The sequence below is a fragment of the Hippichthys cyanospilos genome, chromosome 11, assembly GCF_059441005.1.
Source record: "Hippichthys cyanospilos isolate Australia breed blue-spotted pipefish chromosome 11, RoL_Hcya_1.0, whole genome shotgun sequence".
Classification (NCBI taxonomy): domain Eukaryota; kingdom Metazoa; phylum Chordata; class Actinopteri; order Syngnathiformes; family Syngnathidae; genus Hippichthys; species Hippichthys cyanospilos.
In genome coordinates this window covers 10,109,270-10,385,000 of record NC_142379.1, presented here as the reverse complement: position 1 = coordinate 10,385,000, position 275,731 = coordinate 10,109,270, and the positions used below count along the sequence as shown (strand labels likewise).

General features: G+C 39.9%; 6 protein-coding genes and 2 long non-coding RNA genes across 14 annotated transcripts in view; 5 read left to right on the top strand and 3 right to left on the bottom strand.

The window, feature by feature from the left end:
• Positions 1-29,902, top strand: part of sik2b (salt-inducible kinase 2b) — a 44,444-nt gene extending 14,542 nt beyond the window's left edge. The window contains exons 4-15 of the mRNA XM_088426706.1: positions 7,672-7,833; positions 13,104-13,228; positions 13,373-13,496; positions 17,368-17,594; positions 18,900-19,052; positions 19,370-19,528; positions 20,807-21,038; positions 21,136-21,429; positions 23,786-23,943; positions 24,650-24,763; positions 25,301-25,389; positions 26,356-29,902. Coding sequence (XP_088282832.1) covers positions 7,672-7,833; positions 13,104-13,228; positions 13,373-13,496; positions 17,368-17,594; positions 18,900-19,052; positions 19,370-19,528; positions 20,807-21,038; positions 21,136-21,429; positions 23,786-23,943; positions 24,650-24,763; positions 25,301-25,389; positions 26,356-26,995 — 2,477 coding nt within the window. The 3' untranslated portion in view covers positions 26,996-29,902. The remainder of the gene's footprint in view (positions 1-7,671; positions 7,834-13,103; positions 13,229-13,372; positions 13,497-17,367; positions 17,595-18,899; positions 19,053-19,369; positions 19,529-20,806; positions 21,039-21,135; positions 21,430-23,785; positions 23,944-24,649; positions 24,764-25,300; positions 25,390-26,355) is intronic.
• Positions 29,903-34,608: 4,706 nt separating this feature from the next.
• Positions 34,609-44,213, bottom strand: ppp2r1bb (protein phosphatase 2, regulatory subunit A, beta b). The gene is made up of 15 exons (XM_088427094.1): positions 44,073-44,213; positions 43,203-43,293; positions 42,947-43,047; positions 41,772-42,004; positions 41,496-41,643; positions 40,531-40,686; positions 39,715-39,829; positions 39,568-39,638; positions 39,021-39,155; positions 37,961-38,134; positions 37,796-37,856; positions 36,148-36,302; positions 35,739-35,881; positions 35,546-35,637; positions 34,609-35,447 (listed from the first exon to the last, which is right to left on the bottom strand). Exons 1-15 carry the CDS (start codon positions 44,148-44,150, stop codon positions 35,431-35,433), a joined length of 1,770 nt encoding a protein of 589 aa, XP_088283220.1. The 5' UTR covers positions 44,151-44,213; the 3' UTR covers positions 34,609-35,430.
• Positions 44,214-44,798: 585 nt separating this feature from the next.
• On the top strand, positions 44,799-46,239 carry med29 (mediator complex subunit 29). Its single transcript, XM_088427098.1, has 4 exons — positions 44,799-44,993; positions 45,074-45,132; positions 45,470-45,554; positions 45,631-46,239. The coding sequence occupies exons 1-4, from the start codon at positions 44,829-44,831 to the stop codon at positions 45,856-45,858; spliced, it is 537 nt and encodes a 178-aa protein (XP_088283224.1). The 5' UTR covers positions 44,799-44,828; the 3' UTR covers positions 45,859-46,239.
• Positions 46,240-46,873: 634 nt separating this feature from the next.
• On the bottom strand, positions 46,874-58,021 carry mlf1 (myeloid leukemia factor 1). 3 transcript variants are annotated; one of them, XM_088427095.1, is made up of 8 exons: positions 57,791-58,021; positions 56,687-56,831; positions 54,535-54,639; positions 50,474-50,557; positions 50,279-50,407; positions 48,965-49,124; positions 48,757-48,883; positions 46,874-47,693 (listed from the first exon to the last, which is right to left on the bottom strand). In XM_088427095.1, exons 1-8 carry the CDS (start codon positions 57,838-57,840, stop codon positions 47,633-47,635), a joined length of 861 nt encoding a protein of 286 aa, XP_088283221.1. In that variant the 5' UTR covers positions 57,841-58,021; the 3' UTR covers positions 46,874-47,632. The 3 variants fall into 3 exon arrangements, with proteins under 3 accessions (XP_088283221.1, XP_088283222.1, XP_088283223.1); XM_088427096.1 differs by lacking the exon at positions 54,535-54,639 and adding an exon at positions 52,160-52,195 and having other exon boundaries at positions 46,876-47,693; positions 57,791-58,020; XM_088427097.1 differs by lacking the exon at positions 54,535-54,639 and having other exon boundaries at positions 46,879-47,693; positions 57,791-58,018.
• Positions 58,022-59,276: 1,255 nt separating this feature from the next.
• Positions 59,277-183,658, bottom strand: rsrc1 (arginine/serine-rich coiled-coil 1). 2 transcript variants are annotated; one of them, XM_088427778.1, is made up of 10 exons: positions 183,575-183,658; positions 183,011-183,199; positions 179,973-180,062; positions 159,818-160,015; positions 139,929-139,965; positions 127,071-127,122; positions 91,034-91,102; positions 63,104-63,210; positions 61,287-61,388; positions 59,277-59,519 (listed from the first exon to the last, which is right to left on the bottom strand). In XM_088427778.1, exons 2-10 carry the CDS (start codon positions 183,184-183,186, stop codon positions 59,427-59,429), a joined length of 924 nt encoding a protein of 307 aa, XP_088283904.1. In that variant the 5' UTR covers positions 183,187-183,199; positions 183,575-183,658; the 3' UTR covers positions 59,277-59,426. The 2 variants fall into 2 exon arrangements, with proteins under 2 accessions (XP_088283904.1, XP_088283905.1); XM_088427779.1 differs by having other exon boundaries at positions 183,466-183,602.
• LOC148415841 (uncharacterized) lies at positions 150,629-155,139 on the top strand. Of its 3 annotated transcripts, none has more exons than XR_015867224.1 (4): positions 150,629-150,801; positions 152,569-152,773; positions 153,201-153,296; positions 154,692-155,139. It is a non-coding gene; the product is annotated as an uncharacterized LOC148415841 (long non-coding RNA). The 3 variants fall into 3 exon arrangements; XR_015867223.1 differs by having other exon boundaries at positions 153,188-153,296; XR_015867222.1 differs by having other exon boundaries at positions 152,569-153,296.
• Positions 183,659-186,231: 2,573 nt separating the features above from the next.
• On the top strand, positions 186,232-194,148 carry shox2 (shox homeobox 2). 2 transcript variants are annotated; one of them, XM_088426720.1, is made up of 5 exons: positions 186,232-186,800; positions 187,730-187,941; positions 190,023-190,080; positions 191,449-191,537; positions 193,004-194,148. In XM_088426720.1, exons 1-5 carry the CDS (start codon positions 186,530-186,532, stop codon positions 193,259-193,261), a joined length of 888 nt encoding a protein of 295 aa, XP_088282846.1. In that variant the 5' UTR covers positions 186,232-186,529; the 3' UTR covers positions 193,262-194,148. The 2 variants fall into 2 exon arrangements, with proteins under 2 accessions (XP_088282846.1, XP_088282844.1); XM_088426718.1 differs by having other exon boundaries at positions 192,968-194,148.
• A 26,289-nt stretch (positions 194,149-220,437) lies between these two features.
• Positions 220,438-221,941, top strand: LOC148415838 (uncharacterized). Its single transcript, XR_015867141.1, has 3 exons — positions 220,438-220,544; positions 220,665-220,734; positions 221,876-221,941. It is a non-coding gene; the product is annotated as an uncharacterized LOC148415838 (long non-coding RNA).
• Positions 221,942-275,731: the final 53,790 nt, after the last annotated feature.

Here is a 275,731-nt window from a genome sequence, read left to right as displayed (position 1 = left end):
ATTCACAATTTTCTACAGAATATCAAGTTTTCTACATGGTTCATACAGTATATTTAAGTAACTCTTTTTTTTTTTTTTTATGCTGCTCATTGCACAAGTTAATGATGATTAAGTTGACAACTAGATCATTTGTCACGACTATGCGTCCAGGAGTAATTTCAAAATAAAATCGCTCCAATGCCGTTCCTTTTATACTTTACTTGATAGCCTGTGTTTTATGTTGAAGCATTTTCTGACTTCCTTTACCAAATTTCACCAATAAAATTGAATGGGTTCGAAAATGACTACTCGTGGAAGAGTAACAAGGATGTTTCAAGATTTGACGAGGTGTATGAACAGCACGCCCAGGAGTTTTAGTATATCCATGCATTGAAATGGGAGGAGCTATTTTGTGTGTCAGATAGTGATGATGACATTTAGACAGCTGTGTCAAAAATTAAACCAGTGAAACCTTCAAATCATTTTATTGTTGCGATTACAGGTTACGAGGCATATCGCCTGTTAATTTGACCTATTAGACTGTCTGAGAATGCATGAAGCCTAAATCCAAACAGTTGGCTGGAGAGGATTACTCAACAGTCAATGTAATGGTCTTGTGTGTCTTTGAGGCCAGTGTTCCACTTGTGATGTCGACTCAGCAACTGTCACTCCTGTTCAGTGTGACCCACCAAGCCCTGTGAAGCAGACAGTAAGAAAAAATAAAAACATAAAAAGATAAAATGTTAAAAATAGAATGCTCCATAGTTGCTTGAAAAGAGAGATTCATTTGGGCTTGCATGCACAGCTGCCACCGGGTCTCATTCTCACCTCGTTTGCCATCTCTTAAAAAAAAAAAAAACAATGACTGATGGTTATTTCACATTGCACATTGTCTGTATATTTTATCTCGAATCATCACCAGGATTTGAAACACCATTGTGTACTGATTCCTTTGACCCCTTTGAACTGATTGCACAATGGAATACTGTATTGTTATGCAAGGTCTCGTGTAAATGTCATCATCAGTTCCGACAGTCACCACTTTGACTAAGACAGACATTCAGATATAGACTGCATTGATCTATCATATTGGATTGTACAATCCTAATCATGTACAATGCAGATTTAAAGGTCAGATCGAATTTTTTTCATCTTTCAAAAAAAATATTCCCATAATGAAACTACGTTTTGTGTTTCGGTATGATAAATACTTTAGCAACTGTACAGGCACCGTTTGACATTGTAACATCCTTGCATAGTGTATATAAAGAAAAACGTGACCATTGTTAATATTTAAAACAATAAAACATTTAACTCAACTGAGAAGTAAGGGTAGAGGTCACATCTATTTGAGTAATTATAATTCAAGTGTAAATGGAGATCCATTCTTGTCATGCTAGATGCTGTGCCCCACCTCAGAATGGGCCAAAAGAAGAAACCAAGCAGAAACACCCACTCAGGGTCGATGTTGATTGAACTGAGCTGGAGTAAGATTCTGTGGGATTTGCTAAAAATTGAGGAGGTTCAGCTCCCAGTCAGTTGTGATAGATTAGATCACATGCATTCTTTACAGTGGTAAGTCAACAAGGTTGTGGAAGAGCAGAATAAGTAACATGCACACATACAATAAACAAGGTGACTCAGACAAGCTCTGGGACTGTTCCACAATAGTAATAGTTTGTGTTTCTAATTTATCTTTTATGTCACCAGTCATGGAACCTTTCTGACACAGCTTGTATGTGAAAGCCAAACGGAGTATGACACAAGCAGTTGGAGATGGCTGTGTTAATTCTTGCTCAAGGGGTGGGTGGACACCATCTGCTTACTTGTATGCCTTTGTGCCTGCTGCGCCTCAAGATAGTTCGCAACCACTGGACGGATCAAACCTGAAAATTGGGTCAAATGCAAATACAGAAGCGATCCAGTGAGGAGAGGTTCAATGGAAAAGGAAGAAGAAGAGAATAGAGAAGCGTGTGGGGATGTCCATTTGAATTTGGAAGGTTGTAGAAAAATGTAGGGCATGCATATTTAAGAAAGCACTACTGGCATGATGAGGAGAGCGATGAAGCTGGCAGAGAGCGCTCGCTCACACAGATTTCAGTCTGCCTGATGGGAAAGGAATTGTTGCCTTCAAAGAAATCCTATTTTTGATACACCGCCCTATTTCCATAAGCTGTCAATTTGTGTTTGCTCATGAACCTTCTGGCATATCATAGGGTCACTGGGAATGTTTGGACTGTTTAGACAACAGTGTGTTGTAGTTCTGCTTTTGATGTTAAAATGATGAAAAACCTCCAAAATGACAGCACAAAATCCATTTTCCATTTTCTAGAGCTGCTTGTGTTTTACAAATAAATTAAAATCTTCATCTGCATCTCGTTCCATATTTCAACAAAACAGTGAAACATGCGGTATCCTGCATGCTTTCCGGTTTTCTCTCCCAACCTCACCTGATTCAAATGATTAGCATATTGGCAAGCTCAGAAGTAGCTTGAAAATAATCATTTAAATCAGATGTGGTTAAGATTCGAAAACCTGTTGGATACCAGCAGTTTGACACCTGTGTATTAGAGCAAGCATATAAAAGATTATGAAAATAGTTTGTCTAGAAAACATGTGGACAACCATACTTGCCGGCGGAGGGCAAATACGTGACACGGCATTGTTGATCGCGTGCCTGGCTGCCACTCATCTCCCGTTCAATGCACGCCATTTTCCTGGTCAGAGTATCAATTTTCCCAAATCAATAATGATGAATTGAAGGACGTTTCGTCAGTATTGACTTTGAAAAATTGCCCCTTGACCAAGAAAATGATGTGCCTTGAATCTGAGAGGAATTGAAGCCAGACCCGCTATCAACAATGCTGTGTCAAATCTCTGCCCCCTGCTGGCAAGTATGGCTTTCTGCATGTTGTCTTGACAAATAGGTTTCCCCAGCTTACAAAGCTTGCTTTAATGTAACCAACAAAACAAAAAAGTCTTGGATGCAGTGTTTCTTGATAACAAGAAATAGATGTTTTATTCTCAGCAACACAGTTACACTTTAAATTAACCTGAATTTTTTTTTAATTTCATTTTAGAATATTGCACGGCTTTGTTTTTTGTCAAAAATGTATCTGTGCTATGTCCTTTCAAAATGGCAATAGACCGAATTACTATTAAGGTGATATTAGCAAATGAATCCCTGTGGCAGCTGTTTCGGTATCGATATGGCCAATTGTTACATGATTGGTGAAATTCTCATTTACACACTTTACACATTAGGTTTCAAGAACCTAAGATTATATAATGAACCAGACTAATAGATCACGGTCATGTGTTATTGCACGACCAGTCATTTCATAAACAAATGTGTACATGCATACATCTCATTCATTGTAATTAGAGAGAGAGCCGATTAATTAGTCTACATGTACTTAAATGTTGCCAAATAATTATCTTGCAAAAAACATTGTGATTGCATGCGAATGATCTCAACATTTGTAAGACAGCAGCATGCAGTTCCAGTCATGTGATCACAGAATAGATTTTAAACTTGTCAAAAACTAAAGAACGAACAACAGCCTTGAGGTAGCAGTGTTGGCTTATGGTGCCAGAGTAGAATACTGTATACATCTTGCCACTTGAAAGTTCCAAGTCTGATTACCCTAAACCCCGAATCTGCCATTTATTTCAATAATTCCAAGCACATTTAACAGCATAGATTGAAAGTGCTATGAAATTATTATAACTAACCAATACACGTATTCAGATAGATCCTTTATAGTTTCATAAACATGTCTAAAGTTTGACCAAAATGTGTTATCTCCTGTATTTGAAGTTTCAAGCTTTTATCAAGTTAGTATTACAAAGGAGGTCAGCTGCAATATAAAACTAACAATACATGGAATTACATCATGGCTTAATGCCTCAATATTACACCCATGGATCTTGGATTATAGCTTAATAGAGCTCATTAATAGAGCTAATTTTAATAATGAAATGTAATCACCAGGCTGGAATAGGATTTAGATATTATAAAATATATCTACTGAAAAGTCATCCATAAAATATGTCTTTTGAAATTGCTGATGCCTAAATGGTAATATTAGTGTTTAGGTGGATACTTTCAATATAAAATTGTCCTAAAGTAATATCAATAGACGTGTCAAGGGATTTAATAATGATTTTGATCAGATATACTCATATCAGCAAAATAAACATGCATTTTTAAACCTATGGGCCTCAATGTATGGGTGTCAACCAAACACCAAAACGTTGCATTATATCTTCAAACTGAGCCAAGGTCCAGCTGACTCCAAGCCATTTTAAGTGCTTAGTGCTCCAGAATGAAATAAGACCTATCGACTCTCTGTGCGCACATTGAATGTGACTTTAATGTGGGAGCTGCGTTCAAATGGCTTGGCTATTGGTTACTGATGTGGAAAAAGACATGAGTGATTTTTGCCCCTTCTCCACACCTATAGACCCTCTCCCCTCTTTCCACCACAGTATGATCTGATGTCAGGCCAAGGTTCAATCGGGAAATCTTCCTGGTAGACACTCTGTTTGTTCAATCTAAACCTGAGCAGCTGTTAAGAGACTCAGTTCCTCAGCCAGCTTGCTGGCATTGCGCAGCGACTGTTGATCCGTTCCCTAATACCCTTATGATTCATGCTTGTTCTGTTGGCTTTCCCAGGAAGCATGCCTCACTGTTGAGCTCTTTGCCCTGGCCCATTTTGTATTTGGGGATTATTTGTCCTGCTTGTCTTTGAACCGGTTTGGGTAATTATGTTCAATCTAACGAGCCGGTAATTGAGGATGGATTGTTCAACTGGAGTTCAAAACATGTGCTCATTTGGAAACAAATGTTTTTAGGGTCAATGGTAAATCTTGAGGTTTGATATGTGGTATATTGCTGGAGATCTCTTGGGACAATCTCTGGAAGCTTCCCTCGTGTCTCTCTGCTTAACCAACGAGTTTTCTTTGAGAATGAGTAACTTTATTGTGATTTTGCAGGAAACACTGGCATTACCCTGTCAAGGGAATTGGCTAAAAAAAAAAAATCAGGGGTGTAATTTGCATGTATACTTACAATTTGGTTTTATTTAGTCTTCTGTTGTTATGTTTACAATCTAGCTAATTAAATTATCCTGCTTCATTAAACCACCACTAGGTGATTTGAAAATATCAGTCAAGTTCTTTAGCTTTAGTATTTTTTTCTCAATGGATTCTTCCATCCTCAGAGATGTGGAAAAAAATGTGGGGGAAAAAAAGAAGGAGGTGAAGGGTGGCAATGGAGTGGTGACCCCAAACATTTGTCTGAGGAGGGCATCCATCCAACCTCCTGTCAAAAGTTTTTCAAGGCATGTCCGTCGATCAAGGGGCATTGTGCTGTGATCATTGGTTACCAAGTTTGGAAAAGTTAGGTTGGCGCCCCCCACCCCCGTCAACAAGATTTTTTCTAGACAAAACCTTGGACAAATATGTATTCGCAGGCATGCTAAAAGGGACCTATATGTTTTTGTGTGTATGTGATCAGGGAGCATCAACCTTGGAAAACGTCCATCCGCAACCACTGCTCCACTACCCCATCAATAATTTTTCGAGGACATCAACCCTGAGCATGCACATTATTTTGCATGCCATTTTTTTGTCCTCTATGTAAAAATACAGTAAGATCTAATCGTGTTGTCACTTCTTTGTCTACATTAGAAACAGTTGCCTTCATCATTAACTCTTAAAATTAATATAATCTCCAAAAGTTATACGGATCTGTGAATGAATGAATGATTCAATATACAATATGTGGTTGGACTATGCTTGGACTATCCAATTAAGTGACACTTGAATATGAATATTCTAAAGCTGTGTTCATTCAGGACAGGTGTTGATAGGAAACAATGGAATGTCTACTTATCATACTTCAGTGGTGTGACAAGCATCTCTCAGTTGAATCAGTCAGTGTGCAACCATCCACCATCATTGTGTTACCTTGATAACCAGAGATGGAATGAAGACACCGGGTGAGAGATGACGACAAGTGATTCACTTTGCGTTGGTTGCACCCTCACAAGCTCTTGAAGAAATAATGATCATTGAGTGACTTGTTCTCTTGGACCTCGTCGACACATTCCCCTCTGTGGTGTTTCTTTTGATTAGCAGCTTTGCATGAAAACATAAGCGCTGCCCAGGTCACTGAATGGCATTCACGTTGGAATGTACCGTGCAGCTACTATCTAATCAGTAGCTTTTTTTTTGCAGTTTTTGTACCTTGTTGTGGATGATTTTACATTCCCCTGTAACAATGTAAATGTGTTACGTGCTAGAGATGCTTTTTTTTTTTCCGATGAGACTTTTGGGTTCTTGATTGTTTTGTCTCTTGCTGTGTGTTGGTAACCCATGGGGATTATGTTCCAATGCTTAAAATATTTGATGTGCTTTTTATGGCATTGCTTGTAATGCAATCTAGGTCAAATATTTCTTGATTTCTGCGTGTGTGTGTGTGTGTGTGAGATTTTTTTTTTTTTAACTGACCAGGAAATTTTGTTGAAAGGAGGCACCACACATCACTTTAACATGTCCTGAAGGTGTTGAATTGGTTCGAGATCGTTTAACTGTGAACGACTCATCATACAATTTGTATCACTTTCATACTCTTCAAATCATTTGGAACCGCAATGATTTAGGACTTTGGTTTCCTGGAACGGACCACCCCATTGTTAGTTAGAATGCTCCATCATAGGAAAAGTCACCCACAACAATTTTTCAGTTCACTGGTGATCTTGTCACAAATCCAATTGTCGTATTCAAGCTAATATTTCAGTTTGTGTTTTTTGCCTTTATACCAAAACCATTAAAAAGAAAAAGAAACAAAAGTCAGACATGGTCAATATTGCTTGCCAGAGATGCCCTGGAAAGCTACCAAACAATGTATTAGGAGGACCCTTTTTGAAGGCAACAAACATATTTTACATGGGAAATCATTGCACATTAAAATAATAAAACAAAACTCCCATGATTGGCTATTTTGATAATTGTAAACTGTGTTTGATTTACCAGATTGTATTGGAATATTGCATTTAAAATACAACTACTTAAATATGTATTACTTGATTAAAGCTACTAGTAGAGATAAAGTAGATAAACTGAAATCAAAAACAATCTGTGTTTCTCACACAGCCCTCACATTCACACGTACCCTTCTCGAGTATAGTGCTGTTTCACCACCTTTTTTACCTTCCTCGAGCAGTAATGGCACAATGCATTCATGCTACTAGACACCGGCTATAAAATTGGGTTCTCGATAAAAGAAAACGAGAATATCCTTTTCTGACTGTACTGTACAAAGTATGCTGTGACGTTACAAAGCTATAAACTGAACCCGGCAGCTTGTCTGCTCTTCATAAAAGCAATAAATTACACTTAACAGATAAAACAACAATGAGTGAATTGTTTGATAGAATACCTTTGGACTGTGTTTGCAAAATCTGCACAGTGATAGTTTATTACCTTTCTAACCAATTTCCTCTCTCCTTTATGGTTTTCTTCTTTATCAGACAGTAGTAAGACTTAAAAACTTTAGAATTTGAAAGTAAAAAACTGTAAAATCTTAAAACGTCTAAGAGGTTCTAACCTGACATGTTTCGCCGTTTTTTTCTTTCGCCTTCTTTAGAGTGTTCAGTTTCCAATTTCCTCTCTTTTTGGCTGTAGACTACCTGGCAAAGCATGGCCGACTGAGTGAGATGGAGGCCAGGAGGAAGTTCTGGCAGATCTTGTCTGCGGTGGAATATTGTCACAATCGCAAAATTGTCCACCGGGACTTGAAGGCAGAGAATCTACTGCTGGACGGCCACATGAACATTAAAATTGCAGGTAAGACCGCATGAGTGACCAGTATACACACTTGAAGGCTTGAAGGCAGAGAATCTGCTGCTGGATGGCCACATGAACATTAAAAATGCAGGTACGACAGCATGAGTGACCAGTATACACACTTTGTAAAAAATATTGGTAGTCTTCTGTGAATTGAGGAAAATATTCTTTGCTATTATTTTGAAGAACTGAGAGAACACATTAAAATAATAGTCATAATAGAGAATTATTTTCAAATAAACACATCAAAAACACTTAGACAAACATGATGGTACTCCCAAGAAAATTTTGGAAACAATTTGACGATAGGAACGTATTCAACCATGCATCTTTTTGAACTAGCATCGCAGGTGTCTTAAAACATATAAGCAACCAGTTGACCTACTTAATTGGTGACAAGCAGTTGCCGTGATGCTTTGTGACATTGTGTGTAAAAATATGGACCAGATGAATCAGAGGAGGGATTTGTCTCCAGAATACAAAGAAAGTTATCGACAAGCAAGTCTCATTGAAAGCTACAAAGTTTGGTTTTCCTAATTGCCTCAAAATGTGCTCCATAATAAAAAAATTAAGGGTACCATCATTTTTTTGTCCAAGCCCGTTTCATGATTTTTCTTCGCATTATTTGTAATTGTTGAACCAGATTTTCATTAATTTTCTTAAATTTTTATTGACCATTATTATTTTTCTGACTTATTTTTTCCTTTATTAACAACAAATTTGTATGTGTATTCCCCTGTCTGTGTGAAATATACTGTACACGTTTTTGATCCATTGCCTTGTTGTGATGTCAATGCTGACGTAGTTTAGAAATGTCTTAACTACCTGTTCTGGCCATTCACACTTTTGTGTTGGGAAGTGGTTGGTGGTTGCGTGTGAGATGATTGTGAGTGCAAGATCTCAAGAAGGCAGCCTTTTTAAAACTGAGATGGAAGAAGTGCAAAATGTTTCCCTAGGGACACTGCAGCTTTATTTTCAAGGGGGCAAAATTCTCTGACTTATGAAATTGTTCTTCTACGCTGATTTGTCAGGTTTTTGTTAATTATGTTCAAGGAACTGGTGATTATTTTATTACTGTCATAAGCTATTTTTTGGAGGCTGTAATTTGTTTTGCTACTGAACTGTGCAGGGTTATACTATTATTTCAACAATACTAAGGGAGAAAAAACCGTTCAAGAACATCAAATTACAGCTGCTGCTTGTTTATGGCCAATGTTCCAAGCAGAAAAGGTCAATTTTGACTGAAGCATATTACTGTCATGGTGCCATTTTGCTGGCACATTTACACAGTGCTTTGCGTCCACTCATCCGATGGATCCCAAGATTACAACCCGGAGATGTTATTACCCCAATTTGAAGAGACACTTTTGATTTGCCGCCAATTGTCCACATCGCAGATTAGCTTTGAAAAACAATGAACAGAACATTACTTGGTTAGTGATTAGGCAGAAGTGGAAAACACTCCCTGGGGAGGAGATGAGCAGCATTGTACGCATTGTGCTTTCGAGCCAGAATGCACTTTGACAAATAGAGGGACATGATAGATTACGTTTAAGTGATGACTTTTTTGAGGGGGGTTTCTTGACATGTCTGCAATTTTGCAGCGCTGCAACACCACCAACAAAAATGGTTTATCAAAACTGTGAAATGCGCATCATTATGAGTAGTCAATATTGAAGCGCTTGAATGTAAATGAGACTGAATCAATAGCACCTCTGCTAGTTACAGATGAGCAGAAGAACTGTTGTCGTGACATCCATGTTTACGTATAAAGTTTTACCTCAAATTTTCACCTTTTACAGTAATGTACACTAAAAACATTGTATTTCGGATTGTAAACCACACCTGTATTTAATGATGAATAAGCTGTACTGGACTATAAAACCACAGGTCATAACAGCAGATATTTACACAGAAAATTGGTTCATAGATGTTTTTCTTTTTCTGTATTTTTGTTTAAAACTTTTTTAATTGCCTGCTTACAGCAACAATTTTATCTTCAACAGACTGAACATGCATGCAGGGTTAGCACAGCATGTTTTCAACATAACACTGATCAAATACTGCAGCTCAAACTCATAATCAATAGCATTGACAGCATCTTCTGTCTCCCTTTGTGTAATTGATTGGTTATGATTATTTTAGTGAACAAACGCATTGCACATAATTCACATATACAATCTTACATATTCAGCCATATATACAGTAGTTTATATGAGTCAAATGTACACATCACAAACTTTTATACCAGGACTTATTCAATTTAGACATAATTTTTATATTTTTAATACCATATTTTTAAAACTTGTGCAGAGCAGGGCCATAGATTCACATCATCATCAACAAACATCCAAACAACTTCGAACATTCACACATTTGAGTCACATTTCTGGCTTTTCAATCAATGATGTCTTTCCCCTGAAGACCACCTCTTGGGTTAGCTTTTGAAGCTCATACATGTAGCGGTCAGTGAAAAGAGGTCAGACTCATACAGACTGCAGAGGAGAGAGGTCATCAGTGGCAGTGGGGGGTGCCCTTCATGTTTCCACCTCAAAAAGCCCTTTTACATGACAGGGGGGCCGTTTGATGTTGGGAAAAGAGGCAGGTGTATATCGTTGGCTAAATTAAAATGGCACTTAAAACTCCACCAACACTGAAAAATCACCAAATTGTAAATGTTTTAGGGTAGCTATCACTGGCATGTCTTTACATTCATATCAAAAGGATTCTTTTTTTTTTTTTTTTTTTTTTTTTTTTTTTTTTTTACTGAATTCTGTTATTTAATGTTGATTGTTACATAATCATCATAGCATTGCCCTACCATGAAATACTAACCACCTTGACCGGGGTAAATAACTCACAGAGACCTCTGTTCTTAATCTATCTCAAGCATAACGCCGCCATGGTGCATCATATGACATGTTTGTGCAACAGAATCTCCATTTGAGTCATTGGGGCTCAATGACTCAACCATCCTTCTTTGGCAGATATCTGCAGGCACTAGATAGACTGTTAATGGAGGTTTTTGTTTTATTTTGATTCTTTTAAAGCCTCATTCTCACTAAGCAGTACAATTTGGTTCATTTTGCCACATTACGATTTGGATCATTATATCTTGAGCTCAGACGTCTTCTTACGATAGCATGATGATAACATTTGATCAGCCGTTATCTGTAGTAATTTCTCAAGTGTCACGTTAAGGCCAATATTATGCTAATGATGTTGTGTGTGTTTCAGACTCTGTGCAGCTTGCCTGCAGTGTGCGGCATCTTTTTTGACATCAAACTGACTATTCAGTATTTCACTCCACAAAGTGGGTCACAGCTTGTGAAGCTAAATCTGCACTGGCAATAACAACAACAACAACAACAAACAACTCTTACCTGTGTCACATTCGCATGCACAGCATCAACACACAGCAAGCCCAAATGCTGTAAGCCGTAGGTGTGGCACACCGTTTAGACTTGTTGGCTTTAATGATGTTACTGCAGATGTATGCCGAAACACGCAAATTATTCAATACAAATGACTGCAGCTTTGCAACTCATTTTTGCATTCTGTAGTACTGCTTTCATAGTTCATGCTCCATTTACATACAATACACATAATGCCATTTTTGTGCGGATTGGAAGAATTGAGTTGTTCAATAGGTTGCTGGTGATGCATTGAATTTTATGAATATCTGCCATTCAATCATTGCCATTAATATGGTTGGTTAGAAAAATGTATTGTGTAAGTTTGAAGGCTCCACAAGATCTTCCCACGTTTGTGATGACAGCAGTTTTGGTGCCGAACATAATTGTGGAACGTATCCTGTCATGTGCTCTCGCACTCGGCAGCATGTGTGTCTACTCTCATGTGCTAACATCACCTCCAGCCCTCATTATGTAAGCCAGACTTTTTTTAATCATCATTATTCCCCCCCACCCCACTCTCTCCCAGTTTACATAACTGTGTCAAATGATGGAAAAAGCATGAGAGCAGAGGGTTAAGTGAGCATCATTGTCATCTCCTGTAACTGTTGGTTTAACTGTTGGTACCATAATCACAGGATCACATTGGTAAAAAGCAAACAATGCTAGTTTTTATTTGTGACCTGTGCCCCCCCCCCCCCCCCCCCCCCCCTCCTTCCCTTTTCTTAATCCCTTTTGTGAATATGGCCTTTGTATGACGGGAGGGAGAAAAAGAGGAACTATGCACCTCCAATTTGCTTTCATGAAAAATGAGGCATTTTAATACATTATTCATTTCATATTCCTGTGTGTTTTTGTGGATATTGCTGATTGAATTCTGATTTAACCAGCCGGAAATGTAGAATAGTTTGTATTTGGTGTATGTGTGGACTCCTCCGGTGTCATGCTTTTCAGTAGATAAAATTCAACTTGTTTAGGCTCCAGACAGCCAGTGGAGCAAAACCTCTGGTGAGCTCATGTGAGGTATGCAGGTGACCTCTTTTAGGGCACCTATTTATTCAGCATACAAATATGTGTTTTATGTAGCACAGTCTGTGATCTTATAATTTCCTAATTTGTTTGGATTATCCAACAAATTACTTGGATAGGATAATTCTATCTTTTACTCAATTGATTTGCTAAAGCTATCAGAGACTTGCTAAAATTATTAATCAACAGATAATTCCAAAGCAATTGATGTAATTTTAGACATAACTGTGACAGAGTGGTTGATTTTTGAAAAAGACAACTATTAAACATACACTAAAGTACTTACCATTTTCAGCATTAAAAAATAATGTGCCCATAATTATTTTAATAAGTATTTTTTTTGTAGATTTAATACATTTAAAACATTTTTCCGCTTTCTGTTTGCTGAAACTGACAACCAATCACACCTCAGCTTGACCATGCTTGGTTGTATCCTGAGCCCTGAGCGCATATCAGGTCGTTTTCTGTCCAAAGCAAAATATATTTTTAAAGCTATTATTTGTGATTATTTGTATTTGTATTCGAAAAGTAAACTTGTTGTTTTTTTCTGCTGAAAACGGTTAAATAAATGTAGTATTCCTGTAAGAATGTGGTCCTTCAGTGTTTAATCAAAAGCATGCTCCTTTAGACTGCACAACTGTTTGTTGGAATAAAGATAAACGATGAATATTCTATAATTTATGGTAGTTAATATCCTTCACGAGCCAGTATTACAGCATTCCAAAAAAAATCAAATGTAACTTGTCATATTATTGCTCAATGTTTCAAAGTGAGATTTTTTATTTTGTCAGCACTATAAAAATTATCCCACTCTTGTGTCTTTGGCAGACTTTGGATTTGGAAACTTCTTCCAGCCTGGCGAGCCTCTGGCCACATGGTGCGGCAGCCCCCCCTATGCGGCTCCTGAGATTTTCGAAGGCCAACAGTATGAGGGCCCACAACTGGACATATGGGTAGGTTGTGTGCATAAGTTGTGTCACAGTCCTGCTTTTCCACTGTAAGTCTTTTACAATATCCTTAGAAGCTTAGAAGCGCTATTAGAAGTCGAAGTAGGAACTGCAACTTTTTATAGCATCCTCCTGTCTGAATTGTTCCAGAGTATGGGTGTGGTGCTGTATGTGTTGGTCTGTGGTGCCTTGCCCTTTGACGGACCCTCGTTGCCTGTACTTCGACAGCGAGTCTTGGAAGGAAGGTTCCGCATTCCCTACTTCATGACGGAAGGTAGGAAGTCCATCTTAGCCATGGTTGGCATAAAAAATATTAATGCTAAAATCAGCATGAAGAAAAAAATTATTTTCTCCTGTGACACCATCACATCTTCTGCTTGGCTCAAAACACTTGTGTATGGCATTACCCACTTAAGGTAGCATTGTGTTCGTGATTAAGGCCAAGGGCACGCAGTGATAACAGCATTTCCTCTGTGATGTGCATGTTTTTAATAGTGTACAGGTATATGTGTGCTGCTAACAGTGTCAAAGCAGTCATGCTGTGACTCTGCTAGCTAGTTCGAACTAGATTTAAGTCCAGAACTCGAGCTGTTTATGTAACCTGACAACAAGCCAGTGAAATCCTTTAGACCAGGGATGCCCAAACTTTTTTGCTCCAAGATCATCTTTTCCAGCAGCCAACCTCCCATGGGGGTTCACATTAAGTAGTACAGTTCATCACTGCGAACATGGTATGCCACCATGCTCCTATTCCACTGCTGGATGTTGGCACACCGCAGAAGACGCATGAGTCATGTTATCCAGGGAAACCATCAACCCAACATCGGGTTTCTTCTTGTACATATCTGACTCCCATTGCAAACTTTTGTGGCTGAAATACTTCCAAAACTGCAAACCATACATGCCACTAAAACTTAAGTCAGTGGATCCAATAATGCAAAGATATTTAGAAAATAATATATTTTTCTGTCTAAAACAATTTTCTTTTCACATTTCCTATAACTGGGTGGCTCGGTGGAGCAGTGGTTAGCACGTCTGCCTCACAGTTAAAGGCATCCGAGTCCAAATCCACCTGGCTCCGGCCTTCCTGTGTTGAGTTTGCATGTTCTCTCCGAACCCACGTGGGTTCTCTCCGGGCTCTCCGGCTTCATCTCACACTCTTAAACATGCATAGCAAGTGTATTGGACATACTAAATTGTCCTTAGGTATGATTGGGTGCGTGAATGGTTGTTCGTCTCTGTGTGCCCTGAAATTGACTGGTAACCAGTTCAGAGTGTGCCCCGCCTTCTGCACAAAGTCAGCAGGGATAGAAACCAGCAACCTCGTGACCCTTGGAAGTATAAGCGGCTCTAGAAAATGAATAGATTGGTGGCCATTTTCTAATAACTGTAACATGGTTGCATGTGGAATAGCATGTTATGTCTTGAAGCTATTATAGTAGTGGGATATGAAGAGTTATTTACAGTATTTTGCTTGAATGTACATTTCTTTTTACATTTACAATTGTAATAATAACGTCAATAATAATAATAATAAAAGATAAATCAAATCAAATCAAATTTTATTTGTATAGCCCTAAATCACCGAAGTCTCAAAGGGCTTCACAGATGCCTTTCAGTAAAGGGTACACAACAGCATCCCCTGTCAAAGCTCCCAGAAGGGGAAGGAAAAACTCAAAAACCCCAATTAGGGGAAAATCAGAAACCTCCAGAAGGGACCACAGGTGGGAGGATCCCCCTTCCAGGCCCACAGGTTGAAGTGGATGCTGCATGTACCAAATACAGACATACACATAAACAATATAAATTACAGAAAACATATTGTGCTATATAGTGCAGTGATGTCTTTACAGCAGGCAAAGCCATTGGGCAGGAACCATCCCACATTCCAACCAGGTGGACCGCAGACGCCCCTTCTCCTAACCCGCGATGGTCGCTCAGCGCAGGGCCCAATTGGAGGCGGTCAAGTCAACCCTCACCATCTAGCTAGCCCCCTCTCCCAGCCGGAAGAGGGGGGCAGGAAAAAAGAGAAAAGAAGAAAGCTGCAGACAGGCTCAATTAACTAAATGCTTTTGAATATAAATGTGTTTTTAGTCGGGATTTAAAGATTTCTACTGAGGTGGCTGCGCGAACTTCCATAGGTAGGGCATTCCATAGTACTGGCGCGCGAATGGAAAATGCCCTTGATCCCGCGGCATCATTAACACATTTTAGTCAAATTGTCAACATATTTATTTTGTCTTAATGGTACAATTTTAATGATCTCACTGCCCATTACGTTGTAGACATGATAACAATTGATTGGAAGTATATGTGTGTGTGTGAAATTGTCACTAATGAGTTACCTTCTCCCTATCTGGGCCTTCTTAAGAGCAGAGTGCTGTACCCCCTTCTTGCAATTCTACACCACTTGGAGGCTGTGAGTGTTAACCGGGATGCTTCTGTGCTTGAGTCATGGCGGTGGTGGTGGTGATGGTGTAATGTCCTGGCCAGGAGCAGTGTGTCAATCAGTCAGCCGCCCAGCTTCCAGCAGTTTTGCCCCTGACATAGTCCACAACCTTCCCTTTTAAACCTTTGGAGGAATATATTCATCTTTGCTTGTTGCTATAAACACAGCTGTGGCAACGAGCACAACCCCCTTTAACTTGTCCAATATTGTAGAGAGCTTACTGCTAATATGTAATAGTGTGAGGTAAACTTTTTTTCTTGGTGCTTGTGCACATAATGATGTGAAAATTTTATTGGAAGTGCTTGGGCTGTCTAACTAAATTATATAAAGCACATCAGTTGGCCATCTGGGAAGAATAGACTAGAAGAATGAAGCTCCGATAGGATAGGGGAGCTGCAACATATTTAAACTGAGCACTTTATTCAAAAGAAACATTAAATGTAATTCTACACCAGTACACCACTGCAAAATACAACCATTATAACAAAATATTTTTTGTTGAATTGATTTCCAACAGTGTTGATCCAATCTGAACAATATTGGCCTTTTAAAGGCAAAATGTTTGGTGCATCTCTTTTATTTCAACTGGCTCTATTGTGCTGTTGTATTTCATTTTCTGGCCAATTAAGACTTTGTTGTCTCTCTGATTTTCAGTCCAATCAGGCTGTATAATTCTGGCATCGGGCCAAGACTTAATAAATACATTTTGATAAAGTTGATTTAAAAAAAAAAAAAAAAAAACTATGCTATTAGTCAGTCTACTCGTGGGTGTAATTTTTTTTGAAATAGGGCTCAAAAGTGTTGAAAATGACTTGCTGGTTTTTATGATACGATTGATAGGATGGGATAAGATAAGATAGGATAACTTTGTTGTTGTTACACCTGCACAAGTACAAGGCAACGATATTTCAGTTATATATTTGAAGGACTAGAGGCAAGTATGAATATCTATAGGGAGAAATATGTTTTTTATCACAAATATTTACAATCCAAATTAAAAGTTTTCCACTTAGAGGTGGTCTTTATTGGAATTGGCAGTATAAAATCCTGATCGGACTACCCCTACTCATTTTCAATGTGAACGAAAATCAGGGCAAATCATGTCATTTTCAGCTGATTGGTATTGGCTGAAAATGAATCATTTAAAAAAAAAATCTAAAATAATTTTCTCTTTTTTTTCAATTTGAACCACTGCTTATTTATAGCCATAAAAATATCACCTTGAAATATCTTTATTTAAAAGCTAAATAGTATTAATAATAAGAAGAATATTGAGACTTTTTTTGTTCATTGCTTTGCATTAATATTAGATCAGGACTCTAGTTTCACATGTTTACTTGTCACTTATGTTTAGATTTTTAGTTTTTTAAACCAACTTTCAAAATTATATTTCAAGAGCCTAACAGTGGTGCTAACGGCTCCGGGTTCCATGTGGCGGTTAGGAATGCAGTTGAGCCATTGCGGGTGCAGGCAGGGGACCTTAATCCTGTTAGGAACCCAGCTGTGTCTGACGTCAGTCTCATCCAACCATTAACGAGAGGTCAGGAGATTTCATTTGGAGAGGAGAGGGAACTTGAAAGAAGTGTAGACACTGCCGTTTAACAGAGATAAAACATGGCATATAATTCAAAAAGTACATCATAATTCATTTGTTCAAAGCCATCTTTGCCATTGTTTTTCTGTTCCCTTCTCATAGACTGCGAGCATTTGATCCGAAGGATGTTGGTCCTGGATCCGTCAAAACGTCTGTCAGTAGCGCAGATCAAAGAGCACAAGTGGATGGCGCTAGATGTTCCGGTGCAGCGACCGGTTTTGTATCAGCAACCTGTCTCTGCCGAGGGTGAGACAGGCGTGCGCGAGTACAGCGAGCAGGTGATACGTTTGATGCACAGCCTTGGCATCGACCAGCACAAGACAATAGAGGTAATGGTGGACAGATTTTACTTCTTTGACAACACAATAATTAAAAAGTGTCACTTAAAAATCAGAAATATGTACTTGTCAACTAACAGAATCAGGAAGAAATATGAAAACGCCTCCGGAATCTGACATTGGACATTTTTCACTAAACTTTTATGACACACTTAATATGCATTGAAAAACAAATCATCATTTTGTGCGGCTCCATCACAAGATAAGAAACACATGAGAGGCCTTTGATTTCAGACACAAGCATAAAACCACAGTCACAGTGGTTCAGTATTCGCTACGCAGCATTGCAAAATAGACCTTAGGATTCGGTAATGAAGGAATTTTGCTTCTGGCTTGTGTGCAACTGGGAAGAACAAAGGCAGAACACGGGTTATTACTGGGCCAACATGGGAGTTGGAACTGTTTTTTTAGTTGGTCTCAGAGCAGAAGACACTTTGGAGAGCTGTAGAACCTTTTTAATTCCATTCTCTCCTTATGCTTTTTATTCCTCATACTCGGGTCTCTGCTTTGCTCAGTTCTGTTTTGCAAAGCCCCCTCCCCTAGGAAAGAGAAAGCATTTCGCGCACCCCTCCACCACACTAGCCATGCCAATCATAAATAAGATTATTATCTATAAAAAAAATTGTATAAGTAAACCTAAAACTGTATACTTTTAAACATTGAGACAAAGACAAATCAATATAAAAACTTTCAACAGCTAAGTACATTTTTTTTTTTTTTTTTACTGCCTTTACACAGGTTAATAGTTTTCATAAGCAGAAACAAGCCCAAGTGCATCAAAGTGCCTAAAAAAAGATGCCAAACCAAAAACACTTGATATGGCAAAAACATAATTTTCCCCTGGGGGCATTGGCATTCCCTCTGGCATTGCCCCCCACCCCCCAGGGGGGCCCGCCCTACTATTTGAGAAACACTGTTTAACGACAAGGAACCAAGAGTGATACCTTGGGATCTTTGATCATAATGGACCCTTTAGTTTTGTTCGGAAGCTGTAGAAACTTGTGATGGGATACCTACGGCGAATAGTGACATAATGAAAAATAAAAATCTTTCTTAGAATCCCAAATTATTTATTAAATGAAGATGATAGTTTGTGGGCATACAGTACTTTTCTAAGTTATATAACAATTATGGTACAATGCTCTAATTAGAGATAATCAGTCAGGTAAAATTACAGGATGAACTTGATAGGGACTCTAACCAAAGAACTTAAATTAACTTTTTCATAGCGTTCTTTCTGACAAAGAAAAAGGATACTTGTCAGTGATGTCATTTTATGTCTTATCTCTCCTCCAGTCTCTCCAGAACAAAAGCTACAACCACTTTGCTGCCATCTACTACCTACTGGTGGAGCGGCTCAAGGCCCACCGCTGCAGCTTCCCAGTGGAGCAGAGGCTGGATGCACGTCAACGGCGGCCCAGCACTATCGCTGAACAAACTGTCGCCAAGGTAGCCAAAGGCTTGTGAATAATCCATAGATGACACCCTCACCTCCCTGATCAAAGCACTCTTAGTCACACCTGCATTCAGTAGCACACTGGCCCATTCATTTATTTTCACCACCTGCTCTTTTTCTCAGCCTTGATCTTCATCGCTTAGTTATGCATTTTTTTCTTGCCTCTTCCTTCTCATTTCCTCCCCACCCATTTTATTGCTTATAAAATCCTAAAAGCACAGCAGCTCCATTTGTTGCGTCCTCGTGTTTGGAGAGTCAACTGCTGTGATTTAAAGAAAGACCCATAACACTCTGCCTCCTCTCACTGCAGTCGACTAGCAGTTCAGCCCAGGTGGGCTTGCTCCCGCCGGGAGTCCGTCTGTTGCGGTCCCCTGCCGTTTCCCAAGCCGCCTCTGATGCGTTCACCTTCAACCAGCCCACGTGCACCCTGGAGCAGAATTTCATGGCTGACGACGTCAACACACCCAAAGTAGGTCCAAAGACACCGTCAGTAGATGCAGCATCAGGCTCAGATGGCGAGGAACACGCATGTCTTTATGCCTGCATTTGCGTGCATGTTCTCTAACCTCATATGACGGCCCGATCACATCTGGCTTTGGTTATGGAAAATGCAGTTATTACAGTCATTATCGTTCTGCCAAAGAATGTCCAGAAACATTATCCTGATGCGCTCTGACAGTGATTCGTTTTGATAAGCTCACTGACTGTGAGTCACACACATGAATGTGTGTGTGTCTGTCTGTGCTTGTGTGCGCGCACATCATGCTCCTTTGAGGGCTCCAGCATTTGCTTGCTTCGTCAACCTGCCAGAGTTCAGATGACTCGTCCTCTTATGTAAGCCTCAAGCCAGTGCGCACATCAGACAGGACAGCTGCCTGTCCTGCATACTTCTCAGACTCTCACACACATTCAACACACACACACACTCATGTACTACCCCCCCCCCCCCCCCCCCCCCCCACACACACACACACACACTCCCAAACACACACTTTTTTTTGCCCTGTTTATCTGTGCCAACTACTGACCTTTTTCCTGCTGGCCTGTTGTGACCTGGCAGACTATTAAGAGTCTCACTGCCTCATACATTTTCAGAGTGAAGCACACATGCAGTCCTCACTTCCCAAAATGTATTATATTGTGCGTGTGTGTGTGTGTTGTTAGCAGTGCAGGAGAGGGAGAGAGTTGTGTGTGTGTGTTATCTGCGTGAATGGAGCGCGGTTATGTAAGCGGTCCTGTGATGATGTGACCAAATGTGTTGCAGAGCGAACAGACACAGACAGGAAGCCACAGCGCTCTACCACCAATTTGAATCCTTTAAAAAAAAAAAGTTAATGCAACTTATCAGTCATTAGCTCATGTTCAGGTTTTTTGTTCCAGCGTTACACTGCTTTTTACCATCTGTGTCAGTGATGGTTTCCCCTTTGGGTTTTGTGTGTACAGGTTGCATATATGTATGTATGTATGCGTGTGGCTGTTGAGTAACAGAGATCTGATCCCATTGCACTAGTGAAAGCAGATGGAGAAGATGGGCAAAGTTGTTCTGTCTCTACTGACAGCAGCTGTTATTGCAACAACTCATGATTTTGAGGGGTTGGCAATAAAAACCTACTTTCTGGCCCTGCCTTCTCCAAAGTTGACAACAAGAGTGCAAATTAAACCTTATACTGTATCTGTGTGTGTTTTATATGCTTGACTATTTTAATCATGAATAAATGAACTAATTTATATTCTGCACCCTATTAAGGTTAACGGCTGCCTGCTGGACCCCCTGCCTCCCATCTCCGTGCTCCGCAAGTCCTCCACCTCGTCTCCTAGCAACATGATGGAGATGTCGATTGATGAGGGCATCGAGACCGAAGAACCCGACACAGAGGAGGATGCGCCCCACATGTCCTTGGCCTATTTGACTGCTCGTTTTGGCCAGAGGCGACACACCCTTTCTGAGGTCACGAACCAACCAGGAACGTCAAACCAGGGTATGGTGTCAGCTGATCCAACGCACACCCCAAGATCAAACCTACTTTTTTTTTTCCTTGGATTTTCCCCAACTAAATTCCTTTTGCATGCAACCAGGTAAACTGTTCACTCTGGGTCACAACCCTTCCACGGGCAGCGTGGATTCTGACATGGGCTATGACATGGGCTCCATGCACAGCGACATCGGCCTGCTTGAGGACCCCCCGTCGCTCAATGAAGTGGTTCTGGCCAACAGCACAGCCTCTCACGTCCATACTACGTCATTCCTGAGCACCCGGCCGGCCAACCCAGCAATGGCCGCCTTGACCTCGCAGCACAGGGACACCCACAACCGCTCACCCATCAGCTTCAGAGAAGGACGCCGTGCCTCTGATACTTCGCTCACGCAAGGTCAGTAGCAGACTCAGTCTTATCATTACAACTCCATAGTACATGCTCATCAACGCTGTTCCCTCTAAGCGATTTGTATTTTCATATTCACCTCATACCAAAGAAAAGGTTACCCAAGTTGATTGAGCATATGGTTGACTTGAGTGTGAAGAAAAAAAGTGTCTATAATGGCAGTAAAGGTATGGGAGCATTATAGACTGAAATGCCACATGGACCATGCGCTCCACCATAGACGCCCACTGGAGTTAATTTTATCTAGTCTCGTCTTATGTGCAACGTTGTTTCTGTGATATGAAGACGTTGATGTACCAACATTTGGAAAGCTATATTTATCTAATATGAGTTCGGTTGAGTTGTGGCTGGTTTATTATCAGGGTGACATTGCAGTACACGCTAACTGTTATGTCAGTACTTATTGCCAAGGATATTAAAAAAAAAAAAGGTAAATAATCACATGCAAACTATTCAAACATTTTGAAGAGGAACAAACATGGTTTTGATGTGTGTGGCAACATGTCAGTTGGAGATGTGTCGTTCTCCTTTATTGGAGCTGGACTCTGCTTCTCACCTAACCAATCCCCTCATATATAACAGAAGACTATTGCCCTAATGCTGAATAGGAAGCACATAAGCAGTTTGTGACATACGTTTAAGTGTTTATGGACATCATATCTTGCTGTCCTGTCTTGCAGCTCTCAGTTGCCTTGTGTCATCAATGCACTAGCGAACTAGCACTCTTTCGTTGGCTCAGTTCAGGGCAGTAGCTTGCACCTTGGATATACTCAAAGTCCCCCTCCTTCCTCTTACCATTTGCATGTCTGATGTTGCTTACAGTGGTCCAAAGCCTGCTCAGGGAGTTTGTGTGAATGCTCAGACACATTGAAAATTAGAGTCCGCACTTTGCATGACTGAGGCAAGTTCAGACAGATTGAGCCAGCTAGTGCTGACAGATATTTTGTGTGACCGGAAAAGTCACCAGTGTGGAAGGAGACAAGCTTCACTGCAAGAATAAATAAGTGTCAGTAAACTGTCAGATCATGTCTCCTTGGATGCCATCATGAGGCGCTGTGAGGAGTTTTGACGTGTAACAGAGTTCACACAGATGCAAGCGGCACTAGCTAGGAGTGATAGGCTCACAGTACACCTGCCGCTGCTGCATGTTACACCCCTACCTGCGCCTATACTGTAAATGCACCATAATTCTAACATAAATATCCATGCACTGTATACGACAAATACGTTCCAGATGATAAAGTACCTCATTCTCACACTCTTGTTCACACCCTCCTCCCTCTTTCTTACCCTCCCAATCACCTCCTCTACTCAAGCCCTCTGACTCTGATTCACATCCTGAATCACCGACTGATATTAGAAGGTTTCAGCCCACATATGTCACCATCTTCCTATTTCTACCGCTCCCTCTATGCCTCATTTCTCACAGCATCCACCCCTTCCACCCAGCCTCTGTCTTGCTTTTCCTTTCAGTTTTATGGTTGTCTTTCTGGAGCACATAATTACTCATGAAATACATGCGGTAGCTCATAGGTCTCAAACTCCAGTCCTCGAGGGCCGCAATCCTGCATGTTTTCGATGCTGCTCTCAAACACACCTGACAAAAGCATCAAAAACATGCAGAATTGCGGCCCTCAAGGATTGGAGTTTGAGACGTGTGCTGTTGATGGATTGGGACAATATTGTGTTGAGTGTAGCCCTCTGTTAAAGGCCAAACGTGGATCAGTATAAAATGGTGCAACTTCATAGATATTCACCTCCTGCCCATGCCCTATTCTAGGTCTGCACCAACATTTAATTACATCACCCCGGGCCCCATCCTGCCATAAAAAACAGCAATGAAAACTTTGTGGGGGTGATCACCGAGGGAATTCAAAACATCCTCTCTCCCATTCCATATACTGCTTTCCTGATCTTGGCCTACACATAAATCACATGCACTTCAGCCAAGCCAAAAGTATAATTAAAGCTTGAAAACATTTGTTTTTCCATCTCCATCTTCATTGACAGTCTGCAATATGTGCTCCAGGTTGGTGTTTGTGTTACTTTTCTCTATCGTGCGTGCTATATACAGTGTATTTTTTTAATCCTCTTTGGGGAGAGAGTTGATGCGGCGGATTCTTTTGCGTCAGACTGCTGACTCGTGTTAGAAATAACTCCCACCACCTCAGTGAGTCAGGACCTATCGTTCGCAGCCATTGCTCGTCACCACTGGATGCCTCTTATCAGACACACACACTGTCATATGTGCACACGGACTACACACCCACAGCGGTGCAGTGACGTTCATGGAAACACACCGTCAGAAAGGGCCATTATGAAAGCCGATTTAATTTTTGCACAGGTTTAGTTGCCTTTCGACAGCACCTCCAGAATCTGGCGAGGACCAAAGGCATCTTGGAGCTGAACAAAGTTCAGATGCTGGTGGAGCAGATGGGATCCGGAGAGGGGGCACCGATCAGCCCTTCGGGACCCCAGCACCAATTGCACAACCTCTTGGAGGTCAGTCGAACTGGATAATCAGGACACAAACATACACGCATGGCAGACTCATTCCTTGGCAGTTCATCCACTATCCTCACACCATTTTGCTCAGAAATTAAAAAAAAAAAAAAGAAAGACAGGCACCCGGGCTGTTGTGTAACCCGTAGAGAGCTGGCCAACTGAGGCTTGTTTACTGTGTCTCGTCCCCTTGGGGCCTGGAGCCTCGGCCAATGTGAATGCAGCCATTGTCGAAGGCTGTCAGACTTACCCATAGCAGAGACTGGCATTCAAGAAGTCCAAATCACAAGTACACATGCACACAATGAGACACACTGTATGGGACCAAGATTCATGGGTTTTCCAGTAAATAACAACACAAACTCACAATTAATAGCCAAAGCTGACAAGATCTGGTTGTTCCCATGCTGCCCGTCTTTCATAACGCAATAACACCGCTCCTATGTTTTGGCCCCATCATCCTTTTAATATGCTCTCGTTCACTCACTAACATGTAATCCCTGTGGAACATGCCGTTTAGTGTGAGGCATCTGGCTGATCAGTCAACACAAAGGTATTTTGGCAACACATGGTATGGATAATCCACTTAGCTCACGCCATGAAGCACCCAGGCCCTGACACGGCTTTGTTAACTGACATGAGAGGGGGGCACTGTTGAGTGTGTCCTTGAGTCCTGTTTGTAACTTGACAATGTTTGTGTTGGAAGACTGAGGCAACCAAGCAACAGGAGGGCCAGACTTTATACCAAGGTGCACCGCAGCCACCTCTCCTGTCCCGTCGCCAGAGTTTGGAGACACAGTACCTCACCCATCGTCTGCAGGTACGCTTGATGTAACTTAATCGACGTACGCTAAAGGGCAAGGGTGTTGCTGCACACGCATCCTTCCTCTATTATGCATGCAATTGCATCGACCTACTTGGGCTAATTCTTCAACGTTGTCATTTTGGAGAATTGTACACTTGTGAGAATGTTCCTACTTTTCTTTTCAACCCTCACTTTTGAAATGAAATTCCATCAATACATTCCAGATTCTCAAAAGGTTTTTGTTTTATTAGAAAAATAGCACTTTATACTTAAAGAGCACAGTACAGGTTTAACAGAATCGAAATAATATGCAGAATTAAACTGTTGGTTCATCATGATGATTGTGCGTATTGTAGGCTCTGTCGGCATGTGGTGCTACCACTATTGTTCATTAATACACGTAGGTTGTTTTAAGATTCAGTATTAATTGCCACATCAACGCTAGTTTCTTGCAAGACACTGATAACCCAATCCACTTTATGATGTTCTATATAATATGGTAACATACTGTTATGTAAATAGTAATAGTCTTTTGATTCCTCTTTCCAATAGTCCAGTGTTTTGGCAAACAGTCCTGCAAGTTGCCAGATGTTCTGTAAGGAGGCCCCTCGAAGTTTAGAGCAACAACTGCAAGAACATCGGTGAGTCATCTTTGTAGACTATACTCAGCTATACTCCAAATTGGGAAAAATTTGCTTTAGATTTTTTTTTACATATGTGTGGGTTTTTTTTTTCATACTCAAAATTTCTCTTTATTATGATAGATGCATAGTAGGAAATGCATGTTTCTTCAAAAATTTCTGTCACTAATAACTGAAGATGAAGAAACACCTCCCTCAAATTGATACCTGTCAGCAGGAAAAATATGGTAATAATTAAGAGTGTGCAAAAAATTTATTTTCATCAGAATCAAGATTCTCAAAATGATATAATATGTCCATAAATCGATATTATGCATAAAATAAATCGATCCACTGATTTGATCTTAAACAGCCACACATCTCAATTGAAATGAAGAGAATCTCATTTGAATTTGAATGTGACTCTTTCTTACTCAAGTAAAGATGGCATCTTTGCTTTTCACTACATTCTGACATGATCGGGCCACAATGTTGTGTGCATCCATGTTTATGTAATGTATAGTTCTGGTTTTTGATATATAGCCCTAATAGTATTTTTTTAATTGTGTTCATCACCCATTTCATTTGACATACAGTTTAATGTGCTGATAAAATTTGTAGATATGATTCCATACAAATGGGCTTGTACAAAATAGAGGCATCTTGCCAAATAAATGCCTCACCTCATCTGCGGTGAAGTAACTACACTTCCCTTTGCGCAATTAAATGTGGTTCTTTCAATTTTGCCAGTACCATAGTTGGCCAGATAGCGCTCACACTTATCGTTGCCTTTTTTATTTGAAAGCTTGCTAATACCGTTATAATGCCTTTTATGTGTCCGTCACATTGTGATATTTGTTCCCGGAAGGGCATGTTGTTTGATCAAGTTCCGATTTTAGCACAGTGACAGCCAGCTGAAAGATCTAATGATGTGGAACCAGTGGAATGTTTGTGTGTGTCTCCAACTGGCCTGTGTCGTCCTCATAGATTGAACCAGAAGCGGCTGTACCTTCAGCAGTCGCAGGGTCTGGGCCTGCCCGTCTACTTCAATCAGATGCAAATTGCTGAAGGCTCCTATCCGGCGGGTAGCTCCACTCTAGACCCCGCACCTTCCCAGAATTCACCCCAGGCGCCCCCCATGTCAGCCGGCGGCCCTCAGTCACAGCTGCAGACCTCGCCTCCATACAGCCATCCCCACAGCCTGAGCCCCCTCGTGGAGCCAGGGGAGACCCCTCTTTATGACACCTACATGAGCCACCACCACTATGCTCAGCACCTACCACCTGTCCCCCATCTTCAACACCACCCCTTGCACCCCCTCCACCACCACCACCACCAATCGCCTCACGAAACCTCAACTACCAGTCTTGGCTTCTGCTACCCTGTAGAGCAACAGGCCCAGTGCGCCTCTGCCGAAGCTCTGCCCCCAGGCCGGTATGAGTTCCCCCTGGACCTGGGCCTGCTCCCCCCTCCCGTCACAGGAGAGACGGAGGCGTCCCTGATCGGGACCCCGGGCGAGCCCGGCAAACCCGACGGCGTGGTTCTGGCCGAGCTGCAGAGCCCCCTCCTGGACAGCGAGATGATGGAGACTGTGGACTCCACCCACGGCTTTGTGCTGGTCAACTGAAGCCTCGGGCAGTATTAAGCACGGAAATCCTGAACAGCATTAAGAGCAGAGCGATTTGGAGACTTGGGCGGAGCAATGGGGGAAGCGCAGATTTTTTTACAACAAAGGAAAACGGACCTTTCTTAGTCGGGATGAACCTCGGAGAACCTTCGGTACCAAAATCCCTCACTTAGCCCACCCCCTTTCCCTCCGTCTCCTCCCCGTCCTCCGCAACAGACGAGCGGGGAGCGGGCCGGCGCACCGGGAACTCTTGTCGGGTCGCTGCGGCGAGGCCGCTCCGGCGGCGGCCCCCGTGCCCCAAATGAGACGAGGATGGCGAAGATGACAACAGTGTGCAGCATTTCACGCAGAAATGGATTGGAAGCCAGCTCCTCTGGGGCTGACCGGCACCCACAAGCACAAAATGGCTGGCAGAAGGCCAACTTGTTTGAGCACTTACTTGATCTGCTCGAAGCTTAAGGTCTGTGTGCTCGTTACGCTCGTTGTCCTCACCAGTAAGACAATTCTCAAGCCGCTTGAGCAGTAATTCCTCTTGAGACCCATCTTAACTCTTTCACTGCCAGCCCAGTTCAAATGTATTTTAAATGTATATAGGCGTCAATGGCAGTGAAAGACCACAGCTGGATTTTAAAGATAGGGGCTAGGCGCTCAAACGGCTTGCCACGGGCGACTTTTTTTTTTCCTGCTAAAACAAGACGCCTTGGACGACAACCTTAAGTAGGCTTTACAGACTTTTTTAGTGGAGATAAGGCAATAGCCCTCATTTATCATGAAGCACAATTCGGGATGTCACTTTGCACACAAGCACGTCGACGGTGGCAAGCACAACGCGACACTAACAATAGAGGCGCACAGTATTTTGATGGGAGGACTCACCGAGCGGGTGACCAGACACAACACATTTCTTCTCTCTTCAGTGTTTCCCTTGCGACTACTGAACTAACACTACTGAAAAGGCTTCTCCACCTTCCCGGCCGTGGAGCGCTTTCTTTGTCTGTGGCTCATGCTAAATGAGGGCTCCCATAGTGAATGTTTGGTGACATTATTCTACCTTTTTGTGGCAATACTGAAGCAATATTAATCCTCTGTGATGATCATGAAGACGACGGTGATGATGCAGCCCACGCCGATCCGATTGGGCGCAAGGAGCTGATGGCATCAGCAGGAGCACAGATGTGAGCTTTTTTTTTTTTTTTTTTGCACAAATCAGAATGTCACGTGACTGAACTGCAGGAGGCGCTTTTTTGTGAAGAATGTATCAGATGATGCCATGCGTGACCACTTTTGGGACAGGCGGCAAAGGTAGCGATGGGACGGGCGAGATTTACAATATTATTATTATTATTATTATTATTATTTTTAGCAGTACTCAGACTGAGTTGAAAAGTTGAAGTATATTTCTGGTAGGTGAAAAAAAATGTATGTGTGGTTAAATCAAATGGAAAAGTTTTTCCAAATCAGCACGCCGACCGTAGCAAAAATGGCAGACTTTGTGATCAAAACCATCATTAGGAAATTTCACATTCTTGTTTTTAATCTATCAATAGCAATATAGAAATCTCATGCGCCAAGGACTATTGTGGCCGAGCCGAAAAGTAGAGGGGGAATCATAATATTACAACAATTTGGTCATTTTGCACAGTTTGAAGAACAAAATGTCACACTTGCCATTAAATCATAATTTTATCAATATTGTAGTTTGAAAACCTGAAAAAGTCATTTTGAATCGCACAAGAGAATGTTGTTAAAAATCGTGATGTTTTAGACATTACATTCTTCGAGTTCGTAATTCGTCGAGTGTTATTTGAAAAGTTGTCATACTTTTACTAGAAGAATATTCATACTTTTACAACTTTATTGTCCGTGTATGATTGCAATTTTACTTCACTAATTTCACAACTTTATGAAATGTGACTATTCACGTTCCAATTTCAACTTTAGACTTTTGTTTCCTAGAAAATGGGCTACCTCGTCCTTGTACAATTACAATTGTAGCAATCACATATTAAAACACAGATTATTGTTGACAAATTGTTGACACATTCCTCAATTGTAAATTTGACCTAATATCTTTCTTGAAAGATTTGATTTCTCCTTGTAATATCACAATTTTGATAATCACTCGATGAATTACAACTCATCGTAATAACGACTTTTCATATTTTGACTTTATTGTAAAACTCGATATTGGCCTTACAATTCATTGGTAATTTTTTATTTTTTTTTTAATAAATGAGCCCCATTTTCTCTCACCTCACGTTGCCACCGTGGCGGTAAAAACCGGTACCGCCAGCAATAATAACAGACAGTGTATTGCAGTCATATATGACAAAAAAAGATGTGCAAATGACTCATTTGTTGAAAGGAAGGACATGCGGAGGACATTTGTTTGAAAAAAAAAAGTGTACAAATTAGCATTCATTTGAGCAAGCGGCTAGTGTTTGTATTCTGTGTGCCTTTTACTTTTCACATTTCAATGACGGTGATGATTGATCATAATTAGTGTTTGTTTTGTCATGTGACCCCTCATGTGAGTAGAAGCAGTTTTTACCAAGGTACAAAAAACAAAACAAAACAAAAAAACACCAAAGTCCTTCAAAGATTTCGCTAGTACGAGCAGCCACCTTAGTGACTTTTAGCATTGTTTATTTTTCCAACTTGTCGGCTCGCGCTTGTCAAAAGTATTCTAGCAATATACTTGTGTATAGGTAAAGACTGAAGTCATTAGGAGAGTCGTAGCGGATAAAATGCATTCATTTCACACGCGCGCCCTCCACCCACTCGACTCCCTGCCGGTGATACGCAACAACAACACGAAATAGAATTTTCTATTTTTCCCCTCATTGTTGTGGACCACACATAAGCTAACTTGCAGTTGAGATTAAAGAAAGGGTTATTCAAACAGCGTATTGCCCACGTGTCTTCTTTCTCAACGACGCCACCGTGATTGTCCACGCTTTTTGGGTCGTTCCGGGATTGGAGGGACGGAACCATGAATTTGTAGAAATTGTAGTTCTCCCGAGGGAAAAGTCTCGCTGGACTAACGTGCGTGCGATCGGCTTAATACTGTACTGTTTTTCTCTCGTCCTGCAGTCTTGATGACAGGCTTACATATCAAATGGAGTCTGAGTGAAATGACCGACGAATAAAATCTCAGCAGTCAGCGGTCGTTCTGGACATTACCATTTTAACGGATTTTGATTGAGGTACCGTATTTTGCGCACTATAAGGCGCACCTAAAAGCCTTCATTTTTTTCAAAAGCCGATGGTGCGCCTTATAGTCCGGTGCGCCTTATATATGGATCAATATTGAGATTTTGTCTGTTTACAGTTGAACAAGGTTGCTCATATTGACATTGAGTTATTCTACTATTGGGGGTTTAGAGTTGTTATTTGACTTATAATTGTTATTACTTTGAGTATTACTCTATTGTGATTGAAAAAGTTTTAAAATATGGCATTAATTGAGGGTGCGCCTTATAGTGCGGAAAATACGGTAATTAACCCAACAAACCTTCCTCTTAAGATTTGATGTATTCGAAAATAAATCCAGTGAAAAATACTTAGGCAATGATGTATACTCATTTGAAATGAGTTGATGCATAGCTTGCGTAAATTAACCCATTCAATCCCCAAGATGTATTTTTACGTATGAGTCTCAAGGTATTCAATCCAACTTCCTACTTCATCCTACTTCAATCCTACTTCAAAAGTATTCACTTATTTTGATGAATTATTTGTTCATTATCAATTGTAAGTGTAAAGGAGGGTTGAAAACTGGCTGGCACTAAATGAGTTAATAACAGTAATGATGTAAGCATGCTTTACCCGGTTACCAAAACTAATGGAAGCAAAAAAAAGAACAGCATAAAGAAACATCACAAGAGGTTCACGAGGCTTCATTTTGCCACCGTTAAGCAGCAGAAATTGCTCGAGCCGATTCGGTCATATTTGTATCAAAAAGTAGTATGAACACGGGAAGTAAAAAGTAAGTACTCAGTGTTGTTATTTATTTTACAGGATGTGACCAAGATAAAAATCTATTCCAAATACTTTCCACTCTCAACACTACATTCAATTGCTGCAAAGCTACAATTTTGTTTAGGGGAAGTAAACCAAAGAAGAAGAAAAAAACTAAGAAGATGCGATTGCATAAGTGTGCACACCCTCACAGTCAGGAAGTACCCGCCTCTGGAATTAACCAATCACATTCAAACACGTGCTAAAATGAGTCGTGTTCTAATTTACCCAAAATAGTCCAGATGTTTGGCTGATTTTTTTTTCTTGTGGTCTTCCTGTAAACCCTTCCATCTAAAGCCCCAATTCCTGTTTTTTGTTTTGCTCACAGGGGTGTGTAGACTTTTCATACCCACTGTAGCTAATACGTTTCTTCTTGAACAGTTAGCAGCGCAGCTAGCATGAACTTTAGCTCTGCTTTGCAGCCCAGTTACCGTAGGCTAAAATGGAACGACAGTACTTTGAAAATCAAATGTAATCTTATTTAAAAGGCTTTATTGAGCGATTGGGTGTTTTGCCCTTCCAACGCGGATGGAAGGTGTTGATGTGCTCGGATCTCATTCGGCCAAGAACACCTAATCCAGGAGACTACACGCAGATGAGACAGAGGCGGATCCGACCCCTTCGTGGAAAACCAAGGCGCCATCTCCATTTTCTGGGAATATGCTGACGTCAGATGCCAAGGACACCTTCTTGACATCAATGGAGGCATTAGTCCATCCTATTTGATTCTAATAATAAACCCATCTTGGGTGCCTTTTTGTTTTTTTGTTTTTTTATTGTAATGCTTTCATTTCATAATGCACTAGCAGGCTGTACGACTTTGTGCTTCCTTGCAAATAGAATTGAAACGCAAAAGCCACACACATCAAATATCCATCCAAAGATCATTTTGTCATTGTCATATTACAAATGTGACAAATTTTGTCGAGATTGTTGTTACATTGTTCAAATCAACACAAGTGTAGCTGTCAAATTCTTTAAAAAAAATCAAGTTATCTTTAGTTAACCCATCAAAAGCGACCTTAGGATTTTTTTTTGACACAGTTCCTGCTTTCTTATGACACAAAGTGCACATTTGCACCTTAAATGTTGCTTGCAGCGCAAAGCCGATAAGAGGAAAAGGCACAACTCAAAACAGCATGTGTGTTTTTCCCCCACGGTAAAACACACACTATCGCACATCAGGTCAAAGTATGGTGTGATGACATCAGCGGTTGGCATGACAACGGGGGAGGGGGCATGACAACATCCAACCGAGTTATGCCGAAAGATGAGGCAAAAAAAAAAAAAAATCCGGATTAGAGCTGTGCTGTTCATTAAAAGAAGACATTAATAAGGCTCTCCCCTAAACACGCATTTCAGCTTTCTACTGATTTACTGGATATGACGTAAATACATCATGCATCCCGAGGATTATCAATGGAACAAAGATTGCTCTCGCTGTTGAGAGCTTACATCTTGTTATGGAACCTTGCGCCGCATGCAGGAATGTGTGTATGCACACACACGCACACACACATTTCTCAATAGCAAGCAAACACATACTGACCGGCAGATGGACACAGTCACAAGTCACTACACCACAGAGCGGAGCCAGTATTAGAAAAAAAAAAAAAAACTATCAGGCCTATGTTCACACTGTATTTGTAAATGTATATGGCTTTTTATACATAGCATACTCATTGGTTTCTAGTCCCATTAAAAAAAAATAATCACCTTACAATAGACATGGTGTGTTTTAAAATGATTTATGCTCTGCATGGTCTTTTTACAAATACTTTGTTTTTCTTTCTGAAAATAATGCCCCCCCCTCCCATTGAAAAAAACGTGTACGTCAGCCCACCTCTCCAAAAAAGAAATATACACGCCCCCCCCCCCCCCCCCCCGAAATAAAGCAAAAAAAAAATTGCAAGGTTGTCCCCACCCCCCTAAAACAATTATGGCAATAGGCTTTTTTTGCATGGGGGTGTCTTACTTTGCATGCTATAGATACTATACATGCTCCCTCAAAAGTTGCACTATATGCCCCCCCCCCCCCCTTAGAAAACGCCTATTAAAAAAAAAAGTCGGTTGTAGCTGTAGTAGTCAGGAACAGTCAACCCCTCAAACAACTCATACATCAAAAATCATGAATGACTGCCTTCCCCCAAAAATCCATCCATCCATCCTGTAACCGCGTATCCTCACATGCCTCAAAGGCTCGCTGGTACCTATCCCAGCTGACTTGGAGCAGTCCGTGAACTGGTTTCCAGCCAATTATAGGGTACACAGAAACAAACAGCCAATCACACCAAAGTACAATTTACTGTCCAATACACCTGCGACGCAGAACCGGAGAGAACCTATAAGAACTCAGATCCCTAAACTGCGAGGCGGACATGCAAAGCACACGTCCAATGAGCCACAACTAATCAAATATGGTCTCCAATTATAAAATGCTTTACTTGGTGACATCTTACATACCCCCAACCCCAAAAAGAAAAAAGCGTTACTAATTTCTCTCCCCCCCAAAAAAACGCCTCGCCATAAAAATATAGGGTTTCATGAAAAAAAGCCTTTCCAAAAAAACAAAAATAAGCTTTTTTTGGGGGGTTGCTTTTTTTTCCTTCAAAAAAATGTTTAAAAAAAATGCCCCCCCCCCCCACACACACACACACACACACACAAATACAGTGGCACCGCCATTTGCCACCTGGATAGCATCGCTTTTGTTCAGCTCGCGTATGCGAGTGCGCGCAAGACTCTCGCTCGACGCGTTGCACCGCAAAGTAGTGCCTCAGTCCTGGGAGGCAGCTGCATTGACGTCAGGGCCGCTCAGGGCTGTCTGCTGCCGCGCCTGCTCAAAATTCCGGCATTCGAAAGAAGGCCGACGGGCGGCATCGAGCGCATTCGCTCTTTTCCTTCCGCCTAATCTCCTTTTAATGAACATTCGGGCTGTGACTTCAGAAAAGCTTCCGCATGCGCCAGGGAAAGGCGATGGAGTCTCGGAGGTGCCATTCACCTTCACTCCCCCTCCTTCAGAAGTACATCCTCATGCCTTCGGGCTGCATGCGGCTCCCCAAGGTGCTAGCAGAATTGTGCTGATGTGAAGCACGCGAGTGCATCGCAATGAAGCGGCGCAAGAGCGAGAAGAGGCCGACCAAAAAAAAAAAAAAATCAAATCGCTCACGAGGCTTCATTTTCTCCATTACTATAGTAATTAACGTTGATTATCTTTGGTCTATGGACAAAAACGAAAAAAAAAAAATCTGCTTTATTACTAGCATTTATGCAACCTTTGACATGTGTTCTTCCGTTGACTGATTTTAGCTTTCTGGGTGCCAACAGTGATTGCTAGGAATCAAGGGCAAAAACTTTAACCTGAATTTCAATTGGCTGTGGCACACAAAGCCACTTATTGATTTCAAAACGTTCACAAAGAAAGCAACCAGAAGTCAGCCGTGTTATTTGTGGCTTTGGGAAGGCATTAGAATCACAGTGAAACTAGATGAACTGGTCACCTTATCATTTTTATGTCATTATTGAAATTAACTCATTCAATCCCAAAGACGTCTTCCTGCGCATTTGCAGTGCAGACAAAGCAACGACACCCGTGTTCTTTGTTACTTTATTCAGATGAAGACGATACAGTAGAACAGCATGTGTGAAGCACTGAAAAAAAACCAAAAACAATAAAAGCAAACTAATCATCAAATGGTGCACCAACCAAGACTAAAAGAATTTTTTGGAAGCCTCACTTGAAAACACACCAACGCGGCATTAGAAGCCGCATAAAGAACTGCAGACCAAATCTTCAATCAAGCCCACCGTAACTCTTGTTCTTTATTTTAATTGTGGAATGGGGGGCAGGGGCAGATTGGCAACTTGAGACAATGATTTTCATTGTGGACTCCCCCCAAAGTTCAAAGATGTTGACAACTGTATACCGTGGATAAAGAGCGGGGGTGGGGAAGCACGCTTGTTATATGTATTTTATGTATTTTTTATGACCGCGTGGTCGGCCAGATCAAGCGCTCAAGTTTGCCCACCCCCGTGCAAGAATTTGGGGAGCAACAAGACAACATTTACAACTTTCAGTATGTGAAGCGAAGAGCGTCACCTCTGAACCGCTTTTTATTGAACGTCGCATATAGGTGTTGCTAAAACAATAGAACATAGAAAAATGAAAAAAAAAAAAAAACCCAGAGTAAAAAGCAGGAATGTGAGAGGGCTCAACGGGGCCGAGAGAAGCCTAGCTAGCGAGTAACACTATTTAGTCGGCATGCACCACTTGACTGACACGCATCCGTTTACGGCGAGGAGGCGGGAAATGGAGATGAAAATCAAAGTTACGGGCTCGGTCTATACAGTTAGCAATTGATCTTGAACATCAATAAATATCTTGTAAAAGCATCGGGTTGAGACCTGTGGCTTTACTAGTGCCAGGGCAAGACTGGAAGGAGAGAGAGGAGAGAGAGAGAGAGAGAGAGAGAGATTTAGTAGTAGTATTGTTGCGCCGCCGATTGGAAACAGGACATCGGCCGTGCTTACCACTGATGGCCTCCTGGGCAAAGTACTTGACATCCATGTCCGTATCGGTGGCCAGCTTCTCCAGCACCGGCTTGACTTCGTCCCGCAGCGTGCTGGCGACACAAAAACGGCGGCCGGTCAAGCGAGCCGTTTCGCGAAGCTTCATTTTGCCCATTTCTAGGTTTCCGCAACGGCGACCGAAAGCATTATTTACCTGCTATCCAGAATGGGTCCGATCTTCTGCAGGGATTTGGCTACGTTGAAGCGCACGTTGGCCACCTGGTCGTTGGACATCTTGAGGACCACGGGCAACATCTGCTTGGTGGTGATCTCCTGACCGCATGCCTCTGACAGAGCCTGGAGGCAAGTTTTGTAAATGTATTGGGGGAAAAAGAAAAAAAAAAAGAAGCTCAAAATACACATGACGTGATGCCTTTGACTTCAAAGAGAGCAACCTTTTCAACAAATGGCAAAAAAAAAAAAACTTGGGGAGAAGAAATTCCATTTAGTACCGAAAGGACTCTTTCATAAACTTGTGTGTTGCCTGCGGTCTTAATCTGAGGCTCAATTCGTCAGTTGATGCTTGAAGGCGGGAGCTGAATAGATCGGCTAATACGACTCACGTTGATGCAGAAGAGCGTGGTCATCCTGTGGAGGTAATTGGGGTCGTTGGCCATGCCCAGAACCTTGGGCACGATGGTGTTCTGCGCCCACTCCGCTCCGAAGCGCTCCACCAGCTTCATCAGGTTGCAGGTGGCCGCCTCGCGGATGGCGTACACTGTAGCGGCACACCGCCCGACCCATATCACGTTATGACTGCACCTCGCCATGTTCATTAAGGTGACACACTTCGACACAAGTCAAACAACCAAGCCGATCAGGAAAAAAAAAAAAAAACTGACTGGACTGATTTCTCAGCAAGAACAATAATGTTGCATAACGGCGCGCGCTTTGAGGAAATCTGCTGAGCATACGACCAAGCCTACATTTGCGTTCATGCGAATTGGCTGCATTCCAACTTTTTGTTCTCCTATCTGATTGGATTCCGCGACTTGTTGGCCAACGCCGCTCAAAACTTAGCTCCAAGTGTGTGAAAAGATGCCTACTGTGATGGAAACCGATACGAGGGCAGAGCGAGTGAAAGAAAACAAAACCCGAATCCGGGAAAAAGACCAGAATGACTCCTCATTCTATACCCCCAACCCCAAACATATTTCTAAATTTGACTATTGAAAAAGTTAAAAAGTGATTCCAAAAGGTGACAGCGTTCTGGAAAGAGAGCGTGTGTCCTTTCTTATGTAACAGAAGCCCGGCCCTCACCCCCCCCAGACACACACAACATTCCAGTGATGTAATGCAGCTGGCCTTTTGTCCTCAATCACACATCTCTAATAGGGGAAAAGTGGTGAGGAACAAAGCCCTTAACACTTGCTACAAAAGACAAGCATCTCGTGTTTGGAACACGTTGTGCAGGCTTTTCCGTGACCGTGGGCCTTTGCGGCGCGCTCGCTCTAACGTTTAGCAATTACTGCTGCTGTCTCTCAAGTTCCATCCGCGACCATGAGCGCCTATGGCTTTAAAAGACTGGGCCCGTGCTGATGAGTGACGTGGGCGCCAGCCAATAGGAGTGTCAAGGGAGATTAGCTGGTTACTAACCCAACACCTTGCCTTATGTTCAGCATTTCCAAAGGACACATACATATACAGCAATTACAATCTCGAGATACATCCTGGAGATATGAATGTTACAGTGTTACTTAAACTGACAGTGAAAAGAATTTAGTACCGTCTGATGGTGAACTAAGAGAATGCAATGGTTTTGAAGCACACACGCTACTACCACTAGACTACATACGCTACATTTTTTTTCCACCATTGACTTTATATTTGGCCCGTCCGCCAGGTAATTGCCTCACTAATGACCATATGCATTCATTCAAAAGTTAACAAAATAAAGGCATTTCATGTTTTGCATGTGAGTCCCTAACACAATTAACTAGCTGCTTCATGTTCCAAATAATTTGCTCTTAATGCGAAAAGAAAAATGTACGCTTACTGCGAGGACAGTAAAAAGCATTACATTGATTTGTTGATACCTACAGAAAGCCTGTTAAAACCTCATGTACCACCCAAAGTGCCTTCACGTGCCCATTTGAGAACCACTGACAAAAAAAACATCGTATGTATAGTAACAACTATCAAACCTTTCCCACAGTAAAATTGTCTTTGAAATGAGGACATCTTAATCCAAGGTCAACCACAGTATCTTACCGTGGTCAATAAGCCAGGCCATACAAAGCGTGTTGAGCTTCTCATCGAAGAATTCGACACCCTAAGCAGACAGACAATTCAAACTCAACGTGAGTAATTCTGCATTTGCCGTTGCCGTAGAAAAATTATGGGAAGCAGCGGGACATTTTAAGTGGCGTGACTCACCAGCTGACCCGCCAACAGGGGCATGTACTCGATGATGGCCAGGCGGACCCGCCACTTGGCGTCCTCGGCCAGCTCCACGATGGCCGGAAGGAGTGACTGGGACAGCTGACGGATGCCAATCACTTCATTGACGCAGTCCAGGTTGGAGATGATGTTGAGACGCACCTCGGGACACTGACGAGACAAAATACTTGAAACTTTTCTTCTCTCTCTCTTATATATCACTTAATGAATACATAAAATATAGCATAATGCGATTTGCAGTCCAATTTTCAAGCATGTCAAAAGCTGACATAACACTAAAACACTAACCTAAATGCAATTAATACACACACACACACATTTTCAATGTGCATTCACTAAGTACCTAAACAATATTATGACCCAAGAGGAGGGAGTCTTTATGTTAACGATGAATTTTGGCCATGTAATCTGGCTCGTTATAATGTATTGTCATAGAAAAGTTATACTACTGTTACCATGGGATTCTTGCGCTGTTGCAATAGCTTATTAAATGGGAACACTTCATAAAGTGTGGACACTGCATTTTGTTTCCTCCTTCCTGCACAAACGCTAAGATGCAAGGAAAGCTAAACTAGCAAGTATACTTTAAATACAAATGAACGATTTAACAGCTTGGGACAAACTTTATGAACAAACTTCAAAACTACACAATTCAACGATCCAAAATGAACATAGGGATAAGAACAACTGTCTGTGTGTGTGCTTCAACTTAAATGACAGAAGTTGTGCGTGTCAAAACGATCAGGGTTTAAACTCTAATCCACATAAACATAAATAGGGCCTACTTGAAATAGGACAAAGGAAGCAGACATACAGTAGATGACAAGTTCAACTCTTCAAAAGCATTTGTAGGATAACCCATTAAAGTGTTTGAACAAAGCAACAAAAGACTGTTTAGTCTTGGTTGAAAAAAAAAAAAAAGTTAGGTCACGGTGTGCCTGTAGAAAATCATGTGATGGTAACAAAGCGGCTGTAGGCTGTGCAGTTCAGTGAAAAGTCGGAAAAAAAAGGGGAACAAAATGTGCATTTCCTTTACCTCGTCCTTGAGCTGAGCCAGGAAGAGTGGCAGTAAATGCTCTATTGTGTTATCCTTGCCCAGGATGGCAGAAAGGCCCATAATAACCAAGGCCAGTGCAGACTTCACATGCTGATTTGTGTCTGAAACCAGCTCCTGTGCACAAGACACAAAACATTTGCCCAATTACCTTGGGTGAAGGTCATATGGTCTGATCTTTATAAAAAACAAAAAACAAAAAAAAAAAAAAACTATTATTTGGCAGAAGATCGCGCAGGACAATATAATGAGCAGTACATGTATTTGAATAACAGATTTCAATTCTCAAACAATGCAAAACAAAGTTGAATTACTGCTTCAGGCACAAGTTTACACTTTAATGTAGTAAGCAGTGCCCCCTGCCGTTTGATAACTGTATAGACAACAGGCCACTCCAAATGCCATCTCATGAAATGCGCTACACAAACAAGTTACGTCTCCTAAAAATGTCAACAAAACTGCTAAAAAGTTACATGGGCTGTAAAAATACATGTTAATTGGGCTCTGAAGTTAACTTTTTTTTTCTTACCTTGACGCAGGGTAGGATGTGAGTCATAATGATTTGCTCCCGATTGTCCTCTGGGAGGTTCTCGCAGAATTCTAAGCAGACGAACATTATGATGTTTAATTTTCTCAAGAGATGAGATCTCTACATTACGTGCATTCATGGACTGACCTTTAACTTTGTTAGCGGCAGCGGCTCGGACCTCAGCTTCGCAGTCCTTGAGAAGGTTCTGGAACGCTGGGACGAGATCATTCTTTGTGATTTCTGGCCCCACAGCCTTTTGAAGCTGAAAGAAAAGAAACTTCTTTTAATATCTAAATATGTCATAGAATGTTACACAAAATGTTGGATACTGGTCCGGTTAGGTCCGGACCAAGTGTAGATAACGGCTCCTTGTTTAGAAAAAAAATAGAATGATCGATGGCGATAAAACACTAATGATTCCTGGCTTGCTGATTATATATAAAACAATGCTAAGAAATATAAGTTGTAAGACCTTGAACAAGCCAATTAGCTCTAACCAAATGTTCCATTAGCTTTTATGTACACAACCTAGTCTTAATGATCTTTGAGTAAAAAAAAATGTTACATAAGTCTTTGCACCAGTAATGTATTTCTCACACACACACACACACACACACACACACTTTAAAATTATTCATTTGAACATTTAAGCAATCAGTGTGAACAGATTGCCAAGATTTTCAGAGAGGAACTAAGAAGCGAGAAACGATTCTAAGCACAGACAAGATTCATCATAATGGCACCGACAAAGCGCAATCTGCCTAACAGGCACTTAGGCACAGTGGCAATCAATGTCAGCATGGAAAAAGGGTTATTCTGCAACTCCTACATCCACATAATATTTAAGGTCTGTCTCATTTAAATTCACAGCGACTGTAGTCTGAACAGCACAGCTGATTTCTACTCCAAGTTAATTAACCACATCCATCACGATTCCATCAGTCTGCGCTCGGTCAAGTTTACCTCAGAGAACTTGTCGGCCACCATATAGCGGACTCTCCAGGACTTGTCCTCAGCGGCCTGTCGAAGAGTGGGCATCACCAGTGTCTCCAGGTCCTCCTGAGGCAGCAGAGTGGCGATGCTGACGCAAGCTTCCACTGCCAGCAGCCGCACAGAATCCTGAGAACGCCGAGGCACAATTTTGGACGATGCCACAAGAACAGGCATTACGTTTAAAAGTGCAGCAGAAAATATCAAAGCTAATAAAATAATCCAATTGATTTAATGTCCTAAGCAAGAGCAATGAATTTCAGTGACATCGTCCCTTTTTTTTTTTTTTTTACTTTACCAAAACGGGAGTTTTTGATAGTGTTCAATGTGCAGAAATGAATAGTCACAAGGGTTTGAGTAGTTGAATTCTTGTAGCTGAATAAAAGTTTTGAAATAATAAGCTCTACATTTGCACAGAATTAGCAAGTGTTTTGCAGTCATAATTATGGTGGCAGCAAGTCAATATGTCTGACCCCCGCCCCCAAGTGTTTTGCAGTCATAATTATCGTGGCAGCAAGTCAATATGTCTGCTCCCCCCCCCACCCCCCTCATTTCCATCAACATACAAAATGCACATCGGCCATGGCTGATTTTGTGTACTTCAGTCAGAGATGATGCACAAGTTCTCATGCGCTACACCACATATTCAATGGTGTGCAAAATTTTGGTAGTGGAGATTTTGAAACATAGGAGGCAACAGATGCCTCAAACCTCAGCCAAGAGGGCTAACATTCTGTGGAACTCCACGAAAGCCCTCTTCACAAGGCTTGTTACATCACAGCTCCAAAACAGCAGGAGAGAGAGAATTGCATTCAGTGATTAAACTGCTTTGCAGAGAAATCCTAGAAGTCTCAAGAAAGGTTTTTCAGTCTTTTCTCCCTGACCTTTTAAATACTATTTTGTTTTCATGTCATCTAATTCTTTAAAGAGGCCAGTACCTGCTCATCAGAAGCCAGAGCAGTGAAGAGGGAGATGATGTCACTTCGAACATAATCCAACTCCAACACTCGAGCAAACTCTCCTAGTTTTGAAGCAGCAGCACGACGAACCATTGGAGTGTCATCTGAACACAGGGTGCGGAAATGCCTGCGAATGACAAGCACATTTCAAACACCATCATATAAATGTGGCTTGGAGGGCAAACCACTCCAAAACAATAAGAGACCATGAGGCCATGTGTGTTTATAAAAAAAAAAAAAAAATGCTTGACTTACTGGCGTATTTCCGCCTTGACAGCGCTAGAGACGCGTGGATAACAAACACTAAAGAGTCCGCAGGCTGATGTGCGAGAGGTGAACCAGTCACCGCAGGACAGACGCTTAACCAGGGGTTCGAAATGGACCTCCAAGTCAACTGGAGAATGCTCCTGAGAGATCTTGCGCAGGGACTCTACTGCTTTGTCTCGGACAACGGTCTCCTCTACTGTTGCTAGGCTCTCCAGAGGAGGCTAAAAATTGGGGAAAGGAGAACAATGGGCAAGCTGCTTGAGATGGATGTACACTGCATGATTTCAGCGTGTTTGATAATGCGGCTAAATGAAGCCTCATTTGCTAAATGTTTTTGCTTCTCTAGACTGTGGTCGTGGTTTAAAGATGCAGTGGAAAATCAAAGGGGCTATATCATGGTATTTTAAGCATTCTGGAGTTAAATATTTGCATTTAAATGATGAAATATTTATAAATGGCTGGCTTTCCTAAAAGGAAGTGAAGCGGCTTGTTCACCGAAACTCCGTCTGTAATCGCATGGCCGCTGCTCTGCGGCCATGACGTCGTTCGTAAGCCGATCACAACAAAGTAGCAACAACATAAAAGATAACATCGTAGCGATCACTAATAGGAGCGAGATACGGAGTGAGTGAAGAGGAATTGAACATTAAAATGAACTGAAATTGCCTAACAAAGCAAAAGTCAAAGAATGGTCCCACCAAGAAACGACTAATCATAACGGTTAGAGTGAATTACGTATGTATTACAATGTTGGTTTTCCCAAAAACATATTTTTATCACTTAGGAGTTCAATGAAACTTTGTAGCTAATCAATGACACGTTGCTGTATAACTTAGCACACTCGGTGCAAAAATTTGTCGATTTTACAAAAAAGCACAAATGTTACCTTGGATAAGGTGGGTGTATAGTTAAAAGAAAGTGAAAGCCTCCTTGAATAAGGTAGGCATGTATTTAGTCTTGCACGGGCAATATGGGGGCAGTGTAGGAGTGGTATGAGGGCCTGCTATCATTATATTGCTTTTAGCAATTCATAGTTAACTCTTTTCCAAGATATGTGCCCTTTAATACATTTCCACTGCACTGGTCCTTTAAGTCAGGAGCACCATCCTGGCTAAACAAACCTGACAAATTGAAATTATACCATACAAAAATATGGAACCTACCAGGAGACAATGAACATACTCTGGGCCTCCCACCAACATGGTGAAATTGCCAAGCTGCTCAGCCAAGGCCAAGAGAACTTCATCTTCATCATAGATGGTGTCTTAACACAGAAAGAGGTCAGGGTTAACAACAAACGCCAATGTACACATTTGAAAATATGACAGCATTATTCAGCACCTAAGCATGTGATAACTCTAAAAACATCTTAAGTCCAATCATAAAAGTGCTTTTATTGGCTGGGTTGAGGTAGCTTACCTGTGAGAAAAGGAAGCAGTTCAGTACGAGTCCGCTCCACGCCAAGTGCCAGTGCAATAGTGGACAGCTTCTTGATGCTGTTCAGCCGTAACTGCATAGCAAAAAAAGAATTAGACGCTACAGTATTTTCAAAATGTTCAGCCAACCCTAACTTTATCAAACATACTAGTACAAGCTATTACCTAAACATGCCTAACAGTGCAGACCAAACATCTGCTCGAAATGGCAATCAGACCAACGTTAACATCTTTAATGTGATGGTAACAATCCTTCAGAACCATCGTTTAGAAACATCAATGAGAAATTCACGGCAGGTTTTGGTCTCAAAGCTCCGCGAAAAAAGAGGGTTGTCTGACTGAATTAAGACACCAGCAGAACACAGGTCCGATTGTTAGAGCATTAAATACCCGTTTATCGTCAAGCAACAGTACACGTTACAGTGTTCTTCGGGTTTTAATTCACCCGTTTATAAGTGTACAACACGAAATAAAACTAAAACAAGCTTCGCGGTAAATATGAAAGGCTATTGACATAAATAACCATCGACACGGAAAAACGTCAGAGGCTAGCACAATGACTGAAGAGCGCTGGATTTCTTCTAATCTTTGTAACCAACCAACATCAAGTGAAGGAGCATTCCTCAAACAAAATTTGCAACTATTGCGTCTATTAAGCGAATTAACTGTCAGAAATGAACGAATAACAGGATAAGGGTGCGCCCTGGCTGAGGATCCCGGTAGGCCCAACTAGCATACCAGTTAGTTAGCGATGCTAGTCAGTTAGCAACCGGTGAGCAAAATGTCACACTACCGGGATTTCGTTTCCATCGAATAATTTTCAAAAAGGTAAACAGAAACGCTCGCCACTCACCTGGACGTCCTCATTCCGCAGTTCGTCAATGAGAACGGCAATAGGGTAGAGAGAATCGTCTCCATCAGCTCCAGCCATTTTGGTTTGTGCGGCGATGAAGCGAAAAGCACTGCTATGGCCGACGACGGGGTTTCCGGCCCACTTTATAAGGGGGCGGATGTCTTGTCAAATTCGTTGGTTATTCATTCAAACCGATTACGTTCAAAACCACGTTGACGATTTAACAGTGAAATGGGCACACAAGATTTGAGAATACAAATAAAAGGAACTTCCGTTTATTTATAATCACGTCATTGAAAATATTGAGAGCTATGATCATATTTTCATTGAACATACGCAATCGCTGTTCTGTAATCTTTGATGTAGATTATTATAAACGCCCCCAAATTCTTTACACCTATGGTATTCAAAATCGTGTCTTTTTATGAGCCTAGATCTATTTATTTTTAAGTTTGTTTATTTTTAATGGCATCGTTAAAACAGTCCCTTTCTTTCTATTTTTCACAAAAAGTCAAGATTCATCATAATAATACAAAGTAATTACCATTCTTGATTAGCCACACCAGTGACATTGAAGCCGACACACAAGAATCAGGCTATACAAATATTAGAATGTTCATTTTTAACACAGATTAGTTTTTTCAAAAATAAAAAATGTAAACAGAAAATCCTAATGAAGCAACCTGCCCAACTCGACTTAAACGGAAACGCATGTTTTGGTTCCGGTGTCAGAGTGGTTGTCAGAGTTTAACCAAAATGGCGTCTCAACAGCAGCAACCGGGCGGCCAGGGATTACAACAACAAGCTGCTTCTCTGCAGCAACAACAGCAGCAGCAGCAGCAGCAGTTAAATCAACAGCAAGACTTCGACCCGGTGCATCGATTCAAAATGCTCATCCCGCAGTTGAAAGAAAGCCTTCAGGTAAGAAAACCCACAACCCCTTGAAAGGATGCGCGTTGTTAAGGTGTTGAAAGTGACGGCTTTGTTTTTCGTTCTCACAGAATCTCATGAAGATCGCGTCGCTCAACCTTACCCACAACACGATCATAGACAACGGAGTGTACGTAGGATTTCTTATTTGCCGTGTCTGTTAACTTTTGTGCCCGAGAGGACAGAGCACAAACGCGTTCGTGTTATTGCAATCAGTTTCCTTTTTTTTCACGTCAAATTTGTTAAGTAGTGTTTTGAGAAGTTGTATGGAATCACTAAAAGATTAGTAAAAGTTTTGATCAAGAAATATAATTGAATTGGAAAAATCTGAATACATGTTTTCATCTTATATCATGTAATATTTTGTTGAGTTTATTTAAGATTTTTTTGGTTAGCTTTTACACAATCGTTCAACAGGATTTTAGTATGAGCTTGTAATTACATTTCTGTTGTTTCTTGTGCTTCAGTACAAGTAGTGACACTGCAGTACAGCGCTTTGACAAAAGCTTGGAGGAGTTCTACGCTCTTTGCGATCAGCTGGAGCTGTGTTTGGTGAGACCTAAAAAACACCAATACTTTTTTTATAGCTTTGCATTCATCGTGCACTGACCTGCATCCGCTCTACCAGCGGCTGGCCTACGAGTGCCTCTCGCAGAGTATCGACAGCGCCAAGCATTCGCCCAACCTGGTTCCTACTGCCACTAAACCCGACACAGTGCAGACGGAGTCCATGTCCTACGCCCAGTACCTCGGCATGATCAAGTCCCAGATCTCGTGTGCCAAGGACATCCACAACGCTCTGCTGGAATGTTCCAAAAAAATTGCAGGAAAGGGACAGCCCCCAGGAATTATGTAGGTCTTCTCTTCAGGATTTTATTTTTCTAAATTAAATCCTGTTTCTGCAACTGAACTTTGGACAGGGTGGAAGAATTGTAATTTCGGTGTTGGATCCTGGATCCAGGCTCTTTTTCCCACAGGCAATGTGTTGAAAATTAAGAGATGGACACAATTTTTGTGCATAAAACACAAATGTTCTGTTTTGACATTCAGGAGTTTCCTTACGCAAGAGTGCCGTGCCAGCATGTTGGATGAATTTTGAAAGTTTTTTTCTGGTTATGTTTTTTTTTTTTTTTTAAGGTAACACTTTCAGTGTTGGTAATTTAATGGAAAAAAAGTAGTTGGAAATTTGAAATCAAACTGTCCCATACTTCTGTTCAAAATAAATGTATTTTCTTTACGGTTCTTGTTGACATTCAAATGAATGATACTCAGTTGTAAATAAGATTAACATTTCAGGATTAGAAAATTAGTGTTTCAAAGTGTTAAATTCAAAATAATATACTGATGGTAGAACATGATAGTTTTCTCCAAACATTGATTTTTCATCTCTGACGGCAGATATGCATGCCATAATCATACAGATTTTATGTCTTTAGTACAATAGTCTTATTACAATATTGCCAGTAGGTGGTGCCAGTTGTGTTCTTTTCTACTGGAGTTGTACAAGTCTGTAGAAATAATGACGAATATTTGCAGGGCTCAATTAACCTGCACACGCATCAGAGACTTTGCTCTATTTGGGATCACTTTGGCGAAGTTTTGTAGGATTTTGAATACAAGGATGTCCTTCAAGCCGACCACCTCGATTCAAGATTGGTCAAAATACATTGAAACATTTGAAACAATTTACCGTAGTTTGTCTTATGTTTTTTGGCAGGTGTAGACTTTTTTTTTTTTTTTTTTTTAGCCCATTATGTACTGTAGTTACGATGGCCATGGTGTTCTGGTTCTTCAACAGCTGTGTAACATCCAGATCAAATGCTTGGATCCAAAAATAGCAGTATTGACAATACTTTTGTGTTGACACGTTTATTTTTCAATGCTAAATGCATTTCAAAATATACACGAGCAACAGTTGCAAATGGGGTTGAGTTGGGATTAAAAAAAATAATAAAAAAAGGGAAAGTATTTTTTTCTTTGTACAATGATAACAGCAGATACATTTCAGCTACATAACAAAATATATTTAACCTAAGTGCAATAGTGGCTCCTAATGGAATTTTTTTTTCCCAGCATCTATGCCGCGTCCATTCCAATTAAGTCGGTCGTAAGCTACGTGGTGTCTCGTATAGACTAAGAGTGAATAACATTTCATCCAAAAACTTCTTTACTTTTTTTAAATACAGAAATGTTGACTGATAAAACTGCGATTGTGGTAGCATCCACTTATTCTTTCAGGTGTTGCACAGTTGCCACTTCCTGTACATCTCTCAGCTATCACTTTGGAGGACACCGATTGGTCCACTCAACGCTTCATTCCTGACTTCCTCGATCCTTTGTGCCACTACGAGCAAAGTATCTGTGACTGCCATTGAAAATACAGTGGGAGCAGAAAATGTAGCACAAAGCAGTTGGAACAGTTGATACGCTTAAACTGTGCAACACTTAACGAACCTCGAGAAGCAGCGACCAATACAACAGAGGTAAAATGTGTAAGGTTTCGAATCGTGGGTCATCTCTGCCTGATTTAGGTCTTGGTGACGATACCATTGGTTTGTGTGTGAGGTGGGGGCTGTCTGTGTGAGAGTGTTGTATGCACTTGAGACTTGCGAAGACTTTGATGGATGATTTTATTTCTTTGGCGGGTTGGGGCTTTTCAGGATGCCTTTCGGTTTCGACCTGGGTTTTTCCCTGTGGAAGACAACAAAGCTGTTGGATCCATCAATTGTAGTAACCTCATTCAATCCCAAAGGTGGAATACGTGTTTTGGGTCCAGATATTTGATCACAAGTACTTATCTACAGTATATATATATTTTTGAATATTAGGGTGAAGGACAGTTTGAAAATTGCTGCCATTGAATGAGTCAATAAGGACGCACTGTACAAACATTGGGTCCAACAATGTGATTAAACTCATTCAATCCCAAAGATGTATTTATACATACAGTCCAGACACACAATTTCGGGTATTATTTTTTCCAAGGTTTAGTCTTAAGGAAGGTCTTCAAATTATGGCATTGATTGAGTTCATAATACAATATTTTTTTGGGATTATCAGCTCCCTTTCTGGTCTGATAAAGTGATTGGAAATCAGCTTGATTACAACAATTTTCAGCTGATTGCAATCAGGGGAAAATGATCAGGGTTGGGAACTTTTTAATTTATTTTAATTAGATTTTTCAATTTCATTTTTAAGCGATAGAAAACTACAGAGCTATTGCCAAAATAAAGAATATATTTACGTGGAATAAAAGCAACATGTCAACTTTGCCACAAACAATAAAAGTGAACACAGCAAATGAGAGAATATTTAAATGCTTTAGGCTTACTTGGTTTAAAGCACAGCTTTACCAGACATAGACAGGATGTTGTACTTTTATAATTATAAAATAATTACAAAAAATGTGATTGAGGCATCCCTAATATTTATAAAATGGTAAGTAGATGTTCTCTCCGGCATCACAAAAAGATTAAAAGCTCAACATACTTAAAATGTTCATCTTTTAGATCATAGGTGTCGAACTCCAATCCTCGAGGGCCGGTATCCCGCATGGAGTTTGATTTCTGTGTTTTAGATGCTTACTTGCCTGACAACACTCATGACAAAGTTGAAGGTTATCATGCAAGTTTTGGGGTAGTTTTTTTTTTTTTTCATGTTTGTTGCTTTTAGCAGTGTTACCGTTAAGATAGCAAACTTCCACAAAAGAAACAAATGATTGTTTGTAAAGCCCATACATCCAATGACTACCGACCTGTGGGTCTCCTCAGGACCATTAAGACCTCTTTGCCGTCGGGGCGGCTCCATCTGAGCCATGGGGACCGACGGCTTAAAGTTGGAAGATTTCTTCTGCCACTCGTCGTCAAAGGTCTGCACTTCAGCTAAAGAGAGGACATAAAAGTCAGAAAAAGCAAAATGAAAGCAATTCAAATTCAGGACGCGGATTCGTGTCAGGAGCTCACATTCATCCATATTCTGGAAGTCCTGTACGACCTCCTTATCTCCCGTTTTCCTGTTCATTTTCTTTTCAACGACATGTCCTCGGTCTTGGATATGGTGACCTATGGCCATCTTCTCCAGACCGCTTTCAGAGTCTTTCAGTGCTTTCACAGTCTCTTTAACCTGTACATGAGCAAACATTCATTGTGAGCAAAATTGTTCAAAGCTGCTAGTTAGATACTCCCTATTTCATTTATTCTGCTGTCACACAAAGGAAAAACTTTTTTTTTTCAGTAGTTTTTTTTTAATGTTTTACGAAACTTTAGTCACAGCTTGTCCTCGTCAGTCAATTTCTTTCTAATGAAATGGGGGTATGAGATTGTAGGGATTTCTCCAGGAATCAGCAAGGCTAATTTACAGTAGAACTTTCTTTTCAAAAAAAGAACAAATAAATTGGAATAATAAGTAACTTAGTGCTAAATTATGTTACATGGACTACTTTGCATTTTTTAAATTTGTTTGGTTTTATACAAATGCACAATTTTCCGGCAGATGAGCCAGAAATTAAACAGATGTTCTTTCACACGTTGCTGAATGAAATACACCTACATACACCAATAAAAATGTAGATTTAAAGTATACTAAATCAGACCACAGCAGTACTGTTCTTTTTTCTTCAATACAAAAATGTTTTGCCGTGTTAAATTACAACACTTGGGGGACCAATAATTTCAGCCAAGTTTGTAAATTGTTCCAAATAAACAATTTCCTCTCGGTCAGAGGAATAAACAATTTTTTCTTGGTCAGTGTAATCCGTTTTACAAAAAATGGTATTACAGGAAAAAAAAAACTTCCACAGTAGCATTAAATTGTTACTTATGATTAAAGCACAATTGCGGTAGAATGTGATTTGTTTTTTTTAATCATTGCCAACTTTGTTCAATATGATGACTGTCATTAAGTTCTAATTAACTCATTTTGTGCCAGGTATTTTAAGACACTCCTTTCCCCAAATATTTGAAAAAAAGAAAGGTAATTTAGCACATGAGATTTGAAGCCATAGATTCTGTAAAGCCATTTCATAGATTGGATGCTTTTCTGGGGCATTCATTTAAATATTAAAAAAAACAAAACAAAAACAAACATAAATAAGTAGGATACAGGATTGGATGTCTGGACTGTAAAGACGTATAATTACGTCTTTGGCATTAAGCGAGTTAAAAAGAACTTCTTCAATTTAATTTCAACTGTACATGTAGTAATACCATTGCTGAGATATCTGTCAAAAATATGGAAACTTTTGTCTAGGTATTTCACTCAGTCCGCCCCGCACTTACGCCTCCTGGGGCTCGGCGCGTCGACGACGAGGCCTGGAAGACCTTTGGGGCTTCGTTCCCAACCTTGGAATAGGTCATGACTGACGAGGAGCTGAACGAGTGGCCGTTTCCATCCGTCGTCATGTTCTCCTGACAAAAACGCAAGGAAAGTTGCAAACGCGAGAGCCGTGAAGAGAGTTGGCGGTGTGAACTCACAAAGCTTTTGTACATCCCCTCCATCTTGTTCTTCATGCTGGTCATGATGTTGTCGAACATTCCGAAAGGGTTGCCAATGGTGTCCTGTAAACACGCAAAGCGCGAAGAAAAGTCACAGCAGATGGATGGTGACGTACGCTGGGACGCCAGCTGCTCCCATGACATTATCAGCTCATAAACAACTCTTGTGTGTGTGTACTATATACAAACAAAGCATGCTGTGGGTTGGCCGTGCTATGTGTCAGCCTTGTTACATCAAGTAGAACGCTTGCCATGCTGGCCTACTAACAGGTCGCATGAAGTAAAACAACATAACCCACATGCAAACGGTTGTCATTGGCCTGGACCACCAGCATTGGTAGCTACACAACCTGTATATGCTAATTAACTCATTCACAGCCAGCTGAGTTCAAATGGGTTTTTGATGACTACAGTAGTAGTGCATTTTTGACATCTAAGGTCGATGGCGGTGAATAGCACTCAAAGGTCAAATTTTACTTGACAGGCAGATGAATCAGTTGAGCAGGTCGAGTTGTTTTGTGTTAAATGGACATTTTTTACCTTGGCGTCTTTAGCTCCAGATCATGTCTGATTTTGCCATTTAATTTCAGTTTACGTTTGACATAAGCACACAATATTCCGTGGACTAAATGGTTAGCTGGCATGGCAATTTGTTTGGCTGTGAAAATAAATTGTGTAAGAACTCCAAAAAATACACACATTTCGATTAAAAAAAAAAAAAGAATGATGGGCCAACATATTTGGAGCTGGTATTTGGGTCAATTTGTCTCAACCTTCTAAGATGTTTTACACCAAACAAGCCCAAACATGAGACCTCAAAATGTGGCTTGTTTTTGTATAAAACACAGAAAATTGTGTCAAAATGACCCAAATACTGGTTCGATTGTTTCTTTGACCCAAAATTGGGTTATAATTCTACCATACCGTATTTCCCGCACTATAACGTTCACCGGATTATAAGGCGCACCTTCAATGAACGGCCTGTTTTCATATATAGGTTGCACCACATTATAATGCGCATAGAATAGAAGTTACAGTAGTGGCTGGGGTTCCGTTATGCATCCACTAGATGGAGCTGCACTAAAGGGAACGTCAAAAAAACAATCAGATAAGTCAAACTTTATGAATAGACAATCAGAAATTAAAAATAAAGATGATTTGTGAAAAGTAGGATCTTAAGAATGGGGGGAAAAATCCTCTTATATACACTGAAAGACTGTTTGGATCAATGTCAAGATAAATTAAAATTTTAAAAGAATATAATTATGATTCAATTCAATATTAAGCTTGTTTTTATCAAATTGCAACCAAAAACCTTAAAATATATTGTTTCGTTGATTTCAAAACAGACTCTGAATTTATATGATGAAATCAAGCTTAAGTTTACAAAAGCTTGTGGTTTTTCCGACAAATAATGTGGTCTGCTACTACTACCACTATCGGAAACTAGTGAGTCTGGGTTACTTTAATGAGTTAAGTGTTAGAAAGTGTTAACTCATGCACTGGCATTGACAATTAAAGACGTCAAAGATCTTGTTTTTAATGGGCCGGCAGTAAATAAATGAAATCATTCACTCTCAATGCGTTATAACCAACAAATCCATTTAAACTGGATTAGTAGAGTGAGCTCAGAGTTGAACATGATTTCAAGAGGAATCCACTGACCGTGCTGTCAAAGGGTAACAATGAGCGACTGAAGTCCTGGAGGGTGAAACAATAAAATAGCATATGAACAACACGCAGACTTTTCTGCACGATGTATATAACATGTAAGAACACACAAAGAAAAAAAAATGAAGTTGAAGCCTTGGGCGTTAAGGCTTTATCTCAACTCTGCATCTCACCATCTATCGCTATGTATGAATGTGTGCGTGTTCTATGCAGGGGCTACAATCGGCGTGGCGTTGAATGACTTGTGTTCCATGTGTAATTGGGTCGCATTGCCAGAGATTAGCGTGGGCTCTAACACTGAAACCGAGCTTGATTCTGGGAAGGCAACACAAGGGGCTGCCTAGTGCCAGGCTGCTCTGCTGCGCTCACTCAGCTCTTTCCCAAAGGTCAAGCTGATGTAAATACAACAGTCCTGGTCACTATCTCGCGGGCCAATTTTAACCCACGGTGGCATCTATGGACAAATAAATGCCACTTCCATTTGTGACTTCATTATATTTAGACCTGGCTGCCTTTGAGGAGAAGAGCGTGGAGGTGTGAGATAAGAAACCTGTTGTTAAAGGCCCACTGGTCACTGCATCATACTCAAGAGTTTGATTATGATATTTTGACGTTCCACATTATTAGAAACACCTTTCAGGATGCTATTGTCCAGTTCTAATGACAAAATCAGTCATAAAGTAAAAGATTATCTCGAAAGAATAAAAAATAGGCTGTGACCATAAGACTTAAAAACAGAAGCGTGTGACTGCGCATTTATAAACAAGCGTGCCCAGAGGATGAAAAGTGATACGAAGCAGTGAGTTGCTGTCCTCGGGAGACAGCAGCGAAATGTGAGAATGCTACGCAAAATTAGCTCCACAGGAGGTAAACCGAATAGACGGAATGACTTCTCCCACTGGGAATCTAATGTGTCACAAACGACGTCAGACGATGGGATAATTTACAAATGATACCTTATTTTCAGTAAAATATCCAAATATTTAAATATTACTTTAATGACACTCAACTAAAATTACGGATGGTGCACTAATCTTGATTGATAGCAAGGGAAATTTTTGAATGGATCTGAACTCTTTCAGTGTCAAGCGTTTTCTAAAAAAGTAACCCCTTGAGTGCCAGCTGATTATAAGCATTTTCACGCATCTTTCAAGGCCGACAAAATATTGTATTCTGACTATGTAGAAATTGGTGGTACCATACAAAAGATTGGATTACATTCTTTACCTAGAAAAACTACCTTATTCCATTTTTTAGTACCGTATTTTCCACACTATAAGGCGCACCGGCTTATAAGGCACACCTCCAATGAATTACCCACTTTATGACAGTTTTCATATATAAGGCGAACCGCATTATAAGGCGCATAGAATAGAAGCTACAGTAGTGGATGGCCTTGTGATATGCATCTACTGGATGGCGCTGCGCTAAAGGGAATTTCAACAAAACAATCAAAAAAGTCAGTTAAACTCTGCAATCAGAAATGAAGAATCATTTATTTTTTCCTCCCCCGAAAATGAAAACACTCCGTATAAAGCCCATTGGAATATAAGGCGCACTGTCAGCTTTTGAGAAAATTGAAGACTTTTAGGTGCATCCTATAGTGTGGAAAATACGGTAGTTACTGTTTGAAAATCGGCCATTTAAGTGACACCAAGCTAATTCGGACATAAGAAGAAATATTGCTTTTTGCGACAAGATGTGTTTTCTGCACAACACTCGTATTTTTTGGTTTAGTGGCATCTGAAACATCTCAACGGTCCTCCCCTTCGATAAAAGATGACAATGTGTTTTTGGTGGCAAAATAACAGTTTGTGTATGTTTATAACTAGTGTACTGTACATTACAAGAGTACACGTGAAAAAAATTCTCAACCATGGCACTGAAAGAGTTAACGTTGACAGCCATCAATGGCAACAATGCATGAGTTAAAGGTCAGTCATAATGCTCCAAAAATTTTAGCAATACCCACGAGAGACCTAGTCATTTCATTTTTGTCAATTTTGTCTCATTTGTTAAAAAAAGATCAGAATCAAGGTCAGAATGTCCTCTATTCGGGACATGAGGCCTTAGTTGAATAGCTCGGACGATATAGACAAAATTCCATGATAGAAGACACATGGTCAGCCTGGGACTCGGGACGATGGTGGACTCGAGTTTGAAAACATCTGGCAGTAAATGAGTACGCACAAAAGTTGTCAGGATTCTCACTTTTTAAACTTAGTTTAAGAAATCGATTTGGCAATGACCACACAAATGCTGCTTTTAAGCTTGGAGGTTCCTCCTATTTCTTACTACCAAATTGTACATTTTCAGCAACACCGGATTTGGAAGTTTTATCGTATCGAGGGGCAAAACGTCTGCCTCACAGTTATGAAGTTTGGACTTCGAATGGCTTGGCTCCGGCCTTCCTGTGTGGAGTTTGTGGTGTTCGAGTGTTCTTCTCGTGCTTGTCTGCCTTTTTTCCGGGTACACTAGCACAATCCAAAAACATGCATGTTAGGTTTAAATTGCACATAAGTGGAAATAATGTCAGAAAGCTATCATTTCCATACGCACGTCTTTCTGACACACTGTCCGAGTTGCCGCACGTATTACTTGATTGTGACAAAATCGGTACCGTTAAAATAAAACATACACATGAGGAGAAGTGCATTGGTGTTATTAACGTTTGAATGACAGGAAGAAAAATATGACGAGGCGCTTCCATCCCGCGCAAAGCAAAAGGATCAAACCGAGCGTTGGGATAACTGAGGGTCAGCCACGGAGGTCATTAGCGGAGTACGCATTATCCGGTTAATGGCAGCAGGCTGCAGTAATTAGGAGGCATCGAGTTGCTGCCTATTGAGGCCAAGCTTGTGATGAAAGTCATTATCAAGGGTAAATATATAGGCCTGCATGACATGGAGGGATTGAACAGGCTCACATGCTTGTCCTGATTTGAAGGAAGGTTTTTTTTTTTTTTTTTAAACCAAGCAGTGAACATTGTTCAATTCGGTTTGGTACAGTAAATTAGTTTTTAAAGCTTTAAAATAATAAGTAATGTATCCCTACTGATTTGTACATAAAGAGTATGTTCATTTGTTTGTCCGTTTGGTTTCGTTCAAATTGGAATACGAGCCTATAATGGACAAATGATATCTACAATTTGATTTGCTGATATCTAAGTCACTCACCAGGCCAGGGCCCGCCTCTTAAAGCCTTACACATGGAAAGATACTACAGTAGAATGTGAGGATGGTGACGCCAAGTGAGTAAAAATAATGACCAGAACCTTACTCAATACATAATCAGTAGAATAAACAATTTGAGAACTATATGAGAGTGCGGCTCAATGGTAATGGTATTGCACCGGTTTTCATCTGATTCCATTTAGATCCTGTCAGTGTTGCACTATAAATGCCTTCCTGATTTTTCATGAATTCTGAGTATTTTTTTTTTTTAATTTATTTATCTGTACTAAACCTTTCTTACGCTTGCCTTAAAGGGATAGGCCAAAAACGTAGACATTTACAGCAGTAAAACATTTGTATTTTGTCTATAAATTGATTTTTTTTTAACATGTACAATTTTTATCTTTAAAAACAAATTGCTCCACTTGCGTTCGACTGAAAATAACGTCACATGTGATCAACTCAGGTAACAATCATTTAGGGCTCACCTATTGGTCATGTGACAGTCCCAACCTGAGCTGTGATTGGTTAACTTAGGTCTCAAAGGTTAATTGTCATTGAAAAATCATTTAGTTATCACATTAATTGTAGAGACAATAACTTTTTACTGCTGAAAATGGTTAAAATAGTGGACTCGTTAAGAATTTTAAAATGATTATTTTTTAACTCTTCCAGTGCCAAACATTGGAAAATAAAACCTTTAGAGGTTCAGAATATTTAGCATTTTCACTCACCTTTCAAGGCCAACAGAATATTGCGCGCTATGTATATGTAAAAAAGGGTACTGCCATACGAAAAATTGACTTCCATTCTTCAGTTAGAATTGATATATGTAATAGATGTGTTGTGTGGAAAAACTGCCATCCAATAGTCACAGTTGGCACTACAGTGGTCAATTGGCTTGTATTAGTGAAGCAATGAGTAAACGGTGTCTGTTCTCCACTACAAAAAAAAACATTTGACCAGAAATGTATCATTTATGATTGTTATTACTATTTTAAAAGTCTAGAATTCTCACCCATGGCACTAAATGAGTTAACGTTGCTTGAACAGACAAATGTTTCATAAAGGTGACCGTTGGAGGCTGAAGCACGTTCCATAACCTTTGAGAGGTCCCACTGTACTTTGCGAGCAACAAAAGTGTGCCAGTAAACAATGATCTATAAATAGAGTCGCTCTGGGCAACAGAAATAACGGTCGCAGAGGCCAAGGGTGTTGACCTTCTTCTAAAGTAAAAGCTACCATGGCCCCATGCCTGTGCAGGCCTCTATAGTTTGCTTGCGCCACAAACCCAAATAATGAGGAGGGCAGATGTGGATTGGGTCGTATACATCAGTCATGTTCTCACCCGGTGCTCACTACTCAGGGCTGGGGGCTCCGCCGCGTTGTGGCTTCTTCCGTCCGTGATGCTCGGCATGAAGGATCCACCGAGCGGCTCGGAGAAGCTCCGCATCATCTGACGCATTTGATCTCGGTGCGCTCGGTAGGGGTCACTACACAAGGAATGCCGATTAAGAATGCTGCTTCAAATATTGTCTGGATGGTTAATCAAAGTGTTAGTCACGAGCCAGCTTACTGTAAATGCCAACACTTTCTAAAGTGGGGTGTGCCCAAAATGTGTCCATAATAAAAAGTTAAGCACAACTGAAATGTACTTAACAGATGTACCGTGTTGGGTTAAAACGGCCAAGTTAACATTAAGAATGGTGTAATAAAAATATGTGATTCTTCCACAAACCTCATTAGGAATCACCAGTTAAGGATTTTTCAGGATTTGGGGGTGAATTTAGCCCTGTCTTCAATGAAAATAGATATGCCTTATATTCAGTACCATCTCATCTTTACATTCAAAACAGAACCAAGTGTATTTATACTCTCCTGAGATTTAGTCTCTCTTGTGTCCAATTTGTCTCAAGAAGACAGCAGTTAATTGTATCCGACCCAAACATGTGAGACATCATCAGAAAGTTCAGGATGTCATCTTCTGAGAACATTAGGACTAGGGTAGCTCCAATGAGTCAAAAGATACTTAAACATATGTCCAACACAGTGCACACAAATAATAGGTTAGTTCCCAGAAGGATATTAAGCTAGCAATCGTTAAAGCAGGATGTTACTATGTATTTACAATATTGGACCTTGACATGAAGCAGAATACGGAGCGAACCTTTTTACCCTTGAAATTTATTTTTGTTAATACTTTATTGCGTCACATAGATTTTAAGAAAATTCACGTTGATTTGCTGAAAAATGATTAAAACTTCACACAAATTAAATTTACTTAAATTTTGTGGGACGGACCATTTGTTTATATTTGCAAACGACTAAAGCCTTAATACAAAGTACAAAAGAAATTCTTCTGTATCGTATATTTAATATTAAACATATTTTACATTCGCCTCCCATTCTCGGAGGGCTGAAGAAAAACTAATTTAAAATTGAAAGAACTTACGAGAAGAAGGGGTCATCATCAAAGTCCACGAAATTGCCGTTTTTGTACATCTCGACGAAAAAGCCTTAAACTAAAAGAAAACGGTGAAATGATAAATACAAAAAAAATTCAAACAAACATATTAAGCCGTGTGCAATAAAGGTACAGCAACAGCAGGTATTAATGTAAGCACAGCAATGTGACCAAGGAAGAGGGCGAGTGTGTTTGCAATTTAGGACCGTGGGCAGTCTACCATGTGACGTGACCCGGTCCTCTGATTGGCTGATTCAGACAAGTTGCGTGCACGAGGTTTTTGTGTCGCTGAGGGTTGCCATGACGACGACGCTCTCGAAGCTTCTCGTAAAAAGCTTTTATACCCGTCGACGTTAAGCGACTGTAATACAGTAAGGTCCACACCTTCTTACAAACTTGCATCCTCCATTCACAGCAGCGGGACAGCGTGTGAAGATCACATATTACTGGACGCAAGAGTTCTCCATCTTGCTTTCGAACATGCTTGTATTTAGGACCTCATTACCACACTGGCTATTTGGAGGAGATGGCGGGGTGAGAAAGTGTCCCAGGCTGGGTATAGATTTACCATCTGGAACGCTCCATAAATAGGCGCGGCGCTGATTCGCTACACTGCCTTAAAATTGTCACTCATAATTAAAATCCGGAATCCAGGGTAAACACAACTCAGCAGCGTCTAGTAAAGGCAAGGCAAAAGCAAGTTATTAACCCTTGTGGCATGATGTTCCAAATTATGGATATTATTTTTTTTTTGTATCAGAGAAAAATCAATGGAAAAAAACACAAGGGAGCTGAAATTTCCCAGCAGATGATTAAAACGTGTAAAATTTCAAAATGCACCATTTTGACATTTCTATGTGATTGCAGCTGGATGTGTGAGTGTGCACAAAAATAATCATTGTCCAAATTTTGGACCACATAAAACCAATATGATTACAATATTTGCGATGCATTTCAAAAGGATTTATTCCATTGATTTTCTTGCGGTTTTTGCAACATTCCGTTCCGCTTCGGTCAAACTATGTCAGTAAACTGAAAATTCTTTGTTGACGTGTGTTTCACTTCAAGACAGTAGGTGGCGGTATAGACTTAAAGTGTCATCACGTTACAGGTTAAAAAGACAAACATACCATTTTTCATTTTTTGGGGGGGGTTAAAAATGTAACCTACAAATGTATGGATAGAACTGATGCCACTGAACAATTGAAGTGCTTGAAGGAAAAAAAATAAAAATAACTGTTACAAGCTTTTAAAAGCTTTGACAAAATTAGGAAAAAAATGCAATGTATATAATTTGTTAATTGTGTGCACAAGGGTTAAAATCAGTATGAAATGTACATTCAGCTGGAAGAGGGTGTGTACACTTGTGCATCATTTCCCTTTTACTCGTATGCATTACGTTACAAACTTGGTATTTTAACAGTATTTATACTTTTTATATCCACTTTGCTGAAGTCAAAGCAAAACCAGAATCGTAGTTTCAATACGGTTTAATTCAATTAAGATTTGATTCTTACAATGTGTCATGAGAAAAGCTACAATAAAATGAAGGAGTGATTGTGTGAAGAAATTGAGCACGCCGAAGGTATGGTGAGAATAGGACGGATCTGCTGGCATTCCCTGGTTAGGCCACAGGACTTCCCATCAGCCTTTCCTGGCGAAGTGAGATAAGCCTGTTGAGCCACAAATCCTCAGCCTTCTCTTTGTCAATGAACAACTGTGGAACACAAGGAACAGAGCACAAACTTGAATTTTTCATGATGCGCTGTACGGTGATATGGCATTTCAAATTTTCATAAATGTGTGGAAAAATAACAAATTTCCACTTAAATTTTTGAATGACAAACATTTGATTATCAACATGTGTAATTATGTCATTTGTTAGCGCCCAGAATTGGCGATTTCAAAACAACAGCACTGTTTGTATCAGAAGTTGGGTGCAACAGTCGCGGTGGAAAAAATAGTCACGCTGTCACGCCGTCTGGAACATCTTCAAAATACAAGCTTACTGAGACATTCATGTCCATGTATTTGGTAAACTAACTTTCAGTGCAGATATGGGTGGTATATGAAAGATTGACTTCCATTCTTTAATTTGAATTGCGTGTATGTTAAGTGTGTTGTATGTGTGGAAACACCGCCATCCAATGGTCACAGATATCACTACAGTGCTCAATTGGCTCATATTACATAAGCATTAGTCAAGGGTGTCAGCTACCCTCCACAAAAATACGTATTTGATGAGAATGTATCATTTATTATTATTACTATTTTAAAACACAAGAATTCTCCATGGCACTGAAAAATTTATTAATTACAGCCATTGCATTTTGAAAGTGATATTGTACGTTTTGAATTGGGTTTACTGTCAAGTAGTACCAGTAATTATAACCCACGGCTCCATATTGTGATAACCAAGTGTTCATTAGGAAGTAACACTATTAAACTGAAATACTGTAGGTTGATTAGGTCTGCGACAAACAAATGTTCTAATAATCAATGTTGATTATATTGCGATTGATCGCGTGAAAACACACTTTATTCAAAAGCAGGACATTTCAAAATGACAGTGCATCAATTGAAATTCAGTTACTGGTTTGCTTTCTAACATGTAATAAAAACAGGCAAAGATTTTGATCATTTCTTTCCAAAAGTAAAAGGAAATGTTTGAAGTCTGCTCACGTGGAGCACTACAGAAATGGCTAGCAAAAAAGGCTGAAATTCCTACGATTTGAACAATTCAAATGGAACTAGGATTCAAAATGGTACACCAACTATCAAAATGGTAAAAGATTAGTTTGATAATCAATGAGGTTTTGATTGATCATGGCAGCACTGGCGTTGATATTTGTTGCATTATTACATTGTTATGAGTATGTCTGTAATAATGCAGCTCAGAGAGCAACTTGTCAATCCTTCACTCCTAATCTGACTTTTTTTTTTTTTAACTTGTCATTTTGCTCGACACTGGTGAGCGCTTGTCTATCGGCCCTGCGCTAGTGTCGTAGTTTTAATGACGCTGTGTGTGTGTGTGTGTGTGTGTGTGTGTGTGTGGTGACACTACAATATGTGGGCTTGGTTAATGTGACTCATCTGTTCTAATTGGGAGCGGAGCTAAGGCCCGGGCCCGCCTGGGGCATATTGCTACCATACATCAGCCTGTCGCAGAGTCTTCTGTGTGTGTGTATATACATATAAATATACACACTGTGAGCGTGTGTGTGTGAGAGAGAGAGGGTTATCTGCATACGTCAGGTCATAACTTCGTTTGCCCACTGGAGATAGATGGGTGGGAAACCCAGAGGAGTATTAGTGCAGTTGAAAGTTTTCTTCTCGTTTGTCATCACTGCTCTGCACAGGAAGAGATGATTGAAGGAGGATATGCAATGTTGCACAGGTGCCCGTGTTCTACGGGCTGACGGCAAGGCGTGTGAACCAAGATTTAGGAGCGCTTGATTTGGAGTGTGTCACGGTGATCACTTACAGCAGGATGAGCCAAAGTGTCTGTGTCGTTGTAGACGATGGACAAGGGTAAACTTAGATCCACGTTGTCCGTCTTGTCCGATTCTTGCACCGCGGGCTCAGTCTGAGTGAGGAGAGGGAAGTTGAGGGAAAAACCCCACAAAACGCTCTTCAAAAGCACATAAAAATGAAGGGAATTACTTCAGTTCAAACTCACTTTAAAAATTTCGAAAATGCTCCATGTTTTAACACAACCTGAAAAAGGAGACTTTTGTCCACTAGATGGCAGTGCAAGTCTGTTTGAAGCATAAACCTGCTCGAGCAAACTCAATGTAATACCGCAGGGATCACTCAAAACAGCAGTTTATTTAAAATAAATACATAAATGAAAGACTAGAACATTTTGAGGTATTGTCATTATTATTTATTCATGGGATTTAAAATTTTAGATTGCAGTGGTGCAAAATTGCATTAATATCATATGGTGCTCTATAAAGTAAACTAAAAACTAAATTAAAAAAAAATATATAGGAACTGAACGACAGATTCTTTTTAGGCAACTGCCGATTTTTCGCAGAAAAAAAACATAAAATACCAAAACATCAGCTGAGTAATCAAAATAATGAATAACAGCATTTGTTTCCTCCAAATGCATTTCAATTGATGCCAATTCTATGTGTATTTTCACTAGGCAGTGGTTGGCTTGGTACCTATTCCCCGTGAATGGCAGGGTATCAACACATTTCAAGAAACATATCTCTGGATACTAGGTTATAACATGGATTTATTAGTAATAAATAATGACACCAGTGTATCTTGTATACAACTACTGTAAATGGTTTAAATTAAAGGCCAAAAGTTAAAATATTAGACAAATATTGGCCATTCGATGAATTATTTTGATGTTTGACGGGCCATAATCGTCTGATTTAATCGGGCGTCTGATTGAATCAGACAAGTGGGGCCCTGGATTTTAATGCATCTTTTCGTTGGGTGCAGCTTTTAACTGTAGCAACGGGATCCCTTTTGTTTTAGGAAATTTTGAGGGTTATTTTTTACAGAAAAAAAGCCACATGATCCACCTTTTTCATTTGCAAAATGTAATAATAATGATCCGAAACTATTTTGTTGCAACTAAGCACTAAAATAAGCAAAGAAGGACAGGCTATCTCCACCCGAATACATAGACATCAGGCTGGGTGTTGAGCAGAAACGTTTGTCCAAATTTGGCCACCTTAATATTTATTTAAGGTAAGGGTTAGTATTTAATATTTCGATAATCCATACAAGTGATCCGCCACTATCATAATCATCTGCATGAAATTTCAGCTTCCTCATGCCTCCTTTCAATGTTTCCCCTTTGCAGTGAAATGCCTTTAACGTAAAGATCAAATGATTGGACAAAATACCGCACAAGGGTTAAATGCCACAAGACATCATGTAAATCCCCACCCAGCGTTGTTCCAAGTGAATGATGAAATAATTAAATTGATCTGATTTATTGCCCAAATACTTTTTCCGCGTGTGCAAAACACACTGACATACTCGTTTGCCATTAGACAGAGACGTCGAACTCCCTAGTGGAGGTCAACATTTTTGTGGGTCTCGACCTTGGCCGGCGTCCTCCAAATGGACACAAGGTCTCTGTCACATATTGTCGCCTGTCTACTCAAAAGACCTCCGACAAATCAAATCGAGGGAACATTTCAATAATGACTTATGTGTTTCTTCCATCTGAGGGAACGACAGATGTAGCAAGCACCAGTTTGTCTGAATGGGGACGTTTTGATTTGCTGCGGGAGAATTAAATGAGGGAGCAAAAAAGGGGCCGCAGTGCACCTTGACGCTGTCCCGGGATGATTTGAAAGCCTGCGGAACAAAGGAGTCGTCCTCGATGGCCTCGATGTCCTTCAACCTTCGCACTTGCTCCTCCAGGGAAGTTCCCTCTGAAAAAAAGCAAAGGAGGAGGTGTGTAAAGAAAAAGCACCTGCAAGGGGTCACAAGCCCCCTCGGCGAATTCGTTGGGAGCAAGCGGGCTTGATCGCATGTGATCTGTCTGCATAACGCTCTCTGACGTGTAATGCGACATATGGGATGTTATTTTAATCTTTAAGGGAGAGCACTGGTGCACCGCCAAGGACACGTAGCGGCTCCTCCAAAGAAGGCAAATAAATGCTAACAAGATGAGAGTAAATTACCTCGGGAATAATGCATTGTAAAATAATCACAAATATGAACACAAACTGGCTGCAATGGAATTTCATTAGGAGACAAAATGGGATTAGGTTTCATAGAGTTTTCGTGGATCACAGACTATTGTTGCAGCAGTTTGTCCAATCACGCACAAAGACAGGAAAGGGCTTCCAGTAAATGACTCCTGCATATAAACACGTCAGGACTCTGCATATCACACAATACATCATTCAAGAAGTGTAGCTTTTACAAGCGTAGGAGGAATTACCAGAAAGGAAAGTTTGCAATTGGAAAAAAAAAAGAACAGTGCCATTATTGTGTGGCTGTCAATCTTGAAACCTATCAGTCAATATTCATCCCTCGCTCGTGTGTCCATCCGTCCTCCCCTGCACGCTCCCATCTCTCCATCTGTCACTTATACATGTCCGACTATTTAGAATAAGCACGAAATTGTTAGAAAAGTCACTCACACAACTACGCCCACACAAGTGGGTGCAGTATCATTGTGACACCTCAAAAATTTTAACACTGGGAAACTTAAAATTTTAGCATAACTGTGGGGGGAAATATTGGCAACTTGTTCACAAACTTAAGGAGGAAGTATTGTTTTTATTTTTACAACAATATGTTCAATCCATTGCGTAAATCTAAACACACCATCCTGATTAAAATTGCAAACAAAATATGAATTAGGAAGCAAAATCAACAATTTTATTTTTTCATCCAAGGGGGCAGCCATTTTGCCGTGCAATTGACAATAGTTGCTTAGTGCTTAGGTCAAGACCAATCACAGCTCAGCTTGACCAAATTCAGAAAACAGGTGTTCAGCCATCAAGGATAAAATTAAACACACAAATGACGTTATTTGCCCATTTATGAAAATGTGCCAGAGGTGTCGACAGTTACCATTAGCTGATAATATTTACGGCTAACGGCTACTTACTAGCTGCTAAATGTACACTTAATGAGGTCAAGCGCTAAGCTTGGTCAGAAAATAGCTAGTTGGCAATAAGCTAAACCATACACGCTTCCAGGACGTGCGGTAGGTAATGACTAATGTTAGCAACATTAGCCATTAAAACAATAACAGACATTTGTCTATATAAGACTTCAATCAAATGGGCTAGATGCTTTAGCCTCCCCATTAGTGTAGTAAGTGTAAGTGACGCATTGCAGCGCGGGCAGTTTGATGCGACCAGAAAATAAGAGTAATTACCAAAAAACGCCTGAAGATGGAGACAAAACAGCATAAACATAGCCAACTCCTAAGGTCATGACAGTTGTTGGATGTCGTAAAGCGGGAAAAATGCCATAAAGAGGGGACGAAAAAAGGTCGCAGCCTATGGGACGTCGTAAACCGGGGGTCCACTTTTAATATTTATAGCGCCTCTAAACATATACGTATATTGATGGCTACAATTTAAACATTATTTCTTACTGGGAACTTGTCATAAGAACACAAAGAACTAAACAGCAGGAATTAATTTGATCCATTATCCGTGACAGGGTGGGTGTCATAACACATTGTCAAGGTGCGGGGGTGTTTAATGAATACATGAATATTTTTCTCAGCTTCTCACTTACACACATAAACGCATCAACACACAATCGTGGTTGGTGATGGCGCTCAAACAAAATTGGCGTTTGATTTATATGCTGGCCTAAAAAAAAAGTGAGTGACAATGAAGCTTGTCTTGATAGTCTTTACTGCAGCTAGACTGCTTGATGAAGGCACTACACGAACAACAATTCAACATGGATTCGAATGAGTTTTGCTATAGCTGGAGACAATCCCAGCTGATTGGTCGCTAGCCAATATCTACACCTATGGACAATTTGGAAAGTTGAATGAAATGAACGTGCATGCTTTGTAAAAAGAGAATTCACACATCTTAGGTTGATGGTTGAAAATGTTGACGCCCTAACCACTAGTCCGCAAGCGCCGCCTTAACACATTATCGATGTCAAATCCACACACATGTGCTTGTCCACTTGGCAGAAATTCCATCCTGTAAGACCTCAGATTTTTGACAAACACAATATGGGTAGATAAGATGACTTTTACAAGCTGTTTGTCAGATGTCAGCGGTCAAGATATGTATTTCATGAGAAAAATCCCACATAATGGACTCGAGAGCAAGGCCCGCTGAGCTCAGAGGCAGGCCAAAAAAAAAAAAAAATCAATAACCGAGTCGGGTAAGCACACTCGGCAGCTTGGCGAGGTCAAAGTTGATATTTAATATTGACACATTATCTGACAAATGAATTTAACTGTCAACGCATTAGGCCATTTTGAGTGTGACAGTGATGAGAGGAAATTGAGAGGGAGGGAGAGCTTGTGTGTCTGACTCTTCGGAAGACATTACAACGAGTAAGAATGTGGGAAATAGGAGCTGATACATTAAACAACTTTGCGGCCCTGACATTTGATTATCAGTGCCATTATTTGGCATTTTAAAGTATCCACATCAGCTTAAAAAAAAAAAAAAATCTGACAGCCAACAAAGCAATTAAAAACGTTTAACTTAAGAGAACTATTTATTTCAAATTTCAGTTAACTTTATAAGAGATTCTGCTGACACTGGTAATAGTCTGCAGATTCTGGTTCACATCGCAGCTTATTATATCTCTTACCTAGATTTCATTTGTAATAAATTGGAATTTCAAGTGTAAACTCTGAATGTTACCATGTTTGGTCAGCTACAGACTTCACTTTATAAGCGTGGCTCTCCGTGAGACTACAGCCAAAGGGATGAGAAAGGAAGGGATAACAGTACAGTTACTGTATAAGGTTTAATCAAAATTTAGGTAAATATGTGTACTTCATAAAATACATATGCTCGAAAAAAGTCACTACTTCACGGTTTTTCATGTATTGCGAGGGGGTTTCTGGTCCTCATTAACCACGAAAAACATGGTATTTCTGTATCGTCACCACTAGAGGCCACTAAATCCCCAACACTGTACCTGTAGCGCCAATGCCATTGAGATGCAAATATTTAGAAGTCTTGATGAAGGCAGCAACTGCGCATTGACGTGAGGGATTTGTGGTTTGTTCAAGGTAGAAATTGTTCTAATGACATTTTGGAACAGTCTTAATTGACGCTCTTAAGACATTCCGAAAGATTCTTAATTGTTTTACCTGTTCAAAAATTCCTGACCACGGAAAACAATTCAGACAGTTTGAGAAAAATTAAAACTGTTTAGAAACGTCTGAAGAACAAGTGCTACCTTGAACGAAGTCTGTCAAGATCAAAAGAGCCGCTACCTTTGTTGCCACTAGCCAACGTCGGCCCCTCAGTGGGATAGAGGCTTAACCAGTTGGTCGGCCCAGCAGGCTACGGATATAAATATACCCAAATCCCTTTGAATAATAAATCCAGTATATAGTCAAATTAGTTTTTGGAATGAGGGAGGTAGCCTGAGTAGATGTAGAGAAAACAATCCAAGACCTCTAGAACGTGAGGCAGAAAGGCTCCCACTTGTCCACCACGTTTCCTCTGGAGCAAATAATTCCAAATGTAAGTGATAACAACGTGAAAATCCAACTTAAAGTTCAACTAGCGCTGGTAGAAGTGAACAGGTGTGAGAATGTGCTTTTTCCGTTCGTCTCCAAGTAAAAGTGGGAGTCATTAGTGAGATGAGTGCAACAGACTGCCACGTTGACAAAGCAGATCAATATGCTATTGTTCTCTTAAATAGATGTTTATCCACCTCATTGATTAAAAGCACAAGAGGCAGCGGAGTAAAAATCAAACAAGCCAATGGAAGCCATCACCTTCAAAACCATGGAAAGATCCTATTGACAGTGTGTGGCCACTAGAGGGAAGTGTTCAACAGCGCATGTCAGATGCTAAGCGGGCCTATGCAGAACACTTGACTTCGATGCACAATGTGTCATTCGGAAGCACAGCTCTGCTTAATTTACCACTAGATCTGATTAATCCCAAATAATTGAATTACCGCAGTACTTGTTGTGCTTGAGTGGAGCTGAATAAATAACTGCTCGTTTTATTGAGGGCTTCAAAACGGCAGTAAATATTAACTGGACATTGTATTCATTTAGAAGACAGTTTCAGAAACACTGTATGTCAAGAGAGTATATTCCACAAACCAAGATTTGTATCAATGAAAGATTTCAGTTGTTTGAGGGTTAACGATTCCTAAAATCGAACACAAAATCTGCAGTTTGATTTGTTTTTAGATGTACTAGTACATGACAAGATGGATCAAACTCTGTACTTGAGTCAATAGCATCAAACGGTGCCTTTGAAAGATTGGCAGGACAATAAATCAAATTATTCAGATCATTTCATCATTTTAAAAAATTGAGGACTTTAAAATTAGCTGAATTGAGAAAAAAACATGAATTTGGTCATTTTTAAGCAGTAAAAGTTATTATTTTGTCTATAATCAGTTCTTTTACTACCTTTTTTTCGAACACTTGCAAATATTTGAAAACAATATAAATAAGTATCTGAATGTCAGGACTCTTAAAAACATAAAATCTTTTGGATTTAATAAATTGCTTTGAAAAGTAAATTATGTTTTGTACAAACAATGCTTTTACAAAACACAATGTTCCTTGCTGTCGACTGAAAATGACATCATATGTGCGAAAGGCAAAGGTAACAACTAATCAGTAACAACGGTTAGTCTTATGAATTTCACATGTTCAAACGGTGAAACATGATTGCCCCTTACCGCAGTCTTGAGCACATGTAATGTCTTTTTCAGTAGAGAGCAAGTAGAAAAAAAATATATAAAATAAATGGCTTATCCTTTTAGCAAGTTATGCACGAGCTATGAATGTATAGGTTGCATTAAAACTGATTTAAAATAATTTTGTCAGAATATTTTCCATAATATATATTTATTTTTTCATGAATTAAACCTTTAAATGTTTGCTGGTTTTATTTCACCATTAAAATCCATTACAATCGTAATCGTCCAGAATGACGATTTCTAAGTCCTATTTGAAAGTAAATGGTTTGCTGACAAACTACTATAAACATGATGAAAATTCCAAAGAATTTATTTGGCAACCATTTACTATCAGCCCCGATTGAAGACAAAATGTTGGTTGTAATATCACTAAAGAAACATCCGATGGCTTCTGAAAGGAAAAGTAATTTCAGACATATTTCATATATAGAAATAAGAGTAGATTATACACGATCTAAACATTTTTATTAAATAGCCTAGTACAAATGAGTAATTATAGAAAAAAAAATCTTCCAGAACCGCAAAAAAAAGTATTTAAAATGTTTATAACACTAGTATGTGTACAAATATTTGACTATATTATAAGCTGCAGCTTGACATTACTATTTTTTTTTTAATTCAAGATCGTTTTAGTGTATTTCACTAGATTGTATATTTTAATTTGATGACTGCCAGTCGCCTGGCAGTGATAAAACTGTCTTAACATGAATGCTTATTTTTATGACTTGAGTTGCTAACCCGGGCCCAGACCTAGAAACACATGCTCACGCAGCAAAATCCCAGGTTTCAATTAAGTGTCTCCCTGCGCAGCTGTAAAGATGTAATTCACCGCTCAATTTAGGCCCGTCTCAGTGGAGATTTTTTTTTTTTTTTTTTTTGGTGGGTGGGGGGGGGGGGGGGGGGGCTGCTAATTGATAGAAATTAAGCCATTAATCAAGCCACTAGCCATCACTCAGCCCGGGGAAGATGAATATAAACTTTCATAATAAGCACCTTCCCCATTTTAGTCCTCATTAGCATTATTTTTTAATGTAATTATGCTATTCTTTTACAGAGAGCTCATAAATTACTAGTCTTTTGTTGCTGGCTGGCCTTGTAAAATCCAAAGCATTGCTTTGTAGTCTGATCTTTAAGGCAATTACTGGCTTCTTTACTCTTTTATCTGTCTGCATTTCCAATAACCTGCTCTCTAATGATTTATCTCTGCTGTAGCCCCTCCTCCTCCTCACTTTCTCTCTGCACCGGCGGCCAACTGCCCCGCTGCCAGCCTCCACCTCCGAGACCCCCCCCCCAATACGCCCACATGCTCCCCATCTCAGAGCCCAGATGCATGAGGCACATGACGACCGAGACTTGTTTATACCGCCTTCTTTAGTCATTTTCCAACTTGCGCTTCGTTAGCGTCAATGACGGCGACGACGCCTGGGGAATCTCGTTTTAAGAGAACGCTACTCTTCTTTTTCTCTCCACTGGTCTCCCGTGGGCCTTACCTGTAGGCGAGCGGCTGCTGTTTGTGTAACCCTCGAGCGCACACAAACACACGCACGCACATGCACACGCGGACCTCTCGCAATACTTGGCATCAAACCGCTGTGTTAAGCTTAGTAGGGCGATGCGCTGGAGGGCGGAAGAGAGGTCGTTTTCTCCACTGGAGCCATGCAGCAATAATGTCTGCCGGCCTGTTCTGAAGGCCCAGGAACACCACTACTTACATGCCATTTTCCAATGACTAAAAAAACGGTTCCCCAGAGACTTCTCTGAAATGTACTAGTATTCACACAAATATATCCGCAAATGTCATGTTTTTCGACTAGTGATTGTTTTCTCCATAGGATGGTGAAGAGATTGATGGACAAATGAAGCTTCATAAAGCGCTTGTTATTCTTTTACTCCTCCGAGAGGGCACTTGGTTCAAAGATGATGTGGAAATTTTATATATTTACTTTGCACTAGTATTATTTTTCAACCAAGAGGAAGCTTCAATTTCCAATCACAATTTCCCATCCCTATTAAAGGGTAATCTACTGTTTAAAACTGAAAAGTGAAAAAGTAGCGTTTGTCTGTTCTTCTAATATTGGTTTATATAACACAACAAAAAAAAGGCTTGACCGATATAGATTTTCTTTATGCTAAATGCTGATTTTTGGCAGAAAAAATACCTATTACTGCATGATCAGGTGATTAATTTAGGGAAAAAGAAAAAAAAAAGTTCCTTTTTGGTTCACAGAATGCATTTTGTGGTGCAATTAATAATGTCTAAAGGATATTATTTGGCATATGTATTTGAGTTAGATGTAGTTGCAAAGGTGTCACTATTAACACATGTATGCTTAATTTATGTTGCACTATGTACGTAGTCCGTAGTAGTGACACCCAGGTCAACACTTTGCACAACTCCCTGGCATTGCTCACCTTATCATTGCTTGTGAAAATGAAGATGTGCTTTGTTTTGAATAGCACGTCAGCAAATTGATCTTATAAACAAGATATATATTTAAGGATACAAGATAATGGTCTGCATTATGTGTAATAAATACTGACACTGGCGTTACTTGTATACAACCGGCGTACATAAGAGTTCTGTACATAAAATAAAACGTCGAAATAATCGGCAAATATCAGCTATTTGGAGTTATTTTTGGCTTAAGTTTGAAAGGTCATAATATGCTGGTTTAATAGGTTGGGAAAACCCATATGTGTCCCTAGTCACTAACTTGCATAAGCAATAGTTACTGTAGATACCGATTACGGGCTGGGCCAATAGGTGATGTTGACATTCGGTATTTTGACGAATATTGACCATTAGTGTTTTTTTTGTTGTTTGTTTTGTTTTAATAAATATGATGGTCAGTAATGAATCAATTTAAAACTTCATGGTTATCAGGAAACTATTTATTTTTTTAAGTTTTAGTGAACATCATAAGAGATTCAGCTGACCACGAGGACCTACCTGCAACCTTTTGTTTTAATTTGTTGGAAAACAAAGAAGTAAAACTTTAACAATTCTGAATTTTGGACTACTTGATTTGACTAGAAAACTATTGGGAGTTAATTACATGTTGAAATTTTTATTTCACTTTTTAAAACATGCAGATGACCTGAGGAGCTCCCTGAAGTTTTTGATAGAATTTTACAACAAATTTGACGTATGTCTCAAATGTATTAAAATATTAATATATTTATCAGCAGAAGAACATCTTTCGTGTCAAGGGAAAGCAAGGTTGAGGGAAACAAATTACGATATAATATGACTATCATAATAATATTAAATATTATAGTGCAAACCACTGAGCGGTATTTTGAAAACTATTTGTTATTATCAACATCATTTGTAGAGGTCGTAGTCACAGGCTACTACGAATATGAGCGCTGCAACATTAGCAAATAAAATCGCTCCAAAAAATTAATATATGAGCCCAATCTGTTTGTTGAGAAGAGTAACCTCCAGAAGCAGAGAGTCAGAAGTGCTCATTTGTCTGTGCACAGACACAAGTTGATTCATTAAAAAGGTGTCCGGCGCGAGCATTGCTCGGCTAATACTTTTTAGAGTGTATTGATTATGGAGCCTCTGACAGCTCCTGATGTTCGGCCTTGCAAATGCATCAAGTGGCTAATGAGCAGCTATTAGGCCTATTGATTTGCTGATTTCAATTGATAGCTGGCAGGCCAAAGCTACATGTCAATATTTGCATAGCTAATAGCCAGCAGCTTCAGGCACTGACTGGAGCAGAAAAAAAAAGACAGAGAGAGAGAGTGATGCAAAAAAATAAAAGCATAAGAGGATGAATATTATACAATATAAAAATGGTAAAACAATCCAAATGGGTTTCCTCTCCACTCGCATTTGCGCTGAGGGCTTTGCTATCGTGTCATGTCATGCTACTGCTGCCTAGCGCCAGATGCCTCCAGTGTGTCCCCCGAGGACCGTATGCACGTATATAGTGCGTGTGTGTGTGTTTTTATATATATATATATATATATATATATATATATATATATATATATATATATATATATATATATATATATATATATATATATGTGTGTGTGTGTGTGTGTGTGTGTGTGTGTGTGCGTGCTCTTCCAATTGTGCAGCACTGTGCACGTGCACGTGTGTGTTAAAATGAGGTCCAATGATAGAGCAGGTGGCTAGGCCAATTTAATGCGTGTTCCCAGAAGACCATCATGTACACAAGGCATATTACCGCCCCCTCAGAATAATCCGTTCTAATCTACTACATTTACAGATCGCATCATTAGGTACATTTACATTGCAATTCAAAGCATGGCCAAATAGCCTGCAGAGATTGTAATCCTCACTTTGGACAAAAATCAGGTATGAAGGAAACGATATGGTTATTATTGTTTGTCAGATATAGCTGAGTATGTTGCAGTGAAGTCCTAAAGCGCCGTGAATAAAATTGTAATCAAGTAATCAACGATCGAATTAATCGCCAACAATTATAATAATTGAGTCATTGTATAGAGCTATTATTTAAAATCGAAATGAGACAGTTGCAAACATCTGCTTTTACTTTAGAAAATGATGACTGAACTAGTCATTCAATCACTTTCAAGATTACAACAAGAGTACAACATCATTGTGTCATTTTCCTTAATTGTCATTTTTTTCTTCAATACCAACGGAATTTTGTGTGCTACAGCATGTTTATGGAAACATGGACTGGTACCATATGAAAGATTGGATTCCATAATTTACCTAGAAAAAGGTAAATTAATCACTCTTGTACACGAGTGAGCTTGAGAAAAATCAGTTTGTGTTTGGCTCGATATATAGAAGCACTTTGCTAGATGTTAGCGCTTCCCTTCATGGTTTCCTAGAAGATTCTGGGATAAAGATCTCTACTGATATCAGTGGAAACGTACCGGAATCCACTCATCTGAAGAATCCGGCTTAGTGTTACTGAATTCACCGTCAGATGTCACGGTGCAAACGATGCCGTTGGCGTTCCAAGGCCGTCGATGCATGCGTAATACACCAATTGATCAGAATCTCCCAATCAGTTCTGTCTCCATTATTTGGCTGTCCCCAACACAAACTTTAACGTATTATAGCAAATTTAAAGCAGATTGCTTGGATTATGCTCATCTATCTTGTTTTCTCTTGCTCTTTTCTTGTACTCTTGATTATTTCATCAACTAATCGAATAATCAGATACAATTTAATTTGAATTAAGTCAGTGCCAATGAAAAGAATTCTCGCCACACAACGGAAGTATTTTAGATGCGAATTCTTGTTCATGGCAATGACTTCATGCAAAATGATATATTATTTAATTATTCAAAAAGTTGATGAAATAAGTGATAGAGCAATCGATTCTAATAATATTTAATAGTGACAGTTCTGTTGTGGACTAAAATTTGGAGGAAAAAAAAAAAACAGCTAATGTACAACTACAAATGCTGAGTGCCCAGAGTGCATTTATTTGTGTCCATTATAGTGGACTTTTTTTTTTTTTTTTTTTTTTTTGGTGAATAACTTGATTCATTCACGCCAGCCCATTAAGTCCTAATATGATTAGTCAACGACACCCTGACCTTTTTGGATGAGATGCAATAATCTTTGCTTTCTCTTTGAGGCAAAATGGACACAACTGTCATGGTTTGTTGGGTTGTGGGTTTATTTTGAGGGGTTCTGTTTCTGTTTACGTTTATAGTTCCGGTTTCTGCCCCTGTCGCGTCTGCCTGCGTTAGTTTTGATTTAGTCCACCTGTCTGTTACCTGCGCCTCGTGTCCTCCAATCTGCTCCCTTTGCCTGTTGTCCCTGCCCAGCTGCCATGTGTTAGTTTGATTAGTTTGTGAATGTATTTAAGCCTAGTGTCTGTTACAGCCCGTGTCGGATCATTGTCTCTGTCGTGTCAGGTCATTGTCGTCTTGTAGTCCCGTCTCGTCTCGCCCATCAGTTTCGTGTATTCCTGCCAGCCTGCCCGTAGTGTTTGTTTTCCGTTTTTCCAGCTTGCCTGCGCCCTTAGTTTTTGCCGTCCTGTTTTTCCCGCTTTTTGTTCCCGTTCGTTGTATTAATAAACATGGATTTCATCAACCCCCTGTCCCGACGCTCCCCTGCTTTTGGGTCCTCCGCAACCACGCCGGCGTTCACACCCGCCGTGCACCCCCGTGACAGAATGATCCGACCAACGCAGGACCCAGCGGGAAGCCCGCGGCGGCGGACACGACGCCGCCGCCCCGTCCGCATCCGCTCTCAGCCCGCCGGCCAGCCCCGTTCCCCCAGTGTAAGACCTCTTGTTTTTTCTTCCGTGTCTTTCCCCTCGGAGTCCGCGCCTGTCCCCGCTTCTGATCTGTCCCCCGCGTCCGTCACTTCCGCGTTTCCCTCGGGTTCCTCCGACCTCCCTTACGACACGATTCTGTCCCCGCACGTTTTTTGTAGTTCCGATTTCGCTGATTTGCGTAGTTCACCTTCCGTCCGTCCACCTGATCACTCTTCCTCTCCTGCTCGCGCTCCTCACTACACGTTAGAGTCTAATTTTTCCGACATCGAGGATTGCCCTCCCTTCGTCACGTTTCGTTCCAGTACCGGTCCTGATTTTGTTTACCCGCGTCCCTCTTCCGTCAACACTTTTTATCATATTCCGTATTCGAGCCCGTGCACCTCTGATTATGATTTTGATTCAGATTTTGACTATCAGTCCGGCCAGTCCTTTTACAGTTCGTCCGAAGACTCCGATTCAGAGCCCCTATTTGACCGTGACCTTTTCGTGGGCTCCCGGTTGGCATTTCGTGGCCGCCGGTGGAGGGGCCCGCGAAAAGGCCACCGCCCCAGTGACCACCAGAACCCATCTGTTCAGCCTTCCGATCCGTTCCCTCCTGTCTCTGTGTCCCCCTCTTGCCGCGCCCTGCCTACTTCCTCCTGTCCTGTACCACCCTCTTCTTGCACCCTGTCCCAAGCTCCTGTCGCGTCTGTACCACCGGTCTCTGTTCCCCAAACTTCCTGCCGGCGGGCTGAAGCGGCTACCCGTACCTGTCCCAGCGCCAAGGCGGCTACCCGTACCTGTCCCAGCGCCAAGGCGGCTACCCGTACCTGTCCCTGCGCCAAGGCGGCTACCTGTCCCTGCGCCAAGGCGGCTACCTGTCCCTGCGCCAAGGCGGCTACCCGCCCCTGTCCCAGCGCCAAGGCGGCAGACCGCCCCTGTCCCAGCGAGCCGGCGCCCGGCCTCTGCGAACCCTGCGAGCCGGTCCCCGGTGTCTGCGAACCCTGCGAGCCGGTCCCCGGCCTCTGCGAACCCTGCGAGCCGGTCCCCGGCCTCTGTGAACCCTGCGAGCCGGCGCCCGGCCTCTGTGACCCCTGCGAGCCGGCGCCCGGCCTCTGTGACCCCTGCGAGCCGGCGCCCGGCCTCTGTGACCCCTGCGAGCTGGCCCCCGGCCTCTGTGAACCCTGCGAGCCGGTCCCCGGCCTCTGTGACCCCTGCGAGCCGGTCCCCGGCCTCTGTGACCCCTGCGAGCCGGACCCCGGCCTCTGTGACCCCTGCGAGCCGGACCCCGGCCTCTGTGACCCCTGCGAGCCGGACCCCGGCCTCTGTGACCCCTGCGAGCCGGACCCCGGCCTCTGTGACCCCTGCGAGCCGGACCCCGGCCTCTGTGACCCCTGCGAGCCGGACCCCGGCCTCTGTGACCCCTGCGAGCCGGACCCCGGCCTCTGTGACCCCTGCGAGCCGGACCCCGGCCTCTGTGACCCCTGCGAGCCGGACCCCGGCCTCTGTGACCCCTGCGAGCCGGACCCCGGCCTCTGTGACCCCTGCGAGCCGGACCCCGGCCTCTGTGACCCCTGCGAGCCGGACCCCGGCCTCTGTGACCCCTGCGAGCCGGACCCCGGCCTCTGTGACCCCTGCGAGCCGGACCCCGGCCTCTGTGCACCCTGCGAGCCGGACCCCGGCCTCTGTGCACCCTGCGAGCCGGACCCCGGCCTCTGTGCACCCTGCGAGCCGGACCCCGGCCTCTGTGCACCCTGCGAGCCGGACCCCGGCCTCTGTGCACCCTGCGAGCCGGACCCCGGCCTCTGTGCACCCTGCGAGCCGGACCCCGGCCTCTGTGCACCCTGCGAGCCGGACCCCGGCCTCTGTGCACCCTGCGAGCCGGACCCAGGCCTCTGTGCACCCTGCGAGCCGGACCCCAGGCTCTGTGAACCCTGCCCGTCTGCCTCCCAAGCCAGTCGCCCGTCTGCCTCCCAAGCCAGTCGCCCGTCTGCCTCCCAAGCCAGTCGCCCGTCTGCCTCCCAAGCCAGTCGCCCGTCTGCCTCCAAAGCCAGTCGCCCGTCTGCCTCCAAAGCCAGTCGCCCGTCTGCCTCCAAAGCCAGTCGCCCGTCTGACTCCAAAGCCAGTCGCCCGTCTGCCTCAGTCATCCCAAGTCAGTCTCCTGGCATCCCCGCCGTTTCTGATTGGCCCCCAGTGGCCGTCTCTGTCCAGCCTGCCGTTCCCAGTGCTGCCAGCCACGGTGCCGCAGCCTCAGCCTGTTGAGCCACCAGCCACGGCGCCTCAGCCTCCTGAGCCGCCAGCCTCTGCGCCGCTGCCTCAGCCTCCTGAGCCACCAGCCACGGCGCCGCAGCCTCAGCCTGTTGAGCCACCAGCCACGGCGCCTCAGCCTCCTGAGCCGCCAGCCTCTGCGCCGCTGCCACAGCCTCCTGAGCCGCCAGCCTCGGCGCGGCAGCCGCAGTCGCCTGAGCTGTCAGCCATGCCACCATTGCCGCAGACGACAGAGATGCCAGACGGTTCCCCGTGGTCGCCCCTGTCCCAGGTCAGTCTTGTGCTCTCACTCGTGTCTGTGGTCTGCACCCAGTGGCTGTTCCCTGACGGCGTCCAGCCGACGCCTCCGCACCTGCCTGACGGCGTCCAGCCGACGCCTCCGCACCGGCCTGACGGCGTCCAGCCGACGCCTCCGCACCGGCCTGACGGCGTCCAGCCGACGCCTCCGCACCGGCCTGACGGCGTCCAGCCGACGCCTCCGCACCAGCCTGACGCCGTCCAGCCGACGCCTCCGCTCGGGCCTGACTGCGTCCAGCCGACGCCTCCGCTCTGGCCTGACTGCGTCCAGCCGACGCCTCCGCTCTGGCCTGACTGCGTCCAGCCGACGCCTCCGCTCTGGCCTGACTGCGTCCAGCCGACGCCTCCGCTCTGGCCTGACTGCGTCCAGCCGACGCCTCCGCTCTGGCCTGACTGCGTCCAGCCGACGCCTCCGCTCTCGCCTGACGGCGTCCAGCCGACGTCTCCGCTCTCGCCTGACGCCGCCCTGCTGACGTCTCCGCTCTCGCCTGACGCCCCGCCTGCCGATCTTCAGGGGCAACCGGGATACAAGCCTACCTGGGGTGGCTTGCTGTTCGCCATCGGGCGCCCAGGTCGCCCGCCTGACTCGGCCCGCCGGGCACATCTGCTCTGGCGTCCTGGCCGCCCGCCTGATTCGTCTCGCCGGGCGCCTCTTGTCTGGCGTCCGGGCCGCCCACCTGACTCGGCCCGCCGGGCACATCTGCTCTGGCGTCCTGGCCGCCCGCCTGATTCGCCTCGCCGGGCGCCTCTTGTCTGGCGTCCGGGCCGCCCACCTGATTCGCCCCGCAGGGCACCTTTCGTCTGGCGACCGGGTCGCCCGCCTGACTCGCTCTGGCGACCGGGTCGTCCTCTGGACTTTCCCCCTCGGGTGCATCCCGTTTGGCACCAGGGGTGCCTTTGGACTGTTTTTGTTTTTCTCCTGTGCCCTCCTCCGGTCCCCCTTCCGCCCACCCTGCCTCGGTTTTGTTTGCTTGTCGGTTTGTTTTGGGACGTCTGGGATCCGTCCCTTGAGAGGGGGGTTCTGTCATGGTTTGTTGGGTTGTGGGTTTATTTTGAGGGGTTCTGTTTCTGTTTACGTTTATAGTTCCGGTTTCTGCCCCTGTCGCGTCTGCCTGCGTTAGTTTTGATTTAGTCCACCTGTCTGTTACCTGCGCCTCGTGTCCTCCAATCTGCTCCCTTTGCCTGTTGTCCCTGCCCAGCTGCCATGTGTTAGTTTGATTAGTTTGTGAATGTATTTAAGCCTAGTGTCTGTTACAGCCCGTGTCGGATCATTGTCTCTGTCGTGTCAGGTCATTGTCGTCTTGTAGTCCCGTCTCGTCTCGCCCATCAGTTTCGTGTATTCCTGCCAGCCTGCCCGTAGTGTTTGTTTTCCGTTTTTCCAGCTTGCCTGCGCCCTTAGTTTTTGCCGTCCTGTTTTTCCCGCTTTTTGTTCCCGTTCGTTGTATTAATAAACATGGATTTCATCAACCCCCTGTCCCGACGCTCCCCTGCTTTTGGGTCCTCCGCAACCACGCCGGCGTTCACACCCGCCGTGCACCCCCGTGACACACAACAGTAGACACAAATGAATAGACTGCCTCCCAGGAGGACATGTTGAACTTATTTTCTTGACAAAACATCTACTAGCATGATCAACCAGTGCTCCCGACTGATTTGCCCTCCATTTTGCATTTTTTCATCTACTTGCATGTGTGACCAATAAATGTGCCAATTAAATATATTTTGATGCCAACCAACTTTAGCTTAAAATTTCAGTTCAGTTGTTGGTGATAGGATACACACTGTCTCGATTCTGCTCCAAAATCAAAGTTAGTTGGAGTAAACCACAACTTTTTTTGGATTACAGCCACCCAGTGCCCATGAACATTACTTGACCTTGAAAAGATCATGTGATATGTTGATGTGATATTTTATATGCTATCTATTTGAAATCAGGAAATGAAACACAGCTGATCATTGAATGTCCCCCCCCTACACACACGCACACAAACACACACAGAACTGTGATAGTTATCTCCCGCTCTAGTCAATAAAAGCGACGGAATGATGAATTAAAGAGCCAAACAAGCTGCTAATGACAGGATGACACGACAGCCATGCGCCACCTTTTGCTATCTCATTCCACATCGGCGCTCAACGCGCCTCAGCTGCCGCTTACGTCACTCGCTACATTATTGCTACCATTGCAGTCATCTTTAATCAATGAATATTCAAACAACCTTTAGAGCAACATATGTAGACAGGCATTAAAGTCGAGTCAGCCATACATTCTTTATCCTCTGCAAAAACATGCTAATCAGGTTTTACACATATAATAACCCTATGACAGTGTACCTCTGTACTAAATGTATTGTGTTATTGCTTATTATTAAATGTACTCGCCAGGCTTCTACAAAAACACGTCGGCACGCTCAGACTTGAATATTATTGTGGTTAAGTAGCAACATCAATCGATAACAAAAACACAGGTGCATTTGTGTGTGTGTGCGTGTGTATGTGTTAATGTGTGTGCAAAAGGCGCCTGGCTAGAATCACACACACATTAAAACAGTGACACTTTCACAGCATGTGGTGAAATCTTAAAGGTGGCAGTCACTTTTCTCTATCAGTTTTCTCAACCAGTGAAAAAGCAGCTGACAATCCAGGATTGTTTTATTTCCTTTCATTTTGCATTAGTGTACGACGTCAATTTAGGAGAGTAAAAAAATCCTGAGGAAATTGTGGATTGCAACACTTAAAGATAATGTCCGTGTCAGTGTGACCGGTAGCACAGTGGAATAAGAATATCAAGTCTTGTCCTTCACAAGAAATAACAAGCATTTGAGGGGATTAACTTGAAACTAAACTTGGCAGTCCTAGTGTGCATGTGTGTACATGCAAGAAGTGCATAGGTCTTAGTTTTTTTTTTTTTAATTAATCCTTGATAAGTCAGCACTTTTCCATTCTTGTCCATTTTAATGAACAAGTGTATATAAGCAGAGAAACACCAAGTAGCTAATTACTTAATTGAAGAAAGCACTTTAAAATGAAAATGATGTCATGAGTATCCAGGAAACAGGCTCAGCAAACACACAAACATGCACACGTGACAGTCTTCTTGACATGTAGCCATCGAGCAACTCACGTTCTAATTGATTCTCTTTTTCGTTGGACTGGCTGACAGGGAGTGTGTGTGCTTGTGTGCATTTGTGTGTGTGTGGTCTTTCACAAAATATATGAGTAAAGGTCACGGGCGAGTGTGTGTTTCTGAGTAACAATTAATTAGGAAAATGCCCTCATCCCTTCTCTTCTGACCTCTCTTGTAGACTAACAACCTTATTAGAGTCAAAGATTTGATGTTTTTTGGCTCAGCTCATAGAACGAGTTAGCGAGTGACACAATTTGCATTAAAAAAATTGAATATTTTTGTGAGTTTTGTTTCTCGTTTTAAAATGATTTTTACTTGCAAATAAATGTGTTCTTAACAACTGTATGTTTTAATTTTCTTCATAGGTCTAGTTATTAAATTAAATTACATGAGCATGTCTCTTATGGCTACCGACAGCCAGAGTAGAAGTGTGTTTTGCTGCATTTACCCTAATGCCCCTAAAGCTCCCAACAGCCCATGCGAAAAATTACATTTACTCCCTTTAAAGATCCATAAAGAGTATGGTGGGCCGTGCTCAGTATGATAAGTTGATTTCAATGGCTAAGTGGGCGATATCATCAAAATTTAGCATATACAGTATATTGGTTTAGACATGCAAACGTGTCATGTCCTCTATAATGCTGCTTAGGTCCGAAAGGTTTGAGACAAAGACCTTCCATTTATCCGCCAAGCATGCCAAGAAGGATTGCCAAATACATATTTTCAAAACTGTGCTTAGATTAAGCAAAGCAAAAAAAAAAAAAGACGCTCAATAAAGGCTATAGAGTCTATAGCCTTTATAGAGCATGGTCTATAGCAGTACAGACTGTCAACCTGGTTATGAGATGAGATACTCATAATAATGAGATACTAAGTCCTCATTGTTAACAAACATAATAACGATCTACTAGAAAAAATACTATTGAATAATGATGATAAAACTTAATTCTTTTAAAACTAGCTCATTTAAATAAAGAGAACCTGCCAGACAAGCATCTTGACAGACCAAAGTGAGTTTTTTTTTTTTTAATTGTCCCAAACCTTTTCCCCTCTCAGTCATAAAAACAACAACAAAAAAAACGTAGTTGGTGTCAGTTGACATTCATAGCAGTCCTTGGTGTGGGTTCCATGAATGCCCTCTTACGTCAACTGTGCTCAAATGTTAATTACTTGGGATATTGTATTTATGTGATAGTATGTAGTTATGACTCAAGGTCTCATTATTATGGCTCAATGTTAAGTATGTTTAGTATGTTTCTACTGGTGTATCTACCACTTTTGAGCAGCAAATATTGGTAAAAGATGGTAAAAATGCTTCATTTTATAAATATTGTATACATTGTTTTGTTAATATACTCTACAAAAAGTTTGCAAGTAAACAATAGATTAATTGCCCTGTCTGTGGTCAGATCAGATAAATTATCTTTAACCTCACTGATCCGCAGTCAGAATCAACCCAAAAAAGTCTCATTATGTAAAGTCTAGTTTAAACTAATATTTTCCTCTATTTTCTTCTTATTCACAGAGCCGCCAAAGTACATAAATCAAGGTTTCAATAGACACGGGCTCTGTGCTTATGTCACTAACAACTACACAATCGCTTCTATGTGACCTCTGATGTCTGCCATGCAGGGAGTTGGGGGGGGGCACCACCCAGGAGGATGACGGCATTTTGACCTGCAACGGTCTGCGGGTGTGTCTAACCACTGCAGCCTGGCCACCCGCTTAGACCGCAGCAAGCGCCACTGCTGCGCCGCTGTGGGTGATCGTGTCCAGACATACACGTGTTCCCCTTTCACACATTGGGGGGGGGGGGGGGGGGGGGGGGGTGGTCCAATTCTAGAGAGGTCAGATCTACAGCAGGTCATAAATCTGCTGACTTTGATCCTAACCAGAGGAGCAATGATAACATTTGCCCAATTTATTGGTACATGTAAACCAGAATTTTCCAAAATGCCCTTAAATAATTAAGATTCAGGGGTAAATACCCCCTCCCCCCAATTAATTAAGCAACTATCAGTGCTTATCTTTATTCCCCGAACACAAACCTGAACTATGGGATAGCAGTGGAAAATCCTTGTTTAGAAAAAAGCCAGCCAGTGACTCATCAAATGTTTGCTGAATATACATTGGGCTACTGGCAATGGGTTAATTGATATGGGTGACCTGGGAAACGATTAGCAATCATTGAAGGTCAAAGGACCTGAACCAGCACAGGATGAAGGCTCGTGTAAATCAATTTTATCTTACTTCAGTGGGTGTGTGGAGCAACAAGCAAAAATATTCTTAAATTGAAATGATGGCGATACCGTATGTGTATATTGGGGGCTGGACATCACGATTTTTTAGATGATGATACTCACATCATAAAAAATCTTAAGGGTAAGTCAACCCCCCAAAAAATACATGCATACAATAATAGGTACACTAGTCTAAACACATCATTGTGAATAATATTGTGTGTGTGGAATATTAGTTAAGCATCAAAATCCATCTTTTTTTAATTCATCTCAGATGGTGGCCATTTTGCTTGTTGCTGTCAACTAAAAATGACATAACAATCACGACCCAGCTTGAGCATGTCACACACTGTTAAAAAACATCACATTAATTATTGCAAATTGCAAGCAATATTATTTATAAAATATTAATTAGAGAGACCCTTAATAAATGCCCACTTAATATGAGTTAACTGAATAGAAAACAAAAATCATTTACTCGTTGACTATTCTGTTCAGCCCCTGGTGTGTATATGTGTGGAGAAATGAGAGGCGCACACATGTACACAAGGTCACATGGGGTGAGTGGGACCGGGGTTCTCATTCATATGACCGGCACACGCCCGATCACACAACCTCTTCTAGGGAGGGGACTGTTATAAAATGGGCGGGGCTAGGATGAAATTTGCATTATTATTATTATTTTTTTAATTAAGCAGTAATTACTTGGCTTATCCTGTTGTAATGAAACAAATTGAGAGGAGATGGGAAGGTAAGGCGAGAGGTGTCACTCCAATGGTTTTATTTTGTATTTAGTTTTTTTTTTTTTTTTTGGCTATAGCATGTGGAGCAGACTGAGTTTGGGCTTCAGTTGGGGGGTAGAAAAAAAAAAAAGGTCTCCTCGTGATAATTAAATCTTCTCACACTGATTTTCTGCCAAATTTATTTCCCCGGGGACCATAACTGTGATTCAGTGCTTAGCAGCCTTGCATAACTAATGGTCTCGGCGTGGGGTGGGAGTGGTGTGTGTGTGTGTGTGTGTATGTGGAGGGGGGGGCACACCTGAATGAATAGGGAGGAGACAGGAGCAAATAAAGCCAGCCTGTGGCACTTTTCATCTCCAATCAATCATTATCCCAACAACGCCCAAATGGAAAGGATGGTTTTATGTAAGTTGCAAGCGGACTGTTTTAAAACGCACCTTTGAAGCAAAAGTTTAATTAATTGCCGGTCTGCTCTTGTTTTAAACGACTCCTGCAGTGCGTTATGGGCCAAAAAGCGAGCTCTTATTCCCGGAACAAGTGGGAGGTGGTGACGTGTAGGCTCAATATTGGTCTGACTGGCATGATTGTGTTGAACATAATAACACAACAAATAAGGCTATTCATCACAAATAAAAACAGGAGATGGGGCTCACGCCACCGATCGTTAGCAAATCAATACAAACAGGATTTTCTTACAACAAAATCACTGAGGGGAATCTGTGCAGTCATAATTCTTGGGCGGATCACGTATGATAAATATGCATATATAAGTATGACTTATTCGTTGACTGTCTTACGTTATCGTTAATGTGATCAAACGCAGGACAGAAATAAAATACCCCTGTATTTACTAGCGGTAAATTTGGTCGCTTGTCCTTTGGCGCGCCTGGACACAGTGGCCTCAGTAATTAAAACATTTAGAGCCTAGCCAGCTCTCCCGCCCCGCCACCCCCGCGTTCCCCGGGTGTGATATGGGGGTCACGCGCCTGTAGATTCTAATTTGCGCGCCATTTGTATTCATGACAGGCACGTGCTAAATATTTAACAGCGGCCCGGCAGGAGTTTTGTATTGTTAGGCTTTCCAGGTCAAATAATTTGATTTCAAGGCAGATTACATTAAGCATCAATGTCCAAGCAGGCACTCTCACTTGCCTCTCATTTCCTGTCTTTTATTGCAGCTCAAACTGAAGGGATAAACAGCTTTGGATCACACAAGCACATCTTATCCACGGGATTACTTATTATTTTCAATTAGAAAAGGCATCACATCGTTTATTATAAAACGTACACGTCGGCGCTGGATGCGAGCGGAACGGAAATTTTGGAGTGACAAATTGTTTAGTGGAGCGCCTAATCGTAACACAAATTATGATTACAGTGGAACCTTTAATGTCAAACATAATCTGTTACGGGACATTGGTCGACATGATTTATCCATACGTCCGATTTCTACACCGCTTGTCCTCAGAACATTTTCTTGGTACTAGGAATGACCAAAAAATAAAAAGATACTTTGAGACACATTCTCTTCATTCTCTTCTCTTCATTTTCAAAATTGATGATCTGAATGTTAACTAAAGCACAAGTGGCAAATTATTACATGGGTAGTTACTACTTATAGGGACCGTATGATGGGAGTTGCAACTTTTTGAAGATTTCAACCATGTTACAATGTTGATTTCTCAACCTCCAAAGTGTTACTTCCATTCATTGATGCATTTCTAAGAATTTCATGTTTATTCTGCACTCTTATTCCATGCAGCTAAACATGACTTAAGGGAGGCCCGATGATGATAGCAAGCCCTTGTACCCTCGGTGCAAGAGTAAATACATGCCGACCTTATCCACATCTTTTAGTTCTATTTTGGTTGCGGACTTGAAGAGGAGAGATTTTGCACCGTGTCAGCAAAGTGAACAGCAACGTTTCATTTATTAGTTACAATGTTTTGCTGTAGAAAATTCAGAAGTGGTAAAAATGTGGGTTTGGGACAACACAACCGGACAATCAACATCAGTGGTAAATAATTCATCCGCGGACAGAACTGTTGTCATGAATATTGGTTTCCCACTGGACCTATTTGACAAGAGGAACTGCTCTTAGTGAGCATGGTCACTTGAACACTTTAACGTGCAATAATACAACGTGTATGCTAGTCACACCATAAAGTAGTTAGCCAAAAATGTACTGTACAGTACAATTATCCAATTCTTCTAAATTGGAAAAAAAACAATTGTGGGCCACGAGGGGCAGCAAATCTTTCTCTGCTGGCCTATACACTCAGAAAATGCATGTTTTCATAAATTTTATTAAAAATAAAATAATCCTCCCAGATCTGTTCTTAGTATGACATAGTACATATATCCTATTTTTTACAATGCTCCCAGGGCTATATATTTAAAAAGGTAGTGCTATAAATTAAAAAACTTTTTATCCAATAATATTTACGCTAGCTAGAGTTGTCAGGTTTCCTGATATCTGCCAGAGCCTTCAAACTGAAAAGAGAAAAAGAAGGGCCAGGCTGTTCTCACGAGACAGTGACCTCGGGGAAAGCTAGCTAGCCCTACGTAAACCGACTGTTGCGCAAGCTACTTTGTCCCGCCAGGAAAAATCTTTTGCCCATCATTTTCAGAAAAACAACTACAAATGTTACCAGTGGCTGCAGCCTGGTGAATGCTCATTCTTGGCATTAAAGCATCTTAAAACCTATGGCAGAAACATCACCTGACAGACGCGGCTTTCAGGATACTCCTTGTCCATAGAAAGACTTGCTGATGGACCTCAGACCCACGGCTTAATTTTGACGGTAACAAAATTAAATGTCAAAAACGCGACAAATAATTGAATTGAAATGCTCTGTAAATTTAGTGTTACTTGCTTGGCCTAAATTAAGGTTGATGTAATGTATATGTTAGGCTTCTCAAGCCCTGGTGTCATATTAATGTTATTATTAGGCTTATTAGGTAGGAATAAATATACGCCATTGAAGGCCCAGAGTTGAAATGCACGGCCAGCCACTGGTAAAAAGTGATTGACATCAGAGCTAGTTAGACAGCGACAAGGCCTTAATGGATGCTAAGTTGAGCAAGTGTGGGGGGGTGGGGGACTGCAGCTGAATATTTAATGGCCATATAATTCCTCAACACAGACACACATACATAAAGACACACACACATACAGATACACACCCACCCCATGACCTGTCCTACACACAAAGTAATTAGGGAAACAGTCCTTTCGTTTAGCTGCCCAAAGAGCAAACGGTAGGTATATATTCCCTTAATGATGCAGGTTAAAGAGCTATTATACGTCTCATTAAAATATATGATCTCCCAATCTGCTGCTGGTTTGAGGTAATGGGCAGAGAACGGCACGCAAGGGGCTAAAACATCATCCTTGTTAGGCCTGGTGTCATATACTGTACGTATCAGCTCGACTACGTGACTGCACAAATAAAACAAACTCACAAAGGTAATAGTTTAACAGGTAAAGAAAATACAAGGGAGTATTTGTAGTCGTAGCAGGAGCAGTGGAAGTAGTAGTGAGGGTAGATTTACCGAGGCGAACGATAACAAATGCTCCACGAACATGCGTAATAAAAAGTAACAAATTATTTATTTAAAAGCATTGTTTTATTTTTAAAAATAAAACACCAATCCAAACTTTTCAAAATGCTTTTCTAATTGTCCACAATGCAATGCTAACAGTTGAACCCACTTGCCATTTTGGGGGTTTTCTACAGTAAATGTGATGATTCTGAACATAGGATGATGCTTGACTTGATGTGTTGAGAAAAATAAAGCACTCTATGTTCCTATCCCACTTGGGGGCGAACGTTGGTCAATGTAAGGAATAAAAGTTAGGTTTCGGTCAAAGCTGCAATTGCTTTTAAGACATTCTTAACATATTCTGAAAGTCTTAATTGTTATGAAAATTTACTGGTTAAGACCGTTTCAGACTATCTTGAGAACTATTGCGACCTTGAATGAACCCTGACGTGAATTTTGCAAATGTTCACATCTCAGAGGGATGGGAGCTTCAGGAGTAGGTGTAAGGTAAACCGTTTTTATCTTTACTAACGAAGCTTTTTATCGTGTTTAAGGTGACATCAAAGGAGTGTAATCAATAACAGCAAGTCAGACGCAATTACTGTATAGCGTTATGGTTCAAGATAGATGAGGGAGATACAGTCCAGAAGAAGAAGTGGGAAGTGACACGAGTGGAGCTTAATTAGGAAGTGGTATGTAAGTGGTCAAAATGATCAACAATATTAAATGCAGATTAATTTCAGATAATTTACTTGTTCCATAAATAATAATGCTCATAAAGGAATTTGAATGGGATGTCAAGTTGAAAGTGTTCTTTGTATTATATTATGCGCAATGCAGCTCCACTAGTCCAAAAACGGTATTCTGATTAAACCACACTGCCATTGATGAATATAGACAACAAAAATCTCGTTATCGCTCTGGCTGGACTTAAGAGAATTTCACTGCAAAACACATGATATTCACTGCCACTGACGACTAAAGAAGCCAAAGAGCCGTTTCACTGGTCTGGTGGAGAATGAGTTAATATTGTGTTTGTTAAATACAAATTAAGGAGCAAAATGCATAAGGTTTTTATCTATCTCAGGGGGTGGACACTTTCTGCCTGAAAATGACATCACTGTCATTGCTTAGGGCTCAGGTAATAATGAGCAGTCACAGCCCCTCAAGGTTCAACTGTTTTCTGAGTTTGATCATGTGACAAGCTGAGCCGTGATTGGTTGTTTCCTAAGTTACAACACAGTGTTCCCTCACTACATTCTGGTTCGGTTATGGACACTTCACACTATCACAGATATTCATTTATGATCATAACTTTTTCTACTGACTGTTTATGTCACTCTTTTTCTTGCAGTTCTTCCTTTTAAATCAAATGAGTCCAAAATAGCTATTTTATTTATATATTTAAAAAAAATCAACCTCTACTGCATGGGTTTTCTTTTATGACCATTCTATTGCTGGTTTACCTTGTTACTTTTCTTGCATGTATATTCCTCCTTTTAAATCGGACCCCCCCCAAAAAATATAGATATTGATTTTATGCGTTTGGTGTTTTTTTGTTGTTGTTTTTTTTAAACTAAAACAAGGAATCATAAAAAAAAAAAAAAGCTCAATCTTATTTTGCAGATTTTGGTTACCGAGGGTATTTTTGGCAATGTAAGCCCTGCAATAAATGACCTGCAATAAATACCGTGTTTAGACTAGTGGATCTGCATAGAACATATTGTAAAGAGTATTTCTGACTGACTTCCTGTTTTAATGATTTTAGACTAATAGATCCCTCAGCTTTCTAATAGATATCATAAAGTTAGTAGTTTCAACTGCTGAGCTCATTTGAACTATGTTGCTAACCACATGAGCTTCATGTATAGCTGCAAAATATCTATGGCAATTGAATAGTCTGTAAGGGTGTACCTAATGATGTGGCTTGCAGATTGCCCTGAAACTTCGGCTAGGTCATTACAGCTTGCGCTTAATACAGTTTGCACAACAAAAAGCACACAGCTATTGTGCTTGCACTGATGTCAAGTGTGCCTTGTGGGCACACAAAGTGCAATCTCTTGACTTGAAGGCATGCAGCTAACAAAGGATGATTCCTACCCTCTCATTCTCAGCGTCTTTCATTTCACACGTTTTCTTTTTCAAGCGCTAGCATCATCTGGCTGCCCTTAACCAGCGAGGCACACATTTCTTTTAAGTGGAGACTACTTTGTTAACTGATGGCCACGGGGCCAGTTATTGATCCCTCTGCTTTCTCTCACAAAAGCCCTGATGATAAGCGACCCCCCCCATCTTCTCGCAGGGCTTCACCGGCAATGATAGCGTGCACATCACAGCATTCACATGAATCAGATCCGGGTGGTTTCGATTAGCGCCACGCTAACGCGGACGCGCTGCCAGTCTCGGATCTATTTATGAACGAGGCGTGTAGGAGGTAGCGTTCCTCGCTTTTCCACTTCCACTCTTAAAAGGTTTCCTCATTTCGCTCGACTTTAGCGGTTCAAGTGTAAACTTTCTGGCGGAGTTGACCTCAGAGAGGCCCTGCGGGGAATGCAGACACCCCTGGTGAGCCGTTGCTAAACTGCAGCAGTGGCCCACCTCCTGCTTATGCTGGGAGGAAGGGCAGCGGCGGATACAGTTGGTTGCCTCTACTTGGGTGTGAGTGTCTGCCAGTGCGGAAGAAGGCCACTCCACAAAAACGAAAGCTCACATCTAGGTAAGGCAGAGGCTCTCAAAACACTGCGCTCGGGGTAAATTGGCCCATTGCAGGAATTTTCCACAGTCGGGTTTGAACAACTTGAGATTTTTTAAATTGACTATGACATGAAAGTCAAGTTGAAGGAGCACTGTACAACAATTCAGAGTTGCAATGCCACAGAGAGATGTATTTTGACGTGCTGCATAGGAGCAAATAAAATAATGCAGCAACTAACGCAACCAACTGACTGCCTCTAGTCTCACTTGTACCATTACCATAATTACCATAGGTAAGAATACCTGTACGTTCGGTACAGAAATACACATCTGTAGATCATAACTTGTCTTATGTGGCTGACAGATGAAATGTTGGAAAAAAAATCTAATCTTTTAAGTTTCCGTTTATAGGGCGCACCCTTACTTTTGGTCTTAAAACATGCCTCCTATATGTAGGGAATTACAGAACGTATGTCAAAATAAAGCAGCACGGAGGAGGACAAACTGACATAGATCGTGAGACTAAAGTAATTGATAGTAGTGGCATCAGGCTAATATTATTGCAAGGGTGGCATCAAGAAAAGGCGACAAACAACAACAGGGTGCAACAGAGAAGAGGAAGACGGAGAGGAGCGGAGAATACATTGCATCCAGAGCTGGGGACCAAAGTGAGAGTGCAAGGCTAATTACTTTCTGATGGCTGCACTTTCATTCGGCCAAAAGGGCAGCTAACTTTAAAGGTCACATTGCCATTCCTCCTTTAAGGAAGCACACTCATACGGGGACACACAAAATACACAAAGCTACAAGAGCGAGTCCGGCAATAGAAAAAGCCAAAACACCCACACTAGAACAAATTATTCTGCTGCTAAACACACACACACGCACACACACACACAGACACATTCTCATTTATATGGTGCCCTGGTCAGAACAAGGACCAGCCTCATTATTCTATCTCAGGACTTTTATTAGCACCAGCATATCGGGTGGAAATGACTCTTGGCTTTATTTGAATGTCGATCCGAGACTTGTGTGTACATACGCGTGCGCGTGTATGCTATGTCTGTGGCCATAGGGGAGTTTACATTCGCTGGCAGCAGAGCAAAGAATTCACATTTCCTGTGCATTTCATGCAAATGAACTAAGTCTTAATATAAATGGACATAAGTAAGTTCATTTGAGTTGATGGTGTGGAAAAAGCAAAACGAAGAGTGGAGAGGAAACATGAATTCACAGGAAACACATGCAGTAGAATAAATAAACTTTGCGATTCACATTCCATGCAGTACTGTAAATAAAAAAAAATCAAGAATCAGAACAAATATAAAATAAATATATTACAATATTTACTTATGAAGAGTGTATATCATTATGTGACTTGTACTGTATATCAAAATATTTTTCACCAAAGAAATGAATGAAAAATCTATTTTTTTTTTTTACTTGTTTTAATGAAAACTCCAAATATGTCATGAACATCTTCTAGCCTGTTTTTAAGACATTTTTATTATCTGTCAAACTGCTTTTCGTGAAGTGAATTGAGTTCATTGGCACTTTGACACGTCAAACCACAAGGAAGGCCTACATTTAAATATTCAAATTAAAAAATAAATAAAAAAACCTATGATGAAATATGGATTTGTGATGTGTGTGTTTCTTTGTTTACTTACAGTATAATTATGCTGCACAAGCATACACAAACTCACCTATATCCAGCTTTTTTCGAGTCTCCTCTTGCTTGGCAATTTTGGCTTTAAGAACTTCATCTGTTTTGGCTGAAAAAAAAAAGGGGGGGGCGGGGCATGGTTAATAACTTCGGAATAAATTATAGTGCAGAACACATAGGGACACTTTTGGTCCATGACAACAGTAGACAGTCACCACAGATGAAGCATTAAATGAGAGCACAATAAAAACTGGTTTTCTCGCAGACAGCGAAAGTTTCCTCTGAGAAAAGTCAGAGACAGCCACCCCGCCTCTCTCTACTCCTCGCAGCTCTTTATCGTGTTGGCATAATGAAATGCTTAAAAGCAAGACCGGTGGCGGGCGTAAACACTCGTCAGAGCATTTTAAGCATCTCGCTTCACATTCCCCCACCAGCCGCCTAAATAAAAAAAATAATCAAGATGTTAAGCAACATTAAAAAAAAATATATATAACGTACCGTGTGGCAGGACTATCAATACCACCTGTAAATTAATTACATTTCCGTTGTGCGCTGCATCATTTATTTTGCGGGCGGCGAGGCCTCGGCGGAGCCATTCGCCTTTATTGCAATCTCGCCGCTTGATGAGTGAGTTATGTAAAATTGAGTCTCCAATATCATTACACTTAATGAGTTTTAACTTCAGCAGGAAAAAAAAGTGTGCTCTTGTGCGAGTGTGTTTTTTTGAAGGTGGGGTTAACGCAATATAAGAGTGGGTGGAGAGCACAGGGAACGCGTAGGGCACAACTGTGGGAGTCGGACTGTGGATTATTGCTGTGAGTGTGCTTTGTTTGAAATGCCTCATTGGAAGCGACGACTTGTATAGATGCCAAGCAAACATGTTACATAAAATGCATACACTGCATATATATTGAGCGTGTGTGTGTTTGTGAGTGTGTGTGAGGCCACAGGGTGAGCTTGACTGCGCTGCTGGTTTTGTTCACTAATTGGCGTAGACAAAGAAGCCGTCACACTGCTGTTACGGCTGGTTAAGTCTGGAGGTTACGCATCTTTGCTAACAATGAATCGACATGGATGAGTGAACCCTCTTCTGCCTCCCTCCGCGTGTGTGCGCGGAACATTGTTGGTGTGTTATTGGATCGCTTTAACTCGGCGCAAACAAAGTCCCAATTTAGGAAGCCGAAGGTTCGGGTCAAAAAGCAAAACAGGAAATTCTGCATCTTGCCTTTTCCTAATTATGGTGGAACCTCTTTGGTCAAACACGAGCCAACCCTTAGAAAATACAATGGTGCCTTCACTTACAAGTTTATAACACTGTCATAATTGATCATTAACTGACAAGTAACCAATTGTCAAATTAATACACAACTATTTAAAGAACTAAGTATATAATTTAGAGCATGCTCTATGTAAAGCTCCAGCCCGCGGGCCAGATCCGGCTGGCAAGGACGTTTGGTGTTTAACCAAAAGAAGGCATTTGTTTTCCCTTTGGAAAACGACGGCAGAACCAGGAACTCCATCAATTTAAAAAAGTACAACATCAATCTCTCTTATGTGGAGTTGCTTAATTGTTGTTGGGGTTTTTTTTTTTACTAAACAATACTAAATAAGAAGTAATCTGTTAATCAACCTTAACTGGGAATAATGATTTGGCAATACACTCTAATGCAAAATGAAATTTTATCCAATTAGTCAGTGAAATGATGAACATAATTATCATTACTAAAATGTTGATAGTGACAGCCATACAAGTATAATTTTTCATTCCCATTATAATGAAAATGCTATCAATGCATTCCAGGCCAAATCAGACTTTTGACAAAACATACACTAATCACAAAAACAAAATATTGATGGTTAAAAAGGTTTGGCCATTATGATTTCATGCTTCAAAGCGTACTGACAACTTGTGGAGTGTACGCTTTGGCCACCAGGAGGGAATTTATCACATTTATAGTACAACATTTATAGTACAACTTTTCCAACTACGGTAAGTAAGTCTATTTTTAGGGCGATGACCACAGGGAAAAAGATTTGTTTTTGCCATGTGAAGTGTAATTGTGATTTTTTTTTTCTTTGCTACTTTTAGCTTTACAGGGGTGTCGAACTCATTTTAACTTGTGGGCCTGATGGAGGAAAATCTATCCCCAAGTGACCCGGACCAATAAAATCATGGTATATATTTATATAACTTTAAAACAATAACTTCAAATTTATTAGCACTTTTTAATTACTGTTCAAAATAGTAAAAGCACAACATCACTATTAATAAGACAGCATTAAGATTGTTAATAATCATAAAACATTTCAAGCTTTTCCAATAAGACAGCATTTAAATTATTAATAATATGATTATTATGTCTTATTGGAAAAGCTTGAAATGTTTTATGATTATTAAACATTTCAAGCTTTTCCTTTATTCAAAAATTCAACTCATTTTTATCCTTTATAAAATCGTCTCGCGGGCCGGATTAAACCCATTTGCGGGCCAGAATCGGCCCGCGGGCTGTATGTTTGACACCCCTGGCATAGACAAACCTTTAACCTGTATAAGTGCCGTAAAAAAAAATAGTTAACAGTTGTTGAAAGTTGGTTTATATTGCTTTCTCCTTGTATCAATGTTAAAAAAAGATCAGTTATAGGTATACTAATACCATGTTTATAGATAATAATCTTTGGTCAGCGTGGCAAGTGAAGGGGTTCGAAATGTTTTCTTTTTACTGGAGGGGGGGCTTTGCAAAACATAATTGAGAAGCACTGAGCTAGCAGGGAGTGAGGGACCACTATTTGTCATGATTGCTGAGTGTTTGCAGAGGTCTGCTTTTCACTGTGTGCTCTCATTGCAGCCAAGAATTTATTTAGAATGCACAGTTGCGTGTTTGTGAGAGGACACCTGTGCGTACGTAGGTGTGCATGCGTTGCTTTGCTCGGGGCAACGGGGAGGCAGGAAAGAGACAGTGCGGTATGAGAGGTGTGATGGGAGAAAAAGGAGGTAAAAGGGTCCAGAAACACAAGCGCATAGATGGCAGCCATGTAGGAGAAAGGAAGAATTGACAGCTTGAGGGGGGACAACTAAACAAGCGCGAACAACATCGGGAGGATTTGACGCCTCTTTAGCGTTGTTTATCCTCCACCTCCATCCCTTCATCCTTTGGCCAAAAGCATCTCTTATCCTCTTCTCCTTCTGTTTTTGCCCTCTACCCACCCCTCCCCGCGTTCGCGTTGTCTCTTGCTCGTCTCTCCAGTACACCGTGCCTTGGGGCGATAGCAGCAAATCAAACTGTTTATCCATCTCTCATCAGCGCGCTCGCCTCGCGGGGCCCCCGGCCCCCTCAAAACAATGGAAGCGCAGAGCCAGGGATGCAGTTTAATTACATCAACATGAGCGATTCGTTAAAAGATGATCTGCAAAACAGGGGGCAAAAGTATTGGGACACACCTCTGACATGAATAACTCATCGAATGGCGGTTACTCTAGACATTACTTATTCGGTCGATTTATTATCGTCCAGCGACGTACATGACAGCGATGCAAACAAAATGCAAGCAAAGCTATGTTGCATCCATGAAAATCTTTTTCTTCATGGCTTTGTGGCTCACGTCCATTATGCGATAATAGTGTGATGGACTCTTATTAAAGCGGGTAATAAACGGTCTTTCACTTCATTTAGTCTGCGTTCCATCTTGGCTGTGTGAAAGGGGTGGAGTATGTCCTGATTATGAGTGTAATTGCAGCTCGGGGGAGTCCCTGCGATGGCTGCCAGAAGATGCTTCAAGCGCTACAAAAGAGAGGAAGAAAGTGAGGGGGGAAAAAAGGAAGGTTGCCATTTTTTTTAAACCTCCTCCCTTCAGAAACTCCTCTTCTATCGCTTCTTTTTCCTGCGCTCTCCTCTTGGCAGGATTAGCGGGGTCTCGTTAGAGGGGGAAATGTAATAACGCTCCCACCAGGTGGAATGGGGCCATTATCAGCCAGGAGATGGATGGGCCGTGTAGGGCCGGCGGGGGCCACGGGCGCGCACACAATTTAGATTCAATAAACTGGCAAAGCAAGACCCACAATCTGATTTATCTCTTTACACGTTGCCAATGCTCGCTGCTCCGATACTGATTCCCTATTACCACGCGGAGAGGGACTATTCATTGGACGGTCGCAGGGGCTTGTCGAGGTGGGGGGGCCCTGGGAGCACAGTAAAACAAATACAGCGGAGGGTTAATACGTTTACGCATAGATAAACAATTAAATCTAAAGCTGAGGTGGGTTATGGAGTTATTAAGGGCAACTAGGAGAAGGCGAGTGCGGTTGTTGCATGGGCCTTGGGCTAGGTACGGTACATACATGGTGTATCACAAGTGAGAATGGATATCATATTATAGAGTTTGAAAGAGCAGCATCCAGCCCACGTTTTGCAGCAAGTCAATACCACATGTAAAAAGCAGCCAGCTGAGGTCAGCGCAACTGTTATTCACTTAGCTTGTATGCGCGTAAATGCAAGAGGGCACGTGTTGGCGGAAACGCACACAACACATCCTGCTTGACTGCAAGCGTGTGGTCGGTCAGTGGGCGTCGTTAGCCGCGGCCGCCAATCAAAACCGGGGTGAGATAAATCAGCCTCGCGGCCAGCGACAAACATAATATTAGAGACCGCGCGCCGCCATTGGAAAAATGTCCCTTCCAATCAAGCCGGCTCGCCGCCTGTTTCCGTGGACAAGAAACCGAGGATGGTGAGAGAGGTGATAGTAAATTAATGGACAGAATAGAAAGAGATGCACAAGAGGAACAGCAGAAATGACTAAAGATCATTCCAATTTCAAAGACCATGAAGAAGCTTCTAATCGGTTTGCAATTTGTTCTTATGATGCCAACATAACCTGGAATTTTGTCAAAGTCAAAACTCTGCATAATCTATCACTCATCCATACTAACAAAGCAGTAAAGTCATATACTTCTACATCATAACTAAACCCTGTGGGCCTGATTCACTAGGACCTCAATTAATGGGTACTAAATTGTGTGTCCAATGATAGCAACCCACTGACGTATTCAAAAAGGGCTTTGCACTTTAGGTAGCGCTCGTGGTTTTCACAAAGGTACTGGTCAATTTGATCGGCTAGTATTAGCTCTTTCAAAATCAGCATAGAACTGCCACTCTTCTTGAAGATTTTAGCAGAATGTTTTAATTTCATTTAACCAATTCCATATCACAAAAAGATGACATTCAATAAAAACAATGTATTTAACAAATATTTAATCATGTAACATAATGCAATACAGTATCTAAAATATGTAAGGTAATAACATATTGTCATAATTATTTATTTACCTCTGCTTTAGAACCACTAACATGGATGTTCAATCTACAAGTAAATTCATCATTGAATATATATATATATATATATTTCTTATGCGTGTGCATGTGTGTGCGTGTGTGTGTGACAAAAAGATCCACTCTTTTCATTTTGCCTATACCACACGTTGCAGTATTTATCGAGACAAAAATCAGGCACTACAATTTGCCTCAGGTTTGAAAAATTACACTGGACCTGACAAAATATTCTAGTCATATCTGTTCCTCCAAGAACATGCTAAATAAATTGCATGAAAATGTTTCCTGCTTGGCAGACGCAATGATGGGTTCCCCGGGTTAGAGGTCTCCTTGCACATTTGTTCACGTGAGCAACCCAATTTGCACCCGATTTTGCCCAAAGAGAGGGTCTCATGCTTCTCATTTCCAGATGCTTCCCAGTGTTTTTCAGTCTTCACCTGCCAACATGTGGAGCAGGTACAAAGCAGCTCCAGTTGACCTCAAAAAGAAGTGCTACCCAATGCAACCACTGGGTGGCACAGCACACAGGCAACAAGAGTGGGAGGCTTCCTCTCCAATGCGTGTTTGCATGTGTTCATCATGTGGCTGTAAAAAGACGTGATTCCGCAGGATATGTCACACAAGAGTCCAGATTGAACAGCTCACACTATAAAGAGATCAATTAGCGCTTCTGCTGGTGCTCTGGATGTTTACGAAGAGGAATCAGCGAGTCAATGAAGCAGAGGCGGAAAACCAAACTGACACGCTGACCTCCGCACTGAACTTGCCAACATCTGAAAGCCAAGAGCTGTAAGAGCTTTGGAGTAACATTTTGAAAGCACATTTTGAACTCTTCCATTTTCATCGCTTACTGATCGGCGTGAACTTTTAATCTGTCAAACTAAATGAAAGAGCTTTTGAGGAGGAGGGGCAACTATGAACACATGATACAAATTAAACCTCAAAGCTGTGCTATAGTTAAAAAAAACAAGAAGTATCAAATTTAAACGTCAATATTTAAAATCAGTGGAAATTGAAAAAACTGCACATTTAACGTTGCTCATTTAACAATGTGTGTCTTTAGTGTCTAGCCGTCGGTTGTTTCTATGGCAGCCAGTGTATCAAAGTGCTTATTAGGTATTTGTTTAGTTACAGTTTGTTTAATAATGCTAATGATTGTGTACAGGCTTCTCTGTCTAGTCATGAACACTTATGAGGGCATCACAACACATTCTAAATTATGGTTGTAGGCTATATTAAATGGCAACTTTATTTACAATAATATGTTCTGTGAAGCCCAATTAGTCTAAATGCGGCACTCATGAATGTGTTTGTGGAATAAGAATTGAGCAGCAAAATTCCCCCATTTATATCCATCTCAGGGGGCAGCCATTTTTCCACTTGAAAATAACATCATGGTTGCTCAGGGCTAATGGTAACGATCAATCACGGCCCAGCTTGTGAAATGTCACATGACCAAAAATCAGAAAAGTTGTGAGCCGTGAATGGCCGTTAATTGAGCCCAGAGTAACTCTTTGATGTCATTTTCATTCGACAGCAAGTGGTAAAATGGCTGCCCCTTGAGACACATAAAAATGGGTTGATTTATCTGCTTAATTCATATTTCACAAACACAGTATTAATCATAATGCCGTGTTTATACTTGCAAGGATACACAGAACATATTATTGTCAAGAAAATGTTGGCGAGCCCCGCCTGCTGCCCAAAGAAGGCTGGGATAGGCTCTAGCATGCCCCTGACCCTAGTGAGGATGGATGGGAAATTTGGGGTTGACACCACCTTTGAATTACATTAGCTAACCAATACCTGCTTTGGCAAATTCTACTAAAACAGTAAGGAAAATATGAGTTAAGCAGCAAAAACAACCCATTTTTATCCAACTTGGGGGGGGGTTGTCATTTTGCCACTTGATGTCAATTAGAAAAGACATCACAGTTGCTCAGGGTTCAGCAAACGTTCAGTTGCGATCGTCTCATGACAAAAATCGGAAAGCAGGTGTGCCGCGATTGCTTGTTTAACCGTGATGTCCTGTTCAGGTGACAGCAAGTGACAAAATGGCTATTCTCTCAGATAGATGGAAATTTGCCTGCTTAACTCATGTACAGTAACAATAATGCAATATTAGTCCGAATACTAGGTTTACACTAGTCATTTCGCAATGAACAAAATATTGTCATGAACATTTTTGTCTTGACTTCCCCTTTCACTCATTCAAGTGCCACTATAGATGTCAAGATCCAATTGTATGAATGTTAACTCATTCACTGCCATTAACATCCATATACATTCAAAGTCAATTCTAACTGGGCTGGCAGCGAACGATTCAAGGGGGATGATTTCAAACTTTGGATTTTCTGTATTTTGCATACCCATACCTCCGTCCTACAAGAAAATATGAAAAGGGGAAGCCGAACATTTTGCCGCTATCTTCCCTTTAGGTGCAACCTTGACCTTCAGAAAGGGTAGGGTGGTGAACATTTTATCAGGATGTCAGTAAATTTAGCGGCAGGGTATCGAAATGCAAGTAGATGGGTGTTTTAGGTCCGGGACTTTCAACTGCCTTTTGGACCAGAGCTGTGGCCTGTAACCGGTTGCGCTGAGAGGGATGCCGGGCCGATGACACACAGCGGGGAAAGTGGGGAAGGAACAGAGGCCTCCGGCGGTCAGAAAAAGATCAGGGAGGGCTTACTCGGGAAGACACGGCAGCGCCATGGGCTGCACGCACACAAACAACGCGGACGACGGTACGCGCATCCAAACATAAAACGCAGCAGCCTAAGGGAGTGGAAAGCTCCAAATAACACATCAAGACTATAGCCACCAGGTCAGAGTTCAAGCTCGAAGCCTCAGTATGGAAATTTAATGTGTAAATTTCATTTGCCTTTGTAGGATTCTGCATGGTTATAAATACATTACATTAGCGTTAAGAGTGTGTTTTGTGTTTTCTAATTGGCTTTGCCGAAGAGGGTGTGTACGCCTTTCAGACAACGGGCTGAAGTTCTGCGAGGAGAACTTTGTCGAAGATGAGTGGGTAAGTGCACATCGCAGGTCTTGAGAGGGCAATCAGAGCAAATCCATAATGCAGGGATCACTCTGTGAAATATTAAAGAATCCCGCGGCCTCTGAATGACATCTCACCCTCGACTTCAACCCCGTCATGTTTCTGCACGCTACTTCCTCTTTGTTATGCCTCAGATTTTTTTTTTCCCTCCCTCTCATCTCATTCATGTCCTTCAAATCTTGTCTTTTCTCTTCAAAACACGTCTTAATTCTTGGCATCCGGTGGACTGGGCTTTTTTACTCCCACCCTTTGGACTGGATAGGAAACCTGTTGGAGAATATTAAAAGGTGCATGCAAGACATTTGGCTAATCATGCTCGGCCAAACGGGCTACCTGTTTAAAAAGACAAACATGAAGCGTTTGGCTTGCTTCCACGCCGATAACGGGTTGGTCAATTTGCAAGCTTTTTTGTGTGAAAAGCGCTTGTTCATTATAATCTAATTATCTATGAAAATAAGATGCTACCTCAGGCTGTAAAACAAAAACCAAAATACTCATTTAATACTGGAAAATGCTGCCTCCTCATATATATATATATATATATATATATATATATATATATATATATATATATATATATATATATATATATATATATATATATATATATATATATATATGTATAAGATAATAATAATAAAAAGCAAAGAATAAACAGAGAATAAAAGCAAAATTTTGATTGACGATACCGTGGTCATGTTTTATCAGGTCAGTATTGACGAGAAGGCTAATCTTTAATGAAGAGCTTTATTTTACCATTATTTAATGAATGAATACTAAAAACAGATTAATGTTATGCTTAGCAACCGCAAAATCCCATTGAAATTCATAAATAAAGCTTTTGTCTTCACTTTAGTTGACCAAAAGAGCAACACCTCGCTGAGGGGAGCTGAAGGCGGGGCTTAAGCGGTCGCACACGCACACAACTCAATTGGTGAGTAATATGCCACATCAGCTTAATGTGAGATCTCAGCCAGCTGTTGCCTTGCTCTGATGTTTCCTCACGCTCTGCGTCTTCCTAGTGTAACCATTGTGGAAAGTGGGAGGGGTCTATTTCGCTTGCTTTGTCCCTAGCCAGGTTTATGCTTTCATATCAAAGGCCCGAGAATGCTTGTAAGCGTTTCGCTTGGCACGTATAGACAAATAACTGTTCACGTGCATGACTGTGGAGAGTTTAGAATCTTTAATGAACATCCGTGCCTTTGGAAATGTGGGAGCAGACCGGAGTACCGTATTTCTCCGTGTACGAGTTGACCTAGCATATACTGTAAGTCGATCCCCCCCCTTTTTTTTTACCTCAATTTGGGTGAATTTTACAAAAAATGCAAGAATAAGTTTACTTTGATTGTCTTTAGTGGTCATGCCTTATCTTCTTTGATAAAACTTGTAATTTTTAACTGCATTTCCTTGCATCTAGGTTAATTGATTTTTCTGCACTGACAATCATTGTTGGCTTCTCCCAGAGCAGTAGTCAGGGAGTATGTTTCTTTTAGGTCTTACACACTAACCTACACAGAATGCTGGGCACAAATGTACTTGTACATCCAGATGACATACACAAGTAAATTTGAAACGAGTTATTGGGTAATTCAAGTACCTCAGTTAAAAAAAAAACAAAAAAGAAGTTCTCTAAGCATTTTGTTTCTGCCTTGGGTATCCACTTATTTTGTGTACAGGGTCCCAAAGAAGTGAAACTAACTGCAGCAACAAGTGTTCGTGTTATGCATGTCAGTAACACACCACCAATGTGGTACGGAGGCCAAATTCAAAATAAACCTTTCCTTCCAAAATAATATATGGACATCATATGGACATCAATGCCTTGATACACTTTTATTTTGGAGTGTGTGAGCATACCAGCAGACTTAATTCATCTCAGACATCAACAACACTACATTGTCAAATTCAATTGCCAATCCTGCTAAATAAGGGTGCTTAAAAGAGATTTCATTATGCTGACATCGTATTATCATCAACACCCAACTGCTTCATATAGGTTGGCAATAACCATTGAAATTAGCTATCAAAGACATTTCAACAGACATAAATGGCGCCAACTGACACAAATGTCCTGAAATGTGCAAAGTTTAACCAGCAAAAATTGCTACGGCAGTTCCAATGCAGATAAAAACAGTTTGCGAGAGGGATGATGACGATAAAAGACCCTTGTAGTGACTCTACATCACCCCCGCATTGCCCGCGAAAGGGTAAACACATGGCCACCTTAGCCGAGGTCACGTTCAAGTTTTTTACTTTCAGATTAATTCCAGGGTTGAAGAGGGGAGATTTTGCACCAATTCGTCCAAGTGAACAGCAAAGTTTCATTTATTAGATACAAAGCTTTACTGTAGAAAATGTTCAAGTGGCAAAAAATGTGTGTTTCCATAGGCAGAACTGTTGATATGAGTTGTGGTTTCCCGTGGAGACCAATTTGATAGGATGATCGGGTGTTACTGTATGCAGTCTCTTGACAAGTCTTTTGCATTGTTGGCAGCCACACTTTGAGAAGCAGGGTTTTACTGAACAAGCTTAAAAAAACATTTTTCATAAAAAATTGAATTTCTAATGCACCAGAGCAAGACTCCATCATTTATTTGTATAAAACAGGGAAATGCTTAAAATATCTGTATTCATAATTGTTCTTTCACCAAGCATATATATATATATATATATATATATATATATATATATATATATATATATATATATATATATATATATATATAATTTAGAATACCCAGATATTTATTTGGACTACCCACTCAAGTGAGTAATATTAACAAAAAAAGCTTGTTTTTATGTTGTTTTTGGTTAACCCCAAAATATCTGATACATTTCTTTATTTTCTATAATGCAGTAGTATGTTTGTTTGCCTCCAACACTTCCAATTCCATCTTGCCAAACTTCATTTTGTGAGACATTCTTTACAAATAAAGCCATCTACACCAGTTTACACTTGTTACTGACAGCATTCAAAATATAATACCTCCATTTAGCCCCATTTAGAAACTTGAAAAATGTGTATGAAAAATGTGCAAAATAAAATCATGCGGAAAACGCTCACGCATGCACAATCTGTTGAGAGTGAAATTTGGAATAGAGAAGAGAGAAAGTAGATCAAGAGCCTTGTGGTAAAAAACTGATTAAGTAAAGTATTCACAGCGATGTTAGCCCAAAAATATGCATATGCGTGTGTGTGCGCGAGTGTGTGTATGTGTGTCCACTTATTCTAGGGTGAACGCATTTGATCACATTGTTGAATGGTGGAGAATAAGCTCAGGCCCTCCCGCTGAAACCCTGTTGGATTCCATTGTAACAGCACAGCGCTGAGTATGTGTCTAGTGTGTGCAGCGCTGGTCGTGTTGTGGAGCAGCTAAGACCATCAAAACCCCCCGCACATGAAAGGTAAACTGGAGCGGCTAATCGCCATAATGACACAAGGCGGCTGCGAAAAGGGCGGCCACTTAGAAGAAGAGAAAGGCGAGGAGAGGCTCTGGCTGTGTCAATGGGGCTCAGCTCAACTGACCACATTACAGGAACAAACACGCAGTGCCACAACAGAACCACAGGCTTGGTGGTCTCCGCCATGGCCTGACTGCTCTTTTCGGTGCGGACGTCATGGAAGGCTCAATTGTTTAAAAGAAAAAAAAAAACATTGAATGCGCATATAAAAGATTAAAAAAAAAATTAAGACCTCCGTCAATGTTTAGAAATCCAAAAGTGAACAGTGAATTTGGGATTGGGACTAAAGCAGGTCTTGGATTAAGTTTTGATTGATAGAGTACAACATTAATGGTATTTAAAAAAATGTATATATATAATTAGGGATCGGCTAATCGTGCCATCGGCCCTTTTGAAAAAATCTGATCTCCACTAAAAGGTCAATTGAAAAATGTGTTAACCTCTGGTACAGTTTAAATTAAAATATACTGTATGTGAACAAATTAACACTTGACTTTTACATTTTGTTAAAAAAATATTTACGATAGATAACTATAGATAGCTTTTAAGTTGTTAACGTTTTCATTTAATTTTTTAAGACACGCTGATGACCCTGCGCGTTCTCCGAACTTTTTGTTAGAATGTTAAAACAAAGATGTTTGTTGTCTAAGCTAAAAACAAAATAATAACTTGCAAATGTGCTTTAAGACTTTTCAACAAAGTTTAATTTGTATTTTTAAGTCAACAGCAATATTTTCCCCTTTTAGAAAAAAAATTAAATTAAAAAAAAAAAAAAGGAAACCAGGTTTTGGTATTGTCCCCCTTAACCAGCAATGATCGGTATGGGCCCTAAATAGAAATCCTAACACGTTAAACATATAATAAATAATGACAGTGGATTGTTGCTTAATAGGGAAATGCTTAGAATAATAATATCAAGTCATCACAAAAAAAAAAACAAAAAAAAAAAACGAACATCAAGCAAAGCCTGTCTTGGCGGAGGTTAACAAGTTATAACTGATATCAGTTTATTAACATATTGAGAAAAACACAAATAGGGGGACAATGAGAGAGAAATAGTGAGAGAGAAAGACAGGCATAGACTGCGGGAGGGAAGGAGGGAGGGGGAGAGAGAGAGAATAAGAGAGGACAAATGCCAGAAACCCCCTCCTCCCAGGAAGACGCCACCGCCCTTTTCATCTCTTAATGCTTATTTTCATCGCTTTGCTTAAAATATTGATAATCAATTAGCACTACGTCTGTTTTTCTACAAGAATGGCTGTCGCGCTCTATCACTCTGTCAGGGCCAATTGGCCGCTCATTCAAAGTTCATCTTTTTCCTCGGCGGCTCTGTGCCTTTGGAGGAGTCATTACGTGCCGAACATAGCCTGAGGTGCAATCACCTATTCTCTTTCATTACCGGCGAGATGGAGAAGGTGAGAGAGATTATTAGAACTTTGGAATGATCACAAAGCGCCACGCCGCCTGTCAGATCCCCCCTACGTGTAATTCATCTGGCCTTGCTCAGGCGGCCCCCCCCGCCCCTCCTCGTCCTCTCTCAGCCAGGGGTTTGGCCACAGACATTATTCATGAACATCTGCAGCGCGTTGAATATTCGGCAGCTTTTGCCGTGATGAAAAGGGAGCTGCCCCCTTTTGACTGGAAAATTAACATGCCGGTGAGGAGATTACAGACGTTTCATTGCAAGCCCGTTTTTGACACATGAAGACCGCCACTGATGGTCCGGGCAGGGCGGGCTTCGATGGGCTAGGTCCACAATTCTCTCATCAGAATTGCATACTCTAACATTTTTTTTCCCCCCCAGACACCGGTATATCCAAGGGAAACTGATTGACAACTAATCGATAATCAAATCAATTGATAACTTTTGATCATTGATCATTTCGCTACCTTTTCAAATTGGAAATTCCACAAATCCCCCAAATTTTGGATGTCCCAACAGTAAATATTTTTTTCAATTTCTGTTGTCCTCCATGGATATCATACTAATTGTGTTTGTACTGAATCGAAATAAAACATTTGCTTTTACTTTGGAAAAAAAAAATGGATTTTTTGTCTTTTTCGTCATTATGGACCAAGCCGGTAACTAAATTTTTTAGTTTGCAATCGAAACACCAAAAGAGATCCTAAAACTGTTCCTTAACTGTTTTCTGCACTCTGCCAAATTTGTCGACTCTTTTGTTCAAGCTGCAGGTCATGGTTGATTTTTCAGATAAAGTATAATACTATGGCATGCTATGTTTTTTCGTTAAAATATGCATTAGAACATTCGTCATTTTTTGTGGAGTACATTCAAATGTTGAGCATCAAGCTCCGTCTTTAGCTTACATAACCATTCAGAGTTCAAAGATGGATGCTCAACCTGCGGTGAGCCAAAAATGTTCCCCACTAAAGTCTCATTACACCCCTCTTCACCTACGTCTATGGCCCTTTCATTTTTTCCTGTGTGTCTCTCCACATGAAAATGCCGGCAGATAATGGAGGCTTCCCTCTCACACCGCAAGGAACACAACTGGAGTCCAGCCAAGCGTCCTCGCCCTCTCCCTCCTGTCGACGAGATACATTCTCACCCAGTGGTGCTTTTGTAACCGCGCCAAGCCTCCGAGATAAATTGGTTAAAACAGCATAGAACAGCCTTTACCTCTGGAAGGTAAGAGGTGTTGCTCCACATCCTTTGGCCTAATATTTGAGCCAAAAGCAAAGTTTTTACTCACAAAAGAATTTCATGCACTGTGGAGTCAGTGTTTGCCAAGATCTTGGTTTGATGATGGGAGCGTTTGGACAACCTTACAAAGTCATCCAATATAGCCCCAAAACTCCCAAAGGGGTTACATGTTATACTATTTTCACATTCCACGCGAACAATTAACGAGGTTAAAAAAAAACAACAACTTATCAAACAATAGATATTTATTTAGTTGAACTTACTAGGAAAGTATTTGAAAAAACTCCATTCATAAAACTGAACAAACTGATTTCTAATCATTTTTAACTTATTCACTTCCAGCCATGCATTCATCTAAAAATGAAAAAAAAAACAGAATTCCCCATAGCTATCAATTCTGCACTAATCAGCAGTGGAACGTGTTGATTTTATGTAAGATGCACAGTTTAGATTCTGTAGCAGACAGAACACACAAGTGGAAACATAGGAAGTATTACTACACAAAAATCCCAGGTAACCAAAACTCAGAAACACTGATTTAGAAACTAAATTCTTAACTAGATCGGACAACTGAGCCTGAACTTGATGGAGACGGACAAAAAGAAACTAAGAAACTAGAAATTAGGAAACAAGCTGAACATGACAAACTGACTTAGTTTAACGTTCTGACAATCTGTCATTGAAAACTTAAATATTGTCACACATCAATCCTGTATAATATAATAAAGCAAGCTAAAGGACCATAGGAACTACACAGAAATTGATACCTAAAGGAACAAACTCATCATAACAGTAAATCCAGGACCTTATATGACAAATCTGGTAACTGCATATCAATGACAAAGGTGAAAATTCTTAAACAGATTAACATTTACGGACTGTATCACATCTCATCAAAACACCTGTATCTCACCATGGATGAATGCCATTGGAAATTGTGAAAAGCGACTTTTTTATCATTTGGGGTTAATAATAAGAATAATAACCAGCATCATCGTCATAAAAATAAAGTTATCTCCCTGCGTAGTTTAAGCTAGGGGGCAAACTTAACACTCACCTAAAGAGTATCAATAAAAGAAAGGCAGAAAAGCAGATGAGAACATAAGAAATGGGTGTAGAACCCAAACAGAAAAGATATCAGCCTCTTCATTGCCTCTAAAAAGAGGCGAATTCGGAGCCTTCTGACAAGGCTGGAGCAGGACTTTGCACTACCTGTCATTCGCTGTAAATGGGCAGAGAAAGTCTAACTCTGGCTGTGGGATCCCCAAATAAGATCTGGCAGCTTTGTCAGGGAGTGTGAGGAGCTCAGTGGCAGGGCGGGAATGGCGAAGATGGACTCTCTTTTATCTCTAAATCGCCGGCGCGCGCCCATGAATGCTCTGCAGTTAAGGAAAAGGGGAGTGCAGTTTCAGAAACACTTGTCAAAACAGAACAAAGAAATACTTAAAAAAAAAAGGGTCAAAAGTGGAAGAGGGGAGATGGATGCAGAACAAACATGCCAGGAGATATTAGGCCTCGCCACAAAGCCGTATAACCCCAACATTTATTACTTGAACTAGGGTGTACTGTAGCTGTTAAGGTAGTTTGGGGATCTTGGTTAAACTTCAGTTTTTTCCCATCATATCAGTTCCAGGGCAGTAGAAGAAGTTAACACATCTTCCTCACAGTTCAAAGTTTGATTCCGGATCTGAGTTTGCATGTTCTCCTCGTGCCTGTGTGGATTTTCTCCAGGTACTTGGGTTTCCTCTCACATTTCCCCAAAACATTCATGATAGCTATATTGGACACTGAATTTCCCAAATAAATGAATGAATGAATGTATGAATGAATGAACGGACGGATGGACAGATGGATATCAGTTCTACTGTCAGGCTGTCCTGAAATGTTTTGACATGTTTTGGTCCAATCATGTAAGTCATCCAAGTCAGGCAAATCAACTTTAAAAATGGGTTAAATAAAGATACACACCCGAAATCTTCGCCGGAACCGTCTTTGCCCCATTGTTTCCACTACATGGACCGATCTAGCAGTGTTGAAATGACGGCAAGGGAGAAAGGTTCCATTAAAAAAATAAATACATCATTTTAAATTAAAAAAAAAAAGTGATAAAAAATGTAATGCTGAATTTGGAAAGTGGTGCACCAACTAGTGGCCAAATGGTTGCTGCTTTTTCTGTGCATAAAAACACGAGTGAGCAGGCTTTCATTAAAGACAAAATGCGCTTCCCAAAATAAACAAAATAAATTACCCAAAAAGCACTAGGGCTGTATTATCCCAGAATATAATCTGTCACTAAAATCAGTTGCTGATTTTAGTGTGGCTCAATTTTAGGTTCAAATTTTAACCACAGTCATAGGGTGCCGTCAACCACAAACATGTCCAGCCTGCTCGTCAAGAAGAAGAGGATGATGAAGACAACGACTAACAGCAAGTTACTGACCTCGTTGTCGCTATCAAAAAGCTCCACAAGCACACACAATAGGATCATCAATGTTTAAAAGATAGTGACAGCCCTATTTTCAGCTGATCCGCATCAGTTGAAATGGTTGGCTGAAAGGCCACGTCCAAAAGTTGTAATTGAAACTTTCATAGTCAAGCACGAACCCACCTAATATGACTCATTATACATACGCTTCTAAATTGCATGTAAATGTATCTTATCTTAATGCATGGCGGAGGTATCTGATCAAATTTAGCATTCTTTGGTGCTCAAAATTAAGTGACTCGACTCAGACTGCTGAGGGAAAGAAATGTGATCGGGGCATCTCTAATATTAATTCTTAACTGTCAAGTAGAAGTAAAAAAGTGCAAAAGAAACACTGTTGGGATAAACTTGAAGTTGGACACGAGAGATACTTTGCTTTATATTGTACAACCTTACAGGCATAATTTCAATCAAAATAGTATTGTATTAATGTCAACAACCGCTGCACTTATGCAGTAACTTGTTTTTCTAACAACCGACCTAAAACTATGAATGTAGCCCCAAACTTTTCTTCTATAAAGCACAAAAAATGTAGTTGAGATTATAACGTGCTGTGAGGAAGGATTGTTAGAATAAATGACGCCTTAGTCGTATAATATTATCGTTTAATCCTGCTGATTCCTTCTACCTCGTTCTGCTTATATCATTGTATTTTCTTTTTCAATTTACAGGATTTGCGTCTGTGTGTGTAACAGCGAGGAGGATGAGGTATAAAATTCATCTTTATCCCGGTTTTGTTGGGTCTGCTCCGCCTTGACAATGCGCAGCAGTAATTAGTGGGCCAGTTTGGTTCCAAGCTTTTTGCCGAGTGCCCCCATTTGCCAACTTTCGCCTTTTGTTCTTGCCACACAATGCCGCCCACTCGCCCGCGGTGTCGTTCTCCCTCGCTCCCTCTCTTCCTTGCTCACACCCACACAGGGCGTTACACAATCTATCCAAATGTGCTTCCATTTAAAACCCCATTACCAAGTCCCTCTTGTTTTGTTCAACGCAATTTAAAAGAGGAAAAAAAAACAACAAAACTCGTCATCAGAACTCGGCTTCTTTCGCGGTGCCTCTCCGAGCTTTTTTTACCGCCGCCTCTCTCTTCTTCTGTGGTTCTGAGGAGCTACTGTGAGCTGGCCAGCTTCGCTCCTCCTAATTCTTCAGGTTTTGTTTGCATATAGGCTTAGATTGGTCCCATTTGAAAGGGCTCAGTGCCATGCTTCATCCTTAAGCCACAATAATACCGGTGAGCAACTTGAGCCAAATTGAAATACTCCACATAAACATGCTTAAAGCTAGAGGGGTTGACAATTGTTAAAGAGAGTTGCAATATTACCTCAAAAAATAATTACACACATAGAGAAGGTAAGAAACTTGGAAGCCTTTTTTGGGGTAATGACTAACTCACCAAGAGCATCCGGTGGCAATTTCAGACTTTCAACGTCAGTCCGAGCATGGCCTCCTGGACTATGCAAAAAAGGTCTCGTTTCAAAGGAAGTCAAGTAAATGAGAGACAAAGGCTATAAGTGACCACTGAGGCATTAATTTCCTGACTTGAGTAAGTACTCATCTACATACTTCAAAAGATTCAGGCGCTCCGTAACTTGTGTTGAAAATTACATGGAAAATCAAGGAACGAAGACATCAACAAATGTCAAAGATCACAAAAATACAAACCAATAAAAGATCCAAGCCTCTAATCAACTGATCAAATGATTAAACAACACACAACTAAATAATTAATCAACAAATGAATCAACCTATCAAACTGCACACCCAAAGCTGTGCAGCTAGCATAAATTTTAATTATTTTATCACCTGCAACACATCTAAATGAGAACTGACACTAGAAATTTGACTAAGAGGGAAATGTATAATTCTTAATTCACATAATATAAAATAGTTGTTATATATATATATATATATATATATATATATATATATATATATATATATATATATATATATGTAAAACGTAAACATGTAATGTATACATGTAAAAAATATGTATATATATATATATATATATATATATATATATATATATATATATATATATATATATATATATATATATATATATATATATATAGTAAGTAAGTTTCAAAGTAAGTTTCAATTTTTTAGACCAAAACCCTTGGCTCATCAAAAGATCATAACAAATCTACATACATTATTTTTATTATTATTGTGATTATCAAATACTTTTATAATAAAGGCATGGGAAGTAAAAGCTGCAAAGGTCAATTTCAAAATAAAGTCTGCATATGCTACTTGCATTGATGTTCATGTACAATTTGGTTTGTTTCTTTTGAAGTTGACTATTTCAGGAGGTTGGCGCCTTCATTTTTAATGGTGCACTTCATATTAATAAATATGTAACTGTTGTTGAATGCATGTACATATGGATTATGGATCAAAGATGATAGTATGTTCCACTACTAATTAACACATGTACACACACTGTGCAGCCAAATGTAATTTTTACCAGTGCACACTATGATGTTGGCCAGATTTCTGGGTGAGTCGGTCACAGTATTAAGCCTTGCCCTCATTAAGACCGTAACTTGAAATATTGAGTTGCTATACGCACTCATTAAAGTAACGTGCACTGACAGGTGAGCCAGTCATACATGTCGCAAATTGAAGAGGAGTTTGAGGTGGGCCCAGCCATGAAATGACAGGTGCGGCGAGGAAGCTCCAGTACTTGTCTCCTGGTGCAAGACAGCTCTATAATTCATTCCTCCGGTCAAGACATTTAGGACATACAATGGCTTTAAAGTGTTGCGGCAGCCCTGTCTGTGCGTGCCTGAAAATGAGCACACTCCATATAACACGACAAGGAGCTAATGTAGGTTTACAAAATCATGGAGGTGGATGGAAATTTAAAAAGGTTTCAAGCATTTTTCGATGTCAAGTCTACCCCCTCATTCACAGAAACGACATATTGTCTGTATTGATCTCCATTTAAAGTGTTCCAATAATTGGGGTCCAACACAAAAATGGAAGAAAAAAAAAAGAGGCTTAAAGCCGCTAACTGAGTCAGTGCTGAAAGGAAGCCATTGATCAGGAGCATTATGGGAAATTAAAAAGCCCTGCAAAAATGGATCAAAGTGAATGAAGGGGCCATGGGGGTATCACTGGGGAGGAAAGAGATTATCAACCCTTAGCACACACACAATAACAATGTAACATGTATAGCATGCAATTAATTTCAAAAGCAGTTGTAGAATCTTGTTAAAAAGAATATTACGAAAAAGAAAAAAAGGGCTATTTCAATGTAATGTACATAAGAAGACTCAGCATGATTGTGCGCTGGACCTGTGGATGGAGTCCACTGGGTGAATGAATAAAGCAATGGGGCCCCACCTGATTCATGCGCTTCATCTATTGGCGCCCTGAGACCATTGTAATCTGGTCCCCTTGCTCCATCCCACTACCCTCACTAGTTGGCCCTCAAAGCCCCCAACCCTCTGCTGGAGGACTTATTTGTGTCTAATTACCAGCTCCCGAGACAATGCAAACATAAAACAGGAAACAAAATAAATTAATCAAGTCCAAGTAAATTGATTAATCGACAAATAATAGATGATTAAAACAATCTATTTTTGATCATTGATTGTTTGGATCTAAATTTGCACAAGTCCTTATGATTTCAGTTTTCCAACAGTGAATGATTTTTTTTTTTCAATTTCTCCATGATAACAAATGCATTATCATTGTGTTGAAATAAAACAAGACATTTTACAAACATCTGTTTTTGAAAGCAATGACCAATGGTTGAAACGATTTTGTTATGATGGTGCCCAAACCACTAAATGAATAAAAAAATAGTTACTACATTTTTGTTGTCATTTGTTTGAAAAGTAGTGTTTTGAATGAAGAGATTTAATTTGAAAACATTTTTTTTATTAATCAATCAACAAATTTAGAGATTTTTAAAATAATCCTAATTTTCAACCTTAAAATTAAGTGTGTTGTCATAAAATTTCTTTTAGTTAGGAAACAAAGATTCCCTTGGTCATCAATTTTATATCTTCATTCAATATATAGGCATATCCACAATTTTATACAACAATGTGAACAGAGAATGAGAATCATAACAGATTCAAGAAGCAATGAAGCATGATATGTACAAAGTTTTACTACTCTACATTATGCTATCAGAATTCATCTAAGAATTACAGCTAATCAACTCATCAGCAAGCTCAGCAGAAGCCTGATAACGATTCTGGTCATTTGAATTTAGTGTGTCGGAAAAAGAAACCTGGGAGACGTGCAAGATACCGGCCCTCGAGGACCAAATTTAGACACCCCTTTATTACAGCAGAGCATCCACCACCTCAAAAGCAAAACAAAACAAAGAGATAAATGGTTAGTCAACCACTTTTAGCAGTAAAAAAAAATAAATCAAAATTCATCAATACCTTATTTGATCACCATTATTTTTCATGTATGATTAATACCTTTAAAAACACATTTTGGCACTTTCTGTAGACTGAAAATAACACAATGACACAGGGCTAAGGCATCAACCAATCATATTTCCATGTTTGGTCAAGTAACGTTCGCAAGTTATTCAAATTGTGAACTTCTCAAAATAGTTATCGCCAACCAATTTTTCCCGCATGACGAAAATGGCTAAATAAGTGACAAATCCCATTAACTGCTAACGTTGCATGCGTGCGCGCATTAGACGTTTTCTATGTGTCTTCAAAAAGGCAATTGTTTTTAAGAGGACACACTAATGTGAACTAAATGTTAAGAGTAAGCATGACAAGCACAAACACATACCCTACATCCACTTAAAATAAAGTTAACTACATCAACTCCACATTGTGGCCCAATCTACTTACACGAGCAAATCCAGGGCTTACATTACACTGAAATAAGCGGCGGATATTGGCAGAATGGGCTTACCCTGGCATTGTTCTAACTGGGCTTTTCTAAGGGAAATTTCTGGCCTCAGATTGTTTTAAGAAAGACAACAACAAAAAAAAGTAGTTGTTGGCCTCCATCTCAAGAAGGAGTTTGTCAGTCTTGGAGGGGGTGTTAAGATGATTTGTGGGCCCTTTCTCCAATCAGATCATCTAAAATGTGAGTGATTACACCGGTAATCAGCCGCAAGCCGATGCTGGCACAGTCTGCCTTGACGAGATAAAGGACGAGCGACAAGAGTTAGGAATGGGGGGAATGAGACCTGAGAGAGACAACAGGAAAGCAGGAGGAAGGTGGCAGATTATCACACGCCGGGACGACTATTCTCGCGCTTGTGCGGCTTTTCTCCGTCTCGCGCATTGTTTCTATGGGGAGACGTGTTTGTTGCGGGCCAAACAAATAGCTGACACCGCCTCATCAAAGCTCAGCATTGGCAGCCGAGTGTGGCTGTTGACAACAACGGGGCCAGTGAAAGAAGAGCAGAGGGAGGAAGGAAAACCGGAAGACAACAGAAATCCCTGCTGTAATTCCCCAAACTGTAATCCACCGGGTTTAATGGTCTATGTGTGTGTATGTGTGTGAGGATTACACATTTATCATCAATGCTCATTCCTGTTCTCATACTGCTGTGTGTGAAATCCCGCAATGCTGCAAGGCCGAGGGATTTAAACTGTCATTCACTATCACACTACCACACATCCTGGCCAATTGAAAATAATGACAACAGTCTATTCACTGCAGTTGATCTTTAAGCTCAAGCCGTGGTGCGGAGACACACTCACACTTTCCCAATGTGCTTCACAGTTTGTCAACAGAGAAAGTCACAGCGAGGCTCTTATCAACGCAAGGTCAGAGTTCATACCTGGCTGGATGTGGGGGGGAAAACCTGGTTGGTTCAGCACTTAATGGGCAATTGAAGGTTTGTCAGATTACATCTGTTACACAGCTGCAGATGTAATAATTTCACACAGGGTCAGTGGATACCGGACCCTGTGGTCCGAAGTCAAAAAATGATTAATCTAACACAGAAATACACCTACATCATCTACCGGAGGATTTTGGTAACTCGGGGTGAAACGAGTCCTTAGATAACGTGGGAATTTAAAAAAAAATAAGTATGTGAGAATTTTTATATTCAGATGTTTTGTTTGATGCTATCCAACGTGCTACAAAGGCGGACTTTACACCAAATCTTGTAAGCAGGCACAAAATCGAAAAACTGGAAACATGTGCGCTGCAGATGTATTAGCTATGAAAAAAACCCTGTTCGGACAGTGTGTATATACTTGAGAAAGAAAGAGGAGAGTACCTGAAGAATGCAACTATATGAGCAGGAGAAAGAAGGGAAATTAAATGAACATTAATTCTCCCGCAGCAATCCGCTTGTCTCGGCACAAAGAGATGAAAGAGCGGCTGTGTACTTATGCATATTTATTCCTCTTGGCTGAAACATTGTGGATGGAGTTGTAGCCTGGGAGCCAGAGCGCAAGTTGGAGGCCAAATGATTGCTTCGCTAATAAAGCAAAATTAGTATTTTCAATCTGAGCCAACTGGGGAAAATTTAAGCAAGGACAGGCTGACTCTAAAATCAAGTGCATGCCAGTAATTCAGCTGAGATGTGATGAATGCATGAATTACTGTGTTAAAGCGCTGTTGTGTAAGAAAGTAAGAATGTTCAGTTAACTTAAGAAGTGATTGTGCTGACCCAGGGACCTGTCACCCTTTTTTTATTGTTTGAAAATTGTTGGAAAACAAAGAAAAGTGAAATTTAAACATTTTTACTTCATTGTTCAAATTTTTGGTCAACTTTTTATGTGCTGATGACCCTGGGAGCTCCCTTCTATTTTGTTAGAGTCTTTACACAAAGATGTATGTTTTGTATTAACATTATGCATATTTGATATCTGTTCAATAAACATATTATTAAAGACATTTTAACATTTTAAAATTTTGATACCATTATTTTCCTTTTCAATGAAAATGAACATCGGCTCCAAAAGAACAAACAAAAAAATCAGTTATTGCCCTTCCTGACTACTAATAATTCCTATCATATCAATCTATCTCTAAAGAAAAGGCTTCACAATAAACATGTGCACCAATTTTCCAATTCAATTTAAAATCACTGCCGAAATTATTGCTCAGTTATGACACCGTTGACTTCACAAATTTCATTCTCAGCTCAGAAATTGTCAAGAATTTAACATTACGGTCAGGAAATAGACTTGTATCTGTTAAACAAGCTATGGTTGTGCAAGGTGCACAAACATCAAGAAAGCGGGAGATATAAGCCGCACAAATGCGAAGGGGGTAGAAGAAAAGAACAAAGTGCCCAGTGTGTGGGTTCAGTTCAGGAGGTGTAACAGTGCAATCTGTGAGAAATTAAGCCTCATGTTAGAAGTGTGAAACAATTCACCTCCATCTGTTCCAGAGGCCTGGAACATGATATTGGAGACGACAGGTGTCTAAATGTTTATTAAGGAGTGCTGTGTCTTTGAGTTGGGAGAGGGGAAAAAAAAATGACCCACGCTAATTTAATTCAAACAAACCTTCACTTTAGGAGGCGGCACACTGTGTTGTGTGCGCTTTTGGCAGCAAGATTTAAAACGTTTCTACCCCGTGAGAACCAGCACAATGCAAGCATATGCAGAGACACGCAAAGCATCATGGAAAAGGTTACAAGTCATGCTGGCAATATGTCCATAACATAACAAATATGGATAAGAGGTTATTCTCAATGGGATATTTTTCTACATAGAACATGAATGTTGATTGCAGAGGTCCAAAAGACAGGATTAGACCCTATTTAGAAGAGTCATTTGACTATCAGACATTGTGGTTTGTGGTGCGGTTATGTTTTCCAAAAGTATCACTTCATTAATCCGTCATTGGCTCTGTGAGAAATATCAACATGTTCTAACTTTAAGGGGAAATCTCTTCCAAAATGACAAATATCATCTTTGAAATAACGGGAACATTTCAATTTTCAGGTACTCTACTTGGACTATTAGCGACATCGACCACAAAACTGTGAGATGACGGTCCTTTGAATTAAAAAAAAAAAAAAAACGTGAAGAACCGAGTCCGCGAAAGATAAGCGCCGATGTTGACACTTGTGCACCCGTTTTTCAGCTTGTTTCGAACTGTACAGGTTATAGGTCACATAAATGAAGGAATGTTTTGTTGTGATTGGTCTTGGTCTCATTTTCTAAAATCATAAAAACCATGCTCTGATTTAAAAGCTATTCTAAATGTTTGTTAGTACAGCGCAAACTACTACAGATTTGTAGCATTTGTAAATATATTTTTCACGGAAAAATTTGAAGTCCAACTAAAGTTAATCGGCACATGAAAATCTGCATAATTCCTTCACTATAAAGTCAGCAACTAATGACCAGCGGCGTCTTCTTTGTTTAACCCCATAACCCCCCATGGAATTTGTGACGTTTCCAAACAGATTTGTTGCCAATTTGATGCATTGCAGCGCAGAAAGTCAATGAAATAACGAGGGGGGAAATTCATTAAACATGTATAAATAAAATACTTCTCTTGAGCAAGATTCATGCCGATGTTCACATGGTGCATAATCATGCCTCCGTTTGCTCATCTTGCGATGGCATAAAACATTTCATCTGGTAGGAACTCTTTCTGTCTCTGGACCCTCCAACTCCCCCCATTCCTCCGATTTCCTCCCTTGATCTCTCTCTGTGGCTGCCAGAAGCCACAATCATAAAATTATTAAAATGCTGTTTGGCTGCCATTAATCAGCGGCAGCGATAAATCCTCGCGCGGGAAGTGACGGCGCATTAGTCACACACCTCTCGGCCCTGACAGACACACAGTAATGAGCCACAAAAACGGCGAGGGTCAATCATAAACTCATCAAATGCGTCATTTAATTTCTCCATTTGGACAAACACAATTTGTTTATGAGAGAGATATCAGGTGTTGTGGAATGAGGAACGGCGCTGAAATATCTGGCGCATTAATCAGAGCTTGATTACACGCGACTGCGGTTGTTTATGCTAATTTCATTCATTTCCATCAACAAAGCAAACACAGGCGAACGCAGCCGTTAGCCGTTGCCGTGGATGGCACAATTACAGCCCCGCGATTAAATAAAGTGATGATGAATGGGCCAGTACAAACTAAAACAAAGGGGTTTTTATTACTTCAATTGAATCTGAGCCCTCATCTTCCTGTTTGTGTGTCGCTCATTGGTGTAAACAGAAACAGACTATCTCTGTGAGGGACACACTGACAAGATTAAAAACTTTGACTTTATACACACTCCCTTTACCAGATACACAAGCACAGACATATATGCACTCGTTAAGATGATTAGCAAATCGTGAACACGCCAGCTAAGTTGTAAAACCCACTATGTTAAAGGTATATTGATTCTTGGGGTAAAGCGACAACAGTTTTGAAACTGATTTTTTTTTTTTAAATAGACAGATACATAATTGAATCATCTTCAAATCAGTCGATCCTGTAAATGAATAAATGTATTTTAAAGTGAAAAAGGTAATATCATACTCTCTTATAGTGAGCCATAACACGTTAAATCAAACTGAGTCATAACTTCTCGGAGTAGAATCAAATCTTTCAGTTCTGTTTTTGCATCGTTTTCTACCCAAGTATAGAAAATCATATTAAAAGTCTTTTGGGAAAATTCCAATGCAGTTTGTGACATTCATAGGGAACAAAATGATAACAAGGGATGTTCACTATCACTTCGTTCAGACCTATGCCAATACGAGAACCCAACTCTCAAGTGGCCGCTGATTCTAATGTCAAGTCTCTGATGAAGTTAGCAAGTTTTAAAACACAATTTTTTCACCCACAACAATGCCTCAGAATTTTAAAGAAAGACCTATATATTCTAATACAGCATTTTCCCTCAAAGTTGCATATAATGGTGATTTCTTGTTATTCGACATTGTAATTTCTAGTTCCTAAGTGGCTACACGGTGTCAGACTGGTTAGCACGTCCAATTCACATGCAGAGGTTGTGGGTTTGCTTCTGCCTTCGTATGTGGAGTTTGCATGTTCTTCCCGTGCCAGCGTGGGTTTGCTCACACATTTCAAAACATGCAGGGTAGATAAAATGGACACTTTAAATAGTCCTTAGGTTTGTTTGTGTGTGCAAATGGTTGTTTGTGTTTGTCTACCCTGCTGCTATCCTGTTCAACACCAGATACCTCACGTTAAAAACATTTGTGTTAAAATAATCCAATTATGGGTATCAAAAAAGATCAACATAAAGTTTATGTAAATTCGATCTGTATTGTACTAAAAGGTTAGCTAAAATTGTGTGTCTAGTCAAAATCAGTCTTCCCCCCCTTCTGCCCTTGTGTACTGTATAATATAGTCCCTTGATTTATTGGCATCCTGATGGGCAACTAGCTGCCAATGTTGTAGCTGAAGGACCAGTAAACACTTGTATAGTACAATGTCAGTCAAGTTAGCACTCTTACTTGTCGATTGAACTTGATTTCAGGAGGATGTTTTGTTGCTGACATTGATCCAGTGGCAACAATTCATGAAACATTGCAACTATAGTGATTCAAAAAGGAGTCAATTCAGCCGCCATAGTGAGATACGCTGCCTGGAACGCCTTCAAAACAAAAGTGTGTCAAGACAAAAATGTCAGTGTATTACTGTCGTTGGAAAGAACTTATTTTGAAGTTGGCCTCAATACACTGGCTGTGCATTCCATCATGGATCGCATGAACAAATGTTGCTGCTGCTGCTGGCTTGAGTACTTTCAGCCACAGTCTGCAAGCATTTCTTTTAAACGAGGTACTTTATACCATATCACATAAATTTGTGACATAAGACATTAAACAACATATTGGAAAGAAAGTACACTTAATTTTAAAATTTTTATGAAATCGTTCAGAATACAATGGGATGCTTGTAGATTATTTTAAATGGAAACATATGTGTTACTGATGTGATTTTATAGTAAGTTAAATGGAACTTCATTCAGGCAGTGATTCTAAGGTAATCATTGCATTAGAGCATCAGTGTTCCTTATGTGGCTAAAATCTATTTATGTTGACACACTCACACATATAATGGACAGATGCTCTAATGTAAAAAGACAGCTGGTGAAACTACATGTGTACTACTCCCTGCCAAGATGTAGTTTCAATGGAAGCTTTGGCATCCACGTGGTGATATTTCAATCGCATCACTCTTGCTAGCCCCGCCCCTGATATAGTGCTGAATAAATAAATTTGCCTTGCCATATGTTGTTAACATTATAAACTCCGTCCCTTCTCATCTCTCACAGTGCGCCCTGTTTCTCTCTCCCTGAGCGCCTGCCAGCGGTCCATGCTAATTAAATTACTTAGCAAAGTTTACTTAACAGTAAACGCTTAGAGCAAAATTTAAGACGGTTGCAAATTTGCTTTCATTCCACTTCAGTGCTAGGCCCGTTTTAGGCTCGTCTGCAAATAATTAGCGTGTGCATTTGCATCAAAATCGTTTATACCATATGTTGCAAAATTATGGAAAGCAGTAAATTAAAAAAAAAATCTTTTTCTGTTATGGAAATGCCTACATGTTGAGAGACAGGCTGGGAAAGAGGGAGGAGGAGGAGGAAGAGATGCCACCATGTGTCTCCAAACAACTGACAACAAGGAGGGGTGCAGAAATAATTTAGTTCGCATTGGAACACACTCGTAGTGCTGCGTTTCAAGAGCTCACCAGATGCTGTTTGAAATCTGCCCACAGAAGAAAAACAAAGAGGCGCTCACAGACACGCAAAACAGCGACACAATCAGAGAATCTACACTCGATGGCTGACATGCTTTCTATAGTTGAGTGTGCCTATGGAGCTCGCCAAGGACAGTCATGTACGAATTTGATGACTTTGTTACACTAAGGACCTTCACGTATTATTTGCAGATAAAAACATACTTGCACTTTTATCAGACATATTATATATTGATTTTAAGCTTGCCAGGATCTCAGGAGGATATACAAAAATGAATGAATTAGGATTCTATTCCTGAATAGCTGAAAAATAAAATGGTGATTTTTTTTTTCAAGTCAGTGAGGATAATTATGATTTTAATCCATTTAAATCAAAGTAATAATCCTGACAAACCATTTATCTAAACAAGATATAAAAAATAGTTTTTAAATTGTGCACAAAATGTTCAGACCACAATAATATATACAGATCAGTCTTAAAGTAAACGTATTCTTAGCTTGAGCAAACAAATAGTTATTCACAGTGTGTAACTTAAATGCCTCAATTAAGTAGTTATCTATAGCAAATTATTGTGCAAAACCTCTGTTTCATTCATTTCAAGTTGTTGATTTTTAAAAAGATTAATTATTTGAATGAATTTGATTTATTGCCCAGTCCTACGAAAAAAAAGGGCAAAAATAGTTAATATCTTATTATAAAAGCCTGCAAAAGTTTTATTTAGATTCTACACAAGACAATAATTTTGCTTATGTGGAGGACTAGAGAAACTACAAAATATTTACTGCTGAGAGACTAACGTCACAGATTTGAAAAGTAATATATTAAATTAGGTCTTGAAACAATCAATACTCAATCAGAAAAGCTTGTCGATTCCTTTGAAAATGGATTAATTGTCTATCTCGATTAGATTGTGAAATTCTACAATAATGGGCCGAAAATAAACCAAAGGACACCCAACATCAAGTCATTATTTAGTATTTTCCAAGTCGAAATTTCAAGGACAATAATTTAACTTGACACTTATGACCAAAATTGAGCAATGTTACTCTTAAAGTCAGCATGTCTGAAATTTGAGTGTATATTGCCAATAACCAGCAATTAGTACAAGATACAGCATATCCTGAGGCTAAAAGGCTGAAAGGTGCTGGGTGTCATTACCCTGTTGCAAAGGGATGTCAGTTTATTATAGCCATAAAACAAACCCCCCAAAGTCAATCGGACATAAACCTTTTATCCAGGCCAGTCCACCCTGTCATTTATAAACTCACTACTGGACTGGAAGACAATTGTCCTTCTATCCAGAACACCAGTCCTCTCATCTCCAAGTAAGAAGGTCCTTCACCATAATCAATTGGTAAACGCTTCTTCAAGTACTCGTGGCCTATGTAACTGGAGGCCTCTCTCTATCTGTGTGTGTGTGAGCCATAATTACGACTGTCGACTACAACAATGAGGTAATGGCACTAAATCCAACTGATCAATGGTTACAGGGGCTAAATTACAGGACACCCTCCGTTCAGTACCATTATCCTCTCAAAGGAAAAGAGGACAAGGATATGCGCACCAACAACGTAAAGGGGATTTCTGTTGCTGTTGCGCAACCAGACATAATGTTCCCAATAAAATAAAGACACTTGATCTTTTTCTAATAAAGTTTATGGAAATTCTTTTGTTAGTTTTTTTTTTTTTTTTTTTTAAATATCTGAGCAGAAAAAGCTATTGAATTTTACTTCATTTAAAGTGTCCACGGCCCTTCAGTTTTCAATGAATAAAGCATTATTTGAATTATAAAACTCAAGCATATCTACCGTATTTAAGATGTACAATTTGGTACTGATCCAGATTAAGATTGCTCATTCAGCCTTTAAAAATCTTACTTGGTTGATTTGGACATCAAACAAGGAAAAAAATAAATAAATAAAACCCAACAACATAAAATCTGAAGACAAAAAAAAAAAAACAGATCTATAAATATACCGAGACTAAGACCAGACAATAAATATAAAATACAAATTAAAATAGAAAAGAAAAACTGTTGTCAACTTCTTACATCAAATGATCATCAGAAAAGTAATTTTCACCACTAAAAAACATATTTACATGTTTCTCAGCCACCCTAACATTATGGTTACTTTAAAAAACTTGAGACACTGTGCATAAATAAAGGACCATCAAAACACAGTTCTGAACGATTTGATTAAAAATAATTGGATATAAAATCTAACGACAAGTTTTACCTAAATCCATTCATCCATCCATTTTCTAGAGACGCTTATCCTTGCAAGGGTTGCAGCCTTGCTGGTGCCTATCCCAGCTGACTTTGCACAGTAGACGGGGGCACCCTGGACCGCTTGCCAGCCAATTGCAGGTTTTACCTAAATTTTAACATATAAATTTGGTGATTCCTTTGCATACCACTAGAGGGAGCCCTTGTACCTGAGGCTGTAGTCATAGCACACTTTGATACTAAAAATACAAAATGATAGTAAAAAAAAAAAAAAATCGTAAGACCACACTCGTGTTCACTTGATTGCGACTTCAAAACAAGTTCACAACAAGTTAGTGCAAAACCTAAATTTTAACATCTAAATTCAGTGATTCTTTTGCATACCACTAGAGGGAGTCCTTGTACCTGCGGCTGTAGTCATAGCACACTTTGACACTAGAATAGAAAATTATAGTTACAAAAAATTTGTAAAACTACACTCGTGTTCACTTGATTGCGACGTCAAAACAAGTTCACAACAAGTTAGTGCAAAACTAGCAATCAGTGTGCAGTTAGTAAAAAAAAAAAAACAGGTCATACAGATGTATAATTGAGTTGTGGGGGGGAGAATTCCCTTTAGAAGAAGGTCAACACTGGCTAGTGGTTGAATTAGTCATGGGTGACACAAACAAGTGGTGCTGTGAGCAGAGTGGCAGACAAATTAAGATGTGCAAAATGTCTGATGACTGTTATCATCCAAACAAATCCTCTGTGGCATTCCAGCAATGCCTGCACTATCTATTACATGAGCAAAGTGACAATTAGGCTGGAAGATACATGAAGAGAGAAGGCACAAGAGTATACAGAGAATATGAAAACAAAAAAATAAATAAATAAAAAGGGTTACAAAAAACGATGAGGTGATCTCAGTGTCCCTAGTAAGTCTTATCCTAGGAGAACAAAGGATGGCAGCCTCCTAAATGAGGCACATTAGCCCTTGAGTTCCAGAGGGGGTAAGGTGACACCCCTCCATGTATGTGGTCTGTTCACCATACATCTGTCAGGGCCTAAGGGGGTGCACTGATCTGGTGAGAGGGAGGGAGAGACTGCGTTGACCGAAAAGTAAAGCACAGAAGTGCAGAGATTTAAAGAAAGTGTGTGTGTGTGCGGTGTGTGTGTGTGTGTGTGTGTGTGTGTGTGTGTGTGTGTGTGTGTGTGTGTGTGTGTGTGTTCGAGCACATGTTTAGAAAGCCCTGCTGGGACTGAGAAGTATCTGCTGTGAATGAATTAACGCGATTGCATGATGAGGCTAAAAGGCTTGGCTGCTACTAACTGCCTTTGCGCATCTATGTGGGTGTTACTCACCCAGACAGTGAACCCAGGGATTCGTCACAGACAACTTGCAAAAAGAATAACGTAAAATTGAGTTTTATTTTGCATCTCATGTTTCAAAACAGTCAATTATGTAGAAAATTGAATGAAAAATGAACAGACATTGCTTCACTGTTTGACATCACTTCTAGGTTTTTCATCTTTTCCTCGCGTCTCAGTAAAATTTGCATGGTCACCAAGTTGTTCCTTCTTATTGGCTTGTAGCTATTTAACAATACTAACATGTATGTAGTAATTATTTTATGTGGGGAAACATATAAATTTATGTAGGCTATGAAACTCTTTTTACATGTATCTGCATTTCTGCATTATACTGTCCCCTGGTGGAAAAAAACATGCACATTCCCAGAATCACAGTACAATGTCAATATATCACAGCGACAAGTATCTACAACATCAATATATCAACCACAACATTCGAATGACTACAACTAATGTAATATCCATAAAGTGTATCATTAGAAAAAAGAAAAAGTAAATAAATGAAGTTGACCCACAATGTATGATAAGGAGAGGAATTGTACGTCATTTCTAACGTCGCTTATCTCTTGCAATAGTGGAACTGTACCGAACAATGTGGCTTGGGAGAGTAAAATGGCACCTAATTGAACTGTTGCGTAAACGGAAGACCACTATAGTCAGTAATGACGTTATGGGAAAACGCTTGATACCAAGAGTCCACTTTAACAGACCATAATTACATTTGGCAGCCTATTCAGAGAGATGAAGCCAGTTTAGTCAAAAGAGGAGCTTAGTGTTATTAAAGGCCTATAAAAACAAGTAGTCCAAATTGCACTCTCTCCTTAACGACTTGAGACAGGTGTCAAGAGTAGACAAACCAGTGAAGAAGTTAATTCAGACCACTGAGCCCCTGCCAAGTTCAAGCCTCTGATGAGAGCTTAAGGACTGTTTGTTTTTGCTGCTGTCTAAGGTTCAGATGGGGAGAGGACGCAAGTTTTGATGACCCCCTGGCCCTTGGGCCCACGGTGGGTGTTCTGCAAACACTCCCCATTGACATGTGGATAAGGGGAGGCCCTCTGCTTCTGCCTCCCTCGTACGGCGGTCATGCTCATTTGAGTGGAAACGGACAGCGCTCTCAAAAGAGGCGAGAACTGAGCAAGAGGCTGAAAAGAAAACAGTACAATAACTTGGAGAAGGCTGTTGTGCGTGTGTGCATTTGTGTGTGTTTGCAAGTGTGTATCAATGCAGTTTGCCGGGTGAGCACATTAGCATTAGATAGGACACATGGCTTTGTTGTGATATTCAGCACATTACTTATTCAGAGCAACTTGCAAGGTTAACAAACACAAAATAATGAAGATGATTTAATGCTAACAAAAAGATGACGGACTGATGGACAGCTGGTTGATGGATGGATGGAGGAATGGATGGATAGATGAACGGATGGATGAAGGCATAGATAGATAGATAGATAGATAGATAGATAGATAGATAGATAGATAGATAGATAGATAGATAGATAGATAGATAGATAGCGTGTGCATGAGTTTGTATGCACCTATGTGTATTAGATATGTAGGCCAAGAAGGAAGTGACCCATAAACATATCCATCCAGCTCTTTCATTGGGAGCCAATCATGCCCTCCTCCTCATAATCCACATACACTGTCACTCCAGAACATACATGGACACACACACACACACACACACACACACACACACACACACACACACAAACTCAAAGCCCCCAGTGAGCGCTAAGCAGGCCAGCGGGCCAGCCGAGGGGGCTCATTACAGGTCCGCAGAGCCCCCCGACACAAAGGCCTTATCCGCTTTAGCCATGGGATGATCTGCTCTCTACTGACTAGAGAGAGTCCATAGATGGACAAAAGGCGGGAAGGGGACGGGAGGGGGGGTATGGCGGAGAGAAGAGGAGAGCCGCGGGCTTCAAGGATGTCAGGAGACCCCGGGAGAGAAAGCCTGGCGGGCGCTCACACAGGAATGGAGGAAAGGAGGAGGCGGCTTAAGCTCCACAGCTACGTCAGGACATTAACATTTGCACAACCTCCCAACATCTGCTGCCTCCTGCTCACCCTGTATCCCTCCCTGATTCCCTGTCTGCCCAAGATTGGAACAAAGACAGAGATGTAATGAAGAAAAATAAATAAATAAATAAATAAATAAAGTTACTGAAGAAACTAAAATGATCAATTTAGAGCAAGCCTGATATAACTATAGAGCCAGATCTTTAATGAAACCTCTGTCGCATCAAGAAAGTTCAGTTTGGATGGATAAACCAAATAAAATAAAATAAACAAACAATATAGACAGCCAAAAATGACAATCAAGTATTCCTACCGAGTCAAGTCAAACTTTATTTATAAAGCACATTTAAATATAACCTCACATGATTGACTAAAGTGCTGTACAGTTACTAAAATATCAATTATAAAGCACAAAATTGCAATAAAAAACCGGCAAGAAATTCAATAACCAGCTAGGGGTTAGCTACTTAACAGCTAGCTGCTAAACCCAGCACACAACAGTTTTAAACATGGGCCACAACTCACAATTATTTTGGTAATTGATTAATATATTGTGTATATAGTATAGTATTTTTCCTATTAATCAATAATTTGGATTTAAAAGAAATAATCGTCTCTATGTGCATGTTCATTGCCAGCCCAGTTAAAGTAGATTTTTGATTTGTTCATTCACTGCTATTGATGGCTGTAGATGTTCATTATTCCTTTTTTTATTAGGATAGAGTTAATAATATAAAAAAAATAAAAAATAACAGAATGTTGCTTCAAAGTGACAGAGCAGAAAGTGCACAAACATAATTTAAGATTCAGTTACTTGTTCGGTCTGCAAAATGTTGCGGATGTTTTGTTTTGATTCAACACCAAGATTAATAAATTCTACTTTTTTGGATGTGAGATGGAGAAAAACATTGACTTAACCTCTCCTTTAAGGATATTTATCTTATTTTATGAAAAGAGAAACAAACATAAGACTCAACCTACCATAGACTTAATTCAGTTCTGCTGTACACCTTCATCTTTCCAGACTTATACATTACAATTTAAAAACCACAAACAAATTAAGACAGTGTAGCTTTAAGTAAAAGTATTACGCTCTATTCATCAGACGGTCATAAGCCCCCAAAAGCTGCAAATGGAGGCAGCGGTTGCTCAGCAACCTCCAGTTAGGCCTAATGTCTCGTCGTCAGTTGGTGTGTGTAAATGCACTGTACGTTTGAGTCATACAGTTTATGATGTATGGACGCCAACCTCTTTCATATATTCCCCGTGGTGAAATTAGAGCACTATTACACTGTGTGTGGGTACACGACTGTAAACATGAAGACATCTTTCTGCGCAGTCAATCTCCCTGTCGCATGTGGCTCACAAAATCAAGCGCTGGCGTGCACAACTGAATATACACTGGGTTTGCACGGTGACATCTGTGAATTATACTCTGCAAGGTGTGTTTGAAATTAAGCTGCTGTAAATATCGCCCCAAGAACACTCAACTTGTAGCGTGTAACAATGTGTATGTGCGCATGGATTGGGACCCAGTGTAATTTGTTTAAAAAAAAGAAAAGAAAAAAAAAAAACAAGGTCAATGCTTCAACCATATCATAGCAGTGCATTAACTGCATTGGTAAAAGGTGATACACCTGAAGAAAATGGCAACACAGATAACAGTTAACTCCAAACTCAGGAATGTGTTCCTGCCAGGACCGTATACACATGTTTTAAAATTAGTATTAGGCCTCCTTAGTATTTGCCTCCTCTCTAATTAGTATTGCAAGCATATTTGAAACATTAAGGACCATAGAAGATAGAAAACCAGAAGAGGACCCTACCTGTAGCCTGCAGGACCATCTGCATTCGAACCTTTGCTTGTTCTGCTGGAGTCTGTGGAAGAGAAAAACAACATAAAGAGGCCATGAATCAATAAGACAACCTGACGACCAAACGGACGGAAATTAGGCTAAATACGTTCCAATGTTTGCCGCTTAGTGGGATAGGGGTTTTAAGAACAATCGAGACCTTGACATGAACACGCATCAACACTCTCAAATGTTCGCATCTCAGTTGGATAGCAGCAATTCGGAATGTCTTAAGAACATCTTAAAAACAACTACCACCTCGAACGAACCTTAATGCTACCTTTATCGACACTTGCAAATGTTTGCATCTCAGTGGGATGGGGGCATAAATCCTGGTGCCAGTGGAGCAGAATTTTTGTGTCAATGTATTTTTATGTGGTTGATTCGTCCAAATTAGTCAACATTTTTCCTAATGCTACATCATAGTGCCAAAATATCTTGAGTTGCTCAACCCTTACTCTGCACATCACCATCCTTGACAATAATCCACCAAGAGTACAGAGACATGTCACAAAGGCCCGGTCATGACAGCACAGACAAGCCCCAAGCCGACACAACTTTTATCTGTGTAATCTACTTGGAAAGCTGCTGGCTCCCCCTTGGCGCTGCTATATTTTACCCCAGACCGTCTTTAACCACCACCATTAGCGGGAATGCTCCCTTAAACTGTCCTTGCAGAGTACCAGGGGACAACTTCTGCACTGTTGCCAGTGGCATCTGCTATAGTGGAGAAGAAAATCCTACTTGTGGAAAAAAACGCGAATGCTGGACACACCAGGGAGGATCAATAAGGAGGAAATGAAGAGAAATTTCAAGAGAGAAAACAAAAGGTATTGTAACAAGTCTTGAGAGAGTGAGATAAGAGGGCACAGAGCACATTTGAAAAAGATCACAGCCGCTCGGCACTTTGTATTGGCTTGCCGTATGTTAGCGGGGATGAGTGAATGAGGCGAGAGGGTATTGGTGCTTTGACAGTTGTGTTGGGAGACGAGGTCCCCACCGCCCTGCCTTCAACCTTTCTGTAATACCAATATCGCCGCTATTAGATTTGAGGATCTTAATTGTCAAGGAAGAATGATGCTAAGGATTGCGAGCGGAGCCATTAAAAAAAAGAAAGAAAGAAAAGGTGGGGGCACAGAGGATTGCTCTCGCAGGCTTTTTGGAACAGCGGCATAGCAGCTCTCGTTACCATGCAGCGGCGGAAACTGTGTGTAGGATTAGAGAGAAATTAAATGCTAATGGGGATGGGATCTGAAACCGCTGCCTGGGAGCATCATTTAGACGGCGGGGCCGGGGTGTCAGTGACAGGCAACCCCCCCTTTCTCCTCCTAGATAGACAACCAAACCAAGCTCTTCTTCCCACTACTTTCCCTCCCGGCACCCCACCTCACCCACAGGAAAAAAAATCGGATTTATCAAACTGTAAACTTGTCACTTTGTAAAAACGTCACTTTCCGGTGGCAGGGAAATATAATGACCTGCTTTAATGCAACGATGTCAGGCTGCAGGAGCCGAGACGCAGTGCACATTAAGGCACACTCAATGCGGTGTGTGTGTGTGCGCATGTGGTGGTGTGTGAGTGTATCCCCTGTAGCAGGTGACATTGCGCATCACACTCCACGTTGACGGCCGCTGCTCGACAGCTGAAATTACCAATTGCTATTATGCCTAGGAAAAAGAAGGCTTGAATTGTTCACACACACACACACACACACACACACGCATACACACAAACCTCCACGTGAAGGCACAATTCAATCAATTCTCCTCAATGTTTTTTCCTACTCATAGAAGCCTTCAAGGCACCAAAAATAAGACAGACAAATTACAATCAAATTACCATACCAAGTACAATTAAAATATACTCCGAAGTCCAACAATTAATAAAACATAATGGCGCTAAGATGCACGTGGCATTACGACGTTGCACTCTGACATATTCTTTCTCTCTGATTCACACGTGCTTGCCCCGCTCCTCTGTGTGTAATTCATTAGTAAACAATAACGAGGCGTTAATTGTGCTCCCCAGAGACAGATGCCTAAGCGAGAGAGAAAGAAAGCAGCTAAAGTAGCATCCGCCTCAATTAGGCCACAAAGAGACAAAAGTGTAGAGAGCAGGTTGAAATATGGCAGGCAAGAATGTGCAAGCATGTGCAGGCTTGCTGGTACCTATCTCAGCTGACTGGGCAGTAGGCGGGGGACACCCTGAACTGGTTGCCAGCCAACTGCAGGGAACACATAGACCAACAACCATTCATGCAACCAATCACTCCTAAGGACAATTTAGTATGTCCAATACACCTGCCATGCATGTTTTTGGAGTGTGGGAGGAAGCTGGAGTGCCCGGAGAGAACCCACGCAGGCTCTGGAAGAACATGGAAACTCCATAAAGGAAGGCCGAAGCGAGGTGGATTTGAACTTGGGTCCCTGAACTGTGAGGTGAACGAGCTAAGTAAACCACTGTTCCACTGAGCCACCTCAAACAAATACTGTACATGAAGAAATCAATAAATCACTCAAACAGAAGCTGAGAAATAAATTGGTAAAGTGGAGATTGAACGCTGGGGAATCATGGGTATTGTTTATAATGGGTATTGAACAGATTGTAATAAAGGGAAATGTGAAAAAGAAAAAAAAAACTACGGATGGCCGATTATCAGTGCTGATTTTTGGCATTTTGATGAGTATCAGATTCAGCCCTTTAAAAATAAAAAAAATCGAATAACCAATCATATTTTTTTTTGTTTTGTGTCTGTTTGTTATTTGTACACATATTTTTCCTTTTACTAAAAATGACTATGAATCCTGAATATCAGTTATCGGCCTCCTTGACAATTGCTATTGGTCCTGGGAAAAAACAAAACAAAACATGTAGGCTTATCTACAAAAAAACTTATAAACTAGGATGCAAGAGGAAGCAGTAATATATAGTCCATTGATTCTCAGTGGTATGCGGTTGCTTGATCTCATCAGGAGTTGGACTTGGAATTGGACTCCAATCTTGTGGATTTGGACTTGTACCTTTGTGATCGAACGCCACTTGGACTCAAAAAAGGTAGACTTGACTACAGCCCTTTTTTAGGAAGACATCTTACAGAACCCATCACTGTGCCTGCTCTTTGCCGCTTTTGTCCATCCACCGACCCAGCATGCCTTGCTTTGTCTGGTCAGCTTCGGGCCTAATAATAACAATAATAGCCTCTTGGAGCAGCTTTCCATTATAAATAGATGACGTTTCCTGCGTGCCGTGCTTCGTTATGCGCAGCATTGCATTGTTTTTACCCAGCAGAGTAGGGCTTATTTATTTGGCTAATGGCTTGTGTTTATTTTTGACTAATGGGACAGACGCAGGGCACTTAGGCTCAACAAAGTAAGTCCGTCAACACTGCGGTAAGGTCGGCGAGCGCGAGTCGACCGGACTTCCTCCTTCCTGGTGCAGGGCAAGAGCTTGAGCCCTGAGTCATGCATGAATAATTGATATGGAGCCTGAGTGGTAATGCTGGTATTAACAAGGACATCAACTTTTTTTTAAAGAAGGATGTTTCACCGACGCTGCTCCTTCACACTTTTATGGAAATGGAATGGGCTTTATTGTTATACTGTACATAATAGTGGAATGGCCAAGCAGTTCATATTGGCCCGACAAAAAGAAATACCGCAGCAGCCATGTCTCTTAGCAAAACTCTTCATGACAACTTCACTCTCAAAACGTAGCGCATACTTTGAAACGCTTGAAAAACATTCAATGCAAGCCCAGTTAAAATTGATATTTGACACACAGTAGATGTTAATGGCAGTTAATGAGTTAACTCTTCATTGCTTGCCTGTGAAAAGAGACATTGAAAAAGGGAATTGTCACAGTTTGACCTGTCATTAGTCAGTGGTCCCACAAATATTAGGAGGTGGCATTAGAAAAACGTCTGATTTATCTCCACTATTACGCCAGCCTTTTGGAGCACTTGAGCACTGCTAGCTAGCGGCTAACCTATGCTAGACGCAGCCCAAGCCACCAGTAAACACTGGCAATAAATGCTACAGGTCAGTGTCAGTGTGATTAAGTAATTTGTTAGCGCCCTGAATTGGCGAGTGACTGAACATGACTTCAGAACAAGTTGCTATTATTTGTATCGCTTGGTGGTGTTTGTATCGGGAGTCGGGAGCAACAGTTGCAGGAGAAAGACAAGTCAAGCTGTTAATCCATGACGTTCTGACCTCGTATCACCCACAGGAGTAAACTAAGATCTGGGACACTGTGATGTCATTTTCAGTCTCCAGTGAGTGGCAAAGTGGCCCATGAGGTGGATAAGAACGGGTGGATTTTTCTGCTTAATTCGTATTCCGCAAGTAAAAACCAAGTAAAATTTTTGACTTGACTTAGCCTTTAAATAACCGATGAGTGTGAATGTGAGTGCTCATTATTTTCTTCGTAGTCAAAAGGATTACACCTTTGAATCTCCTGGGAAAGAGGACATCTACTACAGCTACTTAATTAATAACTAATTATTATTATGAAACTGGTTGAACCAATGATTCCAAATGTTCCAATCATGAGAAACCTTGCTTTAAAAGTCAAATAGGACTAAGTGCAGTGGCTATATGCTCATCACATAAGTTAGATGGAAACAATGCTCATCTAAACATTGAGTGTAACATCAATCTTAATGCTATACTGCTGTTACCATTACTTCCATATTGCAACGGCTTATTGACAGAAAATAATGGTCCATGGCTCCCATAACTATCTCTTTATAGTGAAGATGGTACTCAATAGTCTTCTCATTATATAGCATAATATAGCACGGCCTTCCTCTGCCTCGTCTTCCTCCTCACCGACAAACAGATATTCGTCAAAGCCAAAAGAGGACAGGCGAAAACAGAGCTCCAAGAAAATGTAATATTTCTGTTTTTAATATCAAGGTCTATAAGATCAGGGCAGAGATGGGTTCCATGGCAATATGTTTATTTGGATATTTTATTGGGAGGGGAGGGGGGGAAATCTGCCTATCAGTGTACGTATTGGGGGAGCGAGCTGCTGTTTCTGAGCTCATCGTATATGAAAAATAATGTTGTGTATGGCTATACTTTTATATATATTGTCAATATGGCATCAGGGCTCTTTTACAATGTGCCATACTTCAGGCTTGGGCTAACAGCATTTTATGGCCCGCCAGCAGTTCATCTTCATGTCTCAGGCAGGCAGGAGCAGTGCATAATAACGTCGTTTCCTGCCCCCAAATGCTATTTCACGGGCCGAGCCTCATTTCTCAAACTTCACCACTTTTACAATTTCCCAAACTTTTATTCCCGTCATTATTACCAACAAGATTTCATTACGTATTTAGAATGTAAACAAGTCTGAGTAATGAGACTCTCCCGCCCGTCTCCCCCAGGAACGGTTCCCCGCTCGGATGGCTCTGTCGCTATCTCACCACACACACCAAACACGCGTGTTAACACACAACGGCAACATCGTGCGGTTTACTAACCCACAGCTACATGAAAAGTACGAATATATGCGCTTGTAAAGCGCTACAAACAAGATGCAACTCAAAGAAGTGTGTGTACATGCATGTATATGATCTCTTGACAAAAGTGGGAAGGGGGGGTCGAGGAAGGGTTTACACTCAACTCACATAAATCATGTAGAAGAAAAATGAGCAAATCTGCGGGCTAACTCATCTCCTCTCCATCCGGAGAAAATGAAATTCACGGGAATACCTATCAAAACTGCAATCATCCAGAGATAATATCTTCTTTGGTCTATCTGCACTTTCCGATTTAATTTCCTCCATGCCCTTGACATCCAGCGATAGCATTAAGATGAAGCACATACAGTAAGGGAGTAGTTCTCAACACTTTTTGAAATATGACACCGCCACGCCTAATCTAATGTCATCATTTGGAAATTAATGCAATCATTCTTTTGTTTAGGGAGGTTGTATTTTGGAGGGGACTGCAGTTGTGGGTGCGTATATGCAAAGGAGAAACAAGTTGTGTGTGTATGTATATCATGTTCTAATGCCTGTTTGTGTGTCAGAATGACATGCAATTACATGCAGGCCTGGTCCAGGTTGGGGGCTTGGGGGTGGGGAGGTGTCACTCAAATTACGCCATCATTTAGCCACCACGTCCAGATGAGAAACCTCTGTTGCCGCCTCGCGCTCTACAGCTCCCCCAACGCCACATCAAATATCATGAAATCATTAGCGTAATAAGCATGGAAATCTGTTTACTGATTATCAACAGCCAGTCTCCTCCAGCCCCCTTTTATCTCTGTTATCCCTATAGAACTGTCTTCACCTCTTTATCCTCTGGAATGATTTTCACACAAAAAAGGACCACCTCACAAAAAAAAAAAAAAAAAAAAAAAAAGAATGCAACATGTTGGTTTTGGAAAATCTTTGAATTTGCCCAAAGTTCTTGCACTTGGGGTCACCCTCAGTATGATGCCTTGTTGAATTCCCTCACGGAGTCTGTGCCTTCCGCAGCTGCCCGTCCCTGTCTGTCATGAGGACAACCAGGTTACCACTCAGTAAACTCTTCAACTCACCGAGGGATGCAATCAAGCATGGCTCAAGTCAAACTAGGTGTGAGAAGCAAGACAAGCCTGTGTCCTGACACTAATTTTGTGTTTATTAAAAGAAACATTTAAAAAGCAGTGAACTGTGTTTTGATGGAAAGGGGTTAAAAGGTTGGCAATCATTTTTAACTTACCAACGAAATTAAACACAGCGTTTTGAGAACACCTATAATTTTGGATGCAGCATGATTTTATTTTTTTTCCTGTGGATCAGTATGCCAAAATCAATTATAACATTTAACAACAAAAAACATAAAAAAAACCTAAAAGCAAAATCAGACCAACTGACCAATCGATCATCTATTATCTAACAAAAATAATCTGCAAAATTGCCCATTACCCTAACCATTTACAATAGTTGTTTACAATGGTGTCATTATTTAGTACAAATAAATCCAAAACACCATATATTTCATTAAATTTGTGTATAAGATCATTCTGAAGATCTGTCATATAAAACAAAGCAACTCTCCATTTTTATGAGCGATGATTAGGTGAGCAATGCAAGGAAGTTGTGCAAAGAGTTGACTTGGATGTCACAAGACATACACAAGCTAAATTTGCACCTGTTTTCTCGAGGCAGCCATTTTGCAACTTATCGATTGAAAACAACATCACAGTTCCTCAGGTAATGATCAATTACGATGCAAATGTCACATGACCAAACTCAGAAAACAGCTAAAAAGTAAGTATCACGTAGTTATGTGGCCGGAACAGATGAGTTGCATTTTCATTCATTTCAATGGGAAACATTAGCTTGATTTATACACGTATAAGATGCCACATGGGCTCATAGAATCCAGTTTATAACTTGAGGCCCCATGAAATAGTTGCAGCTTTAGTGATGTGATAAAAAAAAGTAGTGTCAGTTATTTGTTGCCTTTGCGTAGGATTTTATCACTTTTTGTTCCTCTTTAGCACTATCCTGTTGGAGCATTTAATGTGTTTCTTTTGTAGGTGTAAAATGTTTTAACTTTGAGGTTGACCTGTGCTTTTGTTTGAGAATACTTTTTCCCTTCCAAGAAGTCTTCCATATCCCATACCCACACCCTGGTCTCCTTACTCTTGTACTTGTATGTGTCCCCTGGCAATGTGCCTAGCAGAACACTCAAGCAGAGCTGCAGAGTGAACCTGCGATCATGACGAGACCGAGTCGTAACGTACCGAAAAAGCGCATGTCTCTTTTTCCGCCTCATTCTATAAACCGCATGGAGTCATTAGCAGCTGCGGGGCTACCTTTTTCGCTACGATTTCTCTTCTTGTTCTTCTGAGAGGAGCAAAGCATCATTGGAGTCATACTCAAGTGCTCTTGCTTCTCTGCGTCTGTATAAAAGCACAGAGCTAAACGCGATGCACTGGGAGCAATTATTTTTACTCTTTTTACTCTTTGTTCTCTCACATTCACATGCGAGACATGACAACTAAACACACAATACAACAAATGTCTTCACATGCAAATTATAAATCCCCACTAAACGGCAGCAACAACTGACTGTTTTGGAGAAATAATACTGTATTATCAAAGCGCCAAAATACAGCTGATTTAATCTTAAATCACATTATATATAGGCACACAAACCGTCTAATGTACAAGCAGGTCTATAGCCTCCAGTCCCGCTTTTTCAATAACTTTGACAAAAAGTTCATATTTACAGAAGGAAAGGTATGCGCACAGGAAATGCACAGACCAATCCCGTTCATGTTAATTCCGTCCACATGGTACGGCCCAGCCAACCACGTTCAAGCACCACGTTCAAGCGAGTGGACTTGAGCCAGGCAAGAGGGACGGAGAGACTCCAAGGAAACGGGATTAGGGCATTATCTAAAGAATTAGGACAGGTCAAAATGCTGTTGCAAATATCTCAAATTGGAGTTACAGATAAACAACTCAGTAAGAGCTATCCATAATTCACTAGTATATGATAGTGGCTGAATACTAGGTATCTGTATTGAGTAATTCCAAAAGTGACATAATTTGTCCTAGGGAAAATGACATTGGAGATATCTGTAAGATAATTGGTTTTCTTTTGTGGAAGACTACAGAGATTTGTTAAAATTCACTGTTGTGAGGCTAAAATACCAAGCGTTTGGACAATGTGAAATTAAAACTTATCCAAGCCACTGTATGTCCTTTCCGATATAGAATTTATTTTAGGTTGATGCTGATTTTTGGCAGAAATAAATACATAGTACGAGTTGATTGGCAGATTAATTAAAAAAATGATGAGCAAAATAACATTTGTTTCCTCGCGAAGCCTTTTAATAGGTGTCAATTATGTATTATTTAATCTAATCAACCAATAATCAGACATACGGTCATTTCTTATTCCCCCCAGTGACTGTTGATTAACCAATTACTTTTTAATTAGTATTGTTTAGTGGAAAAAGCAACAACTAAACAATAATTAACCAGTCAAATGAGAGGAACTGGGGTTATACTCATCAAACCTTTTGAAACTGATTGAGTTACTGGTCCAGCCATAGTAAATCCAGATTTTTGTAAATATCTCATTTTGATTAAACACAAAAGATCATGTATTGCTGACTCTGAAATCATAATATTTTGACCATTTTAAGTGAAACATTCACCCAAAGGATTACTCGATTATGTAATAGTTGTCTTTTAAACTGATAATCGATTATTTCTTAATTGATTAATTTTGACAACTCTATTTGCCAACTCTCTATTATGTGCCTCAGCAGTTCAACTTTGTTTTGATACAGTCATTAACCTCTCTTGAAGCTCCTACGACACGCATGCTAAAATGTTAATAAAACATTGACTTCAACAACGACCTCCTCATTGAGACCACAGCACAATTAATTAAGAAAACCTTCATATGAACGAAGAGGGAGGGGGAGCAGTTTGAAAGAAAAACTAAAAAAAGATCAAAACCAAGACAAGCTGAACTATTCAAAGATTTTGGATGGTGTTCTAATCATTGCACATTTTGAAAAGCCTTCCTAAAATAAGGATGCTATTAAGAAGAAAGCTCAAACAATACAGATTGATTAATAAAAGAGAGTGATGGTTTTATTCCAACAGTTTCAAGACAGGGATCTAAAGGAATAATATGTCTCCGGCTTAGTTGGGTTGACGTGCTCATCTGGAGAGCAGTACATCAGCAGAGAGTCATAAATGCCTGTTTGGAAATCTGCTGGGATGTTTATGTGAGCGACTGAGGGGGAACAACATTTTGAACACTTCTACAAGTCTTCCTCAGGGGGGAAAACATGCTCCATTATTTACTGTTCCCAGCCCGGAGTCGTAATCAAGAGCACCGAGCTCCCCAGGCAGCGGAGTGCCGGGGTGCAATCTCCCTATAAGCATAAACACACCCATAAATTCAAACGTGCCGCCGCAGTCGCAGGGGTTGAATTCCTGGAGACATTTTGCACTAAAATATACAGCGATAAAGGAACGGATGTGTACTTTTATCACTGTGTGTGTGTAAAGTTAAAATGCAATGTAATGTTAAAAATATACCCGAGTGTTCGAAAACAAGCGCCTGCAGGGAAGCGACGATGACTCAAATGCTACTGCACGTTATCATTTGTTTGTTAAAAATCAGATTAAACATACAATCTAATCAGATCCCCATCAAAAATTACTTGTGACGGTCGGCGATTCACTACCATATTTTTACTCAAAATACGACCTCGGCTCTAAAAGATGCTCTGTCTCAATACCGCAATTTGTAATTGTTTAACCGTACCATGACAGGATTACTAATTCTGCCTATCTATATACCCACTAGTTAGGGCTGGGCAATCAATCAAATAAATTAGTCATTTTAAAACAGATTTTGAACCTTAAAGATGTAAAAATTAGCTACTATAAATAGTGAAGTCAATGTTTTGCAAAAGTTGAAAAATGCTGCATGAATTGGTTTGGTTTACAAGGCATAGTCATAAAAGTTACTAACTAATAAAAAACTCATTCAGTGCCCACCATTTTCCAACCCTCTTTCAATCTGATAAACAAAAAAACAAAACAAATCATTAAAAATTGAAAAATCTTTGGGATTGAATGAAGTAATTTTGACATTTAAGCAGGTCCCAACTATGAATGTTAATTTTACTTAAAAACTGATTTAAAATCTGTGTATACAGAATTATTGCTGTCTAAATAGTTCCCACACGTTTCATGTTTTAATAAGTCTAACCTTTAAATGTTTGTTGAGTTTACTACTTGAACTAAAATAGATTAAAATCATGATCGAATGAATGCTCTACGACACATTGAAAAAAAAAAAATCACCGTAATATTTTTTTGTTATTATTCAAATGCAGGTACAGGAAGGGACTTCGGGCGTCAAGGGGGTGTGAGATTTTACGATCTAATTTTTAATTCGGTTACGCGAACAGTACAATTTATTAACAAATTAAGAGCAAATTAATTGGAACACGAAGCAATTTATTGCTAAATTGTATTATAGAAACTGCTTTGCAAAACACTGTATGCCTTTATTTTGTTAAGTTTTATATGAATGTGTGTTATTATATGCAGTGAATTATGATGATCTTACACAAGAAATCTTCTAGAAGTTGAATAAAATACACCAAGAGACACCAGTACAAAAGTAGTTCCAAAGTTTTATAAATATTCTAGCCCAGAGACGTATTTTTACATATCTTTCATTAGTCTACATATTCAATGTGAAGGTATTTAGTTATTTATTCATCAAGTGTAAGCGTGAAGGAGGGTTGGCACTGAATGAGTTAAGTAGTTATTATGTATTGTAACGTGTCTTGTAAACTACTGGTCCAGCATTCTGCCACTTTCACAAAACTTCGACATCATGATTAAGTGAATTTTCAAATCTTTGATTTTTATGAATTAATTGACAAATTAATCAAATTAATTTGATTTCTTGCCCAGTACAGTGTTGTCATCAAAAAAACAAACAAAAATGTTGGGACACACTGTCTTAAACTACTCTTCAGTAACTGCATATAACTTTTTTATAGTTTATAGAAGCTGCATTTATAATGTAGTCTTTTAAGCTGAGTATATCTTGTGCGCTGAAGGCTATACGCAAAGTGATTAATATTGTTAATGCACGTAAACCACTCTTAAATTATTCACATGACCTTTTATGGAGACTGCATTATTGGATATCATCGTTTCCATGCACTTGTTCAGATCTGCTCTCTGTAACTTGCTATGGTTGTACAAACCATCTTATCCTTTGAGATTTATAGTAATTCCTTAACATGATGCTTGATAGAGGGATTTTGATCAGCACTTAATACATTTCAGTATCAAGAAAGGTGCAAACGCAGTCTGATTCCAAGGATGCATATTCATCTTAACACAGGTTTTGTCTGGGTTTTATGAACGAATATGTCAACAGTGTTGGTTCACCATTAGTCCCACTGAGGTTGTGTTGCAGCGCAGTGAATGAAATGCCTGCACGGGTATCTTGTATCCTGTACTGCGGGAGCAAAAAGCAGGTCATTTCCCACATTACTGCTCTGTCCCAACACGGTCAGAAATGTGAGAATTAACACGTAAGCGTAAGAACACACATAAATGATCATTTGTGGTAGAGATGGAACAAAAAGGCTGAGGTCAATTCTTCAGCCATATGCTGCAATGCAGTTCGAAAGCGTAAACTTAGAGGTTGGCCGTCATTGTGGCATATTCAGGGTCATTTGCGTAGTACACTCAGTGTGTGTGCATGTCTGCATGTGTGTGCGGAGTTTAGTATGCAGGGGGCCAGGGCGTGCGACATCCGCCGAGAACCAGGACCCTCGCTGACCCCCGTCTATAATTCATCCTGTGGAATAAGGGGCCAAAAGGAAAACCTTGGTTCTTTCCCACCCAAAAAGAGGAGCCAGAACCTTTTAGCTTTGTTGCATGGCACTGTGACCTCGTATTAAAGCAAGGAAGAAAGAAAGCCTAAAAATGGACATTAAATTTTCAGATTCTGCCCCATGAGAGCGTTTCCAGCGGACTCTCACTTTCATTGGTGCGTGTGTAGACCGTGTGGCAGTGTGTGTGCATTTCAGGGCTTTGAAAACTTTGAATGGTACGATTATTGTAATTGTCATTTCAAGTTAAGATTTGCTCTATAACTGTCGCTCAAAGCATTTTAAGGCAATTTAAGGTCATTCTGATTACACAGATGTGTGCGTGTGTATACACACACACACACGCATACACACACACATTAATATATATATATATATATATATATATATATATATATATATATATATATATTTATATATTAAACAGATCTTACCAGATGTTCCAATGCTGCTTTCATGCTCTCAGCATTCCTGCAACACAAAAGCACATTTACACACTATAAGTAGAGTTCACTCATAGTAAACAATCATGTTTTTCATTTAATATTCTCCCTTGTACTCTATGCTTGAGTGGTGAGCAGAATAACATTGTTGTGTGGACGTATCACAACCTCCCATAACTGATGTCATGTTGCTCCTGTTTTGCTTTGCCAGTTGAGCTTGAGCTCAATAGCACCTCTGCTGGATGCTCGCAAGTAGTGACCCTACCTTCTAAAAACTAATTCACCAACAATTTAGCTAGCTCTGTCTTTACTGTGCCTCTAATGAATCATAAAATGTTCAGAAACATTTTACATTTCTGATTAATTTGATACCAAGCAACATGTGCTTCAAAAAATTAGCTAAAATAATAAGACACAAATTATCTGTTAAGTGGGTTATTTTGAGCCATACTCTGAACAATAAAACAGCAAGCATTACTAGTAAAGTTTTAAAGCGAGCAGACAAGATGCAAGCTACATGTCATCGTCAAAAGTGTACAAGTTGTCTACCTTGTTATTTTGTATGAGTCTAGTCAAACCTGTGGAAAGCTTACAACCATGGAAAGATTAAAATTAAGCCTACAATTATTCATAATAAAAAATGTACGGATAATAAACAGTAGAAGCGGAAGAATGGCAAGCTTGGAAATGTGTGCGTGTGGGAGGTTGGGGGAGGGAAAGGCAAATTGGCAGTAAATAATAGATGCAATTTTGGCATATTTCAAATTTGCAGCAGTGGAAATCAAAAGATCAAGAGAATACAAACAGCCTCCGATACCAGCACCCCCGACCAACTCTGGTCCCCATTACTGACAACTGTGTGTGAGTGTGTGTGCGTGCGTGTGTGTCCGCGCATGAAGAGAAGGCAAGGCTTATCGACAGGCTTCAGTTGCTAATGCAGCCAGCAGCATCACAGTGTAAATCTATACCATCTCTAAAATTACATACTGTCTAATACACCCCAACCATCCCTTACCCTTTCCTCCCCAAAATCCATCCATCTATCTATCCATCACACCGACCTCCATAAATGCGGTCATTCCCACATCATTAATTTCAAATAAGGTCTGATGGAATGATACGAAGATAGCAAGATTGATAAAAAGGACCACAATGAAGATATGCAGCAATAGCATGCACCCTGGACAGTGTAATTAGATGTACTGAAATGAGGGCGTCTATGAGCCGGCACAATTTCAATGACTGCCAGTTAACCTCTGAAAAAAAGAGAATAGAGAAAAGACATTTACTTTTCTTTCTCAAGCAAAGCCGTCGTATTTGGGCCGAAGTCACCCTCAACGAGCCTCAAGGGTAAGAGTTGGGTTGAAACGAGTCCTTGGGTATGTTCCCCTATTCGAAAAAATGCAGCAGGTATTTTTTTTTAGCTTTGATTTGATTGATGAGTATAAATTGCCAAGAAATAGTCAAGCTAATTACAGCAACAACTTCAAAATAAACGTTAACTTCCCAAATGGACAATCAATACATCCCTTAGTAAGCTTGTATTTTGAAGTAAATCCTTGCAGTGTGTCACAGCTTACTTGACTCATAACTGATGTCAACAACATAAGATGTCGTGAAATCAAGTTTAATTGTTAATTATGCTTATTAAGGATGCTAAGGGCTTACAACCGCATAACTCAGAACAATTGTTTCCCACATATGTTAGAATAGCATTAATTCTGATGTAAAATATATATTATGTCATTTACAAGGCTTAAAATGAGCATATAAACCTCTAATTCAATATAGTGTGCATTCATTTTAGAGTGTTTGCACAAAACATCGCAAAACTGGAATACCCAATTAGCCGACTTTTCAGTAGGATATCTGAAACTCAAAATATTTGATAGCTGCAACCCTAGGTGAGACAAGATTAGTCATTTTGGGCAATCAGTCCAAAAGAAAATAATCTATTTTTTGTTCCTGAGTGTGCTGCTGTTTTGATTAGCAGCATCGTTCAAAAGGAAACAACGCTGCTCCTATATGAGCAGTATCATCTATAAGCGCCGATAATGACAAATTTGTATCCTTTTTCTCCCAAGGGCCAAAAGGGCGAGGTCTGTTTGAGGAAGGTGTTTATTTGTAGAAGATTAGCAGATCAATGTGTGGATAACTTCCATTGAGGGAAATTAGGAAACTATAAAGCAGCAAAGAAAATAAAGGGTCAAAAAGGTAACCATGAAAGACCGCTTGTTGTTTATTCAGTGTTTCTGGCAGCACAAAGTCAACCACTTAAGGCCAACTTCATCTGGACTGTAATTACATTACATTGTGACAAACAGCCCGCCACATTTATTACACATGGCGGGGCGCTCGGCGGGCAGACAGCGAGACATTTGTTACCGTGGTGACAGTGTGTGTAATCCACTAATGAAGCGCAATTAGCGGGAAACAATTTAACACAGGGGAGACACGGACACGCTCCCATCCCTCCTCCTCCTCCTCGTCAAGCATCCTTTCACTTTCTTCGACTTTTTTTTTTTTTTTGCCACATATCATTTCTTGATTAGAAAACACATTTTTAATGGCATTTAATCAGGAACTCATTTTAAATGTTGTCCTGACCTCATGTAGGGGAGTGAAGGTAATCTATTTTACACACATATTGAGTTCAAAACATCACATCATGTGATGAAGTCTTGAGGGAGCAAGCTCGCAGTTTCTGCTCATCCTCTTGCTGTCCTCACCCCTCCTTCCTCCTCTGTGCCTTTCCACGCAGCAGCAGTATTGATTTCTGAATTACGCCACAATATTAAATAATTAATATACTTGCCATGATTGATGTTTTGCATTAGGCCCATATTAGGTTATCAATCAAAATCCACTTGGTTTAATGTAATAATATTGAAAATGTGTCAGTGCCTGTTCATCCAATTTGTAGCAAAGGCAGGCCAGATAGTAATGGTCGGTGTAGCACAAGGCCTGGGAGACACGGCGGCCTTGCTCATTACAACCATTGCGGCGCATTACACAGCTGGCTCGCCGCCGAAGCAGAAAATGGAAGAGAATAAATAACCAGGAATTAGGGAGGCAGAGTGATGGTATATGCTACGATACGATTAGCTTGACATAATGAGTGTTTAAAAATCACTTGAGGATGTTACATCACAAATCTGAATTCACTTTGAACATTCAAGAAGTTCATATGTTACATTTAAAGTCTAGTTCAGAAACTTAACTTGTGACATGTTCACCATTTATTGACATCTGATTTTAATTACAAAAAACCTTTTTAACACGTTTCCATTACCCGCAGATATGCGCAAAATGCAAGTTGCGCAAAAGCAACCTGGAAAAGCAAACACAAAAAATCTTCCTAATATGGCAAAAAGTTTTTAGACTCATGAGGTTACTACATGTTACATGTTAAAATAAATGTATTTCGCAAACATGTAAAAGAAACACTTTTTTTTAACTTAATTCATCCACTTTTATCCATCTCGGGGGTCGGCCATTTTTCGAAGCGAGCAACGGCTAAAGAAAAGAAAACAATTTATTTCTAAAAGAACAGGAAGTGACAAATGTAAGTGTGCTGATGTTAATCACGATGGTCAATGAGGTGAAGCGGGACAAACAAACTAAGCAATGCCCAGGTCAATACTGACCACTTAACACAGTGGCTGGATCTATCAAACTGTCACCACTTCCTTAGAGTTCCCTTTGGTCTGCTTCACTTACCTATTCATAAAGATCTTTTAGGTTGGATTTACTCTGAACATTCGAGTGACGGTTGTGATTCAGTGCTTCTCCATTTCAGATGACACATATCTGTGTTTAAACTGACACACTACATGAAACAATCTACATGGATGAGCAATTGCACAAAAACAACTCCACAGTGTCAACACTGTAAAGTTGTGCTGTCCTGGCCGATACAACTGTTTCATTTCCGATAAAATACCGATAATGCAGCCTGATACTGAAATTGATCCAATATGATATCATCGGGTATGATGCATGCATTTTTTTTTGGTCAATTTTTCTTAGTTGGAAATGTTAGAAGAGACTTGATCAAGTGATACTATTCAATTGATCGGCAATAATAGGCGTGAGAAAATACAACCCATATATTCCAGACCTTTGAATAAAATAAAATGAATACAGAGTGAAAACAATTGACTGTTAAGCCTGGTTCAGAATGTCCAAGGAACAATTATAATGAAACCTGAAGAGGTCATCTTCAACGACACTCGCAAATGTTAGCCACAGTGGGATGGGGGCTGAAGGCATTGAATTTTTTTTTTTTTTTTTAAGAAATATTGATGGAACTGATTGCCAAACAAAAAAAAACGTGATTGCACATATATGCAGGAAGCTTTCTAATTTAGGTGCCTTTTGCCCAGATAACCGATTTGCACATGTTGGTATTTTGTCAGGCAAATTTATGAGGATAATGCTTTATGACCTGGAATGACTTCGCAGCTGTTTATTTTAAAGAGTTAGTCATTTGAATTTCTTAGCCTCTTAATGTGTTTGAGACCAAGTGAATTTTAATAGGTTCCTTAACATTTTTTTCAGTGTTTCTGAAAAGAAAAAAAAAAAAAAAAAAAACTCTAACAGACTTGTTTTATTTTCCCCGGATTTCTCACAAAAATTGAATTCTCCCTTGCGAATAAATGCTGATGTGTGTTCCGTCTCAGACGCAGCTATTTTGTGGGATTGTCTGTGTGAGAGAGACTATTGGTGATGACAAGCAACAATTCATGAATCAGTTGAGTTATCTCCATCTCTTTGTTCATTTCAAAACATGTGGTCGAAAACACAGAACACTCTAATCTTTTTATTTTGAGGTTGTAAAGAGTCTTTTGAGAGTGCGGGAGAGCTGGGATTGAGCCCAAATGATGTCATTATCACTGTCACTGTCATTGCCATATGGAAGTGGGCTGAAATTCCAAATTGAGAAGACATCTTGAATGAAGTGGTGCTGGGCTAAGAAATTAAATTACAAAGAAATAACTGAAGAAATGAAACTATCACTCCGCATATTTCTTAAAGGGATATATGACAATGGTCTTTACTTTTTTTTTTTAATCTCGTAAACTTGATGAATTATATCTACCTTTTGATGGCTTTCGGCATTCATACTCAAGTCACATATTGTGATAAGGGAACAGAAAATATCACCCAAAGAAAGCAGGACCGAAAGAGACATCATTTGTGACTGTGTGTGTGTGTGTGTGTGTGTGTGTGTGTGTGTGTGTGTGTGTGTGTGTGTGTGTGTGTGTGTGTGTGTGTGTGTGTGTCTTACCCAGCCCATTTGCCACAAATGCACGACTTGTCAAGCGTGTCATTGAGAATTCATATGTTGTGTGACAGCGGATGTAACGACAGGCATATTTATTAGAAAGTCAATAGGATAGGGGCCGAGCATTCCGCACGCGCAGAAGCGCACTCACACTCAAATAAAAGAAAGCATGCTGTAATAAACATTTCCCATCAGTAACATATGCCTTTTACTAACACAAGGCAAATGCTTGATATGAAGCAGTCAAGGGACACAATACAAGGAGTCTGGTATCCCCCCCTCAGACCTGATTGCTATCACCATAGCTCCTTTTAAACATGGATGCCAATTGAATTTGAAATGGCATTCTTATGTGGGCGCTATCATAGTAACCTCTCAGGAATTCTGTCAAAAATGGAAGTGAGGGCACAGACAAACAAACAAGATGGGGAAATGTCAGTGGCCGTCATCAAGGGCTGTAAATTCTCCATGCGACACCCAAGAAAAAGATGTTTTGTTTAGTTTTGTGCAAACAACTACCTGGACATCATCAGTGACTTCCCTGTGACTAATTAAAAATTGGAAGTTGTGTAGACTAATTCCCAATGTGAATGAGTGGGAATTGAACCGAAGCTTCCAGCAAAGAAGCCACTCACTTGACTTGATGAGACTGATGGATGTTTTTTCAAGCCGATGCAGATTCTGGTAGCAGGCAGAATAAAACAAAGATAACAAATGAATTGTCTGATTAATTTTAAAAATGGGCATTAATTACAAGCAAAACAATGGACTGTTCAATAATGCATTGTCCTTTAATATTTCCTACTGTACGAAAGAGAGAAAAAAAAGATAAAAACGGACACTTTTTTTGTTCACCCTTGAGTGAGATAAGTAATTTTTTAAAAAGTATTTAGAGACTGTGATTACCACTTTACCATTGCGACTAAAGTTATTGCGCAAACGCATTTGGAGCATATCAGAGAAGAGGAAAGGAAAATGGACTACTTTTTTTTTCAGCTTCATAGAGTGAAAGCAATAGCACACAAAAGAAAAAGCAAAAGGGAAACGTCAGGGAGCAATCAATTTCCCTGCGGTTTCTTCAATAGCAAGCAGGATCCTTTCAAATCTTCCAATTAGAGGCTTCCCTAATCAGAGTGCTACCTCTCCATTATTGAGAAGCAGACAATGACACCACCCAACATTCTGTTCGAAAAGTATGGAGATTGCCGCGCTGATACACAAAGACTAAAGCGCTGGGCTGCTATGGAGGGGTGGGATTTTGTCAGTGTTAAAATCACATGTGGAAATCTTTTGGCTCGCTAGAAAACTGATGGGGAACAATGGCAGCCCCGCACAGCATCTGTCATGGCACAATATAAAAAGATGATCTTGGCATCAAATGGACAAAAAAAAAAAGAGGGGGAGAAGACGGGGAAAAAGAGGGACGGGCGAGAGGTTATTCATTTGCAAATCAGTCACTGGCGCTCAGCTCTATTTCAAGCTAGGAGCGGGTGCCAGGAGTTAACAAGGTAATCACTTTCAATCCTGCCCTTCAATTGGACATCATACCCTCACAGCCCGAGAAGAGCATGGGTCTTTGCGAAGCGGGGATAGCAATCTGGCTGCACACCTGAAGACAAGCATGTGTGTGTGAGGACACGAGACATGTTATACATCTGCATATCTTTGTACACTCAATACGAGTGGAAAACTAAGCGTGGAATTACTAGAAACATATCTAAAAACCTCCTTCAAGTACACAATTGAGACAAACAGTGTTACCTTGAGATGCGTTGAATTTATTAAGTGATCAAGTTCGTAACTCAATCTACGCAAACAATAACAATATTTCCTTTTGAAATGAATTCATGTTCCATTCCATAAACCACCACCATTTTCCTACCAAGCAAAACAAGAACTGCATAAGGGCAAAAACATAGTAAAAGATCGTTAGAATATGTATATTTTCTAATTCCATATATGGCAGAATAAAATTTCAATAACCGATAAATTTAAAAAATAATAACAAGAAAAATAATGAATGAACTAATTTTCTGGGTCTTTTAAACATTTGCAAAAATCAATATATGAAATACATGTCTTTTTTCCCCCAGTTATTTCATTAACCATGACATATGAGAAATCTGCAATATTTTACTAACTATAAAATGTGCTTAATATTAGAAGCAGAAACGTAAACGTCGGTTGTTGTCAACTTCCACACAAGCATAAACTTTACAAAGAAAGAAATGTTTCAATATTTTGTCAGAATATCTATCATTAGTATGAACATGATTAGAGCAGTAAAGAGTATTTATCAACAATTGATTTTTATAATCTATTAATCGTTTCGAGACCTAGTTTAACCGAAAATTGTCAAAATTCTCAATGTTCAGCCTCTCAGCAGTGAATACTTTTTTTGATAGTAAACAAATGTAATATATTTCATTTGAAAAAAAATGCAGACATCTACTGTATATTGGAACAAAATTATCAACATTTTTATTTTTGCCAAATATTACAGACCAAAATCAAGATCTGAATCTAAATTCATGATTTACATTTTCTGCACTGTCAATTTGAAATAAAGTCCTGATTTTGTTAAAATAATGGAAATTACCACTAGTTTTTTAAATCCGATTCATTGATTAATCGAAAAACTACAACAAATTCATAGATTATTACAATTGTTACTGCCCAAAACCCTCATTTGTGTGTTTTTGTCATATATCACGACTGTTTTCCCTCTTTTCAGCTGAAAGCTTCTTTTTACCTGACATTTCAACATATTTCCATTTTAAATACAAAAAGACTGTTACAGGTGATATAGTCTGCATGACAAAATGGCTAAGCAGCAGCGAGGATCAGCCTACAGCGAATTGAAAAGCCGTACATGCAAAACGGTAGCGAAAGAAACCGTACGGCTAAACCTGTCCTAATCCTTTCCTCCTCTCTTTAGCTTGTGTCAGCTGTAACCGGCTGGCCCGAGAAGCAGTTAGCCTCAGTTAGCGCCTCATCTACATAATCAATATGACAACCTTATTTTTCTAATGCAAACAGGATTTTCTTGCTGAGCTGTGTTTGCTGATATGTGTGTGTGTGTGCATGCCCGGTCAGCCTCTGGCCAGCCTCAGTCATGGCCCTCTTTAGGCCTAATTAGATTAGGTGCGATTATCCCAGCTCTACCTTACAAGTGTACAGGCAGGATAAAGTGTTCACAAAGACCAGCCTGTCACAGAGACTAGGCTCTGACGTGCAGGTTATCGGGGGTCTGGAGAGACACGTTGCATACATTGTTATTCATTTCATCTCCACGCCGTGCCTTTTGCACTTCTCTTTTTTGCCCGCCACTCCTGTGGTGTCACGTTGACGTAATCACTAGCCGCGGGTAAGTCTTTCTTTCTGTCTGCCTGTCCGTCAGGATACAAAGCAAACATGGCCCCGAGCGCTCCGCGGCCTGGCCTGCGGGGAGAGACGTCAAGAGAGCGCCGGCGTGTACGATGGCGCGTCTCGCAGACTTCAAGGAAGCAGTACAAAGACAAGTTAAGATGAGGCGGCTGTTTCAGTGCACAGGACGGCCGAGATGCTACAATGGTTTGAGGCCTTGTCTACATAAACAGGGCTATATAAACCCACATATTCTCCCTCTCTTCGTGTATAAACCCAAAATCGGTACATATGGCTTTGTTTATCGGAAAGAAAAAAAACACTGCTACATAAATCTGTATTGTGCAGTTTTATTCACTTACAAGCATGCCAAGCCGCTATGGCAAGTAGTGTCACCAAATTCTGTCCAATCAGTAAAAACTTCTGTCTCTTAACGTCGCCGGCGACTTTGGAGAGTAGAGTAATGATGTACATCTTTGGTTTATGATTGCTACATACAAACAAGATCCAGAAAATTTGGCAAATCTCCACTGTGGTCGGAGGTTTTGAGAGCTTTGGTTTTAATACCCAGCCCCCAAAAAACGGACACGTATAACAGATTTATAGCACATTTAGCAGCCTTTTGCGAGACCCCAGCTAAGTATAGACGATGCTTGAGTCTGAAACACAAGCTTAATTTGTTCAATATGAAAAATGGGTGCATAGCAACAATTAGTAAAGAGATGTTACGACTGAAACAAAAATGGCATTGATAAACCCCTCCAACTAAAATATAGTTGCTACTGAGGGATTCTCATGACATTTATTTGACAATGTAACAAGTATTTTTATCATCTTTGATTAGTTGGTAAGAGCAAAACCTACAAATCTTATGAAGCTGCTGCCTAGCCAGGCATTAGTTTTGTTAGCGTCAAGTGGGCGCTTTAAAGTAAAAAATCAGTCTAACTCCAAAACCATACAGATACAGTATCAGCTAAGCATGAATGGTGTATTATAAAATTCTGTCAACACATAATTGAGAGGAAAGAACGTCAACAGAAACTCCAAAAAAGCACCACTGACATCAATTGACCATAATTGTATTAATGGGAATGGGCAGAGAAAATGTTTGTGGAAATAAAAAAACACTTTGGTCAGTCATTATGCTCTTAATTGGTTCAAAGGTCCCAAAGTTTGTTTTTAAGAAATTAATTACTAAATGATTGAATTATTTTAGCACTTCATTACTTAGAATAATGGCTTTTAGTTAATACTAAAGTATATAAGTATTATATATGTATATATGTATATATGTATATATGTAAGTAATTGATTACTTGAATACATGTTTAAAGTAAGGGATTACTTTAATATCTAATTACCTCAAACACACAAGCTGTTTTTACACTCATCAGCAATATCTTGCCAGAAAAGCCAACTGGAAAACATATCAAAATGACAGATAAATGTACATATAGGGCCAAAGTTAAGATTCAAGTATTGTTGCAGACACAATTTTTGGATCCAAATAAACTACCTGTATTATCAAAATGAAATTTAACTACAATGCTGAGACATCCTGAAATCAAAAGCATAAAAAAAAGTTCAATTTTATCGACTGTAAACTCACAAATGTGTTATTTGTTTTTGTTGGGGGAAAAAAAGTATTTTCTATAAAAACTTGGGTGAAGTACACATGAATAAGCCCTTGAAGAGGAGAGAAAATGAAACATTAACAGTGTGTTTCTTTACACCACAACAATCTTCTTTTTAAGCCCACTCCAAACAAACCACCATTTTTTTCTTGCAAGAGGAAAACATATTTTTGTCGACAAGTGCATTTACATAATGCTCTAAATCAAAGCTGGCCTGTCATGTTTCTTGCTCGTAACCTACTGCATACAATCCTGTCTTCTGGGTCATAAAAGGCCATAAAGGAGAGCAGTCGAGATCTTTAACAAACACTTGGCTTATACTGTTTCAATAAGTCAAATTGCATTAAAACAAGTTTAAAGGAGACTAAGGTATACACTGATGCAGAGAGCAGACAGAACAGAATAAAAGAGGGGAACGGGGTAATTGGATTGGGGAGGGGTATCAGTGTAAGTGTGTCCGTGTGTGTGTGTGTGTGTGTGTGTGTGTATGTTTCAGGGAGGTGGGGGACTTTTATTTGGCCGGATCTGGTCTCTGTCATCACACTCCAGGCCTGGCTTCTCTCCGTGCCTGCAGCAGGTCTCCAACACATCAACACACTCGGACACACACTCACAACACTAAATGTGTTAGCGCAACAAATCACCAACAGTCCCGAGAACCAGATTTGTCTTGTGTATTGTGTGTGTGTGTGTGTGTGTGTGTGTCATTTTTTTTCCCCATGCAAGTATTTGCATACTCCTTTAACAACTCACTAAATGGTTAAGCAGATTACAGAGCGCACTAAGTGGATTGTCACAGCTCGCTATCGCTCACTGGGGGTGTTTCTCCTGTGATTAAAAGTGGCCAGATTTGCCCCTCACTCACACACAGGCACATGCAGACATTTGCATGGGTCATTCACCGTTATAGTCCAAAGTCAATCCAAAAACAACAAAAAAAAGTATACAGAATTTGGCCAGGCAAAAATATTTGATTTTGAATCAACACTACACGTATGATGTTCACATAATACATTTAATTTTATGTGTACAATGGGTCCTTGATTTATGATGGAGTTCCGTATGTAAATATTTGGATGAGATACTTGAACGTCACAAATTTAAAATTAAAACCAGTACGCATAGCAATAACTGAGCATTCCTTTAAGTGGTGCGAGACTTGTCACTGAAAGCATATTCTTATGCCATGCGCCAGCCATGACTTCTGACTGCAATATCATATGTCAGGACCGTAACCTAGAAATGGCTTTATTATAAATATAAATGGGTTAAGAACCACATAAGGGTAAAAATAAGTTAACTACCATCAGCGTTCTGTTCTCCTTTTGGAAGAAGTTGTCAAAACCAGTGAATCAAAACAAGTTTGCATTAATCTTAAATAAAGGTCGAGTGAAGCTGTCCGTCTTGCATAAGAGAAAATGAGAAGCAACTTGCTCATTATTATCTTCATGGTGAAAGGGCACCTAATAATACAAGACAGGGGCCAGGAGAAAGCTACACCTACAACACTGTAGTGTGTTGCACAGTACAATATATTGAGAAAATTAGCACACTACTAACCCCTTTTTAATAAACAAACAAATAAAACAACTCATTGATTTGTGACCAAGCAAGAGAATCCAAACCTTGTGAGGACGCTATTTGAAGTCTTTTACCTCCCAAAATCCCAGTTCCATAGTCAGCCACAGCCTTGAGTCTTTCACACTCAACAAACACACACACACAAAGCAGCGGCCACATCCATACCACCCATGCACATGCTCCCGACAGGCTGAGAGGATGCCGCAGGCTTTGGCTACCTACTTACATACACACAAAAACACACTTGCTTTGTACACTTACTATGTATTACCAACACTAATGAGCTGATAGATGTTCAACGGAGGCAAAGAACCAAGCAATCATTTCCTTGGTGTAAAGCGAGGAGGGAGTAAGAATCGACAGCAACACTATCTGTGTGTGTTTTGTGTGTATACCTAGGGTGTTATTTTGTTTTCTGTACGCCTCACAGCAATGCATCTTGCGGAGGTTAAGGCTGAGCGATGTTGTAGCGCTAGCTAAGCGGAGGCCTGCGGCTCCTGCTGAGACCCCATTGGCGAGGCTGGGTACTGTTCAGCTTTGCCGAGGGAAAATGCAATAATGAGAGGAATCACTGGATGAAATCAAACAGGACCGATATGAAAAATTGTTTTCATCTGAAAAGCTTGAGTGAATAAGACAAATGCTGAAGCGCTTCACACAGAAAAGACATCAGAAGACGCTTTAATGAAACGTAGACTGTTATTTGGCATGTATAACCCAGAGCTCATTATAGCTACTTCACTTTTACATATACTGGGAGAAGACATCGCTTCGTGCCGATCTCGGTCCCTGACCTACTCGGCCTTTGCCCGCATCACACACCAAATGACACGAGACAGAGACTGGCGGACCCAGAACAGACTGGAAGTTCATCTTAATTGGAAAGACCTCACGATAGAGGATGTGACGCCAGGATGCCCGGCCACATTCTTGCACCACCTCAGTGATCCGAAAGTGGAAAGCAAAAGGTATGGTTAAGTACTGAAAGATTAGACAGAAGTTACTTAAAGAACTGAAGATAAAAAGATGCGTGTCTATGCCAGCACAAAAAGGCCTAAAAAGTAATCACATTAAGCAGGACAGTTTTGTTCAGTTACACTTTCAAAATGACTAACGTGTCACATGAGCAGCAGAATTTGGACATAGAAGCAGACAGGACACGGAAGTAGGAAAACATTGAAGTTGGAAAACAAGATCTTGGACATTAGACTTGTAAATCTAGATCTGCACCACAACAAAAAATAACAAAAATAAAAGGAAGAAGCAACAACAGCAATGTACTAACATAGAGATGTGAAGGTCAATTTCAAAACTTCAAAATAAACACACTAAATAATACATGGACAACAAAATGACAATGAAATTTGGCTTTTATTGTGAAGTTTGTGTTCACAGCTATAGTGACAGTGCAGAATGCTTGACTCCTCCTTTGTATTACCATCAAATCACAGAAAAACCTTGGCACAAGTCTCCAGAATTAGCAACTACGAGGTAAGCCACTGTACTTACACATACTATAGCAGGGAGAATCCCGTAAAATATTGTATGCTTATCTACGCATATGTTTGCTGCTGTATGACTTGTTGAGCAGTCAATTTGATGCAATCATGCTCGCTTTCGTTTCACTGGCGGTCATATAATTAATCTTGAGTTTAGCAATGATAAAAACTGTTGATTTCGCCAGTTGATTGTGTTTAGAGTGGTAAGGTATGGATGGGCATGCTATGATTAAATAGCAGGGAAGCTTCTTCAATTGGTTTGATTTAATAACTGTCGCATGGAGGAAAATTACCAACCACACTACTTCAGCACTTTACACTGGAATGCATTCAAAGACCGGTCAAAATGTGGGAACTCTGAAAGAAATTGATTTTTACTGCATTTAACAGCAGCGACTACAATAAAAACTAAACAATGCTTGCTTTTGATTCATAACGGCCACACAATTACGTTGCATAAATCAATGATTCCATATGCATTGCGCTATATGAAAAAAAAAAAACTTAATACTGTACTGTCTTTGAGGTGACAGAGGTTATTTTGAATCCTTTTTAGTGTTTAAGCAAATTTCAAGTAATGAATAAAAATGATCATGATTAGCTGACGAATCGTAAAAATAATCGTGATTAAGCGACTATTGAAAAAATCGTCAGGGACAGCCCTACACCACAACGACATTTACAGCTTGATGTTGACTATCTCATAATGTGTTTTTGACAAGAGAATAACATCCCTGTAAAAACAGGTCGGTGTTATAGTGCAGCAAACTAACATCAAGAGTGGGGAAATATTGCAATATACAAAAACGAAGACGGAAAGTACGGTCACTTGCAAAATATGTTAACCTGTTCTCAAATACAAGTCTAGTCAATTTTATCTATATAGTGTCCAATCACAAGAGAAGTTAACTCAAGGCACTTTACAAAGTTTACACATTAAGCAGGTCAAGAATTGCACACCTCATACATTATGCATATGTACATATATAAGAAAACCAAGTGAACCCCACATCAGAAAGCACTAGGCAAGGGAGGCAAGGAAAAAAAATAGTCTATCTAAAGAAGAAAACTCGAACAGAACCCAAGCTCTGTGGGACAACCGTCTGCCTCGACTGGTCGGTTTGCGATAGGGAGAAGGAATAGAGGAACAGAGGGGAGAGTGGGCACAACAACAGCTGTATCAACAATAGTAATAGTCCCATCGTGCCAATTATTGAAAATGTTCAGCAGAGGCACAGTACCGAAAGGGTGCAGTAAGACACATTCCTTGGTTTGACAGCATTTTAATGTGCATAAATGCAAGCAAAATTTCAAATTGCTGGATATGCTTCATTACTGTCCTTTGTTTTGGGGTTTCTGCTCAGATTTTCTTTTTTTCTTTTTGCAGCGCTACACATTGCCATGTTGGCATGATGTCATAAATGTTGGAGATATTGCCTCAAAATCTACAGATCCCACAATGGAACTAAGTCCCAGATGAGATTTTTGAAATAGCCAACTAAAATGATCTTAAAACAAAACCTTAAAACACACACCCTTATAAAGCGTCAATAGCATTGCAGCATTTCCTGATAACAGCCCCTTTTAAAGTTTCCCTCCTTTTGTGTTGACAAACAGCCATCTGTTAACTTGAGTCTCCACTTGACGCTTGTTCTCTCCAGTTGGGGAATGGATCACAACAATAGGTGAAGAATGCTTCTGTCAACCGTGTGCTTAGGTGCAGGTGCACACTTGTTCATACAAGCCGTGAAATTAAAGAGGACAAATTCACACATGCATCCATGTACAGTATGTTAACACATTGCTCCTGCCCAATAAAAGAGGAAAAATGAAAATGGGATGTTTCTTTTTTTATAGAACAGAATGAGAAGGATGTCTATTAAAAAGATGAGGGTTCTCTCTATTCCTTTCCAAACATGTGGAGTCAAAATGTTTTTATTTTGGTTTAGAAATTTTGTTTTATTGTTTGACTACTTTGATTTGTTTGCTTCCTTGTTTTCAGTGTGCCATCACATGTTTGAAATAAAGCCTTAATTCCTTCAACATTACAAAAATTGTAGCTCTATGTTTTTCATTGAATGGAATGGTTTGTTGAGGTTGGCACACTCAAACTGCATTTTAGTCAATATTTCCAAAAGTTACAACCATAAAAAAAAAAAAAATCTCACAATAGGGTAGATGTAACGACCAAAACTCCCAGGTATATCCTCATGAGAAGCAGCCATTTCCTTTTGTGTGCACTACTGTGGGCATTTTTTGGCGGGGCCCATATCTTTTGACTCATTTGAGCTACTCTAATAAGTCCTAATGTGCTCGATAGAAGACATCCAGCCCTTTCTGATGATGTCTCATTTTTGAGTGGGACGCAATTAGCTTCGGTGTCTTTTTGAGAAAAAATGGACACAATTGAAAAGGATCAGATCTCAGCTGGGATCACAAACCTGATGCTAACAGGTCCAAGGTAGCCACCAAGAAGCACGTTGTGGTTTCCTCGAAAATGCAGCAGTGATCATTTGAAATTTTTATGAACACTGACGAGTATCAGTGAAGGTAGCTGGGATCGTTCAAGGCCGTAAATGATTGCAAACTCTTGTCAAACGGTCGTCAGACATTTGCCAGTGCTGTTTTGTTGCAAGGAAATTTTGAACATGTTCAAAATTGTGGTGAACATTTGCGACCATGGACAAACCCAGACGAGTTTAAGAGTCATTGGCTACACCAACACTTGCCATTGTTGGTCCCTCTATATTATTATATATTTACATTAAACCTTGGATGCATTAAGCATGAAAGGTACTTGCAATTATGGTAATGCCAAACTGTTGATTAATTGGGCCGATTAATTAACAGTTGGGATGTGAATTTGAAGAAAATTCATCAATCACGTGAAAACGAACAATTTCTATGGCATCAACAAATCTAGGGAAAGGGCAAAACAAAACACAGCTGGCCCCCTGACCCTGGACAACAGTCTGCTAAATACCCACAATCTCACTCACCCACAAGCACACCTACAATCACCCACTTAACCCTTTGCCATAGGTGAAAAGCAACAAGATCTCGTAACAAGAGCTCGTCGTTTTCAATGAATTTTGCATGAAAACACGCCGCCGGAGCAAAGTTGCCTGCTGTCATACTAGAGGAGTGCTAAATGTTTAATGACGACAACAGCACGTGCACAACAGTGTGGGTTGTCAGGGTGCCGCTCTGAGGCCCCCGCCCCTCTTTCATCCTGACAGACTCTCGAAAAAGCTCCTGATCCCCCTGCCATCAACATGGCTCTGCCTCACTTCTTTCCTCCCACCCAGCAAGGAAACCTGGATGTAAATGAGCTTGGAGTACAACAGTGTGTGCGTGTGTTTGTGAGTAAGTGATAAAGATCACAGGGGTTTAAAATAAGACCCAACCCCCTACATCACCATTAGACGAAGACGGGAGGAAATGAGGGAGAAGACGAGGTGGCAGGCGCAGACAGGATGCACAGCTGCAATCCTTGTTTTAAAATATTCCTCAAACATTTCACATCTGTCAGCTGTCTTTCTTCGGCTAAAGGAGCATTTGTCAGCCTCCTCATCTCCCATGGAAGCACGTGAGGAACATGTATGTCATCCCAGTTTAGGCTGCCGATAACGACATGACAAGGCCCACAGATAGACCGGCTACACTTAGAGGGGAGACAAAAAACTTTAGGATCCAGTTGTTTTTTGTTTGTTTGTTTTTTAAAGAGGGCTTTGCAGTATCGATACTGCCAGCAATATTGCAATTGGGATTTAATATGCATTCATTTTTTCAACGACCCTTTCTCGTGTATTTTTAACAAACTTATAGGCTTAAATAACGTTGGCAAGCAATTTAATGACAATATGATAAGCAGCACATAATTGATTGCTCTCTGAAGTTGTTGAGGCAGTTTTTGGGGGGTGGGGGGCAGAATATGCATCCTTTAAAACAGTGGTAAATATAAGGTATCTATAAAGGTCAATACGAAAATGTCCAATATGTTTATTACCGGTAATACCATCACTCCACCATGACCACATGTCAGAATAGGCAGTGTGAACCATATCAAAACCTGCCACAGGTGGTTGGATGTGGACACACAGACACGCACACATAAACCTCAGAAGTTCATATGTGCGCTCAAATGAAGACAGGCTAAAGCGGGGTCAGCGATAAAGAAGGAGATTCCTATCAATGCTGAAGGATATTGAAGCCTTAATACGAAAATAGATATTGTAGTCTGGCTTAACATTTTCTTTGATAGCTTTATTTGTTTTACGGATAGCGATCTAAGAAAAGCAATATATAATGGCAGAAAATATATGGACCACTATTCCTTTAAAAGAAATTGCACGTGTGGCTAAAATGAATTTTGAATCTTGAAAGCTGCTTTAAGACCTCTGCTTGACAAGCCTCATGAGATTAAATGTGAACAGTTGGCTTTTCCTTTTGGCTTTTTATACCTCTTATTTAAAAAAAGAAATATTTTATGGAAGACAAAGTGGTGGCTGTCCTGAGCTTTGACAGAGGTCATTAAACATGCAGCACAATGAGCTGGAAATGTGCTACATATTTGAAAAACTGTGGGATTTCTTTTGTGTCAAACAAAAGCTCATGCGGAACTGGTCAGTGTTAACATTTGATATTAATGATTCCACTAGACGAGGCTTGCAATTTGGGCTTGCAGTACAAAGAGAAGAATAAAATAATCTAGCAAGCAATAACATTTTTTTCCAGCCTTCCCACAACTTTATATATGACCAGCAAAGAGTCATGCTCAGTTCATCACAAAATGAATAATGACATATAGACTAAAACAGTAAGTGTGGTTGGAATAGCCCAGTTACTGTGCATCTGTTATTGTATTCCTATGAGATAAAATTTATTGAGGTTTGTTAATAAATTGAGATTGGCTAGACAGTCAAAATTTCCATAAACCACCCACTTCAGATTGATTTTAACTTGTGAGTTCAGTCCTCCCACACTGATGTGAGGCTGAGCAGATGGTGTGCATCACTTGACGGAATCCGCTCTTAAGCGCACACATACATCAATCAACATTCAATCTGACATTTTAAAACGGTGAAACTCATATTCTGTGTGAGCGTCCAAAAAAAAAGTGGGCAGGGTATTATTTTCTAACACAGCTATTGTTCAGCAATATGAACATTACTGAGGCTCTATGAGTAAAAGTCCATCCATCCAATTTCTAGAGCCGCTTATCCCCACAGGGGTCGCAGGCTTGTTGGAGCCTATCTCAGCTGGCTTTGGGCAGTAGGCGGGGGACACCCTGAACTGGTTGCCAGCCAATCACAGGGCACAAAGAGACGAACAACCATTCAAGCAACCAATCACACCTAGGCTTGAGGAGAACATGTAAACTCCACACAGGAAGGCCGGAGCCAGGAGGATTTGAATGGGACCTCTGAACTGTGCGGCCGACATGCTATTCACTGTGCCACCGAGCTGCCCATGAGGAAAAAAAAATCTTAAAATCCACAGTGCAATACAAATTAAGCATTAATGTGTTACATCCATTTAATCCAGTTCAAACAAACACAAATGACAAGAATTACAGTCCTTATAGCTTCATTAAGTTGCACTACGCAATGCTTCTGTGAACCATATGTATTTATTCATTTTATTTATTTATTTATTTTCAAAGAATCGATATACTGTTTACCTATGATTTCATATCCTGAAAATAGAAATAGAATCAACACCTATTGAAATGCACCGGGAGGAAACAAATGCTACCTTATTCATTCGAATTGTTCAAATTAATCGGCTAAATAATCAGTCATTTCTATTTTTTTCTGCCCCAAAAATCAGCATCAGCCCAAAATAAAAAAAAAAATCCTTATTTGTTGGTTTGATGTGTGTTTAATTTAACATGACTTGAAGCAAAGTTTTCTTTGCAAGGTGAGCATGAGACATTGGAAAAGGATTAAGATTCTATTTTTGTGAACATCAATAGGGCGGTTTGACCTGAAGCAAATCTCTCCTCCAACTTTGAAAACAAACCTGTTAAGTCAACAATGCAATTCGCCACGGCTGTCAGTGATAGGTTGCAATTTACTAGCTTTTGTCCCATGACAAAAGCATTATAGGCACTAGAGATGCATGGAATCTTTTTTATGCAGTGAGGTTTATTGCAGTCGGACCACGAGTGGCAAAAGTTGGGTTAAAGGTATCAAACTTCAACCAAGATTCTAAATATGGAATAACCTTCAACTTCTCTATCACCATGTCATCTTCTCTTACAAGAGGGAACTGGATCAGATTAACTGAAGCGTGCAGGCCGATGCTTGATTGCAGAAGGAAATTGAAGGAGAAAAGAGTGATGGGTAAAGGCATTGTGTGACTGATGGATGGAAGGATGATCTAGGCTAAGCTTCATATTTGGCCTCTGTTATACTCTGCGGAGTGGACATTAGGACTGATATGGGAGCAGCCCAGCATGCATCTGTTGGTGCATGTACACTTGCATGACAGGGCTTATTCATCACTTACCTCTTTTTCTCCGCCTTGTTCTTCTCTCTGTCCCTGTCCCGATCACGTCCTTTGTCTCGATCCTTGTCTTTATCTCGGTCGCGGCCCTTATGTCGGCTCCGGGTTCGGTCCCAGCTGCGGCTTCTTCGGCGGCCATGGCTTCCTCGGCCACTGCGGCTGCCGCTCCTGCTACGAGAGCGCCGATGGCGTGAATGAGACCTAGGAGATAAAAGGCACTTTTAGAGAAAAATAAAAATCTATTCACTCACACTGACACCTTTGGCCAAGTATCAGTCCTCAATCATGAATGTTATTAAACATTGCTTAACAGGCTAAGCAGACATGCTATCAGGCTGGGGAAAAAAAGTGAACTCGGTTAGGAAAATCGACCTTAAAAATAGATGGTAAAAATATCTGCCTATGGAGCTCTGACAAAGCCATGTTTGCTAATTCCGACTGGTAACCGGTTAGCATGGGCAATTTTTGTTGGTGCCTAGAAAGTCATATGTATAGAAGATAATAAATGATGAGTAGTTAAATCCACTCAGTTCAATACATCTTAAACCCTATAAATTATTTTTTGGGTAGAATAAGTGATTGGATACTCGATTTTAAAAAGATTTGACTGTGACAACCCTAAAGCATTATTCCGCTTTGCTGAGGGATTGATGAGTAATTGACCCCAGTTTAGCTTTTCTAAAAAAACAAATAAAAATTGCCCTTGTTGGGATTGTTGTCAAACTTATAAATAGAGCTTGTACTTTGCACATAATCAGAGTAATAGTTTTGTTTTACAGTTTTACTGGTTTCTCTCAATAGTTTTGACAAGAACATATAGATGATATAATCATAATAATAAAAAAATCAAAATGCTGGAAAAGTAGATTAAATCGACTGCAGATGACAGCCCACCTGTCTTCATGGAGTCGTTAGAGAAGATAGAGGCAATGTAATTCTTGTGACTGTCACCAAAAGGCTTCCTATAAGCGCTCCGCATTCATCTTTCGCTGTGTGGGTGTAATGGCACCGTTACATAAAATCATGCGCACGCACACACTGCGGAGATATAGCCAATTAGAGGTAAGCTCAGAGGAGGACCAGTCGTATGTATTGATCCCGTTGCTGACCTCCTGGTCGCCAAAAGATTTACGGTTGGAGATTTACTCTATTAGTTAAGACACACAAGCGTCATCGCACAGTTCACACATATATGCGTAGTGTAAGCAACAGACATAAAAATCAAAGTATATTTAGCCATACAAGTTTATTTCTTAATAATATTAATAATAATAAATAACACTTGTTGTTCTTCGATTCAAGGAAATGTGTGCGGTGTGAACATGCTACTGTGTTTGTGGGAGTAACCGCAGTGATTGGAAACCCCGGTAGAAATCAGCTGCTAAGATAACGTTATTTTCCATCATCTATCATTTTATTGATTTGTCTATAAAAACAGTCAAACCTGCTGTCCACAAGCTTTATTGCTTCCCCCCCTCCTTTATTAGTTTGCAGTTTGGGACATCCACAGCTGTCTCTCTGCCGACAGAAAACTAATCATTTTCTTCAGACGCCCTGTCACCATACAAACAGACAACAGTCTGACAACTGTTGCAATCAATTAGGAGCCTAGGAGACCTTTGCGATCGCTGGAGACGAGCTGCGCTATTTCAAGTTGACTCTGTTGAAAAAGGAAGTCGCAGATGGGTTATACTTTTGTGACAAAACGTTGCAAGCTGTGTTTGACCATGTATTCTCCTGGTATGAGCAAATGTCCATCAAACTAGACAGTCTAATTTTAAGTCGATAGTAAAAAACAAACGCAAAACTGGATGCACTTGACTGCTTTATGGCAGCTTTCTATTGAAGCACAAAATTAATGTTCAAGAAGAGTCAGCGTGTTTGATGGAATGTCAAAGAAGTTTAGATGTAAAAGGTTTATTTTTCATTAATTTCATGGTTTTCCCCCCAAAATTATTGTTTTTGACAGTTTTTGACAGGTCAAATATTAAATTAATAATGGGAAAAGTTGTAAAGTTATTTTATTGGTCTTTTGTTCTTTTTTTAATCACACAACAGAACCATATGCTGTGTTCACACAGAGCGAGGAACGGTACATTTTGAATTGGGGTCAATATTGTTTGGGCGACGTGAAGGACACGTATGGAGCGATGCGGCATGGAACACTACATGATATTCTGCCCGTTTCGCTTGGTCGCAAAAAAAATAAATAACTTTTGGTGTGCCAATCAGCTTCTGGAATGTTCAATGTCTCACACAGGAGCATGGAATGAAACTTGGCGGACGGTTTCAGGACGCCTGGAGCTATGCAACACGGTCAGTTTGGATTGGCAAACTTATTCAAATGTACTTGCAAATATGCTTGACTGTAGTTGCAAATATGTTCAAAAGTACTTGCAAATGTGTCATTCCAAACGCTGAAAACATAGCATGTTTTAACCATGTCATCTGTTGATGAGCACATCTTGCAACATTATGGAAAAATGCTGTTTTCAGTATTTAGCTTAAAAGTAAGTTTGAATGAAATTGCAAGCACGACTGAACGTGTATATTTGAAGTATATTTGAATATATTTGAAAATATATTACAATGTAGAACAACATTCGTTTCCCTTTAAGTGCTGTAATTCACCATACTGTATTACTGAAGCATGGAGATGCCAATGTTTATGGGGAAAAAAATGTTATGTTTTTAAAATTTAACTTCAAACCAGGAATCATTGAAATAAAATGCAACACACCAAACAGAAAAACCACGCAGGTGATTGAGATTCAGTAATCAATTTCTTGAACTTTGAATCACTTAATGCACCTGCCATTCAATGAAGCCTCCTTACCGTACAATTACTTTCCACATATCTTTTTGTCAACTGCACTGCAAAAAAGCAGCTAAGCAGAACCCCAAACGTGATCACCAATTTTAATCAAACATCTGATCCAGAGGTAAGAGTATTCATTAAACACAGCAAATTTGATTGAGTGTGTTTATCAGCGCGTACCAGAACAGCCATTAAACTGCACAGAGAATCACAGCTAATGGGAAAAGGGAAAGAAAAACATTGGCATTTTGGGTGTTCAGAGTCTCCAGGCGAGATAATTCATCAATGGCACAAACAGACTTTGGAATGAGTGATTCTGTGTGTTGACAATGCCTGCGCATGTTTGTAATCAACAGTACATGAGGGAAAAATAGGACAGAACTGCAGTGTTCCAAGCTTTCGTCTTGCATTTATCGCCAAGCAAACTGTGGCCAGAAGCCGCAGATGCATTAAACACAATCTCAGTCTACCTCCTCTCGCTTTTCCCTGTGAAGAAACAGCCCACTTCTGGGGTGTGTGGCAAATTAAATTTACTGTAGTTAATAGAGTGAGCCTGTGCTGCTAAATGTCAATTTCCTGACCAAGTCCTTCCCCTTGGAGAATGATTAGCTAATTTGAGGCTGGGGATAAATGGGCTAATGCAGGACACACACAGATAAACAGTGGTGGCTGGACCCCATGCCAAGTCTTTCCTCTGCTTTACATTTCATTGGCCTTATTATCTCCAGGGAAAATAGGTGTCCCTATGGCCCAAACATATTTTCATTTCTAATAAAAGGCCCTTGCTGTTTGCCCCCACATATGAGCCCCTGATAGACACACTGCCCCCCATCACTGGCTTGTTTCGCCATTCCTCCCTCCTTTCGCCATCCAGTCCATTAAATCCCAGCTCTGCAATTGGCCAGAACCATTTTTTCCGGTGAATTATCAATAGAGTAATTATGCGGCATGTTGGGAGCTGGGCTAAGGCTTATCACTGCTGACCCCCCGGTGCGCGGTGGGATATGATCCCTCACCACAGCCCATTGGGGTAATTATGTGGCCGGGTGTGAAGCTGGATGGTGTGTTACTCTTATCAGTCCCTATTCTATTTCTGTATTTTATTGAAAATTGGACATTAATGGCGTGACGCGATACGACATGTGTCAGATACAGGTGAACGCCTATGCTGGCATCTGACCCCGACTGAGTCATTATTGATAGAGCAGCGTGTAAGAAGGGGTGCTGAGCATCATCATAGGCGCAGATGAATCGCTTATCTTAAACTCATTTCTGCAGAATTCATATTGTTTCCTCCTTTCTCCATCCACTATCGAATGGCAGGGCCAATAAACTAAGTCCGACAATGTTTGTTCACATATGCTGACATAATTGGAGGGATTACAAAACCAGTGAAGTTCTTGCGATTGTCTTGAGTTGCTGCAGCCTTATGACTCACCATTTTATGAACCCTCTTTTGTCCTAACACTAGAACATTTTTGAAAAATATAATTAAGTACCTGGGATTTAATGCCTGTACAGGGCTCTTAATAAACGAATAAATAAATAAATAAATGTCCAATCTGAGGAATGGAAACATTTTTAATGGTTAAGTTAATGCACAGTTTCTGAGTCTACTTTACGAGCCTCATTTTCAAATCTAGTTCTAGTGTCTGTTGCGCACTGTGGCTATATTGAATTTCTGCCTCAAAATACTTTTCTACTCCCGAGTCATGTTTGCGTCTCCCTTTTGAGTACATATATATTCTTACTTCTGGAATTTCTGATTGGACATCTTGAGGGCCAAAGTTTTGGAATGTGTATCTCCTATGCATCATTAACCAATGCACCTTAACAAGTATCAACTTAGCTTTCTGTAAACAACCACCACCAACCCCCCCACACAAGCACCCACACACAAATAAGAATCTATAGCTTACATCAACGCTTGTTTGGCAACAAAATTGCCAAGCGAGAGACAGACCAAAAAAGAAACATTTGAAGAACTTCATTAATGTGCTGCTCCCCGTCGAGTTATTTCCACTGACAGAGCACACAGCAGCAGCTTAGTATTCCAACTTAAAAGTCACTTTTCTTTTTTTTTCTGGCATTTCAATGTGTCTAAAAAGCACCTTGAGTGAGCAATGTGTATTTGCTGCTGCCAAAAGACGTGGAAAACAGCTGTTCCCGCCTGACGCTGCCAGCTGAACGGAATGCAAATATGTTAACCATCCAGAATTTATTACTTTTGAGTGCTCTTCAAACGCCACAGCAGACACAAGTTTAATTTATGATATTCCTCTAATTATGAGAGCTGTTGAAATCATTTCCCAAGCTGCTTCCTCCTTCCAAACAGTCACATTATCTGTTCCCTCGGTTCACAGCGCACGCACACATGCACGTACGTACGCCAAGCGCAAAAGGAATTGCTGCAAAGTAGGTGAATGTGAAGACAATTAAGACAGCAAAGGCAGAGCATGAAAGCTCCACAGAGATGTTTTTTTTTCCCTTCTCGGTCCTCCCTCTGCGTCATAAAAGCAATGTTTAGATTTGTCATAATCTGCTGTTTGCTTTCAATTTAAGCAGGCGTCTACACAAACGTCTGCAGTGCCTTGCTGGCCTGTGAAGCAGAAATGAGACGGCGTGTGGACCACCCACCCAAACACACACACACACACACACACACACACACAGTTACAGGCACAAGCCACAAGGTCAAGTCATTTAGCAGAGTTCAAAGAACCTTTAGATCTATATGAACCTACGTCAGGCAGCCCACGAAGAGGGCAAAGACGAATTTATGCCGAAAGACGCTTTTAGGGCGTGCGTGATGATTAGCCAGCGTCGCCATCGGCGCTGTCATCGGCGCATATGCTGAATGTCACTCAGCCATGCCGCCGCAATCCTAAACTTGGTCGTTTGGTGAGCGCCCAACAACTTTGACCCCACGCACAGCCACATCTTGACATGACACCCATTAGCAGCTGGCGTTGTGGAGGCATCAACTACAAGGTCAAGTGAAGGTCACACTTAGACTAGGTGCTAACTTGACAACTCTCTCACAGTCACTCAGGCAGGACTGAGGCCAGCTTTTTCCACCTTCTCCTTTCCCACCTCACTCCTGCCATCCATCAAAGCCACGGAGCAATTAGTTATGGCTGGTCAGGAGTGAGTTGTTATTGGTTGCCAAGGTGTTCATCTCTGAGCAAGATATTGCAGGAAGAAGTGCGGTTAGGGACAACAAGCTAGACATTTGCACACCGTTCCTATAGCCAAAACCTCAAAGCAACACCGCCGTAAACCAAGAACCCACTGTATCGTCCAGTTTTTAAAAAGCACACTGATTTTGGTTTATTTTCCAGTACATTTCACAACAAATGAAACCCTCAAACAAAGTAAACAACAAACCAAATGTTTGATGTAAATTGATATTTCAACTATTTCAAATGGTCACCAAAAATAAATATGTCCCTAAATCCCTGTTATTCTACCAGTATCGCGGGAAGAAAAAAAATGTTTTGTTTGAAGAAAAAAAAAGTTTAACATTTAAACAACAAACCCATTAGCCTCACAATAAGATATTAGAGCAATTATTTTTTTCAGCCATTTAGTGCAACAGAATTTGCTTCTAGGATTTTAAAATTATTTTAAAAAAAATCTAAACATTTTATAATCTATGATTTCATTGTTTTTAACCAATTTTAAAGCGCAAATGTGATTGGCTGGATCATATCAGCAAATTTTGTATTTTATGAAAAGTCTGACAACCGCTCAATTTGTTTACATTTTTTTTTGTTCTTTATTTACTCTTTTTGGATGGGATGTCTGGGCTTTTTTGTACGTTTTTCTGTGAACTGAATGTTAATCAGCATTTGTGGAGGAATTTATAGGCTTCGATTGTTAGTAGTTATTCCCAATGCGTTTCAATTGATCTTTTTTTCATTATTTTTATGTTATTTATGTGTCTAGGACTTTTTGTCCCATTTTCTGTGTACTGCATGTTTATCAGCATTTTTCAAATCATTCACTTGTTATTAATTATCCCTAATGCATTGCAATTGGTCAATTTCCTCGTCTGTTTTTTTTTTTTTTTTTGGTGGGGGGGTTGATTGGACGATATTGTCCTATTTTCCATGTATTCCATGTTTCACAACCATTGTGGGAGATTTTTTTGGATTTAATTACTATTACTTATTCCCAATGTTTTGCAATGGGCATCAATTATATGCAAATGCTGGCTTTTTGTCAGCCTGGCCAGGCCTCAAATCCTGCAAATAGTAGGTATTTATTATAAAGGAAATTAACAGGTTGCTTAAAAATATATTTTTTTAACACCCTAGTTTTAAATATCAGAATCTGAGTTTTAGATATGTAGCATAATATTGTTTTAATATCAGTACTGAGGCACTAGCGCATTAAATTACATGATGACTGAAACATTGGTACTTATAGAGAAAGCTGGCTCCAATTAGCAGGTGTGCTCCTTCTTCGCTCGAAGATGTATTTTTCCGCCTTTTATACGCATCACGTATTTATGAAGTGGCGCAAGATCTGAGGGCCCTCAGCATAACAGTGTTTTATTGTTTAAATGTGGACTGTTGGGCCCTGTGTGCTTAAGTGATTTAGGAACACAGTCACAAGTGCAGTATAAGAAAAATCATAAACGCTGAGACAAGCCATGTGGGCGGACTGTAACAGGCACCAAGGAAGGGGCCGACAAAAAGCAGACACGCATTCCACTACTAAAGGGAAACTACACTTAATTAAACACCCAAGAAACAACTTGGGAAATGACCTTTTCAAAAAAAAAACAAAAAAATAAAAAGCAGCACTATAGGTTTCCAACAAAGTTTTCTTTTGACATAACTTGGCTTGTCAAAGCTTGTCTCGTATTTTTTTTCCCCGTAAACTCATGTCACAGCGAACAAAAGCCAAAGGCAATCAGCCCATCAGGAAATTAATAGAAAATGAAAATACTTTGATACTTGTGACCACACTTCCCATAAAACACATTTCATTCCTAGTATTAGTCCTCACTGGAAGACAACCAAAAAGAACGATTCTGTTGTTTTAATATTGTGTTACTGAAATTTGTGTAGTATTAAAGGAGACCTCAACTTGCTAAATCCAGCAAAAGAAATTCACGATCGATAGAACTTTAAGTTGATACATTTGGATGAACTACTGCAGAATTTGGAGATGTTATAACTAATTCATATACACATACTATTAATTTAAGAAATGTACATACATCATTTCGCATTGTATCTTACAGAGACTATTCCTCTATATTGGTTACCAGGAACAAATGATAAACCATATCTCAGTATGATATAAAGCAAATGTTAGGGATGGGACAAAACACAAATCCCACGAGACAAGATATCTATTGAGGTTGAGTCCCTGAGAACAAGACAACATGAGATTTTCGCAAAATTGGTCAAATAAAATAAACAGATAATGTTTTCAAACCCATATGACATACTACAGCTGGTCTTTTGCATAGCTTTACTTTCGATACATTACTTGATACATTAGTTGACAAATTACATATGAAATTCATGGATATTTATTTTTGATTATTGATAAATCTTTTTTGACATTCTTCAAGATTGTCTAAATTGTCTGAATGTTATTTCTTTTCAGCGTACTCCTAATATTCCTTCATATTCTTTATTGGCATGTCAAAGCATATTTAAATGAATGCCACAAATTACAGTCACTCTGTTATTTTAATATCACATTCTGTGAGTTTTAAGCAGGTATCTGGCAAATGTCTGCTTCAGTTGTTTGACTGCATTTCAAGTAATTGAATGTTCCCCCGATTTTGGTTTGAAGCCAAAATCAAGTTACTCAAGTGATCTGCTCTTTGTTGCGCTTAATCACACCACAGTTAGCCGTGTATCCTTTGGCCAACCCGTCTATTTCCACTTTCCGCTCGCGTCCACAGCCCAAGCAGACGGTGGGGATAGCGCAAAGAAAATGTTGAGAAAGTGTTTCATTACGTTCAAAAAGATTGTCAAGGTTTCAGTCAGGCCGCACATGATCCTTGTTTCATTTTCGTGCCACAACTAAGTGCGCGGACGTATGAGTAAAACCACGTGTGTGTTTTAGTGTGCTCGTCCATTAGCTGTAAATTGCTCTTAAGTTGTCCACATGGGGAGGAGATGAGCGATGATGGAAGCACACACACCCCTACCCCTTTTTTGGCAAGACAACGCACGTGGCTCCACTTTAGGAGTTAACGCGCATGCAGACACAATAATAATCCAGGGCTGTACTTCAAATGCTCTCTTAATAAAAATTACAAAGGCAAATCAAAAGATAAAAACATAACAAATTCAAATGCTATTACATACGTACAGTCATAAATGTGCTCACACTTAATTTCAGCCTGCGTTGTTGAATGTCAGCTAAAAGTCAGCGTTCTAATTTGGAGTGTGCCCCCACAATATAAAGGCACACTTACGGAAAAATGTCCATCTGGTTTGAGCCAGATCATAACCGGAGTTCAAGGTAAACACGCCTGACTGAGGTTTGTCCATGCATGCTCTCTCAGCTCACGTCTCCAAGGGCCCGCTCAAAACCTGGCTACCGCACACGCATACACACACGTTCCTTTGAATGTGTGTCGCTTGGCTAGGAGATTATTAATTAAGGCCCTATTCGTTGTCATGATATGAAGTTAAGACAGAGACCACAATTTTGAGTGCTGTTTTTAAGACGCCTCTGACTAAAGGTCAAAGCTAGCGAATGAGGTCGACGGACGGGGACAACTAATCAAGAAGGAAGCAAGATTTTGACCATCCATGGTCTGAGGCTATTGCAAAAAAAATAAACAATAAGTAGAAAAACAGTTGAGTGTGCAACAATGCATTGGGAGGACACAATGCTATTTTTACATGTTTTAAGTAATTAGCGGATTTTTGTCTTAAATCAAAATAAAATATTTTCTTTCCTATTCATTAACTGAATCATAATTAAATGTTTGGACATTTCCCTGCACCATCAATTTTTCATGCCTTGAAAAAAGGAATGACATTAAAACATGGTTTTAAAAAAATTTGGATTCATCCATTTATTGAATAAAAAATGCATAGATTAATCCATGCCTGAAATAGTTATTACTTGCAGTCTGAAAAAGTGCATAATCCAATAAGAGAAATAATTGCTTTGGGTGACTGAGGGGATCAAACTTCAGAACATTTAAGTTAAAGGCCTCTTTATTAGCCAACTCAGCAATGACTGCTTCCAATAAAAGTCCTTCCAGATTGTCGAAAGCAAACTTCATGGAAAGGCCTCTGTAGTAATGCTTCTCAATAATTGTTTGTAAAGCCCCCTAAGAAAGAGAAAACATTTTACAACTCCACTTGCTGCAGTGACTGTAAATAAGATCATTATCTCTGTATATTATAACTATACCTTAGCATTAACAAAAGAAAAAAAGCAATAGATATAAACTTGTTTAAGCCTGTTCCTTGAAGTCATCCATGACCCCACTTATCATGGCAAGCGGGCCTGCCCCACTATTTGAGAAGGACTGCTTTATAGGAAGGTAACCTGACCATCATGCACCAGCCACCATTCACATTTCCACAGCCCTGCAAACTGAGCTTTCTTTAATATATTTCCGGTTGTGAGCAACTGGTAGAGCCTCCTTTGCTCTCTTGATGCCTGTCTTGCTGTCGCTCTTTGCCCAAGATGTTATTAGACCGCAGGCCGCCAAGCATTTCCAAACGGCTCAATGACAACACACGGGTCCAGCCAATTAGAAATAATTAGACAGCCATTTTGGTGGCAAGTCTTTTTAAGTACCGATATATTTATATATAAAATGATGCAATGATGCTTATTAGGCGGCCGGAGCCAGCGAGGAGCGCGGCCTCAAACGCTTTGGTGCTGCAGAAAATAATTATGCCAGTGATCACAAAGCGAGCTGCACATCTCTGTACTTCACCTCCACGCTTTTCAAAAATCCACTTCATTAGCTCCCGTAATTAATCCTCCAATAATTGCAGGAAAAGCCCAGTTTACCTCCCTTCGTTTCTAATTATCATCTTATAAATAGTTATGGTTCTAATTAATGTGTTCATTAGGCAGGATATTTCTCTCAAAGCCTCGCTGGGAGCCAAAGGTCCGGCTTGGCTCTCTCTGAAGCCTAAGCAGCCAGAAGGTGAGGCCATCCTGCCTGCAGTTGCTTTTATTTTACTACATTCAACCTCCTAATTGGCATTTAAAACCCAATTTGGAAGAACTTCAAGAAGCTTAAATGAGGGAGAGAGAATGAGACTGAGAGGAGCAAGGGAGAGGGAGAGACAGAGATACAGTTGGTGCTCATTTCCTAATGCCAGAGAGCTAAAAGCATGTCTGACTCTTTCTTTCTGTCAGTGTGGCCAGAAGGACAAGCTTTTTTAGTGTCATCAAATCCATACAATGAACTAACATTTTAGTTGACATTGCAAAGGTCTTATTATGGTTTAAAGATAATTAATACTGTACATTATCCGGTCACCTTGCTACTAAAAAGGAAAAGTCACCAGAGGTGGTAAAAGCACTCTTGCTCTGTAATTAAGTGAGCAGTACAGATACTATATTAAAAAAATAAAAATAAAAATAAAAAAAAGACTGCTAAAGAAATTCATAGTTGATAGAACTTTAATGTCCAAAATCGTATGTGCCACAGCTAGCGAAACGCTATCACCGCCACATAGAATTCGGGATTCTAATCTTGTACTCCAATTTAATCATGTACTTTAAAGTAACAGAATGTTCGAAGAAATGAGGAGAAGAAAGAAGAGGACGTCCGGGGGTTAAATGGGAGCTGCTATTTTAGCGTGTTAGATAGTCATGATGACTTTTAAGGCTATTAGACAAATTCATATTCAGTTATGTCAAGAAAACAAGTCATTGAAAATTCAGAACGTTTTCTTATTGCAACATTAGTTTCAGCATTCAACATTTTCTCGCCCTCTCCCCCCCATGACCACAACTGTATGTTACTCGAAATGCTATGTAGAAATGCCTCTAAAAGTACCGGAATGTCATCATTTTAATAACACCACACCATGTGCTCTAATTGGACAAGAACCATGATCTATGTTACCACTAAAGGGGTAGAGTTACATTTGGGTTTTTGTAAAATTCATCCAAATTGGAATTAAAAAAAAAAAAAAAATGGGGGGGGTCGACGTCGACTTATAATCAAGGTTAGAGAAATACAGTATACCCAGTACAAAAAGCCTTTTCATAACTTTGCCTAGCTCTTATTTAATTGCAATGTTGAGAATGAGAAAAAAATACTGTGTATGGTTTATGCTTTTTAACAGTTGCTCAACTTTTATGTAATGTAACCCATAATTGGGTCATATTCAATGAAATAATCGATGGCATAATAATTTTTTAAATCAATTGTGACAGCCCTAGTATTTACATTTCATTACTTCCCTCTACTGCCAATCACACAATGATTCTCTACAGTTATTGAAAATCCACTAAGAATTTGCTAATATATCTTATAACGCTAACTAAACTAGTGACCCCAACGTAGACAAATCTCAACATCGTAAACATGTGATTTTGTTTTTGTTGTGTATGTGTTAACGCATTGCAGAATGCAGTGCTGCCACCCCTGGGATTAGGCTGATGTGTTTTTTGAGGCTGTGGGATGAAGAGTTGTACTAGAGCGGTGGAGTCAGGTATTGGAGGATCGCTGGTGTAAAAGGTGGGGAGGGGGAACGGTGCTCGCGGCAAGGCGAGGATGAAAGCGGCTGTCTATGTCAGTCACTTATTCCCCCCTTTGGTAAATAAAGGTTTCTGACAACAAAGGCGAGCGGGGCTTGACTGGCCTTTACAGTGGATAAATAAAAAAGACAAGACAGAGAAAGAGTGAAGAATGAAAAAGGGAGAGTAACGGCGCCACATCAAAAATCATGGTGAGCTTTCACAACAGGGAGCATGTTGAGGTTAGTGCAGCAAACCAGGTCATCTTTCAGCTTAAATCAACACCTAGCATGTCTACTAATAGGAGGAGGAGGAGGAAGAGGTCAACGCGTCACCCTCATAAGGGAAGACCATGAAAACGGCACACCAAAAATAGACGCGGATGAACAATTCATCAGATTCCAATCGGCACAGCAATGTAGAAGAGTGTCATTTTCATATTGCAAAAGCTGCAATTTGGTGGCTAGCAGCACTCCATGCTGGATGCATCAGCAGCTAGCGGAATTAGCAGCACTCAACTGTGTACTGAAATTGATGTATATTTTTAAAAAATGATGATCATCAAAACTTTACAGTGGTACCTTGGGATATGAAAGCCGCAGTTTATGAAAAACTCAATATACGAAACGACATCAAAAATAATTTCGGACCAATAATAAACAAAAAAATTTGACATACAATATTTTGAAAAATGTGCGACAGTAGAGTCATTTCTGTCATCCTGCTCTCCGGTTGGTTAGCCCCTGCCCTAATGCTAGTCATTTAGCTTCCAGTGATGTGGAAAGCTAACACGGACACTTGGATGAAGAGGCAGTTTTGTGTTGAGTGGATCAACCTGAATTTCGGCTCGTCTGTGAAGAAATATTATCTGCTAGAGAACAGATTCCTTCTGAAATGTATGCTGGTGCTGGATAATGCCCCAGCTTCCTCATGGCCTGGACAATGATATCCTCAATGAATTCTCAGTCATCATAATTCTTTTACTTCCACCGAACACAACCCCTTCCTCCCGCCCAACCTTTAATATAGAAACATTTTCTGTCATTTATTTTGTATTGTTTTCTGCCATTTGATTTCTTCCTCTTCTGTTAATGCCTTCGGATGGTGACTCACACGAAATGTAAGGTTCCATATTTTTGTACTTTTTGTTTTTGCTTGCCACAAATTGGTTGATTTACATTAGAAAATGGACTTTCTCTCCATCTCTCTAAATATATATATATATATATATATATATATATATATATATATATATATATATATATATATATATATATATACAGTATATATATATATATATATATATATATATATATATATATATATATATATATATATATATGTTAAAAAAAATCACTATAGAAAAACGCCAGCATTAATTAATTTCATATTTCGAGGTACCACTGTATATAAATTGGTCATTCAAAATTCAATGGAAATGCTATTTGGTCATTTGTTCATAACTGGTTTTCACCCAGCAAAAAAGATATATTTTTTTAATGTTTCCAGAATATTTGATATTCAGATTTTCTGTAGGATATCGGGATACCAAAAATATGCTATAGATGCAGCCCTAATTCTAAATTATACCAAAGAAATAAATCCACCAATAAAAGCCAATGAAGTGAAATGGTTCTTTGACAAAAGTCCTATCTTTACACCAACTGAATCAAATATCACTTGTCATGTCCTAAAACATACTTACTCCAGTTTTCCATATAAAAAAAGAATGTGACAGCCAAAACCACCTGCTACATCATGCACACACAGTAGAGTGTGCATTAATATAAGACACTTGGGGAATTACTGATCCTGGTGGTCTGGTTCAAGATTTTGCCCAGTCCACCTCTTGTCTTCATCCCTCCCTTGGTGTGACCTTGCACACTTGGTGTCGGAGCAAGACGAGAAAAGCTATCTAGCAGATGTACGACACCTCATCTCATACCGGCGAGGGAAATTGCTGCGCGAAATACATACCAGGCCATTGCTCACACACACACAGACATACACATACAAAAGTGAAGTGGTTCTGTCTTTGGCCGGTGGAAAACAGTGGTCATGTTTTATGTTTGATTCTCTAGCCATTAAAGAGCTCTTCTTCGCTTGTTTGTGATGATGGATTGGGATTAAATTGAAAATGGAAAATAACATTTATTTGTAGCATCCTTACACCTGCTCACAAACGAATCACAAGTAACTCTTATTAAGTCAGTGCCGAGGTGACTAAAGACACGGTGAATGGCGTTGCTTCGCTTCCTAAGGTGTGGCTGCACAATCTAAACAACAAAATTCTACCTTTACAAATAAAGAATCTAATTTAGTTTTTATAATTTAGGTACTTTGATTGGGTTTGTCCATTTCTTGTATTTATTTATTAGTGATCCGTGAGCAACTCCTTTACATCACCTTACATTTTTGTACGTACCTCATTTAATACAGCCTTTTATTTAAGAGTGCTTAATGAAGGAAACACACAAAAGTTTCAACATTATAAAAATATCAGTGACAGCTAGGTGATCTCACAGTTCTAAGGGTTAAAGTTTGAATTCTAACCGTGTCTTTCTGTGGGGTTTCTTTTTGCATTGCGGCTCTCTTCCACGTTCCAAAAACATACATGTTCAGTACATTGAAGACTGAACTGTCTATATGCGTTTTGTATATCTGAATGCTTCTACATATATGTGCCCTGTGATTAGCTACAATCCTAATTAATGAAGCACAACAGAAAACAGATTTGCGCTACAGCGATTAATCGTCAATGGATCAATTGACAAATTAGTTGTTATTCATTTTTGATAATCAATTGTTATTGAACCTAGATTTTCGAAGAATTTCAGCCTCTCAACTGGAAGTACTGTATTGGATTTCTGTAGTCTTCAGAATTATAATGTCCATGATGACTGAAAATAAAACATCTGAAAAAAATTACTTTTATTTAGAAAAATAATCAGCAGCATTCGGCCTCACAGTTCAAATCCCAAGTTCAAATTCACTTTGCGCTGGGCTTCCTATGTGGAGTTTAAATGTTCTCCCCGAGCCTGTGTGGGTTCTCTCGGTGAACTCTGACTTCCTCCCACACTCCCAAGAAATGTGCATGGCAGGTGTATTGGACATACTAAATTGTCTTTAGGTGTGATTGGATGCCTGAATGGTTCTTGATCTCAGTTTGCCCTGCAGTTGGCTGGCAACCAGTTCTGGGTGTCCCCCGCCTACTTCCCATGGTCAGCTGGGATAGGCACCAGCAGGCCCGTGACCTAGTGAGAAGCAGCTCTAGAAAATGAATGGATGGATGATCATCAGCATTTTTGCCATTTTTATGACACTTTAATTGGAATAAACACCTGGCAGACTCAAGAGCGTGCTCTTGGGACATACTGTAAATAAATATCTCATTCACTGCCACTGATGACTACAGACGTCAAAAATCCTTTTTAACTGGGTCAGCAGTGAATTTGATAAGCACTTTTGGGCTTTCCACAGCTCCGCAGTCAGCTGGTCCTCCTTTTCTGAGGTGCATTTCTCTTCCCAACAAAATATTGTTACTCTTGGAAAGACAGACTTTTTGCATAAGATTACATAATACCAAGTCCTGGTTTTCCTCCAGTAGTTCTAATGGCAACCTGACAGAATGACTAAGCCACACACGTTTAACCACGGTGGCGGGCGCTTGTGACAGCATGGAGCCACGCCTGTAGCCCAAGTGCCGCACAAGACGGGCCTGTGATCTGGCTGTGATGAGAGATTGTGTCGCAGGAATCGGGCTGCACGCGCACATCACAACGCCGTGCGGTGCACATATCTGCACATGCATGCTTTATCGGCTGCTAGCGCGTTTGCTGGCAGGCCCCATGCGCACGTAGTGCGCACACACACGCGCGCAGAGAGAGGCCCAGTATGCCTGTTCAGATCAAAGAGAATAAACATTAATGGCAAATAGGTAATCTGCTCCTCTTGTCTGTTTTACATTTCAGGGCAAGATTGACTGCCTCTGGGGGACCAAGCCCTCCTGATTGAGGGCACGGTGAGCGGTAAAAAAAAGGAGGGAAGAGAGAAGGGAGGGAACCACGATTGATGGTAACCACATGATAGATTATTATTCTTATTTCAGGTATCTTTTTATTCTTATTCACACGGGAGCCATTGGAAAGAAGGTAATCATGTTCTCCACTTTAAATGGGCTCACCCTAGTCCTAATCTTGCACACATTGTTATTCCCATTTTTCCACTCACCACTCTATCTGTTCTCTATTTTGTCTTTGCTCTTCATTTTCCCGCCCACTCTCCTAATTTCAACTCATCCTCAACTTTTTCCGTTCCCTTCAAACTTCCTGTCCTCTCCGTCTCCTGCTTCTCTCGGGTCGCTGCACTGCCATCTCTCGTTGGTATTCCGCTGAGGGTGTCAGAGTGGCGTGGCCAGGTTGGGGCGGGTTACGCTCTGAGGCTTAAATCCTATCTGCGTATCCATCATGAGGTCCTGTCCACTCAATCCTGCACTGATCCATCAGCCGGCATCCTCAAATACACATGCCATAAGACTGACTAATGGCACTGGAAGCACCTGTACAGTCCAAGTCAGCTTTGCTGTCAGTCCATTCTGGCGACATAACACTTCGTATACTATATAGAGTGGATTATGAAAAAAAAAGAAAAAAAAAAATCTACACACTTTTGTTCGAATGTCAAATAAAACTGAATGTTTGAGTGTCAGCTTTAGAAAAGTTTCAAATAGCGGTCAATGACATTTGTCATCCACTAGCCCCTATTATGCTTGGATTTTTCATGTTTATCTTGTGTGCCAATATATCGTCAATCCATTTTTTTTTTTTTTTTACAATATGTTATATTTGGCCACAATAAATGCGGCACGATGATTAATATTGTATATGTGAAATACAAATTATAGAGCAAAACTCGCTTGTTGCTATTCGTCTCAGGGTTTTGTCTTTGGCATTTACCAATGAATGACATCACAGTTGCTCAGGAAACAACCAATCACGCCTCACATGGTTTCTGAGTTAGGTCATGTGACATTCACAAACTAACCCATAATGGGTTGTTACCTAAGCAACTATGAGTTTATTTTTACTTGTCAGTAAGTGGCAAAATGGCCGCCACTTGCAGTGGATAAAAACAGGTGAATTTTGTTGCTTAATTCATATTTCATACATGCAATAATAACTAGAATACCATGTTTGGACTCGTGGGGCTACATAGAACAGATTATTGTAAGGTAAAAGGGAGTTCACGTCCCCTTTATACAGCAATTTTTCCATTGCTTAACTAGTAACAGCTAATTCTATTCCATTTGGTAAGTCGTTGCTGCCCCTCCAATATTTGTCGCATGAAAATGCCACTGTGCAATTCTGACAAATTTGCCATTGCGTTCAATCCCTCCAGCACCCCTGGCAACACATCCCACCTGCTCCTCGCTAAGCAGATTACACAACTCTGCTAATCATAGCCGCGTTTGTATGCGCTGATGTCATGTGCCATAGTTCTAAATCTCCCAAATCCCCTTCACCTTTCATCTCACGCCACTCCGACAACGCCGTTTTCTGACAGATGTTCTCATTGCCAGCGCCGGTGATTGACTGCATACCAAGGTCAAAGCCATCCTGAAAAGTGTGGCTCCTCCCCCACAAAAAAGTTGTAAAATGGTGCAGAATCACCCAGACTGTTAAAGGTCTCACTGTTAATGGAAACACCTCTGTAATGAGAATATTAAAACACTTTTTCCCTATTTGTGATTAAAATGATCTCTGCTCCCCTTGCAGCCATACACAAATAAACAAAAGGGCCCACTTGCTGCATACATTAGAACAATCTTTTTTTGTGGCAGCATCTGTGCATGTCTGTGTGTGTGTATGTGTGAGGGATTTAAATGGGAAAAAAAAAACACAGTTTACTGGTTCATTAGTAGCAGATTAGCTATGCTAATGACATGGAGCACCACACATGGAGACGTATCCTTCATATTGCTGAAAAGGATACGTAAGCTGCTCCATAAGTGTGACTGTGAGTATAGATGTGTGTGGGGTGCAAATATGTACACATGAGGAATGACTAAGTCGGTCCATTGAAACACAAAAGAAAAGAAGCACAAATGGACAGCACTGTAATAATGACATAATCATCATTCAACAAATCAACGTATGGATGATGATCACATTAATTAGAGAATAGAAAAGAGCCATCACAAAAGATTGATGTCAAAATTAAGTGAAACCAAAAGAGATGAACATGCCCTACCAAAATGCAGAGCTAGACAAAAATGAGTTGAAAATGTGTCTGATAATCAATGTCAGTCACACACACACACACAGTTAGAAACTGATAGTGGCCCATCCCTAGTAAGTTGGGGTCACCACAGTGGGATAAATCCATTACAGTTTTCCCTCGCCACTTTGTCCTTCACTTTTTGCGGCTTCAGTTCTTTGCGCTTGCTTTTTCTTTCAAAAATATATCGACTGTCGTGTAGGATAATATGGTAGGTGCTGTTTTTATGACACTTTACATCAATGCTTTACAGCAGCACCTAACCAATGTACAGTACTGCAATAACACACCCTCGCTCAGTCTAGTGGAGTCTCAACCAGTGTTAATATCCGGTCTTGTTCAGCTGCAAATAAAATCAGTTTCACGTTACACTTAACCACTGCTTTTCATTCTACATCGACGGAGTCGTGACATTATTTATATAAGGGCATTTTAGTGAGAAGTAAGTGGTACGCACGTGTGGAAGTCACATGTAAAATAAAATTAATCAAAATAAAAAATTACTGCTGGAACGTGAACTCTGCCTCCCCGCCGTTATGGGCTCCGGTTTGGTCTATGTGCGGCAGACGCTATTCAGGAGCATCTTCAGCTCTAGAGGGGGAATCACCCAGTGTTTCCCCAACTACAGTGTGGCAAATGAGCATTTTTCATGATGATGGCGAAGACTGGGGCTCGCAATGACACTAGGAGCGTTAGGCTCACTCGCGCCATGATTTCACACACTGAATGTTTGTTTTTGCCCACAAAGAGACAAATTCTTGTTCTGCCTCTGTACTCCGGTAAGGAGATCACTGGGCATTAGGATGGTAGGTAGGAAAGGTTTTGTTGAACACATTTCATAAGGTTTAAGTACGTAGTAGAATGGCTGTGTGGCTACGTGCTCATTGTTTTTACATTTGGAAAAAAGCTGTGCAAAGAAGTGACCTGGTTGCAGGGAATAGATAGCAGGCAGTCCTGTGAATAGGGAAACTCCATATATAAATGATGCCTATTAAAATGCATTGAGAGGAAACAAATTTTATTTTATTCATTAAAATTATTTTTAATTTAATCTGTATTTTGTCAAAAATAGACATTGGCCTAAAAATATTCATATAGGTCGGGCCCTAACTGAAAGAACCGTGAGGTGCTGTGAGGCAACTTATTCACAGACCCGCCGCAACACTGCAGATCTCAACAATCACGACCAAATTAAAAGTTGGCAATTCACACTTGGCAATTGACACGTACAGACTCTGAAGCGTTTGGAGGTGCCACGTATTGCCTCATAACATTTTCTTTCTCAACAAAAAACAGCATAACGTGATTGTAAAACAAGTGGCAGGTTGCCTTGGTCACTGTGTCCACTGTGTCTCTTGCTTATACCTTCTATCTCGGCTGCGGGACCTGTGCGAGCGGTGGCTTCTTTTGCGAGATGAACTTCGGGAAGAGCTGCTGCTCGAATGTTTCTTTCGTCTAAAAACAAAAACAAAAAGACCCTTAAGACGAATAAACAGTGCCCAACTCAGTAGTTACAATCCAAACAAATCACCACAAATTAAAGTGTGACTTGTCAATCTGTTCTACTGAGTGTGTGTGTATATATCTGTTCTACTGAGTGTGTTGTGTGTGTGTGTGTGTATATATATATATATATATATATATATATATATATATATATATATATATATATATATATATATATATATATATATATATATATAAAAACAAGAGTCCTTTAATATCTTGTACATTCATTTCACAAATTGTTGTTATAGCTCACGTAAGCCACCTGAAAGTCTTCTGATGTAAAAATTCTCAATCAGATGTTCTAACAGCTGCCACAGGGCAGCACAGCCATTGAGTGTGCCCTATGGTTCCTCCACAGGGGCCTTTTGGTGCGACGCCTCGCTTTAAAAGCAAGCGTCAGTTGCAGCCATTTTGCCAACACAATTAACACAGCACTCCTATTGATATCATTTACCTTTTATCTTCACTTTTGAGTTGGATGAACAGTGCTAACAGTTTGAGGAACACACTTTTTTTTAAATCTCTTCTTTTGTTTTATCAAAGCCCAAAAATAACCCGTTTCAGTTCAAGCAAAACATACTAATGCACTCTATGAGAGGTTCAGTTCAAGCAAAACATACGAATGCACTCTACGAGATGTTCTACAAGATGGATGAGCGAAAAGTAAAAATGAAAGCAGTACAACTAGCAAGTAGTAGTATTACAAAAGGTGCAGAAAGGATGATTTAGTACAGTATTCCAAAAGGTTGGATCCCGTGAGTGAGAACTTGTGAACCAACTCACAAGCCTCCACACTTTATCAGGAGATGGTGTCAGCTCATCCAAAAAAACAAAACAAGCAGATGTACAGATACACCTTTCACACAAACTCAACTTTTTCTTGTTCACTCGCACATTTTTTTCCTGCTCTCTGCCTCTATTTCAACTTACAAAAAAAGCATAACGTACTTAAATAGTTTTGTCAAGAATGTGTACTTCTTGTGAATTTATCCACATTATTTTACCTTTTACCAACTCATTCACTGTGAGCCAGGCTAAAAAAAATTGTTTAATGCCTTTTGCTGTTAAAGGCAGTGATTGAGTTGGCACTACTTTGCTTTACAGAAACACAGTATCTATTTCTAAATACTGTAAGTACAGTATGAGTGCATGCAGAAGCGAGAATAAGTCAACATGAACAACAAAGGGAAAACATGTTGAATATTCATCTGTGTCAATTCATTCTCAAGGTATCAAATCAATCACTGGACTTCTCTGGTCTTAAATGACATTTCATCTCTGGCTTGGTTAGGACTATAGCAGCATTGTTGCAAGAGGTGATCCAAATTGTCCATTTGGGATTGATTCAACTTTAGATGTTCCACAGTATTGTTTAATTATATCACCTGTTCATGAGTCAAACGCTTGTTGTATTCCGGGGGCTTTTTAATAGGCATGCTGCCGCATATGCATGTTAATTGATCAGACTGTATTGGTGAGCAGATGACGAGTGCTCCCAGGGTTTTACCGCTCCACCCTGCTCAGACAGGCAATGACTTCCCATCAGCAGTAATGGACCTTGACCAGGCCTCATAAATAATTACCATCAACCGGCCTTGTCTGGGCAGTCCAAACACAGACAGTGGTAGCTATGGATGGATGGAGGTTTGATGAAGGGGCTCAGCTCTAGTGGCGAGCCTCCTGCAAGAAAATGTGATTGTAGCAAAAACAGTCCTCAATTCAATGATTAATTAACAGCAGCTTAAATAAGGTGTGATATTTATAATGAAATTGTTACAATTCTTCATGGTGTGAGGATTAATTGTTTCCAAGTGGCCCGAAATACTATATGTGGGCAGGTCAACAGTGAATCGCTAATAATTTTAAACTAAGTAAGCTTGGGATCATTCATCAAGATATCCAAAAATGTATGTCTTTTGCTTTGCATATTTAGAATAGAGTATTTTAAATGTGATAATATTTTTTTTTAATTATGCAGTTGCATTTAAATGAAGAACATGGACTGTAGTGGGATACATGGCAGCTAACCACTCAAAAATTGGAACTACCCTGGACTTTTTGGTCTACATATACCTGCAATACAAATTGGCAGCTCGGTGAACCAGTGGTTAGCACGTATGCCTCAAAGTTCAGGGGCTCGAGTTCAAATCCACCTCGCTCTGGCCTTCCAGTGTGGAGTATGCATGTTCTCCCCGAGCCAGCGTCGGTTCTCTCAGGGCACTCCGGTTTCCTCCCACGCTCCAAGAACATGCAAAGCATGTGTATTGGATTTACTAAATTGTCCTTAGGTGTTATTGGGTGTGTGAATGGTTGTTCGTCTCTGTGTGCCAGGTCAAACAATTGGCTGGCAAACAGCTCAGGGTGATCCCCCACTTACTACCTATCCGCTTACTGCCTATCGTCAGCTGGGATAGGCACCATTCGGCCCACAACCTTTCTCGAGTTGTGGGTGAGTTGACTTTAGTCACGGCTTATTCTGTTGTATGAAGGACAACAGGTGTACACTGTACACAGTTTTATTTTACCTTCTATGTAATGAAAGACTATTAAATTTGATCACATTTGATCAGACCTAAGCTAATAATAATTAATCCAAATCCTTTCTTTATAAAGGGAGAATTTGTGTAGCATCACTGTGCATGCACATTTGTTGCACTTGGTCGGGTGTAAGCAACCCAGGTCCTAGAGAGCTGCGTGTATTGCGTGTTTTTTACGTCTCCCTCCTCCTTATCCACAACTGATTCGAATAATTAGCTCATCATCAAGTTCTGCAGAAGCCTGATGATGTTTTTGATCATTTGAATCAGGTGGGTTATAGAAGGGAGACATCCAATATACGCAGGATGGCTCCTGTCTAGAACCGGAGTTTCTTGCCATGCACTTGGCAGTCTCACCTTCTGTCCCTGGAGCGTGAGCGGCTCCGGCGACTGGACCTGTGACTCCGGTTGCTTGTCACCCTGCTCCCGGAGGAGGAGGACGAAGAAGAGGAAGAAGAAGACGAGCGGCGACGCTGCTTTTTTCTCTTCCTGCTACGACTTTCACCTTCACTGCTCGATGAGCGTCGACCCATGATGACTGACTACCTGTCATGCACCAAACACACATAACACAGTGGCTAATGTTTACATGTGATGTTAGTCTCGACGAGCGACTACTGTGCTTGACGAATTATGTTTAACGGCGATTTGCATAACACCGGATAGACAGCTAACGGACCCTTATAAGGACTCTATCGGGAAATGTATTGCTTATCATTCGAATGTTTTGAAGGATGCCTGTTTTGAGTAGCTAGCTAGCGGACTAGGCTAGCTCTACACCGCCACGTCTGAATTATTAACTCGACTCATACCTGAGGGGCTGCACAATTGTTTTTGGCTGACGTTTAAGTCACGAGAAGACTAAATTCGAGAGAAAATAAGTCGAATTGGCATTATCTTATTGTACATCCCGCTTCTCACCGTTGCCGAGCTCCACAACAAACATGTGAGGTAGCGCCAGACTAAGTGAGTCGAACAAGAGCGCCTCGATCATGTCAACTCAGGCACAATACGGCAGAAATACATCGATCCATTTACTATTAAGGTCTGGTGACGTTTCGAGTCGCTTTTAATTTCTTGATTTTGCGATTCACTGTTAATTTCGCATTTTATTCATTAAAACGTATATCATTGCAGTCCTCGATTCAGTTCAGTTCAATTTAGCTATTTTTGTGGCTAAAGTGGAATAATAATGAATTCAATAAAGTAGACATTTTATTGAACCCTTTTGTCATATAAATACGTTAAATATTGTTAGCTCTGCAAGAACAAGTCATAAAAATACACTTAACATAAAAAGACTTAAACTCACTACGCTTATGCAGGATTGCTTTCTGTCCTTATTTTAAGTATACAGTAAGTACCAACCTTTTTCAGAATCTCGTTTACACGAACACCAGAATATTTATGTATTCAAATTATTCGTAAATGCCTGGGAATAAATGTGTGTTTTAACAAATACACATGTAGATATTTAAATATGTCTGAAGTATTGAATTGACAATGCCATTTTAAAGTTTGGCAACATTAAGCACAGATTAAATACGAAAGCTGGTTAAAAATATAGGAAAAATAAAAGTTCGAAACCAAAATACGGTATATATGTGATGTATTGTAACTACAAATGAACTGTACTTTCGGAGTTCTTTTGCATATTACATAAGAATTTGTACACCACCACCATGAGATGCATATACACAAACAATCAGTGTGTACAGGAACATATTTTGTTCACTTTTTACAATTTGACAAAGATCCTCTCATGAACCCAACTTTTCCTTGCATTATAAAAAACTGATTGAATTCATATATAATAGAAATCAAAGTTTCAAAAAAATCCGAAGTGAATGTTTTAAAAACAAAAACACCAGTTCCTAAAGATTGAATACAAATATAATGAACATTAAATACACCAGATAAGGAAAATATATTGATTCTTGCATCATTGTAATGATCATTGTCATGTGCATATGTAGGAAAGAACATTCATTTGCATTAAAATGAGCGTTTTATAAACCCAAAGTTTCTTGCTTTAAAATGTTCTGAACTGCTTCTCACATGAGTCTCCAGTTAACTGAAAAACGGTTTATTGTTTATGCAGGAGTACAGGAAAGTGTGGTCAGATTTCCCTGCACCGCACGTTTGCATCCTTGAGTTTATGTGCATGAGGTCATCATCACAACAAAAAACAAACACATTAGGTGAAAGTGTTTTCTCTACAAAGTGCAGATGAATATATAACGCAATTTTCCTGCAACAAATTAATTCGAGGATGGGGGGGGGGGGGTGAAAAGATAAACAGGATGCGCATCGCCTCAATTAGGCATGCAATGCTGCTTTGGGCAGGAATAACAGTAATTAATGCTAAAGGTTCACACTGAAACGTCGTTAATATTTAATCTGGGGGATTTATTATCACGGCGTGGAAATTGAGATACATATAGATTATCAATAAACACGCCTTATTTAGCATCACGTTTGAAAAAAACTGCTCTATTCTTTTAATTGCTCTCATTGTTTATTTACAAATATAGGCCACAATAATTCCATCGTTAATTAGCAAGCCCATTGGCAACGCATACTAGCGAGAGGAAAGTTAATTGAACGTTTAGCTGCTATTTAACACCGTAAGCATGCCTTTAAAAGGCCCACTGAGGATTCCGATACAGTAGCAGGACCGTTCAAGGCGTAATATTTGATGTGAAACAAATGTAGGCTTTTAATATATATATATATATATATATATATATATATATATATATATATATATATATATATATATATATATATATATATATATATATATATATATATATATATATATATATATATATATATATATATATATATATATATATATGTGTGTGTGTGTGTGTGTGTGTGTGTGTGCGAGCGTGCGTGCGTGCGTGTCTGTCTGTCTGTCTAATTGCATCACGCAAATAACAAAGCTATACTTACAAGAGCATAACACAGTACTGGCATATATCACTTACATCACTTCATGGAAAACAAAAAGTCTATCTGGTGATAAATACCAATAAAAATCAACCTTGCACCCATTTTATGCTTACTTGGGAAAACCATGTAAAATAATAACTTCATTTATTTTTCCTAAGTTTCTCGTAACACGTGGCAAATAAAACTAATCCCCCGAAATACACGCAAAATATGTAAATAAATAATAAGTGACTAAGTCTTTTGTTTTATGCACTAATCAGAGATAGGAGGCTGTTGTCATTTTCACATATTTGTAAGCCACTCCCCTGCAGAGAGAGAGAGTGCGATAGAGAGCGAGGCGAGAGAGAGAGAGAAGGGCGAGAGAGCGAAAGATTCATTGCATTCTCTCGGGTGTTTAAAAAGTAACTCAGGACAATAGCGGCGAATGAGCGCTTAATTAAATTAATTAGTCCTTCTTGTCAATCTTGGATTAATGGCCAATAGCTGCTGCGGCGGGGGTGCTTAATGTTTTTTTTCTTTTACTAGTGAGGGTGGATGAAGGGAGGAAAAGGAGAGAGGGAGGTAAGGAGGGACGGGAGGAGGAGGTGGGGGGCTCATCCCGGCATCCTGAGGGGAGGTAATTTGCACGGATCAAGGGGGCAAGGCGCCGCAAAGTATAAATAGTGTGACTTCAATCGAGGATCACCAGCAGGTTCCCCAACTTTGCTTTACCAAAGGAGGGAGAAATTGGCCGAGGAAGACGTGTCTTTATATGCCACTTTCGGGCGCCTTCCCAGAGAGTTGGCAGCATCACCTCGTCTCGTTTTCAAGGGGCCGCACCATTGATGTCTTAAGCTGCCGTGGAGCAAAGGGAGAGGGGCTACGGCGACTGATTTTTTTTTCCTTCTTTGAGAGGAAAAAAAACACCGAGAGTGTGTGATGGAGGAGCTCACCGCCTTCGTGTCGAAGTCTTTCGATCACAAAGTGAAGGAGAAGAAGGAGGTGATCACCTACCGCGAGGTGCTGGAGACAGGCGCGGCAAGGGCGGCCGGCCGCGGCGGGGAACCCTTGGCCCCGGAGCACGGAAGCCGCGAGGAGGCGGCGTCCGCGGCGGTCGTAGCCCGGAACGTGGCGCTCTCGCCGGGCAGGGAGACTGACATCCTTAGCCCGGAGAGGACCAGAGACGCCGGCAGTCCCAAACTCATTGACGGTAAGAGTCGATAATGTATGGATCGGTTTGGAGGAAATAGTCTATAGAGGCTACATAAACGTGCTCAATTGAGTTGCAACTATTTCATTTGGTTGGTATTCATGTAGCGAAAACCCACTGCAATGTCGGTAGAACTATTTATAAAGTTAATCATCAATGTTTGATTTTGAATCAAAAGCACAGTTAACATTTTTTGTAGTACATTAAAATAGATGAACTTTCTTTTTTGATTTAAAAAGACCCAAATGTACATTTAAAGTACATTCCATTAATTATATGACAAGCAGGTTTTGCAGCAGGTGCACGTTCTTTATAAAGCTGGCCGGTGTATTCGTTTGTTGTTCTTTTGAGTAATACACGCCGTGTGTAGTACAATTACTTGCATGAACGTGATAAAAATTAGTAATATAGAAATCAAATAAATTTGATCGAGCTCGGAGTCAATAATGTATTTTTAAAATCAATAAACGTAACTATATTATCCATAAAAAATGTTATTAATAACCGTATCATCATTTTCATAACAAAGAAAAAAAGCACATTTCAATAGATGCTGCTAAAGAAAAGATCAAATTCAGGTTTGTCTTTTTTATTAAGCAGATCAAAATGTGTCAACACATGCTTTTTAAACGTGGCCGTGACTGATTGCTTGTTTCCCGCGTGGATCACTCACACACACACACACGCGCATGTACACGCAGCGAAGCCCCAGTCGTGGTGCACACACTCACACACGGTTGTCTTGCATATTTATAAGCACTTAATAATTAAAGAGCTTTATGTAGCTCGACAAAACATCCGAGCTGTGATCCGCTTTTTGAGGTTTGGGGAGGGGTGGTCTCTGGTTCTCTTTGCATTGCTTTCAGTTTTTTCTCCCATTGCGGCCATTTGTGCATCTTCCGTGAAGTAACGTGTAATTTTTTTTTAAGGTGCCACTGAGGTGAAGGAGAGGAAAGAGGAGTCCGGTAAGCCCATGGAGGACGAGGCACAGACCAAAATAAAGCAGAGAAGAAGTCGGACTAACTTCACGCTGGAGCAGCTCAACGAGTTGGAGAGGCTGTTCGACGAGACCCACTACCCGGACGCCTTCATGCGGGAGGAGCTGAGCCAGAGGCTGGGGCTCTCTGAGGCCCGGGTGCAGGTCAGCAAACACTTCAACTTTCCACATGAGAGAATTTGAATGCACGGAAATAACAGATAACTTGCTTGCTAACTAACTTTTTATATTGTGAAAAACAAACAAACATTAAAACAAAGAAGACATGTATAGTAACTGATAATGAATCTGAAAGATTATATTAAATATATTCAAAACAAGTAAGGACGGAATTATTTAATACAACTTTTATTTTATTGTGCAGTTACTTGGGAAATGTATTAACAGTATACAATAATTAGCGGTAGCAAAATTATTAAATGGGCTTCAGATAATTATGTACATAGTAAAAACGACGTTTAATTTGAAGGCCTACATTTAAAATCATAGATATTTCTGTTCAACAAAAAACAAATGATGGGAACATAATGTAAAAACAAAAGAAAACAAACTTTTTTTTTTAACCATCGTTAAAATATTGTAATATCCATTTTGAATAGGAAATTCAAATTAAATACACACTGTGAACATTTTTAACGACAACAAATATATACATAAAAAATTATTTGTCGTATAAATTAGCCTCGAAATCTCCAACGTGCGTTTATGTGATAAGCAAAACTATATACACATTTTTAAGCGTGTCTGCTTAAAAAGCCTTTCATCCTTTCATGGACCGTATTTATCACTTTCTGAACCACATATTTAGCCAAAATAACTGCAAACTTGGCTTAAAAGAATTCCAGATAAATTAACAAATATATTGACACATTTTTTTCTGTTCGATTAAAAACACATTGATTTCTCTCCTCATTTTGAACTATTCTTCCACCAGCTGCAAGCGTTAACATAGTCTCACATATAGGGGGTGTGTTTACGTCACACTGCACATGCTTTTCATCCTCACCATTAGTTATGAGTGCAGTATAGCAGCGTGCTTATGTGCATGTGCGTGCATGTAACATGTTGTTGCTCATGAGGGCCCACGAGCAAAAAGACCATCTGGACAGAAACTCAGTATGCCTTAAGGAGGGTGGCGGTGGGGTGGGTGGTGTAGTGTCTTCGAACGTGTGAGAACAGAAAATTGTATGTGGCTGATCGCATTGTGAAAAAAAGGAAAAACAAACAAACAAAAAATGACGATAATAATAAGAGGAGTCAGCAGAAAACGTTTTTTTTTTTTTTTTTGGGGGGGGGGGGGGGGGGGGGGGGGTTCCCACTGGTCCAGTATTACTGAGCGTTTTGCATATATCGTATATTATCGAGACAGACTCCCCACCAGCACTATAATACATTTATGAAAACTCTCACAGCTTTATTTTCTATTTTTCTGCCTCAATCGATAGCTTTGCTTTTATCACCGCTATAAATTTCAAGTGGAGCGCGCGCAAAATGCTCAATAAATGAAATCCGCCGACAGCCAAATCGATAATATTTTCTATCACAAGATGCTGCGTATTTGCGGCAATTTCAATAAACGTGCTCTTTTGCCGTGAGATTTCTGTTTAAGTGTTTTTTTTTTTTTAGCGTTTGGCGCGGAATAATTAATGGTTGCGGTCATTTAATGAGAGTAAAGCGGTGCAATGAGAGAGGAAGAAGAAGAGAAAGAAGGGCAAGCATCATCATGGCTGCTACTCGATAGCAGAGTCCATTCAAAGTCTGCTGGGACACTCATGTACAGAAAGATGACACCAGCCCAGACAAGGTTATTTATTATAACCCAAATCGTCCTGCAACATCTCAATTTGCCTGAAGAAAGGAGTTGATATTTTATTTATTTATATATATATATATATATATATATATATATATATATATATATATATATATATATATATATATATATATATATATATATATATATATATATATATATATATATATATATATATATATATATATATATATATATATATATATATAAATACATTGTAATCGTGTGTGTGTATACACTTGGATGCATTGGGATTTTTTTTCTTCTTCAAATCCTTTCTTGTGGTTATTGTCACTTAAAAGGGATTAACCGTCCCCACGACCCCCCCCCCCCCCTCCAACGCACACACACACGCGCGCGCGCACACACACATGCACACACAATTAATATGAATGCACGTGTGTTGCTACAGGTTTGGTTCCAGAACAGAAGAGCCAAATGCAGAAAGCAAGAGAACCAGTTACATAAAGGTAAAGGCTATATATGACTATTACATTTGTGCTCAATTGCTATTGACGAAGGCTAGACATTAATACATTAATGATTAAAACACATACACACACATACACACACACACACACAACAGATATGCATTTATTACACACACACAATAAAATAATCTATCTGGACTTGCATTGGTTCTTCAACCTAGTATCGCTGTTCAGGCATAACCAATTCAGTTATGGTTACCCCAGCTGAAAAGAACATTGAATTTTATCGTAAACCAATGTAAAATTATATTTAAATACTGAATCAATCCAAATGTATTGCTTGTAAAAGTGATAAATAATGAACACAAAAACAATTGAATAGATTGTAATGTAAATTAAACTGAAATGCACTCAGACAGTAATTATTTATTTTACTTGCCCCCACCTTTTACAAATTACTGGCTATCACATCTTTAGTTCAACCCCCCAAATTTTGTTGTCACCCATTTTGTCTCCTCTATTTGAGATACCCTTTTGAGATGCCATTTCATTTGCCAGTTTAGAGATGTTCAATACCACTTTTTGTTTTCAGACCAATACCATGTACGATTAGTCATCTCTTGAGTAGTCCCTGCCACCGATGCCTCTAGTAGTTTTGATATGCAGATAAAGACAATTTTTTGTTCTTCCAATTGAATAATTTTTACCTTGTGATAATAAAACTGCTCAAAGAGAGCAGCTGATTATAGTATATGCCATCAGGAGGCCTGACACCTTGAAATACAGCAAGATATTGTCCCGATACCAATCCTTGTTATCAATACCCACCCATCGCGAGTTCAGTTTGCAGACTATATTGTAAATGGATAGATAGGCTCCTCTCTCAAAATTGTGGGCTGGCCTATATACAGAATGATAATCATTTAATAGCACAGCATCTGCACCAAAAGACGGGCCACCGGGCATTTGCCCTCTGCTCCAAATTGCCAGTCCAGACGTGACTAAGTAGATTTATCCAGTTTCACATAAGTGGAAAATGTTTTTTAGTTTACTGCAACATGAAGAGTAAAATACTAATAGTACCAAGTGATATAATGAGCAAAAATGTAATAAAATATAACCAATACAACCTGATGGCATCTCTATTGTGGCTGGAAGAAGTGACCATTTTCCTCATTCAAATGGCCCCCCTGATTACAGATACAATCAGACACATGCATTTTCCAACAAAGCAATAAGGTATCTTTGTTTCAGATGATATCCACTTTTTGTGACATTTTTGTTTAGTGGTGAGCATAAATGTGTTCCCTATATGTCAAGCTTAACAATTCAAGTGCCTATTTTGTTTGCTATTTGTGACTGTTGTCTCCTTGGCTCTGATCTCAGCCCTTTTTTCCCAACATGCAGGAGTCCTAATCGGAGCAGCGAATCAGTTTGAGGCTTGTCGCGTGGCGCCATATGTCAACGTGGGGGCTTTACGGATGCCATTCCAACAGGCAAGTATCACTTTGAAGTATCCTGCAATGCTATATTGGCAAAGGCCCAAGCCAAATGCAATACTCCATGTAAAGTATGATTGTAGGACACTGTGCACAGCAAGGCCTCCAACAAGGACAGTACATTTTGTTTCATTTGCACATTGAACAAATAATGCACATCTACACTCATCCCATAAAAGGAATAGTGTGTTAATAACATGACAATATTTGTATTATGTAAAAAGTTCCCTTGACAGATTTTTTTTCTTCTTCTTTTGCATTATTGACATTTATGAACAAAAAAAAAAAAAATTCAGTTTGAGATGTAAATTGTCAATTTGCAAAAATAGGTTAAATTTGTAGTGATATCAAGCCATGATATTGAGATCATATTTTTATTGTGTTTTTAGAACATGGATTTTTTTCCCCATCATCACTTAACACATTTTCTATTATTTACATTCCAGTAAGGGTCAATTCATGAAAATGGTAATGAAGATCTTATTTGATCAAATTGCAATTGATAAAAACATGCATGTTTATTCAGACTTTCTGGCTGCCTATCATCGATGTCAGTGTACTTTTTAGAAACTTTTGTGTGGACAATATAGGTCTAGTTTTGGTACATGGGCTTTCTTTAGTAGCATGTGCAAAAAAATCACTCACTAAGTGCAGTTCAGTTGTATTTAACTTTTAAAGTGGAAGTAAAATCAAAATATTTTGTTACAAAAAATATGTTCATTAATATGTGGCCTCATCATTCTTAGCGTGGTATTCTGATCCATATTGTGATGATTAAATCTGAATTACACAGCAAAATCTACAAATAATCCATCTCAAAATGCGGGCTTTTTGCCACTAGCTGTTGACAGAAATTGGCATCACAGTTGTTCAGGACTTTATCAAGTGACATTTGCAAACTGAGTCGTGACCGTAGCCCTGAGCAACTGTGCTGTCATTTTAATTCGCTAGCAAGTGACAAAATGGCCCCCCTGGAGATACAAGATAAGTGAATTTTGCTGCTTAACACATTTTCAACAAATGCAATATCAATGAAGAATGTATAGACAAGTAGAAGAGAACATCATATACATGTGATGTGCAAATATTTGGGTGAGCTTCCCCTTATTTGTTCTCTAAGCCAAAAAAAAAAATATATATACATATACTGTATATATATCGTTCAACCTGTTACCGTGGTTTACAATAGTAGTGCATATGTTTTTTAGGAATCAAAATTCTGTGCCGTGTTTTTGAACCCTCAGAGGTTGGTGCTCTTTTGAGGTTTTAATTGTTAATTAGATTTGGATCAAATTGCAGACACACCCCACTAAAAAAGCACTATTAAAAAAAAAAAGCACATGTGTATGTCCCATGAGCCACTGCGAACTTAACGCATGTTCTCCCCCCCTTCCCCTTCTCTCCCCCCTCCTGCGTTCGTCCTGTAGGATAGTCATTGCAACGTGCCGCCCTTCTCCTTTCAGGTGCAGGCGCAGCTGCAACTGGACAGCGCTGTGGCGCATGCGCAGCACCACCTGCACTCGCACCTGGCCGCGCACGCGCCTTACATGATGTTCCCGGCGCCGCCCTTCGGCCTTCCTCTGGCCACTCTCGCGGCGGAGTCGGCGTCGGCCGCTTCAGTGGTGGCCGCCGCGGCCGCAGCCAAGAACACCAGCAAGAACTCGAGCATCGCAGACCTGAGACTCAAGGCCAAGAAGCACGCGGCCGCGCTGGGCCTGTGACGAGCAACGCGATTACGACGTCGCTCGGGAGCGCGCACGTACGGGGGAAACGCCGCAATGGCCACGCCAGGACGCCTATTTATGATTTTTTCTTTCTTTCCCCCGACGGACAACTCAGAATACAGGCTATTTATGAGATTATGAAAAGTGACTGCTTGATAGCCTTAAAAGTACTTTTCTACGCCCCCCCCCCCAAAAAAAAAAAACAAACAAACATGGACGGCCCTTGTGGCAGAAAAAGGAGGAGGAGAATGCAGCTGGCTGTCGAAAGATTGTCAAACAAGGCGAACCATTCTGCAGTCTGTTTTAACATCATATTATTATGATTATTGTTAATATTATTATTAGGACTTACAGAGGCTGGCCTCTTTATAGTTCAACACCCCTCCCTCCAAGAAAGGAAGGAAGTGATGGGTGTTCCTATCTAAAATGTTTGCATGAGTCAAGACGCTGACCTATGACCTTGTTTTGTTTTTTTTTTTAAAGGTGATGCCAGACACCACATATGTGAGATCATAATATATGTTTTTTCTTTTCTTATTCTTTTTTTTTGCTAAGTGGTGTTACATCTCCTTTTAAAGGGGGTGCTTATGTTATATAAATGACAGTATATATAACAAAAAACTGTAAAGCGGTACAGGCACATGTAAAATATGTTTATACACAAGGAACATTCATTTTTGTTCACTTTTTTTGTATTTGACTTTATTTGCATCTAAGCTACGTGCTTTCAGTATGTATTGTTTTTATTATTATATGACAGTGAAAGTGAACTCACCTGAGCTATTGGTTTCTTAAAAAAAAGAAAGAAAAAGAATATTCATGAAAAAAACATTTTTCATCACATGTGAAATAAGAATCCACCAAACCAAAATGTTTTTTTTTTTGTTCCTATAATAAATTAACTAAAGGTTCTTTAATGAGTTGACACTTTTATTGGAGCGGGAGGGGCCCTTTGTTCTGAATATTATTTATTGGTAAAGAACTGTTTTTTCAATAATTCATGATTGTGGCAGAAGTCTTTTGATAACGTCACAAATGACAGTTCTGTTTAGTGAGGAACATTGCTTGTTCCTCTGCCAAATTCATGCATTATGCATGCTTTTTGGTTATGGAACATTTGGAGAGGCGGACTGATCATTTCTGCTATACAAGAGAGCACAACAGGGAGATAACAGATAAAGAGCAGTCAAGTTTGGCACCCTACTTACGAAAAGATTTGTTTCTTTAATTGATTTATTTTTACAAAACTTTATTAATTTTGTCAATGCCGCCGGACACATGCTACATGTGATTAATAATTAATCGATGTTGGCGACAGTTGAAACTGTTGGTGGTCAAAAAGGCCTGTCCACTATTTTTGTTATCATAATGGCTGCATATCAAAATCGAGGGGGGGGGGGGGGACTTTGTGTGAAAGCTTCATTAACGCTTGCGCCTCACAAATTCATTTCCTGACATCTTAATCGCATCTTATTGAACGAACACGTGATGCCATCAGACGTAGGCGGATCGCCTTACAATCCCCAAATTTCCGCCTACAACAACAGCGTTGTGAGCTATTAATTAATAGCCGACTCACACTGAGTCTGTGTGTGTGTTGGCATTAAGGGGCAAGATCTAGACGCCAAAACTATTGAATTATTGATCATCAACCTCGCCAGTAATGGAGGAGACGGAACTGTGAAACTGAACTGATGGTGAGAGCGTCCCACTCAGGAAGATGCATTCAGGGACCAAACATTAGGCACAGATGCACAAATACTGTATTAAGAGAATTAAAACAGGAGTTGTATTTACGACTGTTGCTGTAGTATAGAGTGGTGTAAACCATTCTTTAAGACCTTCTTTAAGGCTGAAACTTAGCAAAGCTACCACAGGCCGGTGCAATTGACATAGCAGTCATGTAAATACTGGTTGGTGTCCGGGTACTTATTTACTTATTTACAGTATTTAACAGATATCACTTGGGTAAAGCAAGTTTGGGATAATATTCCAAGTAAGGTTATCTTCTAATCATTTCTGAAGACTATTTCAAACAAACTGCAACAAGGTTGTTGGAACAAATGATGAGAAAAAGAAGAGGACATACAGGTTTTAAATGGCAGGAGCTATTTGGTGTGTAGGATAGTGATGAAGACTTTTAGGTTTTTTAGATAAATCAGTATTCAACTGTGTCAAAAAAAGCATTGAAACTTCAAATCATTTTATTGTTGCAACATTAGTTTCAGTATTTGAGTCTATATTGCCTCGCAGTCTTGCCCCCCCCCCCCCCCATTGCAACAGTATGCCTCTTATAAAATGCCTCTAAAAGTACTGTAATTTTGTAATTTTAATAACACCATGTGTTTTAATTGGATAGCTCTGATCTATGTAACCACTAAAGTAGGGGGTAGACTTATAATTGCGTTTTTGTAAACTTCATCCAAATAAAAGGAGGGCCAACTTATAAACAAGGTTGACTGGTATTCAGAGAAATACGGTATTCATTTAACTCATTCGCTGCCATTGATGGCTATAGATGTCAAAGATCCATTTTTAATAATCAGAATAAGAGTAAGAATAAGAATAATTTAATATAATTTGTCATTTCATGTACCCTGTATGACATTGCATTCATTACACATTATGAAGCAAGAAAGCACGCTACACCAACACCCCTGAGCTGGGTTTGAAAGATATAGACGCTAAACAAATGTTCTTTATGGAGGATGTAACAATCAGCACCATAATTGGAAACAGACCCTTGGTCTTATATTTTGCAAGTTTTGGGAACTTTTCTTTTCCCAATATGGGTCCATTTTAGTTGTCTGGGTGCTCCAAAGTGAAGCTTCCGTTTTTCTGAGTAATCCGTTCCTAAAAGTCTGACTTAAACAGATTGGACAAAACAAAAGCTGTAATTCCAAAACAATTTGGTACAGTTACAAGAAAACAAAAACATGGCCCACTTTGTTTAAAACAAATGACCATATTCAAAAGAAAAAACAATCAATTCAAATAAGATTACATTGATTCAGAATTGATAACGTCCCAAATAGTTTTATGAAAAAAAATAAAATAAAAACATAACAAATGTACTCCCTGTAAGCTCACATGTAACTAAAATAAACACACCAAATAATACATGCTTGTCAATGCCATGCCTGAAATACTCTTTTATTTTAAAGTTTGTCTTTGCAGGAGTGATTGCTTGGAGCTTTCTCACAACTGTTTTTATTGCCATCACATCACCTTTCTAACAAAATCAACACAGCGGCATAAAAAAAAAAAAAATCGATTTTCGATGTTCAATTGCTGATTATGGACGGTAAGAAACCTCTATTCAACTATGCTGTCATTGTACAATACATCAAGTGCCTCCAGACAGCACTAGCTGTTAACCGCGCATTGTTTTTGTGTCTTAAATGTCTCGATTTGTCATTTGGAGTAGATCGTGACGATTCTTTGTTCGTCTATTAGTATAAAGCAAAAATTACTGTCCATCATATCATTTAGCATCTGACCCCAATCGCAGACTCAACAATCAGAATGGTGAGACAGTCAAAGATTCCCACCTCTTGCGGTTATAGAAGAAAACAACATTTGCATCCTTCGGCATCATTGAATATTTTTAAGGCATAGATACTCAAAAGTTTTTGCACTGTTAATAATTGCATAGTCTGCATCAAATACTTTTCTGGACAAATTAAGTCCCATATGACAGGAATTGCCCAGTCGTACTTTAGTGCTGAAGATTGTGATTTCTTCAAAATGTACACATGGTTGTACAAAAAAAATAAAAGAAATCAACCGTTTTTCCAATTGTTAAAATGTGGTGAATATTTGGAACATCTTTTCTACTTTACCTCCCTGGAACCCGTGTGAAGTCTTCAGCCAGGGAGTGCTGTGGACGCTATCATAGATGTGTTTCGGGAGTGGAGGGCCCTGGAGACAATGAGACGGGGACACATAAGTGCCCTGCTGATTAGACGACCCCACTCTCCTCTCAACACACTCTTAAGACACACATACACAGACACCCCGTCAGACGGGAGCCAGCCAGGCTCTCACGGGTTTCTCACCGACTTTATTAAAACCCCGCATCACCACCTTCGCCTTTGTTTCACGACATACATACTCCATCGGCGTCCATTGTGCACAGTGGAGACGTGAGTCGTCAACTGCTGTAATCATTGCTTCTTAAAATGAATCAAATCCAGCGCTAGGCATTACGCACTCACACCCCCTTAACACACACATCAATGGTGAGTCACACACAACACTCCACAATGCGGAACCCTTCATATCAACTGGTGCCGTCTTGTTGCTATATTTACCTCAGCACGGCCCCTGAGACAAATGCGCTATGTGTTCTCATCTGCTCGCTCTGGGCCTTTTTTAAAAATCAAATTAGAGCACGTTAAACACTCTCAGGCAGTCGCTCGCACTGACAGCCAATGCAGCCGACCAGATTGTAAATACTGCATTTATCTGCGTTGCATGTATTTGCGAGGAGATGTATACTTTATAGTCGCTTTGCTAGATACAATGGTGCCACAGATTGAATTGCGGAAGGATTGTGAAACAAAACTTGTAGTGGTGCAGAAGTGCGTTACATTTTTTGATAATTTGCCGACGCATTGCCCAGCTCTGCCAAGCTCTTCAGCAAAAATGAAGCTGATCTCGTTTGTTTTTCTTTCAACTTTACAGTCATCAGACATCAGGAACAGGTTCGTGGCAGCACATAGTGCCCAAAAGTAGAATTAACCCCCTAAAAAAATGGAATTCCACCTTAAAGTAAAATAATAGATTTTAAAGCTGTCATTGTTGTTCTGTGATACTGCAAAATCTTTGTTGAAGGGTATATTGTCACCACAATCTGATTCTGGCTCAAGCCTAGTCACTAGGGCTTGATATTTTAAGCGGTGCAACGATTAAATTGACAACACACATGTGACGTCACCATTCAGCCACATCAGGCACATATGGAAAATAAAAGTAGTGCTACTGGCAGCAGTCAACCATTCATAACTGACTTTTTTTATGGCTAGTCAGCTGAAGCCCAGGAGCCAATCAACAAGGTAAACAAAATTCTCCATTCCTTAATTTGTATACTTATTTACTATAACATCCATGTGGTCAAGGGTATGCTTGAAATAAAATAAAAAAAAAGTGGATATGCTGCTATTTTTTAAATTTAATGTGTGCTCAGAGATGCCAATGATAGGGTCTTCTGGAAAAGCATGTCATAAATACAATTTCCAAATTCTATTTATAGGTTTTCATTTTTTTCAGTCATTTTAAATATATATACCAATTAAGATTTTTTTTAACGGACATTGGCCACCATATTGCAATACATACAGCAATACACCTTTGCTTTATCGGAGCTTATCGCAATACGCGTTCAAGCTGCAATACTGAGCACTACTAATCAGTACTCCTATGTTTTACTGGAGTATTTTTGACTCAAGGACCTCAGCTCTCTTTGAATCTTTTCGCCGCCTTGTCCAATGCACTTCCAGTATAGAGTACTATGAACCGTATCTAGTGCATTTTTGAGAGTGTAAGTCACAATTGAGTGCAATGTATTTATTTTTTCCTGGGCTGTATCTCAGGTAATGGCTCTCATTAGCTTGCAGGTATACCAAAAGCGGCAACCAGCGAGTGTATTGTACGTCTTGTATTACACCAGACGACAGGCAACAGATAAAAACCTGACTTCAAAGACATCAAAAGGAGCAAAAGTCTTGCAACTCACTCCCGTAGCACTCAGGCGAGCAATTAGGACGCTACATCTCAGCCTATTACCACATGCGAGCGGGCCCGGGTGGTTGACCGCAGAACTCGGTGTGGGTTGCAGTCGGCGGAGCACTGCAGCGTGCCGTTCATGCGCTGCATTTGATTTCACCATAGGATGAAAAGTGGGTGTTTGTGCAATTTTGACCCTACTGTGACTCAAGAGCCTTTCCAGCGGTGATTACACGCAAAAAGAAAAAAAAATACAACAGTCTCTGTCTGTGGCTTCCTGAATTCACACTGCTTAACTAGCACACAGAGAGGTCAGAATTGAACAAAAACTCTAATTGCTTCACTGTTCCCTTTTTAAGATGCCCTAAGGGAAAGTTATACATTTTATGCAGTGGCAATTTTTGTTGTTATTCATTCACTTTCTGTTACGACTGGCTTGAGATAAAGTAATGTATAACTAACTCCCTGCCCTCAGGAGAAGACACAAAAAGCGAGGATGTGTTGAGACACACGACCATTACAGATTGGAGAGGGTTCTATTATTTCCGTTTGGCCTTCTCTACTGTGGATGCGGTGAAGGTTTTAAGTGTGGTCCAAATGAGACAAAGAGAGCGATCACAAAACATTTGGCCCACAAGCTAGTAAGAAGCAGTTATGCTGTGCCTCAGTGGAGCAGCATTTGTACACACACTTATGTTGCAAAAAAAAAAAAAAAAAGCCATTTGGAACACACATCGCAGTGTGCAAATTTAGGCTCTCTGAAGTTTACAGTGACAAATCATTTTGAACTGACAACAAAACAGCAGAAAATATTTGCATGACAGCGATTGAGTATCTTTTTAATGTAGCGGAAAGAGCAGGGAGGTCTTACATTATTGTGTGCACAAGCACTGTTTAAATAAAAAGCTTTTTTATGGAGGGATGCAAGTGGCCCAGTGGAAGAGTGGTTAACATGTTTGCCTCGCAGTTTTAAATCTTAGTTTGCATGTTCCTTCTGAGTTTACATGGATTTTCCATCATTAATGTGACCTACAACATATACAACTCAATTTAAAAACAACTGAAATCTAGAGTTTACGCTGATTTGATAGGCATTATTATGATTGGCTGATATTTGTCATCATTATGCAAAATATGTGATAGGCTGCAACTAATGCTGTCAAGAGATTTGAAAATGAGATTAGTTACATAAGATCTGTAATTAATATATATATATATATATATATATATATATATATAAAATATATTCTTTGCTTTGCATTACTATAGCTCGCTATATAAGCAACTTTGTTGCTATCGTTAGTTATGGCTGCTAATGCAGCTAGGTGCTTGGCATTTATGTGGTAGGCTAAACTCGAACTCCTAAACAAGCTCCATGTAATTGATCGTTTACGCACATGATATGTTGTATAAACAATACGCCTCCATGGGAACGACGCAGGGTTAAATAGGCATATTGCCCCGTCCTGTGATCAGATCGGTGATTGGTTATCGGTTATTTTTATTTTTATTTTTAAATGCAGTGATCATCAATTTGAGATTGTGTAAAGCCTACTGAAATCCTCTCCTGAAGCCAAAAAAAGAAGAAGAACAAGACATTTCAATATAGTGCACATCTTCTTATAAGGATTTGGAAATTACAATGTATTTGTGAAACATAAATGGATTAATCGTATTTGAATTAATTTCAGTGGGAAATTGCGATGAAATTAGATTGTTTTTGACCAGCTGCTGTGGCTCATTGGGGTTTTGTTGTAATGGAAAGCAAAGCCTACGTTTTTGCAGTAAGGGCATCAATCACCTGTGAACTGTAAATGTTATTCTCTAACCCTGCTTGTCTTCCCTTCGCTGTAAATCTATGGTTGTGCCATAGAAAAATCAATACATCTTATTTAGCTTTGAAAAAAATATAACTGCACTTGATCTACGGCTGCAATTGACTTTTTCCTGTCTTTTGCTCTCTAACTGCAGAAGAGTGCCAGGATTTTATGAGACTTACTGTAAATGTGCACATTGACCAAACATTAGCTCTATTTAGTAATGAAAGCAGCCACAACTATTGGCATGTGTCAACACTTTATTATGATGATGAAGTAAAAAGAATTCATTGCATGAAACCTCAAGGGCTGAACTAAATATGTGGGCACATTTCATGTGAACTGCTCTGCGGTGTCCACTTGAGTTTATATGGGGTCCAGTTACATGCAGATCAGACGGCTGGAATCTGTTATTGATTATTTTTTTTCCTCATTTCCTGACTGCTACAGTCAGTCTATCCAATCTGCTTCTCAATAAAACAAAGACATAAAAACCTTTATTTCAATATTTAAAGTAAGTGAATTTTGTTTTGTTTTACCACTACAATCACTAGGGAGATGTGGATTTTGAGCAGTGTGTTTTTACCCAAACTTGGGCAAGTTACTTTGACACAGCAGATAGGGTTGAAGATTGGATTTGAATAACTGAAAGTGGTCTTCACTTTGGCGATTACTATACTAATGTTGAAGTACATTTAATATCACATCTGTAGAAGCATTTGTGCATCTCGTTGGATCCTCAGGCAAAAAATGTTGCATCATATGTTAATTCCAAGACACTGCTTGTTGCAATCCTGGGTACAATGTGACTTGCTGTATATTCGTTGTATGTTGGGTTTGGTTTGTTTGAAAAATGTTCAATAAATATAGTTGGAAAAAATAGTTGTAGGCTTGTCACAATAATACAATTTACTGGATGATATCTTTTCCCATAAACTATTATTTTTTGTATGCTGGATCCCATCGAGGATTACCGTATTTTCCGCACTATAAGGTGCACCGGGTTATAAGGCGCACCCTCAATTAATGACATATTTTAAAACTTTTTCCATATATAAGGCGCACCCTCAATTAATGACATATTTTAAAACGTTTTCAATCACAATATGGTAATACTCAAAGTAATAACAATAATACCTCAAATAATACCTCTAAACTCTCAATAGCAGAATAACTCAATGTTAATATGACCAACGTTGTTCAACTGTAAACACACAGAAGAAACAGGTAAATCTTACTTAATCAGTTCATTCCCCATCTACAAATCCCAATCCCAATATTGATCCATATAGAAGGCGCACCTGATTATAAGGCGCTTCATCAGCTTTTAAGGTGCGCCTTATAGTGCGTAAAATATGATAAATTTGGAAAACCCCACACACCATAATTCACATAACATTTAAGCTTTTGTTATTATTTTATTTAGTTTATAGTCTTTTTGTAGTTATTTTACAATTTTATTTCACTTTCTCACCTGCATAGCTATAAACATTTTTTAAACTGCACTCGAAACTGCCACCCTCTCCTTCCTAAGCCAAGCCCTTTCCAACATAGTGAACAACAGCTACTATCTTAATTCTAATTGCTCCTAATATTCTTTCCACATGAGCATCGCTTTATGAACATTTTTAGTAGTCATTATCGTCTCATACACACATGGATGATGTACCATCAACAGATGGATGCAGTGTCTAATAAATAAATAATCAAAGACGTTTTCCTAGTGCATCTCAATAGTTCTGTGAGCTAGTGGAATATATGGTGAGAGTTGAAGAGCTTTCCATGTAATAGAATTTTAAAGCAGGAAAGTGCTTATGTTTTCCGAGTGTCTAATTTGGATTTCATTGATCCTGCCACTTTTGTCCCCTCACTGAAACAGCAGTATCGGCAGGGTTTTTGTTTCGCCAAATTCTCAGGCCAGCACTGTCCCCAGGCAGGATGCAAGATAAATAGATGCACGCATGTGTGCCCACGCTTTATTACACACTAGTAAACCCTAGCCGCAGAGCAGTGTATGTAAGACGCTGAATGGGATGGACATGTTGAGTTAAACCTGCAGTTTGCTCACATGCATTTGGATGAGTCAGGAAGAATGCATTGCTTCAATAACAGGCTGATGGTAATTGATGTCACAAGCTGAGAGAAGGGCAGGCGAATTTGCGAAGAGCTGACTGGGCTGCATTACAGGGCCAAGGAGGCATCGGAGGAGGCGGGACCCCCTTTAGTGGTGCCACTTTCTATTGGATTACACTTTTGGTTCGACTATTTGCCAACGTCTAATTAAATAGGCCTGTGTTAGCATTCGCTACTGCAGAGGTGTGTATGTATGTGTATTTGTGTGCCTGTGAAGGACACTTTCTCATTGTAAAATGGAATATAAAACTAGTTAGGTAATGCACTCACTAACCTTCTCTTCCTTTGGAAAACAATGGTCACTCTTTTTTGCTGTTCATGAGAAAGGAAAAAGCTTCAAGATAAGTGAATCGCACCAAGTAGGATTTGCTCCTGAATGATTTGAACAACAAACTTTGGAACAGCGGAGCACAAATGCTAAAAACTAACCCGCAACATCACAAAACAGTTCAAAAATACCATCAAGAGCAAGCCTGGGAGCCAATAGCTTGACTTTAGACTTCAGTGGCAGTGGAGCAAGAATAAAGTGGAGCCAAGAAGGGCAGTGATGATATGATCTGAGAGTGTGGTATGTTGGACAAGTTAGACAGAGTTGTCCGAGATGAGTGTGTCAAAGAGCCAGCACTTTGTTGTGCTAAAGCATGTTTAAGAGACCGACTCTTATCTTAATGATGACAGGCATACCCTTTAAAAGGGTCACAATGAATCACAGTGTGTGCAATGTATGAGAGCCTGAGGTAAGTTGGAGGGAGGTCTAACTAAGGTACAAGATGCTGTAAATAAATGGCTAGTTTATGTTTAATGAGCTCATGGCACAATGTGGGACCCTCGTGACCCTAACACAAGTTCATAGCATTCGCGTAGCCTTGATTGACACCGGGTTAAAGATGAGAGCGTCTGTACAAGGCTGAATCTGACAGTTACTGTACATGGAGGAAGGCGCGCTGTTGACATATTAGCCATAAAGTCAAGGTCATCAATCCTCTTGTTGAACACCTTTCTAGTCTCTTCATTCTATTGGGAACTGAAGTGCAGATAAAATAATATAAACACGTTGTGTGATGCAGGAAACAGAATTGGAAAATGAAATAAAAAATTAATTGAAATTGGTGTCTATTATTGGGATGTCTCAAGTCATCTGTACAATGGTTCAAAGTTACAGTAATGTAAATAGACTAATGGCATGTACAATGCAAGTGATGTGTGGTATGATAAGCTAGTGTTGGCGACCTTACTAAAAATAAGTAGAGAATGCAATTCCTAAAGAAATTGCATGTTAATTGCATACTTCATTGAGTACATTTTCCAACAATTCATATACGTACAGTAAAAACTTGATTTAACAAATTTAGAACCAACAGACCTTGGATTAGGGTGATCAGATTTTTAAAAATAAAAACTGGTATTATTACAAATCGAATGGCAAGTTGTGTTTATAATTTAGCAAATGCTGAATGCTATCTTGGATGCCGGTTTAACAGCATTAAACAACTCACTGAATGGAAACATTTGCTTTTCGCAAATCTAAATAATAAAACTGAAAGTCAAATGTCCCAACATACAGTAACGCATTGTTCCACATTAGGAATCCATTACCAAGCAAGCACACCTCGTTGTTTTCTGACTTCATTTTCCATGATTCATTGACATGGAAGCAATAAGTAGCTCTAGTTTTAGTCTGACTTGAATGTAAAAGTAAACAGTTTGAATTCTTTTTTAAGTAGTTTATCATATAAATCACTATGACAACTGTGTGGTTGACATATATATGACCCAAACAATGTGCGTTGGATGTTTTTCCAACGAGCGGTGACCAACAAAAATTTGTAAAATTCCCATCTCTGGTGATGACTAGATCAGATGCAGCAATGGACTGATGGGATGGCAATTACAATTTGGTTCGTGTTGAAAAAAAAAAACAAAAGCCTGACAATGACAGAAGGGATTCCATGTTTCAAACTTTCTTGTTTTTAATTTACTGGGATTTACTGAGCATTTTTAGGCTATGAGAAAATTACTTCTTATGTATGATATATATATATATATATATATATATATATATATATATATATATATATATATATATATATATATATATATATATATATATATATATATATATATATATATATATATATATATATATATATATATATATATATATATATATATATATATATATATATATTTTAGACCAAAACACACTAAAAACGCTCTTTGATTAACCTACGGACGGGTCTAACAGACGGGCTCTTCCGCTCCAACTGGTTTGTTAAATTGAGGCACCACTGTATTACAAAACTGTTGGAAAAATCATCTGCAAAATATTTATTTCAACTTAGGCCAAATTTTAAAATGTATACATAGATGTTAAATGACACCCCCCCACCCGCCCCAAGCCTCCCAACTGCTGCAAGAACATTAGAATGCGACTCCATTCACAGCTCCTTTAGCACTCAAATGAGACTTTACGAGGTGTAATTGTAAGTCGCCCGCCGCTGCTAACATCAACACTTTTTCATATTAATCACGTTTGTTTACTTTATTGAACAAAAGCCATCTCTCTTTCTCGAGAGAGCTGGATAAATACTGTGCGCCCCGCTTTCCGAGTGCTACGAAAGCGGTGATGCAAATGTAATATATCTTTATAAGATTTCCTTTGGGTGATATTTACAATCCCGACACTCACATCCACAGTGATTTTCACTCAGTACAATTGGAAATAATTGCGTGCGTGCGTGTGTTCAAGGGAGGATAACAGCAACTTGCTGGAGAACCAGAACCTCTCATAACAGCTCATTCAATTGGCTCCAGGATGGAAAAATGAAACAAGAAGCCAGCGCCCAGGCCCAGAGAGGGGCCGTGTCGTGTGTTTTGGGGTGTCGCATGGACGCAGGGAGGAGATGGGAGCGGAGTAAAAACACATTCCCGTGGCACCATTATATAAGCATACATACGTGGTGGCAAAAATGGAAGACGACACTTTAAATGACATTATTATAAAATGCAATACTCCTGGAATGATCCTTTATTAAATTAGGCCCTATGATCCAAGATGAATTTCTCACTTCCCTAATCCATCAAGAGGGGAATATTAAAAGATAGGCCTCCACTGGCATTAGATGCTCACTCCGTCTTGACTTTCATTATTCTGCATTAGGTGGCTGCTGGGGGAGAGCCTCTTAATGAGAATTACAATGATTCACTGGCCTCGGCCCCACTTCTGACAAGTCAAATATTAACTCCTCAGTCACTGCTGTCGGAATTAAAATACTTTGTAGCGGCGGACGTGCTAAATTAAATTGGCCTTTTATGTTCAATACATGGCTGACCCCCATGGGGTTGGCTCGCCACTCACGGCGCCTTCGACGGAGCGAGAGGAGGGCAGCCTTACGCTCGCACCGCTCTCACCAAAAGAAAATATGTCAATCTAGCACACGTCATCCTGTCATTTTCTCCGATTTTCTACTTTTATCCTTGCCAGGATACAGCGGCCTGGAAGTGCAAAAGAAAGCGGTGAAAAAATAAATACAACCACGTAGGTTTGATATGTATATTTTTTATTCAGATGAAATTGTCCACTGATTTTGCTGGGTAATTATTGAAGCACATTAAAAAATGTTTAATTACTTGTATTCAAAAACAGCGCATTATCTCAAATTGACAAAGCGGAAAACGCACAAGCATATGCATGATTCAGTTACTGGCTTAGTCAATTGCCTGTCTGGAAATATGAAAAAATATTGATAATTGTTTTTACAGTTAATGCCTTTGAAAACTGTTTTTTTATATTGCCTGAAAATTACATTACATGTGCCTAAGTCTCAATTGACGACCATTCACGGCTCAGCTTGCGAACATCACATGACCAAACCCAGGATACAGGTGAGCCGTAAGTGGTCATGACCTGAGCCTAAAGCACATGTGGATCATTTTCAGTTGACAGCAAGTGAAAAATTGTTTTGCAGGTATTTACCGTACTTGAAATATAATCTAAATGTCAAATAAATTTTAGAAAACTGCTGAAAATGCGTAAGCAAGTGTATTACCCCTTTAACTTCTGTATCGTGTTTGTGAAAATGTTCTATTGTTAGAGACCCAGCAACTTGCAGCTCTAATGCAAATATAATCACTAACCATTTTGTCATGTCTGTAACCAAAGCAAGATCTCTGACATAATTCTGTCTAAGAAATGAAATCGGATTTTCCGAGACTGGTTTGAGAGACACATATCTTTCTTAAGTCACACAATCTTCCACTTTAACTCTGAATCAAGGCTTATGCGTCGCTTCTCTAGCTTTAGCGCTCCATCAGCAGTATTTCTACCACCAGTGCAGTAGGGAATCCCTCGCCTGCACAGTTTTGAGCTCCTTACCAACAAAACCATCGATTTCACTGGGAAGCAAGAGTGAGCAGGGTAAAAAAAGAAAACTGCCAGTGACTCCCTCAGTCTGAGCGACTTGTATGCAAAATCGCTGTATTCAAACAAACAAACAAAATATTTATATATAAAACACACACACATACGCATGCCCCGAGACATATCACCTCTCCCCTTTTAAAAGTCAAGTGAATGAATAAAGAAGTGGATAGGCCTGATAAAGAAAGCAAAAACAGCCAAATGGAAGACAGTGGAGGATTAATTCAGTGGGCAGATGGGTCCTGGTGTCAATTTATGCTATTCTGATCCACTCCACTGAAACCAGAGCCTCATCCCAGCCCCAAACCAGCCACCTTTGACCCACATGACTGACACAATACAGCTACTTCGTATTCATGCTCACTTTATTTGGACTTGTATCATTGCTCAGGCCCTACTTTACAACTCTGCAGCTTAGGTCGCACGATTAGCATAAAGAAGTACACATAAGTCATGCAGCAGGCCAACTTTCCTTAGCCGGCACATTTTTGTTAGTGTCCACGTTTTAAATCTAATTTATAAAATTAAAAACATGTTTGACCCAGGGTTAGCATAAAGGTTATTAATTACCACCAAGAAAGTAATTACTTCCCATTCAAAGCGCATTCCATTTGGTGTGGAAGCTCACAGTTGCCTTCAGGAAAAAAAATAAAAAAATAGAGATACCCCTTATTATGTAAGCCATTTGAATTAAGCACCACTCTGACCTTAAGATTGAATATCCAACATTTTCATGGATCTCATTATGTGCTCATAATTAGCTTCAAGTTTGAGGAGTACATTCGAGCACTTGTGTTAAAATGGATTGCAACGCTCCTGCGGGGATGCGCATAAACGACCCCATTACGGCGCTGCCGGGGCTTCAAGAAGTCCAAAATATCGGTCACTCGGGATGGGATGATACACAAATCCCATCAGGTGAGATGTCTCATGAGAGTGAGTCCATGAGAATGAGATGAGAAGAGATTTAGCCAAAAATTGTAAAGTGAAATAATGCCTGATATAAATATTCCCATTTTCAAAGTTTTACAGACCGCAAAAAAAAAAAAAATAACAAAGTCGTATGCAAATGTAAATATCCATCTATCCTTTTTCTATAGCTGCTTCTCCTCACTAGGGTTACAGGCTGGCTAGTGTCTTTCCCAGCTGTCGACTCACTCAGGAGAATTTAGTGTTCATTACATTGCATCTTTTTGTATATAATCACTTTTCCTCGTTTTATCTTTTAGCTGCAACTGAGCCATCCATCCATCCATCCATCCATCCATCCATCCATCCATCCATCCATCCATTTTCGAGAGCCGCTTATCCTCACAAGGGTTGCAGGCTTGCTGGTGCCTATCCCAGCTGAGTTTGCGCAGTAGGCAGGGCACACCCTGAACTGATTGCCGGCCAACTGCAGGGCACACAGATACGAACAAACAATCATGCACCCAATCACACCTAAGGACAATTCAGTATGTCTAACACACCTGGCATGCATGTTTTTGGAGTGTGGGAGGAAGCCGGAGTGCCCGGAGAAAACCCACGCGGGCTCTGGGAGAACATGCAAACTCCACACGGGAAGGCTGGAGCCAGGTGGATTTGAACTCGGAACTGTGAGGTGGACGTGCTAGCCACTACTCCACAGAACTGACTGCGGCTGAACTAGTTTAATACAATTCACGCGGTTTGTGCTAGCTGTGATGGTTGGAGTAGTTAATTTTTTTTGTAAGCTTTCCAGTCTATTGTCTGATTTGCCAATATTTTTATTTTTTCGACTGGAAAACCAAAAATATCAGCACACTGGTGATTTGAAATAGTGAATGACCAAATTTTATACTTTTTCATAATCAACTTCTTTTTCTTATATTTACATTTATAATGAAATTTTAGACAAATCTCTTCCCATATATTTTGGTCATGGGGCGAAGTGATGTCACACCACATTTCAGTTGGCTTGGTTTGTTAAAAAGTGATCAGCAAGAATCAAAGTGTGCAGTGTTGATTAAGTCTATTAAACCGCGTCTGAAAAGTAATATGAGATTGCTCCCAGGGACACTCGAGCACAGTTAGTTAGTGGCTAATTCATGCGAGAGCCTGCACCAAACGCTGGCAAAAGGCACCATACAATAAAATACTGACGTAATTAATAGGCGTGGGAATCTTTGACTGTCTCACAATTTGATTCGATTGCGATTTTGGGGTCTCCAATTCGATCCAGAATGACATCTGCTATCCTACTAAATAGATTCTATTTATTAGGAAATAGACTCTATTTAGTAAGAAGGCAGTGGAAGTATTTTTATGATTGGAACATGCGAGAGGAAAAGTCACTTTTAAATGGGCCATAACTTGAAGCAGTCAACTTTTTGGAGGTTTCAACCATGCACCAATGTTGAATTCTCACCTTAAACACCCCCAATGTGCTATTTTTCTTTGTTAATGCATTTCTAAGCATTACATGCTTACTCTGCACTCTCGAACCGAGAAGAAGCCAAAAAACACATGAAATATGAAAAGAAATGAGGAATCTCATAGCTTTTTAATCTTCCAAGATGTCCTGGAACAAGATCTTGACCCAGTTCCTTTTGGTCACCATTTTAATGTTAAATAAGCAGCGTGAAGGACTGTTAACGCCACTAGCTTAAGCTCTCATTCATCAGCGCTCTCTCACTTGTCAATACAAGCAGCGACCTGCAATCAAACAACCATTAAGAGCAAACAGCATCCCAATACAGCGGATTTCCTTATTGAGGTAATCACTGGCGAGCATGTAAGTGCTCCCATTGGTGACGTATATTCAATGGAGGCAACATCCAAAGTGGCTTCGCAATTAAAAGCACATAGAGACAGATCATCGTTTGAGGATGCCCTTTGCAGCTATGCAAATGGATGGCCGGTGAAAATATCACCGGCTTGCTGTGACTCTCATTAGCTCCAAAAGTTCTGATGCTAGTCGGCTGGCGTGACATTGGCATTTTTAAAAGACCATCATACCGTCCATATTGATCAGTTATTCCTCTGTCTTTCAGAGGGAATCTTCAGAGCCTCCATTCTTCTGCACATGCCTCCAACCGCAGGTCCAGCCATTCCCCTATTGATCCCCTGCGGTGGGTGATTGGTCGAGCCGTAATTTGAGACGGACATTGACGGATGAGTGCAAACTGTTTTTCTTTAGCTGGGGGGGCTGATGATGAAGTCATAATGCGAGTGACACGGTCAGACAGGGACCACAGTGCAATAGAGTGCTGCCAAGACTAACCTTTGGAGAGAACAATGTTGAGGAGTGGGCGTCGGTCAGTATGTTCCATGACATGCCTCCAGAGCAAGGGTATTAAAGCTAAATAGAATTAACGAAATAACCAAAACTACATTTGAACAAGCAATTTGAAACCAAAATACATTAAAAATGAGAAGAGTTTTATTAAAAAATGAACTATAATTAAAGCTAAGTAAAATGTCCTTTATTTATCTGTCATTTAACATAAACAGGAGTTTATGTTAAGTTTATGTTAAGTTTATGTTGAGTTCAGAGTTTATTTAAAAATATGTTCATTTTGATATTGTTGTATGTAGGGTTACGCAAAAAATAGAACCCATTCAATTAATTCAACATTTCAAAAAAGCTACGCTTAAGCTTAAGCTAAGCACTTGTTTTTGCCAAAAGAAAATGGAATGGGATGCTAGCAACATAATACCAACAGATTCTGAAACCAGAGATGGGGATCTTTGCATAAAAACCACTAAACCTTTGGTAGATGGTGGTGTAAAGAGTGCAAAGTTGGTTAACCATTGCTCCAGCTCGAAAAAAAAAAAAAGACCTGGGCATGGACACATGTATAAGCCTTACTACAGACACTAATACGTTTAGGAAAACACAACTAGTTCAGCAGTAAAATAGTTTGACTTTCATTTCTGCAATCTTCACATTTTTGTTTATCTACATTTACACCTGTTATTTATAAAAAGTCTGTTCTTTTTTTTTAAGTTTTTTAACATTTCTTTTGAATTCATTTTTAAAAATGGCAATATTAATTAAATTTAGAATAGTGGGTGCACATTCTCTCCCAAAAATTATGATATAAATATAAGACCAAGGTAAATCACTTTGATACAACAACTAGCATTATTAGGACCTGTAACCTGTAAAAAGCAAACTAAAGGCGTACGGTTTTACAAAACTCCTCAGAGCTTTGATGTGACAAAGATTTGCTGTGAAGCTATTTTTTAACACTAGATTTAAATGACTCATTTAAGCCCATACATACAGTATATATATATATATATATATATATATATATATATATATATATATATATATATATATATATATATATATATATGTTTAGGTTCTTAGGTTCTCAAAATAATTGGCAAGGGATGGTTTGTGAAAAATACAAAATTCATCAAAATTGGACATACAGTAAAACTTAACCTGCTCATCTAATTCCTTGTACCCGTGTCCAATTTTGCATTCACACATTACTTTTCAAGTTGTTACTCCACCATTTGTGATTATAGCTCGGCGTCTACTTTTAACAACATCTCTGTCGGTGTAATTGCATGCATATTGGGTTTTAATAAAAGTGTCGAATATCATCACGAGGCGAACGCAGTGATCACCGGGCTGCTTCCACTGTTTGACAAGTCAATCTTTCATTGCCGCTTTTTTCGCTAATGCTATTACAGACACGCGCGCGGGGAAAGACAAGGGGCGACAGCTAGATTTAGAAACAAAATCAGCTTTTTTTTAATACTTATGTTCGTTTCCCTCCCTCGTTTCTTCAATGTTTCTGTTGATTTAATAATGCATGCAGTGCGGCATCACATGCCGGCAGAAAACGTTTGCGCCAGTGGTGAAAGCCGGGGACATTTTGATTAATATTTTCCATTTATTTACCACGCTTTGAGCTAAAATTAGACGGCCACCTCTTCCCTCGGCAGGACAGCAGTGACTTTGGTTTCTCAGCCAGGCCAGAGCAACACACACGTACACACACAGGCACGTTCCAGGGAGGGTTGGAAGGGGGGGGGGGGGGGGGGGGGGGGCTGGCTCGGGAGTAATTTCAGCGGATTGTGAGCGGACAGTAGCTCCGCTGGGAGAGCTGGCAATCATGGGGGAAACAATGTTTACATCGATCAGCTGTCAGGAAGATTTATGGCCTCATTTTGCTGTAATGGAGAATTAGTGGGGAGATTATCAGCGACTCAACACCGCCGCTTGTTACCCGTGTCCAGGCCTGGCAATTTGTCTCTCCCCGGGAGCGGCCCAAACACTTGTGACAGCGCCGGCGCTTTGCCCTAATTCAATCAAGAGAAAATGTTGGAATTAATTTGTTACAAGGAAATTTAAATATCTTGCAGTTCAACAGTGGCCTATAGCCACCTGAGAAAGAGATACGAGCTCGGGGCGAAGAAAAAGGAGAAGGGGAGAGAAAGCGACTGATTTATTGTGCCCGGCAAGTTATTGATCCAGTTCGATCCAGGCCTGCGCGCAGAGGGTTTAATGTGTAATAATTTCCAATTTAAAGCTCCTTCTCAAGATCACGGCTGTAAGGAGAGCAGAGGAGACGACAGGCCGGCCAGCTGCTCAGGCGTAGCTATAAAAAACCTGAATGGGCTTATCTACGTATGCTAGCGTCTGCTATTTGACAGTGACAACCAGGGCCGAACGATTCATCGAGCTCAAATCCACATCGCAATATAGTCTCATGCAAATTTTAAATCGCAAAGGTTGCAAGACGGGGCAAAAAACAGACCTCATTGGTGGAGCCAAGCCTTTCCGCCAACACCCTGAAGACTGCTGTCAGCGTGTTGACCTCTTATTGATCAAGCCATCCGCTGGCCGCTAAGCAGTCCTCAATGAGAGCGGGCCTAGAAGGTTAACACAAGACAGCAAGATAAGCATCGCGTGTAGTGGTCCCATGACGTAGGGTATGTTCCTGACATCATGCTTGATTTCATTTCTCCTAACATTCTAGGAGTGAGATGATGTTCCTTGAATATAGTCCTGTGAACATCATTTGTTTGTAATATATTTGCATTTTCTCTGCATCCACACTTGTCTCCTAAACTGCAATGACTTAATTCAAAGCTTCTCACTAATGAGACACAGAACAGCATCAGATATTTTAATTTAACAGTGTTTATGGGTGGATTCTGATATTTTGTGTGCCCAACGTTTAAGGACACTAATAGGGCTGCAGCAATTGAATATGTTGATATTGAAAGACCTTTCAGAAAATTCTATCATGTAAGACACTCAGTGGGGACGAGATCTTGTGCAACGAGATCTAGCGAGATGAGAGCGCCACGAGATTTCTTGCACGTGAGATCCTTTTTCTCTGACTGTTTTGTGGCAATGTACACAGGACAATGCCCTGCTTGTTACTTCTCTGACAGTAAAACACACCGCCAAACATGGTGAAGTATCAAAAGTAAAGAAATATGTCGCGACAACAGCCGCACAACCTGTTGCTGCGGTAGAGTCACAAGTTGCGAATCGATACAAACAACACAATGTTGTTCTCAAATCACATTCAACCACCATTTGAGGGCATGAATTTGTGTGTGGTTTAAATGTGAAAGTGAAAAAACATTATTTTCAAGTCATTAAATAGATGTCTTTTTGAAAAGGCATATTTGCCTAACATCCTGCTTTAATGGGTTACATGAATCAGAAGTGGATACATTCCAAATCGTCTTTTTGTGTTAAATTTACCCCCCATTCAGTGGCGTTAAAATGGAAGACCAGCAAAACAAGAGACATTTTCATTCTCATGAATCTTTGCACCTTGCTGACCAATTTCACCACGTCACACAGTGACCTCCTCAGGCCTCATTTTCTCTACTCCTCCATGCAGCTTTGTTTATTAACATCTCAAGGCATTCCCCAATTCTTCTCTGATTCCTAATTCCTCTAGCCTACAAGACGCTGTCTGTTCCCAACTGTTGACGTTTGTGTGAAACACTTTTTACAAATTAACGAACAGGCGGGCTCTTATTAAAAAAAAAAATTGATGCGTACACATTAGCATGAGTTAATTGATGCCTAATTACTTTCTGCTGCCATGCATAAATTTGGGCTGCCTTCCCTCTCAGCGCCACAAGAGACCTGAGACGAGGGCGATGATTTCCAGGCTTGCCATAAATAAATGAATAAACATCGAGATGGGCCAGAGAGAATCTGGTCGCACAGAGTTGCCAGGTGGGCAGGGTTAAAGACCAACTATGTAGGCGTACACACACTCACACACACACACGCTTACGTGCACACACAGCGGGAGCAGGTGCTAATACAAATGATCTTTGAAACTCACAAGAGGTGCCAGGCTAAGCACTGAGGCACAACATCCACGCTCACACAAACACCAAGTCCGAAAAGGCACACTGGTCATTATTTATTCTACCTGAGCATCTCGCTTACATTCGGATCGGAGCGGACGATAGCGGCGGCCTCTCTGTCTCTCTTGCCTAATTTGTCGTAATTGGTCGCTCATTAGGTGAAGCAGGTCAGAGTCATGGGGAGCAGGCTGTCAGGGCGGAAGGTTAATGACAGAGAGGAGACGAAGACAGGCGCGTTCTAAAGTCCTCAAAAGTCATCGCGCTATCTTTATGAAGCACTGTGAACACATCTCACAGCATGGCAAAAGCACTTTTGAGCCATGGGATTTCATGAAAATATGTTATGCCGGCTGTATTGCACAATTAATAACAAATATGCTCATAATTTATGTTATTGAGACAGTGGAAGAAAATAACATGCTGTACATACTTAAAAATGCTGTTTATTTTGCTAACCTCGTGCTTCTCAAATGGGGATTCATGAAGGAATTACAGAGGGTACATGAGGTTTTAACAGGATTTCTGCAGACACCAGCAAACAAATTTAATGCAATTTAAGGCCATGGCAGGAAAAAGGATATATTATATTCAAATTAAAAGCAAATTAATTGGACCATGAAACAAATTATTACCAATTTCAACAGGTTTTCTGCAGCTATCGGCAAAACTAATTTAATTCAGTGTAATGCTGTGATAGGAATAGACCATTTCTTTTCACTTGTTATATAATTTCACAAATTATATGACATAATTTGGATTATTATGAAGAAATAACTTAATTTTAGTTTATATTGTTGTGAATGTATTCAAAATTATTATTAATTATTTATTAATCAGTATGAAATAACTTGAGAACTCCGCAAACCCCACTTTGAGAACCATTGGATTAAACCATATATACAGTACTGTCAGGTTCTAATCAGTAATAACAAAGTTTGCAAAAACCATCCATCTTTTACAAATGCATCTGGAACAAAATGTATGGACTTCGCTTGTAGCACAGAAATGGGACTTCCCAAAGTTCCATGAAATGTTTTGGGTGGAAAAAATGAGAAATTAACATTCAAACGAACCCCTGGGCGACTATTAATCAATTAGGAGGTGTGCCCAACACTTTTGTTCATATAATATATATGCAGTGCCTAACTTTTCATAGCACATTAATCACTGCATGGCTGGCTCACACATGCTCTTGTTTGAAAATATGAGCCAGTTGGAGAGAGCCCGGGCTGCTATTAATTTCTTTCTAAACGACCACAGAACACATTAAGTGAGCTCGAGCAGGACACGGCAGCGTGAAACTGATAGCGAAGCGACATGCGGCGGCTCAGACCTTGAGGCTGCACTTAGCAAGAGGCCCGTTCATCCGCATCCAGGTTGGTTCGAACATGAGACAGCCTTCGTTCATCGCAGAGGAGTGCAACTGTAACTAAATGAATGAAAGTGAGCTCGTAAGAGCTCTTATGGTTCCTTAGATCTAACCCAAGAATCTTCATTTACCCGACATTGTTGGGCCTTTTCCCATCATAACATGGGCATGGATTACTGTACCTAATTTAGATTGTGTTTCATCAATTGTGTCTTTGCGAAGACTCCGAGCTCCGCCGTGCATTGTGGGTAATTATCAGCTGCCACTTTCCCCCGACATAATCAGCTCCTTTTGACAGCCGAGTTATTAAATTGTCTTCCGTACCTGATAAACACATTAATTTATTTCAAGATAGATAATTTCATCAATGCAGGATTTATATCGTATATGTGGCAGACGATGCCCTCTCCTTTTTAATTATACAAATATCACAGTTGTCAGAACACTGACAGATTTTTCAGATTTTCTTTTGCTGCTGGTTCCCCTTAGTGACGGTTTGATTAAAACTGAGCGCTGATGCTTGTCTATAAAAAATCGTTTTGAAAGCTTTGTTTTATTCTCCGGTGAATCTGATTTATAACATTACTCAACTGTACTCTGGAGAAAAATAAAACATTTCATTCAAGATTTTTTTTTTTTTTTTTTCAAATTGATGGACTGTGTTTAAAGAAACATTAAACCTTCAAGCTGCCCCTCACCAGCTCTCATACATCATAGCGGTGTCCTCAAACCCGGGGCCATGTCAGTTTAACTGAAATTTATTTGGATCAGGCAGGTGAATTACTTGAGAATGTATGTCTACATTTATACGTTCATTCGTTTCAAGGTTGAAATCATGACTCAAGTTATTTACACATATACATTTAATCAATACGCATGTGTTATTAATTGTATACCCCTGAGACCCAGCCTGTTCATTTGTGTCCACTGTAGAGGACATTTGATCAACATTTTTTAACACATTGGAGCTACTCTACTAAGTCCTACTGTGTTCAGGAGAGGATATCCAGACCTTGATGTCTCGTGTTTGTTCTGTTGTGAGGTGTCAACTTGCAGCATGTTTTTTTTTTTGTTGCAATTTTTGTTTGCAATCAATGTTGTGTTTTGTGATTGTTTTTTTTTTTTTTTTGCATTTTCAAAATGTGTTTGCATTTATGGTTTTCTGCTGTTTTTTGTTTGTTTGTTTACCTCCTTTCTGTGTTTGCAGCATTGGTCGGTTGTACAACATATAACAACAATACTCTAAGGCATATTCTTTATTATCTTCAAAAAGCAACTAATATTTCTAAAGTTTACTTAGGCACCTACAAACTCTTCTTTGTGTGTCTCTGCAGGACCGCAATATACTGCCTCCAGTGGCCAAAATGCATACTGAAGATGCTTTCATGAATCAAACAACTTCTTTAATTATTTACATTCTGTTTATTTATGTTAGAACTCCAAGCAAAATTCTACTCTACCAGTTGATATGATTCTGAAAAAAAAAAAAAAAAATGGGTCGTAAATGTCTAGATGTCCCTCTCCAGTAACAAGAAAATGTATCATATAATGCTTTCCTTTGACCCATTATATTGTTTATTGGCACTGTGATTTCTGAATAATTTCATTTTTATGCATACCTTCCTTAGACCCAGTCTATTCATTTGCATCCACTGTTGTGGACATTTGTTTTTGGTCAACATTTTTAACATTTGATCTATCTTATTAAGTACCAATGTGCACAGTAGAGAACATCATGGGTTTTCCGATCACATCTTGTATTTGGACAGAGACAAAAAGGGCACCACAGTGTACGCAAATGAATAGGCCGGCTCTCAGGAGGATCTACACAAAAAATGCAGTGATGAACTTGAAAAACATTCAATATTTTCAAATTACTTTGAGAAACTACAGCCTCTTGGTTTTTGCATTATTACTATTATTATCATGATCAAGAAATATGGACTATGATGGTTGTACCAAACTACCAACAACTACAACTACAACTACAACTACGGTTGTAGTTGTACCAACAACTACAACTAATTTGCACAAGTGACTAATCTAACATGATTTCTTAATCATTCCTTAATTGTGGGGATAAGCATAAACAAGACTGGTGTCAAGGGTTAGGTAAAAATAAAAATTAGACCTCAATCTTTGAATGCCAAGCACCAGGCAGGAACAATGCAATCTTGTCAAAAGTGGACAGAAAACTAAAAGTCTGCCCAAATGCTGTCAAAAAAAAAAAAAAAACTCAGTAGGAACATTAACATTTCCTGCAAAGCTTCAGTTTTCCTGTTTTAAAGAATTTGCGAGCTACTGTATGCTGTGTGCGATGACCCAGCAGCGACAGTGTACACACAGCTGTGCCGGCATTGTCCTGAAGCTTCAAATATTTTTCCATGCTGAAAAGGATATCTGGGATCAGGACCGATGTTTATACTATTCATAATCTCTGCTCGGTGACACATCATTTTGAAAAATGTTGGTGAAAATTTGTGATCGAGAAACGATCTAAGGAACTGGGCTTTGCCCAATGAAAGCTGGGATATTTTCTAGCACACCTGTGACCCCAATGAAGGGAAAAAAAAACGTACAGAAAATGGATGGCTGGATGGAGTCTAAAAATCAACTTCTAATACAATTATTATTTGATATTAATAGAATGCAGCCAAAATGATTTCCAACGTCTAAAAAAGTTGATGTGCTCAAGAAGTTTAGGTCGTTGGTGTCCTTTGTTTGAAGTGACTCTTGCAGAACCACAGCAGTGTGATTGACGGCTGAGGTTGACCTCATCAGTGGAGGTGGGTCCCTGAAGACTGATCATGATGAAACCTTCACTAACAACACCAGTGATGGTACCCACCAACACCTTAAAGGTTCTGTGTGTGTGTGTGTGTGTGTGTGTGTGTTTTAATCCATTTTCCTTAAAGGCAAGCATGCCCTCATTTGCGGTCTCTCTGGAGATCCAATTGAAAACTTTCCACACCTGCGAAAGGTAGCGACTCAATAAAAGGTTAGTCAAGTTGTAAATGAAAGTAGAACATAAGGTCTGTGTTGATCATTAGTTATCAATTAATCACTCAATTACCTAAATGCTACGCGGCGCGCGTCGAGGAAACGGGATCTAAGACGGCAACATCAGTTAAAAGCGTCTAATGAAGTGCCGGTGGATTCATCATGAAACGGCAAATAATTAGCAAACTGCGTCTCGGGGGAGCACTTCAAAAGGAACCTCAAAGTGCTTCGCCAACATAAAAGGCGAGCATAAACAAACCGCTTAGGACTACACAGGCAGCACAAAGCTGTCCCCCGCGCCTTTCATTTACCACAATAAATAATGATTCATCACCAAAAAAGTTTAGAGGGTATATTTGTTTGCATCAGAAGACGTTGACCTTTGTGGCGCTTTTGCACAGATTAAAGCGGCGCGGCGTCCAAACATACTCCGCATCAACAAATTTACATACAACCAGGCCTGTTGCAGCTTTGGTCCACAGTTAGGAGGGTTCAGCCCGTCGGATTTTCGGGGCCCTGCTGGGACCCGCGTATGGCAGCAGTGCTGAGAGATGCGAGGATCACTCGGCGGCGCCACTGTTGGGAAAAGCGCAACGTAATTAAAATGACACAAACAAAGTGAATCTAATTAGGAATCCCCACGCTGGAGCTCGTTAGCGGCTGACACTGCTAAATTATTTCCCTCCGTGGAAATAAATGAGGCCACTTGTCTGTGCGGGTTTGAGGGCTGCAAGGTGCTCGGGGGACAGCCAACGCCATTCAAGTAATTATTGGTAAAGTGCAACTTGCCGAGTCAAGTGCCGCCACACCAAGTCATATGCTCTTAACATTTTTGACAAGTGCAGTAAACTTTCATTGTAAAAAAAGAAAAACGCAGAGATATGAAAACAGCCTCAATGACAAATTATGCCGCAAGTTGAAACCGCACAATGGAAATCGAAGATCGAAAATTAAGATGGACTGACGACAGGTTGAAAGCAATAATTTGAATGGGGTGTTCCCTTTGTTTTGTGTTTTAAATTTGCTAACAATATATCACTACAAAGCCCGTAGCAGTACATGAGGCTTTCAATCGTACACATTGTACATTAGGCATATAACTGGGCTTGTAGTAGTACTTTTTTTGCTGATGTTTTTTTTTTTAATCAGTGACATAATTTGAGGAGCAATTTTATAATTTGTGGACCATTTTTACATTTGTTTTGCAGTGTTATCAAATGCACCCAAAACAACGGTTTTTAATTAACAAGGATACAAAATTATTATTATTAATATTGTTACAAATATCAACGTTTAATACAACAATAGCGTTTTATCATTGTGAGTTGGAAATGTCCGACTGCATTGAATGCACCATCCTTTTCCTAACGTCAGTGGCTACTGGATGTGTCATGCTAATCAGAACACAACTAGTTAAGGAAACCTCAGAGGAAAAACTTTAAAATAAAAGATTGGTGAACTACTGCATTGACGTCCACGTATTATTGGGTGAGTTTATTTTGAAGTTGCCCTATGTAGCGCATAGTTTGTATGTTACATATTTTGGCGCTTGACATGAGTTTTCCTACTACTCTTCATTAGCCAAACCACGGAATTTGTGTCTTACAGATCACCGATTAAGTCTGAAGAAATCTGGAACACAAATGAACTGTCATTCAAGAACAATTCAGTCTTGAGGGTGGGTATTCTGCATGTTTTCTCAAACATACCTGATTTTGCTTACATATTCTAATTCTGTACCCTTGCTCATGAGCTAATCATTTGAATCCCGGAAAACATGTAGGATACCGGCCTGTATGGAGTTTGACAATTAAAAAAAAAATCTAGTCTACCAGTTGATAAGATTCTCCAAAAAGGGCCAAAAATGCCAACGTATCCCGCTCCTTAATGAGCAAAAATAACTATGAAATATTTCCTTTTAAGCATTTCATTTTGTTTGTTGGCACCATACTTTTGAATATTTTCCTTTTATTTAAATTGCATAGTGTCCTGAGACACAAACTATTCATCTATATCCACTGCACAACGGACACCTGAAAACATATTTTTCACTTAGCGAACTGGGGTCACGCAGCTCATAAAAAGTCGCCTGCGTGCCATTACACAAAAATCACACAGTCATCAAAAAACAGTTGGTGATCCTGTCTCTTAGTCTGTGGTCTGGCTTTCATAGTTGCGCCTGCACTCATTCATTTATCCGCACACACACCCTTAGTTTGTGTGGTGAGGTAAGTGAATCCAGTGGCTGGTAGTTTTGAGGGAGCCAGGGGAGCCATTGAGAGCCCATTAGGAGGTTAAGTCAAGGAACCTCTCCATTGTTCTGCTGTTTGATTCCTGCCCTGTGACCCACACTCCGCTGGCCGGAGCCTGGGAAACCCTGTTAGTGATGATGAGGGGAAATAAAAGACGATCGCACGTATCCACAGAGGCACGACTCGCACACACACGCTCGGCAAAAATACACAAGTGGGGAACCGTATGGAAGCACTGACAGTCGAATGAGTCTCTGCGGGCCGGCGGTTGCTGTGTAAGGGCGCAGAGATTTCCGGCCAGACGACGGCAGCGGAACATGTGCCCGACGCAGAGGACAAATGAGGAAGTTGGCGAGGGTGAAAAAACGAGATCGCGCTCCAATAATGCATCCTTTGCAAGGTTCGGTTACAGCTAATGGCCTTATGAATCATTAACGAATAACAAAGCATTTCAATTATCAACATGAGAAAAATGACTTGTGGAAAATCCCTGTGTAAGGAGACGACTGTCGTTATCAGAAACACATTAGCTATGTTTTGTCTAATTCTGATACCTCTTTGTGACAGCTGGAAAAGGAAATCTTGAAGTCAGAGATGGCGACTCCAGAAAAAACTTGCTGCAGTTTGGATGATCTACTCAGGTAAGCGGGCCTGTTAATTCATTCCACGAACGGAGTCTTGGCGAAGGTAGCAAACGTTGCTTTCTCGTCAGGGTTCGTCCAAGGTCTCTCACCATAAAGGTGTATACAAAGAGCTTAAAGTTTATATTTATATAAATATTTATTTCTATCTATACATACATTAGTGCTGTAAAGGAATTTAAAAATTCTAATTCAGGATTAAGGGTAAAACAAAATTTTACATCATTAATCGCTACTTTTCACCTGTAAAATGTTTTCATGAAGCTTGTACCAAACATTTGTTTGAGTAAAACTTTGGAATTCACGTAAAATCAATTGAAAAATCTTTTGTTTCAAAGACTGTTGCAATACATTTCTTTGATTGACTGTTGAACTACCAACTCTGATTCTCTGTTAGAGGCATTTTTTCTCATTAAAAAAAAAAAAATCTCAAACCTTCTCATTTGTTGGTTTAGTTTTGCCTATCAGCACCACATTCTAGCAGTATTTGCAAGGTCACTTGAGAAGCGTGTTGCAACGGTACACCAAAAATGCACAACTAAAAATGCACAAATTGAATTTATTATTTTACCCTGTGAGCTGTTGGGCTACTTTGTAAAGTGAATCTACGTAAAAGTCCATCTTTGGACTGGTGACTCTCCTCCAAGGTTGGTTGCAAAGTTAGCAGTTAAGCTGCCAGAGGAGGTAAAATGAACTAAGCCATTTTTTATTGCTTTATAAAATCGAAATGAATTTCCAAAGTTAATGCTTTAACTTTGACGATCTGTCATCTCAATTTTATTCTGCCGAATTTCAGGAATGACGTCTAGTTTTCGGACACAACTCGTCCACCTGTCGAGTACAAAGAGACCGTTTGAAAGATAGCCGTGAATCTTTTGGTCCTCTTGCCATGAGTATTTCAGAGTAAACTTACAGCTATATAGCTTTTCATAATACATCAACAATGCAAGAAGTTTCCCCCGCCGCTCAGAGAAGATGAAGTGCCGGTTTGAAAATGCCTTTAGATGAGATCAATATCACTCACTGCGCGCCGGGCATGAAGATGGAGCCATGACATAGCTAATCTACGAGAAGGCGCAAATAAGAGGATCAAACAACATCCCATCTCATTTCACAACGAGCTGATGCGGGGCCGGCCTGATGGAAATGAGTTTGACTGGATCGATGTGTTTATCTGTTTATTTATATCGTCGATCCACACATTTGGAGGAAGGCCTTCAGATGAGGAGAGTGGACGAGGGGAGGAACGGAGGGTCATGTGGAGGATGACAGCATGGTGGGAGGAAGCGTGGGGGGGGGCATGTTGGGGAAAGGGGGGAGGTGGGGGCTGGATGTCTTGTTTGGCTGATAGTAATCTGACAGCTATTAGAGGGCGTAGGGTTAGGGACCTGCTGGCTTGGGGTGGCGGGTGGCGATGGTGCTGTGTGGGGGTGATATGATATATGCTCCCCATCACACTCAAATCAGCCTCCGTGTGTGTGTGCGCGCGTGTGTGGATGACTTCATTCTTCTACATTCAATTCTCTTCTAGCCTCAATGCCCCCCTATAACTCTCCCCCTCCCCATCATTCATTTCTCACTGCCCTCCACCGCCACCACCGTCTTCCCCCGTTTCCAACTGTACATTTGGGTGTCTCGCCACGTTACAAGCCGTGCCCTTAATTTGACAGTGTCACGGAGATCCATCTTCATTCTCTCACTCTTTTCATAATCTGATCCTCTTCCTCTAGCATGCAATTAGTGCCCCTCCCCTTTTTATCCCCCCCTCCACCTCGACGCCGCGCGCCGTCACCGGTCCCCTCGTGGCCCCCAGAGCGCCGTTCCGCTGCCCCCGCCGAGCGTCCTGGATGATTGCTACAGCTTTCCCTGTGCAATCCATTTAGAGCCGGGGCCCTGTAATGAATATGTACATTGAGAGAGACCTCGGTAGGGGAGGGAGGGAGAGGGGGGGTCACGAGCAATCAACCTTGAATTCAATTATGCCAGTGAAGGTTAATGACTGTGCTCAGTGGTCAGAGGCACGCGCCACAGCGCCCATTAAAGCAGCTTGTCAGAAGTGACAGCGTACGGGGGGGAGGAATGGGGGAAGACTTGGCGGGATGGGGAGGAGTCATGTGACGCACAGCGCCAGCTAGATGGACGGATAGATAAAACGCTGTCAGTCAGAGGTGCTAGATTACATTGAGTTGGCCCCAACAAATCAGATTGTAAAGTTCTGCAACCTCCTCCTCCCCCTACCTCCCTCCACACTGTCTCCCCCGGGGTGAAGCTGAGCACGCTAGCTGTAATATGATTAGTCTACATAAAGACGTGTCTGGAGTGTAATTCACTGCTCGCTAATGAGGCCCTGTCTGAACCCAGGACGGATGAATCGCCCCTTCCCACTGGCATTGCTCACTTACCTGGGGCCGGATCCTACCCCTCCCACCCTTTCCCTTATAAAAAAAAAACCTTTTTTCACAATGCTTCGCAAGACACCCAACTGGGTGAAAAACTGAGCCCCCCAGTCTGATCCATCACGCACCGACCTGTCAGTCACGTGACTTTGGATCACCTCCCAAGGCCCAACTTTTGATTTTTCCTTGGACTGTTAGCTCAAAGTGTCTCGAATTTCAACATGGGTGGAAAAGCCAGGTGAAAGTCATTCTAGTAAAGGAAAATCTCGTTAGCTCAGATATGTGACATCCTTTCAAATTAAAAGGCTGGTTTAAAAGGCTAGTATAAATTCCTGACTTTAGATTATTCCACTAAATATATGAAAAAAACAAAAAAAAAAAAACAAATGTAAAATATGAAACAGTAGTAATTAAAAGTCCGCAAATTAAAATAATCTCAAATGCATTCAGAGACCAGGAAATGTAAGCTATTTACTGTACCGCTTGAAAATGCACAGCTGTGAGCAAAAAGTCATTGCAGGTCAAAAAGCATCATCCAAATCATAAAACTGACTTGGAAAAATAACAAGCTGTGCAAAGCTTACTTTTAAGAATCTTCACACACACATGAAAAAAACCCCAAAACAATCATAGATAAAAAATAATCCAAAGTGGGTCAAAATGGGACCAACCCAACTTTTAATGGTATTCATTTGAATTTGGGTTATTTTGACCAAACTTTTTAAAGTATATGAAAAAAAATACTTGGTTTAAAAAATCTGCAATTTACACATATTTAAAATTTCTCATGAAAACCAACAAACCACTAGGAAGAATTGATTAAAATTTATCGGAATAAAAAAAGAAGAATGAAATAAAAACAAAGTAATGAAAAAAGCCAAAACTGCCAAAAAATGGTGAAAATTTAGACACACTTATGAAAACTGTCTTGTTTTGTGCTGATTATTGAACAGGCATTTTTCTAAAATAGCAAAAAGCCAGCCCCACCAATTATTTTCAACATACCTGTCAATTTTTTTTTTCTTGTCATACAGTATATGCCAGACGACTCTTTGAATCCTCACTCGCATACAAAAGCTCGTTTTCTTGCAAGTATCCCATTTAAAACGTAAAACAGGCCATTATTTTAGTACAAGTCAAACAACGTTTACGTCAAGCACAACAAAAGCCAAAGCCACTTAACTTCTTGCCCCGAGACTAACTCATTAGACGGCATAGGAGATATGAGTGCATATTTAATTAGAATTAGATTTTAAAATAGGAGGTTAAGTGGGTCAAATGGACGACATCAAGCTCCCAAACTGGACATTTATTGGCACCATCTGTACATATTGCGCATACGAGTTGGATCTGGCAGTGAATGTACAAGATTTATGAATGGACCATCCCGGGTCGTGGACATCTCCTCCTCCTCCTCCACTAATGTGTGTGCGTAATACATGTGAGTGTGTGTGTGTGCCGGAGCTTCTACTGCTTAAGCTGCCCAATATGTGAATCCCTCTTCTGCTTTATTTCCACAGTATCCATCAAGACGGAATATCCAAAAGCAAATTTAGGGATGGGAGGAAAAGTTGGCCATCTCCTTTAAATAGTTTATGTTGTTCGCCGATGAAGAAAATATCAAATTTGCGATGAAAATGTATGGAAATTGGATCAATGCTATTACGGAGGCGACTTTTTAAAGCAATATCTCCTTTCCAGCGACAGTCCATGCGCGGATGATAAATAGATGGTAGTCAGAGAGACTTGGGAGGGTCTTTGCTCCTGTGCGGCGAACCTCCTCGTCTGTTATTGCATTTCAGCCAAACAGGATCAACATGCATACTTAGGAATGAAGCTCCCCAAATAAAGCCGCCTCCCGACATTGCCGTCACTCTCTGCCTCTCGTCCTCACTCACTTTATTTGTCATCAAGAATCTCATAGCCTTCTCACCGCGCTGAAGAGTCAGGTTATTGTAAATAAGATGAGATTTTCCTGCCGAGCTCGCGCGCGTGTGTGTGTGTGTGTGTGTGTGTGTGTGTGTGTGTGTGTGTGTGTGTGAGTGAGTGTTTGCACAAGGCGACAGAATGGCTTTCAAATGGTGATTCATCAGCTTGTCAGATTTAGGCATCTCTGAGACACTAATAATTGTGTGTGCAGCTTTGAGTGACAGCCCCTCACATGCGCACGAATCACGTGCACTTGATCTGACCCTGTCACCATCTTACGCTCCATCCCGTCTCACAATGGGCCCGTCCGGCAACGTCAAAGCCGCCATAATTCGCATCATTTATTGGCGGCGCTCGCATTTTTCCAGTTAGTCTGCCTGCTGAACCGTATTGGCTTTCCAATCAATGTCCTGATTGTTGTGAAGGGGAGGGCTATTTATTCAAAACGGAACACTTTCTCTGTCTTCACAACCTCCTTTGATGGCGCTGATATCGATTTTGTACTCATCACAAGCGCCTATTGCATTTCTGCTTCCACAAACGGCTTTTGAAATCTGAAAAAATGTCAACTGATTGCCCCTGTAGTCCGTGGACATTTGTCTTGATATATATATATATATATATATATATATATATATATATATATATATATATATATATATATATATATAACGTGAAATGAAAGTTGAGACCTTAAGGTTGTTGAATTTGCAGAAATCTCACGTTGGACACCTCTGTCAAAAATGTCTAATTTCATCAATAACTCAAAACTAATTTCCTAAATATAAGGCCGATACTAATTACAAGTAGTGAAGGAGGCTGATGGCCGATGTTTGAATTCAAAATTCATTTTCAGTAAAGATTGTCATGGAATAAATTCCAAATTATTGAAACGTCTTTGAGAATGTTTGACGAACTACTTTCGGACTAGCAAAAGGAAGAATTATTTATTTAGTTATTTATTTAAAATGAGTGATCTGTTTTAAGATTCTAAGAAAATGTTCGAGTAGTTCCCACTCCTAGGCTTATTAGCATGTCATAAAAACTTAAACAAGTAAATCGCTCACTATAGAGCACTAATAGAGTTCTTCAAAATTTCAAAACAACAAAAATGTGAAGGTTTTGCTTAGCTTTGCTTTAATTTAAAATAAACCAGAAGGTGCGGAGTATCCCTTATAAAGCTAACAGAAAATTCTAATAAAAATTCATGAAGTTAACTCCGTTTTGAATTAATCTAAACTGTGATCCAATCTTTAAAAATGTCCGACACCAATATTTGTCAAAACGCCAAATTTCGGCACCCTGCCATTTAATCAGGCCACCCTACCTTGTTGTTTGGCTCTGCGCATATAAAAACAATTGTATTAAACAGCAGCATCTTAATTTTGGTTTAAAAGCAGATTGGATTAAGTTATTCTTGAAGGTCCACAATTTGACCACATCGTCTTTACTCAAGTCCCCCTCAAATTCTTAACACCCACAATCTTATTTAAAGGCTCTCCTTGTCTTTTGCCGGCAGGCTGCTCAGGACAATAAGGTGCTCAAATGAATGCAGGGAAGTGTGATAATTATTGCTATTCTGAGAAGCAGACCCAGCGAGCAGGAGGAGGAGGCAATTATTGTTCTGTAGCGAGGGAGGGGAAATACTTGTTTCCTTGACAGGACCTAAATATTTACCCTCCACGAGCGGACGGCTGACTCATGCTCGAGGACGACGGCACGCACGGAAAGGCCCTTAGCCCCCAAACTGCAGCGGGTCGCCTTCTCACCACTTTCGATGTGCACACACATACACACACGCACACACACACACAAAACACACACATTCTCTTTCAGCACCATGCACACCCAGCTTCCTTAACTGATTACTGGACTGCGGTGCCCTGTTAGTCTGACGATAACCCATTTCCCATTTTCACCATCAAGTCAGGGCCTTTTTTAGTGTTTTGCGGCAGGTGACAAAAGACTGCAGGAAATGAGCCCGTGCCATTCAGGAAGAAGCCTGCATCATTAAGAAAAAAAGTACGCCACATATAAATATATATACAGTATATATGTGTTCGGATGTGATGCTGACACTGTATGAAAGCTTAGTAGAAAATAGAAATGATGTCCAAAAAGTGTATTCTGAGTCAGAATAAACGTGGGCAGACAGCGTCAGACTGGTTAGATGCCAACCAGAAAGTTGTTGTCCTGCTGTTCCATATGTTCAAGTGTTTCTTCAACTGGTTTGGATAATTTGTGTGCGGTCAGTCTGCTGGCACGAACCTACACACACCTGTTTGCTCCGCAATATGGCACGCCTTCGGTGTTGAATATGAGCAAAGTCTATCCAAAATATTAAAGTACAAGAGAAACTGCAGGGGCACAAGACAAAGGTAGGGATCAGATTTGAATGAAAATCAATGTACATCATGCATTTTCCTGTATAAGCGCTATTGCAATAATGAATGGTTATGCAGTTTTTCTTTTGAGGTCCTCTTCTTGTATTGTTCCAAACAATATTTTTTTTTTCTGTATTACAATTATTGGGGGACCAAAAAAAAAAAAAAAAAAAAAAAAAAATATATATATATATATATATATATAAAACCTTGCTACAACTTGTGAAGAAGCATGTATTAAAAGATTTTGATACAAAATGAAATATTTCTTGGTACACATTTTTAGTAAATTAATCTGTATTCTCAAAGTGATACTCCCTGAAGCCTCCCTTGATAGAATCAGCGAAAGATCACATCTTTTCTGTCTATGATTGTATATCTCCGCATGAGTCAGTGAACTTTTTTGTTTCGGTTGCACAGAAGACTCAATTCAGAGATACATTTAACGATTACTGCTGTGTTCACTGCCTTACTCCCCAGTGAAAACAAGAGACAATAAATAATGAATTTCTCTCTTTAAGCTGTATTCCTAACATGAAAAAGTAATGCTTGCTAATACCCCCCTTATATCACATATTTTGTCTTTTAGTTGGGTTTAATGAGCGAGGCGCTTTAGAAAATTAGGTGCGGGAAGTTCCTGTTAATTACAAGTTCAATTATGTAGTTTGCATGCATTAATCACATTGTTGTTTCTCCGCGGTCTTTTTGTGTTTAAAACAGACGAGCTGTGTTTAGAAAGGAACATTTTCTCAGATAAATATCAATGACTCGTCACATTCAGTCAGTTATGTCTGCAAACACAGTAAATCGTGGAATAATATGCAATTACTGACACTGTCTAAAGATGTGGAAAAACAACAACAATAAAAAAGCTATTGTTTAAGCTACTTATCACTATCAGTAGGTGGTTACCAAATGATTAACACAATGCTCAGTGTATTAGCATGATGCGTACACTAATAAATTCCTTATATTCTATAGAATACTTTTTCAATTGAAAATTATAGTTGACATTTTTGTGGGAGTTTATTGGAATAGATTAATACATTTCTGTTCACTTCGATGGAGGAAGGACTTAATCTTGGGTGGCAGGTGTGGTCAAGGAATGGATAAACGTATTTCCTGTGCTGCGAATAAAATAATATTGTTTTCCATTTCTGTTTTTAAAACAATCATTTTTTTGTATTGTGTGGTATTCAAATGGTGTGGTATTCAAAGTGCTTTTAGGGTGAGTGTGAGGTTTTAAGAGGGGTTTCGCAATATAAATAGTTTAAAGCTTTTTAATGTGATGACAGGAACAAGATAGCATTCGTTTTCAGTTTAAGAGCAAATTAATTCGAACATGAATCAACTTTTGTTCAAAATTCTGTCATCATGACACCTTTGCACAATGCAAATTAATTTTGTTAAATTTGGTATGGCCATTGTCATTAGTGACAGTTTTCCAGCAAACAAGCTAGTAATAAAACAGATGATGTTACAGCATCTATCCTCCACATAATGTATCTTTGAAATGTAATACATTGGCCACAGCTAGCAAAATTGATTACTTTTAGCACTAAAGTAACCTAAAGCAATGCATTACTTTAATACCTAGTGTTGCTTTAATACCTAAAGTAATACTTTAGTACATAAAATGATGGATTACATTTTCTTAAAGTGATTGATTGCTTAGTTCTAAATTAGCTAAACAGAAAAAGCTTTAAAAGAATGAAAAAAAATATTTTGAATGTCTCGACTTGAAAGTTTTAAAAATACTCTTGGGGAAATGATGGTAAATTTTTAAGTCAAGTCCGCATCACTGGGTTCTGATAAATGTGTCATTTTTTTGTGGTAACTTCAGTTTGGCACGGTAATGAACATAAATATTGGCAATCCATTCAACACACTGCATCAGCAATAACAAATGCGTAACAGCAAATACTACATTTAACAAGCGCAGTGGCAGGAGTGAGACAATAAATGTCTCCCTGAGGTCAAACGGAGAGTATATAAAGACACACTTCCTTCTAATCAAGTCCAGTAAAACAGTCCACTAGTTTCTCTGTGTGCTTGAGTAGGAGGAAATATACAGGCAAACAGGAAATGTCGGATGATAAAACCAGGAAGCAAGCATTAGATTATCAGCACGCAGAGGAAGAGAAAGTTTAAACACTACGATATAGTCTAAAATATCAGTTGTCCATCAAACAATCAAAAACAAGCGAGATGTTTACAATGGTAGAACACAGCACTGCCAATTGTAGCCCCCGGTGTTTGCCCTAGTCCACCATTTCTACTGACGCCTAATCCACTATTCAAGAACCGAGACAACCTATTGGCATCCATTAATCCTGAATTGGCTCACAATCAATGGCGTCCTCAATAGCTCCTTATTCATTCATTCATCAATACTTGCAGCTCTTTTAGTGTGTCCAATCCTTTTTTCATGCACATACACTTTCAACCCACTGATGTTGGGCCTGTGAACATGAAATTTAGCCTCATAAAAATGATCAAAAAATGCCGCTAAACATTTCGTGAATGGTTTTCCAGACAGAATGAGGGTAAATGCACGGTGGGATCAAATACCTCCCTTCATCCCATTAAAGACCCCTTTAACTTTTTCAATAAAAATGTAATTTTCGGGGCGAAGCGGGCTCCAATGAAAAATTGGTTTAATTATAATTAATAAAGTGATTAATATGAAGTTTTTATTTCCATACTTTTATTAAAAATGCCCCCTTTTTCAAATTGCTAGAGCAAAAAAAACTTTATTTTATCTGTTGTTTGTTTGCTCCATAACACCAGAAATTCAGCACAATTTTTTGTTCTATAAGTTTCCCTTTGAATAGCTAGATGTTTGAAAATGTTGTATTGTGATTCAACACAATGCTAATCAGTTTACCTACTGTACATAGAGAACGAAAGACAGCAGAGAATATTTCCTGTCACAAATGAGTTACAATTCTGAGCATTTTGACAATTTCAGATCTCTAAACTCTCAGCTCAATGTGTTGATTATGATCAACCAGATCAGATGAGAGCAAAAGTAGTATTGGTAGAACACAAGGTAAAAAGAAAAAGTATATAAATCGCAGGAGCTTGGCTGCTGGAAAAGTAAATTCAAAATTGTAACCCTGCTCTAAACGATTAATCTAGTATTGAAAGCCTGTATTAGTGAATTTGGTAATCGATGTTGATTTATCAATTATACTTTGCACCTCTATCATTTACACCATAAAAATCTCAAAATTGCTATATAACTAGTCAAGCCTTGGTTTTGGTGAATTGTGAATGGCCTATACTGGTGTTGTCATGTCCCAGATGATGACCATATGTTTAAGTGTCATTCGCATTTAAGAGGAAGCCATCCCAGCGCGTGCCTCCGACGCCATCAGATTCACATGCGAATGTGTGCGTCGTAGCGCACAAAGTAAATCAATTAAACGTCGGGGAATCTCTCTGGGGAGGAATGGGAGGGTGTTGCTTCCTCCCCAAAAATCCCTGCGGACCTTTAGAATACACAGCATAACTCAAAATGTAATCTGTGTTTCCATTACAAAGCCTGAGCCAGTCTGGTTGTCATGGTGGCAGCACATAAATATCTCAGATTTATACTTTTAAAGAAAGTGGAGCATATTTGGGTTTTATATTAGTTGTTGTATTCAACAAAGATATTTTGGGATAGGTGCTAGGCACAGGCGAGGAATTGTGCCTTGAGAAACACTAATGGGAAAAGTGAGTGAAAAATAGTTGTTGTTTTTTTTCATTCGATAAAATTTCACATGAATAAAAACAAAAACAGATACAGGCACTGAATCTAACATAGGCACTTAGACTTAAATCCAGCCTTGGAGGTTATTGTGACCCAGAGAGAAGGAGGTCGGGGTCAGCAGGGGCGGTGGCGAGTACATACGCCTTGAACGAGGTGGGGCAAGCATCAAGGGTACGCTTAGCCTCTACAGGAGGTAGAACTGAACCCACCCTGAGGGGAGGCTTCATGGGAACAGTCTCGAGCGTTGTCCTAAAATATTAAGATGATTCAAAAAGCAGTGATGACATCAGTTGCTCTAAATAAGTGTACTTCAGGCAATCCTAAATCTTATTATAAATCTTAATGAATGGTGATATATGAATTTTGAGATCTTACACCATAACCTACGATATTTTTTTTAACTGTATTTGAAATGACAAACTAACTTTCCAATGTTCCTAATGTCCAAATGATGACCTGCATCTGCTCTAAAATGACCAAACTAAATCCAGGTTCCACTTTGTGATTGGGTGATACTATCAAGAAAAAAAGACTTGTTTTTAGATGAATGGGTTCAATGCCTTTTAAGACCTTTTAAAGTGGGAATCAAGTCAAAATGTTACTTCACTATAATATGCGCTATGCACCCCTACTAATTTAGATGCAGTATTTTGATGAACTCATTCGACCTCTTAGATGTATTTAGTCCAGACATTCAACGCAAAGGACTTATTTATAGTATTTTTTCTAAGATTAAGGCAAAGGAAGATCTGAAGGAGTTAAAGAAGGAGTCTGATGTGGCTAATAACGCATTTGTGGACTATGAATTAAGCAGAAAAATCTACTAATTTTTATCGATCACAAAGGGCGGCCATATTGCAATTTGCTGTCGACTGAAAATTACATCACAATTTGCTCAGATATTGTGACAACCGATCATGGTTTAGCTTGTAAAGTCACATGACCAAACCGAGAAAACCGATGATTGGTTCTTACTTATCAAAACTGTGACATCATTTTGTCGGCATTAAGTACCTGTAATGGTTGAAAACAGGTGGATTTTGCCGCTTTGTTCATAATCAACAAACACAATATTTATCTTGATCTTAATTAGTCCCTTTTTTGTCATTTCAAGCGGTAAAATGTTACTACTCTATCAGGGATTAATTTATATATATGTTTTCAGGCTTAGAATTGGCCATTTGTTATCAATTCTGCTTAAGGCTCAGGTAATGTCCCATCACAACTCCGCTTATGAATGTCACATGACCAAGAGGTGAGCTGCAATTGGTCATTAGATGAGGCTTGTGAACATGTGATGTCATTTTCAGTCGACAGCAAGTGGCAAAATCTGTTTTTAAAGATGTTAATCGTAAAATGAGGGGTCAAATGAATTGAAGACGAAATATTCACTTTTTCCTGCTGAAAATTGCTAACCAAGTGGATTATCCCTCAGTGGGGGTGCATGGAATATATTATTGTGAAGAAACTATTTTAACTTTTCTTTAGGCAAACTAACTTTGCTTCTGTCATTGTTTTTGGGTCGGTTGAGCCCTTATTTACAACTGCCACCTACATTGCAGGTGTTGTGCCGTTCTGCTGCGTCATCAGCACTGACTATGTTGTGCAAATACAACAAAACAATGAGCCACTGTAACGTTTTTATGATATACAAAGGCCCATCAGTTCCTCATAAGTTTGATAGAAACGCACCTATCTTACTGCATAATGTGAAAATGGTCCCTGAATCAACACAGAGGTAAAATTTTAATACAAAACAAACTACTCACAACAATTCATCTCTACAGAAACATCCTGAAGCAACCCTCTCCCACCTCCATCCTCCACTCTGACCTTTCACCTTCACTGCTGGCGAGGGGGACAAGGGAGAGATGAAAACAGCGGAGACTAAAAAGAGCAGCATTTTAATTGACACCTTTTAAGTTATCTGCTAGATAATTATGGCCAACAGCTGTAGAGCAGTGCAACACGCAACAATGGGACTTATTAGCATTCTGGTGCAAGTGTTGTCGGGGAATGGCTGCGCGCATAAATATGTACACAATCAATACGCGCTGGAATCACTTGTACACAAAAGAGAGGAGCCACAAGAGAGGCTCGGGTTATTTTGCAGCATGGCCGGGCGGCGTCTCTTTAAAATCCACACTCGCCGCTCTCTGCCTCAAAGCGACGACGGAACCCGCTGAGCTTAAGAATATGCGCTCGCCGTCTTAGTCCTAATGCGGGAATTAATTATGAATTAATTAACATGACACCGAGGACGCGAGGAGGGGGCAGCGAGACAAAGAAGCTATGTACGCCCGTATGTATAAGATTGTCTCCAGGTTATGAGTTACAGAATGCGCGTAGAGTTTGTTTCTCCCGGCAAGCCATTAAATATTTCATGCTCCATACACACATGCGCACGAACCTGAACCACGCCGCAATTAGAGGCCCATTATCCTTCTCGGGCCTCGTGCTCCCTGCGAACGGGGGCCTCCGAAGAGCTGTGATGAGCAATGATAACACAGATGATGAATCGCATACTCATCTTTAAGATTTATAATGAAATGGCACGGTTTGGCTAACCCTTGCGATTCCGCGGGTCATTTGCGAGCGGAACTTTTCGGGGACGGAATAAAAAAGCTTCACACTATTTGGTTTTATTCATTTCATTTGATTTGACATATAATGCTTCTGTGCCTTGGCAATAAGGACACAGCATTGCAGCATATTGGCAAGCTCATTTGCTTTTCATAGGCGAGTGTCAGCTCCAAAAAAAAAAAAAAAAATGCCCCCTGGGATAAACACGTGTACGGGGGACCGCGGGCTCGTCGCCCCAGCAGCAGGTGGCCCATTGCTGCCTAATGAACACCGCAATCTGTTACTATCGCAGCCGCGCCTTTCACCACACAATTAGGCGACTAAGCATGTCATTATTCCGGGCCAACAAGAGGAGCCTCTTCTCTAATTCTATCTTTTCATTCCTGTTTACTCACCCACACTCCCCTCATTAACGAGAGATTTTCCAGTCCATTCTAATTGGTTTCAATAACATTCATTTTAGTTGAAAGGAAACGATTCTGTTAATTGAGGAGCGTGGCGAGAGAGAGAGAGCGAGAGAGAGAGACAGAGAGAGAGAGAGAGAGAGAGAGAGAGAGAAAGAAAGAAGAAGGGCTCGGTTTCATTTTCAAGTGCGATGACGCCTTTTGAAAAAGCGCTCCACAGGTTCACAGCTAATGAAATTAAGTGATGCCGGCCGTGGCAAAAAAAAAAAAAAAGGAAGCCCAAATTAAAAGCAATTTATTTTCATTGAGGCATGTGGCACTGTTCGGGCGCAATTAATAGCCTGTGCGCTGACACGGGGACGCGGGCCATGAGAACAAAAAAGGTCCAGAGACAAAGATTCAAAGAAATGACTGGTGGCACACACCAGTCACAGGAAACAAAAGGCTCCATCAGAATCATAACTAGAATCATTTCTATCTATTGGGTTTCATTTTCCTGGGTTGCTTCATACTAATTTGAATTAATAAATACAATATAGTCTCTGGGGAATCCTCATACCTCCAAAATCATCACTTTCCAGGAGACCCCCAAAATGCAAATTTGTTCAATCATTAGCAATGCAGTATGAAAGAGAACAAGCCATTTTTAACACTTTAGATTGGTCAATAATTTTTCAAATTGACATCCATGCATGAGGCCTAACCAATGGCACAATTGGTTTTAAATGATATGAAGATCTTGTGAAGTTGCAGGCAGATTCCAGTGATATATAAAACTTAATATAAACATTAAAAAAAAGCCTATACAACTGTTACTTTTATGTATCATTTTTGAACTTTAATTCTATTGTCAGGACATTGTGTCTTTCCTATGTTTGAATCTCCACATGAAATTATTCTCAGGAATGTTCAAGGAAAATCAATTAGTCATTTTATTAAAAATACTGGATGTTTAACCAGAAATCAAACGATGATGTCACTCTACTATAATGAGGCAAGACATCAAGATTTGTCTAAAATAAGAATAAGTAACGCATAACCTAAGCATTTCCTTAAATGGCTCAGATCAAGGACAACCGTCATGCATCTAGGACTGCATCTAACACTTAATTCAATAATCAGTTACTCATTGGATTATTTTGTTGAATAATCAGTTTTATGAAGAAAAAAACTTTCACCAAAAACAGGATATTATTTTAAATTGACAGAATAGAAAATTCACCCAACAGGAATACATCGCAATACATTTTCTGGTTGGGTCCGTATCGTAGTACCAGAAAATTAAAAAAATGTTGATCATAGTTTCCAAAAGTACAAGAAGATGTTTGGAATTGTTTGATTATGAAAACAAAAGTGTGGTGTATTTTGAGCCTTAATTTTACTTGTAGTTTGTCGCGCAATGCATGATGGGAACCCTGCCTCCAATTTGCATTTTACCGCTTGTTACAACTACGTGCTATGCTAATAAAGAGTTATCACTCGTTAGTGTTAAAACTCATAGTCCAGAGTATCATTGTCATACAGGTATTAAGTAACAAGTAGAGATAGATATAACGACAAAGATAATCAGTTTTCTTTCATTAAGGATGATATAAATTTGAGTATATTTCGTGTTCAGAGTACTGTATAAGGACATTTTCTCTCTGAACAATAAATCAGTTCTCTAAATATGTATGTGTGTATGTATGTGTGTATGTATGTATGTATATATGAATGTATAATTTAATCATTTATTAGTTGTTAAATAATCGATTAATCATAGCACCTCTTTATTCCCCCACTATCACAGTATCCATGATTTTTTTAAGCTATTATTTAAGCATCTAATAAACTATCATTTCAAGCTGATACAATTAAATGCCAATTGTTTGTAATTGACATTGATAAAATGCTTGCTATTTGCATTAACAATATTTTTTATGCTATGGGATTGTTTTTTTTTTTTTTTTTCTTTGAGTTTAAATTGCTAAATGCACACTGGTGGTACATTTACAGTCACGCATGGGTGAAGTTCACAGTGTTTATGAGCCTGCATGCCCTTTTCATCTCCACAACACTCAGACACGGTCAGTGGGCTGCCTAACCAGCCTTTGTATGGTTGTTTAGTGACGGCAGACTGAGCGCGTTAATGGGGCTGTCTGAGCAGACTCAGCTGGGGTTGGCCAACATAAAGAAGAAGGAAGGGTGGGAGCGGACCAGCTGAGAGGTTTGTCTCCATGCGGCCTGTAAAGGCATCTGGAGACAACAAGGAAGGACTATCAGACAGAGGAAGTGTATGCAGAGCTGTCTCGAGATATGAACCACTTGATTTACAAAGTTTTCCAACATGACAAATGAGAGAATTTAACACCACATAACTTTGCTCTGAGAAAGTCTGTTTGCTTAATGGTAACAAAATGAAATTAAATGCCACAGGTGCGCTTACCTATCGCACTAGTCATGCACTTTGAGCAGAAAATATGGTCTTCCCTCTCTATTTCACGCCTTTTCTATCACGCCCTCAGTGCATCGACGATTAAAAAAGAAAAAAAAAAAAAGCTATATTCCGAAGAGACACACTGTGAAGATTGACTATACTGTTATCCCTTCCCTTACCTTTGTAGTGTCACTAAGACCTGCGATTATATTAGCGGAAACCTGCAGTCTAATTAAAGTGAAGCCCGTACCTGACCGAACATGATAACAATTAGAGTTTACACTTGAAATTCCAATCTATTACAAAAAAAATCCAGGTAAGAGATTTACAACGCTCTGCAGTTGCTCCATTTGCATCTCCGTATAAGTGTGTGTGACTTTGAAGAAGCACAGCTCTCTGTCACTCCTAGAAGACACGTGATTGGGTCCTGGCGTGCCCATGGGAGTTGGGGCGGGAGTAGATTACAACGCCTGCCCTGCCCTCTTGCCATCTACCAATGAGGAGATGCCATGTCGCATTTTTTTTTTTCCCCCACTTATCGTGGAGGGGGGCAGCCCCCATTAACTGCGAAAAATGAGGCCAGTCCCTATCTTTCATGAGTCATGGGTGTCCATTGTTTTTATATGTCCGTCACCATTCAGCCTTGTTCACCCATGGTAAGGTAAATCAGAAGTAACTGGTAAAACACCCTTTGAAATGAAGCAAACGAAATGTAAAAACTTGACTTTTTTTTCTTTAATTATATCAACGCATGTTTTCAGTAAGTACGATATTATTGTGTTATTTTTCTTTTTAAAACTACAAGAGAGAGACACATGATTTGAGTTATGAGTGTTTTGAATTGCGAGTCATTTAACACAATACACTTGCATCTTAATGTTTCACTGATGTAGGGTGGGCTGTAACTTGTGTGAAGTCTCACCAAAACAGATCTCCATCTGTCACTGTCATTCAGCCAATGACAAGTCAAACTAGAACCAAGTTCGATTCAATGTCCTGCTCGCCGCCGAGGAGCACGAAGCGCACGGCGAGCGGCAGATCAGTGCGCTTCATTTCCATAGCATTTGCATGATGTCAGGACATGAGCTACAAATAGGTATGAGTGTGGGGCTTAATTAGAAATGAGCTTGGCTTTTCAAAAACATCCTTTTGCATCATAATTGAGTAAGCTGAGAGCCAGGATAAGTGGCGGTGCATTTCTGAACACGCTCAAAGACGATTGGGCCCTGAAATAATTTTGCGGGTTTTTTTTTGTTTTTGTTTTTTTTATACTAATTAACAAAACAATGATGGATGCTTTGAATCACACCCAAAAATATGACATCATACTAAAACAGTTGAATGCAGGGCTTGCCATTGTTTCTCTGTGCGGGTAGCTTATGATCAAGGACAACATCAAGAAAGAACCACAGCAAGTTGATTAACAGAAATCGAAGCGTGAAAATGTAGTCAAAAGTAGCTAGTATCAACTGTGTAGTAATATTTTGCTAAGAAATGATAATAATCATCTACTAATAATTGAGCAATGTTGCCTAACAGGTTAGAAACTGCTACATGATTTGAACAGGGCTGGGCAATAAATTGAAGAAATTTATTTTATTCATTTATTTATTTTTTGAATAGAAGATTTGAAAATGTGCAAAATCGTGAAATGGAGGATTTGTAAAAGTGGTCGGCTGCACAGAGGTCACCGAGACAAATGTATAACACTTACTAGCTACTTTATTATGGTTTAAATGATGAAAAATAAATTTAAAAAAAATTGTGGACTGATGATAACAGGAGGAGCCCAACAAATGATGAATGACAGACCATCAAAAAATTATAAACAAAGCGTGAACAAAAAAAACCCTTCATCACTTAGTTCTTTTTTTAAGCTCCCTGAGAGTAACAAATTGGGGAGCTGGGAAGCTACCTGGAGTTACCAAGGTTACCAAATTGAATCGTCTCCTCAGACATGGCTAATCTACATAATTTGGTGGTATCATTCACAGCATCTCACAGCCTGGATGATGAATGGCACCGACAGAAGATAATATTTCTGCTTGGATGTAATAAATCTTATGTAAAGTGCTTATATACAGTAGCTCTGGCAGGGGGTGGGGGGTGGGGGGCATTCTTATTTTCTGTTAATTCTATTCTCAATGTTTTTCCTCCATATGCAAGAGCAGAGTATTTTTTTTTAAAACAAAAATACCCAATATATCTAGTTAATAATAGGACAAGTGACCCTGAAACTGTGTTTTTTTTTTTTTTTTTAATATGTGACCGGTGACCCGCCTAGCTATTGTTAGTCGCCCTGCATGACATGAAAAAAAGAAATAAAACGCACCTGGAAAAAAAGAACATTATTGGGAAAAAAAACATCAGTTTGCATCAAATGCTGCTCACCTGGGAGGTAAAGATAATCAAGTAGCGAACCGTTGTCACGACCTTGCTTCCGGGAGGAACTTCAAAATAAAATCATGGGAGTCGTGATGCTGGACAAGGAGATGTCCGAGCAAAAAGTCAGAACATTTGGACAAGTGCATCCCGTCAGGGACCTTAACTCCCTTTGCTTGTTACACTACGGCCCCGGCACCTGTTTTATTGATCGCAGCCGCCTTTAGTCCTTTCAAAGAACAGCCTGCAGTGTCCCGCTAATGCAAAAGCCAGTCGCGGCGCCATGAACCTTTGACCTTTGGCTTCACAGTACCGCTGGGTATGACCCCCACATGAGGCTTGTCGCCCGAGGAATCAAAAGAGAACCTGGGGAGTGGTATTCACAACTCCATGATCATTGGCCCTCTTATGTTTATCAAAAAAAAAAAAAATCATCTCTTGACGTTTTGATTAATCTTTTTGAGTTAGCGATATTTTTACTATTAAGAATTTTTTTAAACTTATCAGGAGTGGGAGTCTGTAGGTATAAAACCTAACAAAATAAAGGCATTCAAATGTTCTCAAAGGAGTCACTATAACAAAATTTAGCAACAAGTTGCTTCACGTTACAGTGTATTAGCTCTTAATTTAAAAATGTGCTGTCATGGCGTTAAAAAGCATTAAATTATGTTTAATGTTTAACTAAATGGCAATAATCAACTTGAAGCAAGCACTTGCGTTTGCAGAGTTTTTGCTTGTTATGATTGTTAACTCCCACCATGTTAGACTTTTTTTTTTCTTTCAACTGAGCACAAAAATTTAGTAGAAGTAACTCTTGATGTTATTTTTTCAAGCTCTATTTTCTCCCATCTTTCAGAACAAAGGCCCACCTATAATAGCCCACCCAGCTATTATTTTGAGAGCCATTGTATTGGAAAGGTTTTATTTATTTAATAAAAAAAAATCTTGTCAACAAATTTGATTTTAACACTCATAGCTTTTGCGAAACTTGCTTGTTTCTTTTGCCATTCATAGCTGAATGTTTTGTTTTATCTATAAATAGATATTTTAGATATTATGTATAAATATATTGCCTTTACTGTAATTAATTTGATAAAAGTATTTTTACGTAAAATTAACTCCTTTAAAAATATGTCTCCTGTGCACAATGCTCTGGTAATGACCAATTATGGCTCACCTGTTGATTGTACGATTTTCATAAGCTGAGCCGTGATAAGGTGCACTGGACAGGGCTCAAAACATGAGGAAAAAGTCGCGGCTTATAGTCTGAAAAATACAGTCATTTTCAGCCGATGGAAAGTGAAAAAAATATTTTTTTTAAAGTAATATTTATTTATGAAAACGTTTTTAGCTATTAAATTAACTCATTCGGTCCCAAAGATGACATTTTATGTTTTTAAGGTCAGCACGTTGATTCCCAGATACTTTTTTCCCTTTTTATTTTTCTCAAACATTTTCAGGTGTTAGGCTAACAAAGTGCCTAAAAATAGCTAGAAGAAAATCTTTTCATTATAGGCACATGATTAAAATTTTATTGCTAAAAATGAGTAAACATTAGCTAAAAAAAAATGGCTAAACAAGTGGACTACGCTGTTAAATGCCACAATTAAGTATGTAGTACCTATTGTAAACATGTCTTTTGAACCGCCAGCATCTTACCACTGACCACGCAAAATCCAATTTCACGTTTTAGCTCATTTCGACTTTTCCATTGATAATTAAAGTAATTCGATTTATTTCCCAGCCCTATTTTTCACTAAACATTTTAGTTTTATATGTTAGTGCGGTACACTAACTATGCAGATAAACATACTTTCATCATCTTTTTATAATATATGCAGAAACATTAAACAGGCCAAACTCATTTTCATCCGCGTGGACTCTGGACAAGCTTATGGACATTTGACACATGCGTAACAATGCCGTACAGTAGAAGAGTGGTAATTTTTTTACCCATGGCTCCAAAACCCATACATTAGTTTTAGTCCAATTTAATATAAAAGTGGGCTGAAAGTCAAAGCCAGACCATGTCTATTAGAGAGATTACTGATCTAATTGTTTACTAATTACGTTTTTCAATCTCCCTATTATGTCTGTTTTTAATAACTCAGAATCAGGTGTACTTGACAGTAATGAATGGCTGATTTTAGATGATTGCCATCTAGGCCATTACTCGCAGAGTGTGTATGCGAGCCTCATAAAAGGGATAATTGTGCCATCTTTGCTAGCAGACACATAAAGCGCTGTGTGTATTGACTGCCTGACAGGCTGTGATTCCAGTCACGCTAATGGCTTTCTCAATTCTCCTGCTCCATCCATCAGGCCCTGAGAGCACCCCGTCATGTTTCCAATTAATGGAGGGAAAACTATAAAAGTGAAAAGGCCGCGTGACACGGTGGACAACAGCGAGGATGAAAACACTCTCAATACACACTCACGCGCGCGCGCACACGTTACATGAGATAACGCTAGCTTTAAAATATAATGAAAAACTTTTAGGCAACACTCGCTTGGTTTGAAGCTCATCTGTGCCTCAACTTTACAGCCTCGGCATGTAATCATCATCGTGTACCGCCCTGCATGGGTGCGGTGGCGGGGGCTTCATGGAGATAAAGGAAAACTTCCACTCTGCCTGGGTGAGAGATAGTAAAGCCCCCGTAATTTAGGCAGGAAATTACGGAGTAAGTGGCTCGGTGGCTGATAGTCAAATGAAGCCAGGGCGGCTGGATGCCAGCGCTCATTAACCGGCTGGCCGCTTTCAACGAGATTCGGAATCTTGAAGGCCAACCCAATGAGAAGACCTGGGTGCACATGAAACCCGCTCAAAGGACAACTTTTTCTATATATGTTTTAACCAGGGAACCCGTAACCAGTGCAAAGCGTTTTTGATTAAAAAAAAAAAAAGTTTTAAAACAGACTGCTGTGCCACCCGTGTCTGATTGATTAAACATGGGAACTACATACAGTTTGTAGTGGTATCTCTTGATATGCTTTGATCAGCAACACCAAAAGATAGATTGTATACAATCAGCTCTTGTATTCCTGGCTTGTCAACCAGAAAATTTAGTCACTAATGACAGTGTGCATCCATACGAAGCGTTTCGCAAACAATTTTGCATTAACTTACTTCATTTTCCATTTCATTTGCTCTTAATTTGAAAAGAAAGGTGTCATTGCTTTGACTAAATCAAATTAATTTTGCTTCTACTTTCAGAAATTGTTCAAATTTTATATACCCCCTGAAGTGCAATCACATACCTCCAGAGCTGCTTGAACACAATTTGAGAGTATGTATATATGTATATATAGAGAGAGAAAGCAAGAGAGAGAGAGAGGGAGAGAGAGAGTCCGGCACACAGTACAATATATTAAGTCATATTTCAATGTTGTTTTTTAAAACAAGATAAAAAAAACGTTTTTTTAAAAATAAACATTGATATTTATCATTATCATTATAGCAAACATTTCAACCAGATGTGTGAACAAATAAGCAAAAGGTAAAAGACCCAAAATATAACAGTAAAAATGTTCCCCCCAAAATAGTTTTGGCACTCTTGTAGTGTATAAACCGGTTTTACTCATTTTGTTGGTGTAATTTTCAACCACGCTCTCATGTCACAAATTAGTTGACCTGACATGGTGCAGCCAATCACAAAACAGTATATAGTTTTAATTTCTAATTGATTGTTTTTGAAGTTCAACGTGAAAAATGAGTCCCTGTTGATTGTTCAGCCAACAGCCATTTCCCGTCTCACGTTTTCAGTCCACTGAGGTAATGGAGAATTACAGAGATTAGTGGTATGCATATAAAGGACTGTCAATCATTTAAAATTAATTCTGTTACGCCTCTGATGAGGTGATTGCTAGATTGCTGATCCTCAGACTATTAGCTGCTGTCAGACAACACAATTGTATGGAGAAAATTGCTTTCTCTGTTGGCAGAAATTTAGAAACACATTGCGTTTTGCATTGTGTTTTAATTCCTAATCCATTTCCAGTTTAATTTGGAAATGGAGCAGAAGCAATGCTACTTGTGGAAAACTATTTTGTGCAATAAGTGAGATGGTCAACTCCAGTAAGGTTATGTTTTCATTACCTTGTTTTTCTCTAACTTGCGTCATACAGTTTCAATACAAATCCCCACTTCTGCTTGAAAGCAAATAAATGTCAGTGAAATCCATTAAGAACAACTAATATTTTAGATGAATCATATGTGCTGACTTGCCTTTGAACATCATTTCCATCACACTTGTGTAAGCACGTTGTCTTAGTTGTAATTTTTCTCAAAAATATCTTATCAAATTTCAGTTGTAATACTACTAATACTAAAAATGAAAAAAGTCACATGACCAAAACATGGCCTTTAGCTTAGAGCACAGGTGTCCAAACTCCAGGCTTGGGGGCCATCATTTTATGTGGTCCATAATATGCTTATTATGCCAGAAATTAGAGGTACAATTTGGCCTGTGATTAAACCCCTGGCTTAGAGTACGTGTAGACTTTTTGCATCCACTGTACATTGATGTGCAGTATGAAATAGAGTTTCTAGATATAAATGTTATGTGCTCCACCACAAATGTAGTTTCCAAGTGTAGCTCTAATAAATCAGACATGGATGGCACAACACTGTTTTAAAATGTGTTTTTTTTTCATCCCAAAACACTTTGCACTGGTTATGGGGCAAAAAATATATTGGAAAAAGGTTGGCTTTTGAGTGTTTTCATGTGCAGGTCTTCTCTTTGGGTTAGATTAGTCTGTCAAAAAATAAATCTTGTAAAAAAGCTGACAACCACTGTGGTAAAGGACACAACCGATAAACGATCCTCTACCCCCTTCCCCCACAACCAAAATGCTCACATGCTAATATTAACAACTGATTTTTATATCCTAATTGATAGAGCTACCGTTAAAGGATTCATTTTGTATCTTGAAATGAATCTTAAACCATATTATACAGCCCTTCCTGTGTTACTCTGAATGCCTCGGCCAGATCTACACTAATGCGTATAACAGCAGCTTATTTTTGGTCTCGCTAACTCCATTCGGTTATTATTTTGGTGTATTTCTGCTAACTTACAATCAAACTCCAATAAAAATATAACCTCCCAGGTGGAAAGCATGTGCGGCACGTGCAGAGCAGCTTGCTGATTTGCAGCTTTGTTAAGATTTCACCACCCAAACTCATTAATTTCCTGACCACTAATGTTTAATAAGATACCATTGAAAAGCAGAAATAAACTAAAGTCAAATGGCTAAGAAATATGCGAAATAATTAGAGCCGTCTTGTATTGTGCCTGCACGCCTCCTCACTTTACTCAAACAGAGCTGAAGGTGAGGGAGCTAGTTGAGGACGGCTGCGTGCAGTTTAATAGTGCGTAGGAGTCCGACATAACCGCTGCGTGTCCATCATCATCAAGCATCCTCGCCGATGCGTGCAGTTTGACTCCTCCTAATCACTCAGGAGAAGTAGCATTCCAACTTGACACACTTGAGGTTATGGGATGTTGATGTAGTTATTTTTCACTTGACTTGTGCTTGTTGAATGTGACACACACTTAATTCCATTCTCGCTTACACACACACACACCTACACGCACACACACAGACGCCCACACAGACATACACATACACACTCACTTTTGCTGCAATGCTTTAGGTTTTTTTTTTAACCAGGCTTGGAACAGCAGCTAAGGGATAAATGCATTTTTCATTATTATAGATTCTCTACACTTCGACGCTGGCAGAGAGCGCAACCTCTGCTTAAACATCTCCCCTCTGCCTCGCGGCGCTTCCCCGCATTTGGACACCGGCCAAGTGCAAAGTAATTTAAACATTACATGAAATTTAATCTTACATTTCCAATTTTTAGCTTTAAGTTTAAGCACAATGAAAATACCAGCCATGAATTATGAAATCAAGCTGGATTTCTCTTGCTAACTTTAAACTGTAAATGTCCTTGACAACAAGGTGGGACAGTCAGAAGGTTTTGCCGCTCATCACCACGCCTCATCAGTGGCGCTACAGCCAATCAGCGATCAATCAAACGAGTGAATAATTAAATCTATCTATCTATCTATCTATCTATCTATCTATCTATCTATCTATCTATCTATCTATCTATCTATCTATCTATCTATCTATCTATCTATCTATCTATCTATCTATCTATCTATCTATCTATCTATCTATCTATCTATCTATCTATCTATCTATCTATCTATCTATCTATCTATCTATCTATCTGACTAATATCTAGGACGGAAGAAATTAGTGGCGGCTGGTTTGACTTCGTCTTTTCAAGGGGAGGCTGGCTCGACCTCATTATTTATTGCCTATTTAATAGCAGACTCTAATATTGTGTGGGAAACATGTCCCCTCCTGGAAATGTGATGAGTGCAAAATCTCCTCACACTCATTGCAGAATATCCTTACTTCACTACTGGTTGTAATAAATTGGAGGAAATGTCAGTGTGCAAGAGATTTAGAGTAACCATTTCTCGTATCAAATTTCCATAGGGTTCGGGCTACACCATCTCGACCAACCTGATTCTGTTAGCTAAGGATGGGTCAAAATACGGCTTCCGTTTTTATTTTGTTTTTGTTTTTTTATGGAGAGATTTTTTTTAACTCGTTGATTGTTGTCACAATCATGCTTCCGATAGGACCTTCAAAATAAAAGCTGCTGGAGAAGTTTGGCAGGCAGCGCATTATATATATATATATATATATATATATATATATATATATATATATATATATATGAATTGGGAGGTAGTGGGGTTCTGTTATATTCAGTTGTCATCTTCTGCAATGTTCCTTCTCCTGTTATATTTTTCTTGCAGTGATGAGAATGCTTCACTTTAAGTTACATGTTATAATTTCATGCCAAACTGTTGAGTCTCCTGCAAGAACATTCCTTGTTGGTCTCCATTTATCACCGTATCTAATGTTAAATCTTATATTAAGACATTATAAGAGTGTTCAGAGTTATCCCAAGATCACCTGTTAAAACGGGTGATATTTCATTCTCTAAGCGGAGCATTACGGCAAAGATAATACATCCACTTGATGTGTCTCCCACCCAGACCAAATTATATTTACTGCTAAATCACATTCCTCACGGTGCCGCGTTATTAGAAAATTGCATGTTGTACGTTTGATTTATGTCTCGGCGTATCTAGACACACAAAAAAAAAAAGGGAAACATCCACCCTCCCACGCTTGCAGGTGAGATGAGTTCTTGCAGATTGCTGTTAGTGTCATCCTGCGGGCTAAGTGTTGTATATTAAAGAGACATCGCTACGGATTGTCACCCAGGCACCCCTCCACCTAGCAATGGGCCATCTTTAATTACGGCCCGATGGAGGAGAATGCATCAGAAAAGGCCTGACAGAGCAGGCAGCGTGTAGATTATTTTAATTTGTGCCCCGCCTCTAGGTGAGCAATGCGGCCGGCCTTGACCCTCCTCTGACTGCACGGATTAATGCTTGGTAATGACTGCTGAGGCTATCATTGCGGCGGGCATCATTAATTATCCTTATTGATTGTCGCTTTCAGAGATAAAGGGTTCTGCTGACTGGAAAATGCCCTCCACGAGCAAGGTCAAGGTAAAAAAAAAAAAAAAAAAAAAAAAATAGATAGTTGCATAGATGTTCACCACACCCACAACAGAAAATAAATATGGTTGCCACCCACTGCACTGATGTCTTAAAATGTCCTTCTATTCTGTAAATGTCATCTCATCTATGACAAGGTTAAAGTAAAGTGTATACATATAGTGGAGTGTATTGTAGTGTAGTGCTTACATTTGTGAGTAATGCCATTTACATTATTTACACAGCAGGGTTCAGGTGACAATCCAGATTTTTTTCTCCTGTGTGATGCCATTTGAATATGGATTGAAGGGTTGGGAGGGACGCATGAAAACAGATATTCTGGAATCACTGTAAGAAATGTGATTTAAAAAAAAATGTATATACATTTTATTACCATATCGTGTATTTATTTTCTGTCACAGGCAGGTGAACGAGTTCCCCGGGAGAAGCATGTGTGACTAAATTTTGGACCTGGATTTGACACCCGTGGGGGATTGGGATCGACCTGGCCCATGAATACCCAAAATGTGCATATAATCGACAGCCACTGAAATGTACTGGAAAAAATCAACGAGAGCAGCTATAGAGGGGCCTAGCAACTTTGGCCACATTGGGATATCGGCACGTTGAGGTACTGGCAAAAAGGGTTTGCAAAGTTTCATGAGGATTCGACCAGGTTTAGATGCAAACATCATCACGACAACATACAAAGGTTTTGATGACTCTAGATTTTGAACATTTTTAGATGAAACAAAGTTTGATGACAATTGGACAAACATTCGCAGATTATTTCATTTTATGCGCTCTCTAAAAGGTCAGAACAGCACCGAACTCCAAAATGAATTCAAAATGGTGGACGTCCTGTTAGATTTAGCGCCCAGGTTATTGTCTTTTTTTTTCTCCCAGTTCCAACATCTGCAGGACTATATGGCTAAAAAATATAAATGTTTTCAGTCGTTCTGCATAATCATGATTTTTAACTATTTTGATCGAAATAATTAACTCAACAAACATTTACTTCAAGCTGGTTTGATTTATTAAAAAATAAATCATGTGCAAAATGTTTGGATGACAATAATATATACTGACTTTAAATCAGGTTTAACACATATGTAACATCTTTAGCTCATGCAAAAAAAAAAGTTAAATTGCTAGTGTGTGTAAATGACACAATTGAGTAGGTATTATTTGTAAATATGTGTAATACCTGCTCATCCAAATTTTGGCACTTGTGCAAAACCTCAACTTCACAATTTAGCTAGTTTTCAAATTGTTGCTTTTTAAAATGATGGCTTAAGTTAATGAATTTGATCCATCACTCAGCCTTAATCCATAGCCTTCAAACTAAGAGTAAGAATGGCCCCACAAAATCCTAGACAAATACACTAATGGAACCTCCGGTAATACAAACATTTAAAAAAAACAAAAAACTAAAATAAAAATAGATAAAATTAATTAAAATTAACACGTTCAAATTCCACCGACAAGCGAGAACATGTGGTGGACCAAAGAAAATAGGGTGAGGGAGGCTGGCAGAGAGCTGCGGTGCTCAGCCAGATTAAGTTTCTGTAGCCACTATAATGGAGGAGACGGCAGGAAGTCGGGGTTTTATATTTACACGTCTCTACATCACCCAGCCCTCTCATCCAAAGAACTGGCCACCGTGGTTACTTATATCATCCCTCCATATATCCACAGAAGAGTCTCGTGTGGTAATGCAACGTTATGTCATTTCCCAACAGGTGAAGTAGGGCCCCTGACATCGTCATGTGACGCCTTGTGAGCGCCTGACTGAGTGTCTTCAGAGCCAGACAAAAAAAAAAAAGAACGCTGCAGACGGGAAGTGAGTGTGACAGAAATGTATTCTCTTTTCAAACGCTGGCCGCCGTAGTATAAACCCCTTGTCCTCTCTCGTCTCTGTGATTGGCATATCTTCATATGTGGCACCCGGTTCTTCCTGAACCTCTCTCATGTCAAATGACAAATATACGCACATATATGTGCATCCAAAAGTGAGCGATAAGCGGGAAAAGGTAATGAAGAGAGAGCAGATTTTAAATACAAGATCTGAAAGTTCGGACAATTGAATTGGGAATATATTTAAATTGTTGGTTGGCGTCAGATTTAGTAATGAATGCTTTTGGTCTCGGTAAGGTGGTTGAGCGGTGAGCACGTCCCGCCTCACAGCTGAGAGACATGAGTTCAATTCTAGCACGGCCTTCCTGTGTAGGGTTTGCGTGTTCTCCCCGTGCCCATGTGGGTTATCTCCGGGCACTTTGGCTTCTTCCCACATCAAAAACATGTATGGCAGGTGTATTAGACACTAAATTATCCTTAGGCTTGATTGACCAAGCTAGAGTGTCGGCCACCAAGTCAGCTGGGATAGGTACTACCTAGCCAGGGGACCATAGTGAGGATAAGCGGCTATAAAAAATGAATGGATGGATGGATTTGATCTTGCTTTCAAGGGGACAATCGACAAACAGACATTGGCAGACAAAAGGTGAAAGAAGAGGCCTTCTTTCGTTAGTAAATGTTTGAAGTGTATTAGAAGGAGCTATCCAAGGTCTAAAAATTCATTACAGGTCAGAAGCTTTGAAAGAGGAATTTTGCTTGTGTGTGTGTGTGTGTGTGTGTGTGTGTGTGTGTGTGTGTGTGTGTGTGTGTAGCGCATTGTATTCAGGGCGGAATTGCTAAGTAGTTGCCTGAGGCCATGAGAAGGCAGCAATGGCCAGGTATGGCTAGCCATTACTGCAGGGCATCCAAGTCTATCAGACTCTCTTGAGAAAAGATCATACGGACCATACACACACATATAGGTAGTGTGTGTGTCTGTCTCTGGAAGAAAGAAAGACACGTCCACATATCCAAATGGTAAAGCATGAAAGATTATAGAAGTCTGAAGTCTGGTTCTGGGTTTAAATGTCTCTTCTTGCTGTACTTTTCATATGTAAACATATGAAGCACAGGATGGAAAACCAAGAAAGCGTCGGGCTGTTTTGTTGTACAAGTGGCAACAAATCAATACACAACCACAAGACTGACAAGGCTGCCCAATCAGGGGCCAAAGGCGGCCAAAGGAGGCATGGCTGGTTTCTGCCCCAACACAGGCTTGTCTCTCTTTGTTATCTAATCTTTTCACAATTTGATCAAACATTAGATTTCAGATGGATGTTTTCATCAAGAGGGAATATCCTTAGGGCACATGGTCACTTTCTTCCCGGACCTCTGAGACTGGCGCGACAGCAAAGAGAGTCCCAGGATGCATCAATCATGAAAGACTAGGAAAATAACAATGTCCAGACACTTGACAGGGATGACAAAACAATCGCCTTATTTATGTTGTATGTTAGCCACTTTGGATAAGGACAAAATATTACAATATCTTCCCTATTTGCTGTTATAATATTATTCTTAATGGTATTTGGGTTTAGATTTTGATTGAGAGCGGGATCTGATGGCAGACTAAGGGTCGCAGGCCTGCTGTTGTCTATCCCAGCTGACTTGGGGCAGGTAGGCGGGGGACACCTCGGAATGGTTGCCAGCCAATCGCAGGGCACACAGAGACGAACAACCATTCACTCACCCAATCACACCTAAGGACGATTTCGAGTGTCCAATCCACCTGCCATGCATGTTTTTGGATGTGAGAGGAAGCCAGAGTGCCCGGAGGGAACGCAAGCGGGCTCGGGGAGAACATGCAAACTCCACACAGGAGTGCCGGAGCAAGCTGGATTCAAACTTGAATCCCTTTTACTCCCTTTAATATGGTAAGTCATAAAATAAAGTAAAAATATATTTCAAAAAATGTTAATATCCAAACTATTTTTTATGTAAAATGAATACCTTAAAAATACGTTTTTATCACATTTGTCCACTTGATGTCGATTGAAAATGACATCACCTGTGCTCAAGGCTTGGGAATGAACAGTTCAGCTTGCGAACATCACAAAGACCAAACTCAGAAATGCTCACTGCACCAAAATTGAACATATAGCTGAGCCTTTAGCACAGGTGTTGTCATTTTCAGTCCACAGCAAGTGGAAAATTTGTTTTCCAAAGGTACTTGAACATTATTTTTTTTTCTCTATCAAAACAATTATGGGTAAAATGTTAACTATTTACTAGGCACCTCAGTTCACAAATTTAAATAGTTCCTCCATTCACTTCCCGAACCAACATGTTTTTGAGCTGAGGAAATTTTTTCTTACTCAACTGAATAAAAATGCTTACTTTACCTTGTACTGTATGTATCAATGTGTAGTTAAAAGTAAATACAGTATAATATATCGAACGGCAAAACGGGAATCCCCTGAGGTGGATAAGACCAAGTTGATTTTGCTGCTTAATTCCACAAACACATTGAACATAATACGCTGTTTAGACTAATACAACGCTAAAGAACGTTTTTCACCTGAGAAAGTTGTTTCTCTGTCTAAAATATTTTGTTCCTTTGAAAGATGTATCAGCGCTAGCTAGCATGCAAAACAATCGGAGCAGTGAGGGTTGCTGCGGTGTCGCGGCATGATACCCATCTATCTTTCTGACATCCCCTAACCCAATCCCACTGGGGCTAACTGAATTCAATCCTCGACATTAGATAAGCACACGGCCCTCCCCTCTACATGTGTGTAAGTGACTCGCAGCGTATCACACACACATATATAGACGCGATGTTCCTCAATCCGAAAGAAGAAAGTCAGAAAGGAGGGGAAAAAAAGCCAAAGGGTCCGCAAAGACAAAGACCGAAAAAGAGGGCAGGAAAGAGCTTTGACATCCTGGGGGAGCCCGTCCTCCGTTGCTTCCCTTCATCCCTTCTCCCAACTCCATCTTTGTCTCTCTTCGCCCCCCCCGCCTCGCCCCCCCGCCCTGCGACACCTCTTGCTCTCCCCTCCGAGCTCTCCACTGATTGTTTGGGCTTCTTGGTGCCCATCGCTCTATGTTTCCATCAAACGCAGCATTTATCTTATCATTGCCTTGACAACTGCCTATTAGTCCAAAAAGAGTCTGCGGGCTCTGTGTTCCCATAGCGATGACATGGTGACATTGCCAGACAGCTCTGAACCCTCCTGCCGAGAATAGTGTACTGCGCTTCCTTCTATCTTCCTCTTAACCTCACATTGGGCCATCTTTAGCAGAAGCCCCCCCGCATCCATCTATCAGTGGATTCTCTAGTTAAGTCGTACGACCTACGGTACACGATGTCTTAAGACGGGCAAATCTGTTACGAGCAAAAATTTTGATAATAAGTGTGAAAATATAGATATGTGATCTAAAAGTAAATAAGGCCAAAAAAAATAATTTCAGAACTTTTTCAAGCAAAAATGTGATTTATAACCTTCACAACGCAACTGAAAAAAATAAAAATAATAATAATTTTATGAATATTAGTGTGAATCCTGAAAGTATTCACTCTAATGTAATTCAGATGCAGTATAATTATTATTATTATTATTGTCCTCACTTTTTTGTCTTTTTTTTTAACTCCCACATACTACATTGGATTTTCATTCTTCCAAATTAAACATACACCAAAAATTCACGCTAATCGAGGTGCTAGTTTTCTCACTCGACACAGGAAAAATCTTCGTTAGTGTGAGTAAAACGACATTAACAATAACAAGTAAATTACAAATAATAACAACAATCGCAAAATGATAATAATAATAATGTTAATGATGATAATAATAATAATGATAATAATTAGTGTAGATCCCGAAAGCCTTTACCCTAATGTTAGTCTTATTCTTTATTGTTATGTATTATTTTCCTCACTTCTTTTGTCTACTTTATCATTTGTCTTACTGTATAATTATTTTCATCCTGTTTTTGTTTTTTTTCAACCCCAACGTGCTTCATCAGATTTTCACCCTTTCAAATTCAACATTCTCAAAAAACTCACGCCAACCAAGAAGCTATTTTTCTCTCTCAACTTAGTATTTTACACAACATGGACATGAAACCAGTCTTCCACCATGTCAACCCCGATGGCATTTATACAAACAAAAATTTGCCGTTGATCCAAGTACAGTGTATATCAAAATACTGGCCTGTCAATATTTATGCACCATTCATTATGTGTTTTGAGAGGGTGTAATGCAAACATAATTAAAACCACTATCTTGTAATCTGGTGTTAGACTTTGTAAGTACAGAGAATGAACACACACACACACATACGCACGCAGACAATCATTCAGCCGCTTATTAGCATGTTATCGTGCGCCTGGCGATTCACTACATTAGCTGCCTCATCCAAAACCAGCAGGAGAGAACGAGGGGTCTCGGAGGGCAGCTCATAGGGGCCCCGGCTCTAATAATAGAGCAGACATCTTAGTCATTACCGCTCTGACAGGACAGTGTGTCATCGTTGTCAAACAACTCAAGTCAAGTGCTGAGGCTTCAGGTTAACTTGTTTTGAGGTTTTAACCACCGGATGGGAATTTGCTGCTAATCCAACTAGAACTGCGGTTTCAAAGGATTGGGATGTCTTATCGGGAACACGCAACGATGAAAACTAAAAATAAAAAATGTAAACGACTGGTGTGCGCTAATACTGTTGAAACAGCGCACCGCTGGGACTGACCTTCCATACCCGCTTAAGCGGGAAGCCCTCATTGGTTTCAATGATGGTGAGCCATAATCACATTTGGGCCTGCATTGATTTTAATTTCATAGTAAATGGCAGGTAACAAACCGCGGGGCCACTGGGCAGAGCAGGCTGTGATAAACAGCTAAAGAAGTTCATCCACTCCACTGAACTACAGCTTGGCAGCAGAAAAATCAACACTAATCGGATGAGAGGCAGCAAAACAAATTCGGCTGTTGTGCTTTCAATGTGGAACTCCAGGGAGGAAAGGAAAGGAAAGAACAGGGGTGAGGGGAGAGGAACGTGTGATAGGAAGAGTGATAAAGGCAGATGAAGTAAGAAAATATAAATGGAGCGTGACGGGAAGGCGGGAAGATGAAAGAAAATAAAAAAAAACCAAGGGGATGAGAAGAAGAGGCCCTGCTTGGTTTTCCTCCCTCCTTTTAGATGATGCTTGCGCATAATTGACTAATGAACAGCAAGGGAATTGGAGTGGATTTTCAAATTGCTACAAATCACGTATTCACTACTGATTTTCCAAAACATATCATCTCTTTTCCCCCTTTGATAGATCTTTGGTTTGTTTCTACACAGTTGTTACATCTCCCTGTTCATTCTTTTGAGAATTGTAAAGCAACATTTAATGAAGTGCTATGATTAATATAATAAAATGTAATGTAAAAGGCACCCTATATAGGTTTTTATATCTGATGTATGGAATATGACCTGTAATACTTCGAGACTTGACCTTGACCTTTACATTGTCAGATAAATTGACAACTATTAAGAAAGGGGCAACTCGGTGGCGCAGTGGATAGCACGTCTGCCTCACAGTTAAAGGGACCTGAGTTCAAATACACGAGGACTTCCTATGTGGAGTTTGCATGTTCTCCCTGAGCCTGCATTGGTTTACTCCAGGCACTCTGGCTTCCTCCCACACTGCAAAAACATAAATAGCAGATGTATTGGACGTACTACTTTTTGAGAGGGTAATTGTTGGTTTAATTCTGCAATAGTCTTTTGAATTCTGGGTTATTAAGACATAAGTGATAAAAAAAGCGAACATTCCCACTGTAACTCCTTTGTTCGTATTCCCTCTCTCTGTTTTCCTTTCAGTAGTCTACATCCCATGTCTCTCCTGTTCTCAGTAAAAAATGCCAGATCAACGAAACGTCACATCCAGGATAAGTGCTTACTTTCTTCGCTATAATTGAAGTGCCTTCCTACCTTAGCGTCTGACAGCTCCTTTTGACAAGAGAAGCATTTTTTGAAAGCGAATCTGCTTTCTTTGGCTCTGAGTGCTATAGACAGCAGAGATCAGTGAGGGTCAAACTGAATGCTGGTCTCGGCGCTGACTTACCGCTGCCTCTTGCCATCGCCCAGCACGTCATTCATTTTTATCATTAATCTAGTCTTCTTCCCTAAGATGATATGCTCTTTGTGTGCTCTTGGCTTCATCTCGAGCCAACGCGTGGTTTACTAGAAGAGATTAGTGCCAGTCAACTACACACTGTAAACAAGAAGAACAGACATTATCCTCTGTACCAATGTGACAGCAATAGGATTTTGTTCAAATGTTAAAGGCCACCGTGATGGTCGTTTTGCCATTAAAAATACATCAAATTATAAACACTGAAAAAAAAGAGTCATGTTGATGAGCAAACGGAACATTAGGGCCACAAACATCTGGTTATTTGTAACCAAATCAAAATAACTCAGAGGCAACTTTTAATATTCAAAAAGCCACCCCCTCATCCTAAAAATTAAAAAAGAAACTGTGGGTACCACAAATTTTCGAAGGTTAAAAAAATTCAAAGTAATCCTCTTATTCACGAAAACAAAGCCATACTTTAATGATGCACCTGCAATGCAAACCAAACATGCCATCTGTTTTGTCATATTATTTTCGCAAGCGGATCATTCCGTAAGATGTCCAATTGAATTAAGGAACATTTCGTTTTAGGTGAAATATGAATTAACAAAAATAATAAGATATTAAAAAAAATATGAAGATTTTCAAGCCATTAACCAAAAGTCATAAAGCATCATTCACATTAGAAAGTTGAGTGACAAAATATCAAAACATTTAAAACTGTCATGATGGCAAAAGGGCCATACTTTGAAGAATATAAAATGTCAAACTCTTTTTTTTTTCCAGTAAGATTTTCAACGTTAGTAAATTGATGCCTAAAATGCTGTGTAATCCGGATGACTTCAGTTTTAATTTGCAATTCAGGCAAAAAAGAAGTCAATTTGAAGGTGCTTCCAAGCTTTTGCTCGACATCTATTTATTTTAATGTTATAAGAACACCACAATCTCCATATTTACAATTATACTTAGAAAACCAACTATCTCATGTAGTTTCAATTTAAATGAAGTATTCATTATTTTCCAAGGTCACAGAGAGGTTGCTCTGTGACACACACATGCATGCACAAAAGAAAGAGCCACATGCAGTTCGGGAGCCGTGGGTTGCAGACCCCAATCAACCTATTAACCAGCAATTATTGTAAATTTTAATGTATGGTATGTTGCTGAACTTTATAATGTACCAATTTAGCATTTATACAAAAGGAAGGTCTGATTAATTTGTGAGTTCATTTTAAAAAAAAAAATGATAGTCAATCATGATCCTCTCATGTTTTACTGAAATTACATTAAGTCAAAAGTTTAGAAACACCCCCACCCTCCTACCTTGCACATTCAGACTGAAGGCATCCAGACTAGTAAGCAGCACAAAAGTTAAAACTGTTGTTCAAACTAAAATATGTTTTAGATTTTAGATTCTTAAAAGTAGGGACCCTTTGCGAAATGATAGCTTTGGAGACTTTGGTACTTTTTTCTGTTATGTTGTGGATGATGCTTCACAACCTGCAATGACTCATTTCAGCGCTGTGAAGCTTCAAGAAGGCTCAAATGTATTCACCGCTCGACTTTCATTTAAGAGATGTGCACCTTGAAAAGTTCAAAGCTTGAATTTATTCTCTGCTTCATGTGTATGAGAACATGTGAAGTTGAAGGGGTTTTCAAACTTTTGACTGGTACTGAACATCAGAAAACATTAAGACATTGATACACACAGAAACAACAACCCAAGTGGTTTTACCACTCAATATGATGCTGGGCAGTTTGTATTGATGTTATAGGCTATGATAGTGTTAGTGTACATTTGATGTTTTTTCTCTCGCTCCTACCATTGCTCAACATCACCAAATCACCAGGCGGCGAGCGAACCTTCAATTGCTTCTTTGACCACTCAACTACAACCATTCGTCCCCTCTGAAACCCACACACATTGAGACAGACTGAAAATACAAATAAAGCCCTGGAAATGTTCCTAAATGTTACTCCCTCGGCCACTTTCCCACTCCAATTCGCGTGGGTGATATTACAAGAAACAGATTTCCCAAACAGGAAATGAAAGGGCTTGTTAGTTGAGGAAAGAGATCAAAGAGCCAGCGTTCAAGAAGACAACAGCCCAGTTTGCATGAACCATCAACCCACCCAGCAAGCTAGCCAGCGAGCATTCACAAAAACCCACTCACAGGTCACGTTTCTGTTTGCCTTCATTAGTGTTTACTGGCTGTTTAAGGCTCGGATGATATTGGTCAGAGCGATTTGGACGATCTTGGTAAGAGTTTGTTGGTGAGGTTAAAAAGATGTCGGCACCGAGGGGAGAGGTGTTACTGCAATTAAATGAAGATAACAACTCTATGGCTATGTTGTATAAACACTCTCCAAATGAAGACATTTGTTAGAGAATTTGCTCATGTTTTCAGTGGTCACTTGATGAGATGAGGTTTGAATCATGGCAGTATACATTCAGCTGCAACAGAGGAACACACCCAAGAAACCCAAGGAGCAATGGCAAATCTTATTTTTTTTCGCAGTGCCACTTCCCTTGTGCTTTATTGTGTGTGCAAAGAGTTGACACTGAAATATGGTTTGTCAGTGTAATTTTTTTGGGTGGTGGACCGTAGCCACGCTTAACTCAACTAAGATGTATTGCATTTTGATCAAATGCTTGGAAAAGTGGCACGTGCGCTCTGTGCTTATTTGAACTGTAATTTTGAATACACAAATCAGATGGGGCGTTGTAATGAGAGACACACACTTGTGCGCGTTCTCCTCTGCCCCTGGAATTGTAGCAAGGCCGATGCTCGAAGAGTTTTGCCTCGCCCAAGGAGAAGCACCCACTAATTCTGTTCCATTCAGCTGCGTAACCATAACAGTTTAATGACATGCTATTAGACCGCCATCACACTTAAAGCTTCGTGTTCACACCATAACCATTGCCCGAGTCCCACACGAACACTTAGTTAGACTATACAGTATTAGTATCAGGCTCTAATCCTGCTGATCCTTTCCGTCGCTGTTCAGTTCATATTTTTCTTCAGGATTCTCAGAGTTTGGCGGCCACGCCTGTTCTGGCCAGTGACGTATGTTATGGTAGCATGCGTGGGATGTATGTTATGTAACAAAAACAAAGAAGAGTGTTGAAGATTATTGTACCTGGTGCTTGGATTGTGGCTGTTTTGGAATGTTGATTCATCCAGAAGTTCTGGATGCCAAAGAGTTTTCATTCTCTCTTGGTCATTTGTCCTTAAAGGTTGCCGTTTTCTCCGTCTAGTTTTCCATGCCGCGTGTTTGAATTTGTCTCGGACCAATCAATGGCCTCCAATGTAATGATGTCACGCTTTGAAACCGGGCTACTTTTTTGGAACCACAACACAATGGGTACGAGAAAAAGTGACTAGGGTAATGTAGAGCCAGGTAGATTCATCAGTTGAAAATGTTGAGTAGTGTAGGGTAGATAACCTCGAGGGCCGGTATCCTGCATGCTTTCTGGTTTTCTCTGCCCAACAAACTTGATTCAAATGTTTGGCTTATTAGCAAGCTCTGCAGGAGCTTGAAAATGATCCTAATCATTTGAATCAATTGTGTAGGATACCGGCTGTCCAGGACTGGATATGGACACCTGTGTAGGTGAACACGTTTCGAAGTAGGCCACTCTCGTATGGAACACGGTTTCAAAGAGTTAACATAAACAGCGGTTCTCAAAAGGGGGTATGACAAACATTTTTCTGGCAAACGAGCAGATGATTTTACACGATTCATCTGGAGTTGCTCAGTAAAATATACCCTAGATATATATTGCTTGTGTGACAAAGCTAACGCGGTTTGTTTATTTTGATGCATTTAACCTCAATTCCAGTTTTGACCGCAACAGTAAATCCCCAAAGCTAAGCTAAGTCACTTGTGATTCATTTCATATTTCCATTTGACTGAGGATTGTTGTGGGGCAATCAGGCACTGTGTACTGTGCAATAGCTGAACTGTTTACATAGCACCGCTGGAGACATGTTGACATTGAGGAGGGCTGAGATCAATGGCGGAGCCATTCTCAAGGTCTGGACAGTATTTAGATCTTATTGCCCGTTGTTGCGAATGACAAGTCAACACTGGGAATAAAAAGAATGAGGAAGTGGGGGATCGCTGCGATGGGCATAAAAGAAAGAGGAAATTAAGTTGAGCTGGAACAAAGAGGAGTGCAAGTGGGGACTGTTGTGGTTCATTTTGTTGTGATGTTTGTTGTTATTCTAGCTAATTGCTTGGACTAAACTTGACTAAGGGATTTGCATAGTATTTAATTTAAAGGTATATATCTTAGGTAAAATAAAAAAAAACATTCAAAATTACAAGGTTAGACTAGAATCAAAAAGTAAAAAACTAATCTTATGTAACATTTACTGAGCTGCTGTAAACATACTTAAGGATATACTCAAGGATAAGGTAACAACCAATCATAGCCCACATGTTGGTCATGTGACATTCACAAGCTGAGCTGTGAATGGCTGATACCTGGTCATTTTCAGTTGACAGCAAGTGGCAAAATATGTTTTTAAAAATATTAATTGTACATGAGAAATAATTTTGTCATCACAGTAACTACCGACCAAATACCTCTCTCTCTCTCTCTCTCTCTCTCTCTCTCTCTCTCTCTATAGAGAGAGAGAGAGGTATTCGGTCTTATATATTTACTGCAGAAAAAGATGAAATACGTTGACTATTCCTTTAACATATGCTGATGACACTTTGAGCTCCCTGAACTATTTGTTACACTTTTACAACAAACATGTACTGTATGTTGTCTAAAAGCTTTAAAAAAAAGACTACATAAATAAAAGCCGACGTGATGCATATCTGATTAAGGAAGCAATCAAAGTGTTTATGTTTGTGCCATAAAATCTGAGTTAGAGAATATCCATTTTGCCAGATAACAAATTAGAACTACATTTAGCAACACACCCCAAAAAATACAGTCTCGATAAAGAAGAAGATGGTGCCATTTATAAACCTCAGTGGGATAAGTCAAGAGCCCTGCTGCGCTCACAAGGCCGCAGGTCACCGAGGTTAGGCATGAGAAACAAAGAGCCTTGGGTTTTTTGAACTTCTTCGGCAGTGTTCAACCGTTCACATCCACTTGCATCAAAAACCTGAAAAGTTTGGGGAGCCTAATCAATTTACCGAAAGGTTGTCGTTTCGTGTTTTGTTTTGTTTGACTGCCGAGCAAGAGTCAAATCTTTGAAAAGCAGAGGCTGACATCTTTGGGAAAAAAAAATACATGCACTGAACCCACGCCTTTGTGTTCTTTTGGTCTTTGTTTGTAGAAGGTTCACACATGGAGGAGGAGGTAGTTGGCACAGTGCAGCAACCTCAAGTAGCCTACACGCACACACACTTGAACGCACACTCATTTGTTCTGTCTTTAAAAGCAATGTATAATGCCGTTAGATTATTATAAACCGAGGTACTGGTTTCAATGGCAAATGTCAAATCAGATGCAGATGACTAGGAGGGCTCTTTATGCTAATATGACGATTAATATTCTGATGATATGTCTACACGAAGCCCGAGTGTGTTTTAATATCGCGGAGAAGGTGTGTGTCTGTGCGGAGATGATGATGAAGATGATGGTGGTGGTGGTGGTGGTGGTGGTGGTGTACCCACGGGCGAGCCGACGCTCAGCTAGCCTGTGTCAGCTCGACTGGAGCGCCTTGCTGTTTTACCGCAGGAAGTAACACAAAAGAGCAGCAGGAATGTTTATGAACACCTCGAATCCCCGAGGACCTGCGGGCTGACCTGATTATCGCTGGTCTGTAATTCAACAGTCGGCAAGGTGCAGTTACGCCTAAAGGGGTCTGAAGGAGTGTGTGTGCCAGCCTGCGCGTGTGTGTATTCCGTCCCTGATATGTATCATTAGACATCATTAGAGGGTTGGATAGAGTCTCAAGCTACTCGGGTTGTGCATGGAAGGCTGTTTCTGTCAGACTCGCTCCGGGAAGATCACTCACAGCGCAGCCCTGAAGCGACACATGCACACGTTCAAAACACACAAAGAGACGCGCGCACGGTGAAAACGGGGTATTTATCAGTCAAGCTTGTTTTGTTATTGCAGGCATTCTTTTGACATGAGCTCTGACTGTGGCCTTTGTAAAAGAGGAAATCAAATAACAGGGCCGAGAGGAGCGGCGCTACCATCCCCTCCAGCATATACAAACAGAAATAAACCACCGCAGTCTCGGTCTAACAATAGGAAAACAACTTTTACTTCAAGGCCATTGCAAAGTTTGAGCAGTCATGCTAAAAGGCGTGTATCTCCCTGCTCAGGCATTCCGAGACACTCATTTCCCCAGACGGCTATTTGTTTAGGTGTAGTTAGTATCGCTGTTCGAGAGGTGTCATTGGTGATTTGGTTGATCAGGTGTGAATTCGTCGAACTGATCAGGGAATTTAGCATTTCATTTTGAAGTTGGAAGCGGCAGCAGTGAGGTCCTGGCCCCAAATCATCCTAGTGGCCTGCACCGTGTAGCAGCCTCGGAGCATCTCCATACACCATTGGTCCAAGCGTTTCAATAAACAGGCCAGTGCAGTGAAGAGGCTGAGCCGAAGTCAAAGCATAGCTGAGTGCTGCCATCTGCTGGCCAGTTGTCCACAGAAAGTCCAAACTATTCTATCGACAAAACTGTGGTGATCAAATAACCATTCAAGGGCTTGCCCCTTGAATGTTTTTTTCTTTTTTTTTTTAAATTAAGAAGGAAGGTTTAAACAAGAAAAATGGCAAAGGCTGTTTTATTTAATTTCCCAGCACTGGCGTCCAATGAATATAACCGTGCATCTCAGGACTTAGGTTGTGACTTCAGAACCCATAAATGACCTTTAGAATGATCTAGAACACAAATAATTAAATATCAGCACAAGTACTTACATTTGAATACTCGCTTATGCCACGTTTTGAAACTTTATAACGCCATTGTTTTGGAATTGTGATGAAAATGTTTGATATGAATCAAATCGTTTTTGAAAACACTAAAGGAAACTTCTCTTGACCTTGACATAAATATTACCATTTTGAAAGAAAAAACTTGCTATTACTGATGTTTCTCATATTTAACGTTGATGCTGCATATCACCTGTATTTTGCACCCTTGTAAATATGGTACAGTACTGTACAGTACAAAAAAAAACATGCTATGTCCAGTACAAAATCCAGGGTATGCCCTTTACAGTCTGGATTTCAAGGTGAAATAATTAATCTAATTTAGTGATGAACTGATTATTTTGATAATTGAAGAATGGATTAGATAGATTTTTAAATAAATGTTTCCTAAATGCTCAGAATTTCTGCTTCTTAATGGTAAATAATGGCAAATTTCTGCAGTCCTCAACAAAAGCAGAGTATGCATCATCATTGTATTGAATAAAAAATGCTTTTAAAACAGTGATCAACATTTTTTGACAATTTTCTGACCTATTATGGACCAAACCAACAACGAAATCATATATAATTTATGTCAATGTGAAATAATACTGTATTTAAGTTAAGAGATACAAAATAACAGGTATTTTTCTTTTATTTGAATAATCGTCAAATAATTGATAGTAAGCATGGGCAAGTACTGATTCCAAGTTTTGGTATGAGCCAAATGTAATTAATTTAATGATATTTCGTGAAATTGAATAAATAGGTATTTCTTGAAAATGTCATGTTTTTTTTGAGGGGGGTAACTTGTGTACTAGTCGTATCAGTTCTTTGTAACGGTGGCTAAACAATAGTTGAGTACTAGTATTTGAATCAATTAAAAAAAAAAGTTATACTGAACATCCCTAATCAACAGATCAATCGATTATCAAATGAATTACTAGTTGCTGTTTACATGAAATAACGCTACACCCCCAGTTACAAAAGAAGCAGTAAAACGCTCGTCTCACGCTAACCCCGTCGCACTCATCAAGCTAACAAGTGGTGACGCATCGTGAGTTATTGCGCTGACTACCAGGCTGCTGGTTCTTCTCACAGTTGTGGTTTGATCTTTTATTTACAACTCTTTTGCTCTGTATTTCAGGACAATTTTCTCTATCTCTCAGCAGTCAAAACACTACAAAGGAAGAAGCCAAACTCTTCAAGTGGCGGTGTGTAGAATCAAGAAAAAGGCGATACTTAAAAATCAACCAGTTCACTTGTCCATTTTGGCTGCATGGAGATGTAAGGAGAGCAAGTTAGCATTTAAGGATGCACACAAAGTAGCCAACAGATGGAAACATGCTGTAGACACAAAGACGGAGCATTATATAGTCAAGGCGGAGGACAAACCATTTGACTTCAAGTGCAGTTGCATATTATTCACTCGAGTGGTTGTCTGGAGAACCGCTTGCTCAAACTATTATTCTGCCATTAGTTTTCTGCGGGTCACGATTGTGGCATAATGCAATAGCATTCATCTATTTCATTCATTTGAGTTCTTAGAGAGCGCCGTGCAATTTAATTACCCATTCTCATTCCTGAATGTGGGAGCGAGAGAGAGCGTCTCGCCCTCCTCCCGCCACTCGCTCACTTCTCGTAAAGGATCGAGAGTGGCGAAACAATGATGGATAGAGTCTGAAAAGTGCATTATTTCAGATGCATTTTTGATTATTTCTACCCTTTCCCTTTTTTCCGCACGTAATGCGATAAGCCTGATACGCCCTGACTTCTGTCAGAGACATGCTATCGAAACAGCTCAGGGATGGCTTCTTTTCGGCGGGGAAGTCATTGTTTCTGAAACAAGGAGTCCTCTGTTTTATTTTTTCATTGACTTATTCTTTTCTTTTTTTTATTCATTTTTGCCCGTGTCTGCCTTTTCTCACAGCCTTTGAGACTTGGTCCGCCTATCTGTCTTCAGCTCGGAGACATTCTCATTTGGACCGGTGCCTTGGATCCCCCCAAAAGATAGTTCCTCATTGAAACGATTTCAAGGACCTCTTCAAAGGAAAGGAATCAATAGTGCTCAAATGTGGGGTTAAAGCAGAGGTTATGCTGATATTATTCAAGTGCAGACACTCCCTTAACCCCCGAATGCCAGGCAGGGCCCATAACCTTGCATTTTTGGTTAATGGAATTCAATCTGTAAAAAGAGTGGATTGATTTCTCCAAATGTAACCCCAAACAAGTAACTATATACTCCAAAACAAAGAGGACGATAATCCTCAGGGCTAATCCTCTCATGACTGAACCTCCGACAATCAAACAATGCAAATGTTTTCAGCGTCCACAAAACAGAGAAGATGCCAGCAAGAATTGATCCTTAAGCTTCACAAGCGCTTCTCAACCAAACCCATAGTGCCGAGTTCCCTTTTATTTCCTGATACAAATACATACATGTTTTGTTGCTTGGCTTTATTGGCGATTGTAGGATGGGGGATTTCATAAACCTGTGGTTCTTCATTTCAATTCAACACATTTCCTCAGGCAGGACTTTTAAAATACAAATTAAATACAAACATCCTTCAGTATATAAAGTTTTTTTGTTATTTTACTTGATATACTTACACAGTTGGTTACGTTTTCACCTGCTTAGGTCTGCACATTTGCTAGTGTTGGTTTAATATTGAATGGTCAGCAATTCTTTGTGTATTCAAATGCACTACTTTTGCACTACTATTTTTTTTGAGAGGGGGTTGTACAAGATAAATAGCAAAATTACATTTTGCTCGGTTGTAATTTGCATTGTACAGAACTTTTAAGTGTACCTATGTTGCGGAGAAGGAAAAATATATGTGGATTATTGAGAGAAACTGCTTCCAATTGCATATTTTAGTTTTACTTGGTTTTATTAATGCAACCTTTAAACGCTTGGGAAGCCTAGTTGTCCGGACAGCATGTACAGACATGTGCAGAGTCATTCTTGCCAGCTGGGGGTGGAGATGAGGCACGACATCATTGACTGTGGGTTGATTGGCATCTCTCAGAACACGCACACTCCACAAATGAAGGCCGGAGCGAGGTGGATATGAACTCGGGTCCCGGATGTGCTCATTTGCTAACCACTGCCCCAGCGAGCCTCCCTTCTCATTCCTTTCAGCAAGCGTCATTTTCTTGGTCAGTCTGACAAATGTTGAGTCAGTCTCACAATTTTTCAGGGTCTGATACCTTTAGAAACAAGGATAAAATCTCACATACCACCTAAAAAGCCTTCTTGTTTCAGTCTATCATTTTGTGTTTTTCACGTCTGACCTGATAATTCAATATTTGTCTGTCATTACCCTGTGTTGATTTCATTAGATGTCAAGAGCAGAGGTTCTGTTAGTTCCAGCAATATGCAGCTATTGTGATGTTATACTGCCTCTCAATACAAAAGAAAGTGTTCTGTCTAAAACCAAAAGCTCTTTTGGCACACTTGAATACCTCCCATACGGTGACTGTACCGTATGTCCTGCACCTTACTAACCCCGTTCTTGCAAATCTGTGTTGGGATCTACTTTTCTTTGATTTGGGCATCAGCTCTACACACGCAGAGCTCCACCGCACCACTGGGTCACATGCGCAGGTGAAGCAGTCCAGGTGAGCTTGGCAAGAGAACGCAGAGTGCTGCTGGCTGTCTGTAGGGTGTGAGGCTCAGATGGGCTCTGAAGATCCCTCTTGGCACACTGCTTCACAAACACCGTAACACCAGGTGAGGCAGTAATGTACAGTACACAGCATTGGCCTAGTTCCATCATGCGTGCACATTTGCCACAGTTCTTTCTTTTTTAAACTAGGACATAAACTGCCTGATAAATAACTGATCACTTTATTATTTAGTGCTGAGCATTATTGCTTATGGTGCATTCACGTAATTCCATGGGGTGTAGACTTCCTTTGAAAACTAATTCTTTTGGACAAATGAGAAATGAGCCTCACCATTCTAAACGACAATTCTTCTAAAGGCCTTCATTGCTGTCTGGAAGAAGCTTAACGTGTCCAAATACGGTCATCTTTTTTCTCTAAACAAATCAAATCCTAAGTCCCAATTCTTACACGTTAATAATTAATCTATGTTTTAAAGTTGAGAATGCATGTCACGAACTATTAATTCATCCCACTTAAAAACACCTTCCTACCAATTTTAGTACAAAAGAAAGCTCAGTCGCAAGACGCAATATTTGGAATCTTTATATCCTCAAACAGGTATATCAGTGCACACACCATGTCAGCAGATGTTTAGCAGGCCAGAGGTCTCTTGGCGCGGCCTTCTCTGGTGACATTTTGTCAGTGGATGAGTGTGGCACAGTGGCCGTGCTGATGTGATTGGCTTTGTGCTTTGCTGTCGCGGTGACCTGCAGAAGATTGATGGCGGGGTGGGGCTGGGGTGCATGAGGGTGGGTTGCATCTCTGTGGATGTGTGGAGGCATTTTAGAGAGGGGACAGCCTTAAAAGGTCAAAACGCTGAGGTGAAGCCTCCAGTATTGACTTTACGGAGATTCACTCTGATGAGAGTTGAACACCTGTGATGATGCCACAGCTCTGTGCGTGCGAAAACATCAAAATGCTGCTCGGTGAGCTTTGGCTTGATTGCAATACTTGAGGAAAAAAATTGCCTCTGGGGTTGGAAGAGGCAAACATTCCCGCTTAGTCGTAACAATTTCAATTATAGGATGTGTTTAATGTTTCAACTTAACAGCTTTATTTGTAAATGATAGGCTTGTCAGGGCATCTTGAGCTGGGCTGTTTCGTCCTTTTGACATTTCATTGATTCAGATTCCAGTTTCGGTTACTGTCGTCAGTGGCTTTTCAAGCAGCATCTGGCATTTATTTATCGATCAGAAGGAAGCTGTCGTTCCACCAAACTTTAGCGTCATAGTGAATGGTGGCAAAAAGTTTTTAGGCTCCACATATATCAGCGCTTAACCCTAACTACCCACTATTTTGTCTTCCCTCACATTTCTCTTCTTCCTTCTTCTGATCCTTCTTTCTATATTTCTCTCAACACTAGCCAGTGTGTTTTCTCCAGGACATTTCCCATCATTGTTCTTCAGTTCACAGCGCCATGCCTTTATGTTTCCTGCTCCGTCTCAGTCTGTGCCCGGCTCCATTCGTCTTACTGCCACCTGGCAGTGGCTGCCTCTCTGCGTTTCCTCGTCTGATGCCGCTCGGTGGGCTCAGGATCTCTCGCTCGGGGCGGCCCCAAGCCCGGCGAACCTGCCGGGCTAATTAAAGGAAAACAAACGCTGCGCATTCCAGACGCTTGCCGCGCAAAACACTGTGTATTAGGCCTAAAAGTTAAACTTCATGATTCATTAAGGAGAGGAAATGTGAGCAGACAGATCAGCAAGGCTAGAGAGCCGCAGAGAGATGAAGCCAAGGAGGAAATGAACAAGTGTGTGGGAAGGGAGACTGTGTGTGTTTCTAATTTCAACAGTTAAATTGTGGAGCCAGCACTGCTCTATTGGAAGTAATTTTGCTATTATTTACCGCACATAAGAGTTGTTTCAGTACAAATAGAATGACTATGCATATTCAGTGGAAGTATTCGTATATAGAGTCTACACACCCCTGCTTAACCCATTCACTGCCCATTCCTACTGGATTTCAAACGTATATAGGTGTCACCTCAATGTGTTCATATTCATTGCCAGACGTCTAGAGCCATCAATGGCAGTGAATGAGATTAAAAGCCATGTTTTAGTGATATAATGAGAGATACATACAGTATTAATGGTGAGGTGGTTGTGGTTAGAATCACAGAGTTTAGGATTCAGCACATACTTGCCACCATTTTAAGGGCCTCTAATTACCCAAAAGAAAAATTCAGCTATTCTAATTTTGGTTGACTTTTTGTTGTCGCAGTGGTGACTTTACCATAGTCCCTCCAAAATGGATGAAAACATGGGAAGAATTGGTAAGGGAAGAAGGCCATCTGGTGGGCTACATTTTGCTAAGGGTTATGGCAGAGTATAGGTCACATGTGTATGTTTTGTATTGACTGCAATATTGGCACAAATGTTATTTGTGGTGTCATAAAAACAATGACCTACACTTTGGTATAACAATGCTTGTTGCAAGTATGCACAGCACATTTTGTGACGGAGCTCCTTTCCTCTTTCAATCGCCTTGCATGCAGCAGCTTTCCTTTGTGTAATATTTTGATTTGCCTCTAATGAGTTGTAAGTGGCCAATACTTTCTTCAGCAGGAAACTCGTGTCAAACTAATTAACTTTTAATGAGAGGAAACCCACTGATTAGAGTGTTTTCCTTGGCAAATGAGCCTATTAATTCTGTTGGTTTGAGGAATCGGGTGAGATGGCCTCTCTCTTCAGGGTCTAAACCATTCATTCTTCTTCTTATGCTCTCCCCCACACATACACAGATACAAACCTAGATGCACACAAGCATTCAGTCAAGCCCCTGCTTAGTCTGTTCAACCAGCTGAAGCCGCCCATCATCCAAATCTCCGCTTCAATCTACTGCACACTACTGCTCTCTAGTGACAGAATTCTCTAGATGTTCCTGAGGATACAGCATTTCTTAATCTGGTCCTCGATATCCGTTGCATTAATTTCCCTTTAAAAACTCTTAAAGAGGCCACTCATTTTTCATAGAGGCCCGCTGGGCTGGTGTTCTTTGAGGCCGATATGTTTCTATTTATTTATTATTTTCCTCCAGAGACTGGCCCAGCATTTAGAGATAGAATCCCATTACATTTGGAGGCAGGTTGGTCTAAGCTAAAATGCTTGGGCTGACTTTCTTATTTTTCTTTTTGTTGTTGTTGTTTTTTGAGCTTCTAGTCCTTACTACCTGTAATGGCTAAAGTATTTTGAACAATTATTTAATTAACCAGGCCACATGGCTCAGTGAATGTGGTCATCTCCCACCCAAAGGCTGTGAGTTAGATCCCAGTCAATTGTGACTGTTGAAGTGTCCTTGAGCCTGATATTGAGCCCTTAGTTTCACCAGATACTGTGGTATCAGAATGTAAATAAATAGTCAATATTAAGCACTTTGAATAGCTAAGGTAGAAAAGTGATATGTCCATTTTCCATCCATCCTGACCTCACGAAAGCCGAGCGAATACTGGAGCCTATCCCAGCTGTCTTGTTTTCTCAGAAAAGTGAATTGCTTCTCACACAAACACATGAGAGATGATTGGAAAGGTCAGGATGTCCTCTACTGAGTGAGGACACTAGAACTTAGAAAGGTAGAATGATTGAGTCAGAAGATAGAGACCACAAATAAAATTTCCACTACCGTGGACACAAATGAATAGGCTGGGTCTCAGGAAGATCGAAGTTGAAAACCATTTACCATCTGAGCGATACCCCCCAAACCCATTTTTCATGTAGTCAAAAATATAAAGAAATACATTACAGAGATATTTTGAACATTTTTTAGTGCAGAACTTTACACACGAGTCATTTTTGTTTGCTGTCATGGTTGTTAAGTCCTTTCTCTGTGAGGCAACATGTGGTCTGTGTAGACACACACCGGGTGGCAAAGACGAATGGCGGATATATTTGGACCTCTTGAGACCCAGCCTATTCATAAGTCCACTGTAGTGGACACTTGTTGGTCTATATCTATCTATAGAGCTACCCCACTAAGTTCTAGTGTCCTCCGTAAAGGACATTTAGGCTTTTCCAATGACGTCCCATAGTGATGGGTATTGTGGTTTGAATGCAGATTGCGACATCCTCTGATACAGCAAAGGCTTATTGCGATATATATATGAAACTAAAAAAACAAAACAAAAAAAAAAAACATTATTTTGTTGGTCATTCGGTTATCATAATTCTTTGTTAAATTATTTGGATGGAATGCAGTTAACTATGTTGTCTTCCTGAGACACAACATACACAAATGAATAGGCTGGGGTCAGGAAGTTAATGAGGGTGGCTGAGATTTGATTTGGCTCGCTAAGTATAAATGTTATGCGTACGCGGCTGATTCTATGTGAGATGTGCCTACTTGACTTCATTTTCAAATTAGAGTGGGTTCAACTGCCAAGGGTGCATCAGAAAGCACCAAATTACAGTCCGGCTGCATTGGATGCAAAGGGAGCCGAACGCCACTCTGCACTATTCCCTGAACGGGCCAGTTTTTGATGTTTTATGATCAACGCGGACCTCTCAGAACCTGGCAAATGTGCCCCTTTCATCTCTCAATTACTGTCAGGGTTTGAAGAGCCGACGTTCCACCTTCATCTGTCACAATATGGCTCAAGTTTGTTAAAGTATGTGAAATAAAGGCAAGCCGGCGAGCCCAAAAACAAAAGCGGGAGACACGTGGGCCCAGCAGCTGTTGAGGTTTCAAAGCCTGCCCGAGCACTTAAGATGAAATCCATTTTGTTTCAAGTTTGCGCACCCCGCCTGCCTGATGAGGGCTCAAGGGGTGAGGAGAGAGAGAGACAGATGGAGATGGAGAGAGGCCGAGGGAGCGCACCACAGAGAAATCTGTTTGATTTGTCAAAGTTTTTTAATTTAATCTACAGCTGTCAGGATGCCGACGATCCACACCTCATCGCCGCCTTTTATCTGACTGATTTCACCCCAGGCACCAGACACTATCCTCTAATACACACACGCGCACGCCATGCACAAATGAGAAACGGGCGTGAGAGATTGTCCAACTATTCATTTGCTAAAGAACACAAAGAAAGCCCCAAACAAAAGTAGAGAACAAACAGTGATTGTTGTATCCGAGATTTAGGTGGCTTTGTGAAGCTCCTGTGTAAAGCAGACGACAATGAAAGTACACAAAGAAGCTCACAAACAATCCTTTCGCCACACAATAGTACCGTCTTGTATTAGATACTTAACAAGTATATCAAGATGTGCAGATCACCAAATGCAACGGATGAATGTTTTGGGCATGAGAATGACTCTAAAACTCCTAAGTTCAATAGCCTGGATTTCCTGGAACAAGATGCCTCAGAAGTCAATCAACAAATTGTGAAAATTGTTCAAAGAGGATTGGTTTTGTCATTATTAGCGATATGCAAGTATCAATACCAATTGGGTCCATACCTGGCCCTGTTTCATGGTATCGGTTCTAGCGACAGAAGCGGATACTAATATCGAACGCTCTTGCAGGGCAGTCTCATGGTCACCAACCAGAAATTACAATTTAGAAGAATCGGAAATTGTTGATAATTTATTGCTATATTACAGTGGCTAGGTCTTTCTCTAACATTATTTGTCATTGTTTAGAGGACAATAGTGTGTATTAAAAATACTAGTTGTATTGGTACTGTGTTTTAGTATTGGTGACTACTCAGGAGATGAGTATTCGTACAGGTATCTGAAAAAAAATAGTATGGAAAATCCCTAGTCTCAACCTTAAATTTTGTTTTGACTTTTGTTTTTTTAAATCCCATTAGTTGTAATTGTTTAAATCATCTAGGTTTGATAGATTGAATTGCTTTTTTTTACTTGAGGATTTTGTTTTAGTTGGTTTTATTTTTTTTAATATATGTGGTGTATTTGTGGAAGTCAACATAAAAAAAAAGACATAAGTACCGTGTGATTAATGATGTGTGGAAAAGCCAATGCGGAGTCAATGTTTTTGACTGACAATCTCGTTTGATCACATTGTACTTGTTTTTATTTATTGTAAATGACATTCAAACCTTTTAGCAAGTACATTTGATTGTATTTGTTGGCTAAAAATTGATTATTTCCCCGGCTATAATGCCACAGGGTGTTTACCGACACATGCATTTTTGAAAATTTTGAAAACTGTGTTTGTCTTTGAAGGTTCCATTTTTGTTAAAAGGCTTTTCAAAAATCACATTTTCAAGCTATTGAAAATCACTGTTTCACTATTGTAATTTTGACATGCACAAACGATATGAAAAAGAAATGTAAAACATTGCTCATGGATTATTTCCTATCTGTAGTAATTCTTGAGCTACTTCTTGCAGTAATTACAACGTTTCGTTGTACTTGCTTACGACTTGGAAATAGTTGCTTTTCTTAATGAGACACCTCAGAACAAATGCTGGGATTTTCCCATGACTTTCACTTGTCCTTCACGGTTGGAAGCACATATGTTCAAAGCTGCTGCCCTCCATATGTTTAATGGATTTACTGTACTTCCAGTGCCTATCAGCCGCCCACTTTTTATATACAATTGCATAATCTGCCTTCATCTTAAATCTCTCCTCAACACCAACTCCTCCACTTTCAGGGGGAAAAAAACTTGAATTCCCACCATTTGTTCTCAGAATCTTAAAATGTCTGCAGTCTGCACTCACTAACACAATCAAATCATCTTTATGTGCTCATGATGAACCAGCCTGTGGATGACAGCAGATTATTTAAGTGAAAAGTAAACAAGTTAATTGAAAGCTTAAATGTTTAAAATTCAAAAACACTCAAATTTCAAGCTCTCTGCAGTGCAAACAATGACTTTCTAATGATTTATCCATCTTAGTTGTGTAGCTATTGAATGAAAAAAAATCCATGGCATCCAGAAATCTTGGCCGATTTGTTCATTTGCTCTTCTTGGTGACTTTGGTAGTCACCTACCTCCGCTCGTCTCTGAAATGAGATGAGCCTGCTCAATGACTGCCAAAATCACTCAGTGTGCGCAGAAAAAAAAATCTATTTGAATTCTGCTTGGAATTTTTAATAGCACAGGAAGTATTAGCAGAATGGTGGAAAATGTGTAGATAACACACAGTTACAGAAAAAGAAAACACACAATCATTTTGATGTTCGCTGACAAGAAAACACATTACACTGTCCTCATTTTTTTACATGTTTGGTGTTCATTTGTTCAACTAATGAGGATTAAAAGCACCTGTACTTGAAATTGTAAATGCTGCTCAGGAACAGAAAAAAAAATCCTAACACAATCTACAGTAAGGTCATGTGTGATATGGGAAATGGCTGTTGTACATTTCTTCTCATCAGGTCATGATTAAAGGCAACGGTACCAATAATGATATACACTGAAGAAGCTATTAAAGAGTCATTTTAATAAATTATTAGATTAGAATAGAATAGAAATGTGTATTTCGGTAGTTCAATTCAAAAAGTTTGTATTATAGATTAATGTATAACCCATTTTCACGAGCTTTAAGGTAAACTTCACAAGCATATACAGTATTATTATGCGAAGAAGCTTGCCATGTAGGGTCAGACTTCCAGCTGCTATGGACTTTCAAATTTCAAACAAAATAATCGATATGAAAAGAAAACCAAAACATAAATTTTTGGTAATTGCCATACTTCACTAATCACACACGCATGTTTGTACGGCTATACTTGTAAAGGCATTAATTGGTCTAATTTCCTAGCTCCTAACCCTAACCTTAACCATCAGAAATGTTACTTATATGTTATTTACTCTTATTCTAACCTCAACCCTAACCCAATTCAAACCTATACTCTCAAGACAAGTCTTGACCCTCAAAAACAGGTCTGAAAAAGTGACAGGCCTAAATATCCTCACTGCTCTAAAACGTCATCATTATGTTGCCAGAAAACTGAAAACATACACACACACACACACACACACACACACACACAACATATTAAAATATAACTATTTTAATATAGGCCTTCAATCACCCCATAGGAGTTCCTGTTTTTCATTGAATTACTATGATTTTTTTTTTTTTATCCCAATATTCTAATTCATTGAAATGAACCCATGGCATGTATGGTGACCAATGAAAGAATGAGAGTACAAGTCAATCGAAATGTCTATTAACGTTTGAAATCCTTTTTTTTTCAGGGTCCAGAATTTCAAACTTTGCACGGTGTTATATTGCCACCCAGAGTTCAAATATGGTACAACAAAAACTATATGTACGTTGTTCAATATGATGGTGATAACATAAATTTATAAGAAATGTTATATTTAAAGATAAATGAACAATATATTTTTTTTAAGAAAATAAGGGCGTTAAACAAAAAAAAGTTTAGCTCGCGTTAGAGTAAAACGTGTTATTGCTACGGCTTCAATTTCCCAAAAATGTTGCGTGAACTCAAAATTTCAATTTTCTATTTTAAGGTAGGAAATTAAACTAAATGTTTTAAATCTTAGCGTTACAAAAACTAGCTTTGAAACAAGAAAAAGGTTGTTCTTTTCAGTGAAACCCAAAAGATCATGAAAATTTGTGATGGCCAAATGACGAATCTGGATTTGATGAAAGCACTCGTGTCTAATTTGTGCGTCCTTGTTTTAATGGGAGATTTCATTTCAACTACCTCTTTTTGACTTTTTTTTGGGTCGAATTTCTATGCACGATATAAATGGGCCAATTGATTTGAATGAGCTATTGCTACATTCATATACTAATTATTTAGCTAAAATGAATAAATAAATAAACTGAATTGACTAGGGTGTTTTGTTGCAGTTCTGCTATCGAACACTAGGGGGCAGCACACTTCAATAATTCTGGCAACATACGCAAAAAAACAGCGAACGCGAGTATAAAAAAATATAGACACTTAATGTTTTGTTGTTGTTCTCCAGTCTGTTTAATTTGTCACTTCCAAATAATCTGTTGCTAATTATTCAACAATTCGCTGCCACCAAGTGTCGCTGTGGAATCGTGTTGTAATTGCCGTCTCTAGTCGTGACTAGACTCCTGATTAATTGACATTTTCGTTTCATATAATTATAATAGTAAAGACTCTAGAATGGCCAAAATTAACTATGCTTTCGTTCCCCCAACAAACGATTTAATTCGTCAGCATAAAGACTTGACTCTCCAACGTTAATACAGTGAAAAATAAATGCTTTTTACTTGCATGAAAGCAATTGTGAAAATTACCCGATCCATTAGACGGCAAGTTACAAAAGTAGGATGAGTGTGGTATCCGTGAGACTTTCACAATAAAATTTCAATGCGTCCTCACGTGTAGAAGTAACAACACTGTTTTATTTTGAAACCCAAACTAGGAAGTGCTTGTTTTGACAGTTTGTAATAAGGTTCCAAGCGTGTATACTACGGCGTGTGCGTAAACAGAGTGCTCTGTCCGCTCATGTTGGCAGTGAGGGAGAGCAGGTCAGACTGCGGCACGTTTCACCGGACTGTACG

Bases quoted from the DNA above. Each gene is read 5' to 3' on its own strand.
- ppp2r1bb (XM_088427094.1), bottom strand. From the start codon at position 44,150: ATGGCTGGAGCTGATGGAGACGATTCTCTCTACCCTATTGCCGTTCTC. The intron at 39,639-39,714 runs GTCAGTCCATGA...TCGTCTGCTTAG, and splicing joins TGCCGCTAACAAAGTTAAAG to AATTCTGCGAGAACCTCCCA. The intron at 36,303-37,795 runs GTAAGATACTGT...GTGCCGCTACAG, and splicing joins GGCCTGGCTTATTGACCACG to TGTACGCCATCCGCGAGGCG.
- med29 (XM_088427098.1), top strand. From the start codon at position 44,829: ATGGCGTCTCAACAGCAGCAACCGGGCGGCCAGGGATTACAACAACAA. The intron at 45,133-45,469 runs GTACGTAGGATT...CTTGTGCTTCAG, and splicing joins ACGATCATAGACAACGGAGT to TACAAGTAGTGACACTGCAG. The intron at 45,555-45,630 runs GTGAGACCTAAA...CCGCTCTACCAG, and splicing joins ATCAGCTGGAGCTGTGTTTG to CGGCTGGCCTACGAGTGCCT.
- mlf1 (XM_088427095.1), bottom strand. From the start codon at position 57,840: ATGTACAAAAACGGCAATTTCGTGGACTTTGATGATGACCCCTTCTTC. The intron at 50,558-54,534 runs GTGAGGCAGACG...GCGTGTTTACAG, and splicing joins GAAGTCCAAACTTCATAACT to GACACCATTGGCAACCCTTT. The intron at 47,694-48,756 runs GTCGGTAGTCAT...TGTCTTCCACAG, and splicing joins GGTCCTGAGGAGACCCACAG to GGAAAAACCCAGGTCGAAAC.
- rsrc1 (XM_088427778.1), bottom strand. From the start codon at position 183,186: ATGGGTCGACGCTCATCGAGCAGTGAAGGTGAAAGTCGTAGCAGGAAG. The intron at 139,966-159,817 runs GTAAGTGATGAA...TTTGTGTTGCAG, and splicing joins AACAAGGCGGAGAAAAAGAG to GAATGCTGAGAGCATGAAAG. The intron at 61,389-63,103 runs GTGCACTGCGGC...CTCCTCACTCAG, and splicing joins CATCCCGGGACAGCGTCAAG to ACTGAGCCCGCGGTGCAAGA.
- shox2 (XM_088426718.1), top strand. From the start codon at position 186,530: ATGGAGGAGCTCACCGCCTTCGTGTCGAAGTCTTTCGATCACAAAGTG. The intron at 187,942-190,022 runs GTCAGCAAACAC...GTGTTGCTACAG, and splicing joins TCTCTGAGGCCCGGGTGCAG to GTTTGGTTCCAGAACAGAAG. The intron at 191,538-192,967 runs GCAAGTATCACT...TTCGTCCTGTAG, and splicing joins TACGGATGCCATTCCAACAG to GATAGTCATTGCAACGTGCC.